This window comes from Bos javanicus, chromosome 5 (assembly GCF_032452875.1).
Source record: "Bos javanicus breed banteng chromosome 5, ARS-OSU_banteng_1.0, whole genome shotgun sequence".
Lineage (NCBI taxonomy): Eukaryota > Metazoa > Chordata > Mammalia > Artiodactyla > Bovidae > Bos > Bos javanicus.
In genome coordinates, this window is record NC_083872.1 from 32505609 (window position 1) to 32764061 (window position 258453).

The window sequence follows — 258453 nt, forward strand, 5'->3', positions numbered from 1 at the left end:
TGGAGAATCCCATGGACTATACAGTACAAAGACTATACAGTACAGTACAGGACTATACATGCAAAGAGTCGGACATGACTGAGCGACTTTCACTTTCAAACTTTAGAGAGGAGGATCACAGAAGGCCTATCTCAGAAAATGATACATATACTAAGACTTAAGGGTTAATTATGAGCTAGTCATGGCAAAAATCAAGAAAAGAGCATTCTAGGGAGATTTAATAGCATAATCAAAGGCAATGAAATAGGAAAGAGCTTGTAAAGTTTTGTTTTGTTTTTTCTGAAATAAGACTCATGGGGCTGGAACATAGTGAATAAAGAAGAAACCAGAATGAGATAAGATTGGAGAAATAGGAGAATAATACATGGCTTTCAAGGCTATTAGTGTATTAAAAAGTCATTTTTAAGTGAATGTCAATACAAACTGATTTACATTTTAAGATCAGTCTTGCAATCCAGTAAGGAAAATTGATAAGTAAAGGGTAAGAGAAAAAGTAAGAAGACCAATTAGAAGACTCTAGGATCCCAGGCAAGAGATGATGGTATCTTGGATATGGGTGGCAGAAGGAAAATGTGTGGATTCTGTGTGTAATTTGACAAAAGATTCAACAGGATGTCCTGATGGAATAGATATGAGGAGTGAGGAAAATGGAGGAATGAAAGGAATTAGGTTTTTTGAATAGCAATTGCATAGATTGGTTTAATAAACTGGTTTCTATCTCCACAATATGATAATCCCTATCCATTGTCACGTGACTATACATTCTTAACCATTGAATCTGAACGTGACTTTGTGACTTTCTTCAACCTATAGAGTGTAGGCAGAAGTGATAGTATACTATGAAACAACTACTCCACAAGACTCTTAAATTTGAAAAACGTACACAGGCTGAATAATAAAGTCCTTTCACTTCCCAAGGAAAAAAAAGAAGTGGTAGTATGCTCAGTATCCTCAAGGTCATCTCATAGTTGCAAAGAGCTTTCTTTGCCAGTTGTTTTAAGAAGAAAATAGAAATAATATCATTAAAAGAAATCTACAGATTTAATACCATCTCTATCAAAATACCTATGCCATTTTTTCATATAAATAGAACAAAGAATCTTAAAATCCACAAGGAAACACAAAGGACCCCAAATTGCCAAAGCAGGCTTGAGGGAAAAAAGAACAAAGCTGATGTAGAGCCCTCTCAGATTTCCGACTGTACTACAAAACTACAGTAACCAAAACAGCGCTGTACTGGCACCAAAAAGGACACGTAGATCAATGTAACAGAACAGAAAGCCCAGAGATAAACCCACGCACCTATGGTTAATTAATCTATAACAAAGGATACCAGAATATACAGTGGAGAAAAGATAGTCTCTTCAACAAGTGGCTCTAGAAAAACTGGACAGCAACATGTAAAAGAATAGAGATTAGAACATTTCCTCACACCATATACAAAAATAAACTCTAAATTGTTTAAAGAACTAAACGTAAGCATGAAACCATAGGATTCCTAGAAGAGAACATATACAGAACACCTTCCAACATAAATCATAGCAATATTTTTTGGATACATCTCCTAAGGCAAAATAACTAAAAGCAAAAATAAACAAATGGACTAAATTTTAAAGCTTTCACACAGCAAAGCAAAGCATTAATAAAATGAAAAGATAGCCTACTGAATGGTAGAAAATATTTGCAAATGATAAGACCAATAAGGTGTCAATATCCAAACTTTGCATACAGCTCATACAACTCAATATCATAAAAATAATCCAATCAAAAAATTAACAGAAGACCTGAATGGACATTTTTCCATAGAAGACATATGGGTAGCTAACATGCCCATGAAAAGATGCTCTGCTGCTGCTGCTGCTGCTGCTAAGTCACTTCGGTCATGTCTGACTCTGTGTGACCCCATAGACAGCAGCCTACCAGGCTCCTCGTACCTGGGATTCTCCAGGCAAGAACACTGGAGTGGGTTGCCATTGCCTTCTCCAGAAAAGATGCTCAATATCACTAATTATTAGAGAAATGCAAATCAAAACTGCAGTGAGATATCACATCTTTCAGAATGGCTATCATCAAAAAGTCTACAAATAACAACTGCCAACAAGGGTATGGTGAAGGGAGAAACTTGTACACTGTTGGTGGGAATGCAACGTAATGCAACCACTATGGAAAATAGTGTGGAGGTTTCTTAAAAAACTAAAAATAGAACTATCATATAATCTGGCCATTCCTCCTGGGAATATATTCAGAAAAAATGAAAACACTAATTTGAAAAGATACATGCAGCCCAGTTTTTATAGCAGCATTGTTTGCAGTAGCCAAGATATGGAAGCCATTTGTGTCTATCTTTCTGTTATTGACCCCTAATATAATTTTTTATGATCAAATAACATAATTTGAATGATTTAAGTTCTTTAAAATTCCTCATGTGTTGCCCAGAATAAGGTCTATCTTGGTGAAATCTGCTTGTGCCTCTGGAAGGGATGTGTATATTGTTAATGCTAGGCTTAGTGTTCTATAAATGTCACTTTGGTTAACATGAGTGATAGAGTTGTTGAGGCCTATTATATATGGGGATTTGATGTACCTGTAGAACTGATTACTGAAACAGTTCCAACTATAATTGTGTATCTGTATTTTTCTCCTAGCTTTATTTCCTTTTGCCTCATGTATTTTGGAGTTATTTAACTAAGTTGTATTTGACATACAATACTTGTTTCAGATGCACAACAAAGTATGCAGATTCAATTTTTTTTAATGTATACATTATGAAATAATCACCACAATAAGTCCAGTTACCATACAACATTGTTATAATATTAATGACTCTGTTTCCTATGTGTACATTACAATCCCATAACTTATTTACTTTATAGCTGGAAGATTGTACCTTTACCTACTTTATCCATCCCCACACCCACTTTTTTTCAGGTAACCATCAGTTTTTTCTCTTCATCTATGAGTCTGTTTCTGTTTTGTTTTGTTTGCTCATTACTTTTGATTTTTAAGTTTCTACATATGAATGAAATTATACAGTATTTATCTTTGTCTGACTTATTTCACCTAGCTTAATACCCTAAGGGGTTCTCCAGTGGCTCAGTGGTAAAGAATTCATCTGCAATGCAGGAGATGCAGGTTCAGTCCCTGGATCAGAAAGATCCCCTGGAGAAAGAAATGGCAACCCACTCCAGTATTCTTGCCTGGGAAATACTATGGGCAGAGGAGCCTGGTGGGCTGCAGTCCATGGGGTTGCAAAAGAGTTGGACAGAACTTGCAAGAACAAATAGCCTAAAGGTCCATCCCTGTGGATTTGATTTGTATTTCCCTAGTGATTAGTAATGTTGAGCATCTTTTTGTTTGCCACTTGTATGTCTTCTTTGGGAAAATGTCTATTCGGGTCCTCTGCCCAGTTTTTTCTAAATTTGTTTGGCTGCACCTGGTCTCAGTTGCAGCACGCAGGATCTTCGTTGTGGCATGTGATGCAGGCTCTCAGTTGCAGCATGTGGAATCTAGTTCCCTGACCAGGGACTGAAACTGGGCCCCCTGCATTCAGATCACAGAGTGGACCACCAGGGAAGTCCCTGCCTAATTGTTTTTACGTTGTATGAATTATTTATGTATCGTGGATATCAACCACTTATCAGATACATAGTTTATAAATATTTTCTTCCACTTGGTATCTTCTACTTTTTGTTCATGGTTCCCTTCAGTGTACAAAAGCATTTTGTTTGATGTAGTCCATTTGTTGATTTCAGCTTTTGTTTCCCTTGCCTAAAGATATGTATCAAAAAAATATTAAGAACTATGTCAGAGAGTGCCATGCCTATGTTTTCCTCTAGGAGTTTTATGCTTTCAGGTCTTACATTTAACTCTTTTATCTATTTTGAGTTTATTTTTGCATATAGTGTAAGAAAGTGGTCCAGTCTCATTCTTTTGCATGTAGCTGTCCAATTTTTCCAACACCATTTATTAGAGACTGTCTTTTCCTCATTGTATATTTTGGCCTCTTTTGCCAAAAATTAATTGATCATATAAGTGTAAATTTATTTCTGGGCTCTCTGCTCTGTTCCACTGATCTATGTGTTTCTTTTTGTACCAGTGCCATTCTGTTTTGATTATTATATTTTTGTAGTACAGTTTCAAGTCTGGGAGTGTGATGCCTCCAACTTTGTTCTTATTCTCAATATTGCTTTGGCATTTGTAGTCCCACAATTGTATTGAATCTGTAGATTACTTTGAGTAGTATGGACAGTTTAATGATATTGATATTGATTCTTCTAATTCATGAGCACAGTATATCTTTTCACCTATATGTTTTCCGTTTCTTTCCTCAGTGTCTTATAGTTTTCAGAGTGCAGGTCATTCATATTCCTAAGGAATTTATTCTTTTGATGCAGTTTTAAATGAAATTGCTTTCTTTATTGCATTTTCTAATAGTTTATTATTAGTGTACAAAAATGCAACAGATTTCTGTATATTAACTTTGTATCCTGCAATGATTGGTTCTAATCATTTTTTTTTTTTTGTAGAGTCTTTGGGATTTTATATATTTAGTATCATGTAATCTGCAAATTTACATGGGGCTTTCCTGATGGCTCAGTGGTAAAAGAATTTGCCTGCAATGCAGGAGACCCAGGTTCAATCCCTGGGTCAGGAAGATCCCCTGAAGAAAATGGTAACCCACTCCAGTATTCTTGCCTGAAGAATTCCATGGACGAGGAGCCTGGCAGGCTACAGTCCATGGGATCACAAAGAGTCAGACACAACTGAATGCCTAACACATACACACACACACAATCAGCAAATAGTAACAGTTTTTACTTCTTCCTTTCCAATTCAGATGAATTTTATGAGTTTTCTTGCCTAATTGCTCTGGATAGAACTTCCAATACAATGTTGAATAAAAGTGGAAAAAGTAGGCATCCTTGTCTTGTTCCTGATCTTAGAGAACTGAGTATGATATTAACTGTGGGTAGTGTATTGAGATATGTTCCCTCTATACCCACTTTGTTAAGAGTTTTTATCATAAATGAATGTGAATTTTGTCAAATGCTTTTTTTGCCACTAGTACAGCCACTATGGAGAACAGTATGGAGATTCCTTAAAAAACTGGAAATAGAACTGTCATACGACCCAATAATCCCACTGCTGGGCATATATGTGGAGGAACCAGAATTGAAGAGACACATGACCCCACTGTTCATTGCAGCACTGTTTACAATAGCTAGGACATGGAAGTAACCTAGATATCCATCAGCAGACAAATGGATAAGGAAGTTGTGGTACATATACACAATGGAATATTCAGTTCAGTTCAGTTCAGTTCAGTCGCTCAGTCATGTCCGACTCTTTGCGACCCCATGAATCGCAGCACGCCAGGCCTCCCTGTCCATCAGACTCCCATCCATCGAGTCAGTGATGCCATCCAGCCATCTCATCCTCTGTCGGCCCCTTCTCCTCCTGCCCGCAATCCCTCCCAGCATCAGAGTCTTTTTTTTTTTATAATTTAATGATGTATTTTATTTTTTAATTATTTTTAATTTAAATTTATTTATTTTAATTAGACAATATTTTAATTTAATTAGATATTTTAATTTAATTAGATAATATTTTAATTAATTTATTTTAATTAAATAAACCAACAAATTTATTTGAATTTATTAATTTTAATAAATTAATTTAATTTATTTAAAATAATAATGTAATTATTCTAATTACTTTACAATATTGTATTGGTTTTGCCATACATCAACATGAATCTGCCACGGGTGTACACGTGTTCCCAATCCTGAACCCCCCTCCCACCTCCCTCCCCATACCATCCTTCTGGGTCATCCAGTGAGCCAACTCTTTGCATGAGGTGGCCAAAGTACTGGAGTTTCAGCTTTAGCATCATTCCTTCCAAAGAAATCCCAGAGCTGATCTCCTTTAAAATGGACTGGTTGGATCTCCTTGCAGTCCAAGGGACTCTCAAGAGTCTTCTCCAACACCACAGTTGAAAAGCATTAATTCTTCGGCGCTCAGCCTTCTTCACAGTCCAACTCTCACATCCATACATGACCACTGGAAAAACCATAGCCTTGACTAGACTGACCTTTGTTGGCAAAGTAATGTCTCTGCTTTTCAATATGCTATCTAGGTTGGTCATAACTTTTCTTCCAAAAAGTAAACTTCTTTTAATTTCATGGCTGCAGTCACCATTTGCAGTGATTTTGGAGCCCAAAAAATTAAAGTCTGACACTGTTTCCCCATCTGTTTGCCATGAAGTGATGGGACCAGATGCCATGATCTTCGTTTTCTGAATGTTGAGCTTTTAGTAGTTTATTGATGATATTCACGAAGGCAATTAATATTGGGATATTTTATACCAAGAAACTTTGTTAAAAACTTTTTAAAAAATAAATGTGTCAACATTTTTTTATACTCTTACACGCATGCAAGAAAAAAATGTTCTTTTTAGGTCAATTAAAATATTTATTTCTAATAAGGAAATTTCCTAGGAAAAGAAAATGGATTAGATATAGAAAGGAAGAACAATCTGGTTGAAGGTCAGTAGATCCCTGATAGCTGATAATTAACTGTATATGTCACTAGTTAACCAGAACAAGTCCTCAATGGAATATTACTCAGCTATAAAAAAGAACACATTTGAGTCAGTTCTAATGAGGTGGATAAAACTGGAGCCTCTTATACAGACTGAAGTAAGTCAGAAAGAGAAACACCAATACAGTATATTAATGCATATATATGGAACTTAGAAAGATGGTAATGATTACCCTATGTGCAAGACAGCATAAGAGACACAGATGTAAAGAACAGACTTTTGGATTCTGTGGGAGAAGGTAAGGGTGGGATGATTTGAAGGAATAGCATTGAAACATGTATATTACCATATGTAAAATAGATGACCAGTCCAAGTTCAGTGCATGAAGCAGGGCACTCAAAGCTGGTGCTCTGGGACAGCCCAGAGGGATGGGATGGGGAGGCAAGTGGGAGGGGTGGTCAGGATGAGGGAACACATGTACACCCATGGCTGATTCATGTCAATGTATGGCAAAAACCACCACAATATTAAAAAGTAATTAGTCTCCAGTTAAAATAAGTAAATTAATTTAAATTTAAAAAGAAGATGATCGTATGATTTTTATCCTTCGTTTTGTTAATGCATCACATTGATCAATTTATGAATGTAAAATCATCCTTGCATCCCTGAAATGAACACCATTTGCTCATGATTATGATTCTTAATGTTAACTTCAGTTTTCTAATATTTTGTTGAGAATTTTCACATCTATGTTCATCAAGGTTTTTGGCTGGTAATGTTATTTTGCATTGTCCTTGTCTGGTTATGTAATCCTTCCCATAAAATGAGTTTAAATATATTCCTTCTTCAATTTTTTGGAATAATTTGAGAATAATAGGTATTAAATCTTCTTTATATGTTTTTGTAGAATTCACCTGTAAAGTACTCTGGACCTGGGATTATGAGGTGCAAGTTTTTTTAAATTATTATTACTGATTTAATTTCATTGCTAGTAATTGGTCTATTCAACTTTTCTATTTTTTTATGACTCAGGCTGGAGAGATTATATGATTCTAGGAATTTATTCATTTCCTCCAGGCATTTCCTCCTATTGGCATTTAATTGTTCATAGTATTCTCTGATAATCTGTAGTATTTCTGTAGTACCAGTTGTAATTTCTGCCTTTTAAATTCTGGTTTTATTTATTTAGAGTGTCTTTTTATCTTGGTGAATCTGGCTAAAGGCTTTGCTTGTTTGTTTGTTTATATTTTCAAAGAATCAGCTGTTAGTGTCATTGATTTTTTTAAGTTTCTTTTTTATTTATTCCCACTTTGACATTTATAATTTCTTCCTACCAATTTTGGTCTTTGCTTATTCTTTTTCTAGTTTCTTTAAATATACATTTAGATTTTTATTTGAGAATTTTTGCTTTCCTGTGGTAGGTCCGTATAGTCACTACAAACTTCTTAAAACTGCTTTTGCTGTGTCCTATCAGTTTAGTTCAGTTCAGTTCAGTTCAGTCACTCAGTCGTATCTGACTCTTTCCTACCCCATGGACCACAGCACACCAGGCCTCCCTGCCCATCACCAACTCCCAGAGTTTACCCAAACTCATGTCCATTGAGTCAGTGATGCCATCCAACTATCTCATTCTCTGTCGGCCCCTTCTCCTCCTGCCTTCAATCTTTCCCAGCATCAGAGTGTTTTCAAATGAGTCAGCGCTTTGCATCAGGTGACCAAAGTATTGGAGTTTCAGCTTCAACATCAGTCCTTCCAATGAACACTCAGGATTGATCTCCTTTAGGATGGACTGGTTGGATCTCCTTGCAGTCCAAGGGACTCTCAAGAGTCTTCTCCGACACCACAATTCAAAAGCATCAATTCTTCAGCACTCAGCTTTCTCTATAGTCCAACTCTCACATCCATACAAGACTACTGAAAAAACCATAGCCTTGACTAGACGGACCTTTTTTGGCAAAGTAATGTCTCTGCTTTTTAATATGCTGTCCAGGTTGGTCATAACTTTCCTTCCAAGGAATAAGTATCTTTTAATTTCATGGCTGCAGTTACTATCTGTGGTGATTTTGGAGCCCAGAAAAATAAAGTCAGCCACTGTTTCCACTGTTTCCCCATCTATTTGCCATGAAGTGATGGGACCGGATGTCATGATCTTAGTTTTCTGAATATTGAGCTTTAAGTCAACTTTTTCACTCTCCTCTTTCACTTTCATCAAGAGGCTCTTTAGTTCTTCTTCACTTTCTGGCATAAGTGTGGTGTCATCTGCATATCTGAGGTTGTTGATGTTTCTCCCAGCAATCTTGATTCCAGCTTGTGCTTCATCCAGCCCAGCATTTCTCATGATGTACTCTGCATAGAAGTTAAATAAGCAGGGTGACCATATACAGCCTTGACGTACTCCTTAGATTTTAAAAATTTCATTTGTCTTGAGGTATTTTCTCATTTCCTATTCTATGTCTTCATTTACCCACTGCTCATATGTTTTTTCTTTCCCCATTTTTCTTCCTGTAATTGATTCCTAGTTTTATATCATTGTGGTTAGAAATATATGCTTGGTATAATTTCTGTCTTTTAAATTTGTTGAGACTTGTTTTGTGGCCAAGCATGTGGATCTATCCTGGAGAATGTGTCTTCCGTTATTTTTGGATGGAATGTTCTGAAGGTACCTATTAAGTGCAACTTGTCTAATATGTCATTTAAAGCCAGTGATTCCTTATTGATATTCTGTTGGGTTGATCTGTCTGTTGATGTAAGGGGTGTTAAAAGTTCCCTCCTATTATTGTATTATTGTCAGTTTCTCCCTTTGCAACTATTAATGTTTGCTTTATACATTTAGGTGCCTCTTTAGTAGGTACATATATGTTAGCAAATGTTATATCCTCTTCTTGTATTAATTCCTTTCTCATTATATAATGCCTTTATTTATCTTTTATTATAGATTTTTAATGTTTGTTTTACACTGGAGCATATTAACAATTTTCTATTAGCTTCTGGTGTATAGCAAAGTGACTCAGATATACATATATGTGTATCTATTCTTTTTAAATTCTTTTTTCATTTAGGTTATTACAGATTATTGAGCAGAGTTTCCTGTGCTATACAGTAGGTCCTTGTTGGTTACCTATTTTAAATGTAGTAGTGTGTACGTGTCAATTCCAAACTACACTTTGTTTTAAAGTCTATTTTGTCTGATACCAGTGAGTACTCCTACCCCAGCTTTCTTGTCATTGCCATTCCCATGAATTATCTTTTCCATCCCCTCACTTGCAGCCGGTGTGCACCTAGCTCTGAATTGAATTTCTTTTAAGCATCAGATAGAAAGGCCTTGTTTTTGTGTATTACCATATGTGAAACAGATTGGCAGCCCAGGTTCAATGGATGAGACAGGGCACTCAGGGCCGGTACCCTGGGATGACCCTGAGGGATGGGATGGGGAAGGAGGTAGGAGGGGGCTTCAAGATGGGGAATACATATATACCCATGGATGATTCATGTCAATGTACGGCAAAACCCACTACAATACTATAAAGTAATTAGCATACAATTAAAATAAATAAATTAATTAAAAAGAAAAGGCCTTGTTTTCTTTTCCAATCACCCACCCTATGATCAGCAGATTTAGTCCAGTTGATATTTAAAGTAATTTTTGGTAGTTATTGCCATTTTGTACTTCTTTTCCAGATATTTTCGTAGTTCTTCTCTGTTCTATTCTGTTCTGTTAGTTTCTTCCCTTGTGGTTTGATGATTTTCTTCAGTGGTATGTTTATGTTCTTTCCTTTCTAGTTTTTGTATATTTATTGTAGATTTGTAGTTACAATGGGATTCATATATGTTGACCTATAACTATATCTACTTGTTTTGAACTGGTAGTTATTTAAGTTCAAGCCCATTTGAGAAGACACATTTTTTACTCCCCTCACCCACATTTTGTGCTTTTTTGTCATATTTTACATCTTCATGTTTACCCCTTAACTGTTTCTTGTAGTTATAGTTGGTTTTATAATTTTTGTCTTTTAATCTTAGTACCACAACTTTTACTGTATATTGGCCTTTACTAATAGGGGTTTTCTTTTCCTATTATTGTTGTTTAGTGACAAAGTCATGTCCAAATCTTTTGCAACCCCATGGGCTGTAGCCCGCCTGGCTGCTCTGCCCATGGGATTTCCCAGTCAAGAATACTGGAGTGGGTTGCCATTTCTTTCTTCAGGGGATCTTCCTGGAGATTTTCTGGATCCTTCCTGACCCAAGGATTGAACCTGCATCTCCTGCATTGGCAGGCAAATTCTTTACCACTGAGCTACCTGAGAAGTCCAGAGAATGAGCTACTGGGCTAATAATTAATAAAGACCTGTGAAGGCAGGTGAAGAGCAGCTGAGAAGAATAGTCATGGGATAAGAAAAAAGGCAACACTGTTCATTTCTTCTTTTTTCCTCTGAACAGGACCTCTGCGTAGGAGGTATGAATGAAGTTATAGAGCTGCCTGGCACTCACTGCATTCCCCAGCATGCTTTCCAGCTTGTCAAGGGACAGGCTTGCTAATTTGGCAATGTTCTTAATGTGGTTCATCAAGGAGTGACAGTTTTTGGCATTTACCCCTGGAATTTTTAACAAGAAGTCCTGGGGACCAGAGTTATACCTCTCTGTCTCAGAGAGGGTCTCGAAATCAGCAGCCACAATCATGGCCATCACAGCATCCAGTTGTGACTTGTTCTGATTCAACTCCTCAAACAACTGGAGGGTGGGGGGGGTGGCAGGAGAGGAGGTGTGCAGAGGATAGAGAGCCAGGGAAGTGCAGCATGAGGAGGTGAGCTTGAAGCTGATATACATTGCCAGAGATGTCCTGATGGAAGGCACCTCGGGACATGAGAGAGAAAGGCTTAGTGGGGTCCAACTCGATCAAAAGTACCAGCTGCTTGTAGTACCAGGAGATGCACTGGCTGTAGAGGCAGCAGTTGTTCAAAAAGCCAATCAGATCACTGATGCTCTTGCACTCCTTGCACATTTCCCGTGTCAGGATGTAGTCTCCGACCCCCAGGTCACTGGCTTGATGTCACTGCCCTGACAGTGGATCAAAGATGGGAGTTCATGTCAAAACTCCTGCATATCCACAACAATACTCTGCTGAGTACCATTCTGCTTCTGGCCACCAGCTTTGCATAGGTCCGGTGGGAGCATCTGCAAACACACAGCCTCTCATGAGGTCGAGATTTGCTTTGGGTTGCAGCCTTTACTTTTCCACTTACAGAAGACCCTGCAACATATCTTGTAAGGTTGGTTCAGTATTGATGAACTCCTGGTATTTTGTTCCCTGAGAAGTTCTTTATCTTTCCTTCAATTATTAATGATAACCTGGGTAGAGTATCTTAAGGTGCAGGTTTTTCTCTCTCAGCATTTTAAATATATAATGCACTACTTTCAAGCCTGCAAAGATTCTGCAGAAAAATCAGCTAATAGTCATGGGGATTCTCTTGAATATGACCCATTGTCTTTATCTTGCTGCCTTTAGAATTCTGTCTTTAACTGTTATGATTTTAATTATGATATGTCTTGGTGTGAGTCTGTTTGAGTTCGTTTCTTTGATACTCTCTGTGCATCCTGCACTTGATATCTGTTTCTGCCATCATTTCACCAAATACATTTTCAACCCTCTTCTCTCTTTTTTTCCTGAGACCTCTATTCTCTCTTCTTTTCCTGAGACCTCTATAATGTGAATGTAAGTAGGCTTTGTGTTGTCCCAGAAGCCCCCATTAAACTGTTCTCCTTTTTGTTCGTCATTTTTCTTTTTGCTGCTCTGAAAAGAGCAGACTGAGAGCAACAAGGGAACCAAAGGAATTGTAGAAGGTACTTGTGGGGAAATAGCAGTTAGCCAAGATGGTGTCAGTCAGGCTCTCTCACCCCACTTCCTCTTGCTCATGCCCCACATCCTATAAACAATGACTTTGCATGGTTATATAACAGCTGAAATTACTTACAGCACTGTACATGCACATCAGGATATACTCACTTGGCCACGGGCCACTTTTGTTCTATAAACCTATGTAAGCCTCACCTGAGAAGCCCTGCTGCTGCTGCTGCACCAGTCAGGAGAGAAAAAACATGTTTGTAGTTCCTACAGTTCCTTGCATTTTCTTCCAGCTTCACTGCTTTTTTTACTTTAAAAAAAAAAAAAAGGCAATGGTTGGGAGAAATATGCTGTGAAGTGTGTGATACCATCACTCTATGGTGGCCTCAAAATTCTTCAAGAAAGTTGCTCCTCCAAAAACAAGAACTAAATTATAAGTCTAATCCACATGAAAAAAGTATAGTGCTTGGAAGTTATCACTCGCAGCCTCATTAATGAAGAAAAAAAAAAAGACAGGATGAACAAACTGAAATCAATAACACTTCTTAAACTATCAGAAAGTTGAAGTCACAGGGCAAACCACCACTCCCAATCCAGGACACAGGTGAACACAGAGAATCCCAGCTTCCTTAGGAGCAGAAGCTGCAGCTAGAGCCTCGTCAGAACACTTGAAGAAAAATTGATCAGTTACGGGAGACTAAACGTGTGCTAACTCAAGAGATAAAGATTCCTGGAGGCTCACCCCTAGGGGATTCCTCATAGTTTCATGAGGTTTACTTCCAGCATCCCCACCAGATTCTCATGGTGAAGATCAGGGGAAAAAAAAAAGAAAACACACTTTGCTTCAGCAGTGAGAAGGGAAAATAATCATCCTTTGATAAGCGCAGAGAGCTCTGTTCTCCTTAACAGCCAGCTCTCAAGAAAAACTATCTTTAAGAACCTAACCAACCCAGGGAAGGATCCAAGGAAAAGAAAATCTGAGAAGTACTTATAAAGGTGCCCAAGGACAAAAGCTCACTAGAAGACTGAGACTTAATCACAGGGCCATAGCATGCTTCCACTCCCCCACCCCTTACCACCACATCAATAGAGCTGGAGGATTTCAAGGATTACAGCTGAAAAGCCAGCAGCCCTCAGTCCCTATTTAGGAAGTCAGCTCTAAGAAAACAAAAAGGCAACAGAGGAGACAAAACCAGGGGCGCTAAGGGAAATTTTGGAGAAGGCAATGGCACCCACTCCAGTACTCTTGCCTGGAAAATCCCATGGACCGAGGAGCCTGGAAGGCTGCAGTCCATGGGGTCGCTGAGGGTCGGACACGACTGAGCGACTTCACTTTCGCTTTTCCCTTTCATGCATTGGAGAAGGAAATGGCAACCCACTCCAGTGTTCTTGCCTGGAGAATCCCAGGGACAGAGGAGCCTAATGGGCTGCTGTCTGTGGGGTCGCACAGAGTCGGACACAACTGAAGCGACTTAGCAGCAGCAGATGTTTTTAAAGAGCTTGACAAGTTCACTTCTTTTTCAAGAGTTTTTGACTGGATATTTGAAGGATCTTCAAAAATCTTTACTGCAGAGGTCACTTTCCTGAAGTTTAACTTGATGCCTTAAAAACTGTGCTCTCCCCCAACTCACTGATGTTACAAAAATGCCCCAATTATATTAGATTTTGTAAGACCCAGACTTGGAGATGGTGGTGGAGATATATGTTATAGGGTGGGGCCAGTGTGGGCGTTGGTGGAGGATATCCCACACATGTATAATGAGTCAGGACACAAGCAGCATAAACTTCAACTTGCCAAGAATCCAAGCAGTGAAAGAATAGACAGAAGAACTGTGAAGTGAGAGAATTACTGAAGTTTCTTGAATTTTGCAGAATCTAACTAAGTAACAGGAAGCATTTTGGAATAACAGTGGATGAATCAGGGGAAAGAAGGTTATTACAGATTTGAATAATGGAATTATGATAATGAAGAGGTGGAGAAGGAAACGTCAACCCACTCAGTATTCCTGCCTGGGAAATCCCATGGACAGAGGAGCCTGGTGGGCTACATGGAGTCACAAAAGAGTTGGACATGACTTAGCAACTAAACAACAACAACAATGAAGAGGTAGAGGATGAAGGTTAGAATGTTGAAAGAAAGTGAAAGTCACTTAGTCGTGTCCGACTCTTTGCACCGCCATGGACTATAAAGTCCATGGAATTCTCCAGGCCAGAACACTGGAGTGGGCCTTTCCCTACTCCAGGTAATCTTCCCAACCCAGGGATTGAACCCAGGTCTCCTGCATTGCAGGCAGATTCTTTACCAGCTGAGCCACAAGCTCTCTCCATCAGGGAGAGCTTTTAACTACCTGTTTACCAGCCTGTCAGCAGCATTTAATAAAGTATTCATATAGGTAGTCAACCAACAGTTATTGTGTTAAACATAGTATAATGATATGAAAAAATTGAATTGGGAGCACATGAACCTAAGTCATCAGAAATTCTAACTAGAAAATTAATTCAAAATAAAAATGGAAAATAAGTGGTCAAAAGTTAAAAGGTTCCCAGATTTGAAGCTGAGGACACATGGGTAATGATACTTCCCAGGCCCTTAAATATCAATGCATCTAGCAAATGGCACAGAAATTTCCAGGGAAAATCTGAGATTATTCTAGACCTTCCAGGCCACTTCCCATGGACATAGCCTCACAAGGGAGTCTTGGAATGGACTGGTATAGGGGTACCCCCAGGGATCCAGTTAAAACGGTAAGACTTCAAGATAAGATAGTTGGCCTTATTACACTTGGCTCCCAACAGTAACCAGGTCGAAGCTCATGCCTACCTCTGTGTGTTTGTGTATATGTTTGTAAGTGTGTGTGTGTGTGTGTGTGTGTGTGTGTGTGTGTGTCCAAGGAGCTCAAACTCCCTACCCTATAAAAAAGAAGCTGGTTTGCAGCAGAACTCACTAGATCCTCACTCTGCCTGTGGATCCCTCCTCTGGGCCTGATCAGCAGAGCCAATGTCATCACCAGGGTGTGCCGAAGTCAAGGGAGAAGGTCAGTAAATCTGATCACTTCTTCAGTGAAAGCTGACCCTGACTCTGTTTATTCATCAGAGACAAACAGCTCTGACTCCCTCAGTGACCGCCTGTGTTTAGATCACACCAAGATTCTGCACACAGTGACCACTGGGGAGATGTCACAGATCTCGACTCCGTTAACCTCCACCCTGATCCATGTCTCTCCTCTTTAGATGTCTTAACTCTGTTTCTAGTTTTCCATCACTTTACAGCTAGACTGTTATCTGGATCTCTACTTGAAGTTTCTATCAGGCTCTCAGAAACTGCCCCCCTGCCATCCTTGCTCTGCTGAGGGGCAAATGGCTTGGATATGTTAGATGGGGTCAGTCTGATTTGCAAAGGCCTGACTCCATTGTTGCAGAGAGGGATATAATCCAGAAGGTCAAACTCTCATGCCCTAGAGAGGGCAGACTCTAAGTACCTGGCTATTTAGTTCTGATTCCACATCATCATGTAAACATACCCAACCTGCCTAGTTAGCCTCTCACTCTCTTTGCCACATTTGGCTTTTTTTTATTTTCTTCTGTGTGTGTGTGCAACACACTCCCTGTGTAGGGTGGGGTTGGTTCTTAGTGTCTGTGTATGTTGATGTGCTTCTCTGTATTCGTTCCCTAAAAGCCTGGGCATTGATCACATTTGAGCATATAAATCATCTTATCACATGTTCACACTCTTTTCCTATCTCCAGTTCAGTCTGTCTAATTCTCTGTTTGGCTTTAACACTTTTTTTTACTATTTGTTTGGTAAGGGTGGGATCTCCTCTGTCTTTAAGATTACTTTTACTCATGCATTTATGTCTCTCAGCCTTATTCTTTATGCGTGTTAGTATTTTATATTTAGCTGGCATTTTTCTGTCTTATTCCCTGGAGAGAGAGAGGCTTAGAAGTGAGTGACTCAAGGATGATCCTCTTTTAGAGACTGTAATACAGAGTCGCAGTCCATATTTTTGCAGTACCTCTGGAAGCCAGATGAAGAGAAGTAGGACTTAAATATATCAGGGGGAAAAAACTGAGTTAGATGAAAAGGCCCTCCTAACAGGGAAGAACCATTGGGATGGATCATAAAGCGTGAATGAGATCCTCTCCTCTCTCCAGGTTTCTGCAGGGCCAGTTTGACTACCTCTTGGGACACTGGCCAAGTGTTTACAGTATTCCTTTTACATGTGAAGTGAAATCACAGGGACAGGGAGAGAAAACAGAGCTCACCACTGATGTTTATTTATTTGTTCAATCTATGCTGGCCACTAATAATACATTATTAGTTAATTTTCATTTTGTAGGAGAAAAAAACTTGAGAATCAACTAGCCAACTCCACACAATAGTAAGTGACAGTGCGAAGGCTAAATTTCAGGTGTGCCTGCCTTCAAAGAGTCTGTACTTTGCCACCTGACTTTCTGTTTCCCTCCAAAGTGATGAGACCAGATTCCAGGCATGGTTTTTTATTCCTGAAATATATAACTGTTCACCTCTTAAAATCATTTATTTCTTAGTCCAGGAATCTGCCTGGGTTTCAGCCTTTTTCTTTTATCCTATTGGTACACATTTCTGTTCTCTGTCACTGTTTCTGTCTCTCTGTCTCTCACTCCCCTCACTTTTTCTTTCTCTTTATTCTTTTTTCTAAGATTTTTAGAGTCACTGAAATTTTTTCATGCATTTTAAATTGCAAAATAGCTCAGGTTAACCAATGCCATGGAATAGCTGAAGTTATCCAATCCATTGATGGTCAATAATTCTCCTTGATTACTAAGTTCTCCTCTCAGTTTCATATTCATTCGCCTTTGGACATATACAAAGAACTTGAATATTCAGAGCAAGATCATTATGGATACTTTTGCATATCATTTTCTGTCTTGTTTCCTTGGTTACCTAGTTGTTTTACTCTTTGTTTAAGTATCTATATTGAAAGTAACTGTGAGAAGGGAGAGGAGAAAGAAGTCTAGTCTCCATTATGGCTCCTAACAGAATAGTAAATTCACTTTAGGACTCAGCTGGAGGATGAATAGGGATGATAGAAGGAGATCAAGTCTCAAGAGATGGAAGGAGGTACAATATGGAGTTACAACCTCAGCTATAAAATGAAATTGACGTTATTTTCAGCATTTCCATTATTTATGGTGTCTCCCATTCTCTGATCAACAGAAAGGGTCTTCTGGGAGAGCTGGTGACTTACATTTACCTTTTGGATGTCGCAGGGATCTAAGTCATCACAGGCATCTGAAATGCCCAGCCATGGCATATTTATAACACCAGTCCAGGCCAGGCCATCGTCAAAGAATTCAGGTACCTAGAGTTCCTGTTTCAGAAAGATACAGATAAATTGAAGCAGATTCAGTAGCACAGAGGAGGATGAAACAGAAAGCAGAAGGCTGAGAGCGACAAGAGAATTTAGAACATTTCTACGATTTACACAAATGAATGAATCTCTGTTGCAAGCCAATTACTGGCAATGCCCTATGAAGAGCAAAGTGTCCATCTTGCTAAGAAAAGGGAAATGGGAAGAAACTTAAAATAGAAAAGAGGGGGGGAAACAGGTAGGCCTATAGAAACACTTCTGAAGTATTTTCTGATACATTGGCATGACTGCTAAGTTGTAACTGAGATGGCAGCAGAGGCCTCCAGGACTCACACTAATGATTAATTGTCCTTTTGTAAAAGCCATCTATCTACATGTGTCCTCAAAATACCTTTCCAGCCATGGATCCGTATGCTTTTGTCTACATGACTTTGTTAGGTAATACATGGCAAAATTTTATTTCCTATGGTCTGCCAATTTTATTCCTAATTTCCTCAAAGTTCACGTAGATATGTTAGTGAAAGTCATGGAGTTCCAGAATTACATCTCACATGTTAAAATCTTTTAAAATGACATAATTCCAAGGCATTCTGAATAGTATGTGAAACCAGCAAGAAAAACAATTATTCTTTTCTGATCATTTAAGGATTTGGTAGAGGCCTGGCCCTTAACCAAATCACAGGGTCAGTGCAATAGGATGAAGGGTCAGAGAGGCCTGCAGTACAGGGGCTCTACTCTTTCAAGATTTTTCTAGTTTCTTTCCCTTTTGCTCGCAGTGAATAGACCCACTATAATTTCCCCTCCTTCTGACAGCCCTACTATGAAATACTACCCAACTGGGTACAACTATTTGGTTGTCTCCCTATACAGATGGGCAGTAAAATCTTCCAAACAACCCGACAATTGTGCATTCTTTCTGATCTCTAGTTGTGGATGAAGGGGGGTCTCACTAATATTTGATATAGATCTCAGTTGCCCTTCTTTCTTAAGAAGGCTAATTCGGGGCTCATGGATTTCTGATTTGTCATCGTGTCTATTTTTGAATGATAAATGGCCCTATTTTTCTTTTTTAAGTCTGATTTCTAATTTATGTTAGTTTTACTATTTAGTAAAAAGGTATATGTTCTCTCATTCTTAGTTAACAAAGAGAAATTTATTGGCCACTCTAGGGTGAACTACACATTCTCTGAGGTGGAATCAGGACGGCAGATACCTTTGTCTTCTTCCTGAAGGCTGCCTTTCATCTAATCTTATTTGATTAGGAGAATTTTCAGAGATGGAAGAGGGAATACAAGTCTTATAAATCTTAAGGGCTGGCTTTTAGTTCTCAGCCTTGAAATGCAAGGGAAATTTTCACTCAATCCTCAAATAAACCCCAATGAGTTCACATTTTTATTGTATATAATTGATTTCAAAATTATTATGTATTGGCCATTATGGAATTTGGTACCTCCACCCTATTCATACATTGTCAAATTTGGAGTAGAAATTTTTATCTTCCCTAGTAAAGATTGAACAGAAAGTGCTTTTTATCTACCTGTCCTTTATATAACAATAATGACACATCCCCTAATAATTCAGTTTACTATAAGAACATCTTTTTATGGCTACTTTTGCCTTTAAGTCTTCTCAAAGTTTAGGTATAATTTCAATTTTGTATGTAATCTGAAATATTTTGGACTTAACTTAGGTTCTCACTTAGTGACCATTTTTTCTTTTACAAAGATGCCTTTTCCCAAGAACATTTTTTAATATGTCAGTCATTAGCAAACATTTTTCTTACATCTGATGTTTTTTTTTTCTTGTGCACATTTTTCCCAAGTATTTTATTATTTCATTACTCTTCAGAGCCCCCAGTACTTTATTGAAGCCCCATTAGAGCTCTTAATCGCCTCGTATTATATAATATTTAACTTGTAAAATACTACTGCCATCAACTATACTGTGTACTCAACCAGAATTTAATGAAAGTGAAAAGTGAAAGTGTTAGTCCCTCAGTCATGTCCTACTCTTTGTGACCCCATGGACTGTATGTAGCCTGCCACTCTCCTCTGTCCATGGAATTCTCCAGGCAAGAATACTGGAGGGAGTAGCCATAGAGTACCCAGCCATTCCCTTCTCCAGATGATCTTCCTGACCCAGGAATCAAAACTGGGTCTCCTGCATTGTGGGCAGATTCTTTACCATTTGAGCCACCAAGGAAGCCCAAAGTCATATCAGTGCTTAAGTGCCCTTGTGGGACAGGAAGTTCCTTTAGCTACCATTTCTGGTTTTCCTAACCTTGAAAGAAATTGAAAACCACTGCCCGCCATAGCAATACTCCCCAGGATGGACCTTCTTAAGTGCCTTGAAGCTCCATTTTAGTGTTTTTGTTGTTGTTTTTATTTCACCACCTCCTCCCGATTCCACTCCCAATAAAAAAAAATTAGTATTTTCTCTGGGTAAGGTCTGGTTACTCATATGGCCAGAGGCACTGCCTCCCTGGTGATTCAGAATGTCATCTTCTGAACCTATGTCATTAATAAGCTATTTAGTTACTTATTGCACTCTCTTCCCCATCCCAACTCAGTTGTCTGTGTTCTTAGGTCAGTTTATTCTCTTTTATTTGTGATGGAAATATTGGAGTATAGGTCTGGAGAAAATCAACAAGGAGGCTTCTCAGGTAGTATTACTATTTTAGGCCTTAGGCTACTGAGTGACTCGGGAAAACAAATAAAAGCTTAACATGTGGTCTACCTCAAACATGAGAGCTAGGATATCTCCCACACAAGGGTTGGGAGCCAAAGCCCCAGCTAATAATAAACTACTTGCCTTGAATTCTTTGAGATACCTTGGGGATATCTATAGTCTATCTCAAAAGTTCATTGGTGCTGGAACTGGGTGCTCAACCATTGCTCAATCACTCTCCATAGGAGTTACTTCTTAAAATTTTATATTGGGGTATAGCCGATTAACAATGTTATGATAGTTTCAGGTGAGCAGTGAAGGGATTCAGCGACACATATACACGTATCCATTCTCTCCCCAATTCCCTTCCCTTCCAGGCTGTCACATAACATTGAGCAGAGTCCCATGTGCTATACAGTATATCCTTGTTGGTTATCCATTTTAAATAGAGCAGTGTGTGCATGTCAATCCCAAACTACCTAACTGTCCTTCCCCCTCAACCTTTCCCCCAGCAACCATAAGTTGATCATAGGAGACACTTTTGAGGAAACAGACAATTGTGTGAGATAAAAGAGTACTTTCATGTTCAATTTAAAGTGGAGAAGCCTATGGGAATTTAATGACTTCAGATCTCTAAATCACAAGTTTTTCAACTGTTGTGAGTTTCAACTACCTTTTATTTTTTTTTCAACTACCTTTTAAAAGTTGACTGAACTGTGAACTCCCCAATAAAAAAGGCTCTTACACACACAACTTTTCCTACAACATTTCAGACATGCACAGACACTATGAAACATATCTATCTAGCAGTCCATGAATCTTAGGATAAATGTATCTACCATAAAGATTTTTCACCTGTAAAAATGATGCCTTTTTGCTTTGAGGTCACGAAATGTTGTATTTAATCCAAAAAGTATTAAATTATAGTATACAAAAGAGTAACCATATTTCAAGCTGTGTAGGATTTAAAATTGCTAGAGGCACATTTTCTTTAAAGGAGCCTTATAGAGTCTGAAGTTCTTTCTAAGAGAAGAGTTTACATGATTTTAAATAAGGCTGGTGAGTCCCTCTTTACAACCTAAGTGAGCCAACCTCATCCCTAAAAGAAACATACTCCACAGAATAAATAAGCAATATATTGCTATATTATATTTTCTCTTCCTAGGTCATAGCATGCTAGGAAGACAACAGTTACATTGTGCTAAATGCTGAATTATTCAAAAGGGTCCTGGTCCTCTTCAGGAGATATGACAGGAACCAGAGTTTTAGTTTACAATGAGACATTTTCCCATCAGTCTAGTCTACAGTAGCACACTTTGTTCATTGTGCTCCTGTGGTCAAGAAATATAGACTTAACTCACCAGCACTGTGTTTTGAGAATTCAGTACATGTGTACCAGCAGAATTCTTCTCTCTCAGGATCTGCCAAACACCATTATGGCTCAGTATCTTTTGTTTTGGGCAAAGCTTTATCATACTTCTTTGTACTTTTATTTCTATATATGTGATAATGTTACAGTAATAATATATTGGGACTTGAGGAGGTCCAGGAAATAACACTACTCCTTCTTATCATTTCTGAATCAACTGAGAAATGAGTCTGCAAATGGAGGATAAAATCCCAATTTTCTTTATAACAAAGTAGAAATTTTAGCAATTGGACTTCCTAATGCAGAAGCACAGAGTTAGACTTTTTCCCCTATATATGGCAGCACAGTACACCGTCAGAGCCCCCCCAAACAAGGGTAAGCCTTCTCTGAGAAAAGCCACTCATTCCCAAGGGGAGGCTAGAGGAAAGAGACAGACACATGTGCTCAGCTTTCCTTCTAAAATCACAAATCAAGTAAGCTACTCAACCTCCCAGGAGATAGTGTGAATGAAGGCGGAGGTAAGGGTCAGGAGTGTGGTGCTACTTCAGTTCTGTTCCCGTGGAAGGAAACATCAGGAACATGGAGGCAGCTATTCCCCACCCTACACTCCCCTAACAGTATCTAGCACTAAGTCTTTAAGTCATTAAGTCTTTGGTTAACCAGAGGTGTGGTATATTAAGACAGTCCCTCTTCTACTTTGATGTGGCTGCTCCTCCAATGCAAATCATTGCTCTGTTGAAAGGCTCTTGGAGCTTTGCTTGCAGACAGCCTAAAATGGATCAGAACTGTGAGTTAACAAAATCAAATCTGAGGTCAAACTAGACCACAACTGAAAATTCATTTTCTACTCTTTTCTCCTTAACAAACTGTGTTTTAGCTGCAGTGTCCAAAATGACAGAGGTTCTTCAATGAGATTAAATTGTATTCTTAAAATATAATAATAAATCGGAGAGTCAAATGTTATGATATATGTGAACAACTTTATAAAATATTGTTAGTTTAAATGAAATTACAGACTCTCAGTTCTTTAAATAAGAAACCCAAGGAGTCATGGGTAGTTATTTATTTCATCTCTAAGCACTTGGCAGAATAAAATCCCATGACTAACAAATGTCATAAGTATATAGACCTTTCAGAAAACAGAGAGATATCAACTTCAATAACACCATGGCCATAATTAAGACCACCAATAAAAATTATATTTTAGGGGTTTGAAATTAGCTTTATAGCACATAGCAACAATCTCTAATGCCCAGTCTTAGAAGAATCTTTGTCAGAAATAATATTTGCAAAGACATGTTTTATATTACAGAATAATGTTAGCTTATCTGAAGCTCTAGGAGAATGAATGCTTTCTTATTTTCTTGCTGATATTTCTTCAGCTAACAGATAAGACAGCATTATGATTTTCAAGTCATGGTGCTAAAATTCAATTAGTTAGCACCAAGACAAAATTTAAAATCCTGAAGAAGGTAGAAATATCCTCTATAACAAAGGTGGAGGCAAAATAAGGTTATTAACAAATGGAATATGTGACATGTAAGACTGAATACCTATCCTATAAAGCACAGTACACATGACTTAATATTATTATTTAATATTTAAGTAAACATTCATCAGCCATGGTATAGATGACAGAGAACTAACAGGGTCATCACACAAAACTTCTCTTCCAGAGTGGCTCACCAGGTCAGACCATCCTCCCTGGACAAGTTCTTCAAACACCATGAGTTTCTCTGTTATTTGCCACAGTGATTCAGAAACAAACATGATTATCAGTCAAGCAACAGAATGAGGTAGGATGTGATTTTCAAGATATTGTCCCATTTACTTACACAAATGTTTAACTGGTTAACCCCTGATGGCAGTTAACAAGGCACTATGTATCACAGAATATTCTCTCTAACAAACAAGCCACAAATAAACATTTGTGCTCCTGTAGATCAGAATAATTCCATAAATCGAACTTCAGTTTCTTCTTAGTCAAGTCAACCTATCTGAAATGTAGCTCACTTACTTCTCTTGCCCAGACTCTGACCTCAGCGTCAACAAGTCCACGGGTGCCTGGGATTCAAAGCCACCCTTGGATTAAATAGTTCACTCTGCCCCTCTGTGACATTTCTTGGCCCTCAATATGAAAATTTCTAGGTTCAAGTTCTAGGGGATCATTCCAAAACAGATATAATGGGAATGGCCTACTCCCCAAACACTGCCTATACCTATTAGGAAACACCTACAGGGAATGCAAAGCTAAAAATTGGCAGTAACAGTATGCTGCTGCTAAGTCGCTTCAGTCGTGTCCGACTCTGTGTGACCCCATAGACCGCAGCCCACTAGGTTCCTCTGTCCCTGGGATTCTCCAGGCAAGAACACTGGAGTGGGTTGCCAATTCCTTCTCCAATGCATGAAAGTGAAAAGTGAAAGTGAAGTCACTCAGTCGTGTCCGACTCTTAGCAACCCCGTGGACTGGAACCTACTAGGCTCCTCGGTCCATGGGATTTTCCAGGCAAGAGTACTGGAGTGGGGTGCCATTGCCTTCTCCAAGTAAGAGCATATATATCTTCTAAAATTAAGATAGGCAACATGAGAGATTTAAAGACATGGAGAGCAGAGAGGAATTCAACCAGAGGCAGCCTAATGACAGATACCCACCACCAGAGATGAGAAAGGAAGAAGGAAAAGAAAAGTAGAAATAAGTGGAAAAACTGGGTGAAAGGAAAGCAGAGGAGGGAAATTGAGAGTATGTAGAAAAGGAAGTGGAAGAAGAGAAAATGAAGAACTAAACGTTAAGAAGGAATACAGTGTCTATAAGCATCTGAAAGTAGAAGGGATCTATCTGATATATCCTAACTCCAAAACACGATTAAAAAGTAGGAGAGATTTAATATGAACATAATGACTTCCTAAACATTACAGTGAGAATAGAGCATGCAAATTTTGAATGCTTGTTCTCTGATGATAGAAAAAGAAAAAGACTTACTGCTATTAGTAAAGGGACAGATTGAAGTTGTCTGAAGGTCTATTCAGAAATATTGAATCTGTGCCCTACTCAGAACTCCCCTGTTCTCACAGGACGATTGGATCCCTTCCATCCAATTATGTATAGCTCTAAATTCCTACCTAAGAAGGAAAACTGATAGGTAGCGTGCAAGAGCTCACAACCAGGCCCATCTCCAGCACGCACGACGTGGGTCATTAATGCAGCAGCAGCAGCAAACACCAGGAGCTTGAGACTGGAAAGAAGTAGGATGACTGGGACGGGCTGAGCCTGATGTTTCAAGTTATGCTAATCATTTTCACCTGAGAGATAATCCTGAGGGTTAGCATGTTTTTATTTTCTCTAAAGGGGCTTCCCTGGTGGCTCAGATGGTAAAGAATCTGCCTGCAATGCAGGAGACCCAAGACCCTGATGATGGGAAAGATTGAGGACAGGAGGTGAAGGGGGCAACAGAGGATGAGATGGTTGGATGATATCACCAGCTCAGTGGACATGAGTTTGAGCAAACTCTGGGAGATAGTGAAGGACAGGGAAGCCTGGTGTGCTGCAGTCCATGGGGTTGCAAAGAGTCAGACACCACTTAGCGACTGAACAACAACAATTCTCTCTAAAAATTCAACCCATTCATTGTTTTAAATAGGTAGCTCAGTTGGTAAATTATCTGCCTGCAATGCAGGAGACCTGGCTTCGATTCCTGGGTCAGGAAGATCCCCTGGAAAAGGAAATGGCAACCCACTCCAGTATTCTTGCCTGGAGAATCCCATGGACAGAGGAGCCTGACAGGCTATATAGTCCATGGGATTGCAAGAGTCGGACACAACTTAGTGACTAAACCCAACCACCATATTTGAGCTTTTTTTCTTTTTTAGAAAAATACATCTTCAAGTGTCTGTCAAGTGCATCCTTGATATAATCTTTTATGAACTAACATCCCTTCCTCTGAAATACTCCACTCCTCTCTTTGGCATGGGTTCTGGAAATCTATCTTGTTTTTTCACCTCTGAATGCATTTTGACTAAAGGCTAATCTTTCAACACTGAGGATCCTGGAGCAGATACTTTACTTGACTTCAGCCTGATTAAACTAGAATAAAATATAGCCACCACTTCCTTATTTTTAATGTTATGATTCCATGGATGCAGCCTATGGTGACCATGGTACTCTAACTGCCCCATACAGTGCCAATTACATTATGTTTACTTAAGTTACAAAACATTTATCACCAATCACCCATCTTGTGCTATTATAGCTGTGTTTCGGGGATCAAGTGAGTACCTTGCATTACTCTACAGCTGTCTCTCTTGTGCTTTTCCTGTCCTTTGTCCTCAAGCAGATCCAAGCCAGTGGACCTATGGAATGGCAGCACCGTGACAGAGTTTATCCTCGTGGGCTTTGAGCAGAGCACCCCTTCCACTCGGGCATTGCTCTTTGCCCTCTTCCTAGCCCTCTACAGCCTTGCCATGGCCATGAATGGCCTCATCATCTTCATCACCTGGACAGACCCCAGGCTCAACAGCCCCATGTACTTCTTCCTTGGCCACCTGTCCTTCCTGGATGTCTGCTTCATCACCACCACCATCCCACAGATGCTGGTCCACCTGACAGTGAAGAACCATGTTGTCTCCTTTGTCTCTTGCATGACCCAGATGTACTTGGTCTTCTGTGTGGGTGTGGCTGAGTGCATCCTCTTGGCTTTCATGGCCTATGACCGTTATGTTGCCATCTGCCACCCACTGGCCTATGCCTAGATCATGAGCCAGCAGGTCTGTGTGAGCCTGGTGAGTATTGCCTGGTCCTTTGGGCTGATCAATGGCATCTTGCTTGAGTATATGTCATTCCAGAATCCCTTCTGCAGAGACAACCACATAGAAAACTTCTTCTGTGAGGCCGCTATAGTGATTGCTCTCTCCTGTGGAGACCCCCAGTTTAGTCTGAGAGTCATCTTTGCCGATGCCATTGTGGTGCTGCTCAGCCCCGTGGTGCTCATCGTCATCTCCTATGCCCGCATCCTGGCCTCCATCCTGGGCAGGAACTCCTCCTCTGGTCGAGGCAAGACCTTCTCTACTTGTGCCTCCCATCTGACCGTGGTCATCTTTTTCTACACCTCGGCCATGTTCTCTTACATGAACCCCCGCAGCACACACGGTCCTGACAAAGACAAGCCTTTCTCCCTCCTCTACACCATCATCACCCCCATGTGCAACCCTGTCATCTACAGTTTCTGAAACAAAGAAATGAAGGGGGCCATGGCGAGGGCCCTTGGGAGAAGCAGCCTTTCCCAGGCAGAGTCTGTCTAGTGGGAAGATGCCTGGAGGGGCAGCTTCCTCCTCCAGTCCTGAGAGTTGGATAACTTTCCTGTGCTGAGAGGCTCCAGGAAAGAGCATTCATAGGTTCCTTGGCACCAGCATCAGGCCTGGAAGTTCCTATTGATGTCTAATGCTCATCTATCTGATGTACCTTTAAGCACTGTGTTCTCTTGGACCTTCTTCATGAGACTTGGAAATCTTCCTGCTGAGTAATTTTCTTCTAAGTTCTCACAACAGGATCTATAAACACATAAGTACACTTAATTCTATTTCATTTTCTTTGCATAGCACTTTTATATGCTCTTCCCAGCCTCAGTTCTGCCTAGATATTTAGGAGTAAACTTTTTCTTTCAACTTAATCTGTTTTTTTTTTCTCACACTCCACTCTCTCTTCCTGAATCTGCCCTCATCCACTCTGCTCCTATATGAGAAACAGTAGAGGAAGAAGTAAGAAAAAAGGAATCAGGGAGCAGTGTTAGACATTAAGAAAAGTCAGCTAGAGAAAAGGAGAAAAAGAAAAATTAGGGATCAGCAGCCTAAAATTCATCTTGTTTGCCTCCACTAGCCCATGAGGGGGAATTTGTGGTGGCATTAAATTAGCAACACTGCATTTGGTGTATGTTTGTGTTTCTCCGTGTTGGGAAAGGGCAAGTAGGAGATGTTAGGTGTCACATGCCTTCTAAGTCCTCCAGTTTCCTTAAATGCATGACTATTTGATATTTTCCATTATATCCAAGTAATACGTACCTCTATCAAGCTTCTCAGACTACCAGTTTCTTTCCTGTTACCCATCAGATCAGATCAGTCACTCAGTCGTGTCCGACTCTGTGACCCCATGAATCACAGCATGCCAGGCCTCCCTGTCCATCACCAATTCCCGGAGTTCACTCAGACTCATGTCCATCGAGTCAGTGATGCCATCCAGCCATCTCATCCTCTGTTGTCCCCTTCTCCTCTTGCCGCCAATCCCTCCCAGCATCAGAGTCTTTAACAATGAGTCAACTCTTTGCATGAGGTGGCCAAAGTACTGGAGTTTCAGCTTTAGCATCATTCCTTCCAAAGAAATCCCAGGGCTGATCTCCTTTAGACAGACTGGTTGGTTCTCCTTGCAGTCCAAGGGACTCTCAAGAGTCTTCTCCAACACCACAGTTCAAAAGCATCAATTCTTCGGCGCTCAGCCTTCTTCACAGTCCAACTCTCACATCCATACATGACCACAGGAAAAACCATAGCCTTGACTAGATGAACCTTTGTTGGCAAAGTAATGTCTCTGCTTTTCAATATGCTATCTAGGTTGGTCATAACTTTCCTTCCAAGGAGTAAGCATCTTTTAATTTCATGGCTGCAGTCACCATCTGCAGTGATTTTGGAGCCCAGAAAAATAAAGTCTGACACTGTTTCCACTGTTTCCCCATCTATTTCCCATGAAGTGATGGGACCGGATGCCATGATCTTCGTTTTCTGAATGTTGAGCTTTAAGCCAACTTTTTCACTCTCCACTTTCACTTGCATCAAGAGGCATTTGAGTTCCTCTTCACTTTCTGCCATAAGGGTGGTGTCATCTGCATATCTGAGGTCATTGATATTTCTCCCGGCAATCTTGATTCCAGCTTGTGTTTCTTTCAGTCCAGCATTTCTCATGATGTACTCTGCATATAGGTTAAATAAACAGGGTGACAATATACAGCCTTGACGAACTCCTTTTCCTATTTGGAACCAGTCTGTTGTTCCATGTCCAGTTCTAACTGTTGCTTCCTGACCTGCATACATATTTCTCAAGGGGCAGATCAGGTGGTCTGGTATTCCCATCTCTTTGAGAATTTTCCACAGTTTATTGTGATTCATACAGTCAAAGGCTTTGGCATAGTCAATAAAGCAGAAATAGATGTTTTTCTGGGACTCTCTTGATTTTTCCACGATCCAGTGGATGTTGGCAATTTGATTTCTGGTTCCTCTGCCTTTTCTAAAACCAGCTTGAACATCAGGAAGTTCACGGTTCACATATTGCTGAAGCCTGGCTTGGAGAATTTTAAGCATTACTTTACTAGCGTGTGAGATGAGTGCAATTGTGCGGTAGTTTGAGCATTCTTTGGCATTGCCTTTCTTTGGGATTGGAATGAAAACTGACCTTTTCCAGTCCTGTGGCCATTGCGGAGTTTTCCAAATTTACTGGCATATTGAGTGTAGCACTTTCACAGCATCATCTTTCAGGATTTGGAATAGCTCAACTGGAATTCCATCACCTCCACTAGCTTTGTTCATAGTGATAAGGCCCACTTGACTTCACATTCCAGGATGTCTGGCTCTAGGTCAGTGATCACACCATCGTGATTATCTGTCATGAAGATCTTTTTGTACAGTTCTTCTGTGTTTTCTTGCCATCTCTTCTTAGTATCTTCTGCTTCTGTTAGGTCCATACCATTTCTGTCCTTTATCGAGCCCATCTTTGGATGAAATGTTCCTTTGGTATCTCTGATTTTCTTGAAGAGATCTCTAGTCTTTCCCATTCTGTTGTTTTCCTCTATTTCTTTGCACTGATCGCTGAAGAAAGCTTTCTTATCTCTTCTTGCTATTTTTTGGAACTCTGCATTCAGATGTTTATATCTTTCCTTTTCTCCTTTGCTTTTCGCTTCTCTTCTTTTCATAGCTATTTGTAAGGCCTCCCCAGACAGCCATTTTGCTTTTTTGCATTTCTTTTCCAGGGGGATGGTCTTGATCCCTGTCTCCTGTACAATGTCAAGAACCTCATTCCGTAGCTCATCAGGCACTCTATCTATCAGGTCTAGGCCCTTAAATCTATTTCTCACTTCTACTGTATAATCATAAGGGATTTGATTTAGGTCATACCTGAATGGTCTAGTGGTTTTCCCTACTTTCTTCAATTTAAGTCTGAATTTGGCAATAAGGAGTTCATGGTCTGAGCCACAGTCAGCTCCTGGTCTTGTTTTTGCTGACTGTATAGAGTTTCTCCATCTTTGGCTGCAAAGAATATAATCAATCTGATTTTGGTGTTGACCATCAGGTGATGTCCATGTTTAGAGTCTTCTCTTGTGTTGCTGGAAGAGGGTGTTTGTTATGACCAGTGCATTTTCTTGGCAAAACTCTATTAGTCTTTGCCCTGCTTCATTCCATATTCCAAGGCCAAATTTGCCTGTTAAGCCAGGTGTTTCTTGACTTCCTACTTTGGCATTCCAGTCCCCTATAATGAAAAGGACATCCTTTTTGGGTGTTAGTTCTAAAAGGTCTTGTAGGTCTTCATAGAACCATTCAACTTCAGCTGCTTCAGCGTTACTGGTTGGGGCATAGACTTGGATTACTGTGATATTGAATGGTTTGCCTTGGAAACGAACAGAGATCATTCTGTCATTTTTGAGACTGCATCCAAGTACTGCCTTTCAGACTCTTTTGTTGACCATGATGGCTACTCCATTTCTTCTGAGGGATTCCTGCCCGCAGTAGTAGATATAATGGTCATCTGAGTTCAATTCACCCATTCCAGTCCATTTCAGTTCACTGATTCCCAGAATGTCGACATTCACTCTTGCCATCTCTTGTTTGACCACTTCCAATTTGCCTTGATTCATGGACCTGACATTCCAGGTTCCTGTGCAATACTGCTCTTTACAGCATCAGACCTTGCTTCTATCACCAGTCACATCCACAGCTGGGTATTGTTTTTGTTTTGGCTCCATCCCTTCATTTTGTCTGGAGTTATTTCTCCACTGACCTCCAGTAGCATATTGGGCACCTACTGACCTGGGGAGTTTCTCTTTCAGTATCCTATCATTTTGCCTTTTCATACTGTTACCCATGCCCCTAATTAACTCTTCTCTCCCTACTTCCTTTTTGGTAGCCATCTATCATTTAATTCCAATTCAGTCCTATTCCATCTTACCTCCTCATCTTAAATGGAAACATTTCACTCCCTGTATTTTAAGGAACATCACTCCAACACTACTTCCACCATTTCTGAAGACTTTCTATTTGTGATCTCAATCTTTCTAGCTTCTCTCCTTAACTTAATCCAACATACCTTGAAAGGGCATTATATTCTCAGCTGTTCTCGTTCTTTGAAGACTGCATCTTTCTCATGCTCCTTTCATAATAGGTAGGAAAGAAAATGATACAGGCCTGTGCTTTGTTTTCTGGTGCTACTTCCGTTAAGATGAATGCACCTCACTTGGGATGCTCTCAGATAGATATATAACCCTTTCCACATCCTGCATATCACCTACTACCCTCTACAGTGACCTAAAGTAATAGCTTCACTCCACAAAGCTCTACTGTTTTAAGTCCAAACTGGTGAGTCTGTAGATATGAGAATATGTAAGAAGCATTTCTCAGATAACAAGGAGGAAATGAGACACTACTGTAATCAAGAAGAAACAATAAGCAAAGTACTTAAACATTTACATCATCAAAGAAAAACTATACCAGGGCAAAGTGAAGCAGGCAAGAAAGATTTTATTTAAGACTACTGCAACAAGGAGATCAAATTCAACTCTGCTGAAACAAGGGGCTGGAGAGTTTTTAAGAGCTGCAGTAGGGAGATATTTAGGCGACCTGTGGGTGGTAATTGCTCTTATCCAGAGGAAAAGTAAGCTTGCATGCTGTAGTTTATAATTTGGGGCAAGACACCCATTAAAGTTAGATCCCTACCCTCCCACAGAGACTAGGAAATAGGGGTGCTATCTTCCTTGAGGATTATACTTCGAAGGGATGGTTCCCGGGTCCTTGAGTAAGACATTCCCTTGGTCTAAAAACTGGAAAGTGGTTTTTAGGTAGGTTTCTGTACATTTCAAAGGGGCAGAGAAAGAATTTGCAATTCCAAGTTTCTAAAGTGAATGCTCTAAGAAAAGAGATCAGGGACAACAGTCAAGAAGAAAGTTGTCCTAAGTGTAGTCCAGGGAAAGGGGAATGTTAAGGTCTTCCTGGTCACCATTATTCTTCCCTCAGCATCTCAGTTCCTTCTCCAGTTTGAAAACTTCTGTTTCAAAAAGCCTTAAAATTTTGTTAAAAGGTAGGGGTGGGAGAAAAGAGAAAAAAGAAGAAAGGGAAAGGAGAGGAAAGTGTGCTTTTTAAAAAAGTCTTCTGAGAGATAATTTAATATTTTCCCAGCACTGTTGCATGCTGACATAAACAAGACACAGTTCCAGCTTTTAAGCTCTAAGTCTATTAGGGCTGGTAAGAACCGACTCAGTGGACATGAGTTTGGGTGAACTCCGGGAGCTGGTGATGGACAGGGAGGCCTGGCATGCTGCGGTTCATGGGGTTGCAAAGAGACATGACTGAACGACTGAACTAAACTGAAGAACCAGTAATGGTAATACAAAGGGCAAACTTATATAACAGGCCTATACAAAGTAGAAGACTATATATGAGAAGACAGATAACAGCACTCACATTTATTATTTAGGTTCTAATAGCTTCTTTCAGTCTTCACAAAACCCTTTAGGCTCTAGTACTGCCTTCATTTTGAGTTGCAAAACTGAGGCTCAAAGAGGCCTCAGTTGAACTGAACAAATCAGTTCAAAATTTCATCACATTTCAAATGTCATAGATGTAATTCTACCTTGGGCAACAGTTCCAGAGCCTGAACTCCTTAAGAGGTAATTGAATACTTTCCTGAAGAATGGGGCAGGCTTTATACTGAGAAGGTGATATTAGAACTAAGCCTTAAAGAATAATCAGTAAATGAAAGGTAGAAAATGGGGCGGGGTTGACAGCCGTTGACAGGGACTAGTAATTCCAGACTAGAGGAACTGCCTGATCATAGACATAGTGTGTTAAACGTGGGTGGTGACGGGCGAGTATGGCCAGGAACACTGGGATTTGGCTGAGTGACCTAGAACTGTCTTCTCAAAAGCCATTTAAGGTCTTGGGCTCCCAGGAGACCCGAGCGCCGGACAGGAACCGACGCATTGGTGTACGGGGTTAGCAGAGACTGGCCCAGGGGCAGAAAAATGTGGGGAAGGAAACCCAGGAATTCTACCCAGAGTCCCGGCTCAGCCCGCCCTCAGATGTAGCCCGGCCCTGGGCTCTTTTCACCTAAAGCTGGCCCAGTGCTTCCCAGCCCTGTTAGCCGCCGCACCACTAAACTACCCAGAAGGCCTCGGGGTCCTGATCAGATTGCCACCGCCAGAAGAGGTGGGCGTGGTCCGAGCTAAGAACCTGCGCCAATCAGCCTTCCCCAGCCTCTAGGAGCTTCGCTAAAACAACCAATAAGCGCCTTCTCCTTGGCTGCCCATTCCCCGCGGGAGAGCTGGAATCTGATCACTCTGGGAGACACCAGCTATTCTGTGAGACTGCAGGCCTCCGCTCCCGCTAGGGCCTGCTGGCCTCTGGCTTAGGATACCCTCCCAGCCCCGGGCAATTGTTGAAATGCCTCTCCAGTTTGACGGAGGATGGGATGGGGGCGGAGCAAGGCTGAAGGCAGGCGTGAGCGTAGATCTTTGCGTATCACGTGGAATCACCCTAGCTCCTATCCTTGTCATGGATCTGTAATCTCGTTCTTTCCAAGCGATATCCCCCGTTTCAAAGAGTTGCATAATTGTTGGATTCCTCTTCCCTCTTTTGGACAACAGCAGTGTTCTCTGAATTTCTTTACCTCCCTTTCCAGTTACTGACTCCAGGAAACCTTCCTTTAGACTGAGCGACGAAGCACAGAACAGCGAGTTCCCTTCATAACCTGTGCGTTTTCCTAACACTGTACACTGTAACTTAGCTTTTCTGCCTTCCTCACTAATCTGAGATTCATTTTTGAGTCCTTAGCACATTGCCTGACTATCAGTTCAGTTCAGTCGCTCAGTCGTGTCCGACTCTTCGCGACCCCATGAATCGCAGCACGCCAGGCCTCCCTGTCCATCACCAACTCCCGGAGTTCACTCAGACTCAGGTCCATCGAGTCTGACGATAGGTGGTGCTATAGCTCTGTTTCCTCAGTGAAATCTTATGCAGAATCCTGATGCAATAACCATACTAAAGCAAAGCTGTTCTGATGATAGTGTCCAGAGCCCTGGACGTTAAAGGAAGCCCCTGAGGCACAATTATTAGTGACTTCAGCTGAAGTAATCAGTTTAATATATATGGCTTACCCAAGACATGAAAACTAAACATATCTAGAACCTCTAGGAACACCCTTAAAAAAAATCTCATTTTTGAATTTCCAGTCTAAAGACCTAGAGAGTTGTTTCTCTCTTTAGTATAATCCCTCACTCTCTTCACTTAGCTCTCAGCTTCACAGGCTAAGCTGTATGGACCACATCGACAGATTCCCTTACCTCTGACTTTCTACTGGGTTCAGCCAGTGAGTAGCATAGGCAGAATATCAGAGGGAAGTAGGAGTGTGAGGTTGAGGCATTTAATCCTTCGGACCTCGGTTTCCCTATGAGGGTTGTGGGCTCACTTGAGTCCCCTTGCTAAAATCTCACTCCCACCTTGTGGCCCCCTCTACTTAGTTCTCTGTTTTGTTTTTTTTTTTTCATTGATTGATGATTGGTTTACAATATTGGTTTGAACCACCATCTCCCATTACCTCTTAAGGCTGAGCCCCTCTAATGTTAGATTTCAAGAACTGCCCACCTCCCTTGTGATTTCCCTATACCATGCCCACACCTTTGCAAATAAATCTTTATTAAACTTCTTCAAATTATTGTGATTTGAATGTGCCATCTGTTTCCTGGAAATGCTCTTATACAAGACCTTGCTCTTTTACTGAGGTAGTGGAAACAGTTATCTCAGATGCAAACGTTTGAAGGCTGTATGATGTATTAGAAAAATCATGGGCTTTGAAGTTGAAGAGCACTGAGTCTCATGTCATTCATTCATTTGGCAGATGTTGCTCAGTCCTGTTAGTTGTGGTAGAGATTTTAGAAACACAGACCATTCCCCAAGAACCCTCTTCTTCTCCCACAGTGGTGGGTGCTGGCAATCACTTTAGTTAAGTATCATGGGACACCACCCCTCCCCCATCATCACCACGATCAGTATGATCAAGCTGGATCAACTATGTCCTCTTTCCTGGGATTTTGGTATGTAGTAAGTACAGTCCATTGCTAGCCTGGAACAAGCAGACACTCAAGCTATGGAGTAGTTGTCTTCTGCCATGTACCTGAAGAAACAAAAAAAATTGGCAGGGAGAATAGGTGAAAGTCATCAGACAGAGGGAAGTAGAGGTAAAATAACGTGTCTCCAGACAACGAACCTAAGATAATGACTGCCCAGGATTTGGTTAGCTTTGGAGATCTGCCTACCTTCTTGCTCTTTGAGTTTGTGAGATAACCATGCATCCTATATAAACTCCATTTTCCCCCTCAAAACTATTACAGATGAGTTTCTATTTCTCACAACAAAAAGTCTTGACTAAGACAGTCTTCAGCTCAATGTGGTTATAAAGACTGAGTGATAAATGAGATAAAGTATTTCAGATATCTAAATCAGAACCTCCAAAACATTACTTCCCCCCTTCCAACTGTAAATGACACCCGTGTGTCTGAGAATCAGACTTCCATGTTTTTTAGACTTCTTATTCAGAATGAAAAGCCCATATCACTGTCAGTATTTTTGCAAGCTGTTCATCATTCCAGCTTTTCCTCTTTCAAATGCTATTTTGTTCATGTTCTAGGTGCTAATATATTTATGTTTGTGTTTTCATTTGTTTTAAAAATTTTGTTCCTGGGAGGATTGAGTTAATTACAGTTCTCTGTTCCTGACAAGCTATCATTGGTGCCTGCAAGGAAAGGCCCTCTTGATTTATGTCTTTAATAAGTTTTATTCTGTCTTTATACCCTTTATCTCCACTCCCCTCGCCTCACTGCTGCAACAGTAGACAATTTTCTAATATGCTTAAAATGTATATATTTTGGTTTAAATGTGTTCTCAAAAGCTAGTTTTTATTTTGTAGGCATGAGAACATAAATTTGAAATGCTAGAAAAAGGTAGAGACCCTCAATCTAACAAAGGGAATCCACAGAAACAAACAAAAAAACCTGTAGTTCATATCATACTTAAGATGAAATCTTGAATACTTTTTCCTTCATATAAGGAATAAAACAACTATTTCCATTCTTAGTATTTTAATCAGTATTAAGGCCTAAAGAGTAAAAAGGAAGAATTAAAACTGTCTTTACTAACAAACGGCATGATGGTACACACATAAAATCCATCCATGTTATGAAAACCCATTCATAACAAAGGTGGAACTGCTAAGCAGTATGGAAAAAGGTTTTTGAATTAAGGATACCCAAACAACTTGGCTTCCCCAATGGCTCAGTGGTAAAGAATCTGCCTGCCAATGCAGGAGATGTGGGTTCAATCCCTGGGTCAGGAAGATCCTCTGGAGTAGGATATAGCAACCTACTCCAGTATTCTTGCTTGCAGAATTCTATGGAAAGAGAAGCCTGGTGAGCTACAGTCCATGGGGTCACAAAGAATGAGACATGACTGAACAATTGAGCACACCCATACACAGACAACTACTTTTCATACAGAAAACAAATGACACCAACATTTGCCTCCTACTTGATGTATGCAGAATACAAAAACCACTTCCATATCATTTATTAGATCTAATTGGTAAAACAATAAAGCTTTAGAAGATAAAATATAAAAATATTTACATGATGCCAGGGTTGGGAAATGTTCCTTAAGACAAAAGTACTAACAAAAAAAGGGGGAATCTTACATATGACTATATTAAAATTAAGAAATTCTGTTTACCATGTCCCAAAGAAAGACACGGAATTTTGTGAGCTGTGCATAGTAGCCTGTCAGTTGTTATACTTCTCTACCATTTATTAAATATTAGTAACAACAATGCTTGTTCTCAAAAAAATTAATGTCACCCTTTATGGAGTTAATCATCTTAATTCAGGACAGCTATTTCCCTTTTTAAAAATTATACCCAGCTTCAAAATTTGTTAGATTGCACAATATGGTATTTTGTATTTTGATCAGTTAAAAATTGGATAAGGATGAGTTTTTTCTTTAACACTATACCTACAGATGGTGCAATATATTCGATATTACTCTTTCAGACTTAGTGACAACTGAGTTAAAGACTTTAGGACTTCATTTGTGGTTAAAGAACAAAGGGTCCAGTGTTATTCCTGTACAGAGGTCTATTTATCACCCCAGAAAAAAATGTCCCTCAAGAATGAACCCAAGGGCCTGAGGAAAGGTCAGGATATGCCTCTTCATCTTGATTCAAAGTCAGAGGGAGATAGATTTAAAGCTATTTCTATACTACCTAGATTGGAAGCTGTTCATCTTCTTCATTTCATGTATCAATTTCAAAATAACATTCCTTCCCTAAAGATACTCCTAGAAGAGGTTGACCCCGTTTCTCACCTTGTTCTACAGATGACAGTTTCCTGATCTCCTGGCAGGGTGGCCTTTGTTTGCCTTACCCTCTGCTCTGGTTTCTCCTCATGTTGCACTAATGTCATGAACACAAGCGGTTCCTAATAAGGGGCTTCCTTCAGCACCCCAGTGGACTGTCCCTTGGCACATGATATCAAAGATTGCTTGAGGAGAAAGTGAAAATAGAGGCTTAAACGTGGCACACTATCACATTATCAGCCCTGTAGTCCCTGGCCAAGTTTGATGAAATGCTGCCTCTGTAGCTTCAACCCTGTGCAATTGCTAAACCCATCTGAGCAGGGCAGGCGAGGAAATTAGAGCCTTCCTACTGCCAGCAGAGGTATGCAAAATTAGTCTTATTGACATGGCCCACCCTTTCCTGTGCTGTGCTGCTTATAAGGTCTTGCTTGGATTCTTATACTAACAAAACAATTGTTTAAAAAAAAGAGTATACAAGACAAGTAGGACATTTTGAACATGACTAGATAATCGATTTCATTTAGGAACTGTTCTGAATTAAACATTTTTCCAAAGAAAACTTCATTTCCTGGCATCTCACATTGGATTGAATCTTCCTTAATCCCTCGGGTTGACAGTGATAGGTTATAGGTAGGTTCTACCTCTGGGGAATGGGGATTCTTTGTCTGACATAAGGGGTCAAGAAACAGGAATATCATGACCTCTAGTTCTAATAAACAGCAGTCTTAGGTGGGGAAAAAAATGTTCTGCCTGGCAAATCTGAAACTAACCCAGAATTTCCAGGGCGCTTTGCCAATGGACATGTTTCCCTGAGGATCCTAAGACTGCTCTGATCTGCTTAGACTCCTGAGACCTGATCAGATAAAGACAGACTTAAAAATGGATTCTTCATCTGTTATAGTAAGTTTCCTATAGTAGCCAGAGAGAAGCAGTCTCTACTTCCATGATGTTGTGAGCCTGCTGGATCTCTTGCTACATTGGTGTGTGCGTGTGTGTGTGTGTGATAGAGTGAGAAAGATAGCGTGGAGAGTACAGTAGAGTCAGAGGGAATAGAGACTTGGAAACTCAAAGTATACATGAGCAGCTGGCTTACAGCAGAACTCACAGCACCTTCACTCTGGGCCTGACAGCAGCACAGCCAATGTCCTCGCTTGTATATGCCAAAGCCCATGGAAAAGGTCAGTGAACGTATACTTCCCCTGTGCTGAAAGCTGACTCTGCCTCTGTTGGCATCCATCAGAGATGAACACTCACCGTCTCTCTCAGAAACCACTTGTGTTCAGATCACACAGGATTCAGCACAGTGGCCATATACAAGATGTCACAGGGTTATTTTTTTTATTTTAAAAAGCCAAATGTCACAGATCTTGACTCAGTTAACCCCTTGCTCTGTTTCTTCCTCTCTAGATGACTAGCTATGCGTCTGATTTCCCAACTATCTCCAGTTAGTTGCTTCTTCTGTATCTCCCCTCTGTGTTTCTATCAGGCTCTCTCCACCTGCCCTTCTTACTCTGGCTGAGGGGCAGATGGCTTGGATGAGACAGCTGGTCTGGTTTTGAAGTGACCTAAGGCAGAAAGAGCCCAAAACCAGACCAACTCTTCTGAGTCACCTGGTTGAATTGAGAGGGTTCCAGACTCCTAGATTAGCAGGTTGATTCTGTACCACCCAAGGACATGTGCCATTTTGCTTATGTGGGCCTCTCAGTCTGTCTCCTATTTGGCTTTTCCTCTTTCTAGGAGTTTTTTTCTCTTTCTCTGGCTCTCTGTCTACCCTCACCATGGCTTTCATCTCCCTCTCTCTCTATCCCCACCTTTAATAATTTTTCCATTCTCTTTCAGCATGAATAGCAGAAAGGGCACTGTCCCAGGACCAGGAAGTTTCTTTTGGTTTTCATACACTAATGATAAATGGCCTTGATCCACAGGGGTTTTGAGGATACTAAATGGCCACAATTAGAGTCTTACCTCTCTACCTTTCTAGATACTTGACAAGTCAGGTCACTTCCTCTTTCCCGAGGTTCTGTTTCCGTTTTAAAGTCTTGTTAGTGGCACCTTTTCGCATGAAGTTCCTCACAGATTGTTGTGAGGCATATGTGAGAGAATCTAAACCATGGAGAGTCTTGGATGGAAGGGATGGTCCCAGTTATGTTTTCACAATGTAGTCTTACTTTATTTCTAATTTTCACTTTATTCCCCGATTTGACTTTATCTTCCATTTTCTTCCCATCCACCTTTTTTCCTTTTATCTTCCTCATGATGTGTTTCTCTTCCTCCTTTCCCAGTTGTGCTTTTCTCTCACTTCATTTTCCTGTGAATAGTTTTCCTGTTTATCTGTGCATTTTTCTTTCCTGCTCCTTTGAGAAAAGATGGCTGAGGAAGTCTCAAACAGGTTTATGAATATATTACAAAACAAGCAAATAACATGAAAATTCAGTTTTTCTCATTTTCTCTAAGGAATACAAAATAAATAAATTTAAAAGGAGGTAGGGCAAGGAGTTGAGATGAGACAAGAGTTTAACCTCATATACAAAAGAATTTCCTGATCCAGAAGAGTGATTTTTTAAAAACCACCAGTTTCTACCCAGGAATTTTCCATGTAAGTGGAACATTGGATCAAGATTTTAAAAGATCTCTTCCAACATACAGAGTGCAAAGAAGAAAAGAAGGGAGAAAAGAAGTAAAGGAGAAGGTAATGAATGTGTACTAAACAACTACTGTTGGTCAGTCACATTGAATATAGGTTTTTCCTTATCAATTAATATTTACACCAGTCAACAAAATGTTGTTAGTAAGTTTATCTACTTCCAAACCCTAAGCTTTTTCTATACATCTGCCATATATATGTATATTTCACATGTAGATGTTAATTTTCAAAATAGTATCTCCATCACCTCTAAATATTAATACAGTGTATGTCATTGACCTGATAATGCTTTAGTTCTTTCCAAGACTTTCAGATGGTCTGTCTTCTCTCCCTATCTTTGTATTTCTGATTCTTTTTACAATCTGTACAGTTTTTCTAGACAACATAAATGGCATTGTAGTTCACATTAACTGTAGCCTTAAGACTTCTAAAACAAGCCTATCTTCTGCTCAATTTTGACCTCATCAATCAAAAAGTACCTGTGTATAATTTCCAACAATCTCATCTTGTACAAATATCCAGGCCTTTAATAGTCAAGGACTAATCATTCTAAAGGGTTTCCCTGATGGCTCAGGCAGTAAAGAATCCACCTGCAATGTAGGAGACCTGAGTTCTATACCTTGGGTGGGAGGATCCCCTGGAGAAGGGAATGGCAACCCGCTCCAGTATTCTTGCCTGGAGAATTCTATGGACAGAGGAGCCCGGCAGGCTACAGTCCACGGAGTCACTAAGAGTTGGACCCAAGTGAGTGACTAAGCACACTCACAGATCATTCTAAAAGTAGATTAACTGGTCACCTTTGCACTTTGTTTTCCCTCTGCTTTTTAGAGTACTGGAAGTGAAATGTGTTTTCAGGGGTGAACTTTTCCCCAAATTATTTAAAACCCCTTCTAGGGGTGGTTATTTTCAGAAGGTTTTTATTTGGTTTTTGCTCTATAGCTTAGATTGTGTCTCTGGGGAGGAGACAATGAACAACTATCAAGTGGAAACAAAGTGGATATGAAATCCATCTAAAAGTAAGAAAGTAGATTGAAAGAAAGATTTAAAATCACAGCTCACTTGTGGGTGCCAGAGAAGTTTCCTTGTGAATACAGCCTGTGCTTTTGTCTTGTCCGTAGCAGTAAAGATCTGTCATGCCAAGTGAGGGCCCTCACAATGTCAGACCGACATGCGACATGAAGTATAATTCTTCATGTTTCAGAAATATGGAGATTTTGCAATAGATCTAACTATAAAAGAATAGAATCTAGAAGAGTCAGAGTAAGGGGGAAAGGTCACATTTACCTTGAAAAATGTCTACTACATGGTAAAGAAAGGATTGAACATAAGTCTTATTTTTTGCTAAGGCTATGACAATATAAATTGCTCTATAATAGATGAAGGTTAGACTTAGCTAGGTATTTGATAACAATATTTCTTTTAATTCCCATAAAAATCACAAAAGCTATTTAGATATTAATTCCACCGTAGCCTAAAGGGAGTGAACTAAGTATCCTAAAACTAATCCTCCTGTGAGCCTAATGATTAATTTTCACAATGACAGATTCACCTAAAATTCACATTTAACAAATTCATAACAGCTTATGTGTATCGATAGTTGGATGATTTCAACTCTTTAAGAGTTTTCTATTTTTGCATCTGCTTTGGGGTCTGTCTGTATTTCTCTTAATTTTAACGTCCAAGGAAATCATCTCAGAATATGACTGTCTGAAATGCATATGTCTAAGAATTATTAAATTTGATGGACTTTGCTTAATAATACCATGAGTTTAACCCTTCTAAATCTTTTTCAGTCCTTCGAGATGTATATTTTTAGCCACTTCAACATTCTTTTAGCCAAAGCCATTTCTATTTTATTTTCTTAATTCCAATAGAATGGAAGCATCGTGAGGACAGTCTTTATTGTTCAGCCGCTCAGTTGTTTCTGACTCTGCGACCACATGGACTGCAGTAAACAGGGCTTCTCTGTCCTTCCCTATCTCCCAGAGTTTGCTCAAACTCATGTGCATTGAGTCAGTGACACCACCCAACCATCTCATCCTCTGTCACCCGCTTCTCCTCCTGCCCTCAGTTTTCCCCAGCATCAGGGTCTTGATCAATTGCTCTTTCCCAAGTGTCTAAAACAGGGCCTGGCTCATAATAAGTTCTTTATGAATATTTGTTGAGTGAATGAATAAATTATGTATTTATTAAGTTGATCTATTTCTTTTTAATATACCTAATATGTTTTAATTATATATACATATAGCTTTATTAAACAAACTAATTATATACAATATTTACTCAGTTTAACAAGGGTATTTTAAACACAAAGAGTAAGAAGATGTCATGAGTAAGTGAGAGTGTGTTTATCTTTGGTGCATTTTATAAATCATACCAAAATAATATTATTATACATACTATTACTTTATACCATAAAAATGTATATATATCAATATATGAAAGTACAAGGAACCACTTTTAACATTTTGGTGAGCTTCCTTTGATCATTTATCAATGCAAAGGAAAATGCTGTTTAATTAATGTACTCATGGGTATACCAAATATGCTGGTTTATATTTTGCTCTTTGTTTCACTTAAAATTACTAAGTATTTCAGCATCATTATAGAGAGTTCATAAACATAATTTTAATGACTATATATTTCAACACTTTAATCTATAATGTAGATAACCGTTTCTCTATTATAGCTTTTTATTTTTTGCTGTTATAAATAATGCCATGATTTGCAATTTTGTGTATAAAGCTTTGGTAATTAATTTCTTGGAGTAAATTTTTAAATGGTTGATTCTATTCACATTAGAAAACTTATTTAGCACTGTGTGCCAGGCACTAGTCAAAAAACTTCACAAATATCAATTCATTTAATCCTCATAATGATCTAATAATGTAGTTACTGGGCTTCCCTGGTGGCTCAGATGAAGAATCTGCCTGCAAAGCAGGAGTCCCTGGGTTTGATCCCTGGGTCAGGAAGATCCCCTGGAGAAGAGAATGGTAACCCACTCTGAAACTCTTGCCTGGAAAATTCCATGGAAAGAGGAGCCTGGTAGGCTACAGTCCTTGGGGTCACAAAAAGTTGGACATGCCTGAGCAACTAATATAATGTAGTTACTATCATTATTATTCCATCTTAGAGATGAGGAAGCTGAGGCATGTTAATTTAAGTCACCTTAGTTTACACAGTTGATATGTGTTGAAGCCAGAATTTTATTTATTTATTTTGTCAGAAATCTTTGCTTTGTTTGGGTAGATAGAGCACAACATTGTTGAGTTCAACACAATGAAGCCAGAATTTTAATCCAGATAATTGAACTCTGGGGTCAGTATTATTTAAAAGATCCTAAATTAAAAGAAATGAACATTTTTAAAGCTTTTGTTACATGTTTTCAAACTGCTTTCCAGCCAAGAATGGAGTACCACTTAACCAGCATGTTATAATTTTATAATTTATATAATTTAGTGGATCATAAATAGTATCTGTTTTAAAACTATTGTTTGTTATTAAAGAGTTTGAACACTTGGAATGGTTTTTCCATTTTATGAATAATTAGTTCTTGTCCTTTTATCTCTTAAGATCTTGGTGTTTTGACAAGCTCTTTAAAATAAATTTCATATATTGTTGCCTCTTATATTTTCTTTTTTAGTTCTACCAGCTTTCCATTTGATACAGTCCAATCTATCTTTCTCTTCATGATTTCTTTTTCTTTTTTTTTTCTCTTCATGATTTCTAGTGTGACTTAGGCAAAGCCTGAATTCCTATCAGAACATTCTGTAGTGGAGTGACAACTAAGAGTCTTGGGACTGGGACGAGCTAGAGGCTTCTAATAAACTAATTAACTCTATTAGTTATTGATAAGAATAGGCACAGTGCAGGAAGATCTTCTGTTTTTCCCTTAGAAGTTTATATCTTGAGTTTCACATGAGATGTCCTTCAGAGGAAAGACTGTGGCTTAATAAAACACATCTGTGTGAGCCAGAAGGCTGATTGATGATTTATCACCTTTGGCACAGAAGTTCCCCTTCATTGAAAATTCTATTTTCTTCCATTCTTCCTGTGGGCTTTTGAAATATATTCAAAATTTTATACAACTACGGTTAAGTTATGGTGTGAAGCTTTCTTAAAACAAACTAAATAAAAAATCAATTTACATTCCTCAGTTCGCTTCCCTTGCCCTAAGGTTCTCTCTTTCTTTCTTGGAAAGCAGAAGGATCAATGAAATAGTGAAGAAATATTCAGCGTTATCATGGTGGTTTCTCTAATTTGTCCCTTTTTCTCCGTATTGCATGCTCTCATTTCCTGAGTAATACATATTTTTGTTTATTTAAAATTAAGGTAGGAGGATACATAGATCAATTGGAATTTAAAACTCCTTGAAATGTTCAAAAGAAAGCTAAAAACGCAAATTTTTCAGACTGAATTATGTATTAAATATTTCAAATTTGATAAATATGCATTTCAGGTAAATTTCAGCTAGTGGGTTACATAGATAGAAAGTGATCAACAAAAATCACATTGTTTAAATATTCATTTACTTGTTCAGAAACCATTAATCAGAAGTTTGCTTTGTGCTGGAGAACCAATACATATTTTTGTCCCACTATTAACGATTCTACAGTTATTTTCCTCTCAATGTTGTAGCCTTCTGACTGATTCTATGTTAGTCAATAACAGCATTTAAATCAGAATTATACCAGCACCATTGAATTATTGATATGACTTAATCTTAATAAATTCATTAACCCAAATTAATTCCTTGATCAGTTTTCTAGTATACTACTTAAAATATTTCCAGTTTTGTCATGTGAATAAAAATACTGAAGTTATTTTGATCCAGACTAACTTATTTATGTTTAACTTATCAATATACTTCTATCAGTCTTCTGTTCAAATCAATTTTACCATGATAGCTTCTGCTTCTATGAGATTTGTTTTGTGGGCCTTATTTTTATCCAGTCCCATTTTCCCAAGTCAAAATTTATAGATCTAAATCTTGCTGCATATAGTTTTACCTATTTTCAGTTTTATTTTGTATTGATTATTTCAATGTTATATTTAGTATTTATTTCTTAGCTAATCCATGATAAAGATTGTTAAATATATCAGTATTGGTCTACTGCCAGAATTGTTATAAAGCTAATTCTTCTGATCATTTGGAGGGCCTTGTATTAACTGTCCACAACATTTGTGGCTTAAAGAGCAAATAATGGAATCAAAACAGCTTACTTCTGAAAAGAAATTAAGTGATTTTTCATTAAAAGAAAAGAACGGGAGAGGTGATAGTTTATTGGGGAAGGCTTTGCTGAGGAAGCAGTATATAATTTGCATCACAAAAGATAAGAAAGAATTCACCAGAAGCCAATAGGGGTAAAGGACAATAACATAAAAAACGACCAGTATGTGTAAAAGTGTGGAGGCCAGGACTGGAGTGTGTGCATGGTAGGCACCAAACAAAAACTGAATGAACAAATAGATGGATTGTGTATGGTAAATCGTAAATGGAGTGGAGGGTGCATAAAGCTGGTAGGGGAGGTTGAAAAAAGGGAACGAAAGGCTAATTGGATATGGAGAGGAGTGAGTGTGGCTGTATCTTAATGCTATTAACACACAAGCAAACACAGAAGGAAGCATAGGCTCCAGTCCACTGCGCTTTTGGACCATTTTGACCTGAAATGAGACCTGATGCACTGAAATCTGTCCTATTTGCAATGAGTACAGAAAAGATCTTTCATTACTCCTTGGTCAGTCACTTGATGCTTTCAAACTCCTTGTTAAAATACTAAAACATTCCTTTAGTCTAACTTAATATTCTTGTTGCACTTACTTCTATTTTCTATTGTTCTGTCTTATGATCATTAGAGGAGAGCTCTTTACTATAGTTGAATAGGGGTATCTCCCAGAATATTCCTTCTTAACCTCATTAGTCTTTCTTTTCAGTGTTCTGATTCAGCGCCCTCCACAATATATTCTTTGTTTCAAGGATGATCTCATCAGTCTGTTAGCCAGGGGCATTATATACACTGAATTTTTTAAATACAAAGTGTATGTGCTGCTTTAGTTCTTATACTTGTCTCCAAGCCTCCAGTCAATGTCTTCTTTAGTTGCTTCTTTTCTTCTTTCTGGAAACTTTAAAGATAATGAGGAAATAAGGATAGCAAGGCATCATAAAAGGGCCTGTAAATATTTAACCTAAGGAAAAAGGCTAAAATGGCTAATCAATAGCTCCAAATCTTAAAGAGAATTCTTCCTTCATAATATATTGTTTTTATTAGGGATTAATTTCAAAGAAGGAAGCCTATAACTATAATGAAATATGAATTATCACATATGTGTGTGTACATGGGTGGGTGTGTGTATATATTCCTGACCAAAATGTGACATTAAGTAATTGTATAACCTACAGGAGGTAGTGACATCTCTGCCTTAAGCAGCTTGGGAAAAGTTATTATAAGGACTTAAAAGGCCTGGTCTGAATCTCATTACTTTTATTTGCTAGATGTATGATCCTGGGCAAGTTACTTTAGCTCTCTGAGCCTCAGTTTTCCTCCTCTGTAAAATGGAGATAGTACCTTATTAATAGGTTTTTATAAGAGTTAAACAGAATAATATACATAAGTATGCTTTGTAAACTAGAAACTACTGTAAGTGAGTAAAGAAACTTTACCTGAGTTGACATTCATCTGGAATGATTTGAGAAATTTCACGTAAGGGATTTCATGTAAGAAATTTCATGTAAGCTAATGGGGTACTGTTTCTTCCAGAGAGGACCCCAAGTTCCATTGTCCTGCCTAGGCTAGCTCATCCACAGCCTCCATGAGACTGTCCTTCTTACCTGTTGAAATGGTTTGGTGACAAGCAGACCGTTTCTAGCTATAGCAACAGAATGAGGTAAGACATAATTTCTACAAGATTTTCCCATTTTTTGTATGTACCATAATATGCGTAACCAGTGCTCAACTGAGGGATATTTAAGTTATTTCTACAGGAAAGATGAACAGTGAGGTCAAAAGTGTTTTCTGTACTCTTATCCTATCCCCTCCTAGGTAGAAAATCTGGCCTCCCTGTAGGCTGAGGCAGAAACATAAAGAGAAAGGAAGAAATGCACCTAATCCTAAAAGTCTTCACCAATGCTAACAATACGCCTGCAAATGATAATTCTGCCCTTCCTTTTCACTCCAGTGGTGTGCTGAACCCAGTTGGTACCAGCTCTGAAGAACCAATTGTTAAATTTTGAGGCATTTTAAGAACTGATTGTTAAACATGGCCATTTTAACATATTATAACAAGCCATTAAATATATTATAAGACACAGGTAATAGATACTAAAAATTCATTACTTTCTAAGTTTTTCACTACATTTTACTATTATCTATCCTCTCAAGGTCCTGTATTTACATCTGTTGTATCCATATGGTTGGAAAAGCATACAACAGTAATGTGACCGGCATCCCTTCCTAACTCCATGCTTAGTGGTGTCACATTTCTAGCAAAGTAGGTCATATGGGCGGAGAAGGCAATGGCACCCCACTCCAGTACTCTTGCCTGGAAAATCCCATGGACGGAGGAGCCTGGTGGGCTGCAGTCCATGGGGTCGCTAAGAGTCAGGCATGACTGAGTGACTTCACTTTCACTTTTCACTTTCATGCATTGGAAAAGGAAATGGCAACCCACTCCAGTGTTCTTGCCTGGAGAATCCCAGGGACGGGGGAGCCTAGTATGCTGCTATTTCCGGGGTCGCACAGAGTTGGACACGACTGAAGCAACTTAGCAGCAGCAGCAGCAGCAGGTCATATGGGAATATTTACACTATGGAAATTAGCAAATGTTACAAATCAGGTGTCCCTGGAAGAGCCATCTGTTAAACATGTACCAACATACTACCTCTTGAATTCATTTTTCAGATACTTTGGCTAGTAATTATAGGGCATCCAAAACTCTGAAGCTGTGGGGGCAGTTGACTGTACCTTTTGGAATCAGACTCTCAGATTTTAATTCAAGTGTCTGCATGATATTGGGCAAATTGCTCCCCTTTTCTGTGTGTTTGTAAAATAAGGATGAAAGAAAGACTATCTATTCCATGTATGGTTTTGAAGCTTTAAAAACTTAATATTACACATCAGAACAAATAGTACATAATGCATAATGTGTTTCATAATTATTTTAATTTAGATAAATTTTTAAATTATGACATGGAAACCTCTTTCAAGTACTGCTTTACTAAGAAATTTTAATAATCAGGTATCACTATTGAATTTTATCAAACATCTCATTTATAATTTAGAATATTCTCACCTTTGACATATTATTATGGTAGTTACAGTACTAGAATTCCTAACATAAGCAGAACCTTAAATCACTGGAATGGATTTCACTAGATCATGATGTATTTTTCTTTGCATTGATGAATTCTATTTGTTAAGATTTTACTTTGCCTGACTCATCATTATTAATAAACTGTCTTAGTTATAATTTTCTTTTGTATACTTCTCAGAGTTTGGATTCAACAGTTTGATGACTTTGTAAAAGTAGTTAGGAACCCATTATTTTTTCTATCATAAACTGTCAAAAATATTTGATTGCTGCAAAATTAGAAAGAACTCAGGAAACTATCATGGTCTGGAGCCATTTGGGGCTTAGCTCTTTGTCAATTTTCTCCGTTTTAGTACTTCTCAAACTTGACTGCAACATTGGAACCACCTGGGAAGTTTTTAAAAACACTGATGCCTGAATCTCTCCCCTTACATTGTTTTAAATATGTCTGGTTTGCAACATAGGCACAGCAACATCATGGCAACATTTTAAAACTCAAGAGACTATAATGTGAAGCCAAAGTTCAGAACAGCTTCATTTCATTAAGTTTAGTTTGGTTTGGTTTAGTTTGGTTTCTATATTTTCTTTAATGAATTTTAGTGATTTATATTAACATTTACCTGGAAAATTATCTTTTCCTCCGACCTTCAAACCCGATGGTCATAGGCAAAATACTGTGGCATAACTATTTTTTTTCCTTTGTGGCTGTGATTATTAAAACTTGTTTATAACTTGTATATTGTGCTTTCTTCCTCTCATCTCATTTTTGTTGTTCTTATGTAAATAATAGTTCGTCTATTTTATTGATGTTTTCAGAGGACCAATTTCTTTGAAATTATTTATTATCTTTAAGTTTATTTATTAACTCTGAGTTTATTTATTAACTACTTTTTTCTGTTTTTGTATTCAATTATTTCTTCTTTGATCTTTCCATATATTCCCTTTTGGTTTTGCTTATGTTAATTTTATCTGCTTCTAACTTCTTGAGCTATTTCACTTCATTTAATTTATCTTTATTTCTTATTCTTAATGCAAGTATTTCAGGCTATTAACTTTTCCTTTAACAAACACCTGTGTATATATTTATTGATATATGCTTCCTTTTATTATCATTATTTTTTTAGTCTGTAATTAATCTTTTGATTCCCTGTTTGATCTATCTAAAAGTTGTTTTCAGAGGGCTTTTTGTTTTTCAATGTTTACTAGATGGAGTGTTTTTCATAATCATGCCTAGTTTTATTGTTGTTACAAAATCCCTTCTGGTTTAGTAGCAAAATTCTACTAAAACATCCACTCTATCTTAATTGAACATGTGTAACAGTAGGCACTTAAAGAAAATAACTCATATAATAAGTTTAATAAACAGAAAAGCAAGTGGCACCAGCTGCCCTTCCATCCCAGGCAGGTTGATCTCTTAGTTTGAGTCTTCTAATTGGGAGGGAAGTACTTGAGACTCAACCCACCAGAATCCCAGGATCAGGAATAAGGCCTTTTTCTCATTGCCTCCCTTACATGCTCCTATTGGAGGCAAGTCCACTCTACAATCATAAGATTATGCAAGAGTCAGCAAACCTTTTCTGTAAAGGACCAGCTAGTAAATATTTTAGCCTCCATGCATTGATTTACTAGTATTGCATGGAACATATTTGTAATAAAAAATTATTCATTGATTATCTGAAAAATCATATTTAACTGGGCATCTAATATTTTTATTTGCTAAATCTGACAGTCATATTTGCAGGCTAAATGGTCTTTGGCAAATATTCAGCTCTGCCTTTGTAGTGGAAAAACAACCACAGACAATACATAAGCAGATTAGTATGGCTGTGTTCCAATTAAACTTTATTTATAAAAATAAACAATGGACTATATTTGTCTTGAGGGCTATACTTTTCAACTGCGTTAGTAGTTTTTCAACGTTTAATGTACATCAGAATTACGTGGAAGGCTTGTTATAACACTGATTGCTAGACTCCATCCCCAGGGTTTATGATTCTGTAGATCTGGAGTGAGGCCCAATATAATTTCTATGAAGTTCCCAGGTGACCCTTCTGCTGCTACTAGTCTGTGGACCACACTTTGAGTACTACCACATTAGAAGAAATACCTACTGCCTTTTTATTCATAAAACCCACTCAGTAGAACATAGGCTTAGTTATTATTATTCATTCAAAGACTTCACCAGTCTTATCAGATGGAAAAAAAAAACAAGTGGTGAAATTTAATTATCCTCATGGCCACATCTTCCTAACATACATGGTATATTTGGGTTAATTTTAAAAAGTCACTCCCTCTCAGAACAGGATTAGAAGAAAGGTACCACTTTGAATCCACACAGCCCCTCACCAGGGTACACGGCTTGGTTAAGCTGAGCAAAGGCTGGACTTCAGCAGCCACTGTGACCTTCAGGAGCCTTTGGGCAGTGCACAAATGGTGCAACACTCCTGGAAGCCCTGCTGATCAGAAGAATGTTATCCACAATTTATCAAAACAATACCCTCTAAATTTATATATTCAGTAAGAGTTTATTTCTTTTCTTGAAGTTAAAAAAAAAAATGAGCAAGCAATATTCCTTTTTTTTTTCCCACTTGGATTTGACAGGCTTTTTTTCACCTTTATTGAGGTATAATTTTAAAAAATTATATGATATTTGAAGTGTGCAATGTGATGATAAACAGTATTCTTAAGGAAAATCCCATACACTAGCTGACACCTGTACTCTTTTTCTCTCATCGAGGGGAGAAAATAAATAAATTTTAAGAAATCTCCTCTATGTGGAAATTTAAGAAGAATTTTAATGCCTAGTTTTAGTGTGGTCGATATGATCTGAACTTTTTTGGACCTTAAGAATTCATTTAAGATTTTTTTATACTCTAATATACCAATAATATGTTGCAAGTGTTTCATGACCCTTCCAAAGGGTACATTCCCTGTATGGAGGCGATAGAGTTTGAAATATATCTGCCCATACATGTTTGCTTTTTATTAATATTGTCCATATGTTATATGGGTTTTCTATGAGCTCACTTATCCTCCTGATTTAATTACTTGGGGTATAGTATAATATCCATGGAGTCAGGGAGTAAGTTCTCTGCATGATTTTATATCCTTGGCACCCAGCTCAGTATACGGAACACACTAGGCATTCGTTTATTAAATGAATAAACCATTTTTGACTGTAAAGTGGAGTGGAGTGCAGTTGTTCCCAGTTCCGCATTCAAATGAAGAATGAATTTTTATTCTTTTTACTTTCTCACTATATTGCATTGCATTCCCCAACCTGGAATCAGTTGTAATCACTGCATTTCTTCTTGAAAATATACTCCCCTCACTTAAGTTCCTATGGAAGTTTCCACTCAGCCTTGTTTTGGTCTTCAAAGCTTTTAAAATATAAACATTAAAAAAAAAACCTACTGAAAATACATGAACTAAAATATAGATTGTAGTTTCCCTCTGGTTGATTCTTTTTATTTATTTATTTAGCTTTTGCTTTTTTGGTATTTTCCAGATGTTCCACAAGGAGCAGACATTGGTTGTATATTTAAAAGAACAAAAAAAAATTTATCATAAGAAATAGCAGTCATTTTTTTCCTCTAGTATTTCTACTCTCCGGTTTGAGTTCTACTTATTGAGGTTACATAGAAAAAGTAAATTCTCTCTTCTAGATGAAAAACCTATGAACATTTAAAAAGGACCTCTCAGAGTGTCCCTAAGACTTCCCCTTAAAGTTTCCTTTAAAAGTCTGTCATGTGGTTTCTAGATCATTCACCATCTTTTTTGTCTGAACATAATCCCTTTGGTGGATAATCATTTAAAATAGAGGTCCAGAACTGCATATGGTATTTCAAGTACAGCCTGATTTGTACAAAGGATAATAGATCTGCCTTGGTTATACTATGGTTCCATTATCGCAGCCTGCAATAAAACTAGTATTTTCAGTGCCCGTGACAGTGCCGACTCACGTGCAGTTTACTGAGATTCCCGTATCTTTCACTCATTTTCCCCTACCTATACCCTACTCTCTTATCTGTGTTTTATCTATCTTCCCTTCTCAGGCAGGCCCCAGGTGGTAGACACAAGGAATGGCAGCACCGTGACTGAGTTTATCCTCGTGAGCTTTGAGCAGAGCTCCCCATCCACTCGGGCATTGCTCTTTGCCCTCTTCCTAACCCTCTACAGCCTTGCCATGGCCATGAATGGCCTCATCATCTTCATCACCTGGACAGACCCCAGGCTCAACAGCCCCATGTACTTCTTCCTTGGCCACCTGTCCTTCCTGGATGTCTGCTTCATCACCACCACCATCCCACAGATGCTGGTCCACCTAGTGATAAAGAATCACACTCTCACCTTTGCCTCCTGCTTAACCCAGATGTATCTGGTTTTTGGTGTGGGTGTGGCTGAGTGCATCCTCTTGGCTTTCATGGCCTATGACCGTTATGTTGCCATCTGCCACCCACTTAGCTATGCCCAGATCATGAGCCGGCAGGTCTGTGTGAGACTGGTGAGTACAGCCTGGTTCTTTGGGCTGATCAATGGCATCCTTCTTGACTACATGACATTTCGTGGTCCCTTCTGCAGAGACAACCACATAGAAAACTTCTTCTGTGAGGCCCCCATAGTGATTGCTCTCTCCTGTGGAGACCCCCAGTTTAGTCTGAGAGTCATCTTTGCCGATGCCATTGTGGTGCTGCTCAGCCCCATGGTGCTCATCGTCATCTCCTATGCCCACATCCTGGCCTCCATCCTGGGCAGGAACTCCTCCTCTCGTCGAGGCAAGACCTTCTCTACTTGTGCCTCTCATCTGACCGTGGTCATCTTTTTCTACACCTCGGCCATGTTCTCTTACATGAACCCCCGCAGCACACACGGTCCTGACAAAGACAAGCCTTTCTCCCTCCTCTACACCATCATCACCCCCATGTGCAACCCCGTCATCTACAGTTTCCGAAACAAAGAAATGAAGGGGGCCATGGCGAGGGCCCTTGGGAGAAGCAGCCTTTCCCAAGCAGAGTCTGTGTAGTTAGAAACACCTGGACGGGCAGCTACTTCCCCTGACTTCCCCTCCTGCAGCCGGAAGAAGTGGGAGATTCACTAGCTGACAAGCTCCAGGAAGGAGTACTCACGGCTTCCTTTCTGCTAGTATAAGACTTGAAAGATCCTGCTGTTGTTGTTCAGTTGCTAAGTTGTGTCTGACTCTTTGTGACCCCGTGGACTGCTGCACACAAGGCTTCCCTATCCTTCACTATCTCCCAGAGTTTGCTCAAACTCATCTCCATTGAGTCAGTGATGCTATCTAACCATCTCATCCTCTGCCACTCCATTCTCCTCTTGCTCTCAATCTTTCCCAGCATCAGGGTCTTTTCCAATGAGTCAGCTCTTCAAACCAAGTATTGGAACTTCAGTTTCAGCATTAGTCCTTCCAATGAATATTCAGGGTTGATTTCCTTTAGGATTAACTGGTTTGATCTCCTTGATGTCCAAGGGACTCTCAAGAGTTGTCTCCAGCACCACAATCTTTATGGCAGATCCTGTTGATGTTTAATAATGCTCATCTATCTAATTTCACTTCCACCAAATTTCTCTTAGTTATACATTTTCATGATTGGAGGGGCAAGTGTAATAAAATGGAGGAGTGTATTCCAAAATTTGGGGGAAAGTAGTATGATCCTCTAGAGAAATTCATCAAAGAGGATGACAAGTTCATTCTTTCCAGAGCATTTCTTTCCAGGGCAAAGTCAACTGGTAGGAACATTAAGATTGAGAAAGGAGCAGATTGAGAGCCATGAGGGAAACAAAAGGATGTGGAACATAGGGGAAAAAAACAATGAGTAGGAGAAATAGTGGAGAAGGCAATGGCACCCCACTCCAGTACTCTTGCCTGGAAAATCCCATGGACAGAGGAGCCTGGAAGGCTGCAGTCCATGGGGTCGCTAAGAGTCGGACACGACTGAACGACTTCACTTTCACTTTTCACTTTCATGCACTGGAGAAGGAAATGGCAACCCACTCCAGTGTTCTTGCCTGGAGAATCCCAGGGATAGGGGAGCCTGGTTGGCTGCCATCTATGGGGTCTCACAGAGTCGGACACGACTGAAGTGACTTAGCAGCAGCAGCAGGAGAAATATGCTGTAAGGTATGTGACACCATCCCTCTATGCCTGCCTCAAAATTCTCCATGAAATTTGTCTCCCTATATAAGAATTGATTAATAGGATTACTTCTCAGAGGCAGCAAGAGGAGGAGCTGTATGTCAAATGCATATGGATTTTTGATGGAGAAGAGGAAGAACAGAAGCAAGAGCAAAAGTCTCTGGAGAGCACCTACTTCCCCACATTGTAAACTGGGGGTGGGAGCTGTAGATAGAAATCTCCTAGGATCAAGAAAGCTTTGAGTGACATCTGCATTGTACAAGAATATATAATAGCACTTTGACCTATTTACACATTTATTTGCTACAACTTGTAAATTTTGACACTAACCTGGATACAGTTTAAGTGTATCCTTTTTTTCATGAAGATTCCTTCCTATCTCTTGCTTTACCTATAATATACTACATTTCCTGAAACTATACTTACAGTTCTATCTTCTGTCTTCCCCACCACTGTTCTATTTCTGAAAATCTAGAGCAGAGGTTCTAAGTAGGGATGATTTTCTCCCCCAGGGGTATTCAGCAATATCTGAAGGTATTTTTTTGGTTGTCACTACTGGAGGAAAGAGTAAGGTACTAGCATCTAGTAGGTAGAGACCAGAGATGCTGCTGAACATTCTATAATACAAAGGAAATCCCCTAAAATAAAGAATTGTATGGCCAAAGATGTCAGTAATGTCAAGGAGAGATGAGGTGTTAAAATGGAAGAATCATAAAAATGATGAGAGTTATTGATATGGGGAGGGAAGAGATAGGAGGAAACCAAGGAGAATTTAGAATACAGAATTCTATCTTATCTGCAAAGTCATTTTCTGCTGGACTGTGGGCAGGATTTCTGCTGACACTGCCATAGCAACAATCCATGTAAATAGTTGTAATAAAAACCTTCCCTAAAACCTCTCTGTTTGTCTCTATTTAAACTTACCCTTACCCCCACCAACTTTTTTTTTCAAGTTATAGGAATTTCCTAGCCAGTCATGCCCTTCTGTCTATCACTAGTCTGGATTCCTACTTAAATTCTACCCTTTCCCTCTGTTACTTCCAACCAAAATTCATCCACCCAATATCCATCCTTCCCTTGTTCCCACAAATCTCACATTTTTGCCTAGCTCAGTCTCACCATTCATCACCTCCGCCTGTTTACAGTGGGACTCTTACAATGCCGTTTAGTGAAATGTGTGCAAACCATGTACGCTATTATGGAAATACTACCTATAATTTCAATACTTTTTCTCATCCACTTTACCAATCTCCTCCTTTTACCAATGCTTATATTTCCCCACCCATATGCTCCACCCATCCTGAAGGGTCCGCTCTACCTTTTATGTATGCTAGACATTTTTTTTTTTTTTTTTTTTTGCCCTTCTAAAACTAAATGCATACTTTCTCCCCTGATCTGTGTCCTGATAGATAGACTTTTGTTGACTGCCTTCATTACCTTCTAAGCTCTGGTTGGGTTCAACTAATAAGAGTTAGTAAGAGTAGAGGAAAGCAGGAAGAGAGTGGGTGTGTTTATTTTCCTGTCTCCTTCCCTGATGTTCCAGAGCCCCTATCAAGTGGCCTTCTTTTACAGCTCCCTTCCCTGTTCCTGTAAGGTAGTACCTGGTCCCACTCTTGAGAGCCTAGGGTGCTTTTCCATCCCTCTGTGACTCCTGCATCTTTATAATTCCCCTTATTGGTCCTACATAAGTACACCAATTATTTCCTTCCGCTGCACCCACTAGGGCTTCCCAGGTGGAACAAGTAGTAAAGAATTTGCCTGCCAGTGCAGGAGATGAAGAGACACGGGTTTGTACCTGGATCAGGAAGATCCCCTAGAATAGGAAATGGCACCCCACTCCAGTATTCTTGCCTGGGAAATTCCATGAATGGAGGAGCCTGACGGGCTACAGTCCATGGGGCTGCAAATTCGGACACGACTGAGCGACGGAGCACCACACCCACTGGCTGAGTAACAGGTATCTAGTACAAAAACAAATGGAAAATTCCTCAAAATAGCCTGCATGTTGGTCCATAAAACAAACCTTAAAACATTTCATAGGTAAGGAATCACACAAGCCAAGTTCTCTAATCATAATGCAGTTAAAAGTTAGCAATCGATTCATGTTGATATATGGCAAAACCAATACAATATTGTAAAGTTAAAAAATAAAATAGAAAAGAAAAAAAAAAGTTAGCAATCAGTATCAAAAAGATACCTGGAAAGAAACCCATATGTTTGGAAATTGAGAAACATAATTCTAATTAAGAATGAATTATAAGTCTAATCTTACATGGAAAGAGTATGGGGCTTAGAAGTTGTCACTCCCACCTTCATCAGTGAAAAAGAAAAACGAATGAACAAACTGAACATCAACACTTCTTAGGTCCATTGGAGAACTGAAGTCACAGGGCAAACCACCACTCCAAAAACTGGGACACAGGTGAACACAGAGAATCCCAGCTTCCTTAGGAGCAGAAGCTGCAGCTAGAGCCTGGTCAGAACACTTAAAGGAAAATTGACTAGTTATTGAGACTGAGCATGGGTTGGCTTCATAGAAAAATACTCCTGGAGGCTCATCCTTAGGGAAGCCGTCTTAGTTTTATGAGTTTTACTTGCAGCCTCCCCACCAGATTCTCATGATGAAGATCAAAAAGAAAAAAAAAATCCCTTTATGCTTCAGCAGTGGGAAGGGAAAATAACCATTCTGAAATAAGCTCAGAGAGCTCTGTTCTCCTTAACAGACTGTCCTCAAGGAATACTACCTTATGAGAACCTAACCAACCTGGGGAAGGATCCAGAAAAAAAAGAAAATGTGAGAAGGTAAAGGTCACAGCATAAGGACACAGGCTCACTAGGAAACCAAGACCTACTCGAAGGACCACAGGATGCTTCCATTCCCCCACCGCTTACCACCACATCAGTAGGACTTGAGGATTTCAAGAATTATACCCGAAAGGCCTACAGTCTTCAGTCCCTATTTAGGAAGGAGTCTCTAAGAAACAAAAAGATAACAGAGGAGACGAAAATAAGGACACTAGAGGAAATTTTAGCCTCTGGCACCACAGCTACAGCAAACATAAACACTGCCCAACACCTAGCAAGAGCGATATAAACCTCCACTAAAGGCCTATTTATCTCACTTCCTTTTTCCTGATACCTCATGTTTGGTTTTTTAACAAAAGAGCCAATTATGGTAAAAATTAGAAAATTTCACAAGCCCCAAAATCGTGATGAATCTACATACAATTTTGTGGGATGTAGCTAGAGCAGCACTTTCTTATATTAGAAGAAAAAAGAAAAGTTAAAATCTAATAAATTAAACTACTAATTTAATCACATGTTAATAGATTATGCAAGGCAAGCAGGAGAAAATGTATATAATGGATTTATCAGTAATGCTGTCCAGCCATCTCATCCTCTGATGCCCTCTTCTCTTTCTGCCCTCAATCTTTCCCAGCATCAGGGACTTTTCCAATGAGTCATCTGTTCACATCAGATGACCAAAATACTGGCTCTTCAGCTTTAGCATCAGTGCTTCCAGTGAATATTCTAGGTTGATCTCCCTTAAGATTGACTGATTTGATCTTGCTGGCCAAGGGACTTTCACGAGTCTTCTCTAGCACCACAGTTCAAAGGCATCAATTCTTTGGCGTTCTGCCTTCTTTACAGTCCAGCTCTCACAACCATACATGACCACTGGGAAGACTATAGCCTTGACTATCCAGACCATTGTTGGCAGATTAATGCCTCAGTTTTTCAACACACTGTCTAGGTTTGTCATTGCTTTTCTGCCAAGAAGCAATCGTCTTCTGATTTAATGGCTGCAGTCACCGTTCGCAGTAATTTTGGAGCCCAAGAAAAGGAAATCTGTCACTACTTCCACCTTTTCCCCTTCAATTTGCCATGCAATAATGGGGCCATAAGCCAGGATCTTAGTTTTTCTAATATTTAGTCTTAAGCCAGCTCTTTCACTTTCCTCCTTCACCCTCATCAAGAGGCTCTTTAGTTCCTCTTGTCTTTCTGCCATTCCAGTGGTATCATCTGCATATCTGAGGCTGTTGACATTTCTCCTGCCTGTCTTGATTCCAGCTTGTAACTCATCCAGCCTGGCATTTCTCATGATGTGCTCATGAAGGGGAAATCAGCTATACATATACATAAATCCACTCTTTTGTAGATTCCCTTCCCATCTAGGTCACCACAGAGAACTGAGTAGAGTTCCCTGTGCTATATATAGTAGGTTCTCATTAGTTATCTATTGTATTTTATATATAGGAGGGTATTGATGTCAATTCCAATCTCCCAATTGACACTGCAATTTTTATAAATTATAAGTTTGTGGTACCCTGCACTGAGCAAATCTATCTGCACCTTTTTTCCAATATCATTTGCTTATATCACATTATGGTAATCCTTGCAATATTTCAAACTTTTAGTTAGTATTATATTTGTTATGGTGATCTGTGACCAGTGATCACTGATGTTACCATGATGACTTACTGAAGACTCAGACGATGGTTAGCATTTTTTAGCAATAAAGTTCACTTAATTGAATAGGTACATTGTATTTTAGACATAATGTTATTGCACACTTAATAGACTATCGTACAGTGTAAAAATAACTTTTATATGCACCGGGAAAACCAAAAAGTTTATGTAACATGCTTTCTTGCAATACTTACTTTATTTTGGTGGTCTGGAATGGAACCCACAATAGTATGGAGGTTTGCCTGTATAATAGAAAAGAGGGAAAGACCTCAAAAAAATGAAAATAGAACTATCATATGACTCAGCAATTACACTCAGATATATGTCCAAAGAAAGGAAAACACTAATTCAAAAAGATATATGCTTCCCACTGTTAATAGCAGCATTATTTATGATAACCAAGATATGAAAACAACCTAAGTGTCCATCAAAAGATGAATGGATAAAGAAGATGTGGTGCATTTATATACAGCAGACTACTATTCAGGCATTTAAAAAAAAAGAATGAAATTTTGCTATTTGCAACAACATCGATGGAGGGTATTATGCTAAGTGAAATGAGTTGGACAGAGAAAATAGATACTCTATGATATGACTTACACATGGGATCTAAAAAATAAACTAGTGAATATATGAAAAATGAGGGAAAATCCTCAACTTTTAAAATAACTTTGATACCAATACTTGACAAAGACAAAATAAACTAATATCACTTATGAATAGAATTGTAAAATTTCTAAACAGAATTGTCTCCCTACATGTTAAAAATATAATACCTTGTATCATGAACAAACTTGAGTCTATCCCAGGACATTCAAAATTTATTTAACATCAGAAAATGAATTAATGTAAATCATTATATTAATAGACAAATGGAGAAAAATCACATGATAATATCAGTAGATGCAGGAAAGGCATCTATTTTACTGAAAATTCACACCTGTTTATAATTTAAAAAAAAAAAAAAACAACTCTTGGCCAACCAGGAATAGATACATACTTCCTTAACCAATAGAGTGATCATATACCAAATCTCTGCAAGCATCACACTTAATAGGGAAACATTAAAATTACCTTTAGATTATAAACAAACCTAGGGTAACCATTATCCCTACTTTTATTCAAAGTTGTACTGAAAATCCTGTTGTTGTGCAGTTGCTCAGTCCTGTCTGACTCTTTGTGACCCCATGGACTGCAGCATGCCAGACTTCCCTGTCCTTCACTGTCTCCCAGAGTTTGCTCAAACTCATGTCCATTGACTTAGTGATACCATCCAACCATCTCATCCTCTGTCGTCCCCTTCTCCTCCTGCCTTCAATCTTTCCCATCATGAGTGTCTTCTCCAATGAGTCAGCTCTTAGCATCAGGTGGCCAAAGTATTGGAGCTTCAGTTTCAGCATCAGTCCTTCCAATAAATATTCAGGGTTGATTTCCTAGATTGAAGATCATATATAGTACAGTAAAGCAAGGGAAGTACATTAGTTGTATAAGAACTAGAAACAAAAATGCAAAACTTTACTTAGGGATGGCATGATTGTCTTCATAGAAAAACTAAAAAAAGTACAGATAATTTATTTAAATTAATAGAATTAAACAAGTCTACTAGATGCAAAAATCAACTTGCATTTTTATATTCCAGCAAATAAAATAGAAAAATAAATTTTAAGACCATTTTAAATAATATCCAAAATATAAAATATATGGGAATGACCATAATGAAATAGGGCAGTTCTTCATGGAAAGATGCACACAAATTATGGAATGTCATTGCTGCTAAGTCACTTCAGTCGTGTCCGACTCTGTGCGACCCCCATAGACGGCCTCTTACCAGGCTCCCCTGTCCCTGGGATTCTCCAGGCAAGAACACTGGGGTGGGTTGCCATTTCCTTCTCCAATTCATGAAAGTGAGGTTGCTCAGTCGTGTCCGACTCTTAGCGAACCCATGGACTGCAGCCTACCAGGCTCCTCCATCCATGGGATTTTCCAGGCAAGAGGACTGGAGTGGGGTTCCATTGCCTTCTCCATGGAATGTCATTAGGGAAAATGTAAATAAATAGAAATATAAACATATAACATAACATCGATAGATACACACTTTTTCCTAATGACTCGAAGTTATACCACTTTTGGACAGCTTTTTTTGGTATAATTATTTTCACCCACATTTGAACTGAACATCATGTTTGGGTTAGAATTGTGCTAATAAAATGCTATGGACCAGAGGTGATAAGGAAGTGAGGAGACGAGTGAGCTTCTTTCTTATCATATCAATGAATGATGTAGGAATAGGTGCTTTAAAAGAGCTTGACAAGTTCACTTTTTTTCAGAAGTTTTTGAGTGGATATCTGAAAGATCATAAAAAATCTTTGTTGCAAAAGTCACTTTCCTGAAGCTTAACTTCTGTGCATTATGTTTCAAAATCACACTTTCCTCCAAACTTATTTATGTTACAAAAATGCCTAAATTATATTAGATTTTGTAAGATGCACACTTGAAGATGGTGGTGGAGGTTTCTGTTATACGATGAGACCGGGGGTGAAACCACCCTGCACAATTAGACTTAGATGCTAAGTCTCATAGATGCTTAGACTCACTCTAGAGTCAGGACACAAGCAGCATAAACTTCAACTTTATAGGAACTCATGCACTCCAAGTAGAAAGAAGAGCTACAGAGAACTGAAGGAGTAAGAGAATTACTGAAGTTCTTTGACTTATGCAGAATCTAATTCAATGTCAAGCAAGATTTGGGAGAACAGTGGGTGAATTAGGGGAAAGAAGGTTATTTTAGATTTGAAGAACAGAATTGTGACAATAAAGAGGTAGAGGATGGTGGTTACGGAAGGAGCATGTTATCAATGATGTATGTTCCATCAGGGAGTGCTTTTCTTTTTCTTTCTTTTTTTTTTTTTTAGGGAGTGCTTTTGGCTGTTTACCACCCTATCAGCAGCATTTAATAAGGTAACTGTTTCATATGTGTATTTCAGTTCAGTTCAGCTCAGTCGCTCAGTTGTGTCTGACTCTTTGCAACCCGATGAATTGCAGCACGCCAGGCCTCCCTGTCCATCACCAACGCCCGGAGTTCACTTAAACTCACATCCATCGAGTCAGTGATGCCATCCAGCCATCTCATCCTCTGTCGTCCCCTTCTCCTCCTGCCCCCAGTCGCTCCCAGCATCAGGGTCTTTTCCAATGAGTCAACTCTTCGCATGAGGTGGCCAAAGTACTGGAGTTTCAGCTTTAGCATCATTCCTTCCAAAGAAATCCCAGGGCTGATCTCCTTCAGGATGGATTGGTTGGATCTCCTTGCAGTCCAAGGGACTCTCAAGAGTCTTCTCCAACACCACAATTCAAAAGCATCAATTCTTCGGCGCTCAGCTTCCTTCACTTTAGCCGATCTTTATTGTTGTGTTGAACACAGTGAACACAGTATAATGATATGAAAAAAGTAGTGAATTGGGGGCACAAGGAGTGATATCTAAGTCATAAGAAACCCTAACTAGAAAATTAATTCAAAATAAAATTGTACAATAGGTGCTCAAGAGTTAAAGGCTCCAAGATTTGAAGCTGAGGGCATGAGGATAATGACACTTGGCAGGCCCCCATAAATATCAACTCATCTCATAAACAGAACAGAAACCCTGAGACTATTCTAGACCTTCCAGGCCACTTGCCATGGAAATAGCCTCACAAGGATATGAGACTATCCCCAGGGATCCAGTTAAAATGGTAAGACTTCAAGATGAGATAGTTGGCCTTGTTACATTTGGCTCCCAACAGTGACCAGGTAGAAGTTCATGCCTTCCTGAGTGTGTGTGTGCCTGTGAGTGTGTATGTGTGTGTGTGTCCACAGAGCCCATATTCCCTACCCTATAAATGACCAGAAGGTTTGCAGCAGAATTCACTGGACCCTCACTTGATGCCTGGGGAACCCTCCTCTGAGCCTGAGATCAACACAGGAAATGTTATCACCAGGGTGTGCCAAAGTCAAGGGAGAAGGTCAGTAAACGTGCTCACTTCTTCAGTGAAAGCTGACCCTGACTCTATTTATTCATCAGAGACAAACATCCCTGGCTCCCTCAGTGACCACTTGTGTTTAGATCACATCAGAATTCTGCACACAGTGGCCAGGGAGGAGATGTCACAGATCTTGACTCCATTAACTTCCACCTTGCTCCTTTCTCTCTCTAGACACTTAACTCTGTCTACTTTTCCAACTCTCTCCAGCTAGTCTGTTCTCTGGCTCTCCTCTAAGTTTACATTGGGCTCTCAAAGACAGCCAACCAGGACTCCCAGGTCTGGATAAGGGGCAAATGGCTTGGGTGTGTCTGATGGGGCCCTTCTGGTTAGCAAAGGCCTGTCACCAGTTGCTGCAGAGGAGGAGACCATATTATATCTAGGGTTACTTTTCCTCATTTCTTTGTTTTTTTTCAACTTCCCTCTTCACATTTGTGCATACTAGTGTCTTCTACTTATCTTACATTTTTCTTTCTTATTCTCTGGAAAAGGAAAGGCTTTTGATTCTAAATGATTCTCTTTTAGAAATTATATAAAAGCTGAGGTTCACATTTTTTCCAAATGTCTTGAGGAGAAAACTTTAGAGAAAATGGAACTTAAATACATCAGGGGTAAAAGCTGAGTTAAATGGACAGGACAGGGAGAAGCAGGAACCAATAGGATGGATTACAAAGTGTGGATGAGATCTTTTTCTCCAGGTTTCTGCAGGGCCAGTTTGGCTTCTTAGTGGGATGCTGGCCAAGTGTTTACAGTATTCCTTTTACATGTGAAATGAAACCACAGGGAGAGGGAGAGAAAACAGAGATCACAATTATATGTATTTATTGCCCAATCTGTGCCAGCACTAATTATATATTGTTTTAGTTAATCCTCATTTTATAGAAAAAAAAAATTTGAGAACCAGCTAGCCAACTGCACATTATAGTAAGCAACAATAATGTCAAGTCTGAATTTCTGATATGCCTGCCTCTAAAGACCCTTTGCTTTACCCTGTGCCTCACTGCCTCCCTATAAAGTGATGAGATTAGCTTCCAGGCAAGGTTTTTTTGTTTTGTTTTCTGTTTATGAATTTATTTGTTTATTTTTGGCTGTGCTGGGTCTGTTGCTGCATGGGCTTTTCTCTAGTGGCGATAGTGAGCTTCTCATTATGGTGGCTCCTCTAGTTGCAGATATAGGCTCTAGGGCATGCAGGGTTCAGTAGCTGGGGCATGGGGCTCAGTAGTTGCAGCCCTAGGGCACAAGCTCATTAGTGAAGGCGCATGGGCTTAGCTGCTCTGTGGCATGTGAGATCTTCCCGAATCAGGGATTGAGCCTGTGTCTCCTGCATTGGCAGGCGGATTCTTTACCACTGAGCCACCAAGGAAGACTCCAGGCAAAGTTTTTTAATCTCTAAATATGTAACTGTTCACCTCTTAAAATCATTTTATTTCTTAGTCTAAGAATCTCTCTGGGTTTCAACTTTATTCTCTCCTACTCTGATGGTACATATCTTGCTCTCCCCCTTGCTTACTCTCTCTGTCTCATTATCCCTCACTTTTTCTTCCTCTTTATTCTCTTCTCAAAGCTAATTAGAGTCTCTGCAAATTTTTTCTTCACACACTTTAAGTAGCAAAACAGCTTAATGACATAGAATAGCTAAAGTTGTCTAATCCACTGATGTTCAATAATTCTCCTTGATTTCTAAGTTCTCCTTCCAGTTTCATATTCATTTGTCTTTAGACTTATACACAGTCCCTGAATGTTGAGAGAAATATCATTATGGATACTTTATGTATAATTTCCTGTTTCTTTTCCTTGATTCTCTAGTTGTTTTATTCTTTAAGTCTCTGTACTAAAGGAAGGAAGCAACAAGTCTAGGGTGGTTTCATTACAGCTTATAATGAAATAGTTAATTCACTTTAGGACTCAGCTGGAGAATGATTAGGGATGATGGAGGGAGATCAAGTCTCATAAGATGCGGGCACTATCTGGAGTTACAATCTCAGCTATGAAGTGAAATGAAGGCTATTGTCAGTATTTCCATCATTTATGGTGACTCTCATTAGTGCAGATCAACACGAATGGTCTTCTGGTAGAGTTTGTGACCTACACTGGTCTTTTGACATCACAGGGATCTGGGTTACCACAGGCATCTGCACTGATCTTTTGACATCACAGGGATCTGGGTCATCACAGGCATCTGCACTGATCTTTTGACATCACAGGGATCTGGGTCATCACAGGCATCTGAAATGCTCACCCACGGCACATTTACAACATTGGTCCACGCCAGACCATCACTAAGGGATCCAGGTACTTCAGAGATCCTATTTCAGAAAGATATAGAAATACTGAAGTGGATCCAGTATCAAGGAGAAGGATGAAGCAAAAATAAAGCAGAAGACTGAGACAGTCAAGAGAATTTAGAATATTTCTACAATTTAACTCAATTGGATCTCTGTGGCAAGCCAGTTATTGTCAAGGCCCTCCGAGGAGCAAAAAGACTATTCAGTGTCCATCTTGCTTAAGAAAAGGGAAATAGGAAGAAACTTAAAATAGAAAAGAGGGGGGAAACAGGTAAGCCTATAGAAACACTTCTAAGTAAATCTGTAAGACATTGGGATGGGTCGCTAAACTGTAACAGAGTTATCAGCAGAGACCTCCAGGCACTCACACTAAAGACTAGTTGTCCTTCCTTAAAAGTCATTTACATCTGTCCTCATAATACCTTGATCCATATGCTTTTGTCTGGATCCATATGCTTTTCCCTACACAACTTTATTAGGTAATGGCAAAAATTTATTTCCTATTGTCTCCCAATCTGATTCCTAAATTCCTCAAAGTTCATGTAGATGTGTTAGTGAAAACCATGGAGTTCCAGAATTACACCTCATATTTTAAAATCTTTAAAAGTGCCATAATTCCAGGGCATTACTAATATGTGAAACCAGCAGGGAAAACAGTTCTTCTTTTCTGACCATTTAAGGACTTAGTAAGGGCCTGGCCTGTCTTTCTAATGACAGGTTAGTGCAATAGAACACAGGGTCAAGGAGACCTGCAGAACAGGGGATCTGCTCTTACAAGGCCTTTCTAGTTTCTCTTTCTTTTGTACCTAGTGAACAGACCCACTGTAGTTTCCCCTCCTTCTGACATTCCTGCTGTGAGACACCACCCAACTGGGTACAACTATTTTGTTCTCTCCCTGTACAGATAGGCAACAAAATCTTCCAAACAACCCATAATTGTGCATTCCCTCTGATCTCCAGTTGTGGATGATGGCAGTCTCACTAACAAGGATCTCTGTAAATCCTGGTTGCCCTTCTATTTTAACAGGGCTAATTCTGCCCATGGGCAGAGGAGCCTGGTAGGCAACAGTCCATGGTGTCTCAAAAGAGTCAAACATGACTGAGCAACTAAACATTAACAACACAACAATTCAGGCCTCATCCCTCATTGATTTCTGGGGCTTGTCATCCTGTCTATATTTTTGAATGATGAATGGTCCTATATTGCATCTTTTAATCTGATTTCTAAATTCATTAGTTTTACTATTCAGTAAAATGGTATATGTTCTGTCATTCTTAGTTAACAAAGAGAAATTGATTGGCCACTTTAGGGTGAACTACATATTCTCTGAGCTGGAATTAGGAGGGTGGATGCCGTTGCCTTCTTCCTGCAGGCTGCCTTTGATCTAATCTTATTTGATTAGGAGAATTTTCAGAGATGGAAGAGGGAATACAAGCCTTATAAATCCTAAGAGCTGGCTTTTAGTTCCCAGCCTTGAGAAGCAAGGGAAATCTTCACTCAATCTTCAAATAAGCCCCAATTAGTTTACACTTTTTATTGTATATAATTGATTTCTAAATTACTGTGTATTGGCCATCATGGAATGGTTACCTCCAACTTATTCACACATTGTCAAATTGGGAGCAGGAATTTCTATCTTCCCTAATAAAGACTGAAGAGAAACTGCCTTTTACCACAAAATGACATATCCACTAACAATTCAGTTTACTAAAAGAACATCTTTTTATGGCTATTTTCCACCTCTTAAGGTCTCCTCAAGTTTAGATGTAATTTCAGCATTATACCTGATGTGAAACATTTGAGGGTTAACTCAGGTTCTCACTTATAGTGACTATTTTTTCTTACCAAGGATGCCTTTCTCCAAGAACAACCTTCTTTAATCTGTCAGTTGTTAGCAAATATTTTTCTTGCATCTGATATTTTCCTTTTTATTCACACTTTCCTGAGTATTTTATGATTTCATTACTCTTCAGATCCCCCAGTATTTTATTGAAGCTTGATTAGAGCTCTTAACCATATGATATTATATTTAATTTATAAAATATGCCTGTCCTTAACAGTACTGTATACTCTATCAGAACTTAACAGTGCTTAAAATATATATATTTAATATGCAGATTCAGTTTTTAAAAGATTTCAGGAACTTTGAGGACTGTTGTTCAGTCACTCAGTCGTGTCCGACTCCTTGCGACCCCATGGACGGCAGCATGCCAGGCTTCCCTGTCCATCACCAACTCCCGAAGTTTACTCAAACTCATGTCCATTGAGTCAGTGATGCAATCCAACCATCTCATCCTCTGTCATCCCCTTCTCCTCCCACCTTCAATCTTTCCCAGCATCAGGGTCTTTTCAAATGAGTCAGTTCTTCACATCAGGTGACCAAAGTATTGGAGTTTCAGCTCAGCATCAGTCCTTACAATGAATATTCAGGACTGATTTCCTTTAGGATGGACTGGTTGGATCTCCTTGCAGTCCAAGGGACTCTCAAGAGTCTTCTCCAACACCACAGTTCAAAAGCATCAATTCTTTGCCACTCAGCTTTCTTTATAGTTCAACTCCCACATCCATACATGACTACTGGAAAAACCATAGCTTTGACTAGATGGACCTTTGTTGACAGAGTAATGTCTCTGCTTTTTAATATGCTGTTTAGGTTGGTCATAACTTTTCTTCCAAGGAGCAAGCGTCTTTTAATTTCATGGCTGCAGTCACCATCTGCAGTGATTTTGGAGCCCAAAAAAATAGTCTGTCACTGTTTCCATTGTTTCCCCATCTATTTGCCATGACGTGATGGGACCAGATGCCAGGATCTTAAGTTTTCTGAATGTTGAGTTTTAAGCCAACTTTCTCACTCTCCTCTTTCACTTTCATCAAGAGGCTCTTTAGTTCTTCACTTTCTGGCATAACTGTGGTATCATCTGCCTATCTGAGGTTATTGATATTTCTCCCGGCAATCTTGATTCCAGCTTGTGCTTCATCCAGTCCAGCATTTCTCATGATGTGCTCTGTATATAAGTTAAATAAGCAGGGTGACAATATACAGCCTTGATGTACTCCTTTACCAATTTGGAAAGTCTGTTGTTCCATGTCCAGTTCTAACTGTTGCTTCTTGACCTGCATACAGAGGTCTCAGGGGGCAGGTCAGGTGGTCTGGTATTTCCATTTCTTTAAGAATTTTACACAGTTTGTTGTGATCCACACAGTCAGTCTTTGGCATAGTCAATAAAGCAGAAGTAGATATTTTTCTGGAACTGTCTCACTTTTTTGATGATCCAACATGAGGATTACAGACACTTAAAAATATAAATGTCCTAATTAATATTTTTCATTTATGCAGTGACCTGCAAAAGGAAACAGTAAATTAAAATTCATTGAGCACTTTCATATTGCAGATATTCTATGTGGTTTATGTATATATTTTTATATAAATTATGTATTTTTGATTGAAAAATTTTCTCCTAATCTTCACAACTACACAAATACAGTTTTCTTCATTTTACAGATGAGAAAACAGGTTTGTAGGAGTTGATTTTTTAAGTTTTTTTCATGAACAGCATTAAATAATGTAGAAAGTTGGAACTCAGATGGTCATTTATTCTATTATTCCTTCAACATACATATATTAAACAACTGCTATGTGTTAGGCAGTGTCCCAGGAAACAAGGATGTAAAATCTCTGGTGTTACGGAGTTCAGGAACAAATGCAATTTCAAATAGGCTGATGTGGGAAGAGTTACTGGAGACTTCACTATGGCTGCAAGAGTTGAGACTGATCTTGTTGGAGCAGTTTGTCAAATGGAGAAATATATATGAAGACTGAATTCCAAAAAGAGCACTAGTAGAGTCTTAGAGGCTTAGGAAATGACAGTATATTTGGGAAACAAAAGTTGTAAGTGGGGGTGTAGAGTGTTCTGTAGGGGAGCAGGGGAAGATAACAGTATTTAATTGCTCAGCAGGTAAAGAACCCACCTACAAGTGAAGGAGACACAGGAGATGCAGGTTAAATCCCTGGGCCAGGGAAGATCCCTTGGAGGAGGAAATGGCAAACCACTCCAGTATTCTTGCCTGGAAAATACCATGGATAGAGGACTCACAACGACTCAGACATGACTGAGCACACGGCATGAAAATGGCAATATCATATGGAGGTTAGAAAGAGGGGATGGAAAGTGACTTCATGGTTTCTGAACTATGGGGTTCAGTTAATAGTGTTAACTATGGAGGAGATTAAGACAAAGAGCCATGGATGCTCCTGGGGCGCTGATAACTGTGCAGACTTCTCGCTGTTCTTTATCTTTCACTAGACCAAATCTAAAGCAGACTTCCACTGAAAAATTCTCAAAACTCTGCAGAACAACTGCTTAAATGCCCATGTGAGACAGGAAGTTCCTCTAGCTACCATTTCTGGTTCGCCTGACCTTAAATTGAAAGCCACTGCCCACCATAGCAACGGACTTCCCTGATAGCTCAGTTGGTGAAGAATCCACCTGCAATGCAGGACACCCCAGTTCAATTCCTGGATTGGGAAGATCCCCTGGAGAAGAGATAGGCTACCCACTCCAGTATTCTTGGGCTTCCTTTGTGGCTCAGTTGGTAAAGAATCCACCTGCAACGTGGGAGACTTAGGTTCAATCCCTGGGTTGGGAAGATCCCCTGGAGAAGGGAAAGGCTACCCACTCCAGTATTCTGGCCTAGAGAATTCCACGGACTGTATAGTCCATGGGGTCGCAAAGAGCCAGACACGATTGAGTCACTTTCACTTCAGTTCACTTCACCATAGCAGTATTCCCCAGGATGGACCTCCTTAAGTGCCTTGAAGCTTTATTTTAGTGTCAGGTTTTTTTTTTTTTTAATTTCTTCACCACCTCCTGCCAATTCCACTCACAATAAAAAATGTTAGTATTCCTTCAGGGTAAGTTCTGGTTACTCATATGGCCAGAGGCACTGCCTCCCTGGTGATTCAGAATGTCATCTTTCAAACCTATGTCATTAATATTGCTATTTAGCTACTTATTGCACTCTCCTTCCCATCCCAACTCAGTTCTCTGTGTTCTTGGGTCAGTTTATTCTCCTTCTAATTGTGATGGAAATATTGGAGTACAGATCTGGAGAAAATCAACAAGGAGGCTTCTTGGCTACTTTAGGCATTGAGGATTTTCTAGGCTTTAAGTTACTGAGTAGCCCAAGAAAAAAAAAACTTACCAAGTAGTCCACCTCCAACATGAGACCTAGCATTCCTCAACAGAGAGTTGGGAGTCAAAACCCCAGATAATATGAACTGCCTGGACTTCTTTGAGATATCTTGGGGGTAGCAATAATCTCAAAAGGTCACTCGCAGTGGAATTGGGTGCTCAACCATCACTCACCCACTCTCCATAGGAGACATTTTTGAGGAAACAAACAATTCTGCAAGATAAAAGAGTATGTTCATATTCAGTTTAAAGAAGACAAGTCTACAGGACTTTAGTGACATGAAATCTCTAAATCACAAGTTTTCACCCTTTGTGAGTTCCAGCTGCTTTTGATTAAACCGTGGACTTTCCAAGGAAATAGCTCTGACACACACAGTATTTCCTATAACATTTCAGAGATGAATGGACATTCTGAAACATCTATTGATTCCCCTGGGTCCATGAACCCAAGTATGAATATATTTACCTTAACAGTTTTCACCCAGAAGACATTTTTCTGCTTTAAGGTCACAAAATGAGTAATCCAAAAAGCAAAGAACTATAGTATACAGAAGAGGGACCAGGCTTCAAGCTGTGTAAGGGCTGAAATTACTAGAGAGACATTTTATTTAAAGCAACCCTGCAAAAAACAGAGGCTGAAGCTTTCTAAGAGAAGAACTTAACATGATTTTAAACAAGGCTGGTGAATTCCTTTACAACATGAGTGAACCAACCTCATCCCTAAAACAAACATACGCTACAGAATAAATAAGCAATACAATGCTCTATTATATTTTCTTTCCTGTAGTTATAAAATGATAGGAAGGCAACAGAAACATACTGGCTTAATTGTTGAATTATTCAAAAGTGTCCTGGCCCCTCTGTAAAAATGACAGGAATCAGAGTCTTACTTTATAATGAGACATTTTCCCACCAGTCTAGTCTACAGTAGCACACTTTGTTCACTGTGCTCCTGTGATCATGGAATGTAGACATCTCTCAATTCACCAGCACTGTTCTTTGAGAATTAAACATATATGTTTATCAGCAGAATTCCTCACTCTCTCAGGATTTGTCAAACACCACTGTGGCTCACTTCGTGTTATAACCACAGCTCTATCACACTTCTTTGTTTATATTTCCATGTATGTGATAATATTACTAATAACTGGGACTTTGATGGGGTCCAATAAGTAACACTACTCCTTCCTTTACTTCTTAATCAATTGAGAAAGAAGGTAGCACCTGAATATGGGGGGTAAAATATCAACTTTATTAATACCAATACAGAAATTTGAGCAATTGGACTTACTGATGCAGAAACACAGAGTTAGACAGACTTATTTCCTTGTTGCTGGCAGCTACAACACTGCCTCCCCAAACAGAGGTGGAACCTGCCCTTAAGAAGGTTACTTACTCCAAAGGCGAGGTCTAGAGGAAAGAGACAGACACATGTGCTCAGCTTTCCTTCTAAAATCAGATAACCACTCCATCTCCCCTCTATAAGATGGTGTGAATGAAGGAAGAGGGAAGGGTCAGGGGTATGTGACTACAATAGTTTCATTCATGTGGAAGGAAACATCAGGAATATGGAAGCTGTTATTCCTCACACACCCCTAATCATGCCTAACAGTGTGTTCTCCTGCCCCATTAAGTCTTTGTTTAATCAGGGATAGTGGTGTATTAAGACAATCCCATTTCTACCCTCATGTGGCTGCTCCTCTGATGCAGGTTCTTCAATGAGATTAAATCACATCATTAAACTACAATAATAAACTTGAGGTTTAAATGTGATGGTGGGTGTAAACTATTTTATAAACTAGTGTTAATTTAAATGAGATTACAGACCTCCCTTGGGCTGCAAGGAGATCCAACCAGTCCATTCTAAAGGACATCAGTCCTGGTTGTTCTTTGGAAGGAATGATGCTAGGGCTGAAACTCCAGTACTTTGGCCACCTCATGCGAAGAGTTGACTCATTGGAAAGACTCTGATGCTGGGAAGGATTGGGGGCAGGAGGAGAAGGGGACAACAGAGGATGAGATGGCTGGATGGCATCACCGACTCGATGAAAGTGAGTTTGAATGAACTCCAGGAGTTGGTGGTGGACAGGGAGGCCTGGCATGCTGCAATTCATGAGGTCACAAAGAGTCGGACACAACTGAGCGACTGAACTGAACTGAACAGACCTCCAGTCTTTACATAAGAAACCCAAGGAATTATGAGTGGTTATTTAATCTCTACACACTTGGCAAAAGAAAATCCCATGATCCTCTTCTGGTTTAACAAGGAAATCTCACAAGTATGTGTATGTTTTAGAAAACAAAAAGATACCGATCTACATATTACCATGGCCATAATTAAGACCTACCAATCAAAATTACATTTTAGAGGTTCAAGATTAGCTTTATAGCACATAGCAACAATTTCTGATATCCAGTCTTAGAAAATTCTTTGCCCAAAATAATATTTGCAAGGACATCTTTTATGTTATAGAATAATATGAGCTTATTTGAAGCTAAAGGAGAATTTAGCTTTATTTTCCTGCTGGTATTTCTTCAATTATTAATAGTTATAAGAAAATGTGATTTCAAATCAAGGTGTTAGAATTCAGTTATTTATCACAGACAAAATTAAAAATCTTAAGAAAGTAAAAATAAACACTATTAAAAAGTGAGAACAATATAAGCTTACTAATAAGTGGAATACATGAAATGTAAAGTTTCTCACCTATTCTATAAAGTGCAGTACACACATAACTTAGTGCCTGCATGCTAAGTCACTTCAGTCATGTCTAACTCTTTGCAACCCTATGGACTGTAGCCTTCCAGGCTCCTCTGTCCATGGGATTCACCAGGGAAGAATACTGGAGTGAGTTGCCATACCCTCCTCCAGGGGATCTTCCCAATCCAGGGATCGAACCTGCATCTCTTTTGTCTCCTGCGTTGGCAGGTGGGTTCTTTACCACTAGCACACCTGGGAAGCCTGCATAATTTAGGGATATTATTTAAATAAACATTTATCACCCATGGTATAGATGACAGAGAACTAACAAGGCCATCATACAAAACTTCTCTTCCAGAGTGGCCCACCAGGTCAGACCATCCTCTCTGGACAAGTTCTTCAAACACCATGAGTTTCTCTGTTATTTGTCACAGTAATTAAATGACAGACATCATTACCAGCCAAGCAACAGAATGAGGTAGGATGTGATTTTCAAGATATTATTGTTGCATTTACTTATACAAATGTTTGACTGGTTAAGTCCTGACTAACTCTTGTAGTTAACAAGACACCAGGTATCACAGAATATTCTTTCTAACGAACAAACCACAAATAAATATTTGTACTCCTGCAAATCATAATGACTCCATAGGTTGAATTTCAGTTTCTTCTTGTCTGAAATGTAGCCCACTTACTTCACTTGCCCAGACTCTGACCTCAGTTTCAACAAGTCCACTGCGCCCATGATTCAAAGCCACTTCTTGGATTCAACAGTTCTTTATGCCCCTCCCTACTCATTCTGGGCCCCCAAGAGAGGAATTTCTAGGGGATCATTCAAAGCAGCTATGATGGGAATGGCCTACTGCCCAAACACTGCCTGGACCTGTCAGGAAACACCTACAGGGATTCCAAGAAAGAAGTGGCAGTAATGGCATAGGTATGTTTTAAAATTAAGTTAGGTACCTGAAAGATTTAAAGACATGGAGAGCAGAGAGAAGTTCAACTGGAGGTAGCTCAATGACAGACACCCACCACCAGAGATGAGAAAGGGAGAGAAAGGAGAGTGAGAAATGGAAGTAAGTGGAAAACCATGGGAAAGACAAAAAGAGGGGAGAAATTGAGAGTGTGTATAAAAGGGAATGGAAGAAGAGAAAATGAAGAAGAGTGACAGGCAGAACCGAATGTTGAGAACAAACACACTGTCTATCAAAATCTGCAAGTGAAAGATCTGTCCTATATATCCTAATTCCAAAACAGGATGAAAAGTAGGAGATATTTAATACGAACATAATGACTTCCTAAAAATCACAGTGAGAATAGAGCATGAGAATTCTGGATGCTTGTTCTCTGATGATAGAGAAAAGAACAAGATTTACTCTCTATTAGTAAAAGGACAGCCTGAAGTTATCTGAACATCTATCCAAAATGATTGAATTTGTGCCCTGCTCAGAACTTCCCTGTTGTCAGAGGGATAGTTGGATCCTTTTACCCAGTTATGTATTGCCCTAAATTCCCACCCCAGCAGGAAAACTGTCTCCTATTAGGAAGCATGCCAGAGCTCACCACCAGGCCCATCTCCAGCATGCCTGGCTGCTGCTGCTGCTAAGTCGCTTCAGTTGTGTCCGACTCTGTGCGACCCCAGAGACGGCAGCCCACCAGGCTCCCGAGTCCCTGGGATTCTCCAGGCAAGAACACTGGAGTGGGTTGCCATTGCCTTCTCCAATGCATGAAACTGAAAAGTGAAAGTGAAGTCGCTCAGTCATGTCCGATGGGTGGTTAATGCAGCAGCAGCAACCACCGGGAACCTGAGACTGGAAAGAAGGATGATTGGGAAGAGCTGAGTGTGATGTTTCAAGTTATGCTAATCATTCTCATCTAAGGGATAATCCTGAGAGTTGGCATATTTTTCTCTAAAAATTCAACCCATTCATTGTTTTAAATAGATAGTATACTTGAGCTTTTTCCTTTCCTAGAAAAATACATCTTCAAATGTCTCTCAAGTGCACCTTCAATATGATCTATGAACTAACAGCTACCACCCCCTCCTCTGAAGTACTCCACTCCTCTGTTTGGCATGGGTTCTAGAAAACTATCTTGTTTTTTCTCCTCAATTTGATTAAAGACTAACCCTTCCCAGTCCCAGACCGGAAACAGATACTTGACTTGAGCCTGAGTAAATTAAAATAAAGTATAACCACCCTGCCTTAATTTTTGATATTATGATTCCATGGACGCACCTATGGTGACCCTGGCATTTTCACTGCCCTATACCATTGCCAATTACATAATGTTTACTTAAGTTACAAAACATTTACCACCACTCATTTATCTTTTATATTACATCCACTAATATTAGGTGGGTTTCTGTAATCAAGTGAGTACCCTGCATTACTCTACAGCTGTCTCTCTTGTACTTTTCCTGTCCTTTGTCCTCAAGTGGATCCACGCCAGCGGACCTAAGGAATGGCAGCACCGTGACAGAGTTTATCCTCGTGGGCTTTGAGCAGAGCTCCCCATCCACTCGGGCATTGCTCTTTGCCCTCTTCCTAGCCCTCTACAGCCTTGCCATGACCATGAATGGCCTCATCATCTTCATCACCTGGACAGACCCCAGGCTCAACAGCCCCATGTACTTCTTCCTTGGCCACCTGTCCTTCCTGGATGTCTGCTTCATCACCACCACCATCCCACAGATGCTGGTCCACCTGACAGTGAAGAACCATGTTGTCTCCTTTGTCTCTTGCATGACCCAGATGTACTTGGTCTTCTGTGTGGGTGTGGCTGAGTGCATCCTCTTGGCTTTCATGGCCTATGACCATTATGTTGCCATCTGCCACCCACTTAGCTATGCCCAGATCATAAGCCAGCAGGTCTGCGTGAGCCTGGTGAGTATTGCCTGGTCCTTTGGGCTAATCAATGGCATCTTGCTTGAGTATATGTCATTCCGGAATCCCTTCTGCAGAGACAACCATATAGAAAACTTCTTCTGTGAGGCCCCCATAGTGATTGCTCTCTCCTGTGGAGACCCCCAGTTTAGTCTGAGAGTCATCTTTGCCGATGCCATTGTGGTGCTGCTCAGCCCCGTGGTGCTCATCGTCATCTCCTATGCCCGAATCCTGGCCTCCATCCTGGGCAGGAACTCCTCCTCTGGTCGAGGCAAGACCTTCTCTACTTGTGCCTCCCATCTGACCGTGGTCATCTTTTTCTACACCTCAGCCATGTTCTCTTACATGAACCCCCGCAGCACACACGGTCCTGACAAAGACAAGCCTTTCTCCCTCCTCTACACCATCATCACCCCCATGTGCAACCCCGTCATCTACAGTTTCCGAAACAAAGAAATGAAGGGGGCCATGGCGAGGGCCCTTGGGAGAAGCAGCCTTTCCCAGGCAGAGTCTGTCTAGTGGGAAGATGCCTGGAGGGGCAGCTTCCTCCTCCAGTCCTGAGAGTTGGATAACTTTCCTGTGCTGAGAGGTTCCAGGAAAGAGCATTCATAGGTTCCTTGGCACCAGCATCAGGCCTGGAAGTTCCTATTAATGTCTAATGCTCATCTATCTGATGTACCTTTAAGCACTGTGTTCTCTTGGACCTTTTTCAGGAGACTTGGAGACCTTTCTGAGTAATTTTCTTCTAAGTTCTCACAACAGGATCTATAACACATAACCACACTTAATTCCATTTCATTTTCTTTGCATAGCACTTTTATATGCTCTTCCCAGCCTCAGTTCTGCCTAGGCATTTAGGAGTAAACATTTTCTTTCAACTTAATCTGTTTTTCTTTCTCACACTTCATTCTCACTTCCTGAATCTGCCCTCATCCAGTCTGCTTCTATATGAGAAACAGTAGAGGAAGAAAAAAGAAAAAGGTTATTAGGGAGCAGTTGACACCAAAGAAGTTAGAGAAAAGAAAAAGAAAAACGAGGCATCATCAGCCTGAACTTTACCTTGTTTGCCTCCACTAGCCCAGGAGAGGGAATATGCAGCTGCGTTTCTTGTTATGTTTACGCTTCTGTGTGTTAGGGAAGGGCAAGTAGGAGAGGCCAGGTGTCAAATCTCTTCTTCCTCAGTCCTTTAATTTTCTTAAGTACATGACTATTTAATATTTCTCTTCAGATTCAAGTATCGGTTTGGCCAAAAAGTTTGTTCAAGTTTTTACATTATGGAAAGACCTGAATGAACATTTTGGCCAACTCAATAGTGAGTACCTCTACCAAGCTTCTCAGACTGCCGGTTTCCTTCCCTTTTACCCATATCCTAAACAACTCCCCTTTCCCTACTGCCTATTTTTCTCAACCATCTTTCATTTCATTCCAATTCAGTACTATTCCACCTTCTTCCTTATGGTAAATGGGTCCACTTCATTCCCTATACATGAAATCTCCACACTACCTCCACCACTGCCGATGACTTTCTTAACTTGCAACCCTTCCTCTCTTGGCTTAGCTTCTCTTCTTCATGAAACCCAGTGTCCCTTGAGAGGGCATAATATTCTCAGCTGTTCTCTTTCTTTGCAAACTGCATCCTTCTCATGCTCCTTTCATAACAGATAGCAAAGAAAGGGGCATAGGCCTGTGCTGTGTTTTCTGATGCTACTTCCTTGAGATGAAAGCACCTCACTTGGGATGCTCTCGAATAGATATAGTAATACAACCCTTTTCACATCCTGACATCACATACTAACTACCCTTCACCCTACAAAGCTCTATTCCTTTGAGTCCAATTGGTGATTATCTAGATAACAGAGAACATGTGAGACACACTACTCAGTCAGCAAGGAGACACCACTGTCACCAAGAAGAAACAATAAACACAGAACCTAAACATTTACATTACCAAAGAAAAACTACACCTAGGCAAAGTGAAGCAGGCAAGACAGACTTTCTTTAAACCTACTGCAGTAGGGAGACTAATTCAATGCTGGTCAAACAAGTGGCTGGTGAGTTTGTATGAGCTGCAGTAGGGGGATCTTGGGCCTGTGAGTGGCAATTGCCCTTAGCCAGAGTACTTCGGAATGACAGACAGCACTCACTATTAAGCACTTAGGTTTTAACAGATTTAAACTTCACAAAACCCTTTAATAGTATTACCTCCATTTTGAGAAGCAAAACTGAGGACCATAAAAGTTAATTTGCTCAAATTTACTGCGCATTTCAAAAGGCTTAGCTTTTTCTAACTGGGCAGCACTTCCAGAGCATGCACTCCTTAAAAGGTAATCAAATAACTATCCCCAAGAATGGGGCAGTCTTTATATTGAGGAAGTGATACTAGAATTATGCCTCAAAAAATAAGTAGTGAATTAAGATCAACCCTGAATATTCATTGGAAGGACTGTTGCTGAAACTGTGGGCCACCTGTTGCGGAGAGCAGACTCACAAGAAAAGACCCTGACGCTGGGAAACACTAAAAGCAAAAGAAGAGGGCAGCAGAGAATGAGATGGTTATACCATCACGAACTCAACGGACATGAATTTGAGCAAACTCCAGGAGATACTGGAGGAGAGAGGAGCTTGGCGTTCTACAGTCCATGGCGTAGCAGAGTCCTCACGATTTGGCGACTGAACAACAAAGTGAATTAAAAGACTGAAAATGGGTGTGGCATTGGCACGGATTTAGAATTCCAGGCAAAAGGAACTGCCTGATTCGTCATTGAAATGGTGTGTTCAACGTGGATGACAACAGGCCAGTATGGCCAGGAATGCTGAAAAATCAGGCTGCGTGACCCAGAACTGTCTTCTCTAGCCAACGCACTTTCTGGTTCACGGTCCCGAGCTCCGAAGAGCCCCGGCCTCAAACGGGAACCTAGGCATGGTGGGGGGCTGACCTTTTGCGGAAGAGAAGCCGCCGCCCTGGCCGCGTTTCCCCCGCCACAGTCTCTGCCCTGGTCCCCAGTGGCATAAGAAGAGCCCACAGGGTCCGCGAAAACTCCTGTAAATGCATTAACTAAAAGCCATCCCGAAATGCGCATCCCTACTCATCTCCCAATGCGAAGCCACTAGTCGCCGGACCGCACGACCACGCTCTAGGGTTACCACACCCCGGCCCAGGGACCGAAACTGTGGGAGGGAACGCCAGGAATTCTACCTAGAGTCCTGGCTCAGCCCGCCCTCAGCTGTAGCCCGGCCCTAGGTTCCTTTCATCTAAAGCCGGCGCCATGTTTCCCAGCCCGCTTTGGCGCTGCACCACTAAACTACCCAGCAGGCCTTGGAGCCCTGACCTGATTGCAGCCGCCGGAAGGGGTGGGCGTGGCCCGCGCTACGAACCTGCGGCCAATCAACTTTCCCCAGCCTCTTAGATCGCCGCTATAGCAACCAGTGAGCGCCTTCTTCTTAGCCGCCCCTCCGGGGCTGGGGAGCCCGAACCAGACCACTCTGGGAGATACCAGCTTTTCTGGGAGACTCCGCAGCCGCCCGCCCGCGCTGGTGACGTGGGCCTCAGGGTTGGGATACCCTCCCAGCTGAGTGCATTTGTTTAAATGCCACGCCCCTTTGACGAAAGATGAGATGGGATGGGGGCGGAGCAAAGCTAGAGGCTGGCTTAAGTAGGTCTTTGCCTATCACGTGAAATCACTTTAGCGCCCATCCTATAGGGTCCGCGGATCTGTAACCTCGTTCGTTCCAGGAGACTTCGCCCGTTTCAGAGTTGCGTAACTTGCGTTCCTCTTCCCTCCTTTGGGCAACGGCAGTATTCTCTGAGCTTCCTTACCTCCCTTTTCAGTTACAGATTCCAGGAAACCTTCCTTGTTCCCTTGACCCTTCGGAGTTCACTGGACTTTACTGTCCCTTCATGGTTTTTTTCCTAACACTGTACTGTAATTCACTTTTCTGTCTTCCCCACTATTCTGAGATTCATTTTTTAGTTCATAGCACATTGCCGGACTATAGGTGGTGCTATAATTCTGTTTCCTCAGTGAAATCTTAAGCAGACTCCTGCTATATTAACCAAATAAAAGCAAAGCTGTTCTGGTAGAAGTGGAGTGTCAGTGTCCAAAGCCCTGGACCTTCAAGGAAAATCCTAAGGCACCATAATTAGTGACTTAATCAGTTTAATATATATGGTTTACCCAGGACACGGAAACTAAACGTACCTAGAGCCTCCCAGAACACCCTTAAAAATCTCATTTGGGGATTTCAAATCTGATTACACGTGTTTATTTTTATTTTCCAGTCGACCTAGATAGCTATTTCTCTCTTCAGTTTAATTTCTTGCCCTCTTCACCCAGCTCTGGGCTTTGAGGCTAAGCTGTATGGACCACATCAACAGATTCCCTTACCTCTGACTTTCTATTGGATTAAGCCAATGATAGCCATTCCCTTCTTCAGGGGATCTTCCCCACTCACGGATAAAACTGGAGTCTCATGTGTCTCCTGCATTGGCAGACAGGTTCTTTACCAGCTGAAGCACTGAGGAAGACGTATCTAGTGTTTAGAATTGTGTTTAAATATACCCTCGGAAAATATTTTGTAGGCATGTATTCTTAAATGTAGTCAACTACCCCTGGGCTTCCCTGGTGGCTCAGACGGTAAAGCATCTGCCTGCAATGTGGGAGACCTGAGTTCGATTCCTTGGGGTGGGAAGATCCCCTGGAGAAGGAAATGGCAATCCACTCCAGCATTCTTGCCTGGAAAATCCTATGGACGGAAGAGCCTGATAGGCCATAATCCATGGGGTCACAAAAAGTCAGGCATGACTGAGTGACTTCACTTCACTATTCTTAAATGTACTCCAAAGCTACTGTTTTATGCCTCATTCTGTCCCTTACTTTTTCACTGAGCACCGTTTTTCATCTCCCTCCACGCTACCAGATGCTAGCATTTACTCTGTTGCTGCAGTTTGATGCCTGCTATTCCATGATGTGCAGTATTCACTCACAATATTGTATCTGTCCATGCCTCCACTGATGAACACCCACGTTGCCCACAGCTCCACTCCACTACAAATAACCTGCTAAGAACATTTTCCTATTAGTCCCCTACTGGACCTGTAAGGAATCTGTTTTATATTTCTTAGGAGAGGAATTTCTGGGCCATATCAATGTATTTAATGTATCCGAGTTATACCAGATTGCTTTCCAGAAGTGATGCGATCAGTCTTGCAGCAGTGCAAGTTTCTATATTTCTACATTCCTGATATTAGTAATTATATGGATTTCTGATTTTTGCTCTTTTGATAGATGTGAACTGATACCTCATTGTTGGTTTACTTTGTATTTGATTACTAATGATTTTGATCAAATTTCCATACCCATGTTAGTGTTTTCTGTTCTTAAATTGCCTGTTGATATTATTTGAAACTTTTTTTCCTATCGGGTTACTGTCTTTTCCCTGATCCTTTGCAGGAGTTCCATATATGTTCTAGGATGATATTACATCTTTGTTGGTTTTAGACAGAACACATTTTTTCTTCATTTTACCATCTGCGAATTGTCTTTGTCCATAGTGCCCTTTATAGAACATAAATCTTTGTTTTGTAATCAAATTCCTCAGTTTTTGCCTTATGGTTTGTGCTTTTGAAAGCATTTGCATATGTGGACTACTTTCTTAGTTATGCCTCCTCTGTGCCGGGCATCTCTAAATCTGAGTTCCCTGGAGGCATCTCTGTAATCCTTGCATCAACTCCTCTTCATTAGACTCCAAAATATTTGCATTGACTGACTTTTATTCTTAAGAGAATCACATGTTCCTTTAGCCTTGTCTCCCATAAAATCTCAGGTTATGAATATTGTATCATTTAACTATTTGAAGTTAAGCTTCCCGTAATCCTGGACACACATCTCACCTTACCTCCTTGGCTACCAGGGAGAACTAAAATGGCCTAGTACTGTCTTTCAAGATTTCCTTCACTCTCATTCCACTTGATGAAATTCGTCTTTTGGGGTCAAAATTAGACCTTGAGTTGCAAACTCTTCTCTGCCATCATCTTCCTTATGAAAGATGATATTACACTAAATCAACATACCTCTCAGTCCTGGATTTTGGTTTTATGCCGGTTTCATGATTTGTTCCTGGAACCTTTAATCCAGTTTATCTGTTTGGAGAGGCTCTAGCACATTCTTCCAATGATATCACTTATTTTCTTCTCCTTTATCTTCACCTAAATAATTCCTTTCTTCTTTCCACTCTCAAAGACATAAAATCCCATAAAAGACTCTATTTTCTTGATGTAAAGTACTACTTTGACTTTCTTTCTATCATTTCTTTTGTTTTTATTCCTCCTACTTACTCCTTTAGATCTCTTTTTTTTTCTTTCCTTCCTTCTCTTCCTGCCCATTTTCCCCCTCCTTTCCATTCTGAATTTTACAAATACTGAGGGCCAGGGCTGGCTTTCTGTAGATCATAGCAAAGAAGCTACTTCTGTCTCAGAAGCAAGTTCCCCACAAATATGTGATATGTGTCACTTGACTGGCCATTCCTTTCCAGTTGCACATCAGAACCCAGTTCTGTTTCTTCAGAACAATGTACTGCACCTTTTTTCACTGACACGGTCCAGGCATAGAAAGCTTGGTAGGCCCCATCCTACCAAGTTTATTTATCTACATGACATTTTATTTTCCTGTGTAAAAACTCATTGTATTTTATATTACTTGTATTTTGAGCACTGGTGTAGAGGCCATATGTACTTTTTTGTCCAACCCTTTCTACTTACTTTTTCAAGAGAATTATAGGATGCCACCTCAGCTACTGCTTTTCTTCCAGTGTTATATTTGATGTCCTCTGTAGTATAAAATTTTTTGAACATTTTTTTCACTGTTTTCTCCATTTTATCTTGTCATCCCCTCCCACCCATTGACTCCCAACATACACACATACACACACACACACACACACACCATTCCCATTTTGAAACTGAAGTGCTCTTAATTGCTCATAGAAAAAATTTTCTGAAAAGCACTCTATTCCAATTCAAGAACATATCATACCCTCATCTTTAGGCTGAGAGCAAGGTAAGAACATGGACCTTGACTGCTTGGAGTCTGCCCCTGTGCCTATCACTTTCCATGAGACAAGCTGGCAATTGGTAAATACTTGCTGGTAGATGGATTCAGTCATGGTCCCCTTCTTGGATGTGTTTTTCCATCATCCTTATAAGAATTATTTACCTACTCAAAAATGAATTTTGAATTTCCCTTTTTATTCTCAAAGTAGACTTCAAGCCACCATAATCTTCCCTTAGCATATTGTAACTACTTATAGCAGAGTAAGATGCAGAACCATTTAATAAGGGAAAAAAACCCTGATTTCAGACAAACATGGTTCTGGTTGTAATGCTGTCATTGATTGTGCAAGTTTGCACATATCATTCCATCTAATACTTTAGTTATAACCAATGATATAATGTTTATTCACTATAAACCCTCTTAAAAGGATACGATACATTTTTATGAAGTAGTTGAGATAGAAATAAGGTAAATTCCGCTGACCAAAGGGTCTAAGTGTGAGAGAAACTATTTTATAAGAAAAAGAATTTGCTTGTTATTCTATAACAGGCAGGAGTGGGAAGAGAGCAAGAGAAGGATAGGGTGGAGAAGCCTGTGAAAGGCATAAACTCCTCAGTGGGAACTTTCCTTGTGATCACTCCCCTATTCTTGAATGAATGTGAGTGAGTGTGTGTGTGTGTGTGTGTGTGTGTGTGTGTGTGTATTCAAGTTTACAGTAAAATTTTTATATGCCTAATAAGATCATATTTCTTGTTGAAACTAGTGAAAGTGCTGTTTTATGTCTCCTGTAATTGATAAGGAGGCAGCTTGCATGACCTTGGGGGTGTGGATGCAGAGGGAAGGAGAAGCACAATAGACCATAAAACATGCAGAAACTGTATTGCATGCTGTGGAATTCCCAAATTCTGGAATTGAAATTTGGGCCAGACTTAATCAGATTACTAAGAAACATGAGTAGTCTCTTCAAACATAGGAGTTATACATAAAGTGGCGATATGGTCATCACTAAGGTTTCTTTCAGCAATAACATTTTTGAAGACTCTAAGAAATAGTGACCTTTTTCTCAGCTCTAAAATCCTGTAATTTTTCATTTGTCTATTTAAGACACATTTAGACACTTTAGTGATATTAAAAAGCTCATTTTCTAAATAAGCTCTTTAAACAATGAAACTTTAAAATATGTGATAACAAAGCATGGTGATAGTTGAATTGGCAGTATTTTCTCTTTCTTTATGGTGCCTAGAATAATGACATGCCACACAATCAGTACTGCCTTAAAGTCAATATAATAAGACTATAAAAATTAGAAGGCAGTTCCAGCTCTCAAGATATTCATAACTTGGAAGGGGGAATAACAAGCATAAAGAATAGGAGAAGTGAGGAAAAATACAATAACTGTCCCTCAAAGAGGTGTAAAAAATAAGATTTGTATGTTTAAGAAAGAAAGAGATCACATTAGGAAAGGCTGTATGGAGGAAGTAGCCTTTGAGAAGGGCCTCAAAAAACAGATAGGATTCCAACTGGCAGAGATGAGATGGAGTAGGAATAATAGCAAAAAATTAGCGTCAGGAATATGGGCACTTCTAGAGAATGGCGAATAAGCACATTTTGATTCAAGGGTTTATTAACCCTTTCTGGCTTTAAGAATATTATGAAAGCTATGAACCCAATTCCTATAAATAAAAGCACAAATTTCATAATCAAAAAGTTTTTGTATACTCTTTCTGGAGATTTCCCATTACAGGTAGCATAAGGGAGAGGAGAGGAAAGCAGCCTTGGAGTATATCCCATGAGAGCTGGTGCAGGTGATCAAGGCTGCAGAAGACTCTTTTCTGAAGGAGAAATTTGGACCTGACTGCATTTGGGAAGAATGGTAAAAGAAATGGAATCAAGATCCAGGGGGACACAGGGACACGTCTAGTTTAACTCATCCAGAGATTAAAAGAGCTATGATACCTTTGGGAATCATTTCTAGCTGACTGGATGATACAGGTTTGTGGCTGATGTTATGGTGTCTAGAAAAGGTACCTAGGAAATGAAATGTTTGGCTTTAAAAGTAAGCCAGAACCTGACTGGGGAGTTTAACTACCCCCACTGTATTTTACGCTTAATTCAGGAAAGAATGGGACATGATGCAGATTTCTGAGGAGAATGAACATTCACAGCTGTGGTTTAGGAAAATGAATATTCAGAGCTTTGGTTTAGGAAAATCAATCTTAAGGGTTATGGGTGTGTGGGAGGCCAAGGCCATTTAGGAGTTCATTGCAGTTGGCTTTTATATCCTTTAAATACATCCTATTTATTCAGTTCCCCTTCTGTCCTCGCCACCCACTATTTGCAGAGCCAGGACTTCAGTAAGCATTTGGTGGTGCTTGCTGAATTGAAAATCGTAAATTAACTTTGAGGGTCCCCTTGTAATGTCCCTATTACTCACCAGATGGCACCATTACAGCATTACTTATAGATCAGGCTTCCTTCTAAAGCACAGTGCTTCCAAGCAGAATATGTTTCTTTGAGGGAATTCACCTTGGGACAATCTAGAGGTGAGGGGCAGGGGGTTGGCAGCGGAGTGGATGGTAGCTAGAATGAAAAATTCAAGAATTCTCTTTCTACACTGTAAATCAACTAAACCTCAACTTTTAAAAATATTCCTTTTGTACTTTTACATATTATTTCTTATTGTAACAGAGTATCTTGGCTGAATTTCTATTCCTAGGCATATAGATGGCGAAAGATGCTTAGAAAAACCTGCCTTTTCAAAGATGCAAGCAGTTTTCTGTCTTGTAAGAAGTATTAGACTCAAATATATCTGGGAAAGAACTGTCCCTTAGTTCTGGGAATACTTCTAGGTGAGCCATTTTGTTATACATATCAAGCTGAGACCATACGCTGGTGAAATTGAGGCCACCTAAAACTGTATATTTATGTTGCAAGCCAGTTTGCATCTTAGAAAAATAATGATTTCTCTAAGACAGATTTTAGTTGCACCATGCTAAAGTTATAGTTTATTTCTATGAAGTTGTATGTTTTCATTTTGAGATTCAGACCTAACCCCTGAGAAATTTCCTAACTCGATAGGAGGGCCAGAAACAAAGACTTCTGACTATGTACATGCAGCTTTGCGTTGAGCTCAGACCTGAAATGCAGCACAAAGCTATAAGGGCACCGGGACCATCGCCTCACTGCCGCACATCAGCACTGCCCTGACAAATTCCCAAGTACTAGAAGACTTGCATGTAATGGTAGATAAGATTCTTAGCACCTTGTAATGGATGCCAATATAATTTGAATTCGTTGAATAAAGTGGTGAGTAATCAGATTTATGCAGACTTCAATTCAGTATAGGAAATACTCTAGAGGCCCCAGGAGGCAAAGGTGTTATCAGTTCAGGCAGGGTCATTTCTTCTTTGGTATTTTTTCAAATTAAAAAGCCTCATTACCATTTATTAATAGTTAGGTGATTCTTACCTTTTTACTTAATTCTTACGTTTTAGAATTAAATTGAAATAATAGATCTCTCTAGAGACTATACATACACAGTTTTGCATTCAATTTAAAGGGGTTGGGGCCCCCTGAAATTCAACAGTGACCCCATGCATGAGTCCCAGGGTTAGAAATCTCATGTGAAACTGATTCATCAGATGCATTATAAGGAAGAAATGCCAGAGGAGAGTGGGGAGTCTGAAGAAGTGGGGAAGGAGGTGGGAGAGAAACCTGTGCTGTGTCCCTCTGGGATGTTGGTACAGGTCACTGAAGACAGTTGAAGAACTGCTTTTTCTGGGGAGATTTTTACCTATTTGGACTTGAGAGGAATCTCTAGAGACATTCTGGGGGCCCTGGGCTAGGGGACTGATGACACATTTTGGATAGTAGGCATAGGAAGAATTGAATTGGCGTCAAGGGTTAAAGGGCTCAACCAGACCATTCTACAGGTGCTGAAGGGCTAAGGTGCCTTGAGATTCACGTCATACTCTGCAGAATCTGAGCTACAGGCAACAGGGAAGAGGCATAAGAGTGGGGCTGTGTCAGGGTATATCTGGGAACATCAGCTTCTTCCTCTAAAGAAGCATGTGCAGAAGGCCATCTTCTCTGTGCCATTGTATTATCGCCCACTAGACTCTGAAAGGTCACTAACCAAAACCAACTCGGGAATTACTTGTTCCAACTGAGAAGATGAAAACTGAGTAAAACTAACATTACTTCCTTTTCAGGACTCTTAACACTCTTGATTGAGGACATAAAGGATTCCTTTCTCTGAAGATGAAATAGAGCAGTTAGTGGAGTGGGTTCCCATCTAGGGTTAAGTCAGAAGATCTGGGTTTAAGTCCTGGTTATGCAACGTACTAGCTGTATGACCTTGACTAAGTCTTGGAGTCTATTTCTGGAACTGTTAAGTGAAAATAATAATAGTGCCTACTTCATATGGTCATTGGGATATAAAATTTGGCACAATGTCTGGCACAGAGTAAGTGTTCAATATATGATGGCTATCATTGTTTTTGGTGTTGAATGCTGGAACTGTAACAGAAAACTATCTTCCAGCCCTCAGGGACACTTCCTCGCTAATATACTTTAGCTGCCCTCTCTAAGGCCCCAGCACATATTCCCTAACCACTGAACAACTCAAGCCATCCTCTGGTCATCCTATGTGTACAAAAGTTGCCTTTAAGACCTTTTTGACCCATAATTACAGGACATTTATGAAGAAAGTCCATGTAAGCTTGGGAATCTCATCATCCCCTTGACTGCCCTGAATGATAAAAGAGTTTTTTAGGTAGGGAAGGATTATATTAAACTAGAACCTTCCCTAAGTGTGTTTTCCCAGAGGAGCCAGTCAACACCATCACCCCCTATCCCGAGAGCTGTAAGAAAACTAACATTTGCGTAAGATTTCTCAGGTGTCTCATTATTTTTCTCAAAAATTTTTGTCCCCATTTTACACAGACAGAAACTGAGTCTCAAGCAAGGAACCAAGTCTCAAGCAGTCATTTACTATTGGATCTGAGGCTCATTGCCAGTGCTATTTCCACATCTCAGCATCACAGCTGCAGAAACACACATACATATATACACATACCTACATGCATACATATACACATTTGTAGGTGCAAGCATACACACACACACACACACACACACACAGCACCCCAGCTCACTATTCTCCCAAATTTTGTTTGAAGCAGCCTTAGGAAGGCTCCAGTGCCCAAGGGAGCGACTAGAGCTGATGTCAGGCTAAGCTCCGGGGGGAACACCTTACCAGCATTCTCCACTAGAGGCCTGAGGCAGTTTTTGTGGTTTCCTTTGTGATGTGTCAACCCTTCCCTGGTGGCTCAGAGGATAAAGCGTCTGCCCGCAATGCGGGAGACCCGGGTTTGATCCCTGGGTTGGGAAGATCCCCTGGAGAAGGAAATGGCAACCTACTCCAGTATTCTTGCCTGGAGAATCCCATGGACAGGGAAGCCCGGTGGGCTACAGTCCACGGGGTCGCAAAGAGTCCGACACGACTGAGAGACTTCACTTTCACTTCCCTTTGTGATGTGTCACTCTGCCAGAGATCCCAGGCAATCCCTCCTGAACAATGCCCCCTCCCTACCCCTCCCATGAAACAGGTGTCATGCCTACCATTCTAGGACTCCACTTTGGAAATCATCTCCTGGGAACCAGGTGCCCCACTGAAATCTCCTGCACATCTGGAGTTCTGGCTACTAAAAAACCCTTGTTTGGGAATCTCAACGTGTACCCTCTCCTTCCTCAGTCCAGCTTGAGGTCAAGGTCCAGGACGGAAGTGACAGCAGGTTAAGATGGCAATGCATATCCCAGTCAGGGTAGGGACAGTCAACTCCTTGGAACCAGAGGCAAGAAGAGAGGAGGGAAGGCATGGTCCCTGTAGTTCCCACTAAGCCTGTGTCCATGCAGTGGGTCCAGAAGCCCCACCCTGCCATTGCCCTAGTACCAGTCAGCAAGGAGGGGAGATGACACCTCTTTATTAAGGTTAACACCAAGGAAAGCATTGAGAAGGAATACACAGAGGAAGAGGAAGGGCACACAAAGTCACCACTTGAGGAGGTGGGAGGGAGGCATATCAGTTAGGAACCCCAGGACAGCCACATGCTTCATGCCCTGGTTGTGGGGGAAAAGAGGAGAGGAGAGGGGAAAGCGTCATGAGAGCCTGGGGCTCATAGAAGGTCTGAAGCCCCCTGAACCTAACACCAGAGCCACAAGCCCTGCCCCTCAGGGCTCACACACTACTACACAGGTCAACACACATAATGCACACAAGACATTATGGAGGCAACACCGAGAGTCAGCGGGCAGGGAAGTATTGACAGGAAAAGGAACTGAAGTTAAGCAGGTATAGCCAGGAGAGAGTTTTCGGCTGCGGCCCCCAAGAGTCCCTCAAATGCCCCCTAAATCTGGGCTGTTGCTGAGCAATCCCCCCCCACCTCAAGTCTCTGCCTGTGAACTGGGCTCTTTGTTCTCTAAGCCCCAGTGAGTGGATAAAGCAATCCCAGATGAAGTCAGTGACAAGGCAGGATCCGCTCTGCATGCAAAATCCTAGAGGTTGAGCTATAATGTCTTCATGCACATTCAGAGCCAGCTCCTCCCAGCCCAGGGGCCCTCGGAACCCCATTCACCCAGATTCCTAGGGCTGCAGTTCCCTCCTCAAGCTTCTTTTACCAATCAGCAGCCGCAGAGGTCTGTGAGGGGGAGAGGCTTCTGCAGAACGCTGAATAGCTTGGATTTCATCAGAAGGGTAAATTTTCTGTTGCCAGAACAGAATACCCCCAATTCCTTAATTTCTAGGTAAATCGTTAGAGATTATTTGCCATAGTCCTAGATAAGTCCTTTTTCAGAATAGAAAAAGCAGAATTTTATTTACACAAGTCAGGGGTTCTCCTGTTGGCTGGGGCGGGGGAAAGGGCAGGGTAGGGGATTGGATGGGAGTCCAGAGGTGGGCGCTTCCTCTCCCGGAACCTCACCTTTCCGCAGTTTGCTACTTCTTGCTTGGTGAGGCAGAAAGAATTCTTGATGCTCCCAAAGTCCTTCACCCTATAAATGCTTCCTCAAGGAAGTCTCTTCTGCCTGACCCACAAGAGCAGCGGTCGGAGTGAAGCACGCTGCATCGCGCCGTTCAGTCCCCTTATTTACTCGGAAACCCAAAGTCAGCCCGGGAAAGTAGTGCCCCCTCGGAGTCCCCTCACAGAGAGGCCTCGCCTTCCAGCTGCAGCAGGGTAATGTCGGGCAGATCGAGGGGCTCCACAAGTGGCCCGTCCCCCGCTAGGAGGCCAGCACAGGGGCTCTCCGGGAGCTCACAGTGACTAGTGGGTGTGGCGGAGCTGGGCATCTCCTTTTCTTCTTCATCGTCGTCCTCCTCGTCCTCTGGATCGCGACCCAGCAAACCGCTGTCCCCGATCCCAGGCGAAGGGGTCTCCGGATCTCGGCGGGCGCCCGGGAAGTTCCCCTTGTTGCCGACCACGCCCAGGCCACCCTGGCGGGGCGCGGTGGTCATAATCTGGCACATGGAGACGATGGCTCGCTGGTTGGCGCACACGTCGTCCGAGAGCACCTGGATGTGCGAGGCCTGCTCGTCCAGGGCCCCCCGCATGGCCCTCACGTCCTCAAACAGGGCCTGCAGCTGGGCCTTCAGGTGCTCCATCAGTTCCTTCATGCCGCCGTTGTACTCCCCGGAGATCACGTCCCCCACGGCCGGCACGGTGGACACCTCCAGAGGGGCCGGCATATCGCCGCCGTCCTTGGTCATGATCTCCAGCAGACCTTCCTCCATTGAATGGCAGAAGCGGGCGGTGGCGGCTCGGGGTCCGGTCCAGCCCGGCCTCGGGGTGGGGGAAGGTACGGGGATGGGGAGAGGTGCCCGGAGGGGGTGGGAGGAGCCGAGGGAAGAGGAGGCTCCAGACAGGGGTGGAGAGGTGAGTCCCGGGCGGGGGGTGCCGGCAGAATCTGGGGAGGCCGGGAAGAGACGGCGGAACAAGGACCGGGCTACAGTCCCAGGGCCGGCGTCTCTCCGGCTCGCCCCGGGGCGAAAGCGCCCTGCCCTGCCTAGACTCCTGAATTGCACCCGTGTCAGCGCCGCCCTCTGGGAGCCAAGAGCGTCAAGGGCCCGCCGGTTCTCTGGGTCACAGGAGCGCTCGCACAGGGGGCCAGGTTGAGGCCGAGGCCAGCAGCGGGTCGACCTCGGGACTCCCCTTGGCCGTTAACGGGCAGCACCCGCGAGTGTGGTTGGAAGTGACAGAGGCGGGTCTCCCAGCGGCGCCGCGGATGCTCCTCTGTTTCCAAGGCGACGCACTGCACGTAAAAGACGTGTGTCTCCATGGCAACCAGGAAGTGGAGCAGAAAAGGGAGGACTGCTGGGAAGCTGCAGTGGGACTCTGGATTCTGAGCTTGCGGGTGGAGCGGGAGGGGAGGGGACGCTGCAGTGGCCTCAGCTGAGGCTGAAAGAGCGTGTGGCAGCAATGTTTAATAGGGAAGCATGAGAGAGCAGTTTGCTGCATAAATCCTCAGGTCGGGGAGACAACGTCCCTCCCCTAGTCTGGGTAGTAGACACCGAGCGAGACTACCTTGGAAGATTTTCACCTGCCCGCAATCCATTCCCTGAGAATGGCGTTACAGCCGAGTCCTGCTTCTCTGTCCTCCTGCAGGAAAGCAGAGAGGGTAGAGAGCCCGATGCTATTACCCAGACTTGAGCTGGGGTGCGCCGGCGCCCTGGAGCCGGCCCCGCCCGGCCTTAGCGGTGCAAATGCGCAGGAGGGCATTACGGAGGTTTCCGTCACTCCCTTCTGCTTTTGCAGTAAATCAGCCCTCACTGTAGATGAGATGGTATCGAAGCCGAGAAAAGATGGAATTCCCTCTCATATGAGACCCAATCGCTCCTACCCAGGGCACTGGGGGCTCTTTCAGGACGGTGAGGCAAAGTGCTTCAGTTTTGAGAAAGAAAGCTCCGTAAGAATAGAGATTTTTGTCTCCTCCGTGTCCTCCAGCACGGAATCCCCAGCACTTAAAATAGAACCTGGCTTATAGTAAGTAAATGCTCAGTACATTTGTTAAATGATCGCTTTAACAAGGACCACTGTGTCCCATTCCCTTGTCCAGAACTCTCCAGCTCACAGGTAGTGGATTTTAGGAGGCCTGAATTCAATTTTGTTTCGGCCATTTATTAGTTCAGAGACCTTGAATAAATCGTTTTTCTCATCTGTTAGTGGATCGGACTGGATAATATTTGGTAATATTATTTCTAACTCTGAGTAACACTGCGTCCGCTCACAGTTGAAAGGGTAAACTGTAGACAATGTGGGGAACGGATGGCGGGAAAGCCCGGCGGTGTGGGGGGATTATGTAAGGGTAATTCCCTGTCCCCAGGCCCAGCGTCCAGGTACAGACATGCACTGAGTGTCTCAACCTTTGTGACAACTCCTTTCTCTTTTTGAGGAGTGGAGTGGGAAAGGAGGAGGAGGAAGAAAAGTTGAATTTAATATATTTACAGATGACTTCAGATTGAAAAGCAAACAATAACTGGGCAGCAGCATACTAATAATGACCTTAATAAATTGGAGAAGCCATGTGATCAGAAACCAGAAATGAAGTTCACAAGAAGAAATAAATCTGGGGAAGAAAAATGATGTAACACTTCAAGATGGGGAAGAGCTGGGTTTGGGTGAGTGTTTTGTATACTAGTGGTTCAGTGATAGCAGATGGGTTACTTTGAGGTTTCCTTTGTTGCATACTCTAGTGATGAGGGGTGGGGCTGGCCCAGAGAAACTTTGCTGGCACTAAAGAACTTTTTGACTTATTCCTTGTCTTACTGCTATTAAAATAGAAATAAGTAAAAAAAAAGGAAGAAGCAGGCAAGTATCCTAAACAGTAGAATGTTTAATCTAAGGCATTGTTAGTATAATAAAGTATTATAAAACCCTTATAAAATTGATATTCCAAAACAAATGTATGAACAAATTTTAAAAACCTATTTATGTTCTATATATTGTATTTTCTATGATTCAATCTTATTTGCTTGCTCATTCTGTCTTTCTTTCATTCCACAAACTTATGACTCTCACCTTGGTTATCATCCCCACCTCTACCATGTGCCCCACAGGGTATTCTTAAAGCTGAGGAGAAGACAGAAATGCTTTTCTTTGGTTTCCCAAAGCACAGCCAAAGTGCACTGTTATCCACAAAAACAGACTTTACCGAAAAGGAACTGTAAGAAAGCTAGAAATATACAAGACATACAAAAACAACAATAACTGAGCTTACACAGCATGAGTTTCTGATCATACTATAGCAACCATATTCTTAGGGCTTATGGGTTCAACCCTGTGTGTGTGTGTTAGTTGCTCAGTCATGTCCAACTCTTTGCGACCCCATGGACTGTAGCCTGCAAGGTTCCTCTGTCTATGGAATTCTCCAAGCAAGAATACTGGAATGGGTTGCCATTTCCTTCTCCAGGGTTCAACCCTACTGTTCATCTCTCCCTGGAGGCCTTTGCTATAGTCAGGAAAAAAAAAAAAAAACTGGCATGATTTTCAAATTTTTGCCTAGATCTGTTGCTTCACATCTCTTGACCGGCACTTCATATGGATGATTTCACCTTGCTAGCTCCCTCACTCTTCAGAGAGGTCCTTGCCTTCTACCTACAAAGACTAACCCTGTCCCCAATACAGGGCCTTGCACATTAGCCTTAACCTTACATTAAATGCAGTCCCCATACATAGGACCTGGGTTATGCCATCATACAAGGCCCTTTGCCACTATTGTTGAGGATACCATGTATGTCAAGGCTTTCAGCATAAGATTACATCATGCTGCTCAGAGACGCTGGCATGAGGTCTGCTGAGAGTTCGGGGGGTCTGAGCCTAGAGGGAGGGGAAATTACTGGAGAAGCACAAAAGAACATGGGAAACAGTGCAGAGATCAAGGGGTGTGGCTGATCCAGTCAAGTTCCAGGTCAGGTATTTGACAGCCAAGGGTAGGTGGGATCTGGGGGTGTGGACTAGTCACAGGACTTGAACATACAAGGAGACAATTGGTGCCTCAGATTCAGAACCAGATAATTTTAGGAATTCTGTGGGAAGTTGACCTAAAGGGAAATAGGAGAAGGGTCTAGTCTCAGAAAAGCAAGGGGGCAGATGCAGAGAGTGGAGCAGAGCCTCAGTCAGCTGGCTGGGTTACGGAACTGAGCTCTCTGGAAGTCAGTGGCCTGGGGTTTGTTGAGTGGGTCCATCCCCAAGCTGAATGGGTACTCTGGCCACATCACTGGAGTATTCACACACAGCAAGAAAACAAAAACCCTTGTGCACTCTTCTCTGCTTCCCGCCTTTTTCTTGTCCTCTGGGAATCAGCTGTTCCCAGAATCAGCTGGGAATCAGCTGAGAATTAGCTGTTCTATTTCTTCATCCCAATCTCATCAGACTATGGGGGGGAAGAGACTCCATGCTGTATCAGTAAAAAGTCCCCATCAGGTACATCTAGTTCCAAGCTTTGAATTCTCACTAAACCTGTGATTCTTAGTAGTCTCTGCCATTTTCCTCTGTCTGCTATCTTGTATATCTCCAGTCTTTATTTTATATAACTTGTGTACTTTTTGTACTATAAATCCAGCAGTCATAATGAAGCTGCTAGCTTGACTCAGATCTAGAATGATGGTCAAAGTCAAGGAACAGCTGACTCCTGCACCACAGTTCTGCAATCCCAGACAGTGCTCCCCAAATGTAAATTTTATGAAGCTGAGTTGCCCTGCAGCCCATCTCAGCATGATACCACATTCAAAAGAAACACATCTAATAACCAAAAAGAATTAAAAAGCAATTGAGATTTTTATTATGGTCTCTGGAAAAACTCTAAAGGGGTTTACATTCTTAGCACAGAGAAAAACATCTTAAACTTCTCTTCCCTCCTGCTCTATTCATCTTGCTCACATGACCATAGCTGCTGCTACCCTTCTCTCTCCTTTCTCCCCAAACACCTCCAAACTTCCACTCAAGCCCGGCCCTTGCTTTTTCACTCCCCTGCCCCCTTTACTTCTTGAGCGTATTCCTTTTCTCTTCTGCAAGAAGTTCCTTGTCCTTTTCAGCTCTTTTGATTCTGTCTCTCAATCCCCTGATCTGCACAGGTACCAGGAGCCCCAGCTGTCAATGACAGGGGTCTCCTTCCAAGAGGATAAGAAAGATCAAGAGACTGAGAATACTCACATTGTTGTGGATTTTGTCTGTCACATAGACTAAATTTTCTCAGCATGAGAGAGTCGTTTGCCTGGTGTTACAGCCAACGTGCTTTCCTCATCTCCTCCACACTTGTACAGAGGAAATGGGCATGATCATTTGCAAGAATCCTAAACCATATGAGCCTCTGACTGAAGGGAGAGGGGTCCAACTGTGATGTCCCTACTGTCACAGACATGGTCATGAGGTGACATACACAGATACACACAGTCACACTAAAGGCCTGAGCTAGACTTTCAGTTGCTTGCTTTGTGCCTTCAACCTAATTTTAGGAATCCCAAAAGTCACCCCTCCCCATTTCTTTCTCACCCGTATTAACTTTACTCAGAGCAAAAATTCCAGGGGAACTTTCTAATTCTCACACAGTTTGCAGTACCACTGAAAATAACCTGTCATTTCAGTTAAACCCTGCTTGGCTGGTTTTCTTCATTGTCCACTGCAACAGCTTCTCTTGTATCAACACTTGCAAAGGCTTTTTCACTTTCGGTGCATGTTTAGTTATTTATCCTGTACCAGGCTAGACCTGACTAGTTCTAGTCCAGGTTTCACCAGGCAATTGGCCATAGATACAGACATTCCAAGATGACCTCTGGTGCAGGGTCTCATGTACCCTCTTCATGCATCCTCTCCATGTATCTTCTACCCCCAGAAAGTTGCCCATAGCTTAGGGCCTGGTTTGTCCCCGAGTCAGTATCCTTATCAGGCATGAATAGCGTTGCATCACCTGAGAACACCCACAGTTTCTGGTACCATGGTGCAATTTTTCTTGGCAAATTGCCTCTCCCAGAATATCAGTCAAATTTAGAGGAACTTATGTCCAAGTGTTTGGACAGGGTATGGACTATGGTATGTCTACTTCTGACTTCTTTTCCATTTAAAGAATTCTTAGAAATTGACTTATGCAAACTTCCAGTTCCCTTCTCACCTGTCATATCTTTCTACCTCTGACTTCTCTTCCATTTAAAGAATTCTTAGAAATTGACTTATGCAAACTTCCAGTTCCCTTCTCACCTGTCATATCTTTCTACCTCTGACTTCTCTTCCATTTAAAGAATTCTTATAAATTGACTTATGCAAACTTCCAGGTCCCTTCTTACCTCTCATATCTTGAGAAAGTCTGTAGACAATTTATCCAAAAATGTTCAGGTCTCACTCTTACTAATGCCTCTACTTATGCTCTCTCCAGATTTCTCAGAAGCCCTAAAAGTACAATTGAAAGTGGTTCCTACCACTTCCCTCTTGCTTTGAGGTGGTATTCTGAGGGCCAACAAGGCACTGCCAGCTGCACTAGTAGAGCACCCACTGAGAGGGTGCACTATGGTTCTATTCAACACACACAACTACACTAGTGTTTGTGATTGTGTCATGAACAGGGTCCCCTAAATGTAATCCACATCTTCAAAGGACCACAATGGTGCTGCACCTTAGGCAGAAGTGAGGAGAAGGGCCCTTTCTCCAACTTTTTCACTGAGGCCCTGAAGCCTCTGGTTTAAGAAGTCTTACAGGAAACCAGCTCTATCTTCTGTGGTCAACCACACACTCAGTTTATAGATGCAGTGCCTGTTTTGTTTGTTTCAAGGCACAAGGATCCCCTTCATTCTAGAACTCTCTAGTCCTTCTGCTTTATACGTCTCCACAGCCATTAACATCCGTGATACTGTATTTTTATTTGTTTGTTTATTTATATATTTATTTATTGTCTTTCACCTCCCACTAGGAGTGAAGTGAAAGATCCCTAAAGAGCCATTAGGGCAGAGGTTTGGTTTTGCTCACGGCCTGGTACCTGGGAGGTGCTCAATAAATATTTGTTGAATAGATGAATGAATGAATCCATACCTAGAAAAATAAACATCTCCCTTAAGGACACCTAGCCTGCAGAGCTCCAACTCTGCCTTATCTTAGAGAGCAGGTTATCTATGATTTCAGCCATCTACTTCTATAATCTATGGCTTATGTTCACACAATTCAATGGCCCTTTTAGTGGCTTTCCTTGAATAAAGGAATACTTACTATAAGACACATGGAAGTCCCCACCTCTTGCAAAACAGAAAAGTACTTGTAACTTTGAAATAAGAATTACCATATAGCCAGCCACCCACTGGAATCCCCAGTGGCATATTCTGCCACCATCCCCTTCAGAGTCTCAAAGGTTGGGGCCAAGTTTTAGTCCAATGTCAAGGTCAGAGGATTGCATGCTCCCCCCCCCCCCGTCAAATGTTTGAGAATGGAATGATGCCAAGCCTGCATCCTGTATGTCACAGAGAAGTCCTGATTTATACTTTTATTCTATTAGAGACAGCCTTCAAAAAAGTACCCTGCCAATGGTTATAAGATTGGTAGCTAACTGAGAAAGGATATTATTACTATGCTGTAAAGATTACTATGCTGTAAAGTTAGGGTTTCTCTTCCCTTTGAGTTCCTGAGCTGATAGACTAGTAATTTAGTGTAATGTTAGCTCAGGGTGCTTTATACTATAAAAAAAAAATTGAGGCCTTTTTGTCCTCTCCTTATCCCATCCTTACTTATGTTATAAAAACAAAACAAGCAAAAACTCTCCACATTGACCAAATATATAAGAAATATAAAGATCAGTTTTTCCAGGATAGTAAAATCAAATTAAAAACCAAACATCAAACATAGATCAGAAAAGCAATATTCTAGGAATTGAGGTTAGTCTTCAGTCACTATTAGTAGGACAATTTCAATAACAACTTGCTGTTCTCAACAGTGTTATCTAGGTCTCTAAGAAGCAGAGGGCAGTTTCACTGATAATTGCCCAGATCAAATGCATTAATCTGGAACTCAGTTCCCCTCAGAGGGCGATCCTGAGTCACATATCTAATCTCCCGTTCATCACATCTCATCTATCACCATATCACACACACTTCCAGGTGCCTCATATTTTATTAAAAATCAATTCCAGCTTACCAGGGACATTAGTGGCTTTTGCTTTTCAACAGAACAATGAGTACCATCTGAGACACTTGCCAGTGTGAAAGACAATAAACTGCCCACAATTTTACATTATTAGATCATTGAAATCACTGGAGTTTCCATTGTAATGAGATCTCTGGGACATAAGGTCTCTCTGCTTCATGCTTGTGGATTTTTATTAGTGTTTCGGGAGCATTCTTTTCATAAAAAGAGTAATTAAGGAGACAGATTCTAAGGAGATGGAGATGGAGCATGGAATGATACCAGGGCTATAATTTGAGTCTAAGGTCTAAGGGAATAAAGGAAATAATCAACAGAGATGAGAGACGAGGAAAAGCTAGGAGAGCCTCAACAAATTTTAAACTCTGAAACCAGCACAGTGGATAGAGGGCAGCATCACCCCCTGATTTTACTATGAGGACAAGAAGCAAAATGAAGTATTTAAGCAAATTTTTTAGAGCACTTTTTTGAGAGTGCCAGATAAGTGAGAGAATGGAGCTTGAATTTCCTTTCTAGGAGGACTTGAAAACTGGGAGAGTCTTACTTGTCTGAGTTTAGCTTGGAAAGAAATTGGTTTATTTACCCTTAAGACCAGTTCTATGATATTTTGGCACCCCACTGCCCACATTTGAACCACAAACCCAAAGCTTAAAGAGTCCTGAAGTGACTGTGTATATTTCAAAATAAGATGTTCGGTAGTCTCTGATCCCATAGACTCTTCTCTAGTCCATTTCCTCCTCCCCTTTTCAATAGGCAGGGCCATCGTTCAGGCCCTGGTCATCTCACTCCTGGAGGAATGTGAGAGTTCCACTTTCAGCCTTTCCTCTGGCCCTCCCTTCATTTCTTCCTGCACATCACAGCATTTAGAGAAATCTACCTTAAATTCAGGTTTGAGCCTTTTTTTCACAGCTTAAATATTCCCTAGATTTCCCATAGCTTCCAGTCTCTTTCCCACTCCTTTCTGCCTCACAGCTTGCCTTCTCGAAGCACATACGCCTAGCACGCTTTCATTCCTCCCTACCGCATTCATGCTGCTCTCTAAGTTTCCCTCATCCTTTTTTCTCTTTCCTTTTCCTTTGGGCCTTTATTAATTGTGAAAATATAATGCAAATATATAAAAGTAAATAAACCTAACACATAAAATTTAGTGAATAAAGGCAATAAATGCACAATCATTCTCTCCAGGTCAGGAAATAAGAGTATTGCAGTCATCTTTCCTCCCCATCCCAGTGTACCTCATTGCTATGCTGAAGTCAAAACTCTCCCTCCTGTGAGAAACCACTATCTTGATTGCCATGATAATAATTGTCTTGCTTTTCTCTATAGTTTCTCACATATTTATACATTGCTAAACAATATAGTGTAATTCTGCCTGATTTTGAACATTATATGGATGGAATCACGATGAATTTATTCATTCACTTGAACTTTATATGAATGGAACCATACATTTTATTGTTTTGTGTCTTGCTTCTTTTTCACAACATTTGTCAAAGTCATCAGCATTTTGGGGATACCTGTGCTTTGTTCATATTTGTTGTTCTACTGTATTCCACCGCATGAATATGCTGCGATGTATTTATCTATATTCTACTGCTGTGTTCTACTACTGGAGAAGGAAATGGCAACCCACTCCAGTGTTCTTGCCTGGAGAATCCCAGGGACAGGGGAGCCTGGTGGACTGCCGTCTATGGGGTCTCACAGAGTCGGACACGACTGAAGCGACTTAGCAGCAGCAGCAGCAGCAGCATGTTCTACTATTGGTGGACATTTCCATTGTTTTAAAATTTAGGCTATTATTGGCTGAATATTTTAGTACATATCTTATGGTGCATATAAAATTTTTTTTGTAAAGTGTATGCATACAGATGGACTTGCTGAATCACAAGATATGAGCTTCACTCTATTAGAAAATATCAAATTGTTTTCAAAAGCAGTTTTAATAGTTTCCACTCCACTAGCAGGATGAAAGATCTCATTACTCCACAATCTCTCCAACATTAGGTATTGTCAGACTTTTAATTATAAATTTCTCTCTAATATAGTAATCCCAAGTGTCTAGACAGTGCCTGGCTCATAGTATGCATGCATTAAATATTTGTTGAATAAACTAATATTTCTTAATTTCCAAACATAGGAATTTTGTGGTTATCTTTATATTAATAGCTTAACTCCATTGTAGTTAAAGAACCTTTCCTGTTCAATATCAATCTTTGGAAATTTGTTGGAATTTGTCTAATAGACAAGTTGTTTGTAATTGTTATATATATGCATCAAGGAAGAATATATGTTTTGTGTTTGTTGGATGCAAAGTTTAGAGACATCCATTATTACAAAATTTAGAACAAATTTATAAAATGTTTATTAAAATTTTTATACCCTAAGTGATTTTTCTATACATACTATAAATGACTAAAAAGAGGCTTTTATAATCTTCTACTACATTTGTGAATTTATCCTTCTGATAAATGTTTTGTAGTTCTGATAATTTTTGCTTTATATATTCTAGTGCTGTGCTGTAATTTAAAAATTTATCGTATTTTCCTGGTGACTTGAACAGTTTTCATTATTGGGCAGTTTTCTTATTCACCACTAATGCTTTTGCCTTAAAATAACTGATATGAATATAGCCATATCAGCTTTCTTTTGAATTGGGTGCATGATTTCTCCTTTTTCATTACTTTCAACTTTCAAAGTTTTAAGCGTATTTCTAATAGCTAGCATATTTTGTTTCATTTTGCTTTTTGTCCATTTTGTCAGCCTTTTCTTTTATCTAGCTCATTTAGTGCAGTTATATTTAGTATTAATAATTTGGATTTAAACCAAATTTGTGGATTTATCTATTTCTCATTTCTGTTGGGTTTTGCTTCCTATATTTTGAAGTTATTTTATTAGATGTTTAACAGTTTAGGATTGTTATGTCCTTTTGCTGAATTGACCACTAAAATCATTACAAAATGGCCTTTCTTTATTTCTAGTAAAATTCATTGCTCTTTACTTAGTTCAATATTCAGGGAGCCACTTCAGCTTTTCTTTTTAGTGTTTGCATGCTATATACTTTCCATTTCTTTTCTTTTGTCATGTCTGTGCCTTTACATTTTATGTAGCTTTCTTATAGACAGAAAGTACTTGAGTTTTACTTTTTATCCAACCCTACCATCTCTACCCTTTAATTGGAATGTTTAGATCATTTATACTTATTATAACTGTTAATAGAATGGGTTTCAGTCTATCATTTGCTGTTTTGTTTTCTATTTGTCTTATCTTTTCTTTGTTTCTTTTTCCTTATTTCCATTCCAATGTTTAAGCAAACCTTAAAATTATTTTTTTTACCTTGGGTTTTGGCTTTTTAGTTCTTGCTTTTCTCTTTGTTTTGTTTTGTTGTTAATGCTTTAGAGCAGTTCTTTTCCAATAGAATTTTCTGTGAAGATGGAATTCTATATCTGCATTGTTTGGTATGGTAACCACTAGCCACATATAACTATTCAAGACTTGAAGTATAGTTAGTATGACTATGGAACTGATTTTTAAATTTTTATTAATTTTAATAGCCACGTGTGGCAAGCAGCTGTTGTATTAGACTGTGTCATTCAAGAGTTTACAATATACATCCTTAACTTGTCACAATGTAAGAACCTTACAATAACATACTTTCATTTTCTCCTTTTTGGTTTTGTTGTCACACATATTACTTCTAAATAAGTTAAAAACCTGAATGCACTTTATTTTTACTTTAATCATTTACCTTCTTAAAATAATAAAATTTGAGAAAAATATTTTAAAATACTTTACCTAGTATTTATCAATTTTTGCATGGTCTATTCTTTTATATTGATCCAAATTTTCATGTTATTTTTTTTCTGCCTGAAGAACTTCATTTAGCATTTCATCTGTTTGTTTAAAATGGTCTTTATTTCATCTTTATGTGTGAAAGAGATTTTCTCTGGGTAAAAAATTCTGGGTTGACCCTTGTCTTCACCTTGTGTAGCTTTTTTAAGAACTCTGTGGTTGCTATTTCCTTTGTTCTTCTGTAGTTGGGGGATGGCAAACTTTCATGTAAAGTTTCAGGTAGTCTTTTAGGTTTTTGCAAGCCCTATAGCCTCTCTTGAAACTATTCAACTCTGTCTTTGTAGAACAGAAGCAACCATAGTGAATATTATAAATGAGTGCACTGGGGCTGTATTCCAACTAAACTTTGTTTACAGAAACAAGAGGTGAATCAAATTTGACCCATGGCCATGGTTTGCCTATCCTGCTGAGTATGTAATTTGGTCTCTGGCATATCTTTATCCTTGGTTTTTAGCAGTTTGATTATGATGTACCTTGGCCTTGTTTTCTTTAAAGCTTTTTATGCCTGGCTTTCACTGACCTTTCAAATTTTGAATTTTTTAGTCATCATTTCTTTATATACTTGTATAGTTCCTAGCTCTTCTGGGGCTTCCCAGGTGGTGCTAGTGATAAAGAACCCAGCTGCCAATGCAGGAGACATAAGAGTGAGTGAGGTGAGTGAGTTCAGTCCCTGGGTTGGGAAGATCCCCTGGAGGAGAGCATGGCAACTCCATGTATTCTTGCCTGGAGAATCCCAGGGACAGAGGAGCCTGGCAGGCCACGGTCCACAGTGTTGCAAAGAGTCAAACATGACTGAAGTGACAACATGCAGGCACAGCTCTTCTGAAACTTCAGTTACATGTATGTTAAACTACTTGCTATATCTCACAGATCACTTTTGCTCTGATCCTTTCTTTTTCAATATTTTTTTCCCTCTGCTTCATTTTGAATAGTTTCTATTTCTATGTCTTTAAGTTCTCTAATCTTTTCTTCTATAGCCCATAATTGTTGTATTTCCCTCGTGAAATTTTAAAATTTTATTCATTTTTAGAATTTTATAATCTTCATTTTACTCAATATTAAACTTTAAAATGTGTGCTAAATTATCAAAATATTACTTTGACTCAATAATATTATACATATTTAAACTCAGCACAATTACAAAATAAAACTGTTTACTTAAACAATAGGATTCTCCTCTAATAAAAATAACTTTAAATAAAAGGTCAACCTCAAACTTTTGTTACTGTTTCACTCTTTGGCCTCCATTGTCCAGAAACAGGTACATTTCAACTCATTTCTTTAATGGATATTTTGCAACAACTTTCTGAAGTTTTCCAATTCTTTCATATTTGTAGAAATTCTTCCAAATGCATTAGACAATGATACTATTTCCTGTTAATTTGGATGAATTTCATACATGGGCCCACTTTCTGGTGTATTTGCTATCAATGTCTCTCAAAACAAGACCTTTAAGGCAGTGCCCAAACCCTGAGTCTGAATATTCTCCACAGTCAACATTTAAACCAGCCAACACAATCCATAATTTTGGAAACATCTCTAAACTGTGTCCTAAAATGTGCCTATAATTAGCTTGCCTCTTAAAAAAAAATGAATTCCATAAAATTAAAAAAAAAATTTTTTTTTACTTTATTAAATATTTCCAAGACTAATTTTTGAATCTTGTTGTCAGAAACTTAAACTTCATTTTCAGTGAACAGTTGGAAATCTGGGTGCCCAGTGGATAGTAGCATTTTAGATAATGGCCTTAATTCTTTTAAGTAAGGAAAATACATGTTCTTAGGCTTTCTTGTCCTTCAGTCAAAATTCCATCACACCCACTGGTGAAATTCTGCAGTGTGTCCCCATTTTCCAAACAGCTATCTTGTAAAAGCTCTCTCACACTCAAATACACATTATTGCTTGCATGTAGTCCAGATATGTCTGAAGTACACCACTATTTTACACAAAGACCTTCTAGCCATCTGTGAAAAATGTTCTCTTCACGTTTCCCTTGCCTAGAAGCCAAAATATTTAAGTATCTTTCATTGTCTGTGACTTTATTTTCTTCATAAACAATGATATTCCCTACCTTTCAAGCACCTGGTCCCTTCTCACTGTGTAATGTTTAGGACTAAGAACAATCTACATATTCAGTGCCAACCTATCATAGTCAGCTGATATGTCATCAGCTTCACAGAGGCTGTCTGAGGAATCATCATACTTGACCCACTGAAGAACAGTTTTCTGTGTTTCCTCACGGAGAGATTCACCCCAAACTCCGTGTTACTCAGCGTGTTCATATCTTGAGTGAGCTTATTGGCTTCTTCAGAATACCTGTATCTTGTGGATTTAATTTAACCTTAATTAAAACACTAAATTTTAATGTTTAATTTAACATTTGTATTACTTCTTATATTGAACTTATTTGCTTTATCCTATAGCATACACAAAAGTGTCTCACAATGCCAATATTAGTACTAACAAAAAAACTGCAAAATGAAGTTTAAGAGTTTAGTTCTTAGAATATGACCCACTGAAGAAGGACAAATTCCTATGTTCGAAGGTCAATTGAAATCTTTGTTTTTGGTTATGTTACCAATATTATACACATTTAGGTCTCTTTTGTTTGTTTTCAGTTTTAGGGCTTGCCCTTTTTTTCTGTTTTGCTTAATTTACTTTTTGAATATGTTAAATAATTACATGATTCTAAAGTCAAAACTACATTAAAAATACACTCAGAGGAGTCCCCCTTCCACCCCTATCCCCTTATCCTAGTTCCCCCATCACCTTCTATGAATAAATATTTTCATTAGTTTCTGGTTAATCTTTCCAAAGTTTCATTTTATTCAAAGGATAGTTACTATACACATTGTTCTGCCCTTCATCTCACATAAAACATGAGATGATTATTCTATAGCAACATATAAAAATATTTGTTGTATATATAACATATATAATGTACATTATACATATATGTGTACTATATATGTATAATTATTATATAATGTATTATATATATACATTATATATAATGCATACATAAATATATGTGTATAATGTTTACAGCTTCATAGTATTCCATTGTGTACCATAGCTTATTCAGATCCCCACTATTGATAGTATTTGTGACATTTCTAGGATTTTTACCATTAAAAATAATGCCACAATGACTAATCTTGTGCACGTATTATTTCAAGTTTGTGCAGAGGTACTTTTAGTATGAGCACTATGTGTGCGAGTATACTCAGTTGTGTCCAGCTCTTTGTGACCCCATGGACTGTAGCCTGCCAGGCTCCTCTGTCCATGGAATTTTCCAGGCAAGAATACTGGAGTGGGTTGCCATTTCCTACTCCAGGGGATCTTCCTAACCCAGGGATCAAACTCCTGTCTCTCACGTCTCCTGCATTGGCAGGCAGATTCTTACCACTGTGCCACTTTCAGGATGGATTTCTTAAAAACGTGATTGCTAGGTTAAAGGGTGAATGCATCTATTTGCAATTTTGGTAGATAATACAAAACTCCCTATAAAATAGATAACTAATAATGACCTGCTCTACAGCACAGGGAACTCTTCTCAACACTCAGTAAATGACCTATATAGGAAAAGAATTTTTTTTAAAAAAGAGTGTGTGTATATATATATATATATATATATATATATATATATATGTGTGTGTGTGTATATATATATATATATCTGATTGCCATACAGCAGAAACTAACATAACATTGTAAATCAGCTATACTCCAATAAAAAAGTTATGAAAAATAGGAAATTCCCCTCCTTAAGGGCTGTACACTCTACACTTTTCACCAGTAGCATGTCAGTGTCTTTTTCCCTAAAGCTTTGGCAACAAATTGTTCTCTCAAATTTTTGGATTTTTGCTAGCACAGCAAGAAATTCTATCCCAATGTAATTTGCTTTTCTTTTTTGAATGAGTTGACTGTGTTTTACTATTTCAAGAGCCACTTGCATGAATCTTTTTAAACTATCAGTTTATGTCTTGTGCTCATTTTTCTACTGGACTTATGTCTCTTTTTTTAGGTCTTCCCTGTAGCTCAAATGGTAAAGAATCTGCCTGCAATGCAGGAGACCCAGGTTTGATCCCTGGGTCGGGAAGATCCTCTGGAGAAGGGAATGGCAATCCACTCCAATACTCTTGCCTGGAGCATCTCCTGGACAGAGGAGCCTGGCGGGCTACAGTCTGTAGGATTGCAGAGAGTCAGACACAACTGAGCGACTAACACTACGCTATGTCTTTTTATTTCTAGAACACCTTTATATATTAGGGAGATTAACTTTTTCTATAATAGAGTTGTGAATATTTTGTCCGGTGAATTCTTTGTTTTTGATCTTACAGTATTTGGGCCATGAAATTTTAAAAAACTGTGTGTAAGGGAATATATCAAGTATTTTATTGATTCTAGATTTTGAGTCATATGAATGCTTTCCCCACTACCCCCATGGGTATATATACGGAAATCTACACGTTTTCTTCTATAACTTGTACAGTTTCCAATTTTGTTGTGTTTAATTAAGTGATCCATGTGGAGTTTATCTTGGTGTGCAGTATAAGCTACAGATACAAGTTTATCTTTTCCCAAATGATACAGAATTGTCTCAGCAACACTTATTTGAATCCATTTTTCATTATTTTGAAGCATATAATACATTTATTCTTGGATTGGTGCCTAGACTTTATATCATGTTCCCCTGGTGTCTGTCTATTTATGCACCAGTTCTACATCCTTTTAAGTATGAAGGCTTTACAGTGTTTTACATGTCTAGTAAGACTGGCCCCTCCTCATTGCTCTTCTTTTCAAGGTTTCCCTGGCAGTTCTTGTTTATTTTTTCACAGGAGCGTAAGCATCCATTTTGCTAACTAAAAAACAAAAATCTTGTTGAAATTTTTATTGACATTATATTAAATTTACGAATTCACTTAAGGTGTGTCTTTCATTGGCTTGAGTCCACTTTTGTGTCTTTGGGGAGTATTATAAAATTTTTCTCATATATTTTTACATATTTCTTCTTAACTTCATTCCTAAGAGTTTTGTAACTATGGTTGCTATTAAATGGGATGTGAATATTCTCTGCTATGGTACCTTCTAACTGGCTAACTGGTTCTTCCCTGTTTCCATGAAGCTTACTGACTTGTGCAAACTGCCTTTATGTCCTGCTATCTTACTGAATCATCTTTTGGTTTGCAGCAGCTTTTCCATTTCATTTTCTAGACACATCATCAGATTATCTACAACTCTCATACATTTAATTGCTTTCTTTGTAACAAGGCTGCGGCAAATACCTTTAATACCATGTTTGATGTTATAGTAGTTGTGGATAGCCTCGTTTTGTTTTAGACATTAGTATGAATGCTGCTGGTGTTTTCCCATGAAAATAGTAAGATAAGCAAGAGATGAGCAAGATAAGCAGCAGTTGGTAAGCACAAGACCTTGTGATGCTAAGAAAATAGTCTTTTACTTCTCGTTTGAAAGTTACTTTTACTAGGAATACATCTTGAATTTTCTCAAATATTTTTCCAGCACTTTGGTGATAATTGCAAGACCTTTTCTTCATATATATAATAACATTTTAAAACATATTAATATATTTCCTAACATTGAACCCTATTTATATTCCTAAAGCAGTTGACCCTTGGTCATGACATTCCATGCTGTTTGATTCCATTTGGTAATGTTTTACTTAGGCTATTTGCATTGATATTCATAAATGAAATCAGTGTGTCGTTTTCCCTTTTGTACAATCTTCATCAAATTCTGGTTCCAATGTTACATTTATTTCTTTAAAGAATTTTTGAAGTTTGTCCTTCTGTGGTTTGGAATAGAATTGAGGTTATAAGTCTTTTACTCAAAAACATAGAGAACAAACCAGTGAGGATAGGGAAGCTGGTAGAGACAAGATAGTGGTAGGAGATCAAGAGCTACTATGTATAAAATAAATAAGCTACAAGGATACACTGTACAGCATACGGAATATAGCCAATATAATCACTTTAAATGGAATATAATCTGTGAAAATATTGAGTCACAATGTTGTGCACTTGAATCTCATATAATATTGTAAATTAACTATTATTCAATTAAAAATAAAATACAGGTGCTTAAAGAATCCCATTTTAACCCATCTTGGATACTTTTAGGAAGTCTTTTAAAAAATATTCTATCTGGGATTTTAATTGTTTTCAGAGGGATGACTGGTCTAAATAAGCGATTACTTCTTTTTCCTGAGGAAAAACTCCCACCTGCCTTTACCATATTCTACTGCTTCTAATCTTTCACGAGTGTTCAGTTATCATCTTTAAGAAGTCTCTGAATACCCCCAACCCCGGGGTTATGCTAAGCTGCCTCTTTTCTGGGTTTCTTCTGGACATTGTTCCTTCTTGCAAAGCTACATTATATTGAAGTAATCTATTAGTGGTATCATTATTTTCTGTGAGCCGAACGTTTCTTGCAGATGAGGGTCCTGTATGGGCTTCAACTTTTTCACTTCCAGGGTCTAGTGTTAAACACAGTGGCTGATATACAGTAGGAGTCTCAGTAAATATTTGATAAACTGATCTTTAATCAGATTCTCCCAACACTCCCATACACACTCACCACACATAACCTGCTTATTCTTCAGTTCCTATCTTTGTAAACAGCTCCTCAATTCATTCATGAGCTCATAGCGAAACTCTAGGACTCATTCTTGGCAAGCTGTAACCACTCCAATCCAGCTTGTAGTCAATCACCAAGTTCTATCAATTCTGACCTTAAAATATTTCAAATGAACCCACTTCTCTCCCTTCCTGTGGCCACTACTCTGGTTCAACTTCCCATCATTTCTTGCCTGCATCTCTTAATTGTTCTTTTCTCTATCTTACTCCCTACTCTGTTCCTTCTGTAATCCATTCTTCATTATAAAATCAAAGTAATTCTTTAGAAGCACAGCTGTGATCATGTCACTTGCGCAAAATCTATCCATAGGCTCCTATTCTTTGGGGATAAAGTTTAGACTCCTTCACATGTCCCACAAACCCTGCCTGGTCTGCAGCATTTGCACCTTTCTAGCCTCAACTTGTGCCCCAGCCTACTTATTATGACCTCTTTGGTTTCTTCCAACTTCCTAAGCTCTTTCCCTTTTCTAAATCTTTGAATACTCTTTTCCATTTGCTGGAAGGCCCACTCCCTACACCTCCTCCCCACTTTTCATCTGGCTATATCCATCTATCTTCCAGGTCACAGAGAAGTTTTCCTTACTCTCCCTGTATGACTGAGGTCTTCTATTGAAAGTCATATTATCCTCCACACTTTTCCTCTATGTAACTTATTACTATTGTCATTATTTAGGCATTCAGGTGATTTTTTAACATTCATTTCTCACACTAGGCTATAATTCCCATAGAGACAATGAACATGTTGACCTTATTTTCAGCTGTATCTTCAGCATCTATTATAACAAACAGCAAAGTAATAGGATTAAATAAGTATTTGTTGAATGAACAGATGAAGGAAGGAAGGAAGGGGGGAAAACCTATTAATTACTGAACTCTGAGTTAAGAAGCCTGAAGGAACAAATGCTCTATTTGCCCTCCAGGGGGAGACATACTCCTACTAGAAGTAGCACAGGCCTGAAGACGGCTCAAAAGTATGAGATTAACCGTAAGTTGTTTCGCAACCCCCTAAAACTGATTCAGAGAGTCCAGTCATTTCCTTGCTAGTTGGATTCTCCAGATCAGTATGAACCACCCACTGAAACCAAGCAAGTGGGCACTTCCTCTGTTAACTTCCTTCCCCTGAAGGATTTTAAAAATTCTCCTGCTGGAGTTTGTCTACTCCTGTCTTGGTTTGCTAGGAAATCTACCTGCGCACAATCTTGAAAAATCTTCTCCCTGGAGGAGGAAATGATAACCCACTCCAGTATTCTTGCCTGGGAAATCCTATGGACAGAGGAACCTGGCGGGTTACAGTTCATGGAGTCACTAAGAGTCGGACACAAATGAGTGACTAAACACAGCACCTTTGTAATTTGAATATTATCATTAAAATTGTGACTTGTATTTTTACTTTAGCATTTTTTCAAAATCCCTCAGGCAGTCTTTCTTTATAAAGTCTCAAAATTAGCAAAATCATTCTGATACTGGAAAATATTGGTAATCTGTAGGTTCAAAAAAATAATAAAATATTGACGAAAAGCTGATTTAAAAAACAGTGATTCATAAATTTCCCTAAGCCTTGGAGAAATTTAAAAGGAAAAAGGAGAAACAAAGTTTGAATACTGAGAGCACGTCTGCCTTTGAGCAATCCTGAAAGAAGCCTTGTTTAATCCTGATGACATGTCTTGGGGAACTACCCCTGCTGCACATTAATGCTGTTCTTTTCCTCCCTGAACTACTTTCTCTAGGACAAGGTTTGTAAAAAGTTTCATGAGGTTTACATTATACCTCCCCAAACTTTTTTTTTCTATTTCGAAAATCTTCTTTCAACTTTCCTTGTAAATGCACCACTGACTTCTTTCTCAAGGTCAGGGACCAGTACATAGAGGCATTCTGCTACCCCAGGCTTTGATAAATTGGTTCACTTAGTTCAATTCCGTTTGCATTTATCCACTACCCCAAACCACTGCACGTTTGGGGCTGTGCTGTGGGGAGAGGTGAGTGCAGGAAGTCTAACTGCCTGCAGTAGAGGTGCTTACAGTGTAACTGTGGGAACCAGACATTTGGTAACCTCCTTGAACAAGTACAAAGGTGACATAGAAAAGGACCAATATTTATATAGTTTACAAAACCACTTTTCACAAATATGACCTAAGTTTTATAAAATTAACTGTTGGGGTAGGTGTTGTTACCCTCATCCTATTGTTCAATCATCAATAAATTGAGGCTTAGGTGTGTAACTTGCTTAGACAAATAAGGTAAATAGAGCTACTATTAGAACTGGAACCCTGGTCCCTATGGTATTTGCATGGATATTTCATTATTTCTAAATTAAGGAATACACTACAAGTGATAACCCCTAAAATTAAAGAAATTCAAAATAGAGAAAAATGCACTATTATACTAATGAAAGACAGCTATTTTTCCCAACTAGTCTGACCTTTGGATCTTACTTTTTCACTCTACATTGTAAATTTTGACAGATGCCCTCTCTTTCCTTTACTCTTAGGGTCTCTCAAACTTCCTTTTGGTTCTTTTCCTTTGGTGATATGAAAAAGCTTCTTTGGAAGGAATCTCTTCTTACTTAACTCACCTTTCTCTAGGAAGCGTGTCAGGAAAACTTTTGTCTCAATATTTGCGAAACAGCCCCTGAAAAAGGATGAGGCCTTTTTAGACAAAAGAGTTATTGATGCGTTCTGGCCAGAAGCCAGAAAACTGTTGTGAAAGGCTTCATGTTACCACTTAGAGAAGTGGCAGGGCAGAATTCCTCTCCTCCAAGAATTGCCACTCTAGAGGACTGCACTCAGAAGGAAAGGGTTTGGAGCCAGCTGGTGAAAAAAAAGGAGTTTTTCACTCCAAAAATAAACTGCACAAAAAGCTCATGGCTGTTAAGTTGATGCAGTGCTCAAGGAGCAAGACATCAAGATCTGCAAGCTTAATGGCATCTATCCATGGAGACTGGATGCTGATACATGCTGAATGGTGATAGCAGCAATCACTACAAGCAAAACATCATTATCAAATTTCAAGTTCAAGTTTATGCCAAGGTCTGAAAATAGGATCACTGGTTGTACTGTCAGTCAACATCATCTAATGAAGAGTTCTTCAAAACAGAACTAGAACTAGCAAAGGTGAGAAGAAAAAATAAAAGTCTTATGAGAGATACAAAATATTTTTTTTAAAAAACTCAGGGAATCACTTGTCATCAAAGCATGAAGATCAGAAATAACAAACTGAAATTTATAGAGATAGAGTTGGGATATTGAATGCAAGATTCATGGGATATTATCCAAACGCCAGTTTAATTTTTTAATTTTTAAAATTAATTTTTATTAAAGTTAGTTGATTTACAATGTTGCATTCGTTTCTGCTGTACACCAAAGTGAATCAGCTATACATATACATATACCAGTCTAATTTTTTTACTTTTGCTATCTTTTAAAAAGATTTATTTGGAGGGGATAATTTTCTCATGCCCCTAAATGAAAAATTGAGCAGATTCTCTGACTTTTTGGCTTATTCTTTAATAATGTACAGTGTTTTAAGTAATGGCCACTTTAAGTTAAAAAAAGAGAGAGAAAGAGAGAGTCGATTTAGTAATTAGAATGTTTCTAGTCCAAGATGGCAATCAAATCTTTCAGTCTTCATTCTAAGATGCTAGTGTAAGCCCTCTTCCCCCCTCTCCCATGTAAGTCCTGCCTTCAGCTTTCTTCTCAACTTGCCTCCTTCTCCACTGCTGCTGCTGCTGCTGCTAAGTCGCTTCAGTTGTGTCCGACTCTGTGCGACCCCATAGACGTTCTCCACTAGCTAACTGCTATTTGATCTGCTGTGTGAAAGTGGAAGGAGGCAGGACAGCTAAGGGGATAGGGAAGTTCTGTTTTGACAGGATTGGTCTATACAACTGGGTCTGACAGATGGGTGTTTTTGTGCTTTTAGAAGTTCTTTGGAGATTTCCATCATTAGAGACCTCTTCCTTGAGTGCCTTTGGTCTAGACAGACATAAGTGTTTGCCTACAACAACCTCTGTAGATTCTAGGATTCCTGTGTTCATCTCTAGCTTCTGCTCACTGGGTACCTCTACACCTCTAGTCAAGTCTTTTGAATGGGCCAGCAGGCCTAATGCTGACTGTCCTCTGCGTGGCCCACATCAGGTCCAGGACAACATGTGCACATTTGTCATCCCTACCTAATCTGGGAGTGCTGGTGAATCCCAGGGCAGTCACCTCTAGTTTATGGCCACTGCCTTCTTTAATTTATATACAAGAGTCAGTGCAATTCTCTGTGTTTTACAACTAGGAAAAACAATTCCCAAACTCTTGGGTTCCACAGAGTGCCTCTTTAGGCTTGAGAAGATGTAGCACCAGCACTACCTCATTCTGGGTGCAACAGGAGCAGGATTTGAACAAAACAAACACAAGAAACCTCTCCACAGACCCTCTTTCTCTATGCTGTCTTGATCTTACCACGAAGTAGAACTGTCCTTCAACATCAACTTTGTACATAAAATTTTAGTTGAAATATGGTGATCTTTAATTGCCACTGACTATTCTCAATCCTTGATAATAAGGAAATGTGTCTTTGTATCTCTGTCCTCCCTGCATTGCTGAGCTCGAGCCTGGAACAAAGTAGGTGCCCGATAAATGTTTGCTGAATATATGAATGAAAGGGTCTGAAACCCACCTTTGATTTTGCAGTGGATTCTCAGAGACTCTATAACGTAACATATGGATAGGCTATTTTTCACTCCCTTGAATACTAAGCATCCCTAATTTATATGATGCTTGGTGTTTCCCAGAATCTGTATACTTTAGCATTTAGCAACCAAGAAATTTTAATGAATGAGATAATGACCAGGGGAAATTTTCATCTTTTTTTTTAAGGAAGAAATGGATACATAAATGAGATTGTTCAGGTTTTTAGAAAACTTATGGGGTGTCAAGTCAAACCTCAGAAAAGATTTCTCCTAAAGCTGTGGGTACTATGGATATTGTTTGAGTGGTTTATTTCAAAACCCTAAAGCTGGACAAAACAACAAAGAAACATAAAAAATAGATTTAAAATACCTAGCAAAAATGTTAATGTGTCCTGGCAGATGGGTACTGTCTTTCTTGTAAGATGCTTTTAGAGGTTCTTAAACATAGGTAATGCTATAAAGAGTTCATCATTCTATTTGACTTAGCTTTTTTGTATGCTTGATCATTTTCATAATACAAATAACATTTAAAAATGAAGGCTTGGAAACAGCAGACTTTATCCTGTTTTGGAAAGTAGGTAAAACTATTTTTTAAAAAAAGACAAAAATGGAACAGAAACTATATAGATTTTGCCATCTTATAATTAAGGTTTCACGGGTCAGATTAATACACACCTGCCAATGCAGGAGACATAAGAGACTCGGGTTTGATCTCTGGGTTGGGAAGATCCCCTGGAGCAGGGCATGGCAACACTCTCCTTCTCCAGTATTCTCTCCTGGAGAATCTCCATGGACAGAGGAGCCTGGTGGGCTACAGTCCATGTTAAGTTGCTTCAGTTCAGTTGAGTCGCTCAGTCATGTCTGACTCTTTGGGACCCCATGACCAAAGCAGCCTTTAGTCCCAGAGTCTGGAATTGGTGGCTTGCAAGTTGAATGTTCCCTCTAAAACTTTTCTTTAAAACAAATATTGCCAACATTTGCAATTCATATTTTGTAAATCTAGGTTTCATCTCCTTTTGAAAAACTTAACTGTCTCACCATAGCAGAGTAGTAGGAGGTGGGGGACACATTCCTGCCCAGAAAAATTATTTTTGAGTTTGGAACTCAGGAGCCTCGCTGAACCTTTCCAGTTCGCCATTTCCTCACCGATACACAGAACTTTCTGGGCCCTACTTCACTCTCAAACTGGTAAAGTACTGTTTCTCTGAGCAAGCTTTGGGGAGTGGCTGAAGGGTAGATATAGCACTTAGTCTGCCTGTGTGGTCTGCTTCACTCTGTGCATGGACCACTACGTGCCGCTGGCTTTGAAATGTTTGTTCTGCACGGAAAATTCTTCACTCGGAGGTGTCAGCATCTCTGGTTGGGAAAGGTTAATGTTAAGCATGTACATCTTTTTTCAGCCCTCAACATTTGGACTAGTACTCCTCGAGTGCTTGTTTATCTTTAATATAGAGAGTGGACAATGCTCGCAGAAGCATAAATGCGTTCCAATATTTTATGAAAAATGCTGGAAGTCTCTTATTTGCCAAAGATACTTCTCACTAACAGCTTAGTCTCCAAACCAATAGAATCAGTGTCCCAAGTTTGGGAATAATCTGGAAAAGGGGTGTTCAGGTCCGATTATCAGATGGGGACAGTAGGACGCAGAGGAGGGTTCGGATGAACTTGTTGCAAGCCTGGTCCACGTAGGCACAACACCCGCCAGAGTCGGGCCAACAGCCAGCAGCCGATGAGCTCCTTGCCCACCACCGCCACAGACCGAGCCCCGCAGCTGCTGCCGAAAGCGCCACATTGCGCCTGCGCAAAAGCCTTTGCCGCGGCTAGAAAGTAAACTGATTAAACCCCGGTTAGACGGAAGCGGCTTCGCACGTCTGCGCAGGCGCGTTCCGCCTTCGGACGGTGGTCGGTGCGCAGGCGCGCATCCCAGTCGTCCAACCTGTAAACAGAGCAGCCCGCGGGAGACAACTTCTGCTTCCGGGTCACGCCTTGACAGCCGCTTTCACCACCCAGGTCAGCTCCACGGTTCGGTGAGTGTCGCCCCGCGGCAGGAATATCTGCAGTCTGGTACCTAACCTCGGGCACCACGCCCAGTAGCACTTCCACTCCCCGCTCACGATCTGCCAGCCTTCGAGGCTGGGATCTCGTCCCGGGCTTTAAGGAGATCGGGGCGAGGATTGGTACGCCTTTGGGGCTCCCCGGGAGATTTCGTGACCCCCCATTTCAGTACCGGCCCCGCGAGACCTCCTGGGATTGCTGTGGTCTTTGCGGAGCCCGTGCGGAAAGTGACACCACACGTCTTCGCCCTCCGTCCCCTAGACTCGGCTAGACCTAGCTGCCGCGAGCCCCTCAGCTGGTGCGGTGGGGCGGGGGCGCGCCTGGCCGGGTCGCGGGCGTCCCAGCCTGTGGGCGAAAGCCCGGCCTCCCTAGCACCAGAGCTGCTGAATGTCGCCTCTCCCCTCCTTTGCTTCTAGCTTCGCATTAAGAAAAACCCCTTGGTGTTTTCTTTGGATCCGAAGTGGAAGAAAATGGGAGAGAGGGAGCTTTCTGCTCCAGCAGAGGAAAGGGGCCACAGAGGGTCAAACCGTGGACAGGCTGCTGTCTGGCGATATGTCGAGTCTAGATTTCGTGATCCTTCCTGACAGTGAATGTTGTCAATGTGCCCCGAAGTTTCACTCTTCAGCAGGAGCTTTGAGGCAGCCGCAGAGGACTAGTGGTTGTATTCTCAGTTAGGATTTCTTAGCCTGGAGTCCAAGAAAGCTCCGAAAATGATTGCAAGGGTCTAGTCTTTTTTTTTTTTTTCAGATTATCTTGACCCAGAAATGGTTAACAGAACCACTTTGGGCTAAGCCTTCCACTTTGGATGCTCTTTTTGTTCTTGGAATCGCTGACTCAAATGCGTCTGTACCTTTTCCCCTTTTTCCTTGCAACAGTGAAGTGTAAGATACAGACTCTTGTCTCTGAGGAGTTTCGTGGCTGTTGCAAAGATTAAAACGTATTCCAAGTCTAAACTATTTGGAAAATTTCAGAAGCATATAAACAAGTGTGTAAGCTTATTAAGAATAAATAAGCTTTGTTCTTAATAAAGTAGGGAGAATACCCTAATTTGAATCATTGATACCTATGAATTGATTTTTCAGTTCAGTTCAGTTGCTCAGTCGTGTCCGACTCTTTGTGACCCCATTGACTGTAGCAGGCCAGGCCTCCCTGTCCATCACCAACTCCCAGAGTTCACTCAGACTCACGTCCATCGAGTCAGTGATGCCATCCAGCCAGCTCATCCTCTGTCGTCCCCTTCTCCTCCTGCCCCCAATCCCTCCCAGCATCAGTCTTTTCCAGTGAGTCAACTCTTCACATGAGGTGGCCAAAGGTTGATTTTTAACTTCCATTAATTAATACTATATGTATTTTAAACAGATAAATGGCTACCCAGTAGCAAAATGGAAGAGTTTATAGTATTACTACATAATGTATAAGGGGAGAGTCCATCACAGAAGTTACATCATTTGAAATGACCAAAATAATTTTAGTGTTTTTCCCTTAGTAATCATCATGTGCATAAGATGTCTAATTACTGTAAGTCTTAAATTTTTCTAGGGTCCTAAGTAATAAGCTTTACATTGATTCAACAAATATTGAGAACCTGCTGTGTGCCAGGCACTATTAAAAATAACACTGTATTTACTGGCAGGGAGCTTGTGGTTTGATAGGATCCTGGATTCCTAAATGGTTACACCTAGAGAGCATACCATGCTTTCTTTACAGTTTTTGATATACGCTTTTTCATAGAAATGCTCTGCCTTCTTTGCTGTAATCTTAAATGTTCCCCAACTGGTGTATGGCTCTTAGAGAGCCAAAACTTTTTATCATAGTTGAATTTAAGTATTGTTTTGATTGTGTTGTGTTTAGTCACTCAATTGTGTCTGACTCTTTATGACCCCATGGACTGTAGCCCACCAGGTCCATGGAATTCTCTAGGCAAGAATATTGGAGTGGGTTGCCGCTCCCTTCTCCAGGGGATCTTCTCCAGGGGATCTTCCAGGGGATCTTCCAGACCTGCAAATTCTTTATTGTCTGAGCCAATATTGCTTTATTTTCTTCTTCCAACACAGAACTCAGGTCTACTTCTCAGTTGTCACAAATGGCCAATTATTAAATTTTTAAATTCATTTTTTCACTCTTAAATCTGCTTGTTTTCCTGCAACTGCAAACATATATCATTAGTCAGAACTTTTAAACTTTTTTCCTAATTTTATATAGATGACCCCAGAGTAATTATACTTTGGCATTCCTTCCTTATTTTAGAATTTCACCTCAAAAACTTCTCATTTTTTCTTTGCCATTTTAAACTATTTCACAGATGGCTTGTCATCATTAACATAAATGCATTTGTTCTGTTTCTTCTCACAGGTAATAATCACTCCTATACCCTTTAGTCAATCAACCAGTATTTATTAAATAGCTACTTTTTGTGAGACTCTGGCTGGCCTGAGATGGTCTAAAGAAGTAGAAGAGGAGAACCTTGCCTCCCAATTGATTACAGTTTAGATGGAAAAACAGTATGAACATAACTATACTGCAAGGTCAAATGTAACAAGTAACCTAAAGGGGGTGCTGATAATAAAGACCACATAGTTCAGAGGAGGAAAACAGATGTTTTGTGAAATCCTTGGCCTTTACAGGAATCCCTTTCCTGGCTTGGTCTTTTTTAAACCATAAGGAGCTCCATGGGGAGCTTGGAGCATTTGGGGAAGTCCTGTGCTAGATGAGGTCAGAGAGTAGAGCCGGGGTTCCCAGGGTCAGAATCCTTTAGTCCAGTTTACCCAGCTCCCTTAGCAACTATCATATTCTCCTTCTTGTGATTAGGAAAAATGGTATTAATGAGTCACTGACTCTTTGAAATCTGGTTTTACTAGTGGGAAGGCCTTGGAGAACCTGTAACCCTAAGGACAGGTGTGCTCAGTGGTATTGTGTATGCCTAAAACATCTTTGTTTCAGGCAGTTTGGAGCATGTGAACGTACTCTGAGCCTTGATGAGTTCCAGTATGTGGTATATTATGCAGAGCATTCAGAGCAAATACTCTCTCTCAGAGCGCTTAATCCGAACAATCGCTGCCATTCGCTCCTTCCCACACGACAATGTAGAGGACCTCATCAGAGGGGTGAGTGTACTGGGCTGACGCAGGAGTCCTTGGGGAGGTGAGGTGGGAAAGTTCCTGGGGAATCCTAATGGATTACAGATTTGCAGCTCTGACTCAGCACAAGATCACGGAGTTTTTACAGTTTTTACAATATTCTAAAGTGTATTAACCATTAACATATGTTTTGCTTCTCCCTCTTCTGCCTTTCACTTTGTGCAAATGATATTTTTCTTTGGGAATTATGTTCTAGATAACCCTAGTTTCATGCTCTTTGTGAAATCTCTTTCTGGGTATGGGCATATGGGATTCAGCAAGCTCAAACTCTACACATGTTACGCTAAGGGAAGAAGGAGGAAAGCAAAGCATTAGTGGTTTTCAAACCCTTGTAGTTTATAATAATAATTACATGGAGGGATATCACTGGCCTTCTATCCTAACAACAGCTACCACTTACAGTTCTATAGAGATTATTAATCCCTAAAATGCATGGTAATTTTTGACTTACGGAAACACTTTAACTGTCTGCTATCTAACCAGTACTATTCTGTACTTCTCTTAAATAGCTAGTATCCTGGAAGGGCGTTGATGCTTTTCTGTATATTATTCCTGTTGAAGAGAAGTTACAGGGTAATTTTTTTTTATCTCTAGAGAATGTATCCAGATGGCTACTTCTATACATTCTTTTGAACAGCTCTAGAATCCTGGTTACAGCCTAGAGCTCTGTAGCTGCTTCAGAGTTGTGTGGCACAGCTGTGAGAAGAAAAGTCAGACAGCATTAGCTTGTTCTTAGCAAAAGTGGTATCAGAAGAGTCAGCAGTAGAAACTTTGTCACATTCTAATTCCAGCTCTGCTGCTGAGTCATTCTGTGACTTTGGTCAGACCGTCGTATCTCCAGCTCCTTCATCAGATATGAAACAGAAGTACCAGTGGGGGCTAGGTGGCAGAGAATGCTGATACCAAGGGGCCACTTAGTTTATAAGTATATGCTATATACGTTTATAAACAAAGACATAACATTAAGATGACCTTACTGTTAGTGACGGTCATCTGTCAGATGGCAAGAAGAGCATGCCAGTTCTCCTGGCTTCTCTCTGAAAGATGCATTCCTGACTTTTTCAGAGCACAGTAGCCAGAGAAAGTCTATTGCTTTTCCAGCTTTCCTGCCTGGTGATAAGGTTCTACTGCTTTTACATGCAAGGTTATGTCCTTAGTGATGTCCATCCCCGTGGCCATCTTTCAGGCTAACTTGTGGAGAAACTCAATGATTTGATCTAAGGCATCGACAGTTCCTTTCATTCATCTTCAGTGCATTCAGTGTATTGGTTGCATTCAGTGTATTGGTTTGGATATTGGCATTGTAATTTCATTTAATTAATAGGAATAGGCACTGGGGCTGGCCATATATTTACAATACAGTCAGAGCTAGAGCCCTTCCCCACCCCCACCCCAGACATTGATCTGAGTCTTGTCCTGCATGGTGAGCCAGAGCTGAGCACACCAGTTGAAGTTTCCTTCTGTCCCTAGGGAGCAGATGTGAACTGTACCCACGGCACGCTGAAGCCCTTGCACTGTGCCTGCATGGTGTCCGATGCGGACTGTGTGGAGTTACTGCTGGAAAAGGGAGCTGAGGTAATGTTTTTTAACACTGTCACATCAGTGTTTCACTAAAACTTGGGCTTCACACTTCCTTAAAATGTTTTGTCTCTTTTCCTATCTCTTCCCACCTTCTTGCTCCCACCTTCTAGGTAACTTTGGTGTGGCCAATATTCAAACAAAATGTAATGGTAAATCATCCAAAGTACTTCATTCCGTTGCCTTTCTTTCATACACTGACCATGGCTCTGGGAAGAGGTAATTTTTATCTCCCGTTAATCTCCCAGCCTTCCTTCTGGGATTGTTTATATTTCTATTTAATCCTCTTTTGATTGTTCAGTCCCCTCAACCCTGATTCAATCTAAACCACTTGAGACTTGCCACCAGCGTGCACTTCTCACATGCCTGTCACTGGAAAATAAGTCAGTGGGTCAGTCCCTTCCTCAGGATTGAGCTACTTGTGCTCTTTCTGCCCATTCATTTTTTTCTGTTTTACCATATCTTGTTACCGTCTTTCTAATGTATCTTAACATAAAAAAAAAAAAAAAGATTAACTTTTATTGACATTAGCAAGAAGCAGCGTAGTATAATGAATAAAAGAAGAGAGAGTCTGAACCCAGACTTCATGGATTTGAATTCCAGCTGTCATTTCCAGCTTTGTGATGTTGAACAGGTTACTTAACCTTTCTTTGCATCAGCTTCCCCATCTATAAAATAAGGATGATAAATGGTGTATTCTTCATAAGGTTGAAACTGTTTAGAACACTGGCATGTAGTAATTATTATACTAAACGAGTGCCTGTTAAATAAATAAAGTAGCAGTTTTGACAACTTTTGTGGCATCTTCAGGGTGCACAGGTTGAGGCAGTCATTTGAATAAAGATGCCATGAAGCAGGTGTGCAGGCCCCAGACATGCTGGTGGGTAAGCCTGCTCTAGGTCCCCACCTCCACACAACCATGCTATTCTCTGCCTGTCATGAACTATCCTGTAACTTTTGTGAGTGACCCTGAAGTGAAAGGCAGTGATTAATAGCAATGATGAAAGTGAGACTATCCCCAGGGTGAGGGGGCAGTTTTTAGCTAAATAGAAGATTGAAGATTAAATATTTCAGGGGTGGGGTTTTTTAAGTGCATTTTACGGGGGAGAAAATTCACTATTTAAACCTAGGATTTAAATGAAATCTTTGTAGCCTCCAAATATTATAGGAGATGCTGAGTAGCAAGCCAGCAGCTTTTCAGCATCAGAGGATTTGTGCTCTTTCCTTGGCATGCTTTCCTCCAGATTCTCTCATGGCCCCACAAAATACGTTTGCAGGGGGCTGACTTGGATAAATAGTTCTGAGCTGCTCTGTGTGGTTAAAAAACACAGCAGAGCTACATGGACAGAAACTTGACTTCATTATTTTTCAGTCTGGTTGCCATTAGCCACAGGATACAGAGTGAGTCAGGATAAGTAGAATAATCCAGAACCTTTACTCTGGCCAGTATGTTCAAGCTGCCTTCCAATAAATGTCTTTCAGAGTAGTTACAAGTACTTAGACTTCTTCTGTTTCTTCTCCCTTACTGTGTGGTAGAGGTCCTAGGGAACAATAAATAAGAATGTGGCAGCAAAATCCTAGATGATACAGGCCAGTTAACCAGTGGACATAATAAAGAGTGTTGGTTGTCTGGGGACTATTGTTTTCCTACTTGCCCCTCAGCTCCATCCTGAGCACAACTCCCTGGGAATTGCTTGTTGACCTGTATGTTCAGAAAATTACATAGCAAAGACAGTGGCTAGGCACATGCAAGCCTCTTTGCCCGCCCATCGTCCATACACTGTAATATAGTCACTCCCTCTTCACAGGTGAATGCCCTGGATGGTTACAACCGAACAGCCCTCCACTATGCAGCTGAGAAAGATGAGGCTTGTGTGGAGGTCCTGTTGGAGTATGGTGCAAACCCCAATGCACTGGATGGTAACCGAGACACCCCACTTCACTGGGCAGCCTTTAAGAACAATGCTGAGTGTGTGCGGGCCCTCCTAGAGAGCGGGGCCTCTGTCAACGCCCTGGATTACAACAATGACACCCCGCTTAGCTGGGCTGCCATGAAGGGAAATCTTGAGAGCGTCAGCATCCTTCTTGATTATGGTGCAGAGGTCAGAGTCATCAACTTAAAAGGCCAGACGCCCATCTCCCGCCTGGTGGCTCTGCTAGTCAGGGGACTTGGGACAGAGAAAGAGGACTCTTGCTTTGAGCTCCTCCACAGAGCTGTTGGACACTTTGAATTAAGGAAAAATGGCACCATGCCACGAGAAGTGGCCAAAGACCAGCAGCTGTGTGAAAAGCTGACTGTTCTGTGCTCAGCCCCAGGGACTCTAAAAACACTTTCTCGCTATGCTGTGCGCCGGAGCCTGGGACTCCAGTATCTGCCAGATGCCGTCAAGGGCCTGCCTCTGCCAGCTTCTCTGAAGGAATACCTGTTACTCATAGAATAGCCTGGAGGAGACGTCAGGCCGGCAACTCTGCGTAAGGTTTTGCCCTGTAGCACCGTCTGTCTTGGAAAACAGGAAAAGCAGTTGTTCCTGTTGTGTGGTTTATATTTCAAGGCAACATGTCACAACAGTAATCTTCACATCACCTCCCCTCCCCAAACCAAGCAAACAAACAAAAAAATGTCCCTCATTTTTGTTTCTGTTTCTTGCTTACTGGGCCTTTTATATTGCACCCTGCAAAGGAAGAGGTCTCCCCAACCCTCATTAGGGAAAGAAATCAACAGTGAGACTGAATTTCTCTGGGCAGATGAAGAGTACTTTTAGCATGTGCGTTTGGTTTGCCTTTGGGAACATGATTAACTTTCGGAAGAATCCCTCTAGAAACATTTTAATTGATCTGTGAAGAAGTTTAAGAAAATTCCAGCTAACAGCTGCAGCCCAAAGATGAAGATACTACCGCCTCAGATGGTGCACAGGTTCAGAACTGGGACAGATGTCCCTAGAATTATCCCTGGGCATTCAAAAGGGACTGGCCCCTTCTTACCACTGAAGGGAAGGGCAGTTTTTGCTCCTTTTCCATGAGTGTGCCCAAGGCTTACAGTAGTTCAGCAATGTTATTTTAGAAAGATTATCTTGCTGCTGTCCATATAGTAGGAGATAGGAGGTTCTAAGCAGTCCTAAGAACTTTTCTTCGAATGCAGTTCTTTCTTTTCCTGACAGCCAGTGGGCTTGGCTGGCTCTTGCTGCGCCCACCATAGAGGGAGGTGTCTGCTCTAGCAGGGGAGGACGTGGGCTGGGCTGCCTTTTCTCATGCGTCTTTCATTCACTCTGCTAAGAGTTTGGAGTTTGTTTTCAGTTGTTTTGGAAACTTTGCTTTTTACTGATCTACACAAAAAGACATTGGTGGTGTGGGTGGAGTTAGGGAGTGGGGGAAGAGCACTCTTAAGAGCTTCCTCTGAGATGACCCACCTTCCCAAAAGAGATCTGTTTTCGTGAACAATACTTAGTCTAGGTACTCTTCATGTTCCTAAGCTAGATCAAGTTGTTGATTCTAGATGACCTTATGCAAATGTGAAAGACTTTTTTTTTTTTAACTGATTGGGAACTATAAATAAAAATGAACAGAATCTGCTGACACAGCTAATTTGAAAAAGTATGTCTGCTTTTGTCCTTTTGTTATTGGTGTTTTTTGCTCACGTACGGAAAAAAAAGGAAATAAAAAGGTCTAAAAGCAAGTTTGGAAATTTCAACTGTTCCTACTTTTCGTTACATCATCGTCCCGAGTCCCAGTGTCATCTTTGAGGCTGTCACACCACCTGCATAGGCTGTTTTGAAGAATCAGTGATAATGGTGCTTGATATTTATTAATTTCTCTTCCCCTTAAAGAACTGTACAGAGAACATTTGGCTGCTTTAATTAATGTTGGACTCTGACAAGACTTCTCGGTCATTTTTTAGAACTGTTTCTAGGGGGTAGCAGTTATATACTTTGGATAGCCAGCAAAACTGAAGTACTAGACAGTCCTTTACCCACTCCAGTGTTCTTGCCTGGAGAATCCCAGGGACAGGGGAGCCTGGTGGGCTGCCGTCTATGGGGTCGCATAGAGTCGGACACGACTAAAGCGACTTAGCAGCAGCAGTAGCAGACGGTCCTTTCCTCTGTTCCTTGGAAAACCCCAAACCTCCTTCCTGCTTCAGCAAGCAAGTGAGGAAGCTGTGTTAGTTGGAGAGATATGTATGCTTGTGCCAAGAGCCAGGATCTGATTCTTGGACTCTAATCTCAAGCCTCTCATTGACAGGGCAGCATCCCATCAGTTCAGGGCACAGTATGCAGATGCAATCCTGAGGACCAGCTGTATTACATGGGTGCTTGCTAATGAGGAAGTGTGGAACAGAAAACAAACTGAGCTGACCAAGAACTCATGGTTTTCCAAAGCAGCATTTCAACCAACCCACCAAACTAGGTCCAGAATTGAATGTCTCTGTTTTCCAGGCATGTCACCCCACCGAGATGGAGTCTGGCTTTCATCCAGAAAGGAGCACAGGGGGAAAAGTTGAGAAGGAAGAACCCTGGGTTGTCGGAGTAGAGATTAGGGAATGGCTGGAAAAAAAGCAAAGCTGGGTAATGGGTGTATGACCAAGAGGTAGAACATAACTTTATGCTTAGGGAAGATGGGAGTGTCCTTGGCTACAGAGGATGAGGGAGGGACTGCTTGTGGGATGAGGGTGAGGATGGTGTCCTGTGTTCTGGGACCCTGCGTACAGAGTCAAGAGAACCCAAGAATCGAAGTACACGGAGTTAGCACATGGGCTGCCTTTTCCCGGGTGTCCGTCTGGGCAGAGTCCATTGCTTGGGGCTGACAAGAATGCACTTGTGAAGATGGTAAGAGGAGAAGCCAAAGCGCAGTGACCAGTTGGCATTTATTAGTGTAGTTATGGTGTGTCACTGTCGTAATAGTAGTAGAGGAACCATGACTCTATTATCACAAATAAATAAAGCTTATTTTTAGGAAAATTCTAACTGAGTAACTGAAATCGAGCAGTGGTACTAGAGGAGTCCAGCCTTGTGTGACACAGGAAGCTGGGGTAGAAGTCAGGAGAAATTCTACATACAGGGAGCTTCCACTTACAGCCCCTGCCCCAGCTCCCTGGCTAGAGCTGACCATGGCTGCAGTTACAGAATAAAAGGAAACCTAATGGAAAATGCACTGAAACACGTGAGAATACACGGACTTGGATCTGTTGGGGTGAGCTGACCATAGCAGACAATCCATTCTTCTCTTTGCAAAGAGGCCTAGACATTAGCTTCTCCGGACCGCTTCCGAGAGATGTGCTCCAGGTGGGCGTGCTCTGAGGTATCCAAGTCAATCTCGTACTTGGCGAGGATCTTGAGGATGGGCCTCAGCTTCAGCCACCACTGCTCCTTGGGGATGCGGTGCCTACAGAGGAATGAGGTAGATGATGATTTAATCTTCAGCACCCCAATCAACTTCTATCTGAGGCTATGGGAAGAAGTGGAACAGCAGAGGCTGAATTTGGGACCTAAGCATCAGATCTGAAATAGGTATGACTACAGATGTTAATCCTAAGGAAAAAGGACTGAAGACATGAACAGCCTGGGAAGAGCAGATCTCAGCAACTGCTGGGGAGGGAACCACCCCAGGAGGCAGATGTACTCACTCAAAATCCGTCTGTTCCTTCAACTCAGTCACTGGTTGGAAGACCAGGGCCCTCTTACGCATCCCCAGAACACAGCCCGAGTCTGGGGAATTGGCAAAGATCCGCCCTGCAACAGGGATAGTCAGTCAGCTTCTATGCTGGGAACTGGCCTCTAGGAAAGCGGCTCACCCTCTTACCCCACCTACCGTTACGGTAACTCTCTTTGATTTTCCCTGACATCCAGTTCATAGCCTTTGCACCCATCTTAGTGGCAAAATTCCTGTCGAATGGAGTTGGGCTCCCACCCTGGAAAAAGAGTGATAAAAGTTCAAGGGGCAGGACTCTAATGAAGTGGCAAAGACATGCTAATACACAGAGAAAAATGAAAGGATGGGTCTCAGGTTTATAACCAGAAACAGGAATCCAGAAGTCTTAACTATGAAAGGAAATCCTGAAACCGGGCAGGGCACCAGGGCGAGCTGGGCTGGCAGGTCTGGCGGTTTATCAGCTCTAGGAGTAATTAGTACGAGGGGATGCTTGGTCTCCCAGTTGCCTCTTCTAGCTCCCTGGCTGCATGACCCTGTTCATTTACTCCTAATCTTTCTGGCCTCTCGGTCAGCTCCCTGCCCTTCACTAGCCTAGCAGCTTTTGTCACTCACCATCGATGAACAAGTGTTCCTTGTGACCTAATCTGGGTGCCTTGGTAGCACCTCAGAATAATATAAAACATGATGCAGTTTCTCTGAACAAAGCAAAAGTAAGTGGGAAAATGGGAAGGAAGGAAAAACAGAAAAGAGGTCTTCATACTTTATCCAATAGTACCCCATTCCTTCAGGAGCTGATAAGCCCATTCAAACAGATAATGTGAATTCATCTGTGGGTACAGAAAGGTCAAAGGTCAATACTTATGCAGCATCAGCGGGGAAGGTTTGGAATGGGGCAGGTCTCAGACCACTAGCAGCATCTGTGAGTGAGTCTTGGATGCAGATTCCTTTCCCCTGGAAACCCTAGTGAGTGGAGACAGAGCCCAACCCTGGCAAGGTGCCCACACTCATCTCACAGGGTGCCCACGAAGGCAGCATGGTGTGTGGGGAAAGCACTGGGCCAGCTCATTTTGGCCTCACTCAAGCCTGATTAGCAGCTCTGGGAAAATTACTTCTCTCTGAGCCTCATTTCCTTCATTGAAGCAGTGGTTCTCAACTGGAGATGACCTGGCCCCCCAGGGGACATTTGGTAATATCTGGAGACTTTTTTCAGTCACACAAGTGGGGAGGGTGTGCTACCAGTGAGGGCTCATCTAGTGAGTAGAGTCTGGGGTGTTGCTAAGCCATCCTACAACCCACACAACCACCACAAAAAAGTTTCCAGCTCAAAATGGCAAGAGTGCCAAGGTGGAGAAACTGCCCTAAATAAAGAGGCTGAACCACAGAATCTCTCAGGCCATTTCCAAGGTAAAGACTTGTGATTCTGTGACTGCGGAGCCTGCAGGCCTGTGCTGTGGCGGCCCCAACAGCCACCAGCAGGTGGGAGGCCACTGGGAGGCTCTGGCTGCTGGGTGGGGGTTTTCTGTGGCCTCTGGTGACAGCATGGTGTGTCTGCCCCACCTGCTGCATGTGGCCCAGCACGTTCTTCCTGCTGTCGAAGATGCCCTTCCCCTCCTCAGAGTACAAGTTGAAGATGAAGTCAGTGGTGTAGTTCTCATTGCACTTCTCGTTCCTGCAGAAGAGATGGCAGCCTGTGCCCGGCGCTGGCCCTCTCCCTCCCCCTGCCTTCTCCAAGCTCTGTGGGCTTTGTCCCTCCCAGTTCCATCTCCTCCCGGGGTCCGGGCTCTCCCACACTGTATTCACAGACTCCACGGGGTGCGCCAGCCAGGGCTGCGGTCTGGCCAGGGCCGAAGCCTGACTGCTGCTCCTCCGCACTCAGGAGCAGGCCAGGGACGAGGCTACTCCTCACTCAGGAGCAGGCCAGGGACGAGGTACCTTAACACCAGGCCCCTCTTCACAGTCGTTTTCATCTTCTGCACCAGATGCTCCACATTCACCTGAAAATGAAATGGAAAATCCTAAACCCGGCTGAGCAGGCCTCTACAGGAGGGAGAGGCACACGAGGAGGGCGGGCTGCTGACAGCTCAGGGCTGGCCTGCACCTAATCCCTTTAAGAAGGTCACGACAGACAGACAAGCGAAGACCCAGCTGAGCTGGGCAGAGCAGGCAGAGGGAAAGCTGGAGAGAGTGTGGGAACTGTCAATCTGAAGCCCCTTTCCATCCCTTCCCGATCTCCCTTTCTAGGGGTTTCAGTTCTTCCACCCTGAGAGAGCCAGCCCTCCCTCGGTGTCGGTCTCTAAATGGGTGGCGTTCGTGGACAGCAGTGACTCACTGCGGAGAAAACACCCCCGTCTAGGCTTTGAGTCAGGGGTGAAGGAGGGAGAGGGTCACCCTCCACTGATGGCTGGGCCCTTGGAGTAGTGAGTTCCCGCAACCTGCCAACCTCCTCTGTGTGGTTCGAGTGAACGAAGATCTTAGAAATGAGGATCATAAGGGAATCCCCTCAAAAATGGAGTTAGTGGTCCGTTTGGTAGCAAGGAAAATCTGAAGTAGGGGGGATGTGACTTTTTCAATCAGTTAAACCGCCTACTCAAAGTTTAGAAAAGTTTTATAACCTCACTGAACCTTGCTCATCTGTAATATGGAGATAACCCCTCCCATGCATGGCTGTTGTGAAAATAAAATGCAAAAAGGCACATAAAGGGCTTAGCTGCAGCCACCCTTCAAATGAATGCTCCAACAGGAGGGGCACCACATACAGAATGTCACACCACAGCACGCCTGCCTGGCGCTCTTCCGAGGACTCCACAGACCATCAGCTCTGTCCTTGCCTTAAGCTCTCACAGCTTAGGTCGCCACGGGGACATGGGGACCAATGGGGCAAGGGAGAGCCTCCTAACAAGCTCTGGGTAGCCGTCTACCTGCAGGTCTCGAATGGTGAAGGGGTCCTCAAAAATATACGCAGCATCAGCCCCAGCTGCCAGGCCTGCCATGGTGGCCAGGTAGCCACAGTAGCCGCCCATCGTTTCAATGATAAACACACGGCGCTTGGTGCCTGCCGCTGACTGCTTGATGCGGTCACACGTCTGCAGAGACAACACGTCAGAGAAAGACAGGGTCAGGGATGTGACTCTTGTCACTTCTCTGGGCCCCACCATCACCCGACTCTGGAGCTATGTCCCCCTAGGCCAGCAGGGCCCCAGAGCCCCCTCCAGTTCTCGCCAACAAGGATGGCAGGCACATCTGGCAAGTGCAGTGTGGACCTCCTCCCCCAGAAGGAAGCTATTCCTACCCTTCCTGTGCTTGGACTAGGGGAACTATGATCTAGGGCCTCAGAAATGAAAAATCACTTGGAGTGCGGAGTACAGATGCATCTCCAGGCTAGAGGACTCACAGCGAGGAGGATGGACACAACGTGTTAAGTGCGTGTGGGCAAACTCAGAGCTTGAGAAGTATTCTTCTCACACCGTCACTTGGCTGGTACAAATCAAGTGCTCACTTCCTAGCCCAGACTCGGTCCAGGGACTGGAGCCCCAAGCCAGGGGCTGGGAAGCCGCGGGGACCCTCACCATGCAGATGGTGTTGAGGGCAGTGTCAGCCCCCACGCTGAAGTCCGAGCCGGGCACATTGTTGGAGACCGTGGCAGGGATGACCACGAAGGGGATGCAGAGCTCATCATACTGCTTCCTGCCTTCCATCAGCTCCAGGCCCCCCGTGTAAGCCTGAGAAGACAAAGCCACGGGGGCAGGAATGAGGGGGAGAAGGCGGGAACGGGGGCAGGAGGAGAGGAAGAAATGGCAGGGATGCTCACCTCAAAGCCCCCGATAATGACAAGGCCCTGAATATTAAACTTCGTGATGTTGGCACTGATCTGTTCAAAGCTCTTCTTGGGTAGAGTCCTAGTTGATTGGGGTGAGGGGAGGGGAATAGAATTTGGGGAAGAGACAGCAAAATCAAGGGAGAGAAAAGCGAGCGTTAGAAGGCACTGTGTTTATAATTTCTTAACTTGCGCCCCCTTCATACCCCACTCTCTGTCCAAGGACACATGCTGGGGCTCTGAGTCACCAGAGCTGCTAATGGATGTCTGCATGGACACGTCTGCCCTCTGAGGACCCAGACGACAGCACTGGTCTCAGCGGACCCCAACCAAATGAACGGATGCCCACGTGCAACGGCTGCCTTTAGGGTGACTAGGTGGAGGTAATCCTGGTATGCCACTCACCTTTTAGTCCCAAGTTTAGAACCACCTTGGCCAGTCCAGCCCCCGACGTAGCTCCATCCAGCTTCCTCGATCTGCGGCGGGAGGTCACACAGGTCTGCATCATGGTCTGCCACCACTGCCCGAGCCCTGAGCCCATCCCCTTGGCAGAGCTGTGCCAGGCACCGGCCTCTCCCACCTCACTGAACGTCCTCCACCCTTACAGCTCACTCACAAATCTTATACCGGGCCCTGTGCTGAACTCTGGGATAGAGAATTATATCAGACACGTTGTTTGCAAAGGGCTCATTTCAGTGCCTCCTGCCTCTTCCCACTGCCCTAAAATTAAATACAGTAGCTCCCCCTTTATCTGTGATCCCACTTTCCAAGCTCTCAGTTACCCATCATCAACCTTGGCCCAAAAATCCTAAGTGGAAAATTCCAGAAATAAACAATTCCTAAGTTTTAAATGGTGTGTTCTGAGTGGCGTGATGAAATTTTGCACCATTCTGCTTCATCCCACCCAAGACGTGACTCATCCCTTTGTCCAGTGGGCCCACACTGTGTACACGACCTGCCTGTTAGTACAGGGAAAACATGTAGTACACAGCTGACCCCTGAGCACACGGGGGTGTGGGTGCCCACACTCCAAAGTCAAAAATGCACATGTAAATTTACAGCCGGCTCTCATATGCACTGCTCTGAATCCATGGGTTCAACCAACCCTGGATCATATAGTACCACAGTGCTTGCTATTGAAAAGTTCTGGGGAGTTGCCTAGGGGTCCAGTTAGGACTTAGCGCCTTCACTGTCATGGGCCCAGATTCAATCCCTGGATGGGGAACTAAGATCATGGGAAGATGTGTGGCACAGCCAAATTAAAAAAAGAAAAATTCTGCATTTAAGTGGGTTCACGCAGTTGAAACCCAAGTTGTTCAAGATCAACTATACATAGGGTTTGGTGCTCTCACAATTTCAGGTATCCACTGGGGATGTGTCCCCCGCAGAAAACGGGGGACCCCTGTATCTACTTCTGCTTGAACCCCAAGAAAAAGGTTGTGAGGGACAGGGGAACACAGGGGAACAGACAGGCCAGCTGCTGCCCGTCTCCTCTGCACGGCTGCTCCCGGCCCTGCAGCCAGCGCCCCCCTACCTGACCCTTGGCCAGGCCCTCGAAGCCATCGTGCACCACCAGCATTCGGTTGCCCTGGATGAGGCCGATTCTCACAGTGGAGCGAACGGCTGCGTTCATGCCTGCGGCCGGCGCTCCGACGTTCATCACGGCCACCGTGTGGGAGCCACTCTGTGGAAGGAAGTGGAGAGGGAGGGGGACAGGTCAGTGAGGGGAGCTGGCCTCCGAGTTCCTCACAGTCCTGAGGGCACATCCCTCCCCCAGGGAATGCCAGCACAGTCTGCCCCTCCCCCACAGCAGGGAAGCAGAAGTCTTCACCACAGATCAATAAAGCTGCGATTCCTGATCCCAGACATCACTGCACAATGAACACGAGACCCTCCAGAGCAGTGTTGCTCAAAGTAGGATCCTTGGACCACCTGTTGTATCAGATCCACCCAGGGAGCTTATTAAACCTGCATATTCCTGGCCCCACCCCTGATCTGATCTCCCTCGGAGGGAGGGAATATGCATGTTTAATAAGTAATCCAGATCATGCTAGTGTAGATAAAATATTAAGAACCACTACACCAATGGAAGAGATGGTTCAAATGCACTTAGATGCGATTACTCCAGATTTGCCCAGAGAAATAACACATGAGCTTCTTTTCCCTTCCTTGCATGCTATCTTGTCAGCCCTGAAGTGGATGTGGGTCTTGGGTTCAAGACATCCAGGGCACACTAAGAACACAGACTTGTATCTGGGGTGAGAGAAAATTAACTTAGTGGTGTCCGAGTCTCAGCACTGAAGACACAGGCAGGCAAAGAAGTTAGCAAGGCTGAAGGCTGAGTGGACTGAGGGGCGCGCTTCATAATGGGAGGATGAGGGAGAAAGAGGGCCAAGGGGAGACAGCAGCTTGCCCGTACCTTAGACTTTGGGGGTCTGACGTGAGCCAGAAGCTTGTATACCTCCCAGTTGTTCATGAAGCTCCTAAAAAAGGAAAGAGAGAGACAGGGGGCGTTTTCAGGCCATTCCCCAAGGCCCGCAGCCAAGGGGATCTGGTCTGAAGTTCTGTTCCCAGCATGAACTTCCACAGGGCAAGCTTCCAAGGACATGAGTGGAGCCTGAGCAGGGATTGGGGGCGGGGGGCGGGTGGGTATAAACCAGCTTGAAGTTCCACAGGGCAAGCCTCCAAGGACAGAAGCGGAGCCTGAGCAAGGATTGGTGGGGCGTGGGAGCAGGTGGGTATAAAGAGGCCATAAACTTACCAAACACCCCTGAGCACCACCCTCACCTTGCCTAGAGACCCTCATGATCTAGCTGGGTCCACATACAGCAATAACAAACTGTGAAAAGCTAAGGCCAGGGAAAGAATCCTGGGAGTGAACCAAGCCTCCTGGCCATCTCACAATTAGTTCTCTTTGGGAAGAAACTGTTGCACAGACAATAAGAAGAGAAGAAAACAGAAGCTCCTATTTTGGGTCTGTGCTACATCGATTTCTGGCTTCATTCTGATGTCTGATTTCTGTGGCTAGTGAATTCCTGGTCATCTCCTCACCGGCCCCTCAGCTTCAAGGCCTCATCGAATCTCCTTTCATCCATGGCCCTGGTCACGTCCTTGGTCTGAGGGAGAAGGGCAACACTCAGGCCAGGGTTCCGCACACAGCTGGGTTCCTTCCCATCCCACACTGAGATTCTGCCCGGCTCTGGGCTGGTGACTGGACCCTGCCCATCCAGGACCCACCCACCCCCGCCCCGACACACTTTCACAGAAGGAGAAACGTCAGTGTTTTTCCTTAATTTTCTGAGTAACGAGCAGCAGAAGAAAAGGGCTAAATCTAGGCTCTATTTACTAGAAGATGTGCAGGATGGCAGAGCACACACAAATAACACAGCATCTCCCTCCATTCTACACCCAGGGCTCCAGCCTCACGGTGGCCTCTAAGTTAATAAGAAAATTAAGACTGGTCATCTGCAGATGACCACTTAGGAAGAAAGTCTGATCCCTGCCCCATGCTTCCACCGCTTTCTGCTCTGTGAGCCAGTGCTTTAGCTGGGGGGGCTTTCAGAGATACAGTTCCAGGCGAGGCTGGAGCTTGTCTGGCCTGTAAGTCATTAGGACTTCGGAGTCTCAGAGAGAAGCATCCAGGAGCTGGGGAGCCAGGCCTGAGAGGCAACCTGACACCTCAGCTCCCAGCCACTGCATCTGCTCTGTGGTATCAAAGGAGCGATTCCTCTATAATTAGAGCCATATTTCCTGAGCACTCAGCATCCTCCAGACCACTTACACATCTTCTCTCCAATCCTTACACTCATGCTCAAGGTGAATACTTATCAGTAACCTCATGATGGTTCAAGAGAGAAATCAGAGTGAGGGATGAGCTATCCAGCCAGACCTTGATAATATTTCCCTGCTTTTAATAGGTTTGGAGAGAGAAGCATGTCTCCTGCGAGTGGGTTTTAGGAGATATTGGGTCTCATTAAGTAGGATGTAGCAGGCTGCATCTTCTTTAGGAACATCTGTCAGATGGGGAAACTGAGGCTTGGAGAGGGGACAGCTCCTGCACAGAGCCCCCTGAGTGCCTTTCCCTCATGTTCCTTCCTGTGGCACACAGCCTCCCCACCTGCACCCGCCTTGGCAGCCCCAGGAGCTGCTCTCTCTCCCACTCAGATCTCACACGGATAGGGGCTGGGGCTAGTAGGAAGGTGGGTTGGGGTCACTACTCACCACCTGGACACACTCCATGAGGGGCAGGCGCACAGCCTGGTTACCAGAGAGGCTCACCACACAGGCTGGGGTGTCCGGGGTCCCCTCCAAAAGTGCCATTACTGCTTCCACACCCATCCTGCTGCCCTGCAGGAAGCAAAGCCGTTCTGGTCCAAGCCTCCCCTCTGGTCTCAGCCTGGAGGACCTGGTCATCCAAGGCCCTTTCCAAATCACGAGCTGAGTTCCACATTTAAGGACTATAGCCAAGAACTCATTGGGCTTTACCTTCTGACCCACATTTCATCTAAAGCTTGATGATGCTTCCTCCTTTTGCCAGAAGAGCCCCCAAGGATTCTTCCTGGTTCCAGGGAACCATATCCACTATAGTTATCAAGAGAATTACTGGGGCTGAGTAAGAGTCCCTTCTTGATGAAAGTAGGATGGGGGTACAAGCAGTGTCTAAGGTTAGATCTTAATCTTTCACTCAGGCTGTAAGATATTCGACCCTAGTGAAGCCTAGCGTCCCCCATCATTTTTTGCAGCAAAAGAGACCTCTTGAGCATATGGCAATGAGTCAAGGCCCACTGCGGTCCAGTAGCTGGTGACGGAGTGGTGTGAGCAATGGTTGAAGCCCCTGTGCTGGGAAGGACAGCAAGTTGAGGGTTCCACAGAGCCCCATGACTTACCAGGATTCTGTCAAAGGCCGACGGTGTCCCACCCCGCTGCACGTGCCCCAAGACGGTGACCCGGGTGTCATATCCCAGACGCTTAACCACCAGCTGAAGGGACAGAGAGAGATGCAGAGTCAAGGAGAGGAATCAAGCAGGGACCCAAATAAATCAAGGATGACTCAGCCTCTTATCTTGTAATGATTCCTGGGTGGGAGGAAACCAGGGGGCCGGACACCTGGGGAGAGATGTGCACAAGAACTAAGGGGAGACTCGGAAACTACTGGGGAACGGGCCTGGGGCCGGTAAGGTGTCACGGCCCCTCTGGCTCCATCCATACTAACGTTTTTGATGTCTTCAGAGGTGATTGGTTTCCCATTCTTGTCAATCGCACCCTCAGCTACGATGATGATGTTGAGACGAGAACCACGGTTCCTTGTCTGGTTGAGAAAAAAGTGCAAAACGGTCAGTGTCATAAAACTGATGGACAGGAAAGCCATCTGCAGCAGAACAGGGCAAGGGGATTTTCAAAGGGCAAGACAAAGTGCCAGTACCTCGCTGAGCCGGCGACAAAGGTGTTCCTCCCAGTCGTCATCTGGTGGACACTCGGGAATAAAGACCCAGTCGGCCCCACAGGAGAGGGAAGTGACAAGGGCCAGGTATCTGAGATGAGAGCCAGTAGTGTCACGGCAGGAGCTACAGATCGCAGCCAGACGACCCCATTCCCGACAAGGCCACCTAGTGCCATTGGAGGTGGAAGGTCTGCGGAGCTCCTGTTTCACTCTTGGGGTGAGACAGCTGCTCAGTGAGCTTCTGCCCCTCAAGAGGCCCTTCTATTCACACTCACCTGCCCCGGTGGCTCCCAATCTCAGAACACTGTCTGCTCTTTCACACTGTATGTGTACAGTGTGTAAGGGAAGTGGGTGCGGATGAGGAAAGGTGGCCACACCGAGGGAAGTGTGTACACCTCCTGATCCGCCCCCACAGGGAGCCCCCCGGGTCCCCGGAGAAGAGGAAAGGGCTACTGCTTGTACACGGAATAAACGAGTTAAGATGGTGGGGCAGTCTTACCCACAGTGCCGGCCCATCACCTCCAACACAAAGGTCCTCTGGTGGCTGCAAGAGAGACACAGGGCTCACACAGTCCAGATGTTCCTATGGCCAGACCTGCGGGCCACCACCCACATCGCGGCCCAGGAACCTATCCTCAATGTATGTTTATGCTGTGGGCCTTCTTTTGAGAGACCTGGAAGACCCAGGGGAATCGCTTTAGCCACAGGGTGTCCTTCCCAGGCCTGATGGTGTCAGTACTGGTGTCAGTACTGAGGCACTGTGTCTGGGAAGGAGGGACCAGAAAGGGAGAGGGCAAAGGGAAAAGAAGTGGAGAGAGGACTCGACTGACCTGGAATCCTCCAGGATTGCCCTTGGGAGACTGCCACCCCTCTGTATCCCCATTCTCCTGCACTGCCTCCCCTGAGTCCCTCCCATCTGACCTGTGGCATGATGGCCTCTACGATCTCTGTGATATGGCTGGAAAGGTTTGGGGGGGCCCTGAAATTGTCTTAGTCATTTAGGAGATCCCACAGGTATTAAAGCCTGCAGAGCAACACGTGTGGGTAGACAGTGGCCAGAGGCGAGTCTTATGGTATGGAGCAGTAAAATTCAGTGCTCCAGGGATAATTCTTAGTTAAAAACAGTGTTCTAGTCCCCAGAAAACTGATCACAATAGTATCACAGCTCAAGCACTTTCATCTTTTCTAGTACTCAGCCAGCTGATCTATTCCAGCTCCATCCTCCCACGCTGCTTCCTCCTGGGCCCCCACCTCTGAGCGGTAGTAGTGATGGCATCTACAATCTCTATGATCCGGTGCAGGGCAGAGTCGGTGCCAATGGTCATATCAGTGCCACAGAAGTCATTGTCAATTGAGCCAACCAGCCCCACGATGTTCAGGTAGCTGGACTTGGTAGCCTCCTCTGCTGTAATCTTGCCTGATGAGGGGAAGCAAAGCAGGGGGCCCTGGGTGAGGTCCCCAGTGCCAGGGAGCAGGTGCCTGGAGAGGGCAGGGGCTGCAGTCCATGGCAATTGTCAACAATGGCAGAAAGAGGAGGGCAAAGACTGCCTCTGGGTCTGGGCAACAACTTTCTCCCGCGAGAGGAGGGGCGTGGTGTGCACATGCGCAGAAACCACACTGACAGAGCAGCGCTCACCTGATTTCTGGAGGTCACTCAACAAGTCACTCCACTCAGAGCGGAAGGTGTCGGCCCCAGTCAGGCTGCCATCTCCCCCAATGACACACAGGTTGGTGATCCCACGTTTCACCAGGTTGTGGGCAGCTCGGAGCCGGCCTTCCCGTTCCCGAAAGTCCTTGCACCGGGCGCTTCCAATCACCGTGCCTCCCTTTGGGGAAGAGGTGGGAGTCAGCTCCCCAGGTGACAAGGCCAAATTTGGGCTCAACAGGCTAGGATTCCCCCATCCCAACATCACCACATGGCTCCCTAGGAAGTCCCCTGACATCCTGAAGAGTCACTGGCCCCTTCATGTGTGTGTGTGTGTGTGTGTGTGTGTGTGTGTGGTTTTAAAGTTTTATTCTTCATGAAAAGGGTTAATGAAACTCACATGAGTTTCAAACTCCAGAATCATGAATACTGATGTTTAAGTCTGTTGTCTAAGGGCATATAATTGTACAAGCTTAGCCATTAGTGGAAGACATGTGAGTCTCAATTGCCTTTGACACATTTCTATTTCATTTGCCTAGCTAGCTTGACTGCATTCAAAGTTATTCACTTTATCTTGATTTTCAGCTTGATTTGCATGAGCCTACATGGAACTTTCCCTGTTTTTCACCTCCCTGTAGTTCACTGAGATTTTTTTCCCCCACTAGTCCCTTCTAAAGAAAGGTGAGATGGTGCTGGCTGAGGCATTGCGGGGTCATTCCCACATTCCCACGTTCTGCTACACCTCTTAGAAGATGGTTAAGGTGGGCCTATGCCACTGAAGGCTTTGTCATGGTGACCGTCCTAAAGAGACCTAGGGAATACCCACATATATGTAGGCTTCTAAAATGATCTCCATCTTTCTCATCTTAGACATGTAAGCAGCAGCAGCAGTGACTTCAGCAGGGGCCAAGCACTGCCAGTCCTTTCCCCTTTGCGCCTGGAGATCTGTGTGCCAGTGGGAGGACCCCCAAGACCCAGGAGTTCACAGAAAAAACAGCTCTGAGTAGGGAAAGCCCTAAACTCCCAGGAGCTTGTACACACCCCAAGAGAGGAGAGCACACCCAGGGTTTTCACAAATCATATGAACTCTGGGCATCCATGCCTTCGTGGGTATTGATGCAGAATTTTGGCTCATTCTCAGACTACTTTAGGGAGGTGCCATTGCCTGTTTAAATCTTCACTAAGTGCTGTTCATTGTTTCTCCTCATGGATTTTTTTTAGGGGATTGAGGTAAAGAATGAGAACACAAATGTAATGTGTAGATTTTTCAGTAAATCAGAAAATGGGTATAGAATGACTTAGAGAAAGTAGCAAAAGGGGCTCTGGATACAATCAAGATCATCTTAGGGTTTTTTTTTTTAACTCTAAAAGGCTATCCCAGTTCCTTCCTTCCTTAAAAGGTTTGGTTTCAGGTCACCTCATCATCATAACATGAGCACTGGCAAACTTCAGCTCTACTTCTGGCTCCGGCTCCAGTCCCCTGATGAGGTTATTTTCAGGGCCTGACCTTCCCCATGACCCCAGAGCAGGACCCATTACATGCCAGCTCCTCAAATCTTACCTATGACCTTTCTATAAAGAACAAAGCGTCCTGTGATCACATCCGAACCCTACATCCTGCCCTAGGAAACCAGGGTGATGTTTTTAAATGCAAAGAGTAAAGGGTAAATGTAGCCCCTCTTTGGTCATAGAAACCCTTCCTACTAAGCCACATCGCAGGGAATTCAGGAAACCATGAGCCCCACCCAAATGGGGTGAGACAAGGACAGCACAAACAGGGGACAGAGCCCTCTGGAACATACCAGCTGAAGCATCATCGAGACACTCTCCCATGTGGCTTCCCGGATGTTATCTCCACCATCTACCAGGCCTTGATAACCCTGTAGGATACATTACATCCATTCAGCCTCTGCTAGGCTTCCCCCAAACCCCCAGGATTAAGACAGGATCCCTGGGAAGAGGTTCCCTGAGAATCAAGTCACCTCCCATTACTGATGCCTGGGTGCTCCTGAGAAAAACACAGTCCAAGGCAGGAGACATCAGTTGTTCCAATACACTCTTCTAGTTTCTCTCATTCTTGAAACATCAGGATGCCCTTCCTAACATTTAATCTCAATTTCTCTTATTTATGGCTCATCCCATTTCCTCCCAGGGGAACTAGATGACAGATGGTTTTGATAACCAGCAAAAGAGGAAAAAAAGAAGGGGATGTTAGAAGGAGAAAGGAGAGAAACGTGACTTGAAAAGAGACGATAACACTTCAGAGAAAGGGCGACAGAGAAGAAAGGGAGACAGACGTTAAGAAAAGAAGAGTGGGCAAAGGATGAGTGCAAAAGGAGAAGAGGGAAGCAAGGAGGAGTTAGAACCCTGGAAAGTAAGACAACCGCAGAAACAGACTCATCCTCCTGAGGCTCTGACTCTGGATGTGAAATACTAAGTTGTTTCAGCTTCCCTCTCTGTTTGGGGGGAGCTGAAGGGAAGGCGGAATTACTTCTTACTTTAAATTGAGCAGGCAAAACGAGGATCTGGTCTGCAGATCTCTGGGCCCCACCATCATTACTGGAGCCCAGAGTGGGAAGGAGTGATTCTTGGGGACACAGAATCAAGAGCAATTAGACACGTAACCAGGCGATAAGGAGAGAGGGTGGGGAGAGGGAGTGAAAAACAAAGAGTGATGGGGATCAGAGCAGAGAACCAACCTCATGGACAAAGAAGACACGGGCACCAGTATAGATGCCAACACGAACCACAGCCCTGACAGCAGCATTCATACCTGCGAGGAGGAAAGAGTCAGAGAGAAGTTACTCCTAAGAAAAGTAGCCCTGGGCTCTAAGACCTGAGTCAGTCTTTTTCCAAGGCTTTTCTCTGAATCTATAATCCCCTCATCCAAGTCTTCTGTGGTCCCCATTAACCCTGAATTACTTCACTCAATGTTAACATTACACAACTTACCTCCATTCACCTCCCCAACCTCCCAAAATTCCATCTTTCCTAAAACGTTTCCATGCCAGGGCAACCTGGGGAATGAGCATCTTGCATGCTTTTTGTGGGGTTAGATGCTGCTAGATGCTTGTCAATCATCAACTCATTTAATCCTTCCCACAACCTGGGAGTTGCCTCCATTTTAGACTTGGAAACTGAAGCTCAAATAGGTCGAGGTTACAGAGCGAGGATGAGGTCAGCTTTTAATCCAAATCTGAAATGTCTAAACCAACACTGCTGACCTCCATGCTAATCCCAATGGCTACACCAGGCTTTTCCTCGTCTTCTGCAGTGAATCTGGCATCTGGCTTGTATAGGCTTCTCAGGACAAAGACATGACTCTGGGCTCAGTGACCTGACCCTTTGCAAGCTATTCATGAGCATGTCCATTACTGGCTGGTGGATCCTCCCAGTCCCTACACATACACAGCTTTTTAGTGTTGTTGCGTTGGTGTGTGTTCCAGTGTGCACCACGCAATGAGATCCTCTGGCTCCCAAACTACCAGAAGAGGCTGTGACCAAGTGTGCAGGCACAATTAGTGGAGACTCTATGCTCTCCTTCTCCCGTGCTGATCTTCTCCTGTGACGTGTGTGTGGCATGTGTATGACGAACCCAAACAGCACGCTGTAAATTACTGTTTCCACTGGGAGAAGCAACTAGGCCTGAAACAGAGGGGAGAGCCTTTCCCGCATCCTCGTCTGTGAGTACCATCCTTCTCCTAGCAGCTGCTCAATGACAAGAACCCTGTCTTCCAAGAGTACAGGGGGAGCTGACCTGTCACAACATACAACGCAGGGTGGTGCAGACAACCACAGTAGAAACAATGCCATTGCTAGTGCCCAGCAGTCTCACTGGTGAGACATTCCTGGATCTTCATCTTGGTTACCCTGTCGTACCTTATAATGTAAGGAAGGGCTTAGAGTGATGCCATGACAGATCAACTTCTTGTGAACCACTTAATCACCCTCCCTCAGGTAGCCCTGTACACATTACACATTTTTGTTTCAACCTAAAATCTATTCATGTGGTCCTTAACCTGCCTGGAGAAATACCAGTAAGCACTCGAGAAGCCAGTAATTGGAAAAATCTGCAGCAGCAGGCTAAAACCCATCATGAACTATTGCATAATCCAAAGCTATCTGGAACTGAATAGAATCAAAAAGGCCAGAATATCTATTTTTCAGGTTTGTTTGTTTGCAGGTCGACAAAAGTTGGTTTTACATGGCTTTAAGCTTCAAATCAAACTTAATGCCTTACTATTTACTTACTTAACAAATATTTATTAAATACCTCTCATGTTCCTAACTCTATGCAGGCACTGGGAAAGATGCATCAGGGTATGACAGAGTGTCTAGGGATACAAAGATAAAGGACTTGGGAATGGTCCTCAAGACAAGGGGAGAGGGACTTTGCTGGTGGTCCAGGGGTTAAGATTCTGTGCTTGCACTGCAGGGGGCATGAATCCTAGTTGTGAAACTAAGATTTCACAGCTGCTTAGCAAGGCCAAAAAATTAAAAATTAAAAAAAAAAAACACGGGAGAAATTATAGTATGGTTCTAATTTGGATCCTTATGGAGGGGATTTGTACAAAGTGCAATGGGGATGAGGAGAAGAAGCATCTATGACACCAGGAGGAAGTCAGGGAAGGTGATACAGAAAAGACTGCATTTGTCCTGAGACCTAAAGGATAATTTCCTTTCAAATCTTTTGGTCAGATGGACGAATCTGGGGACAGTGTTATAGGCAGGAGGAATAGCACAAATAACATTGAGGGTCAAGGAGTAGCCTTACATAACTCTGTACTATAAAGAATAAACTGGAAAACTATAGAGAGATGAAGCTGTGCAGCGGGGCAGGGGCCTGTGTGCCCATTGAGGGAAGGCTAATTTTTATTCTGGAAGCTGGGGTTTGACCGGGGATCCATGGGTGATGGTTTCAGGGAATCCATGAATCCCAAGAAACTGTATGAAAAGCTTTGTGGGCAAGGGCATTTCTTCTGAGAGAAGGTCCACAGCATTCATTGATTCTTAAAGAGGTCTGTAACTTAAAAAACATAAAAGTTATAGTCAATGGGGAATCTTTGAAGAGCGGAGGGACATAATGAGCTCTGTGGATCAGAAAGATCACTCTAGCAGCGATGCGGAAGACAGACTGGAAAGAGGGAACACTAGAATTAGATGGCTGCCTAGCTGCAGTGACAAGAACAATCGGGCCTCGCCTGGGCATTTGGGACGGAACAGAGACTGGGCAGGAGAACCTAGGAAACAGAAGCAATGGGACTTCCATCTAATCAGTACATGATTAGATTTCAAGGTGTTGGAAAGGAAGGAGGATATGCTCCATGACTGCCTTAGGCCCCAGGGAAAACTGTGCAGTTAGCTGAGCAGAGGTGGGTTTGGGTTTGGGAAGATCAGGGTGGGGATGATATAGTCATATCTGGATGTACTGAGTTTGAAGTTCTTGTGGGTCATCCATGCAGACCTGGAAGACCGTCTCGAGAAAACAGGTAAAATTAGAAGGGAAAGAGGCAAAGAATGGAACCCTGAGGGACACCAGTGTTGAAGGAATAAGGAGCAGCAAGAAAGACAGGAGGAGAACCAGGACTCAGCAACATCTTAGAAGCCAAAGGGGACAGTTTCAAAAGTGGGAACTCTGACGTAGGTGTCTGATAATTGATCCGAGATGAGAACTGGAAGGTTGGGCTTGCCAACAAGAGGTCACTGGATAGCACTGATGTCAAAACATACTTATTACATCACCAAGGCAAAGTCTAGACATCTATCTGATGGACTTGAAGGAATCAAAAGTGAAAAAATCCATGAAGGGAGAGGCCTTCCCAGAAGCTTTAGGAAAAGCCTGTGTGTATTAAAAAAACATAAAGTCAGAGTCAAGGGAAAGCCATCAGTGCTTTAGGAAAAATGAATAAATCCAATTTTTAAAAATCAGGACAAATACGAAACTACTGTTTATTCTCTAGACTTTCCCAAGGCCTGTGGGATTCTCTTTTGGATACCTGGAGGAGTATAAATCTGTAATCTTACAAAAGAAGGAAAAAATATTTTTCTGAAATGTATAGGTTGGAATGCTCTTTCCTGCTCCTGAGCTGAGGAAGGGTAGGGGAGAAAAAAATTAAAGGAAAACAAATCACTTCAAAGGTTTTAAGTGTAAAACAAACAATAGATGGTGGGCAAGAAACATCTAAGTCTCTTGGGCAGAAGAAAAATCCCACAAGAGAAGAAGATTCTCCTTTCTCCTCCCTCTGCCTTTTTACCATACCAACTTTCAGAGGTCATCCTCCCTGCCTCAGAACTGGATATCTGAGTGTTTCCTAGAAATCAAGTTTTAAGACCACTTTTGTGCCTCTGTACCCTTAGTTCCCTAGAAGTCACAGACTGGGCTGTATAGATTATACTAGAAAGTCCCAGTAATGCTTTGGGCTCTCCTACTTAATGTCACCGGCCTGTTCTGGTCCCAGGCCAGTCCTTGGCTGTTCCATGTTGCCCTAAATAACCCTCCATGAGCAGCTGTCTACCTTATTAGAAGCAAGACGACGGATAAGATTACAGGCACCACTCAGGGGTACTCTGGGCACAGCCACGAGGGACTCTGGAGAGCATCAGAAGCACGTACTTTGGAGTCTCCAATTACAGCCTGTTGGGAAGAGGCTGTAGGGAGGACTACAGGGGATGGGTCTATGACATGAGATAGGAGAAAACAAATAAATGACTTGGTCACTACCTTTTTGCTAAAATTTTTCTTTCCACCTTAACTGAACTTTGAATAAGAAAAAAAAGGACATGAGGAGCAAACGTTTGTTAGATATAATTATACTTTCTGACGGCTACATAATTAAAAGTTGTAAATCCTAGAACAGCTATGGAGAGGAAATAGAATCCTATTCCAACGAACCTTTAAAAATAGGATAAATATGCTTTTGGAATAGACTGCCTGTCTGAGGACAGAGGGATAGAGCAGGTGACTAAGGTCCTTTCCAGCAGAATATGCCCATTTCATTAGCCCAAATGTAGTGTGGTTTCAGGCAGATTGGGACCACTTCTGGGCTGGAAAGGGGGTTAGGATCTGGCATCTAATCAGCCCAGTTTCTGAGTTCAGGATGTCTGATTCTTGGCCCCTCTTCTATTTTAAGATGCTATTAGCCTTGCTAATAGTGGCGCTAGTGGTAAAGAACCTGGCTGCCAATGCAGGAGACCTAAGAGACGTGGGTTTGATCCCTGTGTTGGGAAGATCCCCTGGAGAAGGGCAAGGCAACCCACTCCAGTATTCTTGCCTGGAGAATCCCATGGACAGAGGAGTCTGGTGAGCTACAGTCCATAGAGTCACAAAGAGTCAGACGCAACTGAAGCAACTCAGCAGCAGCAACCTTGCTAAGGTCAGGGAACAACAGAGCTGAGGCGCCTCTGGATCTTATAGAGCTGACCTCTCTCTGCCATGTGGCCTACAGCCTCTAGGGAAAAACCTTCCTGTGCCTCTCCCTGGGAGAATGAGGGCCCCACAAACCTATCTCCAGGCAGGCCACTTCTGCATTTGAGCTGTTATAATTAAACGTTTGAGCAATTATAATTAAACATTTGTTCAAAATGTTTCACTTGGGACCTTTCAGTTGGGACCTCTCAAATCTACTTTGAGTTTGCTGTTTCGCTTCCTTCCTCCCAAGATTCTATCCTACCACTCTCTGTCCCTACTAACACGCACCTGAGATGTTATACGGCTTTGCAGTGGGATATGTCCCTGGGTACACTGTGCCTGTCTCTAGAATGAGGGTCTCTCTGCTCAGGATCAGAAGCTGTAAGGGCTCTGCTGCTCTTGGATCCATGTTAAACCCTAGACTTCTTTTTTTTAAACCTCCTTCCCTCTCCAGAAAGCTCTGCTTCTTCATAAATTCATAACTCTGTGGACCTCATCTGGATTTTTAGCAGGCTCTTGTTCCCCTAATCTGACAATCCAGTTCCACAGGCCACCCTACCAAGGTTTTAGGACCAATATTCAGAGTTTATGTTGAGGAACTCAGTACTAATATGAGATTCTTTCCAGGAGAGGAGAGAGAAGCAACAGAAACCAGGTCTGTGTTCCTAATCTGGCTACTATTCCTAAACTCAGGCCTCTTGCCTCCTTCCTCTGTTTTCCTGTTCATAACAGATATCACAATTATAATTAAACATTAGTTTAAAATATACTTAAAGTCTAGCTTTACTAACATACTAGTTAGAAGAGTCATAAGAACAAAGACGATGGGTGAATCTTTCACTGATGAAGGCGTAGCGTCTCCCATCCTGTCTGGCACACAGCAGATGCTCAACAATTCACTTTTTATTGAATTGGTGTTGTATTTACTGCATCATGCACCGATTTACGCACTTTACTTGAATGAAGAATTCAGTTTCTCGAAATCTATCTTTTCCACGAAGCCTTCCCTGGTTAGTCCAACCAAGACCTACCATTTCAATACATAAGTGGATTCTATCCTAAGAATAAGGATAGAGTGGGCTAAGTAGGATAAGTGGGCTAAGACACACTTGATTATTGTTATTTATGTTATTATGTTATTTATTAAGAATTTTAATAACATATGACATCTTTCCTCATTAAATTACAGTTCCCAAAGGAAATCAGCGTCTCCACAACACACAAGACAGGGCTCTATACAAAGTGGGTGTTTAAAAACCCAAGGGAAGAGAGGTGCAGAGGGAAGGGGAGGCCAGCTGAGATCCCCTTCTTTCTCTCTTCATCTTTCCATATACCTGACAGTTCTGACTCTCAGGTCTCCTGGACTCAAGCCAAAGGACTTAGCTTTCTTCCGCCTGCCGCCCCCCACCCACCCTCCACAACCTTTGGTATGTACTGATTAACTGCTGCTTTTCCTGTTTGTTTAAGGGTTAAAAGAATGGAAGAGCAGGAGAGGTCAGAGAAAACAGAACGGCAGAATGACGTGGACGTGCGTGCGCCTAGGAGAAGGAAACGTGTTGTGAGAGTGAGGCGCCTGACCCTGGTCCACACAGGAGCCCTGACACCAGAGTTGGCTCCTGAAGATTTGCTAGAGCCCATCAAATACCAGCTCCAAATCCCCTCCTTTTCCCAACATTTCCAATGTACTTGAAGTGAATCCACCTACTGCCTTCTCAACAATTTTATCTCTTTTTAGTCTCCTTTCCAATCCTGCTTGAGAAAACACCAGTTTTCTGAGTACCGAAGGACCCAAATTGTCCCAGATCTTCAGAGAAACTTGGAAAGAAGCTTTATGAAGACCTAAGTAAGTTCAGGGGGGAATGGATACATGTATATGTATGGCTGAGTGCCTCTGTTCCCCGCCCAAAACTATCACAACATTGTGAATTGGCTATAACCCAATATAAAATAAACAGTTCAAAAAAAAAAAAAAGTAGAGCAAGTGAAATCCAAAAGCACGTGTGGACTTAGACCTAACAGAGATTTTGGGGAAGCCCCAGGTCCCTGTGTAAATGCACAGCAGGAGGATCTTAAGGAGGATAGTTCTGTTCTACAGGCTAAGGCTGAGGGGGTTAAGAAATTCAAGGGGGCCTCCCAACTATGGTTTTTGTGGGTTTTGCAGGGCCTCCCAGCCAGGCCCTCTCCCCAAGCTGGGCCCTCTTCCTTACCTTGGGCATCGCCACCAGAGGTTAACACGGCGATGGCTTTGCCGATTCCCAGGGTTTTGGCTGCATGGTGCTCATGGGTCATGATCCACTCTAGAATTCAAAAGAATGGCCAGTTAGGATACAACAGGATTGAGGCTGCTATGAGCTTGGAAGATGGCTCTGTTAGACTGGCTAGAGCCACCTCACAGTCAGGCTGTCCCACTATACTGAGTCTGAGGTTTGCAGCCTAGGATCTTTGGACTTCTTCCAGAAAAGAACCACACCCTCGCAGAATGACAGGCTGAAATGTCACAGAAATCAAGCCTAAGACCGCAAAAGTCCTAGCTAATCCCTCCCACCCCAACTGGAGCCTATTTGGAGAAGAAGCTAAGGTCAAGGAGAAGGGTGGGTGACTGAACAGAAATGAGAAAGGAGAAAAGTTAAGTTAGCTTCACAGAATCCTCTCTTTTAATGAAGGGAAGGGCTATTGCAGAGGACAGGAATCAAATGAGGCTTAGGGCACTTCGAACCAACAAAACAGAAACAGAAAAACAACAGTAGGTTGGGTTTTGGTTAAGATTTGAGTTGGGTGTTATGGAAATGGGCTAAGTTGGAACGGGAGTTCCAGGTTATACAGGCACACTGGAGCTTGGGCAAAATAATGGTTCAGGCTTCGGAATGGTGAGGGACTTTCTCTGGCTTTTCCCATCCCTCTCAGGGTCTCTGCCTCCTATGCATCTCTTGATCCTTTATCTTCAGGCCTTGCCCCTCACACTAAACACTACCAAATGCGAAGAGTAACACAAAATCACTGCCACAGAGACATGAATATGTACACATAACATGTGAACACCTTCATATTTTTGTCTTTAGGACTTATCTCTCTCAAAGGAAAATACAAGACATACTTTCGCATCCATAAAACTGCCAACTGAATCATCACTTTCCCAGTTATCCAGGCTAACCAACCGCTGTTATTTTTAAAATTTATCTCCTCTTTAATCTCAAGAATCAAAACAGTTACCAAACCCTATTATTCTCCTTCTTATTATCTTCCTTTATCCTCCTTTTCTGTCCTCATGGCCTCTTTCCATCTGAATTGTTTTCTTCAATAGCTGGTCTCCCTCTGCTTGTGCTTCCCTTCTCCACTCTATTTCAGACACCAAATAAACCTCCAAGGGAAGGTCATAGGCCTCTGAGGCCTCAGTGGAGAGAGGATTCATTCACACGATCAGAAGCTGATGACCTTTAAGTACAGCTCATGTTTCAGATGTGAACCCTGGGACAATCAGGGTAGCTGCTGATAAATACACAGGTCACATCCACATATAAATCCATACACAAGCCAAGAAAATACATGCAATGAGACACTCATGAAGAAAACATACACAAACATACGTAGTGTTGTTAACAAACACAGGTTCACAAATATGCTGCATATAATCAGTACTGACAGATAAACCCAAACTTCTTGGGTTGCATTCAAAGCTTCCATGACCTAACTCTTGCCTGGAGCTCCAACCTTGGCTCCTGCAAATTTTCTGCTCCATTAACATCTAAACATCACTTTGTTCCTCCCCACTTCTGTGCCTGTGCACATTGCATCACTTGTGTGGAAGGCTATCCTGGCTCTTTCCACAGATCAATATCCTACTCCATTATTTAAGGCCTGTCCTAGTCACATTCCTGTTAAACCTATTAAGCCTTCACTGATTACCACAGGTCAAGGAGTACTTCTTTCTGAACCTCCTCAAATCACATAGTGTTTCTGAAACCAGATCACCCGCTTAGCACTGAATTATTGCTTTATGTGATATTTTAGTTGCTTCTTATGTGTTGAAAAAGTTGGGCTAAATAAGGAGTCAGCAAACTACAGCCCAGGAGCCAAATTGAACCCTTCCAATGTCTTTGTAAGGCAGCAAACTAAGAAAAGTTTTTACATTTTGAGTGGTTGAAAAAGCAATTTCATCACATATAAAACTTATATGAAATTCAGTTTTCAGTGCTCATACCACTCACATTCTTTTGGTAATTATCTATGGCTGCTTTTGTGCTACAAGAGCAGAGTAGATTATTGCAACAGAGACCCTAAAACATTTACTATCTGGCCTTCAAAAGAAAAAGTTTGCAGATACCTGGGCTAAAGATTGCTAAAGTCATTTTCCCTAACTAGACTGAAAGCTCCTGGGGGTTGGGGGGATCATTTTCATTTGTTAAAGCTTCCCACAGCCTACCGAAGCCTGTGCACATCAGTGAACTGACAACTGGAGAGGCACACAAATATAGAAAAAAATTTAAATATGCTTGGATACATATTCCTTCTACTTCTAACACATACAGATACAAACAGGACTTAAGAAAGCACATAGCAACAAATAGTGAGAGGAACACAAACACACAAGAATAGAGACACTCTCCTATTTAATGAGTGTTCATGTGCAAATTTCTGCAGTTCTCAAGAATAGAAAGCCTAAGTGGTTGCTGCAAATAGGAAGGCAAAATTTTGGAAAGAAAAGAACAAAACGTTTGAGTACTGTGCCAATCCCTTTTTCCCTGAGTTTTCCTCTGCTTATTCACTCTGGGAGCTCATCCCTGATAGAAATCCATACAGGGATCTTCCACCCACAGAGGCTTCAGTGACGGAGAGAATGCATCATAAACGGGGGGAAGGTGGGGAGTGCTGACCTGCAAAAAAAAACAGCTCAAATTCTTCTGTTGCATCTCTAAAATTGTTATAGAGGCACAAGACACAGATATACAAGCAGAGTCATAAATAAATGGATCAACAGTGACACACATGTAGAAACAGATATGTTGAAACCTATATATAAAATCTCAGGTGCGCAGAAAAGCACGAGGGAGGTAGAAATACAGGAGAGGCAGCATCCTAGGAGCGCTGACTTGAATTGGATGAGTGCCAGGGCAGGAGTCAGGCTGCCGAGAGCTACTAGGTCGGAGCACCACCCACCCATCCCTGATTCCCAGGCAGAGACAGGGTGTGCACGCCAGGGAGACGAGTCGAGGGGCTAGGATTCGTCACCCATCCCCCCTCAGCTCCTCCTTCTGATGCCGCACCACCTCTTCTTTCCCTGTCTGCTCCCTTCTGCTCTCCCACCGCCAACTCCCAGCACGTTCATTCCCACCTCGCTCGCTCTCGGCTATCCCCCTCGCTCTTTACCCAAGGGCCCCTCTTGCCTTAGAGTCTTAGCTCTCCTCCGCCAGGGCTTCTTTGCAGATTGTCCTTGGGGAAAGGGGGAGGGGAGCTTGGCGAACACTGGGAGGAGCCAGGTGGAGGCAGCCGGGGAGGGGAAAGAGGAGAGGCTTTTCATCCTCCACTAAGCTGATGCGGGCCGCGAGGCTCCTCCCGCTTCTGCTCGCCTTTCTCCTCCCCTTCCCCCTTCCCCCTCCCCCTTAAGAACACAGCACAAACGTGACAGGGGCTTAGTTTCTCCGCTCCCCAAAGGGTTCCCACATCCAGCTCGGGAGCCATCAGCTCCGGTACACAGTGGGAGCCAGAATTTATTTAGTTCCTCCCCTTGTTGTCCTCAGAGACAGTTTTCCTAGCTGGGGCTTTTCTGCATTCAAACATCCTCCGCAACTAAAAATAAGCCTCCCTCTCTGGCCCTGTCGACTGTCTCCCACCTCTGTCACTTTGTTAAGTGTTAGTCGTCCAGTCGTGTCCGACTTTTTGCGACCCCATGGACTGTAGCCTCTGTCCATGAACTTCTCCAGGCAAGAATACTGGAGTGGGTTGCCATTTCCTCCAGGGGATCTTCCCGACCCAGGGATTGAACCCGAGTCTCCTGCACTGCAGTCAGATTCATTACCGTCTGAGCCGAATCCCTGCCCTTGAGGAACATTGATCACTGGTATTGACATATTCTATGTAGTTGTTCAGTCGCTCAGTCGGGTCTGACTCTGCGACGCCATGGACCGCAGCCCGTTAGGCTTCCCTGTCCTTCACTATCTCCCGGAGCTTCCTCAAACTCATGAGGGACGTCAAAAACCCCTTTTGTATTTACATACCTTTCTCAGAGAAAATACAGGGAACCTAGCGAGGAATGAGAGTTGTTTTCGTTGTTTAGTCGCTAAACTAAGAGGCAAGAACCCTGCCTTGACAGCCTCATTCTCAAGCCTGCAATAGAAGGGGATGCAGGATTCTGAGAGTGAGGCAATCGTATCTGTTGGGCTACAAAGCAAGAAGAATCCATCCTGGGAACATGGATCAAGTACTACTTGAGGAAGAGGTGCATCCTTTTACCCAGTTCCTCTTTACTCTTTCCACTGCTCCACCCATGCCTTGTTTCAACCCCTCTCCACAGCCATCTCTCATCTCCTTGCTGTTTTTACTGCCCCGCCTCTTGCTTACTTTTGTTTCTGCATCTGCACATACTGCAAACAATAACAGTGCAAGTGCCAATGCAAGTCATAGGATAAAAACACATGACTACACAAAATTAACTTTCTGCAAATGTTGCCATCAAAAAAGTGAAAAGACAACCCATAGAATGGGAGAAAATATTTGCAAATCATATATCTGATAAAGGACCAGGTATTGAGAATATATAACTCTTGCAACCCAACCATAAAAAGATAATAAACCAATTTAAAAATGGGCAAAAGATCTTAACAGATAGCTCACCAAAGATGATGGATGGCAAATAAGCATATGAAATGATGCTCAAAATCATGTCATTAGGCACTGCAAATTAAAACAGAGAGACCACTACCATCTATTAGAACGAAAACTTGATAGTACCAAATACTGACAAGAATGTGAAGCAACAAGAACTCTTTGTTGATACAAATGTAAAATGGTATAGTCACTTTTAAAGATACTTTGGCAGTTTCTTACAAAGCTAAATATAGCATTACCATATGATCCAGCAATCATATTCTGAGGTATTTAAGTGAGTTGAAAACTATACCTATATAAAACCCCGCACATAAATGTTTAATAGCAACTTTGTTCAAAATTGCCAGGAACTGGAAGCAACCAAAATGTCCCTCCAAAGGTAAATGGATAAACAAACTGTGGCTGCTGCTGCTGCTGCTGCTAAGTCGCTTCAGTCGTGTCCGACTCTGTGCGACCCCATAAACGGCAGCCCACCAGGCTCCCCTGTCTCTGGGATTCTCCAGGCAAGAACACTGGAGTGGGTTGCCATTTCCTTCTCCAATGCATGAAAGTGAAAAGTGAAAGTGAAGTCTGTGTCTGACTCTTTGAGACCCCATGGACTGCAGCCCACCAGGCTCCTCCATCCATGGGATTTTCCAGGCAAGAGTACTGGAGTGGGGTGCCATTGCCTTCTCCAACAAACTGTGGTTCATCCATCAAATAAGGCAATAAAACAAAATGACCTACAAAGCCAAGAAAAAGACATGGAGGAATCTTAAAACATACTGCTTAGTGAAAGAAACTAGTCTGAAAATACTGCATACTATGTGATTCCAACTATATGACATTCTGGACAAGGTGAAACTATAAAGACAGTGAAAAGATCAGTGGTTGCCGAGGGTTCAGAGTAGAGATGGAGCAATAGATAGGCGGAACTCAAGGGATGTTTTTGGCAGTGAAACTATTCTGTATGATGCTATAATGGAGGATACATGACATTACGCATTTGTCAAAAGTTACAGAATCATAAAACACAAAGTGTAAACCCTAATGTCAAGTATGGACTTTAGTCAATAATAATGCATCAATACTGGTTCATCTATTGTAACAAATGTACCACACCAATGCAGGATGTTAATAATAGGAGAAACTGAGCAGAAAACAGCCAGGATATATGGGAACTGTGCAATCTGCTCAGTTTTCTGTTAAGTCTAAAACTGCTCTAACAAAGTCTATTAATTTCAAAAAATATATTCTGTTCAATGAAATATCAAATAAAGTTGTGATAGTAACAAAGAAAAATGGGCAAGCATTTGAAAAGACATATATCTAAAGAAAATATACAAACGATAAGTACATGAAAAGGTTATTATTAATTCCATTTCTTTAATACAGACCTATTCAAATCATCTATTTCTCCTTGTGTGAATGTTGGCAGATTGTATCTTTCAAGGGATTGGTCCATTTGACATAGGTTACCAAATTTGTGGGCACAGAATTGTTCGTAGTATTCCTTTATCATCCTTTTAATTTTCATGGGATCTGTAGCAATGTCCCCTCCTTCATTTTGGGCATTAGCAATTTGTGTTCTTTTTTTTTTTTTCTTAGTTAACCTATCCAGAGATTTATTAACTTTATTGACCTTTTTTAAAAACTAGCTTTAGTTACATTTTCTCTATTGATTTTTTTGTCTTCAATTTTATTGATTTGTTCTAATTTTTTTTTGTCTGAGTACTTTGGATTTAATTTGTTCTTCTCCTAATTTCGTAAGATGGAAACTTAGGATACTATGAGATTTAGATCACTTGCTTTTCTGATATATCCACACAATGTTATAAATTTCCTTCTAAGCACTGCTTTCTCTGCATCTGACAAATTTTAATAAATTGTGCTTTTAATTTTATTTAGTTTAAAATATATTTAAATTTATCTTGGGATTTCTTCTTTGACTAAAATGTTACTTAGATTTGTGTTGTTTAACCTCTAAGTATTGGGGCATTTTCCAGTTATCTTTCTGTTACTGATTTCTAGTTTAATTCCACTGTGATCTGAAAGCAGCAATTATATAATTTGTTCTTTTAAATTAGTTAAGATGTTTTTTATAGCCCAGAATGTGGTCTGTCATGATGAATATGTTATCATGTATGTATGAATGAATGCATGGGTGAATCAAGTCACCTTGAGAAAAATTTATATTCAGCTATTGTTGGACAAATTGCTGAAATCAATACTATTCAGTTCACTGATGGCGTTGAGATCACTGATGTCCATATTTTCTGTATGCTGTATCTGTCCACTTCTGAGAGAAAGATGTTGAAGTCTCTAATTGTGATAGTTAATTCATCTATTTCTCCTTTTAGTTCTATCAGTCTTTGCCCCACGTAGTTAGATGTTGTGTTGTTAGGCACATACACATTAAGAACTGGATCTTCTTGGAGAATTGACCCCTTTATCATTAGGTAATGCCCATCTTCATCCCTGTTAACTTTTCTTTGAACTCTGCCATGTCTAAAATTAATACAACCATCCCTGCTTTCTTTTGATTAGTGCTAGCATGGAATATTCTTCTCATCCATTTACTTTTTATCTATAAATAGCTTTATATTTAAAGTGGGTTTTTTGTGGACAACACAGTTGGGTCACGTTTTCAGATCAACTTTTGACAATATATCTTTCAGTTGGTACATTTAGACCACTGACATTCAAAATGAGTATTGGATTAATATATACCATATTCATTACAATTTTCTATTTGTTGTCCTTGTTTTTTGTTTCTATTTTGTCTTCCACTCTTTTTCTGCCTTTTGTGGTTTTAATGGAGTATTTTATGTGACTCTATTTTTCCCTCCTTTCTTAGCATAGCAGTAATACCTTTCTACTTTTTTTTAGTGGTTGCCCTAGAATTTGCAACATACATTTGCAACTAATTCTAGTCCACTTTCAAATAACACTATGTCATTTCACAAGTCATATGAATACCTATAACAACAAAATAAGCCTAATTCCTTCCTCCCATCCCTTGTATCATTTCTGTCATTTATTTTACTTATATATAAACATAAATAAGCATATGTATGATAAACACATGGGTGCATGCATGCTAAGTCACTTCAGTTGTGTCCAACTCTTCGCAACCCCATGGACTGTAGCCTGCCAGGCTCCTCTGTCCATGGGATTCCCCAGGCAAGAGTACTGGAGTGGATTGCCATGCCCTTCTCCAGGGGATCTTCCCAATCCAGAGACTGAACCCTTGTCCCTTATGTCTCCTGCATTGGCAGGCGCAGGCGGGTTCTTTACCACTAGCGCCACCTGGGAAGCCCATGATAAGCACATACGCGTACATAAGTGAATATACTGTGGCTATTATTTTGAACAAATTGCTGTTAGATCCATTAAGAAAAATGAAAGGTTTTGTTCTATCTTCACTTATTCCTTCTTTGATGCTCTTCTTTAAACAGATCTGAGTTTCTGACCTATATTATTTTTCTTCTCTCTGAAGAACTGCTTTTAACATTTCTGGCAAGGCAGGTCTATGGGCAAAAAAATTCCCTCAATTTGGTTTTACTGTTGCTGTTGTTCAGTCACTCAGTCATGTCTGTCATGACTGTCCTGTCAGTCATGTCTGACTCTGCAACCTCATGGACTGCAGCACACCAGGCTTCTCTGTCCTTCACCATCTCCCAGAGCTTGATCAAACTCATGTCCATTGAGTTGGTGATGCTATCCAATCATCTCATCCCCTTAAAATCTTTATTTCTCCTTTACTTTTTAAAAATTAATTTATTTTAATTGGAGGCTAATTACAATATTGTAGTGGTTTCTGCCATACACTGACACGGATCAGCCATGGGTGTACATGTGTTCCCCATCCTGAAACCCCCACCCACCTCCCTCCCCATCCCATCCCTCAGGGTCATCCCAGTGCACCAGCCCTGAGCACCCTGTCTCATGCATCAAACCTGGACTGGCGATCTATTTCACATGTGGTAATATACATGTTTCAATGCTATTCTCTCAAATCATCCCACCCTTGCCTTCTCCCACAGAGTCCAAAAGTCTGTTCTTCACATATGTGTCTCTTTTGCTGTCTCACATATATCTCCTTCACTTTTGAAGGATAATTTCACAGGGTACAGAATTGTAGATTGGTGGTGGGGGCGGGGGGAGGGGAGGGTGTCTCTCTTAACATTTAAAATATTTACTCCACTAGGTGGCAGTAGTGGTAAAGAACCCGCCTGCCAATGCAGGAGACTTAAAAGACACAGATTCAATCCCTGGGTTAGGAGGGCATGGCAACCCACTACAGTATTCTTGCCTGGAGAATCCAATGGACAGAGGAGCCTGGCAGGCTACAGTCCATGGGGTCGCAAGGAGTTGGACATGACTGAAGTGACTGAGCATGCATGTCACTCTCTTATTTGTATGGTCTCTGTGGAGAAGTCAGATATAATTCTTATCTTTGTTCTTCTATAAGTATGGTGCTTTTTCCCCCTTTCAGGAATTTTATTTTCAATTTTCTGTAATTGAAAATGATATGCCTAGGTATAGGGGTGTTTTTGTTTGGCCTTTAGCTTGTTTGGTGTTCTATGAGCTTCCCAGGTATGTAATTTAATGTCTGACATTAGTTTGGGAAAATCCTCAGTCTTTAATGTTTCAAATAATTCTTCTCTTCCTTCCTTTTCTTTTGGTATTCCTATTATGTATATGTTACATCTGGTGTAGTTGTACCACAGTCCTTCAATATTCTGTTGGTTTTTTTCCAGTCTTACTTGCTTTGTTTTTCAATTTTTGAGGATTATATTGATATATCCTCTGGCCCAGAGACCTTCCTTTAGCCATGCCCAGTCTACTAAGAAGTCCATCAAAGGCATTTTCCACTTCCATTACAGGGGTTTTCATTTATAGCATTTCTTTTTGTCCCTTTCTTAAGATTTCCATCTCTCTGCTTGTATTGCTTGTCTGTTCCTACTTGCCGTCTATTGATATTTTATCCACCAGGACCCTTAGCACATTAATCATAGGTGTTTAAAATTCCTGGTCTGATGATTCTAACATCCCTGCCATGTTTAGTGCTGATGTTTGCTGTCTCTTCACACTGTTTTTTTCCTTTTTATATGCCTTATAATTTTTTCTTGGTAGCCAGACATGACATACTGGGTAAAAGAAAGTGCTGTAAATAGGCCTTAATAATGCAGTGGTGAGGTGTTGGGGAGGGAAAGCATTCTATAGTCCTGTGATTAGATTTCAGCCTTTTACGGTGCCTATGCCTCTGGACTACGAATTTCACAAGTGTTTCTCGGATTTTTTTTTTTCCTCCCTGCCCGCCTTAGATGGAATAGGACAGCTAGAGTGGGCTGGATTTCGGTATTACCCTTCCTCGGATCAGTTAGACTCTGATAACTTACTCTGGTAAGCTAGGCTTTGGTTAACTAGTTTCTCCTGAAGGCAGGCCTTATTAAGAACAAAGTGTTCTTGTAACAGGGAAGAACAAATCTGACTCCATATTGGATGTTTCTTTTAACTTTTGTATTCTATTGCTTTTGCTACAAGTTACTCACTATAGGGATGTTGTCTATAGGCTTAAATTATACAGAAGGCAATGGCACCCCACTCCAGTACTCTTGCCTGGAAAATCCCATGGACAGAGGAGCCTGGTGGGCTGCAGTCCATGGGGTCTCAAAGAGTCAGACACAGACTTCACTTTCACTTTTCACTTTCATGCATTGGAGAAGGAAATGGCAACCCACTCCAGTGTTCTTGCCTGGAGAATCCCAGGGACGGGGGAGCCTAGTGGGCTGCCGTCTATGGGGTCGCACAGAGTCGGACACAACTGAAGAGACTTAGCATACATAATGGCCCATCTCTGAAAACTCTGCCTCCTGTGTAATAAATGTTACGCCAATATACCTTTGTTTAGCTCACATGAAACCTCCTGACCAGGCCCACTTGTGAATGGTTACAGCAAGGTAGAAACTAATGTATGTAGGAAACTAGAATTTACCCTCCTTTTACTATAGAAAGAAGCCAGAATTCTAACTAAGGGAAGATGTTTTCTTGGGGACACTAATTCACCATCTTCTCAGTCTTCTGGCTTTCCAAATAAAGCTGTTACTCCTTGCCACATCAACTCGCCTCTCAATTTATTGGCTTGTCTTGAGGTGAGAAATACAAGCTAAAACTCGTAATACTCTGGTTTAGTTCAGAATGGTTCCTCTTCTCTTCCCCCTGCTGGAAGCCCAACCAGATTTTTCTCTGATACTTACTGTGTGAATCTGGTCAAACTCCTGGGAGTAAATCTCACAATATTGTGAGGGCACCCCTTTGACTGGATCTTCCTATAGTTTTTAACTCCTAGAGTTGTCTGCACTGAGACTCCAGCAATTTGTCAATTACAGTTCAGGCTTTCCTACCCTTCGGTGTTTCCCAAGGTTTCCACTCATGGGTCTCTGTTCCAGGAAGCTGTGATGAACTGTATTCACTTGCTTGTCTCTCCAGTTTTGGAGTTAGCAGTTTGCCCCGTGTCCTCCCCGCTCTTATGGATTCAAGAAGAGTTACTGGCTTTTCAGTCTTTTTTTTACTATTACTTGTTGTTAGCATGGAGTGTGACTTTCAAGCTCCTTGTACTGGAGCTGGGGGACTGGAATGGGGAACTGGTAGATAGAAATCCAAATTACACATTTTAAATGGATAAATTTTATGATATATAATTTATATCTTGATAAATCTGCATTTAAAATTTGAAAAAGGAGAAGCTGGAAGAGTTGCCCATACATTCTGGGCTTTTTAATTCCAAAAGGGAATATAAAGGCTGAAATTTAAGTCAGTCCACCCCTTCCTCTTTCTACCCACTACTAACTTCTACATCTTAATATAGGAGTTCTTAATGAATCACTGCATTTCTGAGTCTACCTTACTTAGGTGAAGACAAGGAAATGTCATTTACTCCTAGCCTTATCCCCAGATACTTGATCCTTTAGATCCCTTTTTCTGTCCAGGGAGCAATCACCCCCATGAGGACCACTCAAAGAAATATCATCTCAAAAGGCACCTGGGGAAACTTCAGGTCAGCTGGAGGTGGGAGTCACAGAAAAGAATTTTCTCAGAAGTACTAGGCCTTGCCTATTGTCATCCTAGTGCAATCTCCAAAACTGAAGATGTTCCTTTCTGAGCACTAAATTAGTAAAAAGCCAACACAATATAGAGAGTAGCTAATGGAAGAAATGCATCGTGTTAAGAAATGGCTATAAATGTCTTCCTGATAAGAATTTTGAGAAACCCAATTTATTATTAATTTATTCATATACTCAACAAATATTTATTGAGGACTCATTATGTGCCAGTCATTGTGCCAGGTACTGAGGTATAATAAGCTCTCATGAGGCTTATCATCTAGAGGGACTATCAAAGGTTCAAAGAAGTTTATATTTCACTGGACCTGGGAGATAATTGAGAAATCAATAATTCCATCACAAATTGTAATATATCAAATTTTTATGACAAAAATATATTAATTGAGGGCACATGGAGTAAAAAAAAAAAATGGGGCCTGGATACTAAGACTCTAGTAGTATTTATTTATTTCCAAATAAAGCTGTTTGAGAGAACACCAGAGGACATATATTCCAGCATTAGAGAGATGGATGATATGATAAAACCATGATAGCTCCTTATAAATAGATTTTCCTTAATCTTAAACTCCAAGACCACACATTTTATTTTTTCATAATTTTCTGTTTATCAAACAACTTTTAAATTTCAAATATAGTTTCTCAGGAACCTTAACGACTTGGAAGGGGCATGTTAGTGAGCTTTGGTTGACTAATGATTCAAAATTTGGACGTATAATTTGATGGTAGACTGATGACATAAGAGAATTTTGAGATCTGGGAAATTCTTGAAAATACTTATATATCTTATACCTAATCCTCAGGCCTCTAATGGCGAGGCTGAGAAGCATCCTTCCGGGCAGGGTGCCGGTGTGTGGAGCTTATGGGTAAACACAATATGGTAACTGAGGAAGAAGACTTTGAGAAAGGGGTCTAAACATTGTCATACCTTAGGGTGCCTAAGGAAAGAGTAAGGAATAAAGTGCACAGCTTAGCAGCGTAAGGACCAGGAGTCATAAAACAAAGCAGCATGTTAGGCAGTCAAACAAGAGCTGGTGCCAAAACACATCTCAAAGCGACTAAACTAAGCCAGTAGCTGAATTTGCTTTCATCATAAGATTATTTTCATTTCTGGTATAGTTTAAGGCGGCTGGAAAGGACACTGTGGATCCCTCCTCCAGAGAACACTGAAATTTCCTGAGTTTGCACTCAAAAAGAACCTGGGGTTCTCAAACAAACTTCTCAAGGGGTGAAGGGTGGGGGGTTATGTCCATTCTAATGACTTAAGGAGAGGAATTAGTTAGGGTTCTGCTGGAAGTCTAGAATTTTTTCCAAAATATAATCAGCTTTTTTCAGTTGTTCGGATTGGTAGCTAGAATTCAGGCTTTAGAGAACTTGGCACAGAGTAAGGGGAAAATAAGAGGTAAACCCATAAGAAGAAAGTCATTTGGACATAGAATGCCACGTGGTTAAAATCTACTATTTCTTATACTGTGTCCTATCTAGTGGTGGTCTTCTTGTTTTCAGCACATCAGGTAAAGCTAATGTGCACAAAAGAGAACTATCTTATATGAGAGCTCCCCTTATATGTCATATCTTGTTATTAAGCAATCAAAGACATATTCTTTACACAGATCCTCAAAGTACAGGGAGGCATCCAAAAGGTCCTCTTAGATTTCTCAGAGCTCTCTGGGTATCAGACAGCTATTGGGGTGTTGGCATGAAGTCCAGGCAAACAGTAGGGGCAAAAAGTCATAATTATTACAAAAGAAGGCATTCTAGGGGAGAGAAGTATAAGATGTTTAAGGAGAATTCTATAGTACTTAGACAGGAAGAGCACTTGAGTAAACCAGCTGAGGTATTCTAAAGTACCTTGGTTCATATACTCTATGCATTAACCCTGTTAAGTAATGGTAGGAAATGAAGAGATAGACAGCTTTGGAGAGGACCCTTCAAACTGGGATAACATTAGACAGTACTGCGAGGAAGTTGAGCAGTTCTTGAGGACAGATCGCTTGAACACTGATTACTAAAGGCCAGTATAGATTAAAGACAATAAAGAGGATGTTGTATGGCATACTCCTGAGTCCATTCACTTCCACTAGGATGGTGTCATGACTATGGAAAGGATACATATCTATATTTAGACCACTGTGATGAGAAGATAGCTAGTGACAGTATCCCAAGACATCTAGGAATGAGAAGTAGGTATGCCAGTTATCCGGGTGTGATTCTAGCCCTGGAGAACAGGAAATAGCATACTATAGGTTTCATGTGCTCAGTCAACAAATATTGAGTACCTATTACATGTTAGACACCATTCTAGACTCAAAGGGATCCAGGATTGGAAAAACACATCCCATTTGTCCTTATGGAGCCTACATAATAGGGAGGAAAGCAGATAATGAACAAATTAGTCAAGTAGTGATGACAAGTGCTTTGAAGAAAAATAAAGCAGGGCAAAGAAGGGGAGCAACAAGGGTGCCATCTTAAGTAGGGTATTCTGGGAAGATCTTGCTGAAATGACATTCCAGGAAGAAGTCCGAATAAACGAGAGAGAAAATCATGCTGTTGTTTGGATGGGGGAGAATAGCAAATGCAAAGGGTCAGAGGCTGGAAGAAGTTAGGAGTATCATACCAGAGGATCACCAAGACGTCCTTTGGACTAGAACCAGAATTGAAAATGAGTTACTATGATTTGGTGGATTCATACTGTGAAACATCTCTCTCTGGGTTAAAACAAGTATCTACCTGTTCCTCTCACTTCTACACAAGCCCTGGGTCTCATCTGGTTATTACCTGACTAACATGCTATTTCTCTGTTTTCCTCCACTAGAATGGAAGCTCCCTGAGGACAGATCCTGGGTGTAAGCAAGAAACCACTGTCTACACTGGAGCTTGAGTTGGAATAGGATGACCGCTGGACACACTGCAGCCTCTACTAGCAATGAGTATTAAAGTTTCTGACCCAGTGCACTAATTAAAGGTTCTTGGTTCCAGTCTAGCAGATTCAGCATCACCTGGATCCTTGTCAGAGATGAAAATTCTTACGCCCGACTTGGAATCTACTGAATGAGAAACTCTGGGGCTGAGGCACACCGTTGCACTTTAACAATCCCTCCAAGTGATTCAGATGTGCAATAAAGTTTGAGAACTATTGTTCTAAGTTGTGGAGGTCTAGGAACACCAACACTTGAAGAATAAAGCTGCATGTCTCAAAGGCCTGGGTGGTTCCTACGCAGTCATTTCTGCCAATGAGGATCAACTTCTCAAGAAAGTCAGCTCAAGCAGTGGTCACAGTAACAAGATGACCCCCACCACAGTTGAAGCACCACTTTCAAGTCTTGATAAGCACAGAGGTAAATGAAGTCTTTAGCTGAGGTATGAAGACTCAAGCTTGAACCAGACATACTTTTTCTTTTCTTAAAGAAGCAAATTTTGAGGGTTATCAAGGAAGAGATGACAAATAATCATTATATAAGACAATACTGGGTGTGAATCTTCTACTTCAAATCTGCTGACACCTCATGGAGCATAACATGAAAGGCCAAGCAGTTTAACAAGTCCAAGGGATATATCTTTAGACTCTTAAATACATTTCCCTCAGAGGGAAATGAGACGGTTAACTGAGAGGTAGTTTAATAAGGAACCATTCAGAATAGGGTGCTCCAAGAGAATAAATAAAATTATTTCTATTAATCAGTGGAAGATGAACAAAAGTGTTCCTCGAGTCTACTGGTATCCTTGAATATTTGACTCAAAGAAAAGCATCTGTAAGGCTATTTTCCTACTCAGTGATCTTTCCAATTTAGTTGACACTATAAAAGCTCTGAGAATTTTAGCTTTGCAAAAAAAACACAAGTTCTCTGGAGTTGTTCCTTGGGAGGTCAATGTTGAATGGTGACTAGGTTGAGATGAAGGTAATCTTGATAGAGGCAGAGCTCCCAATGATTTTCCTTTAGCAAGAATACAGGTTCTGGGATCATGAAAGCATCGCATCTATATGTGGAGAATCCTGTCTCTGATGTAGGAAGCAAGTATGCCTGTTTGGAAGGAACTTAGGTTGTGGGCAGCAAACACTTGTATAAATCAGTTGTGCTCACAGTGTTGGGGTAACTTCATGTCCTGGCCTGCATAAACTGCCAAGGTTCAAGTGTATTATCAAAGGAACTGAAGGTGGGGGCATAGGCAATGTTGGTGACAGATAGCTTAGACAAAGCAAAGAATATGATAGGTAAGTCTTATGCTTCTAGGTTGGGGGTGGGGGGAGCTGGTGGAAGAGGCAAATGGTGGAAGAGGCAGAAGAGGCAGATGGTGGAAACACTGCTCTCCTGGCATTCTCCCCCATTTGCAGCCCAGTAAGAAGTGGGCTCAGTAGTCACAGGTTACCAAGGCTTTTTGCCCATCAGTGAACAGAAAAGAGGCTTATGCACAGTTCACTTCAATTCAGTCATTCAGTCGTGTCCGACTCTTTGTGACCCCATGGACTGTAGCAGGCAAGGCCTCCCTGTCCATCACCAACTCCCGGAGCTTGCTCAAACTCACATCCATCCAATCGGTGACGCCATCCAACCATCTCATACTCTCATCCCCTTCTCCTCCTGACTTCAATCTTTCCCAACATCACGGTCTTTTCCAATGAGTCTGTTCTTCGCATCAGATGGCCCAAGTATTGGAGTTTCCGCTTCAGCATCAATCCCTCCAATGAATATTCAGGACTGATTTCCTTTAGGATTGACTGGTAGGATCTCCTTGCAGTCCAAGGGACTCTCAAGAGTCTTCTCCAACACCACAGTTCAAGAGCATCAATTCTTTGGCGCTCTGATCAGATCAGATCAGTTGCTCAGTCGTGTCCAATTCTTTGCGACCCCATGAATCGCAGCACGCCAGGCCTCCCTGTCCATCACCAACTCCCGGAGTTCACTCAAACTCATGTCCATCGAGTCAGCGATGCCATCCAGCCATCTCGTCCTCTGTTGTCCCCTTCTTCTCTTGCCCCCAATCCCTCCCAGCATCAGTCTTTTCCAATGAGTCAACTCTTCGCATGAGGTGGCCAAAGTACTGGAGTTTCAGCTTTAGCATCATTCCTTCCAAACAAATCCCAGGGCTGATCTCCTTCAGAATGGACTGGTTGGATCTCCTTGCAGTCCAAGGGACTCTCAAGAGTCTTCTCCAACACCACAGTTCAAAAGCATCAATTCTTCGGCACTCAGCCTTCTTCATAGTCCAACTCTCACATCTTAATGTGACTACTGGAAAAATCATAGCTTTGACTAGATGGACCTTTGTCAGCATACTAATATCTCTGCTTTTTAATATGCTGTCTAGGTTGGTCACAGTTTTTCTTCCAAGGAGCAAGCATCTTTTTTAATTTCACGCCTGCAGTCACCATCTGCAGTGATTTTGGAGCCCCCTAAAATAAAGTCTGTCACTGTTTCCATTGTTTCCCCATCTATTTGCCATGAAGTGATGGGACTGGATGTCATGATCTTAGTTTTTTGAATGTTGAGTTTTAAGCCAACTTTTTCACTCTCCTCTTTCACTTTCATCAAGAGGCTCTTCAGTCCTTCTTCGCTTTATGCCATAAGGGTGGTATCATCCGCATATCTAAGATTATTGATATTTCTCCTGGCAATCTTGATTTCAGCTTGTGCTTCATCCAGTCCAGCATTTCTCATGATGTACTCTGCATAGAAGTTAAACAAGCAGGGTGACAATATACAGCCTTGACGTACTCCTTTCCCGATTTGGAACCAGTCCGTTGTTCCATGTCCAGTTCTAACTGTTGCTTCTTGACCCGCATACAGATTTCTCAGGTGTAAGGTGGTCTGGTATTCCCATCTCTTTAAGAATTTCCCACCGTGTGTTGTGATCTACACAGTCAAAGGCTTTGGTATAATCAATAAAGCAGAAGCATATGTTTTTCAGGAATTCTCTTGCTTTTTCTATGATTCAACAGATGTTGGCAATTTAATCTCTGGTTCCTCTGCCTTTTCTAAATTCAGCTTGAACATCTGGAAGTTCACCCTTTATGTACTGTTGAAGCCTAGCTTGGAGAATTTTGAGCATTACTTTCCTAGCATGTGAGATGAGTGCAATTGAGCGGTATGTTGAACACCCTTTGGCATTGCCCTTCTTTGGGATTGGAATGAAAACTGACCTTTTCCAGTCCTGTGGCCACTGCTGAGTCTTCCAAATTTGCTGGCATATTAAGTGCAGCACTTTAACAGCATAATCTTTTATGATTTGAAACAGCTCCACTATTTCAGAGTTAAGCTTGAGGCCTAGTGAGCAGTTGGATCTGCTGAACTGTAGTCTGGCCCACCAAGCTGCCTACTGCCTCTCCATACTTGTCATGGAAGTAGTCATCCCACAACCTCAGCTATCTGTGAATACTAACCACCTTTCTTTACAAAGGTCAGGGGCCTAGGAAACTCACTCCCTTGCTGTGCCCCAATGCAGGATCAAATGACTTCCTTATGTTGAGAACTAGTCCTCTATAGGCCAGAAGCACACACATACACATTCAGCCTGCCTCATTATAGTATAGGCTGATTTGTCTACACTGATGGGCAGGGAGTTGCCTGCCTGCCTGGTGTGAAACTGGAAGCAAAATGTATTCCATTTTTCTTGAGGAGCAGAGCACAGCACCTCCATATATAGCTTCACTTAAGGAAGGAGCAAAACATCCTGAATGGAGTCCCTGTGAATTTTTCAGGCTGGCAGCAGCAGCCACAGAGGGACATCAAGCCAGGGTCTGGGGATTTGGGGGCATCAATAGCTCTGGGCTCACCCCAATGCTATTTGATGGCTGACTTCCTCACTCATGCCCTACAAGGCTGCATCGCCTAGATGTGAGGAACTGAGCAAGACAGGGACATTACCCATCCCACCAAAGCAGGTAGCCACTCTTGCCCCCTCCAATGCATCCACAAAATAATTATTGTTTTAAAACATGAATATGACCCTGTCACTCTTTAGTGACTTCCAATAGCTTTGGAGGGGTAAGACCTAGAAGGAGAGCACGATTTGGCTCTTCCACTATTTTCAGAGTTGGTGCTACAGCTACTCCTCCCCTCCCTCAAGTTGTGCTGGCCTCTCTACTCCTGCAATGAGCCAAACTCCTTCTCATTTTAGAGCCTACAGTCCCTTTTTCTAAAAACTCTTCTTCCCCCTTTCCCTGACTAATGTATACTCATCTCTCGAGTCTTCGTAAGAAAGGGTCTTTCTGATTTCTTGGGCCAGGTTAGATCCCATGTTTTGCACTCTGATTATAGAGTATTATTTTCCTTCACTGTACTAGCATCATTCTAATTATCTAAGCATGTGTGTGATTATGTAATTACTGCCTTACACTCACAAGACCCAAAACTTCATGAGGGCAGGCAATGTACTAACTTTGTTTACTTTATGCCCAGTGCCAAGTACAGTGCCTGACATAGTATATCCTAAACAAGTTTTTTTGGAAGGAACAAAAAGAAGGAGGGACAGAATGAGGGAGGTAGAGAGGAAAGAAGAAAGCAGGGAAGGAATAAGGAAGGAAAGAAGCAGGGGATGAAGGAGGGAGGCAGGCAGGGAGAAAGGCAGAAAAGGAGGAATGGAGGTCCCAATGGGGCAAACTGGGAAGATATTTGATTCTCAGTCTCTAATGGGAGAGCTGGAAGGGTTAAATGTAGCTCTTACCTGAGGCCTCAATGCTCAAAGGCAGAAGTTGAACAGCAAAATATTGTCCAGGGGATAATGCTGAGTTCAAACCACAGAGGCAGGTCCAAATGGGTCATCAGAGCAAAGGGGGTCTGAGGTGAGTATTAGGTATAGAGCAAAATGAGAATAGGAAAAGCAGGGAAGAAGAAGGCAAATAAGAAATAATCTATACAAATTCAGGAAACTGTAGGACAAGTCCACCAGCCAGGCTTATGTCTTGACCTAGCAGCTTTTTATGTATGGGTAATGCAAGTCTGATTAAAGGGACACAGACCACACACAGTTGCCATATATGGATACATATTGTTCCAGTAGCCTAATAAATTGGGACTATTGTATACAAACCATTTGCCTGTGAGTCTGGTTAGCTCTCAGAACACTGAGGAGACTGAATTGGGTTACAGTGTAAGCCATTTCAAAGCCTAGGACTGGATCCTGCCCCATGGTGCCCTGCCAACATACTGGAGCTCAGTGAAGCTCTGCCAAAGCAGTCAGCTGGCCCCTCCCTTGTCTACATCTCCAAGGCATCCTCTTTTGAAATTCAACATTTTGAACCAAAGTTATCAAGCTCTTTGAGTTACACACTGTCTCATATTATCTCCCTTCTTGATCATCAGTTTCTGGGCGAGAGGGAAAGCATCTAGTTCATTTTCTCATCTCCTATTGAGACTAGTATTAATACAATTACTTCAAACAGTAAGTGCTAAAAAATTATTGAATAAATATTGCTATATATTTCATAGATGCTGGTAGTGATTACACCAAAGAATTTTTTAACTTCTTGAGGAAAACCTTTTTAGACCTGAATTCTTTTTGAAAAATATAAGGAATTAGACTAATTAATCTCTAAAACATTTCCAAACTGTAAACTACTGAGAGAGTGACAAGGTCAAGTCCTTGTCATTTACGTAAAAATATACATTTACAACCTCTCTATCACTTCTAGTATATTATTGGGCACATAGTGGGAACTCAATAAATGTTTGCAATGAACTGACTCCACTACAGATATATTTAAGCTAAGAAGAAACACAGAAACACATTCAGAAATGTGTTTCATATAAATTGCTTAAGAGTTGTACACTACTTAAAATATTCAAAAGAAATGTGTTATTAAATGGAGTCTGAAGGTGAATATTTTTTACAATATTTGGAATAACTTTGTGATATAATAACTCCTTAATTTAATCTTTTTCTTAAATGTCTTTCACATTTTTATATGTCAAAGTTCCTAATAATAAGATAAACCAGATTAGCAGCTTACAGTTACGGGGGAGCCAAATGACTTACTATTGATTAAATTAAGCTATTCTTCATAGAGGGAACTGTCCCTCTTTCTACAGTTTCACAGATTCCACTCCCCACCCACCCTACACAATTGTCTCTCTTGTGTCTTAACTAATTTTTCAAATTTAGTGTGTCTACCCATATTTATGATATTCACAATTTTTTCACTTTCCAATGTTCCCTTTCCACATTCCTCCCCCATGCTTAACCACATGCCTCACCATTTGCAAAAATGGGTATGCCTTCCACAGTGTCTGGATCATCCACGGTATCTAGACTCTTCAGGACATCTGTCCTAGATGGTGGCTTTTGCATGAGCATGCTGGAAGTTGAAGCTTCTTCAGCTGAGAAAAAAACATTTCTAGGTTATCCTCAAGGTGGGATTCGGGGGAGAGTGCTCTTTATTCTCTTTCACTTTCTCTATGGCTCTCAGCTAGCTGTCCAGGGCATTTTATGCATAAATCCAGTGAAAAAAATTAGAGAAGTGATGGCTCTTATCAATAATTATCTTACCTCCAAAAGGTGGTAAAAGAGGTGACATAAAAGAGGTGAAAGCAGAACACATACGTAGGAACTTTAAGACTGGGGTGGAAGAGAAAGCCATTTTCCTTCAGGATTACATTTATCTTATAGGTTGTGGAGTGTTCATACATTTAATACACCTACTACCAGCACATGTGCTATAAATCTTGTTCTCTCTCAACTCCCAAGTCCTTCTTATCCGCCTGGGGACTATCCTCGCATAACAGACCAAAATCTCACCTAACACTTGTGAAGGGAAAAGACAGGACTCAGTCATAAACATTTTATCATAGTGAGAATGGAATAAACAAGATCAATTGACTGCTAAAGACTGCCTCTGCACTGCTGCTGCTGCTGCTGCTAAGTCGCTTCAGTCGTATTCGACTCTGTGCGACCCCATAGACAGCAGCCCACCAGGCTCTCCCATCCCTGGGATGCTCAAGGCAAGAACACTGGAGTAGGTTGCCATTTCCTTCTCCAATGCATGAAAGTGAAAAGTGAAAGTGAAGTCGTTCAGTCACGTCTGACTCTTAGCAACCCCATGGACTGTAGCCCATCAGGCTCCTCCATCCATGGGATTTTCCAGGCAAGAGTACTGGAGTGGGGTGCCATTGCCTTCTCCCACTAGTAAGTCTCCTATCCTGTACTGAGATTCCTGGCAAGAGAATCCATTCTGTTACTGGAATATGATCAGGAGACAATGGTACCTGTTCTCTGAGGAGTCCTGACTAACTGGCGAGACTGAGTTACACACATGAAAAATTTCAGATGCAATTCCACTTTACGCATGGTTGCCTCCTAGAAATAGAGACAGAATATAATGCAAATCAACAGATCTATGGAATAATTAAGATGGACAAAAATGACATGGACCAGGTATGTTCAATACTAATAGGCCTTAGGTCCTGATACTATAAAATGTCAGCATATGAAGTGATACATACTATGTACTTTTATATATTCGACAGGGCAAGATATCCTGAACTCAGCAAGTATTTTCTCCACCAGCTGAGAGGAGCTAAAGGCTGGAGGCCTCCAGTTCAGCCAAGTCTGACCTCAGACTGTGGCTGTCATCTGGGTCTAGAGTGCTTACTCAGAAGCATTTCTCCAAGACTTCTAGATGGGCCTGGGTCCTGAGGCCCACCAAGCTGGGGGACTCGGTGACAAGTCTAAGTGAACAAACGTATGCCTTCTCATTATTTTCTTTTAAAAATAGAGAATAAAGGTTAATCAATTCAGTCCCACGAACAACAACATGGTCATCTAGTTCTTCAGAGAGCAGAATCCTGGGATGGATCTCCGGATAACTTTCCTCACACCTCCTGAGGAGCGTTTCAAACTCGTCCATCGTTCTGGAAGTTTCTCCACTTTTCCAGAGTCTAGCCTAAGCCAATCCCAAGCTGTCCCCCGCCCCACCTTTTCCCCAATAGCCAATCATGCATGATAGGCTGCAAAGAGTACAGGACTGCAAGTTAAGAAACTTGTTTCCTAGTCCCAGATCTGCCATGTACTTCGTAACTTTGGGAAATGATTCCACTTCTCTGAAACTCGTAGACTAAATGATGGCCAATAACCTCTACAAGCACTAACGTTTTGTGATTCTCGCTAAAACATGAATCTTGCCAGAGCTAGATTTAGCTCAGGTCTACATCTGTCAAGGTGGCTACCGGTTCCTGCAGTTCAAGGGCCAGAGAGAAAAGCTGCCATGGAAACCAAAGCGTGAGCAGAAATCGCGGAGCGGAACCAGAAGGCGGCGGGTAAGGGGGCCGAGGGAACACAGAAAGTCGAAGGACGATGGGCACACTAACAGTATTCTGACAAGGAGAGGGAGAAAAAGCCCAGACTGAAAGAGGAAATTATGACTACAGCCTTAGATGATTCCCTTGGCGTCTCAGGCCTCGCCACACTGCGCAGGCGTTCCGCGGGTCCTCAACTCTGCTCTTTGACCTCTCGCCCCACCCCCCCTCCTCCGCAGCCTCGGAACAGCTCTTCCGGTGTTGTGGAGGCGGTTCCGGTTCGCGGCGGTTCCCGGGTTTTGCGTTCCGCGCCCGGCCGGAAACCCCTTCGCATAGCAGCCGGTTCCGGTTCGGTGAGTGGCGGCGGGAAGCTGGGGGAGGGGTGAGGATGGAGGGAGCCTTGACCGGGAGGCAGAGCGGGCCCGGGCCCGGCAGCCTAGGCTGGGCTGGACGGAAGCGGGGACAGCTGTGGGGAGTGCGCGTTTTCCTCTGCCCCGCCCCCTGGGACCACCTCTCCCCCCTGCTGTCCGAGGCCGCGATCTGGCGGGTGGCCGTTAGTTAGCTTTCCCGAGGCCGTTCCTTGAGGCCTCTTTCTCTGGGGTCGAGGAGAGGCCGTCTCCCTACGGTCACGGCCGGCCCCATCTCAGCGCCTAGTCCTACTCGTGAGGAAAAGGCCGGTTGGGATTTCGGGGCTTTCCCGCCAGAGCAGGTCTTCTCTCAGGGGAAAGCTGTTTTCATCGGGAAGCTCAGCTTTTCTGTTATACGTGCTTCACCTCCCGCCTTCCTTGAGGCTTGAAAGATATTTCTCGACTACTTCTGCGTCTCATGTAAACATTTCTCCAACTCTTTTACTCTGTGGTATCTCCCAGAGATGTGATACCGCTAGTGCCACCACCAGAAAGAAACGTCTGGACTCTCCTGCCCAGGTTATGAAAATCCCCTTAAACTGCCGCCGTTTGCTTACCTGGCTTATCGCCTCCTGGTAATTCCCTTGAACCGTCTCTTTCTTGGTGTCCCCTATAACGTGATCTCTCTGGATATATACCCAATTTCTCTCGAGCTTGGTGATTTCTGTTTATCGGTGCCTTTGCAGTATTTCCACTATCTTGTTGGCAATAACTCTCTGCTTTATCACTTTCTCGTCAGCCTTGTTAAAGTCGTTTCACCTCACGTTTGTTTGCTTTTTATGTTTGGGGTGGTGGTGATTCTTGTGAAATTTATGCCTTTTCGAGGCCCCCAACTAATTGACTTACAGTTCTTCTTCCAAGTGCATGATTTTGGATGATTTTAGATCGTATCATCTCCTAAATCTTTATAAAGATAATTTGTGTTAAGGGCTCCTGTTGAGAGATAGATTACACTGAACTTGAAATTACAGTTACAGTGAAACTTCAAGCATATCTTTAAGAATGATCCCTTAACCTGCTAGTTTAGAGATTCCCTTTTCTCCTTCAGTCTCATGTTGGAAGTCTCATTTGTTGTGGAGAAGCCTCACTCACTCTTACTTAATTCCAATTAATTATCCCAGCTGCAAAGATGGTCTTCCTATCACCCATCTGATGACAGATCTAGAGGCAGCAAATGAATTAAAAAACAGGTTCTTCTACCTCAAGCTAAGGTGATGTAATTCTTGACTACTGCTTTGGAAGTCTTTTCCTTTTCTATACCTGACTCCTACACCTTCTACCAGTTGCACCAGCTTTATTATCTTGTTTTAAGTATCTGTTGATGAATCTGGTTTCCTCCCTCTGACAGTGAGATTCTCAGCAGCAGGGACCAGTTCATACTCATCCTTGTATCCCCAGTCCACTCTGTGTTATTGGTGCACAGTAAATGTTTGTTTGTGTGAAAGAAAGTGAATCCTTTTTTTAAGGATTTTAAGGTGTTAGAGTCTAATTTGAGTGATGCCTTTTGAAATATGAAAGACAACCAAAAATTGCATAATGATATAGTGCAGACTGTTTCATATACATAATTTTCCAGAGTTTGTAATAGGATGATTCACATGATCACTTCCACACCCTTGTCATATCAGAAATTATTCTTACTACATCTCGGTCCTGCAAAAAGCTAATTGTATAGGGCCTCTCCTCAGTATATACTTTCAAATAGCTTCATGGTAGCTCTAAACGTTCACTTTTATAATCACCTCTTTGCATGTATGTCTTACTATACTCATTACGTTTTGTTATTGTCAGGACTTTGCCATCATATTTTTTTCTTTCAGATTTTTTGTTATCTTGTGCTCAGCCACTTATCTGACTCAACTGAATACCTGTAATTATATTTTTTTTCGTTAATTAAATGACTGATGTGAAGTAGAAAATTAAGTACTAGAATACTCTTAGAAGGAAAAATTTCTCATGCTTGAAAGAATTTGGTGGCATCAGAACTTCCAGGGACCACATTTCATGTTGGATCTTGGGGTAAAATATCCTTTCTCCCATTATATTTGCACAGTGGCAAAAAGAAAGTAGCATAAGTACACCAAAGAAGCTGGACGTGCCTGGGAAATGCCATGGACAGAGGAGCCTGGTGGGCTACAATCTGCAGGGTCGAAAGAGTCAGGACTTGGTGACCAAATAGTAGCAGCAGCATTAAAAAAGTGTGGATTCCCCAGATTTAGCTAGGGATTACCTTTATCTTGCCAAAGTGTATGAATCCTTCAATAAGGATATGTTGAAGGATGTGAAATATTGTGATGTTTGTTGAAAGAGCATCTGCTTATAAGTGAGGATGCCTGGATTTTTGTCTTTCCTTTGTCCCATCTTTGTGATTTCAGGCAAGTTACTAAACCTCTCTGGACATAATTTCCAATGTTCTTTGATTTCTTGCTTGCTTCCCTTTCACCTCCATCTCACCAGTGCAAAGGAAGTTAACATGGGATTGTTCTAATGGGCACCAGGCTTTTAAATTGGCATTCCTTTTAATATAACAAAAAGATTAGCGGTAACTCCTGACCTGTGGGCCCTCAGAACTGGGGGCAACTGGTGGACAGGAAGAAAAGAGAGGCAGAGTGTCCTAGAGATATTTGGAAGTGCTGAAATGATTAGACAGTAGAAAATGAGGAAATATTTTAAAACTAACCCTGAAATAAATGTCCCCTCACCCCTTCCCACCCAAGCCAAACAGGTGTGTTTTGAAACTTTAAATACGATAAATATTGAAAATACAGCTTTATGGGTTTTGTGTTTTTGTTTTTTTTTTCCCAAAAAAGACTAGTGGTCACAATTACGGAATGGCTTGAAAGAGTGAAATGTGAGAAAGTCACTGCTAGTTTATTGGTTGATAGGATTTTTTTCCCCTTAATAGGGGACCCAGGGAATTTGGCTTTATTAAAAAAGAAAGAAGGGAAAAGAATAATCTGGAGAATTACCAGATAGAAACCTTATAGTAAGTTGAGCATTTGGAAATATATTTGAAGCCTTAATCTAAGACTTAAATTCTTTGGGAAACTCCCCTGGCAAGACTAGGTAATCAGATAATTAGTTAGTCTATACCTATGCCAAGAAAAGCTCAAGCAGCCTTCCTTAACGTGTGCACTTCAGTGTTGGGACCATAAAGGGTTCCTGGTATTGTCATTCAGTCTCTTTGGTTGAAGCTCTGATAGTGCTATGTGGCTGGTGAAGTGCTCAGTCTTTTAAAAAATATGTGATAAGATTATGAATAAATAAGTGTACCACCCCTAGTCATCTCCTTGTAAATCTTCCAAGAAGCCTTGGTCCAAGGATGTGCTAGTTCCACCAGCTAGGCTTTTAACTTCTTTTTCTGGGCAAATTAGACATATCGAGGAGAAAATTTCATATAGGCAAAAGGGCTTTGATTTGTAACCATTTGATTAATGATGGGGGGGTATTTAATACAATTGTGATGAGTTCTTTGATTGTCCTCAGAATGTCTTATTGCTTTTTGTTTGGCCTGTAAGACATGGGGAAGAGAAGTGTTAATAGGACTGCTGTAAGATCTGTTACTTGTTTATAAAATGGTTTAGCATGAGGTGATAGAGCAATGGATTGGGAAGAACGTTTAGGTTGTAATTTCAGTGCTGTCACTAACTTTATGATCCTATGCAAATTAACCTCCAGTGTTGGCTCTCCTGACCCGCTTTGTGCTGTAGTATTCTGTGGGTAGCCCATAATCGCTCTTTAGTATAGCACAGGTTGCTATGTTTGGAACTATGTTTCAAACTATGTTTGAAATGTTTGGAACTACCTTAGGCTAGTTTTAGTTTCCATTCTCTTCCCATCAACTTGCCTTACCATCTTATTTTTTCCTTCACTAAGAATAAAAGCACCACTTCTGAGTGGCTTCATGTTCTATAATTATATGAAAGAGCTGTTTCAGAATGTAATCTTTCTGTTTTCTGTCTTCTTTTATAGGGCTTTGTATCTTTGCTGAAGTCAGTGATGTGAAAACACCTGACATGGGTAAGACTGATTATGAAGTAGTGTTCAGTCCTTTTACTCTAATTAGTTAGGCTGGAATGAAAGAATATTTGCATCTATGCTTAATAATATTTTCAATATTTGGATTTTTGTGTTAATAATAATTTTAAAGGAGATCTCGTCCTAATTATATAATACAGTATATCAAACAATTTTCTTTTGGTCGGGCTGTTCTTTATAGTAACATTTTAAAGCATTTTCTCATTCATTGTATTAAAAAGCCAAATACATATTACCAAGTATTACTATGTGCAAGGCCTTTTAAGTACTTAAAATACTTAATAGTATCTAGTAGGTGGGCTTCACTGGTGACTCAGTGGTAAAGAAATCCATCTGCCAATGCAGGAGACAAGGGTTAGATCCCTGGATCAGGAAGATCCCCTGGAGAAGGAAATGGCAATCCACTCTAGTATTCTTGCCTGGGAAATCCCATGAATAGAGGAGCCTGGTGGGCTACAGTCCATGGGGTCACAGAGTCAGAAACGACTTAGCCACTAAAGAGCAGTAGCATCTAGTAGCTGCTGTTATTATCTAAGACACAGAGATTTAAGAAACATGCCTAGGATCACACAACTATAATTAGTGAAGCCAGGATTTAAGCTCAGGCAGACTGGTTCTTTAATATTGTGTTATACTGTGTGTTACGGGCTTCCCTGATAACTCAGTTGGTAAAGAATCCGCCTGTAGTCCAAGAGACTCCGGTTCTATTCCTGGGTTGGGAAGATCTGCTGGAGAAGGGATAGGCTACCCACTCCAGTATTCTTGGGCTTCCTTTGTGGTTCAACTGATAAAGAATCTGCCTGCATTGCAGGAGACCTGGGTTTGATCCTTGGGTTGGGAAGATCCCCTGTAAAAGGGAAAGGCTACCCACTCCAGTATTCTGACCTAGAGAATTCCATGGACTATATAGTCCTTGGGGTCCCAAAGAGTTGGACACAACTAAGTGACTTTCACTTCACTTCATACTGCTTATTATATGATAAATAATTTGATAAAGGTAAAATTTTAATTTCATTTAGCTAGTAGCATTGAGAAGTAATTGTGATTGAAACATTTCCCTTTGTTCATAGTAGTTTATGTCTGTAATGAGACCAATATAAATAAGGTCAAGACTAGTAGTCAGTTTAAGAATAGGGTGGAAAACCTGTACAGTTAGGTCTTATAACGTCACATGTGTTTCTTTAAAGTCCACATTAGTCTTCTCTCTACTGTTTTCTCCTTTTGCTCAGTCTCTCTTCTTTCTCCTGGTCATTTGTTTCCCTTTTCTCTCATTGCTGTTAACAGTGTGAATCACTGAATTCCCTTCCTCTCATTTTTTTCTGTTCTAGCTCTTTTATAGTAATAAACCCCTCAAAAATGGTTATAAAAGTAAGGTTCTGCCACAGTATTACAGTAATTGAGCTGATGTCTATTAAGAGCTATATGAATAAATTATGCTTTTTGCAGAAAAAATTTTCACATGGATTAAATTTTACAGTACCTTTTTGAGTTGAAATAGGAAATAAACTGGGTTAAGAGTATTTGTTTTGAATGGTAAAATTTTTCCCTATTTTTTTAATATTTAAAATTTTTTCTACAGTTAAAAAAATCAAAATTTTCTTTTGGGAAGATTTCATTGTTTTTAAAACTTTGAATTAAGCTATTTTTATTCTTGTACAAGTCTTGAACTGTTTAGTAGATGATCTCAATTCCAAATTAACCAATTTCTGCACGTGGGCCTCTTTTTTTTTTGACAGGGACATTTTGAGATTGCCAATAGTTGTGAAGGAGAGAGGTTTTATTTGATTGTAGAGGTGTTTGGGAGAATTCATTTTTATTAGGTGAAAAGATTGGTTCATGGAAAAATAAATATTGAAGCATTATGTGACTTGAACTAATCTGGACTCTCCCCAGATGATATTGCTGATAGGATGAGGATGGATGCTGGAGAAGTAACCTTAGTGAACCACAACTCCATATTCAAAACCCATCTCCTGTCACAAACAGGTTTTTCAGAGGACCAGCTTTCACTTTCTGACCATCAGGTTAGTAATAATTTTCTTTCCTTAATTAATGTATTATTTAGGCTTAAGTTTTCATCTGATAGGGTTTAAATGCCACACTTGAAAACACAGGCAAATATGTAAACTTTTTAGAATCGGTAACTAGTGTTTCTCTGGTTGCTCAGCTGGTAAAAAATCTGCCTGCAATGCAGGAGACCCTGGTTTGATTCCTGGGTTGGGAAGATCTGCTGGAGAAGGGATAGGCTACCCACTCCAGTATTCTTGGGCTTCCCTGGTGGCTCAGCTGGTAAAGAATCCGCCTGCAATGCGGGAGACCTGGGTTTGATCCCTGGGTTGGGAACATCCCCTGAAGAAGGGAAAGGCTACCAACTCCAGTATTCTGGTCTGGAGAATTCCATGGACTGTATGGTCCATGGGGTCACAAAAAGTTGGACACGACTGAGAAACTTTTGCATACTAGTATTTGGAATTTTGTTTGATATGTTAAAGTTAAGATAAGAACCAGGCTATGTATGAATTCTTGGAGAATGGTACCTTTTAGAAAACTCTTTATTCCTCAATATTTTATTTATCAATACACAGATCAGTGATCTTTTAAACTGATGTCTTAAAATCGCTGAGCGTTAAATGGGAGGAAGTTGAAAATATACAACAGCTCTCAGATTTCTCTGTTCTATAAAGCTTAGTTTCTCAGGGATCAGGAGCATCAGCATCATCTGAGAGCTTATGAGAAATACAGAATCTCAAGCTTTATTCCATACCTACTGAATCACAATCTATAGTTTAAAAAGTCTCCAGCTGATCTATATACACATTAAGATTTGAGGATCACTGTTAATAAAGCAATCTTTCTCAGTAGGAAGCCATTAGGAACACAGCTTTGCTGTGTTCAGAATGTTTAGCATCCCAAACCCCTGGGCACTTAATACCTGTAGCATCTGACCCCATTAATCATTTTGATAACTGAATACATATCTCCACATTTATAGATTTGTACTAGGGTACAGGAGCACCCCTGATTAAGAACTGTCCTGTTATCAAAAGAATCAAAACCAGGTTGATTTTGTCAGCTGCTTTGTTGTGTGATACAGCTGGCTTTGAGAATAGGATATACTAGATACATATTACCTTGTAATGAGCATTCTATGAACTAAGTTGTTTAACAAATATTTTCCCGTTTTTTCCCCTTGAAGCCTTAGTCATTTCATCAGATTGTCTATGTGTCTTCCTTTCTTACTAGCATGCAGTTTATTATATATATACATATATTTGATTGTTCTGAAATGTGTCATAATCTTGTCTAATTGTGTGTTTTTCCTAGTGTCAATCTTTATTGCATTTTATTGTTAAAAAATATGGCTTAAAAATCTTTTGTTTTGTTTAGATTTTACCTTCCAGGCGAGGAAATTTGGACCGGTCTTACACTTGTTCTACAAGAAGTGCAGCTTATAGTCCAAACTATTTTTCAGGTATGACACATTACTTGAAGTCAAGGCATTCCTACCTTTCAGTCTTCTTCTTAGCAGATCGTTTGTGTTTACTGTCTCTAAAAGTGAAAACATTGTCAAAAGCAAAATGGTATTTTTTCCACTAAAACATCATTTTAGTAAGCTATTTGTGGTTGCTATAATACTTCACTAATCTAGTCTCAACCGAACATTTTTTAAAGAGAAAGTATTTTTTTTGGAATCAGTTCTCCTACTTGCTTATTATGCCATTGTAAAAAGCAGTACAACTCTGGTTTTGGTTTTTTTTTTTAAGATATGTGTATGTAATGTGAAGGATACTTGTTTTGTACTGATTTAAAGCACAGAGCTAGCCTATTTGTATTTGGCTTAAAACCATAAATTCTGAAAACTTATTTCTACCCAAGCTTGTCCCTCCTTTAGGGCAGGAAATGTTCACTACGTGTTTCTGTCTAGCACCTGCCACAGCCATGCTTGCATATTCAAGGGCTTGCCTTTTCAACTTTGATCCATAACAGAAATCAGCATTCTCTAGGCTACTCCTGGCCCCTGGCCTGCCTTACTTTTCATCTGCCCCCTTCTTAAGGTTTGGATTTGCAATGATCTGGCTCTGTCTTGGGGAAACTTAAGAGTTTTTTTATTGGTTAGCCTCCTGGCAGCATGACCCAGGAAGATTGTAGTGGTCTTCCAAAGTTTTTCACTCCTCATGCTTTCATCTCCTCACCTGACCACAAGTATGGGAATATTAGCCATACCATTGAACTTGTTTCAGTGGGATTTTTATAAGGATAAATTGAGATAATAAATATGAAATGCAAATAATAATTATTGTTATTTGGCTTCCTCAGGATTCAGCAAGATGAGATCTCCTCCCCTAAAAAGACGTTAGTATGATGTTCTTTGAGATTTATATTATATTTAAATATCGTTTAGTGGGTGGTTCTTTACCTTGGGCACTGGATTTCCTCTCCCAGGGTGGGAAATGGTCTCCACATAGTATGTGCTTAATTGTATAGAAAAATCAGTTAATTTTTTCAGAAAGTAACTCTGCCATCATTGTTGTTGAAAAGTTCTTTCTGATAAGCAGAGAGCCTGAAATCTGGCTTCATAGGTCATTAGTATTAATACTACAAATAGGACAGTTGAGTGGATAATGAAATCAGATCATTAATATTTTCATTTGAACTCAAGCTATATATGCTTGTAATTTTGTTTGCTGGTTTACCATTGGACAGAATATTTGGTTTCAGTTTAAAGTAATTTCCTTTAATATTAATTACATTTAATAATAAACAATCATATATAGAAAATTATACTCAAATTATATTCACTATCTCCTGGCTAACTCAACTCTTACTTAATTCTGTGGTCATTTCTGTTTTTTTGTCAGTATATATCCATGTACACATCGTATGATTCAAAACATACCATCTTTTGTTAACCTAGTTTTTAAAAAAAAGTATTCTGCTTACCTATTACTCTTCATATTTACCTTTTTCTGTTGATTTCTAATAACCCATGGGATTTATATACACATTCACAGTCCTTTATGTCCAATCCCAAAATTCAAAAGCCTCTGAAAACCAAAAATTTTTATCGTAATTTGTTTGACATCAAGACTGAGCTGTATTCTTTTCTTGGCAAAGAACTACATGAATTGATATTTAACTATTTATGTTTTGCTTTTTAAAAAATCTCTGTAAATACGAATATTTATAAATTTCACTATAGATATATCAATGTGTTTAATAACAAGGTGCTGCTTCAGGTTACACTTAGAAGCACTACATAATATATGCCAGATTATCTTTGTAAAATTTCAAAAAAATTTTTTAATGTAGAAATACAACTGAATCCAAGGGGCTGTGATTTAGGATAATGGGCATATATCTTCATTTCCTTTATTTTCTTTATGGTTTAGGTCCCCTTCACCTTCATTGTTTTTAGCTATTATAAATACATAACTTAAAAACATTTGTTTTTAGCTTTTTTCTTTTAAATTTCGGTAGACCCTTGATATTCACAAAGGATATTTCTGAGATCATCTCAGGTCCCTATATTCTTGACTGTGGTGGTATTTAACAAATTGCTGGCTTTGTACACAGTTACATGATTCTTGAGGGTTATTTTTCTGTTTGTCCTCATACCACAAGTTGATCCCTGTATCAAAATTTTATGTCAGAGTTTTTGTCTCTCACTTGAAAGGCCATTTTTTTTTTCTTTGAGGAAAAGAAAAAAATTTGTAACAGTTACTTTAAATGTGATGATGACTAGAGAATATCAACAATGAGTAATAAAACCATATTAAGTGGAGATGCTGAGCCATTACATCCATTTTCTAAATTAAAACCTGAAGCAGAGGATTCAGATTTATGCCTCTGCCAAATATAATCTAGTCTGTGACCAAACAAATTTATGGTGTTTCACAGACCGCTAAGGTTGCTCTCTGACAATTAGAAATTTAAATCTGTGAATGCCAAAGATCTGTATCCTTTTTTTTGAATACTGAAAACTGTAATTCAAATCTTTTTACTGTGTACTTTTTTTTTTTTTTTACTTTGTTGCCTTGCTACACCCATTCTTGTTTATTGCAAGTCCTGTAGAATATTGCTTCTGCTATCTCCTTTTCTTTTCTGATAATTTTCACGTTAATTTCTGTGATCATTCACCTTGATTTGATTGGGCGAGACATGGGTCCTCAGTTTACTTGCCTTAGTCTCCTCATCATGACCATATTGGATTTTGTCTCCTCTCTTATCATCTGCTCCTCCACTAAGGTGAAAACAAACACAGGAAAGCCTCAAACTAGAATCTAGAGTCTACAGCTTCCCATTTACACTTTACTGGATCTGCCTCTCTGTATCAAGCTTTTAAAATATTTCCAAGATCAGACCATGTAAAATGCTGATTTTTTTTTAAAAGCTGATTTTAAAAGAAAAATTTAGAAAGCAGAAATGTATCATTTTCACTTTAATAACTTATTATTGACCAGACTTCAAGACCTCTTGATTTTATTAAGAGCACAATTGGAAAAAAATTTAAAACATTCTAAACCTTAAATAAAAGTAGCTTAAGATGAAAAGAAATGATTTTGCTCATGCTTAGAATCATTATCAATGTCTTATCTTTGTAAAATATGTTAAATTAGGTTGCCAAACTGACATTTAGTAGGTAAGATGAATTGAAGCATCCTGTATTCATAAGAACTAAATAAACCTGAAACTTAACAGGAGCAACTGATGGTTACTTTCATAGTAAGTGATTGCCTGACACACTTTTTTTTAATGTGAAATTTCACTGTGTCCATAAAAATATTGCCTGTCTCTATTGAAAATGTGTATAGAAAAGTAGAAAAATACCTGTAATTCCATCACCAAATTAAAATTTTGGTGTATTCCCCTATAATAATGTGTGTGTACACACATACATAGGTAATCTTATTTATGGCATTTGCAATCTGACTTCTTAATGATGACAATACTAAAAGAGAGTGCAGCCTCCTGTTGGTGGTCCCTCTGTAGCTTTGCTTGATCACATCAGCAGTAGAGCATTGTTCAGTAATATCACTGAGTGATTTTGGTGAAATAGATTGCTTGATCCTGTGCTTTTTCCTTTTAATTTTAAAGCCAAAAAAACCTGTGACATCTGTCAGATACCATCAAAGAGGCTACTCTGGTTTATCCTTAGTCTCAAATTTGCATTTTTTAGTAGACTTATTCCTCAAGTAGACAGCTCAAGTTAGATCATTCCCTAATCAAATTTTAGCAAAAAGTATGAGAAACAGATTTCTATCATTATTACTTTGCTTAAAGATAATGATTTTCTGGTCCTTTAATGAAACTCATTTTCATTAGCCTCATGTCTCTATTTTTACAGTAATAGTAATAGATGTCAAGGCAAGCATAGTTGTTGGCTGCAGAGGAAAAAAGTTGTAATTCATTATGAAAATAAATTTAATTATTACATTATGTCATACACTGGTACTGTAATGGTGGTACTTAATACCACCCTTGACTATTTCTTTTATTTCTCTTATTTACCCTAAATTCTGATAATCCTGATCAAAAAAATCCACAATACAAAACTAGTATTTTTGTCAGTTGCCTTACTTTTTAGATAAGAGTATCAAAAGCTACATTAAGTAATTTAAACAGCAAATACATAATATTGTGCAAAATTCTATAGTAATATGCTTTGAAAGAGGATCTTCAAAGTGATGTGGGCATTAGACAAAAATTCTGAAAGTAGAGAATTAACATTTTCATCTTTCCACTGGTGCTCCTCAGTCACATAGGCTAACATCTGAACTTATTTTGAAGGTGTTGTTTTAAATTGTCCCATCCTGCTGATGGACAGAGGAGAATATAAAAATTATCCTACTCCTAGCTGAAACTGAAAGATTTTTATCACCCCAGTTTGTAAGCCACAAGTCATAAAACTGAAATAATAAGTAATCCTCACTTAGTCTGACTGCAGTAACAAGTATCGGAGTATTGATATGTTTGATCATAACATTCAATGACTGACGTTATCATACCAGAACCAGATGCACATGATGGGTCATTCCTGCCATAAGCCGGCCAGAATAAGCAGCAATTAGGTTATCTCTGCTCTTAGACAGAGCCCCTGAGTTGTGAACACGGTAATTAAAAACAGAGTGACACCAGCTGCTTATTAAGCAATAACTGTTGTTCATTTGAATTACAATTCTCCTTGGCCCTCCACCTGCTTTCTTACTGGTCTGGCCTACCTTCTTTCAGGCCCAGGCCTGGGAGTGCTTGCAAGATATAGTTGGGGTAAAATGTTGACTTTTGGTGGACACCACGGAGTCACATTGATGCAGATAAGGCACATGGCTGTGGCAGGATTCAGCTCCTTCATCAATTTTCAGGTTAGTATGGCTGAATCACTTATAGTTTGTAGAAGTTCCCTTACTGCAGACTTTGCTGGCAGTTGAGACTGGTATCTTTCTTCCATGAGAGACATGGTGATATGCCACATTACTTTGGAATACAATATTGGACATGGTTGCAGTCATATGGAGAACCACTGTAGGTATTTGTTTAATTTATTCAAACTTTTATTCTTCTAGACAACACTTCCTCAGACAGTTTTATTGGCTCAGGAGACCTAAGAACCTTTGGCCAGAGTGCAAATGGCCAGTGGAGAAATTCCACTCCGGTATCAGGTTCAACTTTACAAAAATCAAGAAACAGCCGAAGTCTTTACCTCGAAACCCGAAAGACCTCAAGGTAAGTATTCTGGCTGCTTAGTTCACAAGCCCTTTCTCCATTATAAGGGAAAATGGCCATAGGACAGTTGTTACTTTGGCACTTTTAAGAAGTAACACAATTTTTGAACTTTAAACCATAGTGCATACGTGTGCATGCTAAATCACTTCAATCATGTCTGACTCTTTACGACCCTATGAACTATAGCCTGCCAGGCTTCTCTGTCTATGGGATTCGCCAGGCAAGAATTCTGGACTGGGTTGCCATGCCATCCTTCAGAGGATCTTTCCAACCCAGGGATTGAACCTGAATCTCCTACATCTTCTGCATTGGCAAGCGGGTTCTTTACTACTCGTACAAAGATGTGGACAAATTCATTTTGTACTTTCAACTTTTAATTTATTTGGTGCTGAATTTTGATGACAGCCAAAGTGAAAATGGATCAATTTCTGCAACTTTAATGGCAAAGAAACCACATTTTGCAGACTTTTGACATGAGCAGAGACCTGACTTCATCCAAAGCAGCCTTTTACTTGGGTCCACTATTTCTATTAGATAATAGATGCATAAAGAACTTCATCGTAGTTAGCCTAACTTATAAGCCCTGCTTATTCCCTCACCAAATTTATTCTGATTATTAAAGGCAGATGAAGTTTGGCTTAGAAACTTTCCCCTCAAATACTTTATGTTAGTAAATTTTTTATATGGTATTTATGATTTTTAAATATTACTCTGGTGATAGATTTTAGACATGTATGGTCATTTAGTTTTTTGCTTAGTCAAAGCTAAGCTTTCTGGTGTTGGTTGAAACCAACCAGATAATTTTTATTTTATGATTATTAGCACATGACCTCTGGAAACATGTACCCCTAGGAATTGTCTTCCCTACTTCTTAATATTTAAAAAAATTATAAAAGAATTCATTAATATAAAAAAATTCATTAATACAGTTGCATTGTAAAAATTAAAACATTGCCAATAAAGCCAAAAATCCCTTGACTCCTACTCACAGTCTTACTCCCTTCCTCTTCTTGTGTTTGCTTCCAAATCTTTTCCTGTGTTCATTTCTCTTTCACTCTCTCTTACTTATATATATCGAATGATATGTATGCTATGTAATACTATAGAATGTATAATATGTTGACTTCATTAAAGATATTCTGTATGCATCATTTGGCAAGTTGCTTCTTTTTACCCAATAATGCCATACTGCTATTTTTTAATATAATGTTATTATAGAAACAGGGCACATGCTTTGTACAAAGTTAGAAAATACAGATAAGCACAAAATAAGCAATAAAAACTTCATATTCCCACCAGAGATCACCTTTGTAATGTCTTAAATTAATATATATATCCTTCCAGATATTTTCCTGCTTACACTCATTTTTTTCCAAAAATGAGTTCATAGTGTGCATACTCCTCTGTAATCTTTTTCAGTCAATCATCTTCTCTTTTTTCATTCAGTACATTTTATCTTGTACACTGAATAAATTATATTTAAATTTTCCTAGTTGACCCAAAAGTATCCTTTACAGCTAGTTTATCCAAACCTTATCCTTTTACAGCTAGTTTGTACGATCTAGAATTGTATCGGTAGTTATCCCCCTTCAGTTTCTTACAGTCTTGAATAGCACTTGCTTTTCTGTATAGTTCCATCATGTGTTGTAATTATTTTTTAAGTAGATAAATTAAGATTTTTGTTGGAGTTTCAGTATCAAACTCAAATTAATAGAATGAATATACTGAAAAGTAGAAGGATATAGCAGACCTGAAAAGCGCCATGAACCAGTTCAACATGATTAAGATTTATACAGTTTTCACACGGTGGTAGGATACAAACTCTACTCGAGCCCCGTGGACTGTGAACCAGGAGGCTCTGTGTGTGCATCCAGGGACATGAGGCTAGGAGCAAAAGTCTCATGGTCTAAAAGTACTGAAATCATAGAGTCTGCTCTCTTATCACTGTGGAATTATGTTAGAAGTCAATATCAAAAGATATTTGAAAATAACCCACATATTCTCAGGTGCAATGTGACATTTATCAAGAGAGTTCTTCAACTTAGCCATTGAAAGCCTCAATAAAGTTAAAGGGTGATTGCAGAGAAGAAAGCATTTAAATGAGAAATTAGTATCAAAATGAGGGATTAATATTAAAGATACTTTAAACAAAATCCCATGTATTTGGACATTAAATGTCCACTTTTAAATAATGAGTGTATCTAAGAAGCCATAACAAGGAAAATTAGAAGATATTTGTAATAGCTAAAAATGAACAGAGAATTTACTGGAAATTGTTGCATGCAGCTGAAGCTGCTCGATGCAGTTGAATACAACGTGGAGTCTTGAATAAGATAGTGAAAAATAGCATAACATTTTGTGAAATTTGAACAAAATCTGTAGTTAATACTCTATCACTTGTTAATTTCTTGGTTTTTTTTTTTTTTTTTTACAAAATAGTATTTCTTTATATTATCAGAATTGGATTAGAAGTTTCAAGCCTCATTCAAATTTTTTTAATATAACTTTTTAAAAAAAAATCAGTAAGATAATAAATTTTCTAGACTTTCAGCAGTAATATCAGATCCTAAAATACATGGAACTATATCAAAGTTTTCAGCGACTGTAAGTTAGAAATCTAGCATTCTGTTCATTCTAAGTCGAACAATTATGGAATCAAAATGTCATAAATTCTTTTGGTTAGCCAAAAACTCATAAATCTTCTAAAATATACATATTACACATACTGTGTGTGTGTGTATATATATATATATATATATATATGTATACAAAAGCTTTTCTACAGAATAGCACCCCCTTTTTTATGACATGATGTTTTTCTACATAATTTTTACCTTTTGGATTTGGCACCTTGCTTCCTCATAGTATCATCATTTTGTCCTCTCTCCTGCATGTATTTTATAAACTAGATTTTTTGCTTGAATAAAAGCTGATACTGTGTTACATCACATTAGAAAACCTACAACCATATTGTTAGTGATGCTGGGTTGACCTCTGGATTAGAGTGATAACACTCTGGTCCTGAGTTGTTAGGTTTTCTTCCCCCTTTTGACTAAAATGTCACCTAAATGATGTTACTTTGGCATTATATGAATGACCAGTTTCAAATCAACCTAAGTTATTAATATTAAATGATAATCCTTATCTGATAATTTTTTAATTGAGGTGTAATATATAACATTGTATTAGTGTCAGTTGTGCAGCATAATGATGTAATATCTGTATATATTATGAAAAATGATCACCACAATAAGTTAACACCCATCATCATACAGAAAGATCTACTCTCTCAGTAGCTTTCAAATACGGTATTACTAACTGTAGTCACCATGCTCTATATTACATCCCCGTGACTTATTTTGTTACTGAAAGCTTGTACCTTTTGGCCCCCTTTGACCTGATAATAGTTTTATTAGAGTTAATGAAATAGTATTTTTCTGATTTTATCATTTCTTTTGTACTAATTAATTGGCACTCTGCTATAAGGGAGAGCTTTTTTTGTCATTAGTTAGAGCTGTTTGGTCGGAGAAGGCAATGGCAACCCACTCCAGTACTCATGCCTGGAAAATCCCATGGATGGAGGAGGCTGGTAGGCTGCAGTCCATGGGGTCGCAAAGAGTCGGACACGACTGAGCAACTTCACTTTGACTTTTCACTTTCATGCATTGGAGAAGGAAATGGCAACCCACTCCAGTGTTCTTGCCTGGAGAATCCCAGGGACAGGGGAGCCTGGTGGGCTGCCGTCTATGGGGTCGCACAGAGTCGGACACGACTGAAGCGACTTAGCAGCAGCAGCAGCAGAGCTGTTTGGTTACCCTCTGGAAAGGCAGATTATGTGATAATAAATCTTTCTTTTTCATTACCAATTTTCAAAGTAAGTTTTAGCCACTTCATGTGGTTCAGATCAATTCAGATGAATTCAATCTATGACAATCGTTACTCTTTTAATGCTTCCATTCTCACAGCGTTGGCCAGTGGGAGTTCCTTCAGTCTTCCATCAGTGTCTGATTCAACCTCGTTGGCTGTTGGTAGCTCCCTTGCTTTCTGGCATTGCAGGATGCCCTCATGCTGTTTCTTTAGGTAAAAGAACACATACACACACACTAGGAAAAATAAATACAAAAGACACTGTGGGGAATCCATTATATCCTTACCAAGCAAATTGTATTGGCCTTCCCATCTTTTTCTGGCTGCATCTACCCATCTAAGAAAAGAAGCCTGTTTCTGAGATTCTAAGTTCTCGCTCCTTTCCCCACTCCATCACACATAAAAATCATCAGAGTTTGAAAGAGTTAGAGTATATGTACATTTTTATTTTCTTTAGATCTAATCTGATTTCATTTGGATTCAGACCACATGTATTGATTTAAAAAGTTCATTTCAGTAAATTCAGCTTAGTTAGCTATGTACATTATTCTTCATCCTCAGCAGAAAGAAAATTATGAGTGTAAGTAGCTGAGTGATAATAAAGAACATATAGGAAATAACTATAAATTATTAACCTAACCTTAGAGATAAAACTGGATTTTGAGTCCACAAAAATATTTTTATTGTCAATTTTCTGCATTATTTGAAGCAGATATGGTATAAAGAAACAATTCTTCAAAAGAGGTAAGCAGAGAGGCCAGAAGAAGTCACAGTGATGCAGCCTCATAATAAGCCTTCTAGTTGTTTTTAGTGATAGATGGGAGCCCTCTGTTGGCCTTTTAGGAAACTTTAAAATTCAATTGAAAGACTCATTTGAGCTTCAGCTTTATTCATCTTTGCATATTTAGTCTTAAAGTATTTTCCTCCAAAAGGCTGGAAGAGGGCCTGCAGGGAATAAATAGAAAATGTGTGCCTATTAATGTACCTTGAACCCAGATTTTCTGAAGAAATTTGATCCATTGTGCTTTCTGTCATAGATGGTGAAACTAAGAAATAAAATTTTAGATGTTTGATAATTACATAGTTTGGCAGTGTAAGACTTCATAAATGGCAGAACTTGAAACAGCAACTTATGTATCATTTCCCTCACAAGGTACATCTGTCATTCTACCTGTTAATTTTTTGTTTCTATTATTTCTTGAAAGTGGAAATAATCACTTGCTGAGATTTTCATGTCTTTTCTTACAAACTCTATTTTTTTTTTTTTTTTTTAGTGGATTATCAAACAATTTTACAGGAAAGTCAAACCATCACTGCCACATGTCTGCATATGAAAAATCTTTTCCTATTAAGCCTGTTTCAAGTCCATCTTGGAGTGGTGCATGTCGTCGAAATCTTTTGAGCCCCAAGAAAACTCAGAGACGACATATTAGCACAGCAGAAGAGGTAAGGAAAAGCTGCTAAAGGTTAAACTTGCCCTACATTCAGCTATTTGTTCCCTCTGACTTAGATGTTTATTAACCATTGCATTTACTTAACCCTTTATGTGGTTTTTTTTTTTTCTTGATTACTCTTTGAGTGCTGTCATCTGTTCTAAAAAAATGAAGGAGATAATTTAGCAGTATTTTTCTTACCATCTTGTATTCCTGTTGGATAGCAGACTTAATCTTCAGTATTGTCTGAGTGGCTTCTCATACATCAAACTATCTCTTTTCTTTTTTGGACCCTTCCTAAAACTCTAGCTTCATGTGGCAAAACTGTTAACCTTGCTGGATTTGATAACATACCTGCCCGCCCTTCTTACCAGGATAATTTTTCCTCAATATAAAAGAAAAATCAAGAAGGCACTTAAACAATTTACATCTTTTCATTATGAGTAAAATCTTTGAGATCATAAACTTTCTCCACAAGAAAGATGTGTTGACACTGGGTTGTAATATTCATTCAGTAAACCTAAAGGAAAAAAATCATTTCTGTAAATATAATGTATAATTTATACAGTAAGGAAATGTACTTAAACCTGTTCAATTAAATATTTATTATCCATCTAGTCAGCTTTGGACTGGTTGCTGTGGAGATACAAATGAATAATGATCTCTTACTTAGATAGCATTAGATTTTCCAATGTGCTTTCCACATATATTACTGTTTTGAATTCTTTTAATCTATGAAATAGATAGAGATGAGGTAATAACCACATTTACAAGGTTGGAAAGTAAAGGTCAGAAGTCACACAACTATAAACGGTCAGCCTGCAACCCAGTTCTTTTGCATGAGTCCAGTGTGGTATGATTTCTGCTACACAACATGGTGATGTGGTTCCTGCCCATTAAGAGCTTCCAGAGCCTGAAGTCAAAAATACAGTGTTACGTACTAAACAGTTAACGTAATTTGGTGGTGAAGATCTCTTAGGTGGCAAAACTTGATTATTTGTGACATGGTTAGTTTAAAATGCTGTATGTTTTTTGGTTTTAAATTTGTATTGAATCTACAGTATTCACAGAGGGTGACAAAACTAGTGAATCATCAGGGAGAAGGATAGACAAAACTGGCAACAGTTGCCTTTAGTGATAGCTGAGCAACGCTATTTCTTTTTCACTGTACCATTTGTAACACTGAATTTAGTACCATCAGTTACTGCATATGTAATTTTTTTTTTAATTACTGGAGTTGTAGTAGTTGTGCTTCTTATAGAGCCTAGGCAGTCTGCAGATTACAGAGAGACTTGTGGGGAAAGAGTGACGGCATGGCAGCAGGACGCAGGCCTCCCAGACCCCTCCTTGCCTCTTGTGGCAGCTGCTGGGATCACGAGTATCCTTCAAACCATGTACATTGTAAGCCCACACCATTCACTCATTAGCCAACCAGTATTTGGGACAACTCAGCCCCCCCTCCTTCTTTCACCTTCACTTCCAACCTGAGGACTTGGGCTGACCAAATACTTTCGTTCTTCCAGTCTACCCTCCAGGCCACAGGCTGGGTCAGTGGAGAATGGGAGGCTGGTTTCTCTTTCCTTCTGCAGTGTCAAGAAGATGCCAAGGATTGAACCTGTCCTATGGAATAAAAGTTGCAGAAAATTTTACCTCAGTTGTTTTTAGGCCTTTAATCTGCTGTGAAAAGCAGGGTACTTGTAGTATAGAACTATGAAGTAGTCTGTAAAAATATTGGACCAAACTTTATTAAATGAAACTCTCAGCAGATTATTTAGATGTTTAGTCTTAGGTGTTACAGATAATACATATTAAAATATTACTTTTTTCCCACTGAAGTAAGATTATTGATGGGAGCTTATCAGTTCAGTTCAGTTCAGTCACTCAGTCATGTCCGACTCTCTGACCCCGTGGACCGCAGCACGCCAGGCTTCCCTGTCCATCACCAACTCCCAGAACCTACTCAAACTCATGTCCATTGAGTCGGTGATGCCATCCAACCATCTCATCCTCTGTCGTCCCCTTTTCCTCCTGCCTTCAATCTTTCCCAGACCAGAGTCTTTTCAGATGAGTCAATTCTTCACATCAGGTGGCCAAAGTATTAGAGTTTCAGCTTCAGCATCAGTCCTACCAGTGAATATTCAGGACTGATTTCCTTTAGGATGGACTGGTTGGATCTCCTTGCTGAAAACTTATAAACTGGAGGAAAAGTTATATTCCATGGAAATATTGGGATCTCCAAGGGAGGTGCTGTTGCTTATGTTTAAAGAAGGAGAAGTGTATAATCTTACGTCTGGAGCTGTCTAACATCTTCAGGAATATGAAGCCATCTATAGAATTAACGTGTCACCACTGAACTGTTCAGTTTTACAACAGAGATTTGAAGATACATATGAGGAAGAGGAATTTGGAAATACGCATGTGGTGGCTGTACTACCACTTGGCTGATGGCTGATTCAAGGGCAACATTAAAGAACAATAGTATCTAATTAATAGTAACCTCTAGCCACATGCGCTGTTCAAGTTAATTTAAATAAAATAAAAATGTAGTTTCTCAGTCACATTAGCCACATTTCAGGCACTCAGTAGCTATACATGGCTAGTGGCTACAATATTGGATAGTACAGATTAGGAACATTTCCATGATCACAGAATGTTCTCTTAGTACTGTTACAGAGGATGTGAGTTTCTGTTTGGGAAAGAAAAAATACTAAGAAAAAAATAGAAATGTTAAATGGCAATAACACAGGTAGTTTCTTTTCAGTTATATATTGCTTCCAGACATGCTTCTGTGCTACATATTAAGCAGCATTTTAAGATGGTGGGCTGCCTTACAGATGACACTGGTGGGTTTATTCTTTTTTGTTTTTTTAAGAAAAACATACTTTACTAATTATCCTTAAACTTATTAAACTTTCTATGGTCATTTATTAGATTTATAACATAATATTAGCAAACCTCCTTTGCTCTAATATTTTACCCAATTATAGCTTCCTTTCCTCTTAATTTCTTAATTTGCTCACTCAATAGAAAATGGTTTAACAAGTACTATTGTTGTTCAGTCGCTAAGTTGTGTCCAACTCTTTGCAGCCCTGTGAACTGCAGCACACCAGGCTTCTCTGTCCATCACTACCTCCTTGAGTTTGCTCAGACTCATGTCCATTGAGTCAGTGATGCCATCCAACCATCTAATCCTTTATTGCCTCCTTCTCCTCTTGCCCTCAGTTTTTCCCAGCATCAGGGTCTTTTCTAATGAGTCAGTTCCTCGCATCAGGTGGCCAAAGTATTGGTGCTTCAGCATTAGGCATTCCAGTGAATATTCAGGCTTGATTTCCTGTAGGATTGACTGGTTTGATCTCCTTGCTGTCCAAGGGACTCTCAAGAGTCTTCTCCAGCACCACCATTCCAAAGCTTTAGTTCTTTGACATTCAGCCTTCTTTATGGTCCAGCTCTCACACCCAGACATGAATACTGGAAAAAATATAGTTTTGACTGTATGAACCATTGTTGGCAAAGTGATGTCTCTGCTTTTTAATGCACTATTTAGGTTTGTCATAGCTTTTCTTCCAAGGAGCAAGCGTCTGTTAAATCATAAATAAGTTTAAACTGAAAGTATGGGGCTTGAAGAGATCTCAGATAATTATTTGAAGTAGAGGACTTTTTTTTTAATATGTTGTTTAGGTTTGTCATAGCTTTTCTTCTAAGGGGCAAGTGTCTGTTAAACCATAATCAGTTTAAACTGAAAGTATGGGGCTTGAAAGTGAAAGTGAAGTCGCTCAGTCATGTCCGACTCTTTGCGACCCCATGGACTGTAGCTTACCAGGCTCCTCCGCCCATGGGATTTTCCAGGCAAGAGTACTGGAGTGGGGTGCCATTGCCTTCTCCAATGGGGCTTGAAGAGACCTCAAATAATTTGGAGTATTGGACATTTTTTTCTGTTCATTTTTTGTTGTCTTAATGACTGTGAGGTTGTTCAGGCTCAGACAGAAGCTTTTCTTTGAAGATATATTTATTGAAGAAAATGATTTGTTGGGGACTTGTGTGTGTGTTAAATTATTTTTAAAAGTTAACTTTGTGTTGAATTAATCTAGATTCATTGTAATTTGCATTAGATGAGTCACTTAATGGCATATTGGTTCTTCATGTTTTATTTATAAGTATAAAAATTTATTCCAAGAAAACATTTCTTATGTGATAGGAGGGAGGAGGGAAATGTTTCTAACTTTTTATGGTTTAATTCTTAAAAAATTGTATTGAATTGTGATTTATAATATTGTGTTAGTTTCAGGTGTACAGCAAAGTGATTCAGTTATACATATATTTATTCTTTTTTCAGATTTTTTTCTCATATAGGTTATCACAGAATATTGAGTAGCGTTCCCTGTGCTATACAGTAGGTCCTTGGTTGTTGTGTGTCTTGTAATCGTAGTGCGTATGTGTTAATCTCAAGCTGATTTATCCCTCCCCTACTTTTCCCCTTTTGTTTGTAGTATTTAGGGTACCACAAAGATCCTTTCTATCTCATCTATTCTTGGTGTTCTCTTGAGGTCTTTAAGTGATGGGGGTATTTCTTTGCCTTCCCTTCATATGCAGAGTAGCCTCTTACACCAGTATATCTGCTTTACTTTTCTTCCTGTGATAAGATAATACAGTCAAAGCTTTTTAAGATGTAATTTGTTGAGATAGTGGAAATGAACTACAATTTAGAGTTAATATCTATGACCCAGGTGTAGTACTTCACTTCTGATTTCCCTTCCCTCCCTCCATTTTACCACCCTTGAAAACAACATACTGTTAACCCCACAGTATTGTGGATTAGGTTATTTGGTATAGTGGGAAAGTGGAATCAAGATTTATATTGAGGTATTCAGAATTTCAGTCATTAAAGTGCCAGATAGTACAGCTTTCCAGTATATAGATCACAGTGGAGTTAGTTGGCAAAGATCTCTCTTACACCCTAATAATCTGTAATGATGCTGCTTTCTTTTGATTATGTACTTGAAGAATTTTCATAATAGCAAATTTGTGTTTTAATAAGGGCTTACCTGGTGGCTCAGATGGTTAAGAATCCTGCAATGCAGGAGACCTGGGTTTGATCCCTGGGTTGGGAAGATCCTGGAGAAGGGAACAGCTACCCACTCCAGTATTCTGGCTTAGAGAATTCCATGGACAGAGGAGCCTGGCAGGCTACAGTCCATGGGGTTGCAAGGAGTTGGATAAAGAGACATTTATTTTAATTATGATTTTTAATTATAAAAATATATAGACAGTCTCTTCACAAACACTAAAAAAAGAGGACCACCATTGTCTTGAATATTTTAAGGTCTAAGGGATAAGATAATGGTATTTATTTTCTTCATAGAGAACATTGCAAATTTTTTTCTTCTCTTGGTTCTATTTTGCCACCAAATAAATGCTCAACTACTTCTTTCTTTTGTGATCACTCAACTATTCAGATTTAAGGATAGCTCTTTCTCATAAGGGGTTGTCAAGTTGCACAGTGCAAGGTGTATCTTGTTAGATTGGTAACATTATACTGACAATGTAACTGAAATTTACTGTGTACCCCTTGGACTGCAAGGAGATCCAACCAGTCTATCCTAAAGGAGCTCAGTCCTGGTGTTCATTCGAAGGACTGATGCTGAAGCTGAAACTCCAATACTTTGGCCACCTGATGCGAAGAGCTGACTCATTGGAAAAGACCCTGATGCTGGGAAACATTGAGGGCAGGAGGAGAAGGGGACAACAGAAGATGAGGTGGTTGGATGGCATCACCGACTCGATGGACACGGGTTTGGGTGGACTCCGGGAGTTGGTGATGGACAGGGAGGCCTGGCGTGCTGTGGTTCATGGGGTCACAAAGAATCGGACGTGACTGAACTGAACTGAAAAAAAAGACTGAAGAAGAAAAAATTTAGTGTCTCTTACCTTTGCCTCTATCATTGCTTTATTCATTGTGCTTTTAACAAACTTTTGTAATCGAATGAAATGCTTATGTGCATACTGAAATGTTGCATTGTAGGATGTTGCTAGCACTGGCACGAAGTGTGATTATTTTATGAAAGTTGATGTGTGTATTAAACAGTATATAAGATTTTTTTAAATCCTGGGGCATGTTATTTAATGAATGCAGCCCATTACTTCAGGGGATCTATGCAGGGTAGGTACATGATTACAGTTACAAGTTCTCACGTAAACTGGTTCTCTGCTAAATGGCCTCATTTCTCACTGTTTTTCTCCTGATTCACACTGACCTTACTATTCCTTGAACACATCAAGCATATTCCTGTCTGAGGCCCTTTGCATTTGTTCTGCCAATACCTGGAATACTCTATAAATTTCTATGACTGATATATTTCTTTGATTTAGGTTTCTGTAGAAATACCACCTTTTTAGAGAAGTCTTATCTGTTCTTGCTGTTCTTCCTCCATCACTTTGTGTTCTCTTCAGTTTTCTTCATGCTACTTGACTAATCTTTTGTTTGTCAGTCCTTCAGCTTTAATGTAAGCTCCCCAAGGCACAGACTATTTTATTCAGCACAGCATCTCTAGTGCCTGGAGCATAGTAGGTGTTTAGGTCAGTAAGTGAACTATGCTGTGGAATATATGCTTTTCCCTAAATTCAGTATTGGAACTTTACGGGAAAAAAAAAGCCTAAATAAAAGTTAACAATGAAAACCATCTCTGGAAAATACTTAAACTCTTAAAAATTGGGTACAATAGGAAATAGCTCTGATCTTGACTGTTCCAATTACTTCCTTGTGATTTTTCTAACAGGTATTGGGAGTCAAGGACTTTGTTGGAGTCCTGTTTAGAGTCCTCATTTTTTTTTTTAATGTTTTATTTCTGGGACAATCAGTGATGCAAAAATGGCCTTCTAGTTTCATATCCTACAGTTTCTGTGTGCTGCTGTAATTTTCCAAAATATACTGTTGAGTATTTGCTTCACTCACTTCTCTTATGTGTGCTTTATAATTTTGTAGAATATTATTAATGAACCATAAGTCTTAATTATCATCAAGACACTGCCAGAGCTTTAACAGAGCTCTGGGAGTCTAGATATTACTTAGAGAAACATTGCCTCATTGAATGTATTTAAGATTTTTTTTCTTCTTTTACAGACAGTTCAAGAGGAAGAACGAGAGATTTACAGACAGCTGCTACAGATAGTCACAGGGAAGCAGTTCTCTATAGCCAAACCCACCACACATTTTCCTTTACACCTGTGAGTCACAGAAACATATTTCAAATGAATTTTATTTTGCATTTTGTTATTGAATGTTGAAATTGTTTTCTTTTCTTGCTAGGTCTCGATGTCTTAGTTCCAGTAAGAATACTTTGAAAGACCCACTGTTTAAAAATGGAAACTCTTGTGCAACTCAGATCATTGGCTCTGATACTTCTTCATCTGGATCTGCCAGCATTTTAACTGCCCAGGAACAGTTGTCCCACAGTGTGTTTTCCTTACCGTCTTACAGCCCAGATGCTGGTACATTTGGATCCAAAGATTCTGATCCTGTCCATCAACCCGAACATGACCACTCTCTTTCATATCAGGCAGATAACTTACCAGCTTCAAATACAGAATCTGAAGGTAAAAATGGAATTGTACAGCTATAGTTTCAGTAACCAGTGAACGGTTTATTGGATCTATGAGAATTGTATGAATTATAGGCAAGGTAGTAATACATATGTAACTTAATTAAGATATAAGATACCTTAAATACATTTAATTCAGTTAGCCATGCCATGAGTAAATGAAACATATAAGTAGCTTACTTTTTTCTTACAAATGATTGAGAGGCAAATGATTTCATATAATATTTAAAAGGTTAACTTCCTGAACAGTCTTCTGTCAGAGTATATTAAGCCCACTTACTTTAGTACTTTCTCCGTTTCTAGTACTTTACAATGAAAATTAAGTACTCTGAAGTTCTAGGAGTTTTGAAATATCAATTAAGAATTGAAGTAAAAGTTCTTAAATAAGTAGTACTTATAAAACCTGTGTAGTAGGTTTATGCATTTTGGAATGGTTGTCAGCAAGTTTTGAAAACAGAATTTTCTGTCTAACTTTCAGCTAACCAAAATATTTAGTCTCTTGGAATTCCAGTTAATTAAAGGTTTTACTATGGTAGTTGTTTGTGTGTTTGCTTAGTTTTCCTCTCCTTTAGGTATGTATTATGTGTGTATTTATGGTATGTATTTAGGCATGTAACTTAAAGCAAGGTTTTTAATCTGTTCCTGACTTGGGGATAAAAATGTTGGTGCCATCATTATATGGCTACACAAATTCACAGAAACTTAAAATTTTGTGAGGTGATTTACTGAGAATTATTATTAAAAGCCTTTAATCTCAGAAGCATTTGTTTTATGTCAGATGCTTAGATACAACTAAACTGGAACAAATATACAATATGGAATGGTTTAGTTACTTCCTTATACCATTTTTTAAATATTCTAAATGAGGTTCTAATCATAGTGCTTTAGAAGGATATGATTCCTACCTTTATCAATAGAAAATAAGTGCTAGAATTTGTACTGTTTGGACTCTGCTGCTTCTCACATAGCTGTTGCTTTCTTTCTTTCTGCCTTCCCCCTCTTCCCTTCCTCCTTCCCTTCCCTCTTGCACCTTGATCAGTCTCATACTGGTTCATGAACTAAAGACTTTTGAGAGATCTTGGCATGTTCTTATTTCTCAGGAATAGAAGAAAGAAGCACAGGGAACAAGCACAGCCCAGGAGAAGATGCTGAAGGGCATATATACTTTTCTTTGGCTTTATTTGTGAGACAGGCTCTTCACTAAGCCCTGTTTGTGGCTCAATGAAAATGGACCTGCCTGTCTTTCTCTTCCATCTTGCCTTTATCCTTATGCTGTGTTATTTTTATGGAAATAGAATATAGCAAAGTATGGGAACTTAAGCTACAGACATCTAGAAGGTACAGCCATGTGGAATTTTGTTAATGATAGGCCCTTGTGTTTTTTCTTTAGGATCAGACTCTGTGATTTTACTCAAAGTGAAAGACTCCCAGATTCCAACTCCCAGGTAAACTTTGATTAAAGGACATTCTTAACATTGTTTTCCCTCTCTTTAATCACAATTTCTTCACTAAGAGTTAAGTAATATAAAACAGCCTCAACTCAGACCACTCTTATGTGTTGTTTGAATTATTTCAGTAACTTCTTAATTGATCTCTTTTCCTCAAACCTCCATTGTGTTCTTCATGCCATTTTCCACCGTGTTCTCTAACCCATTCTTTGCCTTGTTCATTAGTCCATCTTCAGTTCTGCTGAGTGAACTTTCTAAAGTGCTTATCTAATCATTCATTAAACTCCCTCAAGAGTGGCTGATAAGATGTGGAATCAAGCCTGAACTCCTAGTACAGTATTCAGCACTCTTCCTCCACATGCCTTGCTTCCTGTCATACATTTTTTCTTTAACAAATATTTATTGATAGCCTAGGGGTGCTGGTACTGGTACAGACACTGGAGGTAATAGCAGTTAACAAAATGAAGTTCCTACTCTCAAGAAGTGTACATCCTAATTGTACCAAAAAGACCTTGATGCTGGAAAAGGTTGAGCGCAAGAAGAGAAGGGGGTGACAGAGGGTGAAATGGTTGGATAGCATCACCTAATCAATAGATATGAATTTGACCTAACTCTGGGAGATAGTGAAGGACACGGAAGCCTGGCGCGCTGCAGTCCATGGACTTGCAAAGAGTTGGCCGTGACTTAGTGACTAAACAACAACAAAGGAGAGGGATGGGGGACAAATAATAACAAATAATTAAATATACATATACCTGTTGGTGATAAGTACCATGAAGAAAGATAAAGCAGGGTAATATATAGACTGGGGATTGGGAGTGCTATTTATCTAGATGGTCATGGCACGTTTCTGCTAAGATGACATTTGAGAGACATAATGGAGGTGAGAGAAGCAGCCATGTGCAAAATACTGGATTCTTTCATGTGTTTATTATATGCTGACTTACAAGATGATAGGTATTTTCATACTTTCACATGAATATGTGAAGTGTTTCTTCTGCCTGGTATATTCCCCCTTTCCCCCTTCAACTTGTGTATCAGGCAGTAGTCTTTTTCTTATCTTTTAAGTCTCAGTTTAGATATGATCTTCTGTATGAAACTTCACCCCACTGAGAGGTACCAAGTATTTCTTCCTCTGTAATCCAGTTCAGTTCAGTTCAGTCGCTCATTCGTGTCCAACTCTTTGCAACCCCATGAATTGCTGCACCCCAGGCCTCCCTGTCCATCACCAACTCCCAGAGTTCACCCAAACTCATGTGCATTGAGTTGGTGATACCATCCAGCCATCTCATCCTCTGTAGTCCCCTTCTCCTCCTGCCCTCAATCCCTCCCAGCATCAGAGTCTTTTCCAATGAGTCAGCTCCTCACATGAGGTGGCCAAAGTACTGGAGTTTCAGCTTTAGCATCAGTCCTTCCAAGGAACACTCAGGACTGATCTCCTTTAGAATGGACTGGTTGGATCTCCTTGCAGTCCAAGGGACTCTCAAGAGTCTTCTCCAACACCACAGTTCAAAAGCATCAATTCTTTGGCACTCAGCTTTCTTCACAGTCCAACTTTCACATCTATACATGACCACTGGAAAAACCATAGCCTTGACTAGACGAACCTTTGTTGGCAAAGTAATGTCTCTGCTTTTGAATATGCTATCTAGATTGGTCATAACTTTCCTTCCAAGGAGTAAGTGTCTTTTAATTTTCATGGCTGCAATCACCATCTGCAGTGATTTTGGAGCCCCAAAAAATAAAGTCTGACACTGTTTCCACTGTTTCCCCATCTATTTGCCATGAAGTGATGGGACCAGATGCCATGATCTTAGTTTTCTGAACGTTGAGCTTTAAGCCAACTTTTTCACTCTCCTCTTTCATCAAGAGGCTTTTTAGTTCTTCTTCCCTTTCTGCCATAAGGGTGGTGTCATCTGCATATCTGAGGTTATTGATATTTCTCCTGGCAATCTTGATTCCAGCTTGTGCTTCTTCCAGTCCAGCGTTTCTCATGATGTACTCTGCATAGAAGTTAAATAAGCAGGGTGACAGTATACAGCCTTGACGTACTCCTTTTCCTATTTGGAACCAGTCTGTTGTTCTATGTCCAGTTCTAACTGTTGCTTCCTGACCTCATACAGGTTTCTCAAGAAGCAGGTCAGGTGGTCTGGTATTCCCATCTCTCAGAATTTTCCACAGTTTATTGTGATCCACACAGTCAAAGGCTTTGGCATAGTCAATAAAGCAGAAATAGATGTTTTTCTGGAACTCTCTTCCTTTTTCCATGATCCAGCAGATGTTGGCAATTTGATCTCTGATTCCTCTGCCTTTTCTAAAACCAGCTTGAACATCAGGAAGTTCACAGTTCACGTATTGCTGAACCAGTATGGTAATCCAGTAGGTTACTGTTAATACTTAGATTGCTATGTCTGCCATATCGGGCCTTGGCAATCAATTGCTAGAATAATACTATTATCAATTTTCCATTGAGACGATTAGGGATAATAAGATATTCTTTCTTATCTCAATTCCCCTACATCTTTGCAATTTCCCAGTATGTGGTAAGCTTTTTAGATATTTTAAAAGTATTCTCAAAAAAAAAAAAAAAGTATTCTCTAGTTAGTATAGTTTCTCAAGGAGACTTTACAGTTTAGATTCTTTATAGTTTTGGGGTTTTTCTGAGTTGGATCTGGGTTCTGATCTTGCCTTTTCCAGGCTTCATGTAACTTTGAACAAGTTACTCTTCTAAACCTCAGTTTCCTTATCAATAAAATGCCAGTATTAATACCTTACTATTGAGTTGTTGTGAAGGTAAACTTATAGATAAAACACTTATAAAAGTGTTTTATATGTATGCACAAAAATAGGTGTTCTTTCTTGGGAAAAAGTTGATTTCATATAATGAGTGCTCTGAGTTCTTCTTTACTGAGTCTGTCTTTCCTTTATGGAGAATTTCTTTTACTGATGACTGAACGTGAGATGGATGAGAAGTAGTCTTGGGTGAGGCTCACTGGATAATGCTGTCTATCAGAGTTGCTGCTCTCTCAAGGCTTGGTTGATTGGCTCCTTAATCTCCCACCACTGCCTCTCAGTTAAGTTCCAGCAATGAAGATCTGCCCTTATTTCCCAGAATATGCCATGCATTTTATGCCTTTGTGTTGTTATACATTCCAACCCCTCCCCCTTCTGCCTGGAGTTTGCTTTCTCTCCTTGTCCACTTGTTATACTCTTATCTTGCTTTTTAAACTCTGACTCAGGTGTTGGTTTTTTCCTCAGGACATTTCTCTGTCTTCTCCAGATATCATTAGTCTTTTCTTCCAGTACTTCTGTCTCTGTCCCTTGTGTTACTAATATCTTTGCACCACCTCCTGCTTTCAATAATAGCACGTGGCGCATTAAAAGTACTTAAATAAATCTTGGTTAAATAACAAATTTCCTAGAAAGCCTGAAATACTCTCTCGAGTAGTCCAAATACTCATCATCTCCATTGTGGCTTAATGCTTTGGTTTATTAGAAGACACTTTACAATAATAGAACACAGTCTGGAATTGGACTGAGGTAGTTTCTAATCATGACTCTTCCAGGGCAAATTATTCTTTTGAACTCAGTTTCCTTTTCTGTACAGTATAAGTAATGTTTCTCTATTACACATTATATTGAGGCTTAATAATTTGAGGATTATCATAAGGCTTTGCCAATATGTAAAACCTCCCAAGGAGAGTTTTGTACATAAAGTACTAAGTAGGTGCTTATTGCATCAGTTATATGAGAAGTAATATGTAATCTCTGAAAAGCAAAGGGATTTTGCTTTTCCTTTCCTTCTGTGTGTTACTTTCCTATACCAATAGATACCTTGATGCATTAAAGAGAAGTGCTTATCCTTTACATTATTTATTTATTCAACAAATATTGAGTGTCTGCTAGATGTCAGGCACTATTCTTGGTACAGAGGATACAGTAGTAAATACAAAAGACAAAAATTCCTATCCTCATCAAGTTTATATTCTAATATGGGGAGCATTGGGCTTCCCTGATAGCTCAGTTGGTAAAGAATCTGCCTGCAATGCAGGAGACCTTGATTCGATTCCTGGGTCAGCAAAATCTGCTGGAGAAGGGACAGTCTACCCACTCCAGTATTCTTGAGCTTCTCTGGTGGCTCAGCTGGTAAAGAATCTGACTGCAATGCAGGAGACCTGGGTTCAATCCCTGGGTTGAGAAGATCCCCTGGAAAAGGGAAAGGCTACCGCTCCAATATTCTGACCTGGAGAATTCCATGGACTGTGTAGTCCATGGAGTCACAAAGAGTCAGACACGACTGAGCGACTTTGTTTTTTTTTTTCTCTTTCACGGGGAGCAGATTTGAGTAGCATGATCCAGTACCATGAAATTCTGCGTGATTGCTTGTCACATCGTCATATTGTGCAATAGATGTGTTCTCACGTTCATTTATCTTTAGTATCATACACTAAGTAGTCTCTCTCAGTGCTTCCACTGATCTCTGTGACTTTCTTTCTTGGCTGTTACATCAGTTGTTCAGTGCATTAAGGAGATAGGCTCCCTTCTCTGTGTTCTCCTCTTATTGACCTCAGTGACAGTGAATAGGTAATAGAACAGCATTTTTATCACTAAAGCCCAAAACTAAGGGTTACTGGGAATACTGATTCTCAGAAGTTAGGCTTAGGAGCAAAGGATTACCTCTGAGCCCTTATTTTTGCCTTTACAGGACAGATTGTAGAAGTTTAAAAACTGAAAGGGACTCTCATCTCCATATTTACAAACCCAGAAATTGAGGTCCATGTAAAGGGAAGTGACTTGCTCAAAGTCACAAAGCTAATCAGGGGCAGCTCTAAGAGATTCCAGTCTCTTAACTTTCAGTTTGACACTCTGTTAACTTGTTCTGCATATCTGAAAGTTTTCTTCGGAAAAGTGCTCACTTGCCTTTCTTTTGGTTTTGTGAGAACTCCTTCAGTTAGAGGGGAGATGAGCAATGAGATAAGAAAGTTTGAGAAGAGCAAAAAGGCTCTAGAACAAATAGCATACCTGTGACTCTGCTAGCATTATTCCCTTGGGTTGTCAGCAAGAGCTGCATGGAATAAAACTGGTCTCTTATCTTTGGAAGGGAGTCATATTGCTGATTATCCATGTTGGTTCATTGGTTCATTAGCCATTTGATATGGACTACTCTGTGAGTGGGGATTTTCAGTATCTACTGTGATGTGGTTGAATGTATTTTGACTCAAGCAGACCTACAAGAAGTCCAACAACCCATAATATTTTATTAAACCATTAATAAATCTGTCAATCTGAGCCATTTGGAAAGAGGAACATTCTAGTTTTAATATATTACCTTGATAAATGATGTATTTTTCATGTCATGTTGGTCGTTCTTGCAAGTAAGGAGCATGCTAAACTTAATTTCTTTGCTGAATGTTGGGTCATCTTTTTAACTATATGTGTGCAAATGACTCATATTTGTTTTCCTTTGCTTCCCAGTTAGAATTGTTTTATGTAATTTAGGTCCTTTTATTTATCCCATACTTATAAAGCATTTGTATAAACTATTAAATGATTGGTTTTTTTGATGAAAATATTTGATATTCTTTTAAGTCTCCTGTTCATTTGTCACATTTTTCTTTTCCTGCCCATAGTCCTACTTTTTTCCAGGCAGAGCTGTGGATCAAAGAATTGTAAGTAATTATTTTTAGTATCATTTTGCCTCGTCATCACTTTCTTTTCAGTTAGAAGAAATCAATTAGCCAATCTTGCTACCTATTTTTAGTCAGTAAAAATTTCCTATTTATTTATAAAATAACTTCTAAGTTACTGAGTTTTAAAAGTTTTTTGGAGTTGGAACATTTCTATGCTCAGGTTTATTAAATCTGTAACAATTGTTGAAACCTAATTGAATTGGAAAAATGTTTCAGTTAGCTATTAAACAGAAAGGAAAATAAATGCCTTTATTTTCATATCAATAAAACTAATTTATTGGATAATATTATTTCTGGAGTTTGCAGAATCACTGAACATTTAGTTTCTAGTTTCAAGGACTCACTTTGGTTATTCTAAATCCCTTGGTCTGGTAGATTTTTTTTAATATTTATTTATTTGTCTGCGTCGGGTCTAAGTTATAGCATGCAAGATCTTTGTCATGTCGTATGGGATCTTTCATTGTGGCATGAAGGCTCTCTACCCTTGACATGAGACTCCAGAGCAGGTGGGCATAGTAGCTGTGACATGTGGGATCGTAGTTCCCCAACCAGCAATGGAACCCACATCTTTTGTATTATTTTCGTCTTTGGGATTCAATCTCATTTTTGGATTTCCAGAATGAAGCTTTACTTTCTCCTTAATTTTAGAAGCATGGTTTAAAAAAAAAAAAAAAAAAGACTACACATTTACAGATATCCACAAAGTCACTTGTTCATGTTTAACAACAAACTAATAATTTTCATCAAAAAACTAGTAAGGTAATTTCAGTAACACCATGTAGTTTCACTTTGTCTTAAAGCAAGTGTACTTAGTATAAGTTAGTATACCTTATAAGTTAGTATAAGGGCTTTAGGCTTTTTCTCTTGAGAGTTTTATATTTAATGCTAATTGTGCATCAGCAGTGTTCTTGATGCTAAGTGAGTGGTCTGCATTTTTTGTTTCCTAGAACTAGTGTTTATGATTCTCGAGCACGGGAAAGATTGCGCCAGATTGAAGAGCAGAAAGCACTGGCATTACAGCTTCAAAACCAGGTAAAAAAGTTTTTTTGAGATATAAATGAATAGCACATCCAAGTTGAAACTAATTTTGGAAGGTTACCTGAATTTGGAATCAAAGCTGTTGAATTGCAAGATAGTATGGTAGCATAGCCTTGCTATGCTCTGTGTTCTTGGTCTGTCCAGCTAGTCCTACTCATTGTACATAGACAAGCAGTAGATTTCTGTACTCCACTTATTTTGAAGGTCTGTCTTTCAGAGACTGCAGGAACAGGAACATTCAGTACATGATTCAGTAGAACTGCATCTTCGTGTGCCTCTTGAAAAGGAGATCCCGGTCACAATCGCCCAAGAAACAGGGAAAAAAGGTCATAAATTGACTGACAGCGAAGATGAATTTCCTGAAATTACAGAGGTAAATTATATAATATAAATTCCTACACTGGCAGGTGTTGTGTTTAGAGAGAATTCTTTGGACAAATTTCAAACATAAAAGTAATAGATCAGGGACTCCCCTGGCGGTCCAGTGGTTAAGACTCAGTGCTTCCACCTGCAGGGTGTTTTTGATCCATGGTCAGGGAATTAAGATCACAAATGCTGAGTGGTGCAGCCAAAAAACAGACAGGAAAAAAACAGTAGTAGAACACCTGGTATTTAATTTGTATTCCATACTCCTGCTTTCATTTGTATTGTGTAACAATATTGGCTTTGTTTTTGAAAGATTACTGAAAATGCAGGAAAGAATTATGGGTGACTTGTAGTGATTTCAGTGAAAAAGCATTCAGTAAATTTGTTTCATTTCCTGTGCATTTATACTTAATGCATATGTATAGTACTTTTACATCAAATAATAAGTTGAGCCTTACCATTTTTTTTAAGTAATAAAAACTCAGTATAAAAATTTGGAAAATACATAAAAGTCTGCATACATTTAAAAATAATCTGTTTCTTAGTTCATTCTTCTGTTTGAAAACCTGTCATATAGCTGGTGAGTATAACACATTTATTAACACTAAAGTTGTGCTGAATTCTACATTTTTACATTTAAAAAAACACAAATTTTTCTGGGAAAATGTGTCTAAAAGACATCACTACTTTTACTTCCTTATTACCTTTGAGAAAGAGTCTGTTCCTCAGGAAATTGTTTGCTCTGAAGATATATAATTAGGTCTTTTAATGGGCTTAGGAAATTTGATAGCAGAAGGTTATTTCAGACTCAAGAAATAATATGAAATAAGGGTCTGAAATGTGCTGAAAAAGAGAAGGGAGGAAGAGCTAGGATGGAAGGAAGTAATCAGGAGATTACTGGAAGGAATAGAAACCAAAATGTTAGGAGTAAATGGTTGATTTAAGTCTGGGGATTGCATGGGGCTTGATGAGAAATTGGTACGTCCGAGACCATGTATGCCTAATCTCTGACACTTCTTGATTCCTTAGGAAATGGAGAAAGAAATAAAGAATGTATTTCGTAATGGGAACCAGGATGAAGTTTTGAGTGAAGCATTCCGCTTGACCATTACACGCAAAGATATTCAAACTCTAAATCACCTTAACTGGCTCAATGATGAGGTAATCTCACACTTGTTTTTATATTCAAATAGAACGTGAACATCAAGTGCAGACTAAAGGCAGTTCCCAGATATTAAGGTACATAAAAAAAAAAAAAAAATCACCTGAGATGTTTGTTTAAAATATGTATCTCTACCATACTGCCTCACACTTAGTCAGGAAAATGGAGAAAGCTATGACAGCTGATTCTGTCCTGCTGATTTACCTTTTTGTGTATCGAAGATTTGGATACTGATAGAGAGGACGTTTACTCATTGGTATTTTTACTCTTTAAGCCACCTGCCATGCAGTTCACATCTTTTGTTAAGCAAATATTTAATAGCTGACCATGTTGCAGCACATGAAGGAATACTTTGGGATTTCCATATAGAGATCCATTTCTGTTACCCTTTCTCTCTGTATTTAGGTCACTTAGGTTATGAGTGGTAAGCTTTCTAAAATAGCCTATATTTGTACATGATATGTTTTAAACTGACATTGAAGAAGTTTTATTAAATATTTGAGGTATTGAGTTTAAAAATGTTACGGCTCTTGGCTCCCGAATGTTCTAATTATTTTATGTAGATTATTTGTGTTAGAATCTTCAAACTGATCTGTCCTATTCCTAAACCTGTAGGAGCCTGTTTTATTTCACAAGGATATTTTCACAGCAAAAGAAGAGAAATGGGTTGGGGTTTTCCCCTAAGTACCTGCCTCCTTACTAGGAGCATTCCTGCCTAAAATCTTGGGTGTACTCAAGTTTCATCGCTATGGAAACTTTTTAGATACTCAATATAGTAAGCACTAGATATTCTAGGGGGCTTCCCAAGTGGCTCAGCAGTAAAGAATCCTTCTGCTAATGTAGGAGATATGGGTTCGATCCCTGGGTCAGCAAGATCCCCTGGAGAAGGAAATGGCAACCCACTGCAGTATTCTTGCCTGAGAAATCCCGTGTACTGGCAGGCCACAGTCCATGGGGTCACAGAAGAGTCGGACCTGACTTAGCAACTGAACAAAAACCAAATATTCTAGATACCAGTATCCTGGCCTTGTATGTGTATGACCTTCCAAATATTAATATTTGGCCAACATCAGTTGGACATTTACCTCATGTTAGGCACTAATCTAAGTGTTTTATGTGTTCTGCTCATGTCATAGTCACCACAATTCGTGGAGATGGATGCTATAGTTTTATCATCTCCATTTAATAGATGAAGAAATAAGACATAAAAAGATTAAGAAACTTGCAAAGATACATGACTTTGTAATAGCAAACCAGGATTCAGACTCAAGCATTGGGTCTTATCTGTTATATCATACTGCCTTAGAATCTTAAGTTGGATCCTGTTGCAGGATTAGATATAGGGAATTTTAGAGCCATATATCATGTCCAGTAGGTTGATTTTCTGTGGGATTTGTTGAACTAGCCCATTCTCTTTGCCTTTGGTGAGTTTATAAGATAAAATTTCAGAAGTTCATCACTCCTTGAATAATATCTCTGACAATAGTAAAGAAGGCATGGTTTGAGATACCGTCTTGCTTTACAAGAAACAGCTCTTGCTTCTTGTGGCCCAGAATAGTGGTATTAGAACATTGGGTCAAAATAACAGGAAAAAAAAGAGCTCACCAAATCAAAGAGCAAAATAAAAATCGAGAACAGTCAAAAGTATCCACCAATTAAGTATTTTTCTTTGAAGATGTTAATGTGAGGTCTCTTGGCAATTTTTACCTGCTGCTTTTAAATGGGACCCAGTTATTCTATTGGGATTGCAGCTTGTTTGTTGTAAATTACCCAAAAACTTCTAGGGGGCAGCAGTGAGCAGGACATGAGCTGAGTTCTTGTTATACATACTGTGGTAGTTACCTCAGTGAGCTCCCTTACAGAGGCAGCGTTCATCAGAACATATTTTCCATTCCCTGGGTCCATCAGAGGATTTTTAGCAAGCAAAGTTAATGGAAATTACATTATTTAGAAGAGAAAAGGGGAAGGAAAGATCCCTTGTCTACTTTATCTCTACCACACTTACCCGTTTGTAAGGAGTCCTTGTCTTCTGAGTGGAGAATAATGTTAACTGTGAAAGCAGGTGCCAGTTCACATGTCCATGATGATGATGAGAACTGTTTTAATAAGTACTTTAATAATTGTTTTAAAAAGCATCATTTTCAAAGTACCACACTTCTCACACTTTCAGAGTTACTGCCCTTAAAAAGCTGATAACATTCTGAAGGGGAGTTAGTAGATATCCTTACGTATTCATACTCATTTTGAAGTATTTAATTGTTTCTCAATTGTGAACCTTCAATATTTTGCAAGTAATTTTCTCCCTCTTCAATCCTGTTCTCCTTCCCTCAAATAGATATTTTCATTAATAGCCTTTCTTTTATTTTTGTTTCTCATGTCAGTTTTATAGACTTCATTAAAATTTTCTCCCAAGAAAGGTGATTGACATTTTACAGACAAAGAATATAAGATCCTAGAAATGAAAGGGATCAGATTTAGCTTATAAGGAAAATAAAATCAAGAAGTCCTATATTTGAGATATGTACAAATAGCCATTAGGCTACTCTTTCTCAAGTCGTTTTTCCAAAAGAAGAGTAGGCCACAGTGCCTGTTCTTGCAATAAGCTTTCCAAGGTATTTGTAAGAATGGATTTGTATATAAGTGAATAGCTAAATTCTATGCAAATTCAGAGGACTAATGAAAGGATTAACATTGTACCTCACTGTAAGAAAATGAAACTTCTCAAAATTGGAATGTGGGAACTGGCTGCCTTGCAAAGAGTTACAAAATGAGACTGGAAAGGTGAGAACATATAGATGGAGATTTCTGTACCAGGTCTGGTGATTAGTGATAGAAATATCTAATTAAGGGAAGGAAGACAGGGTTAAAGAGAGGAGGAATTAGTTACAAAAGTAGATTGAAAGTCACAAATGTGTAATATCATGTATGAGACGAGTCGCCAGTCCAGGTTCAATGCACGATGCTGGATGCTTGGGGCTGGTGCACTGGGACGGCCCAGAGGGAGGGTATGGGGAGGGAGGAGGGTTCAGGATGGGGAGCACGGGTATACCTGTGGCGGATTCATTTCACTGTTGGGCAAAACTAATACAATATTGTAAAGTTTAAAAATAAAATTTAAAAAAAACAAAAGGAAGTATTTTTAAGTAAATGTCAATTGAAATAGCAAATAGAAATTGTGTATTATTTCCTGAAGATAGAGTTGAATAACTTATGGAATCCAACTCTAAGATTTCAGGTTAATGATCCTGAAGTGAGGACTACTTTAGGCTTTGTGTTTCTCTTTATGGCCTGCTAATTCTGCTCTTAGAGGGCCTAATAGTTGTTTTATAAAGCATCAGATAAATTTAGAAATACGTGAAAATTATTTAGGCATACAAATAAGTTTGACATCTTCTGGTCATGATAGAATAAAGTAGATCAGATTTATTCTCTCAAATAGAACAGTAGATAAAACACCTGAAGCAGCAATTTTCAGACACTGGATAACAGTGATTCCTGAGAGGACGGAAGTGAAAAGCATGAACCTGTGATTCCCACAGCTTCCTGGGGTGGTGTGCTAAAGGGAGAGAGTTGGTAAAAACCTGGCAGTGCCTGGCAGTCTTGCTGAGTAGAGGAGACACTGTTCATGGAGGCCAAAGTGGCTAAGGTTTGTGAGATAAATACTGGTGGGGAAGTTGCTGAACAAAGAGAAAGCTCCAGAGATGTGCAGAGGGCCCCCCTGGAATCTTTGGCTGAGTGCTGATCTGTACATATATGGCAAGAAACTACCAGTGGCTGTGGAAAGAACCACCAGGAAGAAGGAATCATCACAAGCCTGAGAGCTAACACAGGTGCCAAGAACAGTTTATGTCCCCACTAACGGGAGTAGAAGAGTTGTGGGACATTGAATAGCGAGTCCTCAAAAGGGCATTGCCTCAAGAGTGGGGCCAGAAAGGCAGGCCCTAGAGTAAAGGCTGCTCTGGACCCATGGTAACAAGCTTAAATACAAGTCTTTAAAGCTTGAAACTGATCTAAGTAACTGAAGTGTATCACAGAACAAAACCCAACAATATTTAAAGGAATACAACAAATTCTGGTAACAACAGAACCCAACAACATTGAAATTTACAAAGTCTAGCATCTAATTAAAAATTCCCAGGCATGAAATAGAAGAAAACTATAACAAAGGGAAAAAAACAATCACTACAGAAATACCCAGAAAAGAAAAATATGTTAAAATTAGCCAACAAAGATATTAAAACAGATACCATAAATAATATTCCACATGTTCAGGTAAGTAGAGGAAAGTGGACATTATGAGGAGAAAAATTGAGAATATAAAAAAAGATCCAAATTGAATTTCTAGAGATGAAAAATTTAGTATCTGATATTAAAAATACATGAAATGAGATTAACAGTTTAGATACTGTGGAAGGAAAAATTAGTAACCTTGAAAATAGAGCAGTATGAATCATCCAAGTGAAATAGAAAAAAAGGCTGAAAAAAGATGACTGGAGCTTAGTGAGCTCAGGGACAATATCAAGTCTAAGCATGTAATTGAAGTCCCAGAAGGGAAGATGGGGTGTAAGTGGTATCAAAAAAATGTTTAAGGAAATAATGGTAGAAGATTTTCCAGATTTGGAAGCATACTGACAGATTCAAGAAATTCAGCATACCCCAAGAAAGAGAAATACCATACTGAAATGTATAGTAATCAAATTGCTAAAGACCACTGATAAAGAGAAAAATAATGAAAAAAACAACCAGAAGAAAGACATATTATATACAGAGGAACAGAGATCTGTCAGAAACCATGTAGGCCAGAGAACAGTGTAGCTACATCTTTAAAATACTGAAGGAAAAAGAAAATTGTCAACCTGAATTCTATACCAGCAAATATATCTTTGAAGAAATAAGGCTATACTTTTTTAGGCAAGCAAATGCTGAAGAATTCATCACCAACAGACTTCTTTAAGAAATATTAAAGGATATTTTAGGCAGAGGAAAAATTTCAGTTGACAGTTTTAGTCTACACAAGGAATGAAGAGCAGTGGAAACACTCTCATCCTTTATTATCTCTGGAAGACAAGGGACTAGTCGAATAAAGAAAACAACAATGTAGGGTTTATAACATGTTAAAGTAAAATATATGATAATCATAACACAAAAGGGGGAAACGAAAGTATGTACTTGTGTAAGATTCCTGCACAATGTATGAAGTTGTATGATGTTTTATGAAGATGGACTACAATAAGTTACAGACGTAAATCCTAGAGCAACCAGTAAAAAAACAAAGAGGTATTTTAAGAAGCTGGTAATGGAGATAAGATGCAATTAAAAGATATTCAATCCAAAGGAAGGCAAAGAAAGGATACAAAGAACAGATGAGACACAGAAAAAAGAAAAGAACACGATGGTAGATTTAAAACCAGCCATGTCAGTATTCTGGTTGCTCAGTGGTAAAGAATCTGCCTGTCAGTGCAGGAGACTCAAGTTCAATCCCTGGGTCTGGAACATCCCCTGGAGGAGGGCATAGCAACCCACACTGGTATTCTTGCCTAGGAAACCCCATGGATAGAGGAGCCTGGTGGGCTGCAGTCCATGGGGTCACAAAGAGTTGGACGTGACTTAGTGACTAAACAACAACAGTCTCAATACATTAAATGTAAATGACCAAACTCAGCATACCCAGTAGAAATATAATGTGAGCCATATATGTAATTTAAAGTTTTCTAATAGTTACATTTTAAAAAAGGAAAAGAAACAAGTAAAACTAATTTTTATAATATATTTTATTTAACCCAATAAATCTAAAATATGTTTATTTTGGCATGTAATACATATTAAAATATTATTAATGGTATATTTTGCCTTCTCTAAAATATACGTATTTTACACTTAGAACACATTTACACTTACAACACAATTTGAATTAGTCAAATTTCAGGTGCTCAAGAGTTATATCTGGCTAATGGCTACCGTACTGGACAGTATAAGCATCCAGTTAAAAGGCAGAAATTACAGATTAGATTTAAAAATATGTCACATTTAAAAAACATTTTAAATGTGAAGACACATACAGGTTAAAAGTAAAAGGGTGGAGAAAACATACCATATAAACAGTAAACAAAGGAAAGGTGAAGTAACTATATTAATATCACACTGGTAGATTTCAGAGCAAGGAATATTACCAGTGATAGACATTTCATAATGGTAAAGGGGGAAATTCATCAAAAGGAGTAACAACGTAAGTATGTATGCACCTAATAACAGAACTTCAAAATACACAAACTAAAAACTGAAAAAACTGGAAGGGGAAATAGACAAATTCATACGTAAGTATGAATGTTGAAGATTTCAGCACCTCTGTCTCAATTATTAATTGCTTCCAAGTGAAGTGAAAGTGAAGTCACTCAGTCTTGTGCGACTCTTTGCAACCCCATGGACTGTAGCCTACCAGGCTCCTCTGTCCTTGGGATTTTCCAGGCAAGAGTGCTAGAGCGGATTGCCATTTCCTTCTCCAGGGAATCTTCCTGACCCAGGAATCGAACCCGGGTCTCCCGCATTGCAGGCAGATGCTTTTAACGTCTGAGCCACCAGGGAAGCAGGGCCTTCAGCAGATGTTAAATCTAAGTGATGCTCAGTAAGAGAAGAAGCAGCCTATAAAACATTAAACTCGACTAGACAAACCTAGCACAGGAAATAGATTTTTCTTAGGAAAGAAAAACTGATTGAATCAAAAGGTAAGAAAATGAGACAACATGAAATAAAGTAGTTAAGTGAATATGATGGTGTCTCCCATATGCTAATGATCAGAATGGAAGTTACAATGTAGTCTTTCTAACATGACTCATTGGACAATTCCACATCATTATAGATTACCTCTTTAAAGTGTTTCTAATAGAACTAGTCCTTTTGATAAACTAGGGATTTATGTCAGGTCACAGGGAGAATAGTAATTACAGTTGTCATGACTCCATAAAAGTAGATGCTGCCTGTCTTTCTCTAGAACTTTTGCAGTAATTCTAATCGTTTGTTACTTTAATTTGCATCTGAGAAAAGTCCTGGGCACAGTGAGGGATGCCGTAACTCAGAGCTTCCCTTAAGTCTGCTATCGTGGTTTCTATAGTATTATTAGGTTTAGGTCTTAGGAGTGAGTGACCTTCTGATTTATAACATTCAGAGGTTGTTGCTTAGTCTTTTGGGTTTTGTGGTTGACAAGGATAAGTCTAATTTAAAAATAAGAATGAGGAGGTAGAGGGGAAAGTCTGGAGGGATAGAGTAGGAAAACAGCTTTTTCTTTTCCAAAAGTTATCTTGATCTCTGCTTCAGAACACTGTCATGCTCAGGACTTTTAGAACACTTTTTTCCAAAGTCTTTTCTAAGGCTTCAGTGTGTGAAATTGGGAAGGGTTAAAAGTTAGACTTTACTGTTAGTGATGCATTTTACTTCTAAATGCATGAGAAAATAGTTTGGCTGGTTTACTGCTTGAGAAGGAAGATACAAATAGCAGTGGTCATTTGTGTCATTGTGGTAACATACAGGCAAGGGATTGAGTACTGAGTTTGAAAACATTGTAGACTTTTCTTTTAAAGAAACACTCTTTTCAACTTAGCCTGGCAGCTCTTCACATAAAATCACAAAGGAACAAGACACCATAAACAATCATTCCACCCCCAAACAAGATTGCATAGACAAGTAGACTCTCACGGCGAAGGCTGTGAAGGAGGCAGGAAAGGCAGTACTTTAGGCACCAGGGACTGCAGCAGGCAGAGGCAGTGTGGGCCCCTGAAAGAGTGGCAAGTGCAAGACAAACAGTAGGCACAGACAGACAGGCTTGTTACTCTTCATCCCCAATTCCAAAGGGAATTCAAGATCTTTTGGAGCTAAGAAGAGTCCCATGTACAGAAAGACTCTACCACAGGAGGGGAGGGACCCTTGCCGTCACAAAATATAAGCAGCTGCTCTGACCATCATTGCTTCTCTTTTATCTTTGACACTGTGATCCCTTTTCTCATTTCTTTTTCCTTCATCTTTAGCCCTCCTCTGTGAGATGATGTGTAAGATTCTTTTTGTTCTTCTAACTTCTAGCTTTTTTTTTTTTTTGGTGTGATTGTGTCTTGGCTGAACTATGGCAATTTTCCTTATTTGGACTGAGTAATAGCTGAAAAACTGAGGAGAGAAACTTGGATCTAAATTCTGCTTCAGATGTCAGATTACACATCCTCAGCTAATAGGAGGGAACAGTGAGGCCACCAAGTCCCCTCCTCCTAGGATGCAGGGCAAATGAAAAAGAGCCCAGATCACTCCCTAGAGCTAAGTAATGAGCTGACTTTGGAGGAGGCCATTTCCCTCACAGTGGAGAAACCTTGGTGGGAGGGAGAAGTAAAGCAGAGAAGAGGGGTTCTCAGTGTGGTGCCCTGATCACTAGGTCTCTGTTCCTGTTCAACTGGCTTGGTCTTTAACTTTATAGGTCCACTCTGTCAAAATAACAAAGTAACATAAGAAACCAAACAACTCAGGCTGTGTAAGCGCAGCTGAGCTTAATTGGTTTCTGGTACTCTTTCCCCCTGAAAAATAGGATAGTCGTATGTAGCATGACGCTCATTTATGTCACCCTTTTCACTTCAGGGTAATGATCCCAGATATACCCCTCTGATGGGCACCTGGGGGAGATATATCTCTGTGGCTTTCACGTGCTTGCTGCTGCTAAGTCGCTTCAGTCATGTCTGACTCTGTCTGACCCCATAGGTCTGACCCCATAGATGGCAGCCCACCAGGCTCCCCCGTCCCTGGGATTCTCCAGGCAAGAACACTGGAGTGTTGCCATTTCCTTCTCCAATGCATGAAAATGAAAAGTGAAAGTGAAGTCACTCAGTCGTGTCCGACTCTTAGCGACCCCCTGGACTGCAGCCTACCAGGCTCCTCTGTCCATGGGAATTTCCAAGCAAGAGTACTGGAGTGGGGTGCCATTGCCTTCTCCATTTCATGTGCTTGGCTGTCCTTATCTCTCTTGTTCCTTCCACCTCCATCTTAAGTCCTTATTGCCTGTTGCAATATTTAACTTGTCTGCCCCCATGGAGGGTTTGGCTTATAGTGATTGACAGGTTGTCTGCCTGTTTGCTTCACCCCTTGAATTGAAAGGTTTCGCCTCATGGCATGGGTAATGTCATGGGATAGAATACCAGAGGAATCAATCCCTTTTTGCTAATTTTCTCTCACCAGAGGATGTAGATTATAGCCAAGACATCTGTGCTTGCTGAGCAGGTAGATCCTCCTGCATTCCTGGCTGCCTTCACAAGCCTACAAGCATCCTTTAGCACCATTAACCTCAAGGATAGAGTGAGATTAAAAACCTGAATTGGAGAAACCTACAATCCTAATTGTGTCCTAACTCATTATCATTGTTTTAATATGATAAATAGGTAACTGAGCTCTAGTTACCTATTGGGCATCACACTAGGGAGAGAATCAGCTGCCACCTGAGCCTATTGCTCTATCTTCAGAAATGCAGTAAGAACAGTGTCTTTCTTCGGTCCTGACTTTCCTTCCCACCACCCTCAGAGTGCTACTTCTTGGTGAATGTGGTTTCCCTGCAGCTACCTAGGCATCCTCATCTGTAGGCCCTTTCTCCAGTCTAGACCACGCTCCAGTGTGTTCCTGGCTACATACCCAGTATGTAGTTGCCTACTGTTGGGCAGTAGCTCACCGCTCTGGCATCTTAGTGTGTAAATATTTGTCAAAGGACGGGGGTGTTTTCCCATTCCCCAAAAAGCATTCTGAAAAATGTGCCTGTTTTCTTAGTCATATTTCCAAGCTTTGGATCAGTTAGCCCATTCATTCCTTGCAGTTGACGGACACTGGCCTGACCTCAGCTGGCCACATAAGTATGCAGTAACTTCCGGCACAGTAACTTTGAGGCTTTAATACCAAGGAGTCCTAGACCTAAAGGAACTGTGGACAATGTAGTCACTATTAGAGAACACATCGTTTCATTAGCATATCTCCCATGTCAAGCGTTTTAATTTCTTTCACTCATACTTGATATTGAAGAAATAAGTGGAATCAACAAATATAAGGCAGCTAGCCTTATAGATTCTAGGAGAAAACTTGACTCTTCATGTTTGTGGTTTTACTTTCAGCTCTTACGTAATGTAGGTTATAGTATATCCATGTCTGCCTGGATAAAGGTGTTGTTGCCAAGCTACTACAAGTTTAGAGATGTTGTTCCAATATAGTTGATGGTTTATTCTGTCACTCAGTTCTACTTGAGACCAAAACAGTTTGCTTCTGCTAAGTAACTTGTTAGGCTGAAAATACAGTCTTAAGTCATGGGGCAGAGTTTTCTGTCTTTGTGCAAAATCAGGAGACCTACATAGAAGGATTGAACTACTAATCTTAGTTTTTATTAACACTAGACTCTGAGCTCAGAGTTTAAGTTGCTTGCACAGTCCCAGCAGACTAAAGGAACTGCTAATGTTTGCCTTGCTGAACTCCTGCTTGTAATGTATACCTGCACATACTCCTTCCTTTCCTTTTTTCTGACTCTGATCTTGTAGTACTTCCTCCTCATTTTCTAGTTTTTTTAACCTAATCTTTAGCCTTCTACACGTCTGGCCAACATCTTCCCATATGTATCCTGAACCATATATATGTGTATCAGCCTTTTATGTTTTCACTGTTTATAACCACCTTGGCCCCCTCTTTTCTAATCAGAATTTGATATAGGGATATTAGGCCGTTGGGTGTTGAGGTCATAACTGAATTGATTAGGGAACTAGCCTATGCTGTGCAGTATAGCAACTGTGTTTCCTTCTTACAACACAACTGTTTTAAAAGGCTGGAGTATCTAATTTAATACATATACTTTCTTTCCACAGATCATCAATTTCTACATGAATATGCTGATGGAGCGAAGTAAAGAGAAGGGATTGCCAAGTGTACATGCATTTAATACCTTTTTTTTCACTAAGTTAAAAACGGCTGGTTATCAAGCAGTGAAACGTTGGACAAAGAAAGTGGATGTCTTTTCTGTTGACATTCTTTTGGTGCCTATTCACCTAGGAGTGCACTGGTGTCTTGCTGTGAGTGCCTCTTTTATTACTGATAAAATTCGAAAGAAGTCTATATAATAGAATACACAGAGAGCAATGAATACTAGTTCTACATAGATGATTGAAAGAGTAGCATTTAATTATCTAAAAATTGGATAGATTAGCAAACTCCCTGTCAAGAGTGGGAGATACTTAGACTTTGAAAAAAGCTCTGAAATTTTCTTTTCTGGAAATACTTAAAAATGGAGTTATAATCAAAGCAACCTAAAGGCAAGGAACACATGGGGAGAAAAAGTGATTTCTTAATGATGCTGCCAACTCAGATTCTGTGACCATTATTTTCTGCCTAATCATGATTTGCCTTGCATACTTGATAATTTATTATGGCTTCCCTGGTAGCTCAGACAGTAAGGAATCTGCCTGTAATGCGGGAGACCCAGGTTTGATCCCTGGGTAAGGAAGATCCCCTAGAGAAGGGAATGGCTACACACTCCAGTATTCTTGCCTGGAGAATTCCATGGACAGCAGAGCCTGGCAGGCTACAGTCTGTGGGGCTGCAAAGAGTCAGACATGACTGAGCAACTAACGCAAACATGACTCTGAGAACATGGATACATTAGCTTAATATATTAATAAAAGTATACAAGTTAAAGCCTGTCTTGAATTATATTTGAAAAGTATTAAGTCAAAAGGAAATTCTCCAAGAAACAAAACCTAGAATCTTTTACCATCTTTCTGAAAATGTGTGGAAATGATCTCACTTAGTTTACATTCTCTGAAGAGCACGTCGTGTCTTCACTGTTGCCTCCGTTGCAAATGGAGACCCTGAAAACTAGAAAAAGGTTTCAGGGCAATTACTGGGCCACTTAGTCAGCCCCCAGCATAGTTCTGAGTAAATAATCACCCTGTTCTTCTTTCCTCTGCAGATGAAGCATGGTATAATGCTAAGTATCCATCAAACTTGTCATGATTTCATAGGAAATCTGGCAGAAGGTTCCAAGTTCCAGGGAAGGGAAAAGCTGAGATTTTCTTCAGTTCATAAACACAGAGAATTTTTTTTATTCCCAGGTTGTGGACTTTAGAAAGAAGAATATTACCTATTACGACTCTATGGGTGGGATAAACAATGAAGCCTGCAGAATCCTCATGTAAGTAGGGAGTTGAAGATGAAGAGTTTGGTGTTGGATATATGTTTTTCTAGCTGTTGAACTCAATTCTCTGATACCTTCAATGGAGTGGTTAATAAAGGAAATGTTCATATTGATTAAGATGGATATTTTCCATCTAAGTAAAGTTTAATAATAATATAATAATACCAAAAATACATCCTGATGGGCATAATTACTGTCCCAGTGCATGAAAATAAAGAGTGGATATAGACATATAGATACAGAAACTACTTAGAAGTCATTTATCCCAACCTCCTAATTTTTCAGATAAAGGAACCAAGACCCACAGAGATGACTTTGATTTGCTCAGGTCCTACTAGTTAATGGCTCAACTAGGAACCAGAATGCAAATCTGGTTTACATTCCACCTGTTTCTCTTTCTAAAACGTCTGTGGCCAGGAGGGGGTGGGTTCCATGAGGTGGATTAATTGATTTGGATTGAATTTTTATACAAAAGAATCAAGACTATAAATAAATATATACCTCAGGATTGCTAGAGAAACATTTTCCTTCCATTAGATTGAATTCTAAAGGACCATATAAACCAAGGAAAAGATCAAAACTCGTTCCTCAGTGGGGACAGTAGGAAGAAGGGCCCTGGGTATTGAAGGCAGAGGTCTTGCTTCTCTGGAGCTGACAGAGTGGGCATGAATTGTGGGAGTTCTAAAGATTCCCTGTCCAGCAATATATACTGTTTTCCTTAGACATGGCAGAAGAAAATTCTTCCTGAGGATTGTCAGCCCCATTTTTGCAGTGGCAGCTCCCCAAGCTCATCTCATTCTCTCCCAATACCTTAGGCAATATCTGAAGCAAGAAAGCATTGACAAGAAAAGAAAAGAGTTTGACGCCAATGGCTGGCAGCTCTTCAGCAAGAAAAGCCAGGTACATTTCATCTTGGTGAGATGGAAATCCTGAGATTAGAGTATTGGTTAGAAAAGGAGTATACTGCTTGGGCCCTGGCATCCTTCTAAGTGTCTGGCCTGACCTCAGCCAGGGAAGATAGAGTAGAGTAAGCTATCTGTGGGAAAATCAATAATACATTTCTTATGAAGAACTAGGTTTTCTAAATGCCCAGCTATTTTGCTAAACTTTCATCTATGGGAGAAAATGTTTGCAGACTGGTTGGCCCTTGTGGGAGGGACCAGCTTTTACACCCTTGGGTATCATAGAAATCTCAGATAGTCTCCTGTGTGATAAACATGAAGTACACAGGCTGGACTGAGATGCTGAATTTTTTTGCTCTCTGAGCCTGTGTTGTTCTGAGTGGGGGACCAGGACCATCTCTTTAGAATTCAGGGAAACCTGGAAAATTTATATCCTTTGGTTCTTATTTATAATTGAATAAGAAGGAAGGAAGCTTGGAAAGATGTCACCTTTTTGTTATTTTTTGCCTTTTAGGAAATTCCACAGCAGATGAATGGAAGTGACTGTGGCATGTTTGCCTGCAAATATGCTGACTGTATTACCAAAGACAGACCAATCAACTTCACACAGGTACGCCAAGCCTTCGGGAGGGGGCTCTGTGACCACCCTGTGTCCGGGCTGCCTGATAGATGTTGTTCTCTCCATTTGCTCCACTTAGGGGGCTCTGCTTCATTCTGTGGCTCATAACCCGGGGTGGTTGCTACCTGTGCTGTGCCGTAGGAAAAGGAAGGATAATGATAGGCCACATCCTGGGTCACGATACATCATATATTGTAGTTAAGGAATCCCGGCCAATAGGAGAGCCTTCTTCTCTGCTCATATACGCCGCCTACCCCAAATCCTGTAAGAAGCAGAAAACTGGGACCAGAGCAGGTTTCCTCAGTTTCCCTTTTTTTGGTAGCAATGAAGTTTTGGAACAGGCCACACCTTGATCTAGTGTAGTTTGTTATGCTGCCCTCTTCCCCTCGCTTTATGCAGCTGATCAGTCTTCCTTAGAGTTTGTGATCGTTAATTTCTGTCCACGTGGTCCTTTGGAAACCAAAGTGAATTGAGGCTAGAGATTATAGTTTATTTGGTGTCCTCCACTTAACCCTTTGCTTCTGTTTAAAGTAATGATTTTATACTAGATTTTCCACCGCAGCCCTTGGGTTGAGCTGACTCTTGAAGTTCATTTAATTTGGGGGCAAAATGAGTTTTGATCTTCAAGCCTCAGATCTCATATCCTCTTAAAAGTTCAACACAGAGGACTTTTTTAGACACCATTCTTAAAATTCTTGGAGACATTTGAGGATAGCCTGGGGATTCCTGGTGATGCCTAATTAAACTCCTAGGTTTACAACAATGAAAAGTAGCAATAGCAATAGTAATCGGAAAAAGCATTAGGAAAAAAAAAAATCACACGTAATGAAGAATGAGCAATTTGAAAGACCAAAAATGCAGCTGAGACTATTTTAGGTGAAAACCTCAAGAAGGAAAGGAGTGTTAGGTCTGCATGCAAGAAATGAAAATAAAGGTATCTCTGTGTCCCTACAGCAACACATGCCCTACTTCCGGAAGCGGATGGTCTGGGAAATCCTCCACCGAAAGCTCTTGTGAAGACCATCTCAGTTAGCAGACATGGACTTGTTGGGGACCAGCTCTTTGTTGTCTACAGCCAGAGACCTTGGAGACAGCTGCTCCCAACCCTCTCTTCTTGTAAAGTCCTTGATCCTGGACCAGGCCCTGGAGAGATGCACTCACAAGCACATCTGCCTTTCCTTTTGTATCTCAGATACTATTTTTGCAAAGAAACTTTGGTGCTGTGAAAGGGGTGAGGGACATCCCTAATCTGAAGAGAGAGACTGCTTTTTACTTCTTCAGTTCTGCCATCTTGTTTTCAAAGGGCTCCAGCCTCACTCAGTCTCTTAATTAGGGGCCTGAGAGAAGCTTGGAAGGACTCTTGGTTTCGAATAAACTCTTGTTGTTAGGCCTTACTAAGAGGTAGGAATGGATGTGGGTAAAAACGTAGGGATGAAAACCACCAGCATATACACGCACACGTACATACACACAGGATTTTCAAAATGTGTCACCAGGATAGTGACTGTAAACTGGACTTTGGGGCACCTGCATAAGGCTGTCCTCCAGGACTTGTCCTTTTTACATGCCCCTTGTGAAGTCCATCTGCTTCTGTACAAGGCTGTTTTATCTGTAGCTTCTTCCCCTCCTGAGGCACCACATGTGAGCCCTGGGTGGACCCCAAAGTCCCAGGCAGTCCTTTCCTTAAAAGCAGTGGTTTGCATGTGCTCACAACACATGATATGGGGAAGACCCACCCAGGGAGTGGTTTAGTGGAGTAACAAAGGCGCCACTTTTACTGCTACCTACTTCTGACCAAGAAGAAGAAGGACCTCAGTCTTTAGCATAAAATTCCAGCTTTGGATGAATGCAGGTCTAGTTTGGTCTGTGGCTAGCTAGTTTAAATATGTTTCTAACCACAGAGAATTTAATATATATATATATTTCACAGGGATATGCTTTTTTTTTTTTTTTTTAAGGCTGAATGTGTTCACCATTTTAGCCTGTAGATTTATTACCATTTTCCAAATTTAGCTCCAGCATACACAGATCCCAGCCCCTATGTGTAGGGTGTTTGTGGACTTCCTAAGAGTATTTTGAGGCCTGGATGAATTTTGGCTTGGGGTAGAGGTTACAGAGGAAGGCAAGATTTTCAAATGGAAAACGGGTGGAATTTGGACTGATCAACTTGAGATTGAAAAACTGCTATTCTTTTTGTTCCTTGTAGCATCTCCCCCACCTTTTGAGCGCTCCTCAGGCTAGATAGTGAAATGATCCAATGCCAGTGTCATTTTGTACCTAAGTTCCAAAATAGGAACATTTTATACTTTTTTCTGTATTGTAATAGGTAGTTTTGTATGAGATCTTTTCTTCTCTTCCCTTGTACCTCATCCTTTCCAACATTGTGCTTTCTCCCTGGGCTTATTTGAAAATTTTACTCTGTTTTATATCAAGCTTGTTTAGTACATTTTTCTATGTGTTACCACAGGTTACAATTTGAAAAGAAAACTATTTTTTTTAAATATTCCATTGTTAACTGAATGTTACTCTTTCCACTCCAGCAACTAGATGTCCTACCTTTTTCATACTGCCTGCCTTTGAGGGGAAGACCACCTTTTGTTTGTTTTCTTTTTTTTCTTTCTTCATTTTTTTTCCTCCCTTTTTTTCCTTTTTTTTTTTTTTTTTTTGGTGTTTTCTGTAGGTAATAAATAGCTTTCTACATATGAGTTGCTGGGACTTTTCACATTCTCTCAGAAAGCTATGGCATGCAGGCTCATTGTGGGACTCCTGTACATTGATTCTTGGTACTTAATGTATTGAAGTGACAACTTGAAAGGTGGCAATATGGTATAGATTTTGGACCATGAATCAAAAGACCTGAGTTTTTCAGGCACATTTGCTATTGTCTGGGGAACTCAGAACAAGATAGTTGTCTGTATTTATTGTTTGTCCATTTAGATAACATCTGTCTTACCTTCTCACAGACTTTTTGTACAGACCAAAGCAACAAATATTTATTGCCATGTATAGCAGAAAATGAAACATGCAACAAAAGCACTTTGAAAAATATATAAGGAATTGTTAAGCCTGTCTGAATTTGGCCCCGCTTTCTGACCAATATAGTTTTATACAAGGTGAAGTTAGTGATCCTGAGACCACCCCGTGAGTGGGCCAGGCTGAGACACAGACTGGGGTCCAGAGTGGGAACCAGTAGTGGGGGCCATTCTTTCCAGAGAGCTGCCCAAGAAGAGCAGAACTAGCATCTGGAAACTTTCTTCTTCGTTTTAAGGGTGGGCCTTGATGACTGGGGTGGGAGGGTGGAGGAATGTGATGTTCCTGCCTTCCATGGCCAAGGGCATGTTATCAGCATCTTGTTTAACCTGCTTTAAACTAAAGCCTATGACTTTCCTTTTCTCCAGTCTTCCCCTCTCTCCTGTGCCCAGTGCTCATAATTACCTTGTTGTTTGTCATTATTCCCTTGCTGAGTCATGTTCAACTCTGCAACCCCATGGACTGCACAGGCTCCTCTCTCCAGCGGATTTCCCAGGCAAGAATACTGGAGTGGGTTGCCAATTTCCTCCTCCAGGGGATCTTCCCACCCAGGGATTGAACCTGTGTCTTCTGCATTGGCGGGCAGGTTCTTTACCACTGAGCCACCAGGGAAGCCCCATAATTACCTACCTCCTCTAAAAAAAGGAACAGTGATGGATGACAAGCTCTAGTTGCCAGATACATAACCTTCAGTAGAAACAGTCTCACCGATCACTCCTGGACCCTTTATGGAGAAAGACCATTCCTGCGCATTTGAGAATGAACACATGGTTCAAGACTAGTTCCATCCCATTTGTCACCGGGCCCCCTGAGACCCACTGTTGCTTCCTGGAGCCCTGTTTAGGGTTGAATGCAAGAGTACTTTGTCATCTGACCTGGCAGCTGTGAAAATTAACTCCTCTGTATATATGAGGTGCTTCATAGAAAACTTCTTTCTTGTTTAGCCCCTGTAATTGCCCTAGCATCTTCTACCCACTACCTCTAATAATATTAGCCCCAAAGTTCTGGGATAGAAACAGGAAACCTGGAAAAGCACTGCCAGCAACTATATTACATAGTCTGTCCATCAGCACCTGGTTTTATGTGGCCCATGAAAGGCTCCAGTGGGTAGTCAAGAGTGTTCACTTCAGAGCCCCAGTGTTTGTAATGTTTCAGCCTCTGGTCCTTCTCCCATGCCATCCCTCCAGCTCTTGAGTGTTTTGACCCGGAGTAAGAGACAGCTGATACTTGGGCTTTGTCTTCTCCCTTGTTCCACCTGGATGGGCTAAGGTAGTGGGGGAGGAGAGGGTGGAATATTGATGCTTTCATTCTGGGGGCTCACATACCCAAGAGCATCAAAAAAGGATGTGTAAGACTACTGGGCCCTGTTGACAGACTACTGCTGAGCTGGCCAAGTGGCCATATTTCTCTGCCCAGGAAAAATCTCCATAGCTTCAAATTGATCCTAACATTTGGGAAGGGATGAATAGGGCTCAGCCCAGTATCTTTCCTAACAGCCCAGGCCAATTTTGCCTTGCTGAATTCTAACAGTAGTCTTTTAAGAGCCCATAATTCCTATACCCAGCTGTGGAGGCAGGGAGAGATGTAACATGAGGTGAGTTGGGTCATGCTGGTCAACACTAAGAGAAGGGAGTGCTTAGACATCCATGTGAGAGAGAAATGTGAAACTAAGGGACTTTGAGCTGGAGGATAAGCCTTGAAATGTTTGTGCAGGCTGCTGCTCTGGCCTGTCAGAGGTGGGGTAATTCCAACTGGGAGCGGTTGGACCGGATGTCCAGGGTCTTGTCAAGGTCTAAGATTCTTAAATGATATTGAGGCCCATAATGCCAAAGTCAAATTTAAGGCCAGTATTAGCACTGGCTTAATCTTAGAGGTAAGGCCCAGGTCAGTCCTCCCTAATGGAACAGTTTGTAGCTGCTGACTTTTCTCCATTCTAAACTGAGGGGTAACCATCAACCGCTTGACTTCTGGAGAGTCTGGTTCCATCCTCAGAACTTTGGTGCTGGGAAAGGAAAGCGTGTGGTGAGAGGTGCACAGGGAGTCCAGAGCACCCCTTACGAGTTTATACTCACTGCTTCCACACACTCAAAGCGCACACACCCAAAGCCTGCCTCCTTGAAACCTTCCCTGATCACTTTATCTTAAAATCTCTTACCTGGACAGCCACAGCCCTTAGAATCAGCAAACAGTAAAACTCCATGTGGCATGTGTATTGTAATCTGTCCTTTACATCAAATGGCCTGAGAATGTGTAACTGTTGAAGGCAGGTGAATAATTTGATGCTTTTCCTTCAAGCCAGGAGTTCCAGTTGCTTCTCTGGCCTGCTAGGGAGGAGTAGGGGCAACTGACTAAACATTTACTTAGACAACATTGCAGAGTCAGGGAAGAAGGTCCATTCACAGAAGCCTGCAGTGAGGCTGTACCTCTTCTGTGCCCCAAACCTAATGCCTCACTCCACACTTAACAAAACCCACTTCCTCAGCAGTTCAGCATGTCCTTCAGGGTCTCAGTCTCTGCCAGGAAGCTAATCAAGTATTTTTTCCCTAACCACACATCTTTCTATTATATACAGTTTTCTCCGTCTTTTTATTTCCAGTACATCCATCGTGGACTGTGGATCCCCTCCTGTTAGCCTTGTCCCTTAAATGGACTGTTTCACATGCTGCCTGTGTCTTGTCTGTTGGCCGGAGCTAAGTTCCTGGAGGGCATCTGCCTCATCCACTTCTGGGGAGCCCCTTATGCTAGGTGTTTAAATAGGCCTGTGTTTAAAGCACTAGGCTTGGGGGGCCCTGAAGCGTGGAGTAAAGAGATGGTTTGACCAAGGAAATAAAAGCCACCCATCCTCAAGAACCTTAGAACCTAATTTAGAAAACCAGGCAGGTACCAAGCAATGGACATTATCAAGAAGGCAGACACAGGCATATGGTCCAGTTTGAAGCTGGGTGTAGATGATGGAGGGCAGATGTGGAGAGAGGTCAAAGATGATGTTGCCTTAATCTGACTATCCATGTGTGACTCTGTCCCAAGTTTTTATGGGCTGATTTATTGAAAATAAGTTCTGTAGATTTCGTTTTCTTGCTTTGACTGGAAACTCCCTGGTAAAAAGAACTCGATGGTGTTTGTCTCTCTGACTGTCTCTCTGTCTCTTTGACTGTTTGTTCTGTCTCTGTCTGTGTCTGTGTGTCTCCTGATCCAAGTTGGACCAGTGATTGGATCCTCAGTGTGGTCTGGATTCCCGAGTCCACCCCTTAACCAGGAGTCTGAATACTGTTCATTCATTCATTTCATTCCACGTACCTGGAATTGAAGCCTGAAACACAAATAACATGCAAATCTGTGGCTCCCTGGCACTTTTTAAAACCAGACCTGTCTGTGCAGTTGGCAAGAGAGCCCTCCTGAGCCAAGCACACCAGTTGGGACTTCCAACCCACCCTGCCGACAGTGTCCCTTGTCTCACTGCCCCCTCCCACACCTCTTTCTCCTCACAACCCAACCTGCAGGAAGTGCTTCCACTACTCTACCTGTTAAACTCACGCTCCAAAGAATAAAACAAGAATCCACCAACATCTACAAAGTCTTCCACTATCCTGGGGAAACAGTTTTTTCTTTTTAGTTTTGTTTTAATTTATTTTTAACTGAAGGATAATTGCTTTACAATGTAGTGTGGGTTTCTGCCATACATCAACATGAATCAGCCATAGGTATACATAAGTTCCCTCCCTCTCTGCCACCTCCCACCAAGAAATAGTTTTATCTGCGTTGAGTTAAAAGAGTCCCTTGTCATCTTCAGGGCATTCTTGAGTTCTAACAGTTTTCCGACATGGTTAAAATTTTTCAGCCATATGAAAATGACTGGAGTGAGAAAAGAAAAACCTTCAAGCCACTCTTGTTTTCTGATTCCCCAGTGTGGTTAAAGATAGCTGATGATTACCTGGGTCTACATAGGGAGAAGACTCCATCACAGCGGGGACCTGGGCCTGACAGTGGTCAGTCAGCCTCTGCCAGCAGGTGCTGGGATTGGTCTTGGGCACTGCAAAAAGTTAAAAAAGGAAGTGGGAATGGGAGTCACATTCCTTAATGAACTTGTGTTCCAGATGCTCTTTTTTATTTTTCAAACTCTTTTCCATTGTAATTTATGATAAGATATTAAATGCCCTGTGCTAGGTAGTAGGACCTTGTTCATTTTATAAATAGTGTTTGTATCAGATGCTCTCTGGACCCCAGAAAAAAGTTTCGCTTCCTTGTACACCTGTGCCCCATTTCCCATCAGCCTGTCACCAGCCAATTTATCTCTGCCTGCCACGGCTCATGAAGCCTGCGTGTTCAGCTCGCCACCTCTCCTACAGCTTCCCCTACCACACAGGCTGCACGGCCTCCTTGGTGTTTGTCTAACAAACCCACCTTGCTACTCTCTCATGGTGGTTCTTCTTGTAGCTTCCTATAGCTAGAGGGCTTGTCCCCAGACAACCTTCTCCTTGAATCACTCCCCTACTTCCTCCATCATCCCCGCACCCCAGTTCTCACACTCTCTAGCTCCCTTCATCTTTTCTCTGTAGCATTGCATATCTGGCTCTATCGTTTACTCATTTGCTTTGTCAGCCTCTCACTAAAATGTCTCTTCTGTTTATGCTGCATCCCAGGTGCCTAGAACAGCTGCAGGAGAGAACTGTTGAAGGAGTGAATGAGTTACAGTTATTGAGCATCTAAGGGCAGGGCTTCTCTTTTGTATTGAGAGCCTCCACCCTATTCAAGTCCTCACTCACTTCCTCCTTTGTGGTCAACAGTGCACCCTCCCCAGGGCCTCTGGCTTCCAATTCATCATCCACTTAGTACTTAGAGCTGTCTTCTTCCAATAATAATAATAAGAGTGAGCATTTACTGAGGCCTAGCCCCAGCCTTATACACCAAATCTTTATATATATTACCTCATTTAATCCTTACAAGTGTATGATGTAGGTTCTGTTATCCTCATTTCTCAGATGAGAAGATGAGGAGTGTAGAGAGTGAATAGCTTGCCCAAAGTCGCACAGATTGTCACTGACAGAAACAGGGACTCCAAGCCAAGAGCCTGAGTTCCAGAAGCCTGTGGCCTGCCACTGCTCCATCTCAGGAGGGTTCACGGGCTCCACCAGCGTGAAGCCAAGGAGAGCCTCCATTGATGAGGTCCGCTCAGGCCAATCCGTCCTCGTTTCCTTCAGGAGCAGGGTTGAGGCCCTTACTTGTCTCCTCACCTTAGGAGGATCAAGGGGAATGGCACCTCTCTTCTGGGGTTCATTTCCCCTTCTTTAGAAAAAGTACTAAGGAATTTCCTCACCCCTCCTTTGATAGCTCTTTCCCCACCTGCCCTTCTTTCTGACCCCGACTCTCATCCCCAACCCTAGATCACCCATATTATTGAAGGGTAATAAGTAGGGAGATACCAAGCAGACCCCATGTATACCTACCAGGGCTTGGGGATCAAGGGGGTATGTGTGGGGGGACATTTGGAGGCATTCTGAGTGCTCTGTGCTTCCCTGGTAGCTCAGCTGGTAAAGAATCCACCTGCAACGCTGGAGACCCTGGTTCAATTCCTGCATCAGGAAGACCCACTGAAGATAATCTACCCACTCCAGTATTCTTGGGCTTCCCTGGTGGCTCAGATGGTAAAGAATCTGCCTGCAATGCAGGAGACCTGGGTTTGATCCCTGGGTTGGGAAGATCCCCTGGAGGAGGGCATGGTAACCCACTCCAGTATTCTTGCCTCGAGAACCCCCATGGACTGTACCTCGCCAGGCTCCTCTGTCCTTAGGGATTGTCGAGGCAAGAATACATGTCACAAAGAGTTGGACATGACTGAGCGCAGCACAGGGCACTCCATTTTATCTTTTCGCTCCTGAGTGTGTCTCAGGCTCTGTCCCCTCAGTATGGAGTTTCCTCTCCCGACTGGTTTGAGAATCTCAGGAATGTGGAGCCTGGTGCCCTCCTGCTCTCCCCTCCCGCCTCCGGACACAGAGCCCCTGTCGAGGCCGAGGGGGAGGGGCCCTCCTGTCTTCCTGGAGAAGAAAGACAACACACACTTAAACCTTCCTCCCACCCTCTCTCTCCCTGATTTTTTCCCCAAAATCTGTCTGCCACTTTCAGCTTCCTCTTAAAACAGACGCCTTTCCCACCCTCACCCCTCACTGGGGGCCGCTCTTGATGGTAATTACTCCTAATTGTTTTCCCTTGGCGCACTAGGCCTTTTCTCGCCAGCCCTAAACCAACAGTTCTGTGTCTGCTCAGAAAATGGGCTTAGCACAGGCCAGAGGCAAGCCCTCTCGGGCCTCAAAACTCAGACTTTCTAGGTCTAATTCAGAGGACAGATTTGACCATGGATAAACTTTTAAGGGAAGGCTCCACTCGACTCTCTCAAGGCAAATTGCAGCAGGGAATAGTGATTAAACTTCAGGAGTCTGTTCCAGCCACAAGAGCCCCTGAGGAGCTCGGAGTACTTCCTTTCATGGAGATCTCAGCACCAGAGATCTACTGGATCTGGCCAGGGGCAGAACCCTTGAAAGGTGTCTCTGAGCCCCATAGCGCCAGCTTTTGGTGGTGTGGAGCTGGCCATCTCATCAGTCAAGCTCCCTCTCCACCAGAGGACCAAGTGCGCCCGTCCCCCACAACCCTCAGCCCCGTCCTGAGTGGACTGAGGAAGCCCTTTGCTGAAGCTTGAGCTCATCACAGTCACTCATGCATGCACACAGGTACACATGGAGGCTTTGTGTAGCTCCCTCCTGTCACCCCCAGCTTCTGGATCAATACCACAGTAGCTAGTGGTGGGACTGGAGGAGGAAGATGAGGGAGTGGGACCATGGGTATTGGAGGGGGTGGTGAGAAGAGTTCAAATGGGGGCAGAGATGTCCTTAGTGGTCTAGCACTCTTGAGAATTCTATATACATTTTGGGAAAGGACTTGGGGGTATTATCCAGAGTAAAGAGGACATAGAAATGTTTTATTCATTCATTCAAAAATTACAAGTGACCTACATCAGACCTCTGTGTTGGGTTCTGGAAAATTTTGTCCAACTCCTGGTCCCAGCACATAAAACTTCTCTAGCCCCAGCCTAGAAACATTTTGTCCCTGGGGCCCTGTTTCATGGCAGCCGGATCAGCCTGAGCCTCGTCTCTCCATCCACCTCCTCCCAGACTCTAAGCCACTTTACCCAGCTGCAGAGCACCTTTCCTGGTGGGCAGAGAAGCCTCTGCAAGAAGGGGCCTGAAGAAAAACATGAAGTTGGAGAAAAGGCCAGTTTCACCCAACCCAGCCCTCCAGGAGTATCTCAAGGACATGCTATAAAGGGTCTGGGAAGAGAGATTTCCTTGAGACTCAGGAAGAAGTTGGCTGCAACTTCTAGACCCAGATTTCTTCTTTCCCACATTTGGACCAAAAACCCTGGTTAGTTTTATCAGAATGTCGACTTGGATCTAAAAGTCTTCACTTGTTTATTTATCTTTCTACCCATTCACCCATCTACACATCTGCTTATCTATCCCTTCATCCATCCAACATTCACTCACTTATTCTTTTAGGACCTACTCTGGGCCAGGCACTGGGGAGAGAGGGATGAATATGGCTGGTCATTGGTCTCTGTGGTCCTATTCCTTGGTCCCCAGGGCATCTCTCTCAGCCTCAGCTGTTTCCACACGGAACCCAGATCTCCCTCCTCCCCTCACATAAGAAGCCAGACACCTACTGAGGAGTTGTCCCAGTGGCTAACTAGAAGTCCTGAACCAAAGGTAATCAGGGCCAGCAAGGGGAATGGAGGCCAGGTTAGTGGTTGGAGGGATGAGGAAGGCTCCCAGCCAGGCCACTGAGCCCATCACTGTGGTCTGGCTCTTTTGGTGAAAAAATAGCAAGTTTGGACAAGTGTCTCCCTGTGTCCTGAGCTCTGGGTTGCTCCCAGACAGGAGTCACTCTATTGCACAAACCACAGCCAAGGGCAACAAGGGCCCAGGGAGGACTGGAAGCGGGGGAGGGCGGGAACATGGGGCTCAGGACAGGACTTGGACCAAACCTGTCCATCACAAGCACAATGGTGCAAGTGAGGCCTGCGGGCTGGGTTGGAGGTCTGGGCGTGCATCGTGGGAGCTGCAGGTGAGACAGGGGAAAGAGAAGCCCAGACTCACAAGGAGAAGACAGACACACACCATACAAAACTGAAACCACCACAAAAGCAAATAGGGTCAGCTCTCTAGAATCTGTTTTAAAGTGTTATGAGCAGACAAAGGACTCAGCTGGGCAACAGGAGGATGACAATAGGGTTGAGAAGAGGAGGTTATGACAGGGCACCAGAGCATGTGAGTGTGTGTGTGTGCCCGGCAGCTCTAGTAATATGTGAGTTAGGATCAGTATAATTTTCTTTCTTCGGCATCTTCTGCTTCATTCTAAAATCAGGACTCTGAGTGGTTTGGGCTTCTCCAGGCCTCTCCTCCTCCTTCCACGTGTGGCCGAGGGCGAGTTAATGGGACCTGCACACACAGAGGCTCACACAGCCTTGAAGACAGAGGCCCATTCATCTCAGGACACGGTGGCACCTCTCTCCCAGGCTGGCCTGCCGTCCCGGGCCGTAGCTCCCACACACACGAGGGGAGACGTGCGCCTTCGCACACGCCACCTTGCCCTCGAGCGCACACAAAAAGCCACACTTGGGCTCTGTTAACCCTTCACCACCACGTGTGGGCACCTCTTGGCTCCTAGCCTGGGCTCTGGCTTTGCCTGTCTCAATCCCTTTTACCCAAGCCTGGCCCTACCTGATTTAACCCTGGAACAACCTCCTCCAGGTGCCCAGGGAGCCCACCGTGGGCCTGCAAAGCCTTGGTGTATCAGGGAGAGAACTCAGGCAAAGAACTGGATGGAGGCATTCCTTCAAGTGGAGGAAGAGAGAGGACTCTGAAGGTCTGGGTTCAAGTTACAGCTATGCTGTCTGCCAGCTCTGTGTCCTCAGACAAGTCATTTAACCCCTTTGGGCTTCAGTCTTTGGACTGTGAGATGAATAGAAGTAAAATTAAGGTCCACAGGTACACTTACTGAAGTTACATGCAAAACATGTAGAATTTTATGTTTTGCTGGAAAGAGGTTTTATCAGTTTAGCCAGCTTTTCATAAGTCCCTTTAACTCCCTCAAACCCCAAGATCAGTGAATTTCCTGAAATTTCAGGACTCTACATGCATAAGTTATGTGCTTTGTAAGTGTCACAAATGTGGCCATTGAAAGTCCACTTATCGTCTATGGCCATACCACCCGAACGCGCCTGATCTCGTCTGAAAGTCCACTTATCATCTAAGGTCAGTGTCTGAAGTTCTCCCATATGACCGCTATTTGCATAAATCCAGGTTGGGAACCCCATGCCCATTACTTCTATGAAGACTCAAGATCAGGCTCAGACTGAGATGCTCTTATCTGATGAACTCATGTACTGGGGTGGGGTCATCAGATTGGAGGGTCAAACCTGGTAGGGGTCATGCAACAAGAAAGAATGGAGGATGGGGTGGGTATTAGGAATAATAACCATGATACTGATGTCTATTTAGTGCTTTCTGTGTGCCAGGCCTTGGGAAACCAACCAATTATCAAAGCAAATAGTATCATTATTCTCATTTACAGATAAGGAAACAGGCTTGGGGAGATTGTCCATTGCTCAGAATCACTTAACTAGTTGAGTGGTGGAAACCAACACTGAAAGCAGGACTCCCTGAGTCCAAGGTCTTTACTCCATTTTTTAAGCAATCTTTAAAAAAAAAAAAAAAACCTTGTCCACCCTTCACGGCATGTGGGACCCTAGTTTCCCAATCAGGGATGGAACCTTAACCACTGGACCACCAGGTAAGTCCCCAAAGGCTTTATTTTTCAAACAGAAGGACATTGAGGGGATAAGCCCATCTCCAGTGACATTTCAGAGGAACTGGGCACAACACTGCAGTGTTTGGGGTTCAAAGCTACACAAGAAACACTCTTTGGAGAGAAGAGCTGGAGTCTGAAGTCTGCCTGAGCCGGTCCTTGGGGGTCTGAGGGCAGCAAGAAAGCTGGGCCAAAGGCACTGGCTCTTCAGAGCTTTCCCCAAGGCCTGTGCAAAGGCCTCTTTGTTCACTACTCTGACTTCTACATGGTCCTCCGTCTCCGTCCTCAGGAACCTTGGGCTGCTTCACCAGCATAGGGTGGTCTCCAGTCCCTCCCAGCCTCAGCCAGCACCCATCATGCCTCGGGGTCCCTATGAGGATGGGTGGCTCAGGACATCAGGATATGGGGCAGGCAGGAAGGACTGTGTCAGGCAGAACCAGTGTGCAGGGACTGTGTGTCTGCTGTTCCCCCAAACAAACACCTTTTACTTCTTTTGAGGCAGAGACTCAAAGACTTATCAGCTGTTTATTTCTGTATGACTTAGAAAAGAGTTTTGCAAATTCCTATTAATTTCCTATTAAAGGGCTCAGAACTCCTCCACCCACTTGTTAATACTGCTCCCCATCTTCTTCTGCCTGTAATCCTTCCCACTGCCCTCCTTCAGCCTCCGCAGCAATGAAAAAAGATGGGAAAATGTGCCAGTTGGGTTCTTTTTAAATATTTATTTTTATTTATTTATTTGACTGCACTGAGTCTTAGTTGCAATATGCAGGATTTTCAGTTGTGGCAGGCGAATTCTTAGTTGCAGCATGGGAGAATCTAGTTCCCCAAACTAGGATTGAACCTGTGCCCTGGGAGCTCGGAATCTTAGCCACTGGACCATCAGGGGAGTCCCTGGATTCTTGATAGATATCCCAGAACTTAATTTCAGCTTCCTTATCCCCAGACTGGAGTCTAGAAGGAACCTGAGACTGAATGAAGGAGGTTCACTCATTCCTAGGGCTAGGAAGGAGGTCTGCCTCTAGGGCGCTCTGGAGGATGGGGTCCACTCCACTAGGGAGTTGGGGGTCAGGGAATCGCCACCCCTTTTCCTGGTCCCCTTGCTGGACACTCTTAAGACTCCATTCTTCTCACAGTGTTACCTCGGCCCTTCCGGATTTGGGCTCCATCTTCTCCCTGAGGGTAGGGATGGTGGTCATGGTGGCATTTCCTGAGCCCAGGAAGAACATGACTGAGAGCTCAGCAGGAACCTCCGTTTCTGAGGCCTCATTTCCCTGCCCCCTCTGCCAGCGAGGGCACAAGGCTGTTCCTAGACAGGCTTCACTCCTCCTGCTTACCTGACTGCCACCCCCTGCCGGCCCCCCCATGCAGCATCCCCTTCAAGTACCCCTGGTCTCCCTTCAGCATCACCTCCTGCTCTGCACAGGCATCTTCCTGCCCTGACAGCCTGGCGCAAGTTCACAGTTCTAGAGATTTCTTCTCAGTGCAGAGCAGTGTGTGACCGAGGGGCCCAGGGACCTGTAATGGTGGGATATCCTCGGGGCTGAGCAGTCCAAAGTGGGCTAGGAACTAGTTGGGACACCGGTAGGGCAGAGTCACTAAACAAAAGATCAATTATGTAATTTCTGATATTTGATTTTTTTAAAAAACACACAGGTAGTCATCAGGGTAAAAGGCAAAACTTTGTTGGACTTCTTTATACTTAGTTTACCATTTGAGTTGCTTTTATTTTGAATACCTATCTTTTTCAAAGCTGGCACTGTCAAAATGTTAATCCAGCTCCAAGGGCTCTGCATTGTCCCTAAGCAGGAAGAAAATCATTCTGGAAGAGTCAATCCTCTGTGGCCCCCAAAATGAGGGTGGAGGGATGGCAGCAAGCCAGAAATAAGGGGCATAGGCTTTGGGGCCAAGGGGCTTAGGCTCAGGCTCCTGAGCCACTGTGTGCTACCCGAGGGCCTTTGGCTCACCCCGCGTTCTCTCTATAGGCAGCATGGTATTATCTGACTCTACTTCAGTGAATTGCAATGAAGGTCAGTAGGACTGCAGATGTCCAAGGACCTTGAAAATAGTCACCTCATCAAGAGGAGTCATCATTAGAGCAAAGGGTGGAGTAAATATCCCAGAAAGCCCCTCAGAAGCTTCACAATAGTGTCTTGCCCACGTCTGAGTCTCTAGTCCAACCCAAAGATATGCAGGGAAGGAGACCCCAGGCCTTAGTCTAATTCTGGCCTCACCACCTTGTGAGGGTGGTCTCTCTATTTTGCTGAAATAAACACTTTTGGGTTACATGAACAACAGCTGTTTAATTCAGGGTAAATTTCCAAAAGGATTCCCTTTGCTAATTACAAACACAACCCCAGGGGGCCTCGAGAGGGAGTGGAGCCCACTGTCAGGAGCCCTGTGCAGGTAGGGCTTCTTGGTCCTTGTGGTGTCTGTCGGTGGGGACCGTCATCTTCACACTCACCCTCTTCCTTCTGGCCGGGGCAGAGCACAGCCCCCCGTGTGCTGCTGCCATCGTGTAAGAGCACTGCCACAGCCTGCTAACTGAAGACTGGCTCTCCTTGGATGGCCCTTAAGCACTGCATTTTTTTCAGCAACTCTCACCAGACCCACAGATGGATTTATCTTCCCTGAGTGCACTGTGCGGCTGTTTCTCTTTCAGGGACCCACTAGCTCAATGAGCCGCACTGTTCTATGGAGTCGGCCAAACAGCCACGGCTCTGTTCTCTCAGCCAGACCCTGGAGCCTGGAGTCCTGCCTCCGGGAATTCCAGGCTTTGAGAATGTTAGAGCTGGAAGACACCTCAGCCGTCACCTAGTCCTTCCCCAACCTCTGTGCAGATGGGGAAACTGAGGCCCAAGGAGGGGGAGGCTCTCAGAAAACGGCAGCCTTTCCTTTAACCTTGGCAGGCACCACTCCCGCTGGTCCGCTGGCCTCTCAGCCGTGGAGAGCTCGGACTCTCCCAGGCAGCCCACTCCACTGCTGGAACAAGAGGAATGTTCTTCCTAGTACTGGGCTAAAACTGACCCCCAGCCTCCCTTTGTGGTTCATCTTTTTGTGCAGTCTCCATGGAGAGATACAACCGACCCACAGGGAACAAATTAGAAATCAGTTCATCCTCAAAGGGATTGGAGCAGGCCGTCCTGGGTCTCTCCCAGGCAGCCTCTGCCACCAACTCGGAGACCAGACCTGGCAGCCTCATCACAGACACTTGGATTCAAATGGCACTCTCCTGCTTGAGAGCTATGTGATGGTGAGCACGTTAGAATCTCAGGTCACTCATCTGCAAAAACAGGGGTAACAGTAGTTTCCACCTCTAAAGGCTGTCATGAAGATGCAATGAGATTACATGAAAAGTGATTAAGTACAGAGCTGGTGTATCATCAGAAGACAACCAGTACAGTTTTGATGATGCTGTTGGAAGAGCCTAAGCTCTGGATTCACATTGCGAGTGTCTGTGCCTGCGTGCTAAGTTGCTTCAGTTGTGTCCAACTCTTTGCCACCCCATGGACTATCGCCCGCCAGGCTCCTCTGTCTACAGGATTCTCCAGGCAAGAACACTGGAGTGCGTTGCCATGCCCTCGTCCAGGGGATGTCTTCCCGACCCATGGATTGAACCAGCGCCTGTTAAGACTCCTGTATTAGTAGGCAGGTTCTTTACCACTAGCATCACCTGGGAAGCCCCTGGGTTCACAGCTGCTATTTAAATCCCAGCTCCATCACTTTTGTATCATACTTGACTTTAAACAAGTTGCTAACTTCCCTGGGCCTCATATTCTGCATCAGTCTGGATACTTGCAAGTTACCAAAAATAAATAAATAAAATAAAATCCAACTCAACTATCTAAAGTAACAATGGACTTCATTAATTCACATAACAGATAATCCTAAGGTCATGAGGGTTTCAGGAGTAGTCTGATCAGGGCTTCAGCTTGTTCTCTGATTCTCCTGGCTTGGCTTGGCTTTGCTGAGATGTTGATTGGACCTTACCTATGATAACTGTAAGATGGCTACCAGCAGTTCCAGGCCCACACACCTGTGTCTATCACAGTCTAACTTAAAAATGAAAGAGAAGAGTCTTTTCTTTCCTCATCCATCATTAAATCAACTTCTGGCTATGCTTCATTTGGGCCATCCTGAAGGAGTTTCTCAGGCATGAGTGATAAGATTACCCTCATTGGCTCAGATCTATCAGGTCCTACCCTTGAAACTGGTCCTGGCATCAACCCTACCAAACTGCAAGTCTGCTCCACAGTGGGGGGCGGGGTGTGATGGATGCTGGGGGAGTCCTCTGCAGAGGATATCTGTCAGGGCTGGATGAGATAAGACAAGCAGTGTTCAGAACAGCACCTGACACACAGTAAGTGCTAGCCACTTCATTTATTTATTTAGTTTTGATTGGAGGATAATGGCTTTACAATGTTGTGTTGGATTCTGCCATGCAGCAACATGAATCAATCATAGGTATACACATGTCCTCTCCCTCTTGAAACTCACACCCACCTCCCATCCCATCCCACCCATCCAGGTTGTCACAGAGCACAGATTGAGTTCCCTGCACTATATAACAACTTCCCATTAGCTAGCTATCTGAGGCTTCCCTGGGTGGCTCAGATAGTAAAGAATTCGCCTGCAAAAAAAGGAGTGAAAGTGAATCTCACTCATTAGTGTTTGACTCTTTGTGACCCCATGGACTATACAGTCCATGGAATTCTCCAGGCCAGAATACTGGAATGGGTAGTCTTTCCCTTCTCCAGGGGATCTTCTCAACCCACAGATTGAACCCAGGTCTCCCACATTGTGGGCAGATTCTTTACCAGCTGAGCCACAAAGGAGACCTGGGTTCAATCCCTGGATTGGGAAGATCCCCTGAAGAAAGAAATGGCAACCCATTCCAGTATTCTTGCCTTGAGAACTCCATGGACAGAGGAGACTACAGTCCATGGGGTCACAAAGAGTCGAACAAGACTCAGTGACTAAGACTTTAACTGTCTTTCATTAGCTATCTAATTTATACGTGGTAATATACGTATTTCAATGCTGCACTCTCAATTCATCCCGCCTTATCCTTCCTCCACTGTGTCCCTAAGTCTGTTCTCTATTGTCTGAGTCTCTAATCCTGCTCTGCAAATAAAAGTGCTAACCATTTTTTTTTGAATTATCATTTCTATTAGCATCCTGAGCACATGCCATGAATCAGTTTTTATTTTTAAATTTTTTTAATTTTTTTATTTTAATATAAATTTATTTATTTTAATTGGAGGCTAATTACTTCACAATATTGTATTGGTTTTGCCATACAGTGACATGAATCCACCACGGGTGTTAGATGCATTGCTGATGACCAGTTTGGGGTAGAGCCCCAGAAGCACCACTAAGCCGTCTCCTTTCTATTTCACAGCAGCCCTGTTGCGGCAGCCCCACTCCCTGTTTCTTTTTTCCTTAAGACTCTGTTCAGCCTCAGGCCACAGGGAACACTTTAGGCCCTGCAGTGCCAACAGCCTGCTTGTGGTCGTGGTTGAGCCCTCTCCTAGCTTTGCTGGACAGCTGTGCTGCATGGCTCTTTGTTCCCAAAGTAGAGCTTCCTCTATAGACTTTCCACGTTTTAATTTCTCCCTCCAGAAGTTGATGTAAGATATCCTAGACTCCCCTCTCCTCTTTGACCCATGTCGCGCAAAGAACATCAGCTCCAAGTCCCAGGGAGATTGTATGTCCCCCTCGGCTGGCCCCATAAACTTTGCTCCTAAACAGAAGTTTCAAGGGTGTCATGAGACTTGGATGGCACATGTCCTACCAAACTCTGATTCTAAGTAGCTCCATCCCAAGCTTTGGTGTTGAAGAACTATGGGTGATTTCTTACAGCAAGGGACTTCACTTACATGGTTAGTATTAGAACCTATTCTTTTCCCAATGACTGGTGCTGGAGGCTCCTCTTTGACCTTCTTCCTGCAGCAGGGAGAGCCTTTCCGGTGGCATGAGTGGTCTGCTTACTAAGACTCTGATGATTTCTGGTCAACATCAGCCCATTGCCAGTGCCTAGAGAAGTGTGTCCAATTGGGCCATCCCCTTTTGTGGTCTTGCTGGCACCGTACAGCTTAGAGAGTCCATTGGATACCCTTCGGTGGGTCTGCTCCATGGCCCTGGGAGGTTGGGGCACGGGGACTTGTTATTTTTCTACCCTACAGATAAGACTTTAAATGGTTTGTACAAGACCACCCAGCTCAAACTGGGAAAGCTGGGACTTGAACCTAGGCCTCCTGAATCCCAGGCCTGTTCCCTTTACTCCTATAGGATTCGTTTCTTGCCTTTGGACCTGGCTCTGGGGAAGGAATATCCTGAGAAACCCGAGTCAGTCTCATCTTCATGCCTTGCCCAGCCTGAGCCAGAGCAGAAGCTGGTGCAGCTGAGCAGAAATGGGCCCCCGGAGCCCAGGTCTGCCCCAGCCCGGCCTTCCTCCTTATTGCGTGGGGGTGTGAGGGTGGGTGGGCTGGTGCACAGACAGCACGGATCCCAGGAATTGGACCAGATCCTTAGCTTCATCTAAAAACATGGCCATGGTCTCTTCTGGTCTCTCGAGCTCCAGGTCTGTTTCTCACTGTTTTCTTTCTGCTATAACTTTGGTCTCCTCCCTGTGTCTCTCCTCTCTACTGAACTTGATTCTCCTCTTTGTTCCTCTCATGGTATCCAGAGTATCTCTTGTTGATTTCTTCTTTCTCCTCTCTCATTCTCTATCGTTCTTTAGAACTTCCTGGGTTAAGCAGGCATGGAGATGCTTCAGCCCTGCTAGCAGAGGCTGCTGAGCGCCTCCCCTCCCCATTCTCCTCCCCTGCCCCCTCCTCTCCTCCTTCGCACCCTGCCATGCCCTCCATCGGCAGCCGCCCCCCACCCCTCTCACTTGGGCCCTGGCCCCCCATTGCCTCAGCCAGCTCCTCCTTGATGTGTGGGGCTGGGACGAAGGTACAGGGAGGCTCTCAGAGCCACTTCTTTGGATACAAAAGCTTCTTTCTCCCCCTCGGAGATGAGGTTTCCAGGCAGGTTATTTTTATAGCAGGGCTCAGGCAGGATCCTTCAGAGAAAATAAACAAAGTCACACACACCAGTCCTTCACACCCCTCAGCCCCTTCCCTGGAGAGGGGCCCAGCCGGCTGTGCCGACACAGGGACGCCCACCGCCCCAGAGGGGCTGCGGAAGCTGCTGCCTGCGTGGAGAGAGGCCGGGAGGTCCGCGCTGGGGGAGGGGCCCCTGCGAGGGGCACAGACAAAGGTCCTCTGCGATGGGTCCGATGGGGGTCCCGGAGGAGAGGGCTGAAACCCTGGGGCTCCATCTCACAATCCGGGCCAGGGGCTCCAGTTCTACTTCCACAGGGGAGAGTCATTCAAATTCAGCTTTAACTCCCATTTGCTAAATGCCTCCCGAAAGCCAGGCACCGTGCTTGGAGCTTTCATGCACATTTCTTCATCATCATCATATCCCATAGAATTCAGTTCAGCAAGTGGCCGTTTTGCATCCACTGCTTTGTGCCGCTTCAGGTGCCTGAGACACAAGAATACACAACACAGAGGTGTGTCCTCAGGGCCCTTTCTGGACTGGGAGGGTAGCGGGGAAGGGCGAGATAACAGGACCACAAGAATCTGAGGTGGTGGCCATCACGCTCATCTTGCAGATGAGAAAACTGAGGCTCAAATGAGCTGAAGTGATCTTCCCTTGCAAGGTACTGTCCAAGGGAACCTGGGCCTTGGAAATCAGGGCATCGGGGATGTCTAGGGTGGGCTTCTGCGAAGAGGATGATGAAGGCAAGAAGCCTGAGCAGGGCTGAAGGACAAGGCACGAGCCTGCCTCCAGCTTTCCCAGGGTCTCCAATCCCCAGCGTTCCAGACCTAAGGTGGGGCACACAGAGTTCCCAAACCTTCAGGGCAGGCAGGCAGGCGGCAGTGCCTCATCTCCCACATCCCCAGAAAGGAGGGCCTTTCATAGCTAGGTGCCCTGCAGTCTCCTCAAAGCTCCTTTATGAGGAAGGCTCAGGTTAAAAGGCTTCATAAATCACACACACTCCCCATTGGGCAGGACAGAAATATACAGCCCCTGAGCATCCCTGCCCAGCGAAGGCAAACAGCTCACGGCTGTGGCCAGGAGTCTCCCCCAGCCCAGCGCTGTCCTCCCTGCCTCAGCACAGCCAGTCCCTGACTAGGGGGCGCCACGCCACCCCCCTCCCGCCCAGAACAAGGAATTCCAGATCCCAGCATTCACACTAACTTTGAGCATCAGCGCTCCCTCAGCCCCAGTGCACATTCCGCCTTTCTGTGGCTGATTGTGGAGTGAAGGAATGTGTCCTCGGTTCAAAAGTTTCAAGTGTCAGGAGGTCGAGTTCTAGTGAGTTCCTGAAGAGCCGAAGCAGCCCCCAGTAACTCATTCTGGTATCTCAACTCCCTTATCTTTAAAATGGAACTAATGACACTTAGGTGGTGGGGTTACTAAGAGTATCTAGACAGGCAGGACTTAGCGCTGCACGCACACAGGAGGGCAGAGCTGCTGCCAGCGCTGCTCCCGATTACAAGCCGGTGCTGGCAATGGAGGTTCAGGGTCCCCTGAGGCCCCGCCTCCATCTCCAGATGTTCACATAATGGAGGCTGTTTGGACCTCGCCTCTGGGACCCTCAGGATCAGGCAAGAGAGCTGGTGGCCTTTCCAGGACCCTGGCCTTCCCTTTCCGGCCTGAGCCCAGGGCATCCCCTTTAAACCCCCCAGTTCACGTCCCACCCCCTCTCCTGGGTCGCAGTTGATTATTTTCATTCGACTGGGGCTGACCTCAGTATGGTTTAATGGCCTTTTCCTCCCGCGGCCACTCTCATCTGACACCTGGAATGCCGCTCTGAGCTGCTCGCGCCTTTCTGTCTCTGCTAATGAGGTTTTCTAACAAAGCCCTGCATCACTGGAGTCTGCTCACAGAGGGACTGCTGGACCTCTGCCTGGGGACCCGGGCTCTGTGGGAGGAAGGGGATGTGGGGGGCGGGGGGAAGGCCGAGGGAACACAGCACTTCTTTCAGAAAAGGCTGCGGGCTGGGCGGGGGAAGGAAGGCATGCTGCTACCTCCAGGCCGGCTCCAGGGTGGCCACAGGCCGGGCCAGTTGCTGGAGAATTCTTCCTAAGCCTCGGGCTCTGGAACTGCTTCAGTAGCCAACCTGAGCAAGGGTCGAGGGGCCAGACCAGGCAGCAGGGCCTGGAGCTGGAGGGTATACTCCGCACAGGGCCTGGGAGAAGGAGCCCTTGGGTGGATGCAGATGGCCTTGTGTGTGTCCGCCACTGTCCTATCTCCACCCATCTGCTCTGGGGACCCTTCCTGTGTCATCTCCACTGGCCTCACCTGCTCCTGGAAAGACTCCAAGACTCTGTCCTGCCAAATTTGAAGGATAAGAGGAAAGTAGTTTCACAAAGAGCCCTGGAGGCTAAAGAGAACTTGGTCCAGAGAAGAGTCAGCTACAAGATGGCCCAGGAATAGATGTTCTTCAAGGCTCCAAAGTGTCCTTAGAACCAGGAAAGGGTCTCAGACTCCATGGAGCCTACTATCAAGAGAAAGTAAGAAACCATCACAGGATAGTCATGATCAATCAACAGATTGATCTATCAAGCACCTACTCCCTGGAAAACCAGTGTCAAAAGGCTGCTCTTGGCAAGAACTAAACTCAAGTTCAAGGGAGGTGCAGCTGCCATAATTTACTTGCTGTTATTGTGTACCTGGTGCTTAGCCAGGAGCATCTCACTCAGCTCCCCGACAAACCTGGGAGGGAGTAAATGTTGCTGTCATTACCCACTCGTTACAGATGAGAGAATTGCGTAACAGAGAGGGTGAGTGACTAATTCAAGGACACACAGCTAGTAAGCAGTAGTGCCAGGATCGGAACTCATGAGTGCTATGCTGTGCTAGCTGTCCTTCTGCAGGGAGGAGGTGGTTTGGGGGCCTAGGAGGAGGCTGAAGGAGCAGGACAGGTTGGAGGTGGGTGGGCAGTTCACCCAAGTCAAGCAGTATGAGCAGAGAGACCAAAGGAAGGAGACCAGATGTCTGGGCAGTGAGTACACTGGGCCGGGGGCAGAGACCGGAAAGATGGATTAAGCAGGGACTCGAGTGCCAGGCTGAGGAGTTGGCCTCCATCCTGAAGGCAATGGGGACATAGAGCGGGCTTCTGAGCAGTCTGAGATGTGATGAAAGTAGCGGGTCAGACCACAGGGGACAGACAGAACCACCATCCGGGAAGCTGTGACCTGTCACTGGAGCTCTTTGGACACAGGGCAGCCCCTCTCTGCCCAGCCCAGGGTAGCACCCTCCTGTTTAGATCAAAACCTTGTCATCAAACCACCGTGTCTAGGAAGCTTTAGGGGAGGGTTGAGATCAAGGATGGTGTGTTCTCAGGTGGATTTTCCAGATTTGGGGACTACTATTTTTTTTTAACTTTGTATTTTATATTGGAGTATAGCCGATTAACAATGTTGTGATAGCTTCACGTGGACCACACCTGGCCCACCTGAAGGGTGGATGGTACATATTCATGTATCCATTCTCCCCCAAACTCCCTTCCCAACCACCTAGACTACTATTGATGTGATTGTTTCCTTAAGTCGACTCTCTCATTCTCTTTTGCTTTACTCAAGTTGACATGAACTGAAAGCTTTATATCATAGCACTGATATTCTGCCTTTTCCTCCAATGCACATCAAAATAAATACATTACTAAAATGTATAAGTATAAAACCAAAAATATTTACCTGTGTTCCACCTAAAATCACCCCAGGGAGCTCTGCACTTAGGAAATATTGGTGACCCTCCCCTTGCTCCCCCACTTGGAGTGACCTCATTCAAAGATTTCGCATTTGGAAAAAGCAAGTCAGAAATCACTCAGAGCCAAGGGAGGGGAGGAGGCCAGGCCTGGGGTAGGGGTGGGGCTCTGTAAAGCAGGCCCAGCAGGGAGGGGTGCTGGTGGATGTGAGACTGGGGGGCTGAGGGCATTGGAGGGAGCTGCCCCAGGGAAGTGAATGAGGCCTTGTTAGAGCCATGGCAGCTAGGCAGTGCACAGAGACCATGCTGCAAGTGTGAAGCTTCCAATAACTTTTATGGATGATTTCTTAATAAACATTTGAGCCATCTGTCTGGACTGAGACATGCGTTGTCCCGGGTGCCTGGAGACAGGACTGGGTGAGGGGCTGGTGTCTCGTGCATGTCCCATCATGTCCTCTCCCCATCCTCGACTTGTCCCCTTGTTCTTTTTTGTCATAATTAGGACAGCTTCCATATGCTGAAGGCTGACGGAGCCCAGCACCTCCCGTTGAAGTCTACATTCTGTCTTTTTTAACCCTTGTAATTACTTTATAAGGCCAGTGCTACAACTGTGCCACTTTAACATGTCAGGAAACACATGAGCTCATCACGTGGCCGAGCTGCTAAATGGCAGAGCCTGGCTAGCCCTTTGGGCCCAGATCTGAGTGACCCCCAAGCCCATGCTCTGAGCCACCTGACAACTTCTATATCTTACTCTTTCTTGCTCATATCAGCACACTGCTTGTCCTTTCCTCCTCAGCTTCTCCTTTCAGAGCTAGACTCAGCTCATGCCTCTCTTCTCAGACATTGCTAGGGAACTACCTGCCCGCCGCCCACCACCTGGATGTCAGAACTGGTACCACTCATGAATACAGCAGGCCAGTCCATAGGGCAGCTGACTTTTCTGTGACGGGACTGACTAATCTAATGCTGAGAAACCTTCTTAGTCATTGAAAGCCACTTGGATTATTGGCTTTGGCTTCAAATAAACAGATAAACTGCAGCCTAAAAGGAGGTGGTTTCTGGGGTCTTTCTCTGAATTTGGTACATCAGAGACAACCAAGTTCTAGTTGGAAGCATGAACTTCTTACAAGCATCTTCCAAAGGTGTCCCGTGCTTTGTTTAATTGCTGTATGTGAATTGATCATTATTTTTTAAAAGTTATAGATGTGCAATGGCCTTGTTGGGTCTATCCTAACAAGGAGAGACCTATACTACCCATTCTAAAGATAGAATGTTATAGGAGAGGAAAACATCTCGAGAAGAAAGGTTCTCAGGTGTCAAGAGGCAGAAATGGCAGCCGTGAAGCAGTCCATTTACAGCCCTAGTAGAACCTTAACAACACAGGTCCTCATGAAGCATGTAGTCCACTAAAACTAGCCAAACTGACTTCAATCCTGTATTTCTAGGGTCTGGAGCTCTTGTAGGGCCCATTTGATCCATAGATATATAATTTTCAAAACCCCCAGTGAGGAAGTAGTTAGCTGATAGTAATAACCCATGAATAGAAGGTACTCTGATCCTCTGTGCAGAAAAAAGTCAATTTAGATGATTCAAAACCCTGGATCGACTGATGCATATACGTGTGCACTCAAATGCTGCCTATGGCTCCCTCACTCTATGTTTGCAGACTGTAAGCTTCCTCAGGGTGGAGAACGTGGACCAGAGCAGTCCTTCTCCCTCCAAGATGGAGATCAGGACAAAGAGGGGTCCAGGGGATGCTGCGGGCTTGCTTCACGCTCTGATCAACACTTGGCTTAAAGGGCAGTGGGCCTCTAGGGTTGGAGCACCCACATTTGTTCTACTCTAACACAGAAAGAGCAAGGCTGGAAAGATACAACATTAGCTAAGGAATCTCAGCAAGTAATGAGCCCAGGCACTGGCTGTCTACTGCATGGGGGTGCAGCCCTGGCTGGGAATCAGACCTGAGAACCGGCCCAGTTCCTCCCTTTGCCTGGTCCGTGAAGGCTGCTCAGAGAGAAGAATCATGGACCAGGCTCTAGACGGCGACTTCCCTGAAGGACAGAGAGTGCTTGTTACAAGCAGCTCCTCGGGGTTGAAATTCCACTTCAGGTCTCAGCACCTAAAGTCATTTTTCTTCCTTGTTTATGTTTCCTGTGGAAAGTCTGAAGAAAAATCTGTGGAGCATCTTTTGAGCTTGCATTTGGAAGGGAGAAAATATGCTCCCTTTTTGCTGGGCAAACATAGCAAACATTGGTGCTTTCACAACCCAGACACAAGCTGGTTTTCAAAGGCTCCCGCTTGGCGGCCCCACTTAGCTCATCGGAGGGGTGAGGGGTGTAGCACCTGGGCTGAGGAGGTTTGCTTTGGGAGCAGACCTTGGAATTTGTGAATTTTCTACTCCAAGCACATCCAAACGGAGCAACCAGAGCCCCCTTCTGCAAAGCTTGCTCGGGCAACTGGGGCTCCATCTGCTTGGGGTGGAGCTAGAGAGCCAAGGGCCTCAGATGACCAGCTCCCTGATCCCCATGAAGACTGTGCTGGGGTGTCGGAGGCTTAGCAGAGAGGATGCAGATGGATCAAGACGGCCTCAGGGACTCTGGCCCCTTTCTCTGGGTGATGCTGAGATTAGAGGGTGGAGGTGAGAGTGAAGGGAACATGCTTCTGCACCCACAGATATTTCCAGGCTTCCAAACACTAATCAGGGAGACCACTGGGCAGAAGTTCCTTTAAAGCTAGAGCAGTGCAACAGCAGCTACCCACTGTGGGCTGTCTGGTTATTTCAATGTGGTCTGTAGCAAGGATTTCCTTCCCTCCGTCCCTCCTTCCATCTCTCCCTTCCTCCATTTATTTCATGAGAGGGATAATATAATAAACTCCCAAGCACCCATCAAGAGCACCAACAATGATCTACTCACAGCCAATCTTGTTTTGTCAATCACTACACCTACTCCACCCACTCTATGCCTTCCGACTGGAAGGTTTTGAAGCAAATTCCCAACATCATCTTGGAAGAGTGTCAGTCACTCAGTTGTGTCCTAGTCTTCAAGACCCTATGGACTGTAGCCCACCTGGCTCCTCTGTCCGTGTGATTTTCCAGGCAAGAATACTGGAGTGGGTTGTCCTGCCCTGCTCCAGGGGATCTTCCTGATCCAGGGATAGAACCTGTATCTCCTGCGTTACAGGTGGATTCTTTACCGCTGAAACACCGGGGAAGCCCAGGCCTAAGTATACATTTTGCCAATCATGGCAGGGGCTCAGGGAAAGTCTGAAGTGCCTCTAAAGACCTGAAATTAAAAACCTCTGTTACACAGGATAATCTCTGTCTTAGAGACAAAAGGAAACTTTCTTTTTGGTATCTTGGAACTCACAGCTGTTCCTTCTAAGATGAACTTCCTTGTTTTGTTTGCAATGGCTGTTTTTTGAGTGTAGAGGACCATGCTGGGTGATTGTAGGGGAAGGCAAAAGAAGGCAGAGCAGAGCGGCTGCCTTCCTGGTCCTTTCAGTCCAGTGGTGGGGGTGGGAGGAGACATGAGAAGGAGCCCAGTGGGCTGAGGGAGCAAGAACCTCAGCCTGAGAGGAGGAAGAGCCTCTTCTGCACAATCTCTTCTAGGGGGTTGTTTATTGGCCGGCATTAGTTAGGTCTCTTAGTGGCTGTTAATGTGTTTGTTTAGGGTCTCTTGTAATGTCTCTAAGATAAGGACCAACTCAGTTTACACTCCACCTTCAAGAAATGGGCTTGGGGTGTAGGGAGCTTATGGGGGAAGCAAGGAGGTGATCAAAGTCCTTCCCAGGCTTCTGAAACTGGGAGGGAAGACACTTGGAGAGAGAGGATCCGCGGAGTGCACAGGGGAGAAGGGCTTCCCTCTGGGCTGGACAAATTGCCAGATTTTTTAACGAGGACATGAACTTCGTTCTCTTTCTGATTTTCTTTTGAGAGGAGGTATGGGAGTAGGGCCATTGTCTATGTGGGGTTCTTTGGAAAGATCTTAGAAGCTTTCTGACCTTCATATCCAGCCTTTTTGCTGTTCCCCAATCCTGATCCCATCCCACACTAGTGTCTGCAAACCCAGAGACCTGAGCCAAGTCCAGGTGGCATCTAAAGAAAAGACAGAGCCTGTAGCTGGCGCCGGGGGACGTGAGCCAGTTGGGCTGCAGAAGCAGCACAGAGACAGGCGCAAACACACTCTGAAGAGACAACAGAGTGAAGATGGCATTTCAACCTGTGAGGAAAGACAGACTTCTCAACAAATGTTCTGGAACAACTGAGTACACACTTAGGGAAAGAAAATTAAAGTAAGATTTATATCTTACACATTTAAAATGAAACAGATGGCATGTGGATCAAAAGTTTAAATGTTAAAAATTTTAAGGAGTTTTAAAAATATTTACTCATTCAATTTATTTATTTGGCTGAACCAGGTCTTAGTTGCGGCATATGGGATCTAGTTCCCTGACCAAAGATTGAACCCAGGCCCTGTGCATTAGGAGCATGGAGTCTCAGTCACTGGACTACCAGGCCCTACATGTAAAAATTAAAACTACATCTAAAAGAAAACCTCAATGAAACAATGAGAAAAATTTAAACCTATGAGTGAAGCCATAAATAAAAGTAAAATAATGATCAATTTGACCATGAAAAGCAAAAAAAAATTTTTTTCATGGCAAAACCAAAAATATCACCATAGGCAAACTCAAAGATGAAATGTCAAACCATGAGAAAATACTGACAACTATTATTGCAGTATTATTTCAGCAAAAGACTAGAAATGGTCCAAATGTCCATCAAACGAGCATTGGTTAAATAAATGATGGTATATCCACACAATGAAATTTCACATTTCACAGTGAAATACTAAGCAATCATTAAAATAGGTGATTTTTATTGTGTTGAAATGAAATCATCTTTAAGACACACAAAAAAAGGCTCATGTAGACGGGGGCCTGGAGTATGTTACCATTTGTGCTGAGAGAGAGAAGAGGGATGGTATTTACCATTTATAATGGGAGGAGGGGAGCACAGTTGCTTAGCTACGCTTGGAATTCCTCAGGAAGGACACCTGAAAACCAGTCATGTTGGGTCCTTCTGGGAGGGGTTATAGGTGGCTGGGAGGGAGACTTCACTTTGAAATTTTGGATCATGTGAATGAATGACCTATTACAAATAGTATTAATGCTATGATTTTTTTCTTTTAAAAAAAGGAAGAGAAAAGAAGGGAGGAAATGATATGACCGAGGAAGAAGAGGAAAACCAAGTAACATGCAAAGCTGACGTAGCCGGGAGCCGGAGGCACTCACTGCATTCCTCTCTCCTTCCTCATGGGCCCTCTCGGCAGCAGCGCTTACCAGAGTTTTAGGGAACAGTTGTCTGTAAAAGCCTACCACTGAACCACAATTTCCTCTGAGTGGGGGACAGTTGGTCCTTCAGCTAGAGAATGCGAATCCCAAGCAGCACTGATTCTGGGCGCAGACCACATACTCACTCTGAGAAAACAGTGTGGTCCACATGACTGTGCGATGGAGAACCCTGGAGAAACAGAAGAGCAGCTTATCCCTAGCCTAAAAGGTAGGGGGGTGCGGAGAGAGAAAGAGAGAGGGGAGGGGAGAGGAAGCAGAGAGGAAACAAAAAGAAGCAACAAAGTGTCCATCAACGCGTGACTGGTGTGCCGCGGTGCATCCATACAGAGGAAAGCCTCGTCTCGTGGCCATGCAGCGGAAGAAGCGTGCTCCTCACTGCCCAGGTTGTTGTATATCGTTCACCCTCGTGTGCCTAAGGCTGTGGTCTATGCCATAAGCATAGGTTAAGCAGAAGAACCGCAGGTGTGGTGAAGCCTGATCAAAGAAACAAACTCTTTTGAAGAACACCAGCCTGCATTTGCGGAGAAGGCAATGGCAACCCACTCCAGTACTCTTGCCTGGAAAATCCCATGGACGGAGGAGCCTGGTGGGCTGCAGTCCATGGGGTCGTGAAGAGTCGGACACGACTGAGCAACTTCACTTTCACTTTTCACTTTCATGCATTGGAGAAGGCAATGGCAACCCACTCCAGTGTTCTTGCCTGGAGAATCCCAGGGACGGGGGAGCCTGGTGGGCTGCAGTCCATGGGGTCGTGAAGAGTCGGACACGACTGAAGCGACTGAGTAGCAGCAGTGGCAGCCTGCATTTGGAAAGGATGGAAGGGGCTTTGTCGCTTCTAAGATAGTGCAGGTGAGAGAGGTCTGGGCAAGGGAGTTGGCCCACATTTTAGCCTGTGTTCGTTTCCGTATCTCTCCTAACCTCACTGCAGTATCACCCTTTAGATACTGCCATCAATAGTAACTTATTTGGGGAATAATTTTGCAGTTTTTTAAATTTGCAAATATCACTTCTCTGGCTGGGTAATAAGCAAGTAACAGTGGTATTACTCCACCAGTTCAGCTCCCTGCCAGCCAGAGCACTCCACTTTTATGGAGAAACGGGATCTTGCACTTGAAGTCAACAGAGAAGAAGGAGGTAGACGCAGCTGGAAAACTCAAGCTCTCTTTTTGCTACTGGTCAAAACCGATGCTGCCTTGGCCAAGTCCCTACCTTTCCCATCAGGGCCATTCAGGCCTAGGGTGAGAGGGGAGCAAGGCTCTTGCTTTGGGTGCAAACTTTTAGGAACACAAGGCTCAGACAGTAAAGAATTTGCTTGCAATGAAGGGGACCTAGGTTTGATCCCTGGGTCCAGAAGATCCTTTGGAGAAGGCAATGGACAGAGAATTCTTGCCTGGAGAATTCCATGGACAGAGGAGCCTGGTGGGCTACCGTCCATGGGGTCGAAAATAGTCAGACACAACTGAGTGACTAACACTTAGTGAAAAAGCCTTGGGAATCAAGATAAACAGCATTTAAAGATAATATTTTAAAAATAAAAATCAATGCAAAAAATTTCATTATGAACAGAAAGCCAACCTTTCAAATGAAGATGAGAGGAGCATTGCTGGTTTCTCTTCTAGCTTTAGGCTCCACTGGGGCTCACAGCTCTGTTCCCTAGGCCACACTGCTCCATCTCTAAATCAACAAGGTTGGACCATTTGACCTCCTGGGATCCTGCTGGGCCCTGATGATTCATGGCTCAAGAATGAAGTGTCACTGGAGAACTAGGGACAGCCTTGCTGCACAGGAGACCTAGTTTTCTCAGAGCCTGGGTTCAGATGTACTTTTCTTGAGCCTTTGCCAGCTAGGAGTGAGTGAGTGAGTCAAAGTTTCTCAGTTGTGTCCCACTCTGTAGCCCACCAGACCTCTCTGTCCATGGAATTCTCCAGGCAAGAATACTGGAGTGGGTTGCCATTTCCTTCTCCAGGGAATCTTTTCGACTCAGGGATTGAACCTGAATCTCCTACATTGTAGGCAGATTCTTTGCCATCTGAGCCACCAGGGAAGCCTGCCAGCTAGAAGAGGAAGAGTCATCTCCTAAAACCTCACTCGTCACTAGAAAGTGACAGGGGCCTTTAAGGTCCTGCTCGAATCAACAGGATGAGAAAGTCTGGTTCTTCAGGAAAACCCACCTTTTCTATTTGGCCCTAGTGACCCTCAGATGCTTGCTGAGCTTCAGGGAAGACAGTGGCATTGGAAAAACCAGCTGCCTCCACCCTGGAGGGGAAGAATAGCTCCCTTCATGGGGCTGCTCCGTGATGCCAGGGTTATCCAGGTCGATGAGTGAGGAAGTGAATCAGCCGTTCCCAGCCCTCCAGGCAGAGGCCTGTTCAGTACTCTCCGGTGGTGTGGCATTTGGACGTGTTTTGTCAAAAACTAAAGAACATCTCACTTAGGCGCTGGAAACAAACATCAGCCCCAGCCAGTTCTTACACTTGCTGAGCATGAATAACTCCCTTTGGTTTCCCAGTCAGCCGGGCCCAACAAGTGAATTCAGAGGCTGAGAAGTCAGTCGCTGGCCCTCACACAGACTCGTCCATCAGGGTGGGACCCAGGCTGGCCGCATGGCCCAGGAGAAGCCATGCTCGCCTTGGGTGCACATGGGAATCACATGAGGAGGGGGCTTAAAATGCACCGGTGCCTGAAATTTTGGCTTAACCTCTCTGGGGTGTAGGCACAGCATTGAGAGTATTAAAAGATCCCCATATTAGGAATTCTAATACACAGTCAAGTTTGGGAAGCACTGCCCTGAACCAGTGCTTCTTGGACTTCATGTGCAAACACATTACCTCATTAAGAAACAGATTCTGATTCAGTGTCTGGGGCGGGGCCTGACACCCTGCATTTCTAACAGGTTCCCAGGTGGTGTGATGCTGCTGATTTGCAGACCATACTTGGAGTAACAAGGATGTCATATGTGGTCCAAGATGGTAGCTACTAACCACACAGCTATGATTAAAATTAAAACCAATTAAATTCAATAGTAAACTTAAAAAGTCAGTTTCTCAATTGCATTAGTCGTGTTTTATTTATCTAAAAAATTTTTATTTATTTATTTGGGGCTGAGCCAGATCTTCAGAGAAGGCAATGGCACCCCACTCCAGTACTCTTCCCTGGAAAATCTTGGTGCAATCCGTGGGGTCGCTAAGAGTCGGGCACGACTGAGCGACCTCACGTTCACTTTTCACTTTCATGCATTGGAGAAGGAAATGGCAACCCACTCCAGTGTTCTTGCCTAGAGAATCCCAGGGATGGGGGAGCCTGGTGGGCTGCCGTCTATGGGGTCGCACAGAGTCGGACACGACTGAATCGACTTAGCAGCAGCAGCAGCAGAGCCAGATCTTAGTTGCAGCACACAGGATCTTAAGTTGTGGCGGGTGAACTCCTTGTTGTGGCATGTGGGATCTAGTTCCCTGACTAGGGATCATACCCAGGCCCCTTGCATTGGGAGCTTGGAGTCCTAGCCACTAGACCACCAGGGAAGTCCCACATTAGCTACTTTTTAAGTGCTTAATCATCACGTGTGACTGCGTGCATGCTCAGTTACTTCAGTCGTGTCTGACTTTTTATGACCCTATGGAGCCGGCCAGGCTCCTCTGTCATCAGATTTCCCAGACAACAATAATGGAGTGGGTTGCTGTTTCCTTCTCCAGGGGATCTTCCTGACCCAGGGATCGAACCCATGTCTCCTGAGTCTCCTATGCTGCAGGTGGATTCTTTATTGCAGAGCCACCAGGGAAGCCCATCCCATGTGGCTACTGACTACCATGTTGGACAGCACAGATACAGAATGTTTCCATCATCTCAAAAAGTTCTGTTAGGCAATTCTGTCCTAGAGCATGTCTTTGAAGATGTATTGGAGCAGCCATCTCTTGAAATGTGGGTCAAAGCTTTCTTGGTGTGGGGACTACAGAATAGTTCTTTTGCACTCCTCACAGTGTTCCTGTGCACTAGGCCTATGGAAAATGCTTGGTTAATGCCCACTCAGGTTAGCACACTCATGCTTTGTCCACAGACAAGTGCCACATCAATACTGGCTGATTGACTGATGTCTACTTGGGCATCAATTAACATTGTCCTGGAGTTTTATCCCGGACAGCTCAATGGGCATGGCAGAGCTGTATGACTAGATTGCACTGGGAATGTCTCCCCTACCTCTGGCCAGCCCATGATTCAGGCAAGAAGGTACAAGGTTCCAGGTGATCACCTCTCAGAGCGTCTGCTCTTATCAGTCATTCCAGCCTGGAGGATGGACTAGGACACACAGGGGCAGCGAATGGGGCACTTCACCTTCCAAGCCCGACTCAGACATTACAAATTTAGACAGATTCTGTCTTCTCAAGGGATTTTTTTAAAGGGTCTTGGGGAGAGTAGAGTGCTGGAGACAGCCTACTTCCTATTCCTGGGTAATCACTCTGCTTCTCCTCAGGCAACCAGTATGGACCCCAGAGGAGCTGCGAGAGAGGTGCTGAGCCCATTGGTAGAGCAGGTTCCATCTGACTTAGTCACACTGGGTGGGAAAGCTACCTGTTGATAGCTTTGCCTGTTGATCTCTTAGCTTCACAGTGGTTGATTGTCAGATCCAATTTAGGGGTCACTGACAGTGAAAGTAGGATTACAGTGAAGTGCGAGAGGAAAAGAAACCAGGTGCCTCTCATCACAAAACCACAAGCAGGAACTTCCATGATGGTCCAGTGGTTGGGACTTCGCCTTCCGAGGCAAGGGGTGCTGGACTGATCCCTAGTCAGGGAACTAAGAGCCCACATTCCTCGCAGCCCAAGAAACCAAAACATAAAACAAAAGCAATATTGTAACAGATTCAGTAAAGACTTTAAAAACGGTCCCCATCAAAACAAACAAGCCACATGCAGCTACCTCATTTTACAGGTGAAACATCTGAGCTCACCGAGTAAAGCAATTAGATCAAGATCACAAGGCAAGTTAGTGCATTTGTTGTTGCTGTTATTTAGTTGAAGTCTTGCCTGACTCTTTGCGACCCTGTAGACTACAAGTCGGGCAGGACTGAGCGACTTCACTTTCACTTTTCACTTTCCTGCATTGGGGAAGGAAATGGCAATCCACTCCAGTGTTCTTGCCTGGAGAATCCCAGGGACGGAGGAGCTTGGTGGGCTTCTGTCTATGGGGTCACACAGAGTCGGACACAACTGAAGTGACTTAGCAGCAGCAGCAGCAGCAGACTTCAGCACAACAGGCTTCCTTATCCTTCACTATCTCCCAGAGTTTGCTCAAACTCATGTTCATTGAGACAATGATGCCATCCAACTATCCCATCCTCTGTCACCCCTTTTTCCTCCTGCCCTCAATCTTTCCCAGCATCATCTTTTCCAATGAGTCAGATCTTCATATCAGGTGGCCAAAGTATTGGAGCTTCAGCATTAGCAGTTAGATGCATGGGGAGGTGTAAAATTTGTTTCCTGACTTCAAGTCTAGTGTTTTTCCCACTACTCTATGCCCAAGAGATTTGCAAGCCATTCAAGAAAAGAAATAGAATATTACATAAATTTGTATCTCCAGTAAAACAGATAATATAGGTAGGTCTTCTTTAAATTTTCTAGTAAGGAAGGAGATCCAACCAGTCCATTCTGAAGGAGATCAGCCCTGGGATTTCTTTGGAAGGAATGATGCTAAGGCTGAAACTCCAGTACTTTGGCCACCTCATGCGAAGAGTTCTGGTGCTGTGAGGGATTGAGGGCAGGAGGAGAAGGGGACGACAGATGATTAGATGGCTGGATGGCATCACTGACTCGATGGACATGAGTCTGAGTGAACTCCGGGAGTTGGTGATGGACAGGGAGGCCTGGCATGCTGCAATTCATGGGGTTGCAAAGAGTCAGACACGACTGAGTGACTGAACTGAACTGAACAGAAGGATGATAATGAAATTGCTTTTTTATTCATTTATTTTTAATTGGAGGATAATTGCTTTACAATTTTGTGTTGGTTTCTGCCATACAACAGCGTGAATCAACCATAAGTAAACATATATCCCCTCCCTCTTAAACCTCCCTCCCACCTCACCTCCTCATCCCACCCCTCTAGGCTGTCATTGTGAAATCTGTTCTTTCTCGTCTTCTCACTTCCAGCCACCACTTCCTATTGCTGGATTCACCTTGCATAGACTACTTCTGGGACAACTGAAATTCTCCCAACCCACTATTTTTTCAATAGTAAATATTACAGAATTACACAATCTGCAATTGTTGAATCCACAGATGCTGAGCTGTATACATGGAAGAGCCACAGATAAGGAGAGTCAGCTGTAAATTATATGCTAATTTTCAATGGCCAGAGAGCTGGAGCCCCTAACCCCTCCCCCCTTCAACTGTACGGCATTGGTGCTATTGAGACCTAAGAAGAACCAGCTTCTCTGTCTCCAGAGCTTCTCATCAAATTGGATCAAAAAGCCTTGAAGGGAAATTTCTCTCCAAATCTTGGTCTATTCACAGTTAAAGCAAACTGGACTTTTTGTTTAAACTGATACTCATAGAGAAGATTAAGTGCTATCCTAGTCTTCCTAGCTTTCATGATAAACTGAGAAGTTTCTGTTCTCTTTCTTAGGCAGAAATTTTGCCCAAGTATTGAGTCGATGTATCGTCAGTGCCAACTTTCCTTTTCAGGTCATATAAAAGTCTGTGAATCCTGAATTTGTGTTACTGACTTCAAAACAATGAAAACACTTTCAGTTCTACACCTCACATCCCAAGAGCTTCATCAGCCAACCTAGATCCTAACTGTTGTCATCCAAACGCTAGGAAACATAATGGGTAAGACAAAAGTGTTAATAGGACTCAATTAAATTAAAAACAGAGACACGAGATTGCTTCTTTATGGTGTGGTAGGCAGATGGGGCAGGGGGAAATAAAAAGGTTGGAGACCCCGGAAAGCAGGGATGAAGATAAGAAACATGACTCTGAGCCTCCTCTGTGGAGTGCGTTGCTGAAGCTCCACATCTGTATTTCATTTATGCTCACGATGAGCCCAGAAGCAAATTACCGTTATCCCTGCTTTCTGGATGAAGTTCAGAGAAGCCGAGTAACTCGCCTAAGGGAACAGAGTTGAGCGATGCAGTCGCCTTGTCCCGCCTGGGCAAGTTCAAGAACCACAGGAAGGGTATGCACGTTTCTAAGAACTTTTAGGCTAAAATTAGAGAGGCATCCTGACGGGCTGGCAGAGGAAGGAACAGGGGTACAAATGCGACTCAAAATTTGTCTTGTTCCCGTAAGAATGGAGTCCTTGTACAACCGGCTGAGGATTCCCGGGCAGGTCCCCACAGGACAAGGAGCAAAGCCATTGTGCGGGCCTCGCTGGTGTCTCATTTGAGCTGCCAGAGGAAGAAACTTCTATTTAGGGATGGAGGGGGTGGGTGGCAGATCTCTGGAGACTCTGAATAGTCACACTGAGGCACAAATGGGACCAAGCTGCTTCTACCACCCAAAACTGTGCAAAGAGCTATTCTCGGCTAAATGCCAGAGCAGAGTGCGTCCACAAATGGCGTTGCACTGAGGTGCCCCGTACCGGATATACGTCATATTGCAGCCTGTTTACTGGTAGTTTGGCTCCTTGTGTGACTGTCTCCCCCGGAGGCGGTGGTCTGCCTCAGGACAGGATCCACGTCAAACAGATCGTTCTATGTTAGTGCCCAACACAGTGCAGTGGGAGGAATGCCGGCCGAGGCACAGGAGGGGGAAGGGGCAGGAAGGGGGACAGAGTAAGGGGAGACAAAGAAGAGTCCCTGGCTTTGAGCCCAGGAGCCTGGGGGGCGGGTGTCAGGGGTGGTGGGTGGGTGTCAGCAGAGGGGCTGGCCTGCAGGCGGGAGCGTGGGACAGGTATGCAGAGCAGGGTGGTGCCCTGTCTGGCCCTGGACAGGTGCCTCCCTCAGCAGGGCACATGAGGTGCCCTCACTGAGTTTGCGGGTGGGGAGGGGCTCACACATGTCCTTCTGCTCCCTCCTGAGGTTGTTTTTGGCAGAGGAATCCACTAGAAGCTTACCACACGTTCCCTTGAGCTTTTCAAGGACTTCCTGGAGGGCTGGTCCACCCCACCCACTGGGGTAGAATAAACTTGGTTTCCAGGAGCCTGGCTTTCTCTGAGAGGTAGGTACCCTGCTAGGCCCAGAGGCTCCTTTCCCCGTACCGGATACACGTCATATTGCAGCACTGTGTTGAGCACCAACATAGAACAATCTGTTTGACGTGGATTCCCATCCAGGGAGAGTTCATGGGTCATGAGTCCCTGAGAGGTGGGGGAAGAGGTAAGACACCAGCCTCCGCTTCGGCTCAGCTGCTGCACTCTCTCCGTGGAGTTCAGGACTCAAGCTCTAGAAAGTGTTCATCTCATCCTGGCTCCAGCTCCACTACCTATCAGAGAAATGGAACGTGGGAAAAGTGACCCCTCACCTACGGCAGAAAAAGACAGCCTTCGAGAGTCACCACACTCATGGCCCCAGCAGCAGTCTTTCCAAAGTCCTGCACCTGTCATCTCCTCTCCCACCTCTGTCCATCCCTCTCCCTCAACTCACTTCTCTCTGGCGCCTTTCCACTCAGCCCCACTCCTGGCCATGATGGCAAATGCAGTGAATGCATGATCGCGGCCATCTGGAACCGCAGACAACACCCGCTCTACCAGGGCCACAAATCATCGTTTTCAAATCAATATTTAGGCCGGCACTTCTCTACCCCTAATGGGCACATGAGTTATCGGGGAATCCAGTAAAATGCCAAATCTGATTGAGAGGATTCTGTGGACATAGCGAGAATTTCAAACGCTTACTACGTGACCACACTATACTAAATAGACTTTGTGGGTGCTGTGCTTAGTCACTCAGTCGTGTCCAACTCTTTGCAACCCACTGGACTGTAGCCCACCAGGCTCCTCTGTCCATGAGATGTTTCATCCAAGAATACTGGAGTGGTTTGCCATTTCCTCCTCCAGGGGATCTTCCCAACCCAAGAATCGAACCTGCATCTCCTGTGTCTCCTGCACTGCAGGTGGATTCTTTTCCTGCTGAGCCAGGGAAGGGAAGACTTCATGGAGGGAACTGTCAGTGTAAAAATGATAGCTCCTGTTCTCAAGGAGACATGTGAATAAATCCACACGGGATTTTTCTCCGTGGTTGAGGGATAGAAGGATGAATGAATAAGGGTACAACTGCATGGGATGGGCTATATATTAGTGCAAGAGTTCAAGGGAGGGAGACAGGAGATAGAAGCCACTCACTTTCACACATCTGGTGGGTTGTCGGTCCCTCAGCGTGTGTCCCCTGGAGCCACAGTGCCATGCCATTGCCAGACAAGTGCCCAGAGTAAATGCCTCCTGGTCCTTGGAGACAGCTGTGGCTGGACAACCATGGTTGCTTCACGTGCAGCCCCTGATGGGAGTGGTCCAGCACCTCTGCACCGAGGCCCTGATGTTCCTCCCTTCACTCCAGAACTAGCAAGAGTTAATGAGAACACACATGTTCCTCAAAGCCAGAAAGCCATATGCTTCAATAGAATGTGAGATATTGCATGAACGGGTTGTGCTTTAAAAAAAAAAAAAAAGTGAAATAGGAAGGTCATGTGCGTATAAAAGTACAGCTACTTTTTCAAAAAATAAGACTTTAGAAAGCATTAGAAAGCCAGATGTCTTCCTCTTTTGCCTCAAAGGTCTATTTAGTAGGAGATAAGTAGAAGAGGAAAGAACGAGAAGAAAGGCAGGTCTGAGCCAGACCCAGTGACAACTAGTGGCCTTCACGGAGTCCTCTGCGTCTGGCCTCTTTCTCATCCCTAGTGCCACATCTTACTCCCACTGGCCCCCATGGACTCCACACTGGTCTGGACCCCTGCCATGTCTTCTTGTTCATCTGCTCTTCTTTGCCTTCTTATAGGTGCCACCCCGTCCCCTCACTATGCCTCCACATTTCAACATTCCTCTCATCCTTGGAGACTCACTTCTCCTAGGAAACCTTCCCCAGCTTGCTCTATGACTTCCAGAATATCTGTTCTTTCTGGTTTTGTTTGTTTATTTTTTAAGAGGAGGATACCATGCTTGTAGCATTTTTCACAGTCTTTTTTTCTTATTTCCCTTGAAGATGAAAATACAGTGTCTTAATTCTCTCTGTATCCTCATTTCATACAGAAATGAGTGTTTAGTATGAGACTTAAACTGAATTTGGATGGTGCTGGGACAGGACAGAAGAGACAGGGTTGGATTCTCAACACTGTTTGCACTGGGACTACATAGTAACACATTTATGCTCATGAAATGGAATGTACACCATAAATCTAGAAACCCTATTCTGGACAGTCCTGATCCTGTTACTCTGCCCCAAAAATGCCAAAGGAAAACATAAACACATCTTGAAAGGATGTCTGAACTGAGTCAACCAACAGAAGCAGGCTGGCCCCGCTCTGCCTCCACCGTAGCTGTCTGAATGAAGTGTGTGCGTTCACCACCTGCCATATTTGGGGCGGGTTTACCTCTTTGGAATGTGAATCCTTCCACACTCTATCACTATTTTTAAATGGGATTTGTGTAGAGGGAGAGAAAGAGGTCTTTTCTTTACAGTTTACCTATAAATATCTTTCCCAATAAGGAAGGCTAT

The 258453-nt window shown here is 41.9% G+C and overlaps 6 protein-coding genes, 1 long non-coding RNA gene and 2 pseudogenes across 15 annotated transcripts; 6 read left to right on the top strand and 3 right to left on the bottom strand.

The window, feature by feature from the left end:
* Positions 1–24367: 24367 nt before the first annotated feature.
* LOC133248669 (olfactory receptor 10AD1-like) lies at positions 24368–27506 on the top strand (annotated as a pseudogene).
* A 7513-nt stretch (positions 27507–35019) lies between these two features.
* On the top strand, positions 35020–53383 carry LOC133248670 (olfactory receptor 10AD1-like). Its single transcript, XM_061419036.1, has 2 exons — positions 35020–35101; positions 52416–53383. Exons 1-2 carry the CDS (start codon positions 35020–35022, stop codon positions 53381–53383), a joined length of 1050 nt encoding a protein of 349 aa, XP_061275020.1.
* Positions 53384–74154: 20771 nt separating this feature from the next.
* On the top strand, positions 74155–76578 carry LOC133248671 (olfactory receptor 10AD1-like). The gene is made up of 2 exons (XM_061419037.1): positions 74155–74183; positions 75612–76578. The coding sequence occupies exons 1-2, from the start codon at positions 74155–74157 to the stop codon at positions 76576–76578; spliced, it is 996 nt and encodes a 331-aa protein (XP_061275021.1).
* Positions 76579–78391: 1813 nt separating this feature from the next.
* LOC133247465 (uncharacterized) lies at positions 78392–81757 on the top strand. The gene is made up of 2 exons (XR_009736389.1): positions 78392–80228; positions 80263–81757. It is a non-coding gene; the product is annotated as an uncharacterized LOC133247465 (long non-coding RNA).
* Positions 81758–89072: 7315 nt separating this feature from the next.
* On the bottom strand, positions 89073–92247 carry CCDC184 (coiled-coil domain containing 184). The gene has a single exon (XM_061416320.1). The coding sequence runs from the start codon at positions 90892–90894 to the stop codon at positions 90307–90309; it is 588 nt and encodes a 195-aa protein (XP_061272304.1). The 5' UTR covers positions 90895–92247; the 3' UTR covers positions 89073–90306.
* Positions 92248–92628: 381 nt separating this feature from the next.
* Positions 92629–123907, top strand: ASB8 (ankyrin repeat and SOCS box containing 8). Of its 4 annotated transcripts, none has more exons than XM_061416316.1 (4): positions 92629–92778; positions 118455–118614; positions 120118–120222; positions 122034–123907. In XM_061416316.1, exons 2-4 carry the CDS (start codon positions 118486–118488, stop codon positions 122664–122666), a joined length of 867 nt encoding a protein of 288 aa, XP_061272300.1. In that variant the 5' UTR covers positions 92629–92778; positions 118455–118485; the 3' UTR covers positions 122667–123907. The 4 variants fall into 4 exon arrangements, with proteins under 4 accessions (XP_061272300.1, XP_061272302.1, XP_061272301.1 ...); XM_061416318.1 differs by lacking the exon at positions 92629–92778 and adding an exon at positions 111539–115482 and having other exon boundaries at positions 118451–118614; XM_061416317.1 differs by lacking the exon at positions 92629–92778 and adding an exon at positions 111554–115482.
* Positions 103382–104197, bottom strand: LOC133248828 (ERO1-like protein alpha; annotated as a pseudogene).
* A 1159-nt stretch (positions 123908–125066) lies between the features above and the next one.
* Positions 125067–168399, bottom strand: PFKM (phosphofructokinase, muscle). Of its 2 annotated transcripts, XM_061416308.1 has the most exons (24): positions 168303–168399; positions 167295–167417; positions 146383–146472; positions 139467–139540; positions 138570–138647; positions 136759–136948; positions 136374–136539; positions 135622–135666; positions 135105–135213; positions 134895–134990; positions 134569–134661; positions 133904–134029; positions 132734–132798; positions 132102–132165; positions 131217–131366; positions 130088–130158; positions 129677–129764; positions 129435–129587; positions 128787–128951; positions 127801–127862; positions 127426–127537; positions 126028–126127; positions 125843–125948; positions 125067–125601 (listed from the first exon to the last, which is right to left on the bottom strand). In XM_061416308.1, the coding sequence occupies exons 1-24, from the start codon at positions 168382–168384 to the stop codon at positions 125457–125459; spliced, it is 2553 nt and encodes an 850-aa protein (XP_061272292.1). In that variant the 5' UTR covers positions 168385–168399; the 3' UTR covers positions 125067–125456. The 2 variants fall into 2 exon arrangements, with proteins under 2 accessions (XP_061272292.1, XP_061272293.1); XM_061416309.1 differs by lacking the exons at positions 167295–167417; positions 168303–168399 and adding an exon at positions 149557–149646.
* Positions 168400–169115: 716 nt separating this feature from the next.
* Positions 169116–221876, top strand: SENP1 (SUMO specific peptidase 1). 5 transcript variants are annotated; one of them, XM_061416310.1, is made up of 19 exons: positions 169116–169684; positions 173711–173758; positions 175670–175800; positions 177164–177248; positions 178094–178129; positions 182338–182497; positions 187639–187810; positions 194915–195018; positions 195101–195387; positions 196783–196837; positions 202471–202509; positions 203478–203562; positions 203786–203941; positions 204964–205095; positions 215956–216159; positions 217198–217277; positions 218096–218180; positions 218697–218792; positions 219756–221876. In XM_061416310.1, the coding sequence occupies exons 2-19, from the start codon at positions 173755–173757 to the stop codon at positions 219816–219818; spliced, it is 1974 nt and encodes a 657-aa protein (XP_061272294.1). In that variant the 5' UTR covers positions 169116–169684; positions 173711–173754; the 3' UTR covers positions 219819–221876. The 5 variants fall into 5 exon arrangements, with proteins under 5 accessions (XP_061272294.1, XP_061272298.1, XP_061272295.1 ...); XM_061416311.1 differs by lacking the exon at positions 169116–169684 and adding an exon at positions 169692–170313; XM_061416312.1 differs by lacking the exon at positions 169116–169684 and adding an exon at positions 169692–170257.
* The last annotated feature ends 36577 nt before the right edge of the window (positions 221877–258453 follow it).

Coding starts and splice junctions, on each gene's coding strand:
- LOC133248671 (XM_061419037.1), top strand. CDS start 74,155: ATGGAGAGCAGAGAGAAGTTCAACTGGAG. Junction 74,184..75,611: donor AGAGAGAAGTTCAACTGGAG/GTAGCTCAATGA, acceptor TTTGTCCTCAAG/TGGATCCACGCCAGCGGACC.
- ASB8 (XM_061416316.1), top strand. CDS start 118,486: ATGAGTTCCAGTATGTGGTATATTATGCAGAGCATTCAGAGCAAATAC. Junction 118,615..120,117: donor TAGAGGACCTCATCAGAGGG/GTGAGTGTACTG, acceptor TTCTGTCCCTAG/GGAGCAGATGTGAACTGTAC. Junction 120,223..122,033: donor TGCTGGAAAAGGGAGCTGAG/GTAATGTTTTTT, acceptor CCCTCTTCACAG/GTGAATGCCCTGGATGGTTA.
- LOC133248670 (XM_061419036.1), top strand. CDS start 35,020: ATGGGACACCACCCCTCCCCCATCATCACCACGATCAGTATGATCAAG. Junction 35,102..52,415: donor TCCTCTTTCCTGGGATTTTG/GTATGTAGTAAG, acceptor TTCCCTTCTCAG/GCAGGCCCCAGGTGGTAGAC.
- SENP1 (XM_061416310.1), top strand. Junction 187,811..194,914: donor ATATTAGCACAGCAGAAGAG/GTAAGGAAAAGC, acceptor CTTCTTTTACAG/ACAGTTCAAGAGGAAGAACG. Junction 203,563..203,785: donor CATTACAGCTTCAAAACCAG/GTAAAAAAGTTT, acceptor TCTGTCTTTCAG/AGACTGCAGGAACAGGAACA.
- CCDC184 (XM_061416320.1), bottom strand. CDS start 90,894: ATGGAGGAAGGTCTGCTGGAGATCATGACCAAGGACGGCGGCGATATG.
- PFKM (XM_061416308.1), bottom strand. CDS start 168,384: ATGCGTAAAGTGGAATTGCATCTGAAATTTTTCATGTGTGTAACTCAG. Junction 128,952..129,434: donor CCCTCAACACCATCTGCATG/GTGAGGGTCCCC, acceptor TTGTCTCTGCAG/ACGTGTGACCGCATCAAGCA. Junction 127,863..128,786: donor TCACCATTCGAGACCTGCAG/GTAGACGGCTAC, acceptor TTTCATTTTCAG/GTGAATGTGGAGCATCTGGT.